The sequence below is a fragment of the Manis javanica genome, chromosome 16 (assembly GCF_040802235.1).
Source record: "Manis javanica isolate MJ-LG chromosome 16, MJ_LKY, whole genome shotgun sequence".
Lineage (NCBI taxonomy): Eukaryota > Metazoa > Chordata > Mammalia > Pholidota > Manidae > Manis > Manis javanica.
Window position 1 is genome coordinate 40,269,851 of NC_133171.1, and position 250,338 is coordinate 40,520,188.

General features: G+C 37.0%; 7 protein-coding genes across 15 annotated transcripts; 4 read left to right on the forward strand and 3 right to left on the reverse strand.

The window, feature by feature from the left end:
• The first annotated feature begins 7,137 nt into the window (after window positions 1–7,137).
• LOC108396532 (cysteine-rich venom protein) lies at window positions 7,138–18,947 on the forward strand. The gene is made up of 8 exons (XM_017659423.3): window positions 7,138–7,315; window positions 8,296–8,354; window positions 12,359–12,478; window positions 14,234–14,324; window positions 15,458–15,603; window positions 16,497–16,591; window positions 17,358–17,446; window positions 18,549–18,947. Exons 2-8 carry the CDS (start codon window positions 8,301–8,303, stop codon window positions 18,710–18,712), a joined length of 759 nt encoding a protein of 252 aa, XP_017514912.3. The 5' UTR covers window positions 7,138–7,315; window positions 8,296–8,300; the 3' UTR covers window positions 18,713–18,947.
• Window positions 18,948–58,233: 39,286 nt separating this feature from the next.
• RHAG (Rh associated glycoprotein) lies at window positions 58,234–79,703 on the forward strand. The gene is made up of 10 exons (XM_017659433.3): window positions 58,234–61,802; window positions 70,853–71,036; window positions 71,669–71,819; window positions 73,489–73,636; window positions 73,903–74,069; window positions 75,554–75,691; window positions 76,373–76,494; window positions 77,926–77,999; window positions 78,196–78,269; window positions 78,966–79,703. Exons 1-10 carry the CDS (start codon window positions 61,646–61,648, stop codon window positions 79,038–79,040), a joined length of 1,290 nt encoding a protein of 429 aa, XP_017514922.3. The 5' UTR covers window positions 58,234–61,645; the 3' UTR covers window positions 79,041–79,703.
• Window positions 79,704–79,844: 141 nt separating this feature from the next.
• C16H6orf141 (chromosome 16 C6orf141 homolog) lies at window positions 79,845–118,401 on the reverse strand. Of its 6 annotated transcripts, XM_073225081.1 has the most exons (4): window positions 117,392–118,401; window positions 99,384–99,615; window positions 81,729–81,932; window positions 79,845–80,493 (listed from the first exon to the last, which is right to left on the reverse strand). In XM_073225081.1, exon 1 carries the CDS (start codon window positions 118,343–118,345, stop codon window positions 117,764–117,766), a length of 582 nt encoding a protein of 193 aa, XP_073081182.1. In that variant the 5' UTR covers window positions 118,346–118,401; the 3' UTR covers window positions 79,845–80,493; window positions 81,729–81,932; window positions 99,384–99,615; window positions 117,392–117,763. The 6 variants fall into 6 exon arrangements, with proteins under 6 accessions (XP_073081182.1, XP_073081181.1, XP_073081183.1 ...); XM_073225080.1 differs by having other exon boundaries at window positions 79,845–81,932; XM_073225082.1 differs by lacking the exons at window positions 79,845–80,493; window positions 81,729–81,932 and having other exon boundaries at window positions 82,122–99,615; window positions 117,468–118,401.
• On the forward strand, window positions 93,205–110,832 carry LOC108397943 (cytochrome P450 2K6-like). The gene is made up of 7 exons (XM_073224292.1): window positions 93,205–93,331; window positions 96,323–96,472; window positions 97,950–98,110; window positions 104,772–104,913; window positions 105,262–105,446; window positions 107,308–107,449; window positions 110,645–110,832. The coding sequence occupies exons 1-7, from the start codon at window positions 93,205–93,207 to the stop codon at window positions 110,830–110,832; spliced, it is 1,095 nt and encodes a 364-aa protein (XP_073080393.1).
• Window positions 118,402–132,255: 13,854 nt separating the features above from the next.
• On the reverse strand, window positions 132,256–143,368 carry GLYATL3 (glycine-N-acyltransferase like 3). Its single transcript, XM_017661613.2, has 5 exons — window positions 143,291–143,368; window positions 139,306–139,413; window positions 138,449–138,575; window positions 135,619–135,745; window positions 132,256–132,682 (listed from the first exon to the last, which is right to left on the reverse strand). The coding sequence occupies exons 1-5, from the start codon at window positions 143,366–143,368 to the stop codon at window positions 132,256–132,258; spliced, it is 867 nt and encodes a 288-aa protein (XP_017517102.1).
• A 14,682-nt stretch (window positions 143,369–158,050) lies between these two features.
• On the reverse strand, window positions 158,051–172,161 carry CENPQ (centromere protein Q). 4 transcript variants are annotated; one of them, XM_037002781.2, is made up of 11 exons: window positions 172,061–172,161; window positions 171,613–171,684; window positions 170,873–171,082; window positions 167,946–168,084; window positions 167,211–167,265; window positions 166,040–166,160; window positions 165,383–165,451; window positions 162,321–162,450; window positions 159,095–159,214; window positions 158,885–158,962; window positions 158,051–158,523 (listed from the first exon to the last, which is right to left on the reverse strand). In XM_037002781.2, exons 4-11 carry the CDS (start codon window positions 168,045–168,047, stop codon window positions 158,392–158,394), a joined length of 807 nt encoding a protein of 268 aa, XP_036858676.1. In that variant the 5' UTR covers window positions 168,048–168,084; window positions 170,873–171,082; window positions 171,613–171,684; window positions 172,061–172,161; the 3' UTR covers window positions 158,051–158,391. The 4 variants fall into 4 exon arrangements, with proteins under 4 accessions (XP_036858676.1, XP_036858674.1, XP_036858675.1 ...); XM_037002779.2 differs by lacking the exon at window positions 170,873–171,082; XM_037002780.2 differs by lacking the exons at window positions 170,873–171,082; window positions 171,613–171,684 and adding an exon at window positions 171,714–171,812 and having other exon boundaries at window positions 172,061–172,137.
• Window positions 172,162–172,222: 61 nt separating this feature from the next.
• Window positions 172,223–207,397, forward strand: MMUT (methylmalonyl-CoA mutase). The gene is made up of 13 exons (XM_037002777.2): window positions 172,223–172,367; window positions 177,129–177,552; window positions 178,548–178,915; window positions 183,560–183,717; window positions 185,497–185,668; window positions 186,909–187,157; window positions 189,546–189,657; window positions 190,697–190,812; window positions 192,843–192,958; window positions 194,545–194,676; window positions 195,814–195,961; window positions 199,557–199,724; window positions 203,920–207,397. Exons 2-13 carry the CDS (start codon window positions 177,168–177,170, stop codon window positions 204,046–204,048), a joined length of 2,253 nt encoding a protein of 750 aa, XP_036858672.2. The 5' UTR covers window positions 172,223–172,367; window positions 177,129–177,167; the 3' UTR covers window positions 204,049–207,397.
• The last annotated feature ends 42,941 nt before the right edge of the window (window positions 207,398–250,338 follow it).

A 250,338-nucleotide genomic window follows, 5' to 3' on the forward strand; every position in this document is an offset into this window, starting at 1 on the left:
CTTATGTATTGATAAGACTGAGGCAAGTCATGCTGGGGTTAAAAGAAATCAGTAGTGTAACACACCAAAGACTTCTTTGCTCACACAATGTGTCTTGGGTCGGCTAGGATATGATGCACTTTGTCCTTTTCCTTGCTCAGAGATGTAGGCTCTCAGAGTCTGTATCAACTGGAACACTGAAGGTGACAGGTGGTGGAGAAAGAACAGGGCGAATTTCAGACTTGCTCTTGGGGGCTTCTGTTTGCACTTCACTGGTTAAAGTACGTCACAAGGGGTTCTGAACTTCAAGAGGGTAGAAGAGTTCAATCCTAATATGTGCCTGAAAGGAGACCAGAGATACTGGTGAAACACACTTTTGACAGCCACAGATACTTACAGAATGCATTTCAAGTTCCTTATGTCATCACATTTCTTCATGACTTGGTCATGCACATTCCCAAATATCACATCTAGACAAACATTCTACTCATCAACACTAAACTGTTTGATGTTTCTTCAACCTATTTCTCTATTTCTTGCCCTCTTCATGTGGCTTTTCTAATCGGGAATAAAGCCTATGTCCTTATTCACCTAATTCTTAATGATCCTTTAAGATTTAATTTAGATATCTTCACTTCTAGAAAGCTTCCTCTCTTCGCCATTACTCCCTGTTCATATAAATCAACTACTGAACTTATTATACACATTATGTGTCTCTTACCAGCTAGATCGTATCTTATTTTTAAACTATGCCTAGCGTCAATTAATGTGCCCTGTTTATAAAAGGTCTTCAACAGATACTGTGTTGGAAACATTAATGTGCTAACAAATCAGTTCATTAATTCTGGTAAAAAAATAATTTATGAAAGAAATAGCAGTACAAATTCTAAGAAGGCACAGAAAATATGGGCAGAAACCCTGAAAAGGAGAAGAAAATCCATAATAAAATTGTAATAGTAAAATGAATAGTATATTTATAACCCTCCAGGAATGATGTAAGCATTTTAAATGAATTATCCCATTTTCTTTTCCAAAATACTATCTATGCATTAGATATGTTATTACCCCCTCACTTCATACATGAGAAAGCTGACTTACAGTTACTAATTAACTTGCACCTTATGACTGGCAAAGCTGGAATTCAAGTTCGAAACTCCACAGTTGTGGAGCAGTGATTTGCGTAAAGGTCCAGGCCCTAAGCTCAGCAATCTTAATGCTTTGAGTGCTGTAATAGGATAAGGGAAATACAGTTCAGAGAAGGAAATAGTAACTCTGCTCAGGGAGCTCAAGGAAGATACCACACCTAACATTTTTAGGATGACGAAGCACGTATCATGCAGAAGAGCAGGGAGGAAAATGTGATAGATTCTGTTAAAAAAGCACTTGGAAAGGGCAACCCTGATAAGAGAATGGCAAGCTGTAATTGGTCAGTGATTGGTGACTGGGCTATACAAGCGGCGTAGTGGAAGGCTACGCAGAAAAGTAAATTAGAACAAAATAATAGCAGTAACAACAGCTAACATTTATTGAGCACTTATATGCCAGGCACTCTACTAAATGCTTTTTAAATATTGTCTCCCTTAATTGTTATGAGAACCCTTTTAGGTAGGTATAACCTGTAGACTAGTGCCTGTGGTATACAATGGCCTGGGGAAGACACCTTTTGGTTGAGGTTTTCATAAGATACCTTTTTAGTCCTCTTGTCCTCAAAGGAATGTATGCATCATTGTGGTGCCAAATGATTCTGGTGCAGGCTATTACACTTCTGGCCCATTTCTCCAATTCTTTCTTCCTGCTCAGATAAGTTTACAAGAAGATTAGCATGTCCACTGGCCAGGCAATGTCTAACCAAGCGACTGGTAATGCCATTACTGTTCTTACAATTAGTTGCAATCTGTAAATTATTTCTCCTGAAATTTATTCCTTTATTATAGCTTAAGGGGTGAGTCCAGTGGGAAAAGGGGTATTGGGGTGTCCTAGAAAGCTTCTCCCCACAAGCACTAAACTCCCACAAGTGGAGTGTCTTTACCATCTCACTCCTTCCGAAACTTCCTATGAAGTGAGCCAGGGATTTGGGGTGATAGCTGATGATGTGAAGGCAAGTTTTGTCCCTCTTAATCAGCTTTCAGTCTGGTCCCAACTGTTGGTAAATCTCAGTGAGGAATACTGAGTTCCATTTGCTTTTAGCTATGGATTTGGTTACCTATTTTCAAGCAATATGAAAACTCTCATTCAACTCCCTGAGAGTCTAATTTATCCCAGTTACAGTCTCCACTTGTGTGTTTATCTGATGTACGACTTTCTGCTCCATGCAACTGTAATTAAATGAGGAAAAACAATTACATCTGTGTTTGATCACCGTTTTATCTGAAGCACTGAGTACAGTAATACATAATAAATATTTATTCATATTAAATGAATGGAGGTTAAAAAAATATAAATGCCTAGTTCAATAATGCCAATAAAAAGCATTATTAGAAAAGATTTAGTCATAGTGTAATCACAGCTATTAAAAACATGTAAGTACTGAGGTAGTCAAGAATGGAGGGGCCCCAAGTGTACAGAACTTAAACTCATTGGGATTTAAATAAAGCCATGGAAAAATACATGAAAAAACATAGACTAGGAGGATATCTGAGGTTATCACTGGACAGAGAGATTATAGATGTAATTCATTTTTTTATTTTTGAATTTTTTATATTTGTCAAGACTTCATTAATTTTTAAAATAAACTTGTACTACCTTGAAAAAATGTTAACAAGAGTCAATAAACCCTTACGCACCAAAAATTTGACTATTTGAAAAGAGGATTTACAGTATTACCAATGTGAACCTGAACTCATTTTTGCTTAATTACATGAAAATGTTTACTGACAGTGAATTTCTCAATTTTTAAAAGATTTTTGCTCAAAGAGCTCTCATTTGGATGCTGTGAGTAGAACTGGATTGCCAATGGCAACATGGAACAAAGGAATTGACTATAACCCCTAACTTGTCTTTCTCTTGGCAAATGCCACTGTATAGTCCTTGCATTAGTAGCTTATAAAATTAAACTTCCAGTTATTTTTTGTTTATTTACCTCAAATTATCTCACTATTTATGCCATTTAGTACATAATTTGTGTTCTTAATAAACTGTAATTTTATTATGTGCACCAACTCATATACTTTCTATATTTTTCTTAAACTCATTTCATTTTTTTAATTGACATATAACACTGTATACATTTAAGGTGTACAACATACTGATTTGGTACATTCATATTGCAATATGATTGCTATTGGGTTAGGTAATGCCTCTGTCCAGTTGTATAACTATTCTTCTGGTGGTAGAACAATTAAGATCTAATACTCAAACTTAATTTAATGCTTATAATACAGTTTTGTTGTCTGTAATTGCTGGACTGTGCACTAGATCTCCAGGACTTGTTTATTAGTTGCAGTTATATACCATTAAAAAATGTCTCTATGATTTCTTGTCCCCAGTCCCTAGTAATCATCATAACACTTTTTTTTGTTAAGATTCCACATGTAAGGGATATCACACTGTATTTGGAATTCTCTGGCTGACTTATTTCACTTAGCATAATGTCCTAAAGTCCATCCACATTATTACAAATGACAGGATTTTCTTGTTTCTAATGGCTGAATAGTATTCCTGTGCATGTGTGTGTGTGTGTGTGTGTGTGTGTGTGTGTGTGTGTGCGTGTGTGTGCATGTGTGTGGAGAGACACACACACCCATTGACAGACACGTAGGTTGTTTGTATACCTTGGCTGTTGTGAATAATACTGTAATAAACATGGAGTGTAGATATCTCTTCAATAACCTTTGGATTTGTACCAGAAGTGGAATTTCTACATCAGATGGGATTTCTACTTTTAAGTTTTTAGGGAACCTCCATGTTGTTTTCTGTAGTGTCTATGCCAATTTACATTCCCAACAATAGGGCACAAGAGTTGCCTTTTCTCTGTACATCCTCACCAATATTTACCGGGTGTTTTCTTGTTGACAGCCATTCTGAAGTGACACCTCACTGTGGTTTTGATTTGCATTCCTCTGATGATTAGTGATGTTGAGCACCTTTTCATGTACCTGTTGGCCATTACATGTCTTCTTTGGGAAAGGGTCTTTTTAATTCCTTTATCCATTTTTTAATTGGATTGTTTGTTTTGTTTTGTTTTGTTTTTGATTTGTATGAGTTCTTCATAAATTTTGAATATTAACCTTTTATTGAATAACTTGACTTGCAAATATTTTCTCCCATCCAAAGCTGGCCTTTTATCTCATTGGTTCTTTTGCAGTGGAAAATATTTTAAGTGTGATGTAGTCCCACATGTTGAAATATTCTTTTGTTACTTGTGCTTTTGACATCATATCCAAAAAATCTTTGCCAAGACAAAGTGTTAAGATTCTTCTTCCTTGTATTTTCTTCTAGAACTTTTAAAGTTTTGGTCTTACATTTACATCTTTGAAATCTGTTGATAGTCTAATGGGGGTTCCTTTGTAGGTTATGTATTTTTTTCCCCTGGTTGCCTTTAGGATTCTTTATTATTGATTTTTGTCACTTTCACTATGAAGTATCTTGGAGATCCTTTTATGTTGAGATAATAGGGGGATCTATAGCTTCATGTACTTGTATGTTCAAGACTTTCCCCAGGTTTGAGAAGTTCTCACCTATTATTTCTTTAAATAAATATACTCTGACTCCTTATCCCTCTCTTCTACTGGAATCCAGATTATTCTGATATTTATCTTTCTGATGGAATCCAGTAACTCTGGTAGACTTTCTTCACTCTTATTAATCTAAATTTCCTTTTCTTCTCTGTGTTATTTCAAAATTCCTAACCTCCAAGTCATTTATTCTTTCTTCCATATGGTCTGCCCTGCTATAAATGCTCTCTGTGGCATTCTTCATCTCATTCACTGATTTCCTCAGCTCCAGAATTTGGTTTGGTTTTTTTTTTTATTATTTCAATCTCTGTGGTGAAGAACTCATTTTGGTCACGTATTTTGTTCCTGATTTCACCGACTTGTCTTTCTGAGTTTTCTTGTAACTTGTTGAGTTTCTTTGTAACAGCTATTTTGAATTCTTTATCAGTAAAATCACAATATATCATATCTTTGAGCTTAGTTTCTAGAGAATTATCATTTTCTTTTGTGATGCCATGTTACCTTGGCTTTTTTATATGAAGTGTAGTGATGCATTTCTGCTTTCTCATTTGAAGTAGCAGACACCCTAACTTTTTACCTATTACCTTCAGCAGGTGTAGTGTTATTTCTATGGTGGTGTTACTATCTGAGGTGCTTTATTTGTTTTTGTCTTTGTGAAAGTGTATCTACTCTGCTTTTCTTGTTTTCTTTTGTGCACAAAATTTTAATCTTTTACGTCTACCCTAGGTCTTATAATTCACCATAGCTGGCTATTGGAAACCTCTTTGGTTTTCCAGACAGTGATGCTGTAGCTCAAGTTTGTAGTTTGCCCCTTACCCACCAACCTGAGCCTGTTTACTTACTGTACTCTGTGTACCAAAGCCACTTCCTGCAGGACGACTCACTGCACCCACAGGAGTCAACAGTGTGGATTCAGTGCTCGGTGCCTTAGGGCTGTTCCTGCAGCTAGTGGCCCTGCCAGACGTCCTTACCATCGGGTAGACATTCTGCTGAGCATGATGCCTTTAACATTATTTGAAATTCTTAATCTGCCTTTATCCCAATGTCCTCTCTCCCCCGAGGCTAGAGTTTTAGTACTTTAGTACTCCAGGTGCTGGGGGTGGGGGAGCCGGACTGTCATGCACAGCTTTCCCTTTCCCCTGCAGGAGAGATCGCCTTCCATGGATGAATTAGCCTTGTACAGTGTTTCCCTGGGAGTAAGTTTCCCTTCAAATCCACTGTGGCCAAATTCCTAATTTTCTTTTTCTTTTCTTTCTTCCACCAGCGATGGGCTGGCGTCTCCCAGAAGGCTGGACTTCTGCAGGTTCTCCCTTATACATAAGTACCTGCCCAGAATACAAGGCACTGAATTTTTGCTGGACAGCAAGAGGAATCTAAGGAGTTTCGCCAGCTCTGCTGGTTGCACAGCTCACACGGACGTTGCTGTCTTGATGGCTGCACTAGTAGGTGAAATTCCTCACAGGACCCTGGGAGTAAAGCACTGGGTTCCAAAATAACTGCAAACACACTTTTGTTCATGTGTGAGTTTGTAATTCCTTGATCTAAAAGGAGGGTAGAAAGGAGGAACGTCTTGTGCCACCATGTTGTTATCACCCCTCTACATATACGTCCTCATATACTCCACAGCATCTGGCTTGTCCATTGTTACTAACAAATTAATTTTAAAATGGTGAAATACAATAATTACTAAGTGCCTGCAATATTGCAAGCACTGAGTATTTTAAATGAATTAACTTTTCAATCAATTTAGTAATAACACTAACATCTTATGGTTATTAATATGATCCCATTTTACAGATGAAGAGATTGAGGCACATTGATTGAGTAATATGAAGAAGACATATTACTTGCTCAAGTTTTCTTAGCTAGTGACCAGTGAAGCTGGGATATGAGCCAGGGTGACTGGTCCCAGAGCCCACCCCCAAAACACGGTGCGGCTGCCCTACCAGCCTAGACTAAAGCAATCTTGGAGGAAAATTATTTTTTAATGAAATCATAAGAAATTAACAGCTTTCAGAATAAATTTGTTAATTAAGCTCATTTGTCTTTTCTGATATATTTAGATCTTTTCTTATAGTAAGCTATGATTTATATTTCTAGGAAATTATTTCAATATGGTGGGATTTGATAATTGATGTAAAAATTTATTTCCTATGTTTAGTTAATCTCAGATTGTGTGATTAATTTTAATAATGGAGCATACTGTGGGATTTTGTAATATGTATCATATAATCTTTAGACTACATAAAGGCAATTTCTGGAAAGCAAATTAGTGAGTGATTCCATGGAATGCTATTTAGAAGAAATAAAACAAATCTCTGCCTAAATAGTATTACACTCTCTAGACCATTGAGATAAAGTGTAGGCCCTCCCCAACCCATCATTCCTCACATTATTAAGCCTAATTATAGAACTGCAGTTATTAACTGAGTTCCTCTTAAGAGTTAAATAATGGGCTTATTTAACTCTTGAAGCAGGTGGTAAGATCTTCTAGGAGGTTTTCACCATAGCACATTACTACCACCTTGCACAATTCAGAGTAACCAAGCAGGAACGAGAAGTTATTTGTGTTCCCTTATATATACTGCTGTGCTGAAGATCAAGGTGTGTATCTCCCTTTGGACACAGGAACATCTTATCTTTCCTGTTTCTGCTTATCTCAGGTAAGATATTTGTGCATTATTAAATAATGAGCTATCCATGGCAGGAGAAAAAACTTTTATAGCTTTTAATTTTATGCTCAACTTTACTATTAGTAGATGAGAGTGTATTCATTATTAGGATTTGAAGTATTTTTTTTTCAGCATTGTGTTGGTCCAGTATACCATGTATACCAAAAGAAAGACGATGTGTGGAATACTGTGTTCATTTCTGGCATATCCCTTTTTATTGGTTGTAGATAAAGTGAAATACATTTAGGACCCAGCTACTAGGGTACTGAAGATACACAAAACCACATCATGTGTAAATTGGTTGAGGGAGAGAAACTGTCCAGATTTTCAGAGAGAAGCCCTAGTGGGACAATGACAACCCACTTTAATAGCTAATGGTCATAAAGAAGAATTGGAGAGAAAGTTACTGGAAAAAAAGAAATAAAAAGCTTGAGATAACTTTTAAAATAAAAAGAGGGAATTGTTATAAAAGCAACACTTGGAAATTAAATTATTATATTATATCTATATATTATATATAATATTAAAATTTTTCTTTTTTCAGAGTTACATTAAAGATTATCATGACCAAGAGAGAAATTTTTAAAAACAAGGTTTTAAACTAACTGCCTTAACAATTGGAGATACTCATCAGTGATATGAATTATTACAGATCAAAGTTTTACTTTTCTCCTTTGGTTAGGTCTCAAATTCTTGTCCTTCTAAAGGTATTAAGAAAAACTGCTGCTTTATTCTCAGGTTCCAACCTAAGACTGGATAACACAAGAACAAAGCTTGCATTTGTAGGTAAAGGATGAGACTGGTTTTTATTAAGAAGAACTGTCCATCTGATCAAGGAAATCTGTTCTTTCAGAAAAGAGTCAAACTTTGCAAAAATGTATGAGTCCATTTCTTAAAACTATGATGATTTTTTTCATAAAGTAAGCTATTTAGGTACTCATCAATCTCATAAATGCTACATTTCTTCTCAGAGACAATGCTATTGGTGGGCATATGCCTCGTGGTATTGCTGCAACAAGCTGCAGGAATGGTAAGGATTTGACTTACAGATTTTAAACTCTAAAATAGGATTGCCTTACCCATACCTCATGAATGTCACATACGCAAATATGATGATTGCAAATCTCCTGGGATGGGGAAAAAAAATATTATCTGATCACATTATGCATCATGGTTTTTGCCAACGCATATCTTTACAATAACCAGTAACTTTTTTTGTACTAATTAACACTATGGAGCACTAAGACAGTGGGTCAGCAGTAAGCATCAAATGTGAAGTACAGCATTCATCAGTAGTATAAAATTAAATCACTATTTGCCTTTCAGGAATTCAATTTTCTCTTAAGTAGGTTATGTAGTTGAAGGATTTAACATATACTTGAAGATTTAGTTTCCAGACCCACAAAAGTATGTATTTGATATTACAAAGTCCTAAACAACAACAGTTCAAAACTGAAACTATAATTCTGGTTTTCATTGTTTATCTCAACACATTGTGATTTAGTTCAATTCAACAACCTTTTTTTTTTTTTTTTTTTTTAGTGTCTGCTATACCAGATATTGGGCTAGATGCCAGACATAGAGCAATAAGTTACAGGACTGAGAGACTGGTTAGACATGAGATGCGAGGACAGGGTGGGAGCATCTGCATGGCATCACTGGGTGACGGGAAATGCCACGAGCCTAGGGAGCACCTGATGATGATCAGGCACTGAGAGGAGCCAAGGATGGATTTGTGGGGCAGGCAGGTGTCAGGCGAGGCATGCATGAGATCTGAGTCAGGGGTTTGAGGATCAGCAGTGTATTAGTGACGCTGAAACCACAAAAGTGTATAAACTGAGAAATGTATAAAGGGAAAGGGACTTAGGAAAAAGTACTGAAGAATGCCAAGATTTAAGGGTCAGCCAGGGGGGGAAATGTTGAAAAGAAAGGAAACAAAAAAGCAAAGAAGTAGGAGTCTCACAAAAGCCAAGGGGGAAGTGATCAAGAAGGAAGTCTGCAACATTCCCCAGCTGAGACAAGTAAGACAAAGAATGAAAGGTTTCCATTGTAGTCACTGCGGATGAAGTTGTGTTGGTCTTGGTAAATGGCAGTTCAGTGAAGAGGTGGGGACAGAAGATAGAGTGCAGTAGATTAAGAAGCAAGCGGAAGTGAGCATTTAGACAAAGGTAATGAACATTGAAAGAAGTAAGACATATTCCTCTCCTTGCTAAAAGAGGAAACTCAATCTAAACATGCAAAATCTGGCTTTATATAAGTATCTACTTCCTTTTACCCCCCCCCCTTGGGACCGAAGCCTTGGCCACTTGACTATAAACACAAGCAGCTTAGGCTGTGTACCAAGAGAAAGGAAAGTAATTTTACACCCTTAAAGCTGAGTGATCATTACAATTTGACTTCTGCATTTATTTTAAAGCGATAGTGTGCTTGACTTCTAAAGAACTGATGATTTAGACTAGAAAGTTACTTGAGGAAACCAAAAAGAATAAAGCCACTTCCATATTTTTCAAGAGAAGACAAATGAAAACAAGTTTCCTACAATTAGATACCTACAGAGCTTTCTTAGCATGTCTGCCAACCATGTAGATAGATTAGAATGGACACACAGGAAGAAGAATTTTAACTAAAGTTAGAAGTACTATTTCCTAAATGACAGTTTCATTCCAGGCATCAGTGTATTAATCTGGAAAGACCCTAGGATTTATTTATTATTAATTTATTTAGAACCAAAAGAATTTGGTTCAGTTTCTGATTTTTTTGTTCACTGACTTGGTAACATGTCTAATTTCCGGGGACCTTATCTGTAAGATGAGCATAGAGTTTTGGATAATGTAGCCTTTGATTCTGATCAATGCCCATTGAGAAGTGGTTTATCTGATCTGGAATATCTCTGAACCTCAATTCTTCATTTCTCTAGTGATGGGCTACTTTAAGAACTAAATGACATAATAGTACTTCCCTAATGTATAGAAATCAAAGTTATTTCACAGCTTTTTAAGACGTAGAGAATTAAAAAAAAAACGTGACAATATATTTAAGATGAATATCGCCAAGGTTGATAATAATGGGTTTACTACTTAGCATTCCAGTGTTGGTTTCCAGGAAGCCCACTGCACATGCCAAGGATCTCAGTTATTATTGCTCTTGGCTTCCTTTCTTAATGGGGCAAGTGATAGCTTTAAAGACATTTGACATTCTGCTCTCTGGTTATCCACGTAACACTTTAAGGACAGATGACTGCTTCTGCTGCTTTGTGCTTGGTAATGATGTCATTGGAAAAGCGGTAGTGGTGCATATGGAAAAGGTCAAATTGTGAGGTGATAGCTGAATAAAAGGTTGCTGTTAGCAGAGAAATTAAATATTAATTCAAATACAAGTTATTTAAAACAATTTTGTCCCACTTTAATGATAGACTTTATATTTAAATTCTTACAAATCCTCTGAAATTGTATTTTCAACGTGCCTTCAGTGCTTTTCTTTGTCACCAAATGCTTCATTTTGTTTTGACCAGTGACCCAAAGGAGATTATTAATAAATCCAAGGAATAAAAAAGACAAATGAGTGCACAGATAGCAAACACTTAATGTGATAAGCTATTTTCTAAGAAATAGTAGCTTCCGTATGTTGCTCTCATTATTAAAATAAAGCCTATGGGTACAAGGATAGGTTATGTTTACTAATTTGCACTTCTAAATTTAAAGTAATCAGGCTGTTAGATATAAAGAAAAAAGAGATTCTCAAATAATTGAGTCAACCTTTCTGAATCTCTGCTTTTTCCTGGGTAAGATAAAAGATATTTTTCTCATTTAGAGTCTAGACAGGTAACAGATTTCAACAGATATCTTGTTTCAGCTTCGAGCTAATTAGGATGTGGCATTGTGCAAGTGCAGAGTACATGTCGACCTGATAAACTTTTATATTGCAAAACACTTCCCGCCAGAGCTTCAGCTAACACCTCCATCATGTCGTGTAATTACCATTTCTTTTTGCAACACAGATGTTTTCAATGAATGGGCTTTAATGAAGTGATATTTACAGAGGAAGGAGCTGGTTCAAGGAACAAAGAGACTAGCAGCAGTAAAAAGCGTTTCCATAACTAGGCCAGAGGGACTAAGGGAGGAAATACTGTTAAAAAGTTGAAGCCAAAAAAGTATAATCAAGCATGGAAATATATACTCCCAGAGATGGAATGCAGAAGCAGGAAGGGCGTGGACAAGAAATGCCCTGACCTCTACCCCCTCCCACCCTCCGCTGCCCTACCAGTGCCTCCCTTTGGTCAATCCAGCCAGTCAGAGACAAGAGACCCCAGGGAGTTCAAGCCAGAAAGGTCAGCCTCAGGCCACCAGACAGGACAAAGAAGAGGGACAGGCCACAGACTGGGCAGTACAGCCAATAGAAAAGAACCAGCACAACATTTAGAAACTATTTTGTCTTTAATAGCCAAATTTGTCATGAGTAATTTTTCCAGTTTTTAAAAACATGCTGTCCTCTAATTATGCTCTTAAGACAGAAAATAATAATTGACAATTTCTGAGGTTAATTTAAACATAAATATACACACAATTCATAATCTTTAAAAGATACTGAACATGGTTGACAGACACTCTGGGAGGCTACTTGTATTTTTTAATATAAGTAACATCTGGATATACTATAACCTTCTTATATTTTGCTGTATGTTTTTTTAATCCTGAAACCCTCTGTATTTTGGGGAAATATTTCTTGCTGGATATCATATTGCTCAAACTGTGTTTTGCAGAATTACAGGAATTATTTTTGTTATCATCCTCTTGGTATTCTCTGGCACTAATTAGGCTGATGGCGAATGCTTTACATTCTTGATTGTTATGAGAGATCATGTGTAAATAGCTTTTATGGATCAAGTTAATCTATTGTTAAGGGCAAAAAAATGGTGATATTCAACACAAGGCTAAGCATTTTTATAAACTTCCATATTGAAATTAATCAGTGTTGTTATGTTACTTTGATTTTCAACATAGTAACTTTATCCTAACATTTTGCTTCCTTTTAAAGTCAGATGGCACAGTTTTATCTTTATCGACACATCATCCATCTGTCCAAAAGGAGATTGTTAATAAGCACAATGCGCTTAGAAGGATGGTAAATCCCACTGCTTCCAACATGCTTAAAATGGTAAGTCCTGTCTTGTCCATGGCTCATTACCAATTAGCATTTAGCCATTTAGCAATGGGCATTCAATCATTGTCTATATATGTAAGATAGTCTTATCTATTCATTTCACTAGAAAGTTGACATATTGGCTGGTAGTCAAATCAAACATACTGCATTTGACCTGAAAAAAGATATTGACTATCAATGTAGAATGGAGACATAATTAATAAGCAGATATGTGAAATAAACCTTGTAAATTGTGTAACTTGAATAATCAGATTCCAAACTGCAAATGAAAACTTAAACTACATAGTAGAATGTGGTGTATAGAACTGGAAAGAAAATAAGAGGGAATTCCACTCTTTTTGGCTATGGTCAGATGTTATATATGATGTAATGTGTACCGACTTAGACTACACATTAATAAAATGAGTATACAGAAGATGGTAATGAGCATGTGGAGAAGCTAGAAACCAAAACACCATGAAGTAGGAGATACAGGTTAAGTAAAGAATATCCCTAGAAGATATGATAGTTGAATCTAGGCTAATTACCTAATCTGGAAGAGCTTCAGCTTTCTTGGCTATTAGTGGAAATGATAATTCAAACTTTGCGACATCTTTGTGAGGATTAGTAGAGAAATATTAATGTAAATAAAGTAATATTATTGTAATGTAAATAAATATTAATGTGAATAATAAAACATGGGATACTCAGTAAAAATTAGTTCTTTTTCTCTTTCCAATTCAGATGTATAAAATGTTCTTATATGATGAATTGGGTTTGTTCTAAATTTTCTCAAACAGTTGAGTTAGAATCAACAAATCGTAGGTATTTGGAAGTCCTTCCAAACTTCAGTAGATTAAAGACATCCATGTAACAATTAGTGCTACAATGAACTGTCTTAGGCGTTACTGAGCATATACTTCAATTACAGATGAAATGACTATTTTTTGGAGAGAATTCCTGTCATACATGAAAAATAGAATCTGTTATCTCTGTGGTTCATTTGAATTTTGAGTTGGTGTTTAGGCTAAAGGAAGAAATTTTTACATAAAAAGTAATTGACATTGCCTTCCCGAAGATAAAAAATAAGTCTGTTTTATTCTGAACATTTCTTTTCATACTAGACTGAAATAATTTTTTCTCCCAATAAAGTAATGGCTAGCAAATTTGGCTTGATTTATCTGAATTATGATAATATTAAATCCCTATTTTCACTGATTTTCCTAGATTTTTCCTGTTTTTGCATGTGAGATAAGGGTGGGCATTTATTTTTATTTTTCATACATTTTCCCCTTCACACTGTTGTATTTCATTTAGTATAGCACAAATTTACTAATTCTTACTGTAGCATCTGGCAATATATTAATACATGATGACAGCTGCAAATGTAATAGACATTTTAGGGGGCAAACAGCACATATTTAGTCTCATTCTAATGAAAAAGCCACACCCCCAGGCTAGTAAAAAAAAAAAAATCACCTGTGATTTTCATCTAAAAGAACAATTATTCATTGTTTTTGAAATGATGATTTGGCTGCTAAGAAGTTGAATGGCTATTTTTCTCCCCTAAAATATTTCAAATGTGACCCTATATAGGAAGATCATTTAGGAAAGCAAGAACTATATCCTTTGATAGACTGATGAAAAATTAAGAAATACTACAAAATAATTCATCAAATAGTAGTTTGTTTTAAATGCAATCATATACATCACCATTATCTCATGAGAGCTTCATATTTTCATTTCCAAATGTTTGTCATTTATTTCAAGAGCTGGAATGGTGAAGCTGCAAAGAACGCTGAAAAGTGGGCCAAAAAGTGTACGTTGTCTCACAGTCCCCCCAGTGAGCGGAAAATTAGCTGTAAGTCCAACTTCCTCAGTGAATAATGTGTCATTTTATAAAAGCCAAAAATTAAATGAAAATCATTGAAATAGCTATAGCGTTTGGGAATGACATCTTGTTTTCATTTGCGGTTTAACTCTCTGCACACACTTCGCTACCTTTCTTGTGTTCCTGTTCCTTCCTTGTCTTCTTTTAAACTCTTACCCAAAAATCTCACTACTCTTGCTACCCCCAGCCAAAAATGTAAAGTGAGTCTGAGTTAGTGGTCAAAGGCAAGTGCTTTGAGGGAGAAAAAATTGTTTTAAACTTTTTTTTCTGAACTCAAGTCCATTTAGATATTCACCATCCTTAGTTAGCCACATGCCATTCTTGAAATCTAAAAACACCTCCCCCTTAATACCTTGTGATCAGTTACCAGACCACCAGTTCCTGGTGAAAATAATTATTTTTTATTAAAACATTCAGAATGTAAGTGTAAATGATGAGAATGGAAATTTAAATTTCTCCCTAACTTTCAAGGTCCTCAGTTCACTCCATTCTGCCTGTCCACTCAACTCCAATCTTGTCTTACATTTTTTTTACTAAAATCTGGTCCAGCCCCCTTATCACTATAGACATGTTGTTGTCACTCCTGCATCCATGGCTTAGATTTCATCATTTTCCCACTGAATATCCAATCTTATGTCTGATCTAGTTGCTGTCTGCTTCACATATACTCCTCTTATTTCCCCAGAAAAGAACAAAGGTCAAAATCATGTCTATAACTTTAAAAATATCCCCTATATGCATACTACAAAGGTATTACAGATAATAAATACTTGTGGATTGACTGCTAATCAGTTTACTTATGTTACCAAAATCATGGCTGTGATAATGTTAAGCTAGAGAATCAATTTGAAAATGGATCATTATGTACATTTTAGAAAGAGCTATTCATAGGCTGCAAAGAGTGAGAAATTCCAATTCAGAGAGCAGTGCTTTTGAAATTAAAATTAAATTTCTCCCATAGATCAGTCAGTGAAAGATACTGTTCATTGTTGGGAGATGGTATTCATCACAAAAACTAAACTATAATAGTTGAATAGTTTTCAATGAGAATTCTTCACAAGTACTGGCTTCACTATTGATTCATTGTCTTTTCTAATTTTTAGTTACTGGCTGTGGGGAGAATTTATTCATGTCAAGTAATCCGACATCATGGACAGATGCAATCCAATATCTTTACAATGAAGTTAAAAATTTTACCTATGGATTTGGAAGGACTCGAGCAGATGCTGTAGTAGGCCATTACACCCAGGTATAACTGAAATGACAAACGATGAGTGTTTTTGTCTCCTACCTTCCCAGAATTACTTTTTCTCCTCAATTTATCCTAGCCATACCAATCACACATCTGAATTATGCAATCTATATGTGAGCATGAGAGCTGCCCTACTTTATAAAGCATGTGTGTGTATACATATATTTATATAAGCATCAACCTATTTTCCATCAGCTACCTGCAAATCTCGTTATGGTCTGGATTTCCCACAAGGGGTTCTTTTAAATAATAAAAAGAACTCTGGGAATAAAATGATGGAGAATCCTAATTACATTTCAGCAACACTAAATGACCTTTAAACAAAAGTCTTAAGCTATTTTCTCTGGGCCAGTCACAGCATGAAATACTAAGGAGAAAAATAATCAAGAATATTATACTCCAGCATGCAAATTATATTTTTCATTGTTGAATAAATAATTTTTGCATTCCATAAAAACTAAGGAAAAGTTTTTGGAGTAGCTGAGATTATTCTCACAAAAACACAGGCCAATAAGATATCTTCTTTTTCCCTGCAAAAATTGAACCCCCTTTAGGAGACTTTCCCCACATAGCCCATCACCCCATTGTCTACATATTTATGAATTTAGGGGTAATTCATTGTTGTAACAAAGGTGTCAGGAATGTACAAAATTAATAATGTTAAATGAAGCCTTTGATGTAAATGAAGCCCATGGTTGGAAAAAATATTTTAAAAGAATAATCATAAAGTTCAGATGGAATTTTTAAAATCTGAAAACAATAGTTTTCAGCTTTTGAAAATTCCCTTCATTTGATAACTTCTAATAAGCAATTAAGAAACAAAAAAGCCACATAGTGTGAACACTATAAATTTAACTTAAAGGACTTTATTTTAAACTTTTCACTTCCAGATTGTTTGGGCCACTAGCCACCAGCTTGGCTGTGCATTTGCCTACTGTCCTGAAAAGAAGTTACGGTATTACTATGTTTGCCAATACTGCCCTATGTAAGTACAGCACCAGGGATCATTCTGCATACGGGAGGCCAGCTGGCCTGCACCTTGTGCTATAATCTAATCCCTTTCATCAATCTGAGTTTATGGGGTAGCTTCATGAAGAGCTTTCAGGATGTGTTTGGAAGACTGAGAAGAATTGGGAAAGACAATAAACAATGATTGCATGCATTCTAAGGGGTAATAAGGCCATGGGGTATCAATAGCATAGGGTGGTATATAAAGAATAGGTTCTTTGGTCCACAAGAATCAAGCACATCGATTCTGTCATGTGCTAGCTGTCACTAGGCCACTAGTGTGGCCTTCGGTTCACCAAAAACAACAATGTGAAGTTCCTTTATCCTTATTTTGAAAGAGGCAGCCACAATACATTTCTTGCAAGGATTTCCTGAGGAGTAAATATGATAAGCTATGCTAAGTGCCTAGCATGGCTCATAGCACATAACATATTTTCAATGAAAGCAAATTCATCAAATAAAGAAATATTCTGTAAGATGCCAATTCCCCAAATTCTTAGGAACCTTACTACAAACTTGCCTTCTGGTCAAATGCCTTGGGCCTCCTAAAGGAAGTGGAATGTCATCTCTTTTCTTCTGCATATATTTAAATCCTACCAGTTTACCTGGAAATTGTGGTTCCAACTTTCAGAAATCTCTCTCTTCTGAACTCCTGTAACTTTCTGTGTATTCCATTCATGTGGCACAATCCTGTATTCCTTAGTCATGTCACTAATTCTATCCTTCAAATATTCCATTGCCAGGGGGAATTTTGTGGAATTCATGAAGACCCCATATAAAAGAGGAAAACCATGTGGAGCCTGCCCTAATCATTGTGATAATGGGCTTTGCAGTGAGTAATGTCCATTCTACATCTTTGGGTGCTGCTGTCTTGATGTCTAAATGCGAATGACAGTCACTGAATCTGCCCTGATAGATGTATGCCCCCATTTTGCTTCTGGGTCCTCCTTTTTCTACTTCAGTCTTTTTGACCTGGGCAATAAAAATAGAGCTAAAAATGAAGTGGTAGGTTCAGCTGCCATTGAGTGTGGTGATGACTAAAAGAAGATGGACATTGAGGTAGTCATGCCCAGCAAAGTTAACCCCAGCTGAAGTTCACCTTTAGGTCCTTCTAGTTAGCTGGTTCCTTCTTTTTCTTATTTAGGGAGGAGAAAGGTCGAAGTGTAGAAACTGCCCATACAATCTCAGATAGGACCAGGCTTCAGTTGCTTTTGCTCCTAAATAAAAGCCAGGGAATATATAAAAGAGAAATGTGGTGTTTTCCCCAGCGCCTCTTCACGCACACACACATACACACACACTCTCCCTCTCTCTCTCTCTCTCTTGTCTCATTTTCTCACACACACTGCCAACTACATCACTTGACTGGTTCCTAATTAGTGCATTTCATGGGAAGCAACCACCTGAAAAAGAACTTTGGGCTATTTTAAGCACCTATGTTGAAGGTTCCAGCTAGCCTTCTATTAATCCCAGACATTACATGCACACATGCACATACACACAGCAAAGCCCTTTCTGTATAGGATACTATTCCTTTGTATGGTTTGTTGAATAGAGTGTGAGCTGGATTTGGGCTCCCATTTGCCACCTTTCCCGTTTTGTACAATCTGCTCATTGCACATGTGGGCACATACAAACATACACACACTGGCCTAAATAAGGGGTACCTGATGTACACTGGGAATTACGTTTATTTCTGTCATGTGCACCTTATTGGAACAGGGTAGGAAAACATTTGATTTCATAAAGCTCTGGGTATATCTGTACAGGTATGTCTATTAGGCAGTTGATTATATATTTGTATGTAGTGAGCTTTGAATGATAGAATATATGAATGAAAGAATAAATGGATCTCTCCTGATATAATATAGTTTTGCATAACTAATACTTTAATCCAAAAAGCAGCATTTTATTTGTCTTTTATTTCATTTCAGCCAATCCCTGCATGCATGTGAATAAGTATGGGAATTGTGATGATTTGGTCCAAATACAGGGGTGTAATACAAAAGCCATGAAAGAAAACTGCCCAGCTACCTGCAAATGCCCTTCAGAAATAAGATTAAAACCTCTTCATAGTGATGTTTGTCCTCAAAAGTAAAGTAACTGCATTTAAAAACAAAGTCACTGAAAAAATTGTACTGCTTTCGTGTAAAAACTCAGACAAGTTTTGAATATCTTCTGTTGAATATATCTTGTTTCATCAATTAAATATGATAACATCTGAATAAAGAAAAACAGGTAATAAATTGAACTTAACCAGACATTAAATTCAATAACTCTGAACTATAAATAAAAATGTAATACAAAATCTAATAAATTCTTAGTCATCATAATTGGTGAAATGTGCTTTAAGTTTTGTGTAACTCTTAGGAATAACTGTGTTGAAAACTTTTAAAACACAGGGCTCAGAAAGCCTTTAGTTGGGGAGAGGAAAAATTTGGCAGCATGAGAAGTGAGGCAGAAACCTCTTCCCAAAACCACATATAACACAAAAATACAGCAAATAGAACTAATCCTGAGTGACCTGAAGACTGCTACAGGTTGCCTACATCTAGGGAAAATCTCTCAGAAAAGGGTAAAGTAGCAAAGCTGCGATCCAGTGGGACCCAAGCCCTCCCCCAACCCCAGCCTACAGGTGGGAGATAGAGAAACAGAGTGGGGAAGAAGTAGAAGCTCAGGACTACTAAACACCCCCCTGGAGATCTGCTCCAGGTGCACAAACTAACATTACATGGTGCTCTGGAGATTAGAGGGGGTGGAAAGCAAAGACATGTGGAAAGACAGACTGAGATTCCAGCCACTTGTGGAAAATAGGTACTCACAACTGGCCAATCTGGGACAGAAGAAACGTGGGCATATTGGAAGACTTCTCAACAGTGAATGGGGTGCTAAAGAGGCAAGGATTACATAGAGGTGGCTGCTCAGGAGAAAGGATAGGTGGACAAAATCATCCTGGCACACTCAGCATAGCAGGTTGGGAATGTTCAGGAGCTACAGGCGCTCCATCCCCATGGCTGGCAATGCAACACAGAGGCCCCCCACTGCAATATACAGCCTGCTGCTCCTTCCTCATGGGAGGCACTGGTCAGCTCACCTGCTGCCCCTGCCATTGTGCTAGGTCAGAGCTGAGTAGCCCCACCTACTGTGGCTACAGAGGCATAACACAGAGGCTCCTCCATGCATGCTAGCCCACTGGCCCTGGCAGTGGAGTCGGGCACTGCAGCCGAGAAGCAGGAAAGAGCTCTTTCTCCTGGAAGGCACTGACTCCATGCACCTGCGAACCCTGCCATCACTCCAGATGCTGGGCAGCTGCAGAGAGTAAAGCTTCTGGCCACTAGAGGGCACTGCCTACACAAAGTTATTATTCAATAGAAATCATTAGAAATGTGAAATGGCAAAAGAACCTTGTTCAACCCCAAATACCTCAAACACCAGAAAGAGGGCACAGGGAAACTCAAATCACCAATATTCTTGATAAATATTTCAAAATAAAAATCATAAATATGCTCACACAGAGCTACAGAAGAATAATTGAGTCTCAGGGATGACTTCAAGAAAGAGAGACTTTAAAAAATACAACAGCTAAAATGAAACATACAATGGAGGAATTTTAAAGCAGATTAGAAGGGTTAGAGGAGATGGTCAATGGAATAGAAATTAGAGGACAAGAATACAAAGAAGCTGAGGCAGAGAGAGAAAAAAGGATCTCTAGGAATGAAAGAATAATAAGAAAACTCTGCAATCAATCCAAAGGAACAATATTCACATTATAGGGGTGCCAGAAGAAGAAGAGAGAGAAAAGGGGGTAGGAAGTCTGAGGAAATAATTGTGAAAAATTTCCCCAATGTGGGGAAGGAAATAGTCTCTTAGGCCATGGAAGTGCACAGATATCCCAACACAAGAGACCCTAAGAAGACAACCCCAAGACATATAATAATTAAAATGACAAAGATCAAGGACAAGGACAGAGTATTATAAGCAGCCAGAGAGAGAAAAAAGATCACATACAAAGGAAAGCCCATCAGGCTGTCATCAGACTTCTCAGCAGAAACCTTACAGCCTAGAAAAGAGTGGTATGATATATTTAATGCAATGAAACATAAGGGCCTCCAACTAAGAATACTCTACCTGACAAGATTGACATTTAAATTTGAAACAGTGGTTAAACAATTTTCAGATAAGCAAAAGTTGAGGGAATTTACCTCCCACAAACTGTCTCTACAGTGTATTTTAAAGGACTACCATAAATGGAAGTGCTCCTAAGGCAAAATACCTGTCACCAGAGAAAATAAAGGAAGTAGACAAATTAATTACTCAGCAAATGCAAAAAATTAAATTAAGTACCTGAAAAGTCAGTCAAGGGATACACAAAGAGTAGCACCTAATATGATACCTAACATACAAAGAGTGTAAGAGGCAGAAAAAGAAAGAACCTTTAGATTGTGTTTGAAATAGCAGTAAGTGAATTAAGTTAAACTGTTAGATAATAAAGAAGTTGCCCTTAAACCTTTGGTAATCAGGAATCTAAAGCCTGCAATGGCAATAAGTACGTATCTATTGATAATCATCCTTAATGTAAATGGAATGAATGAATCAATCAAAACACAGAGTAACAGAATAGATATAAAAACAAGATGCATCCATATGCTGCTTACAAGAGACTCACTTCAAACCCAAAGACATACACAGACTAGAAGTGGAGAGATGGAAAAAGATATTTCATGCAAATAATAGGGAGAAAAAAGCATGAGTTGCAGTACTTGTAACAGACAAAATAGGCTTCAAAACAAAGAAAGTATCAAGAGATAAAGAAGGACATTACATAGTGGTAAAGACATCAGTCCAACAAGAGGATACAACCATTATAAATATCTATGCACCCAACATAGGAGCACCCGAATATGTGAACTAAATACTAACAGAATTGATGTGGGGGAAATAGAATGTAATGCATTCATTTTAGGAGACTTCAACACTCCAAAGGACAGATCAACCAGACAGAAAATAAGTAAGGAGACAGAGGCACTGAACAACACATTAGAACAGATGGACCTAACAGACATCTACAGAACAATCCACCCAAAAGCAACAGGATACACATTCTTCTCAAGCAGACATAGAACATTTTTCCAGAGTGGATCATATACTAGGCCACAAAAAGAGCCTCAGTAAATTCCAAAGGATTGATATTGTACCAACCAGCATCTCAGACCACAAAGGTATGAAACTATAAACAAATTATGCGAAGACAGCAAAAAGGCCCACAAACACATGGAGGCTTAACAACATGCTCCTAAATAATCCATCAATGATCAAATAAACAGAGATCAAGCAATATATGCAGACGAATGAAAATAACAACTCAACACCCCAAAACCTGTGGGAAGCAAAAATCTCTTAAATATAAACATGAATAATTTTTTCCTTAACACAGCTCCTTGGGGAAGGGAAACAGAAGCAAAAATGAACAAATGGGACTACATCGAACTAAAAAGCTCCTGTACAACAAAGGACACCATCAGTAGAATAAAAAGACATCCTACAGTTTGGAAGAATATATTCAGACACATATATCCAATAAAGGATTAACATCCAACATATATAAAGAACTCACACATTTCAACACCCAAAAAGCAAATAGCCTGATTAAAAAATGGGTGGAGGATCTGAAAAGACACTTCTCCAAAGAAGAAATTCAGATGGCCAACAGACACATGAAAAGATGGCTCCACATTGCTAAGTATCAGGGAAATGCAAATTAAAACCACAGTGAGATATCCCCTCACATCAGTTAGGATGGCCAACATCCAAAAGACAATAAACAACAAATGCTGGCAAGGATGCTGAGAAAGGGGAATTCTTCTATACTGCTGGTGGAAATGTAAATTAGTTCAACCATTGTAGAAAGCATTATGGAGGTTCCTCAAAAAACTAAAAATAGAAATACCATTTGACCCAGGAATTCCAGCCCTAAGAATTTACCCAAAGAAAACAAGATCCCAGATTCAAAAAGACATATGCACACCTATGTTAATTGCAGCACATTTTACAACAGCCAAGATATGGAAGCAACCTAAGTGTCCATCAGTTGACAAATGGATAAAGAAGTGGTGGTACATATACACAATGAAATATTATTCAGCCATAGGAAGAAACCAAATCCTACCAATTGCAACAACATGGATGGAGCTGGAGGGTATTATGCTCAGTGAAATAAGTCAGGCAGAGTAAGTACCAAATGATTTTACTCATTTGTGGAATATAACAATGAAGCAAAACTGAAGGAACAAAACAGCAGCATATTCACAGACTTCAAGAAAGGGCTAGGTCACCAAAGGGAAGGTGTTGGGGAGGGTGTGTCGTGAGGAAGGAGAAGGGGATTAAGGGGCATTGTGATTAGCACACATAATATAGTGGGGGGTCACAGGAGAGGGCAGTATAGCACAGAGAAGACAAATAGTGATTCTATAGCATCTTACTATGCTGATAGACAGTGACTGCAATGGGATGAGAGGAGGACTTGATAATGTGGGTGAATGTAGTAACCACAACGGTGCTCATGTGAACCCTTCATAAGATTGTATATCAATGATACCTTAATAAAAAAAATATCTTTGTGAAGGTATGCATCTGCACCTTTGAAGAGCTTGCTCTGTTCTAGCTGACATCTGTAGAACAAAGATGATGAGGGCAGATGCTGATCTCAGTGATAATTAAAAACACAGTCTGCTGTCAGAAATATGAAAGAAGTTACCATAGCGATATTTCAGTAACACCCAGTTACTGGAAGTAAAGCAGTTCACAGATTTGGCTTTCCCAATAAGGGTGGGGCCATGCCCCTAGAGGAAGGACCGAGCAATGCAGTCCTAAACATATTCTGTGATTCATTCTCAAGCCTTCCCCCAAAGGAATCTGGGGCCATTTATTAAGGTGACTGACACTGAGGAGTGGGAAATAACCTTTTTGTGGTTTATTAGATATTGACTTAAAACTAATGCTGGTCTCCAAAGCCCTGAAATACCACCATAGTACACAGATCAGAATGGAACTTATAAAGGTCAAAACAGTGAAGTCTTGGACTGAGGGCATCTTAGACTGGCTGTGGTAGGATTATAGACTGATTCTAGGGTTAATTCTACAGGTCCAAATTATAGAATAGCCATCAGTATACATAGGAATCCTCAAAAATCCCCCATTGGTTCTCTGACCCAAAGATTAAGAGCTATTAGAGGGCCAAATGGAGCCCCTAAAATGATTCATTCACCCCTAGTAACGTAGTAAACAAAAAATAAGTTTAAATGACTTGGGTATTGGAGAAATTTGTGTTGTAATCAAGACAAAAAATTAGGAGTGGTAATTATGAGCACATCCCTATTTAACTTGCCCATTTGCTAGTGAAACAGCAAGGTGGTTTACGGATAATTACTGTAGACTATCACAAAATCACATGGTGGGCCAGAAGAACAGAAAATCACAACTGTGATTTCACATATCAAATCTTTATTAGAGAAAATCAGATTCCTTGGCACCAATAATATACATACAGTTTTGCAATTGCTTTTATTCTGTTACAACCAGCAAAGATAATCAGAGACAGTTTCCCTTTATAAAACAAGGAAAATAGTATATCTTTATTATTCAGCCTTCTCTCCCCACAGTGCTCCCACTAGTACCATCTTTCACAGATTCACATAGTACCTAATTTATTTCCATAATATACCACATAACTGTGAAAAAATAAGGTTTTGTACATATTAGTTTTCAGACATGGTATAGAGATTAATATAATAAACATCCATACATTCACCTGCCAGTATAAAAAACAAAATATTATAGAGTTGAAACTCCCTGTAAGCTTCCCTATTCACCTGCCTTTATCATGCTCATGAACATCAGAACATTGTTTCCATACGTGATTCCTTTACCATCAATAAATTGTCTTTTTTTATTTCCATATTATGTTTTGAAGATTTATTCATTCTGACCCTATTGAGCATTTCACATTTCATTTTCACTTTTATATAAACATTGAGTTGCATTCCCCGAGCTGTATATTCATTCTCCTTTGTGTGGCCATTTAGATTGCCTCCAATTTTTCACCATTACAAACAGTGTTACAGTAAATATTTTTACACATGTCATTATTAACATGCACCAGCATTCTCTGAAACTAAAATTGCTGAGCCAAAGGTAATTTTCATTTTCATCTTTACTGGAAATTGCCTAATTAATTTGCAAACTAGCAGAACCAGTTTACACTCCCAAGAGCAGAAAAAAGGATTTCCAGTTTCTCCATACCCTTAAAATATTCAGCTTCATTGCACTTTTTAAATTTGTAAATATGATAGGCGATACCATTTAAACTTTTATTCCTTTAAGTATTAGTAAGGTTGCAAACAATTTCATGTTCCTTAGCCATTTCTCTTTAGTGCATGTCCTTACTTGTTCTCATTGTCTATGCTATTTATGGTAGCAATGTGAATGCAGGAGTTCCTTTTCCTTAATTCTATAGTCCTATATATTCTAATTTCTTAGTTCTATATATATTCTAGATGATAATTCTTTGTAAATTATATGTTTTATAGATTGTTTCTCCCTGTTGTGGCTTACCATTTTTAGTGTTTAAGTGATGGCCTTTGATAACAATAACTACAATTTTTGATATATTCAAATGTATTGATCTTACCCAGATGTTGTATGATACTCTATTTTCATTTAAAAATATTAGAAGTTTTACTTAGAAAAAGTTGTACTTTAGAAAGCAGATATTGATAGTTTTTCCAATTTCATGATGATGCAATTGGTGTAGGATTTTTTTCAACCACTGAGCAACCATTTTGTGGGGGTTCTTAATCTTGAGCTCAACACTTTAATTCTGGGAAGTTTCTACAGATATTTGAAACTTTCCTTTCCCTTATTTTCTCTGTTCTTTCTTTTTGCATTTATTCAGACATTGGACCTCTTGATTGTTCCTATTTTTTTTTTACTTTTTTTCTTATTTACATTGCCTTTATTCTCAATGTTGCTCTACTTGCAGAGATTTCTTCAACTTTATGTTCTAAAGCTCCTGTTGATTTTTTTGAATGCCTACTATCATGTTTTAATTTCTAAAATCTTTTTTTCTCTCACTCTTTTTAGAATCCTGCTCTGTTTTTCCCATCTTTATTAAGATAAAACTGAGAAATAAAAACTGTATGTATTTAAGGTGTGTACCTGGATGTTTTGATACACATCTATAATGTGAAATAATTACAGCAATCAAGCTAATTAACATATTCATCACTTCACATAATTACCATCTTGTGTGTGTATATGATGAGAACACTTATCTTCCATCTTAGCAAATTTCAAATATACAATATAGTATCGTTAACTGTATTCATCTTATATAACTGAAAGTTTGTACCCCTTGACCAACATTTTCCCATTTCCTCTCCCTTCAGCCTTTTCTATCTACTCTCTGCTTCTACACGTTTGACTATTTTGGATTCCACGTAGAAGTGAGATCATGCAATATTTGTCTTTCTATGTGTAACATCCCTGAAGTTTGTACACATTGTCAGAATTTCCTTCTTTCTTAAGGCTGAATAATATTCCACTGTGTGTATGTATATTATATATTTTCATCATCCATTCATCTGTTGACAAACATTTAGTAGCCTGTTCTTGTTTCACTCTATCTTCTCTCACTCTCAATGGATAGTAACAAAAACAGTTTTTAAATTTTCTTCTGTTCCTTCGTTGTTTCTATTTCCTTTGAGCTCCTTTTCCTTTTTGTTTTGATCTCAAATGGTTTTAAAAGATTTAACCCAATTCCTGGTGACTCTGGTTGCTTATTCATGTGTAAGAATGGGACACTAAAAGACAGATCAGCAGCATGGTGTGTATAAACATGACTGCTTGACAGAAGAGCATCATATCAGGGTGATTATGCACAAATCCAGCTGGATAATTAGAAGACTATTACCTGCTTATATAGATATGTACTTTTTTGCTGCTCAGTTTATCCAGAAAGAAATCTTTCAAACTCCTGATTGCAGAGTATAAACCACACTCCAAAATTCTGCAGACAAGAGGAAGGCAAATAGATGTGTTTTCCTGAAGCCCAAATGCCTCTTGATTTAACCAGTCCAAAGAATAAACCTTTAGTCTTCTATTAGGAAAAGGAAAATGCAGCCATCTGAATGCTTAGCATGGGAGAGGGAGTATTCTAAATGGTTGACTTTCAATCTCTTCTCATGTCTTCATTCTTCTCTACAACTTCAGAAGTACTTAGTAATAGCATTTCCTGAGACTTCCTTGGGTTCTACTTCATGAATTAGCCCCTTCTGAGCTTTCCCACTATTAGTATTCAACTATTTTGGTTCTGCTAAATTGTTACCTCTTATCCAATGAGTCTTCAGATTTCAAAGTTTTTATGTTCTTTACTTTTTATCTTTTTTTTGGTATCATTAATATACAATTAAATGAACAACATTATGGTTACTAGACTCCCCCCATTAACAAGTCCCCACCACATACCCCATTACAGTCACTGTCCATCAGCATAGTAAGATGCTATAGGATCACTACTTGTCTTCTCTGTGCTATACTGCCTTCCCCATGGCCCCTGAGCTCTGCATTATGTGTGCTAATCATAATGCCCCTTTTCCCCCTTATCCCTCCCTTCCCACCCATCCTTCCCAGTCCCTTTCCCTTTGGTAACCGTTAGTCCATTCTTGGGATCTGTGAGTCTGCTGCTGTTTTTTCCTTCAGTTTTTTTCTTTGTTCTTATACTCCACAGATGAGTGAAATCATTTGATACTTGTCTTTCTCTGCCTGACTTATTTTACTGAGCGTAATACCCTCTAGCTCCATCCACGTTATTGCAAATTTTCACCAAATATTAGTGGAGTTTTGGGATGGAAGAGCAGTAAAAACCTGTATTCAATTCACCATATTAATTCTACTCACCAGAGTAAAGAAATAAATCACCAATAACAATAATCATAGTCCAAACAAATATTGTATATATTATTTATGTATCTACTTTGGAAATATTTGAACTGTAAGACATTTATGTTTTTAATTTTAGATATTAGAAAATTATCATCCAAAAAATGCAAAATACAATAACATATACTGTAATATTACTCAAATAGGCTACAAAAGAATACAGTTAAAAAAAAATGAAGCAACCTTATAAGTAGTTGATCATTAAGGGATGAGAATGGTAACAATAGAAAACCATGACCAACTCAAGACAACATTGTTGATGCATCTATAATAGAATCTTTTCCTAATATTACTGGAATTACTCATTAAAATGCAGGCACATACATTGTAGGAATTTGGCAGTATTCGCAAGCATTCCGTGGTAGACAGACTTTATAGTCGAATACTGAAAGTTTTTGTGTGCTTAATTTTAGCTCACTGATATAAACTGTATTAATACTTAAAAACTTGTTTTCTACCATAATACCAAGAAAATATTCATCACATAAAAACAAAGTTCTGTATAATTGTTTGTTACTCACATTTTATAAATTAGGAGTGAATAAATCAGTCCATTATAACAATAAACAAATTCCAGATGGTTAAAATAATTAAACCAAAGTTCAAACCATAAACTTATTAAAAGAAAACATAGGAGAATGTTTAATAATATTGATACGAAAAAACCCTTTAATTGTGTAACAAAACTCAAAAAGATAAAGGAACTAAATGGTAAATTTACAACACAAACATTAATCACATAATTCAGTAATAAAATTGATATGAAAAAAGCCAAAGGATACCTCATAAAATTGTATGGCCATTAAAATGATAATTTCTGCAATATGCCAAGGCTTTTGCAAAGCAGGGTAAACAGGAAAATCCAATAAAGGGATGGGCACAAGTCTTTCTCAGACAAAAAAAAATGTAAATACAATCAGCAATAAAATACATAAAGAGGCTCAGCTTTACACTTCATTGCAGATATAGAGAGTGAAAAGTTTTGATGCTTTATGCATCAAATTGATGAGGATTTAAAGCTTTCATAGCACCCAGGGTCAATGAAGAAAACATTCATTCTTATAAGAAACATTCATTCTTATAAATGAAAATTCAAGGAGAATAATTTGATAATTTTTTTAAAGGCAGATATCCTTTGATGAGCCCCTTCATTCCTGGGAAATTGTTCGGCAGATATATTTACTTATGCATGTAAAAATGTCTGAACAAAATGGTATGACTGCAATATTCTGTGGATAGTAAAAATAAATAAAGTTGAAAACAACCTGCCTGCTTAAAGCTACCTCAAGAAGGAACTGATTAAAGATACTATGCTACATCTACAAGTGGAAGTCGACAAATATTTTCTGTAAAAGTCAATATAGTAAATAAATTTTAGTAATATTTAGTAAATATTTTAGGCTTTGTGGGCCACATATGTTCTCTATCACATATTCTTCATCTTATTTCTTTAATATAATATTGGCATAGACCTTTGATCTTGAAAATGGGATCAAGCCAATAAAAAAAGTAATCATGAGCAAAGATGGGAAATTCATATGAAATATTGCTAGATGAAACCAAAAAAATGAAACATCTTTTCTTTATAATGACCTTCTCTGTTATTATACTGGAAAAATGGTGTCCGCTAGATGTGTGCATAATATTCCTCCTTTTTTGCTCAAATGGAAAAATTGTCCTTGCTCTGTCCAAGGCCAACCATCGCACCCATGCTCTGGATCCCAATTCCTTTTGCTTACTCTCCTCTTCTCCTCTAAAATCATCCATGTTAAGGTTGGCAATCACTTCGATGCCAAAGCAGATGTTCAGTTCTCCTTGACTTACTGATCTTTTCCTTACTCAGCACTTGATAATCTCTTCCTGGCTCCTCCTCCTCAGATTGCTTTGCTGTAGAATCCTACTCTTTCCACACTCTAAAATTTGGAGTGACTTCCGACTATAGTTAATAATAATGTATTGCACTTTGAAAGTTGCTAAGTGAGTAGATCTTCAAATTACTCAATAAGAAAAAAGCGTGTAACTATCTATGGTGGTAAATACTAACTAGACTTGTTGTGGTGATCATTTCTCAATGTATACAAATATTGAATCATTCTACTATACACCTGAAACTAATATATGTCAATTATACCTCAATTTTAAAAGTAAAACAAAATAAAAGCTGAAGTGATCTCAGACGCCAGACCTCTCTTTTTCTGCTTCTGTATTCACTCCCTAGGGAGGATCACCATGCTGACGATTCTCATCATTACATCTTCAACCACCGCCTCTCTGGCACAGTCTGAACTGCCATCCAACATATGCACTTGAATTTGTAATAATCTTCTCACAGGTGCCACAAAGCTCTTTGTGATTCTGCATCCCAACTTCATTTCTCCTCCTGATCTCTTGCAATAGCCTCCTAACTGGGAACCCTGCCTCCACCATTGCCACCTACAGGAGGCAAGTCAGATCATGTCGTTCTGCATAATAGTCTAATGGCTTTCCACTATATTCAGAACCAACTCCGAAGTCCGCACTATTGTCTCCAGAGCCACACCTGACCATATTGCTAACCTTATCTCCTAGGTCTTCTTCCCCATTGCCCCCTGCTCCAGCTGCAGTGACCTCCTCTGATCTGTCGAGAATAATCCCACAGGCCAGAGCCTTGGCCACAGTCTTGTCTTGAATGCTCTTCCACCAGATGTCTGCCTTGTTGAAACCCTTACTTCATACATCTCTGTGCTAAAGTATCACCTCTTCAATGAGAACCTCCTCTCTGCATTATTTAAAATAGCATTCCTTTTAACTCTCTATCCCTTTAATGTGCTTTTTCTTTCTCATAGCACTTATCATTATCTGACAGAATAAGTCTATTTATGTATTAATTGCCCAGCTATCCAGTAAGATATAAACTACATAAGGACCAAGACATTCTTCCTTTTGTTCACTGCTCTATTCCCAGCACCTAGAACAAGGCCTGACCTTTTAAGAGGCAATAAGTATTTGTTGACTGAATAGTAAATTCTACTTGTGTAAAAATTAATTGTGTTTACATTTAGTACTTTTGGAACAAATCGTTTGTCTGTAGAGTTGATTATGGCTTCTTTTCCTTTAATGTATTTTCAAATTTCATTCCAGAAAAGGGGAAAAAGTGAGTCAAAGAAGAGAAGGTGGAAACCTTCTGGCTTCCCTGACTATTACACTCCCTCCCATTGCCACCTGTCTCCTGAAAACTGGAATTATCTTGGATTTTGACATTTCACTGAAATAATGGGTGAGTTTTAGCTTTAGGGTGAGGTTTTCTCATTGAAGTTGAGATTGGGTTGGGATAGGATTTTAGTAAAATTTAAGCTTCAATTTCTGACTCAGCTGCCTGTGGGCTTCAAATTAAAGTTCTTATTCCAAATGTTCTTGCAGTGGCATGGAAACTTCCTGGGAGAATTCACAAAACTTGAAAATGTTTACCCCTGATATTTCTAAATAGATTTGGCTATATTTTAGAGGATAGCAAGGAAGCTTTTCCATTTCATTCACTAACCATCTGTAATGACTGACTTGTACTACCCCCAACTATTATCTTAATTTTTAAAAGACATTCAACTTTTAACAAAATATAACTGAGGTTATACTGATAAGTTTTTGAAGATAATAAGGCATCACTGACCACTTGAAAGGGCCCAGCTTTGCAGTAGGCCTTTACTGCAATACTGGAAACAATCTTGGTTGGATTCTTTAAAACTGAAAGATGTTGCAGCTTTACAAATAAAAGGTCTGTGATGTCAAAGAAAATCATAGCAAGTTCTCAGTCTTCTGCTTTTACGCTCTTTCTTGAGGTGTCTAAATTTGAACATAGTGCACCGATAACTCTTGTGTTTCTAGGTCCCAGAGACTGGAAGTAAAAAACCAAAGTGACTGGAAGCCCTTAGGAAACCTTTGTACGAATAAGAGAAAGGGTCCCATTTCTCAAGACATTTGACTTCATTCGGAACACACACACTTTTTGTATCTGGGGCAGCTTAAAGAAATCAACTTTTGAATGGCAGGGAAATAGCATTTGACTTTAAGTACTTATCGGGAAGAATCACCAGGAAGGAAGTGATTTCTTTCCCTAATGAGAGTGACTTTCATATGTCCCTTCGAAGTCACTGAAGAACTTCACCCTCAACTTTCTTTTAGTCTTAAATCTACCACATTCCCACTCATTTGCTCACAGCCAGTGGAGGCAGCTTTTGGTTTTTTAGAAAGCCAGCATATGATGTTACAGCTGTGACCCAGCAGAGGGCAGTCTTTATAATACAACCAATTTTCAGGATCAAAAAAAGAACTCAGTAAACCAGGCATTTTGTTATTAAAGGTTATTAAGCTACATTTCTTCAAACCACCGTAACAGCTTCGAATTTAAGCCCTGTTAATGATTTTTCTATTGATTAATCATTGGTAAATGAATGAAATTAACAAATTTTACCAATACAAATTAAATTTGTAATTGAATGTCATTTCCCCAATTCAAGTAAGATGTTCATTTCCTTTACACTTACAAGTTCTTATGTCTGCGAGATTACCGATCACTTTCTTCTTAAAGCTCTGTTACCCATTTGACTTTCAGGACACTAATTTCTCTTGTTTATCCTTCTCTATAGTCTTATTTCTCTAATTCTTCTGCTTTACCCTATATATATATATATATATATATATATATATATATATATATATATATATATATATATATATATATATAGTTCCTCACTTTTCTACTTTTGCTTCTCTTCTCAAAATATAGATTGTGTTGGAATTAACTTTCACCACCTGCAGTTCAACTAACACCTTTATGACCGAAGTTTGTGTCCCTTAGTGAAATGCAAGCCTGTGATACCCCCTGGACAGCTCTACATGATATTACACAGGCATCTCAGGCGCAAGCCCATTGTCTCCTTCCCCTATTAAGAACACTCCTATTCGTCTGTATTGGTTATCTCGGTGGATAGCAGCATGAAGATGGAAACCTTCTGGCTTCCCTGATTATTACACTCCCTCCCATTGCCACCTGTCTGCCATCCTCAGCGATGCCCATGTTTGGTTGAGTCTCCTTAATGTCTTTTTCCATCCCCTTACCTCCATTACCAAATATAGTTCAAGCATTCATATTTTACAATCTGGACTCTTGAAATATTGAGTAACTTGGACCTTTATGATTTGTCCCCTAAATTTTGCTAAAGTGCTTTTCCTAAGACATAAAATTTATGTACTTCTCTTATATACTTCTTTATTATATAAGCTTTATTATTATATTACTTATTTGATAAAATCCTTAAAACCTCCTTAACATGACATGTAAGTTTGTGATCTGGTCCCTGATTATCTTCCTAGAATAACATCTTGCAACAGTTCACGCCCCATCGCTATCACACACAAACATACAAGCACAACACAATGCCACAGCTTGCTAAACCACTCAAATGTTTTAGTTCCCATGCTAAAATTTAGTATAAATTTTATACTCTATGCCTTTTATAGTTTTTTCTCTATCTGCTTCCCCTACACAAAACTTCCTCCAGGACAGTAAACTCACTTATGAATATTAAACCTTAAATAAGTACTACCAAATCAAATCAAATCATATATTACACAATAGCAATACTGAAAAGGACGCATTTATACTGGAGGGAGAGATAGTTTATTATTAAAAACCTATCAACATCACATAATAGGTTAAAATGAAAAATTTTGATGTAATTCTAAAGACATTTGATAAGATTTAATATCCTTTATTAGTAAATAACTTTACTGTAACTCATGTACTTCACTACTGTTTTTACCCATTAACCTGAATCTATTTTACCCACTAATCTGAAACTTCAGAAAAGGTGAACAAAAGAATGTCCTGTTGTGCATTACCCCTGTTTGTCCAACAGATAGGAGGCACTTATTACTATTTCAGAGAAGATCAACAGGTATATGAAGATTCTCAACATCACTCTTAACCAGGGAAATGCAAATCAAAACCACTATGAGATATCACCTCATATCTGTTAGTGACTATTATCAAAAAGATAAGAAATAACAAGTGTTAGCAAAGATGTGGAGAAAAGGGAACACTTGTGCACTGTTGGTGGGAATATAAATTGGTGTGGCTATTATGGACAACAATATGGAATTTCCTCAAAAAATTAAAAATAAAGCTACCATATTATCCAGGAATTTGACTTCTGGGTATTTATCCAAAGAAAGCGAAAGCACTCACTGGAAAAGATATGTGCACCCCCATGTTTATTGCAGCATTATTTACAATAGCCAAGACATGGAAACAACCTTAATGTCCACAAATGGATGAATGGATAAAGAAAATGTGATATACATACATGTGTGTGTGAATATTATTCAGTCATAAAAAAGAAAGAAATCTTGCTATTTTCAACAACATGGATCGACCTTAAAGACATTATGCTAAGTGAAATAAGTCAAACAGAAAAAGGCAAATACCTTAAGATCTCACTTATATATGGGATCTAAAAAAACAAAAACAAAAAACTTGAGCTCATGGATACAGAGAACAGGTTGGTGGTTGCCTAAGGCAGGGGTGAGGGGTGGGCAAAATGAATGAAGGGGGTCAAAAGGTATAAATTTCTAGTTGTAAAATGAAAAGGTCATGGGACCATAATGTATAGCATGGTGATTATAGTTAATAACACTGTATTATATATTTGAAAGTAGCTAGGAGAATGGATCTTGAAAGTTCTCTGCACAAGAAAAAAAATTTTGTAATGATATATATGGTGATGGATGTTAATTGGACTTCCTGTGGTGACCATTTTCCAATATACAGAAGTATCAGATCATTATGATGTACACCTAAAATTAATATACTTATTAGTTTTAATAAATTGATAATAGGCACACATCTTATCAGAGAGGTCTAAGATTCTATCAAAGATACACTATTATGTAAGATGACAATTAATTAATACTTGTTGAAGAAAATTTCCCCAGAAACATATGAGGATGGTGTGATGAGAAAGTATTGGACTTAGGGTTTAGAAGAATTTGTTTAGGATCATGATTCTTCTACTTACTAGCTATGTGCCTCTAACAATCTGACTCCACCCTCCAAGATAAGTAAGGATGCTTATCACCACATATCAGAGAGTTATTGTGAGGGTAGAAGTGAAATGTTTAAAAAAAACAAGGTTCTCACCCAAATTAGATAAAACAATTTCAGTTTCAAATTCTGCAGAATTAAAGAGTTGAAATAGGTAAATGCTCAGATCCCTTCCATTTCAAGTTCTCTCTAGTTTCAAAGAATGCAAAATAACAGGATTTAGCAATCTGGACTATTTTGTAATCCCTGCTTTGCTTTATCCGTTTTGGGGACTGAGTTTTACTGGTGCCCAGAAAAGTGTATGTACACATTCAATTATACTACAATTTTTCAGAGAGAATATTTAAATACTACTGGTGATTAGTAGTACTTTCCCTAAGGTTGAAATGAAGCACATTCAGTCAGACAGGCATTTGTATAATGGTGGCATTTCCCACATCCTCAAAGAAACTGGGCAATTTATTGATACTTCCAATAAAATATTAACAGAGACATGTATCATAGCTGTTGCTATTGCTATACTGTCATTTATATTAAAATCTACAAATTGTAAATTACTGGGGTTTAAGGATTTATTTTGAAGTAAAAAGTAAGAAAGAGGAGCCATATCTTCAATAGGTTATAATTTAATGGCCGTAAGCAGGTGTAAGTCTGGGGAGAGGAAATCTGGGGCTAAACACCTCTAAAAACTGAAATCAGTCAAAGGGAGAAGTAAAGTTTAAAATCCGTTTATTGCTTATAAACTGCATTCTGGGCCCTTCTCTCTTTCCTGCTCCAGCAGAAGCAAAACCCGCCCTCCCCCTCACCTACAAACTGCAGTCCCGGGCCATCTCTCTCCTCTGCTCCAGAAGAAGCAAGCCTGAAAGCAAACCAGCCCCCTCCCCTTAACCTCTCAGGTTCAGACATGCCCTCAGTTGCCTAGGTAATTACTCATTGATATGGAAATGAACTTCTCTTCACCCCTGAGGAATGATGCAAATGCCCTAAAGCCATATTTCTCTCCACCCTTGAGCATGTGTCGATATGCAGATGTACTAAAGCCAGGCAGAGACATTTTGGAAGTATTACAATTTTATCCACAGCAGGACAGGTCATTCATGCTCAAAAATTACTGTACCATTACTCAGCTTTTCCCAAATCCAATACACTGTCTTCGATGTAGAAAGCCTGGCTGTTGAAACACAAATGATATTTGAGGGAGATTTGAACCAAAGGAGAAAATGACAGGAAGAAGGAGTCTGGCAGATAAATCTTCTATCTTCTTCCCCTTCAGTGTGTTATTGTGAGCTGCAGTGATTTCAGATGTCACTCAAGATTAGTCGATGGCACTTGCCACAAAGCTATTGCCGTCTTAGTGATGCACCTCTTCCCATCTGCTCCCCCTCCTTCCTTATCTCCCCACCCTTTTGCCCTCATCCCTGCTTCCCTGGAATTGTACCCTGCAGTAAAGTTAACACATAAATTCTCGCCTCAGGCTCTGTTTGCCAAAGAAGTTGAGCTAAGACAATATGCTAAAATAGAATCTGCTGAGAAAATATGCAGTGGGATAATATGCACTTATGCTTTTATAGTAGGCCTGGAATTATATATTTCTCAAACTTATGCTAATTATTATCCATCTTTCCAATTGTCTACAAATTTAATCTTCATTTGGGTGGAGACTTCCACCAAATCATCTTTCCCAATCATGGTAGGTGAGATCTTTGAAGACTAGAGAGCTAGATTCCATCCTAGTACTATTTAGAAAAGGTCATTAAACATAAGGGGACATAATTACCGATTTTTCATCCCCAATTTCTCCCCATATTAGTTAATTACTTCATTATTCACCCAGGTTCTTATAAAGAAAGCTAGAAGTCATCCTTGATTCTTTCTTTTTTTTTTCAGAATTTGAGATTCTGCATGGAATTTTAATTCTTTAATCCTCCCCCTCTACACAAACACACAAACTCCTAAATTCATGTACAGATGATGCTTTGACCTTGTAACAATGTTATAACGTGATTCCCTTTATTTTTTACTGCACAAGGATTTGCAAAGCAGCCAAAATGGATTTGCACCTCTCAGCCCAGCACCTTCCTCAATGTTTCAAAAGGATTGAGTGTTAGGGTCCAGGCTTCCGAGGCTTCTCCAGAGAACAAACTACACAGGCATAGAGATGTAAATTCAAGCAAAGTCTTTATTCAGCCAGCTAGCTGGGGTCCAAGTCAGCCCAATGCAGCGGGTCTCAACAAGGACCCCGAGCACTCAGAGCCAAGGGTTTATATAGCAATTTCAAAGCACTTAACTCATAGCAATTTTCTATAACTATACATTATTCTTGCAAGACATATATCCTGGGGTTAAGCAAGGGCAGGGTAAGACTACTCCTCAATGGTTAGGGAGGTTCTGCACGATAAGCTTGGTATGTAAGATTAACTGACCAAGGTTAGCTGACCAAGGGTCACAGCTGCCCACCACCCGGTGCTCATGATTAACTTGTTTTTCAAGGCCTTACCCAGGCCCAGGGTTTTTTTTTGTTTTTGTTTTTTTTTCCTCTGAGTCACACTCTCAGAAAATGGTTTCTAGGTTTCTAAGATGGCTATGCTTATGCTAATTTACTAATCTTACTAATGCTTAGATTCTACATTTCCCCACTTTCCTTTGACCATTCCAATCATGGAATGTTTGTTTCTTCCTTCTGTGTGAGTGAATGATACTGCGGTCTCAGCATTAGCACCTGAACAGCACTCACTCTTTCCCTAACAAAGGCTATTAGCCAGTTTAAGATACAGGGACCTAAAGTGAGAAGCAGTATAAAAATAAGCAAGGGCCCTGCCAGGGTGGATATCAGGGTTGTAAACCATGGGGATTTAGTAAACTAGGATTCAAATAGCCCTTGGCTGGCCTCTCGCTCTCTCTTCCTTTGATCTGGTCTCTCTCTAAGTTTAGACATTGAATCTCTTACTATTCCGGAATGGTCTGCTGTTAAGGTTTAGCTAAGTTTTATTAGTTCTTTTTCCTGACTCTTAATGCTCTCTGCACTCCTTTACATTGAGATCAAAGGCAAAAGATTTTGAGACAGGGACCATGGATGTAGTCAGAGTAGGGTGAGGGCCTCTGGAGGGGGCACGGCAGGATATTTGCAATCAGAGCAGTGTAAAACTACATGCTAGGAAACACCCCTACTAAAACTATGTTGAACATTAAGCTCCAGAATCAATCTTCAGCAAGATCAGTTAATGTTCAGATAAAGAAGAGTAGCACATGTTTTATTATGCTAACCATTTATAATCGCGTGTAAGGTTCTCTTTAGCATACTAAAAGGCCCAGCCTATGTGCTGTCTTTCCTCCTTCAGATCTGATGAAGTGATTTTGCAAGCTGGGCAACTAATTTAGCAAGTAAGCCCAGGCATGAACGACACACTAAAAGGCAGGAAGGATTCCACCTTAAAGATAAGATTGCATTTTAATACCCAAGAAGTTAAGACGTTAGAAATTCTTCACTTACAGTTTAGCAAACAATGCCTCAGCCCACCTTGGGGGCTGAGCAGGTGGCCTTGTTTCATGTGCCCACAGACCAAGATGCTGGTCTCTCAGGGAGAAATCATCAGAGGAAGTTGCTTGTGTTAATTCTAAATATTCAGAGACCACTTAACAAGTTCACACCCCTAAGTTTTTTCATGTTCTCGAAAAATCCTCAGCTGCCTATAAAACCCCCTAGACAACACAGCACTACGGGCTCTCTTGTCCCCTCCTGGCATGAGCCAGGAGCTCTATTCTCTCACTTTATTTCTAAATAAAAGCCTGTACCTTGCTCTCCTACCTTGACTGTTTGTGAAGCTCATTCTTCAGCTCCGCAAACAAGAACCCCAGCATCAATTTCTTTGGAGAGCTGCTCAAGTGTTATGTCATGTCTAGCCTGCTTCCCTATAAGGAGATGGGAGGCTTGCCCCCCTTTCCATTTAAGCTGAGGAGAACCCAGACTGTGTCCTCTGAGGTGTCTGCATCCAAAGGTCTATACTAAATACACGCCAGAACAAAGCACAAGATGGGACTTGTCAAGTCTAACAGAGAGATGTCTACTTGGAACAGCCTGCACTCCCAAGCTTTGTTAAGGGAAAGGATGCATGAATGTTTCACATACAGAACTGTCCTATAACCATTTTAAATGACTTTTTCAGCTCTAGGGCCGGAGACCTTAATAGAACAAATCCCTGAAAGGTAGTATACTGGAAACTAGGGACTGAGGGAAGAGTCAAAAGTGGACACCTGGGAAAAGGCATTGCCTTTGTCTGTGATTCTTCATCCAGAGCGAGACTCAGATACACCTGAGGGCCTGTTAAGCTGCAGCTTGCTGGGCCCCATGCCTCATGGAATGAACTTGGAGAACCACTGACTTAACATTAAGAGAAAAGCCAGCAGAGATCCTCAGATACAAGGCAGACTCTCCACCAAGATTTTGGGAGGAAAAGAGAAAAAAATGCAGAAGTAAAATAAAAAACGAGTTGATTTCTTTCTCACATAAAGTCAGATCAGCTGGGTTTAAGTGGGTAGAGTTGATGAAAGGAGGCCCTAGTCCTCACTGTAATTCTAGGACACAAATGCTGACAGTTTGCCCTCTGTCAGCCCAAGGCAAAATTTGGGATTATTATCAACTCCCTAGATAATCTTCTTTTTTGTTGTTGTTCTTTATTGCTCTTAACTTCAGGCAATGAACTAACAGGCAGTTTACGAAAAGAGATAGAAAATATAGAAATGACAGAGCAAATTCCTACTCTCAAGATATTTTTTTCACTGCTTCCTAGGATGTTTGCACTCAATTCCTCTTTTCTTCCACTAGTGTAAGCCCTCTCACTACAACTTTCTTGTCAAAGCACTACAGAAAAGTGAAAATCATTGAATAGGGCACATTATTAAAAAATTGCAAACCTCAGCTCAAGACACACAACTTCAGTTCCCAAATGGAGATAAAATTTAACTCTTGGCTGAAACATGTTTAAAATTCTTGGTGTATATCACATGTTAGGGAGTCAGGAGTTTACCATCTTCTCTAAAAGGAACTACAAAAGCATATGGGGGTCAGGACTCTCTCAGCTTAGCACAAAATCAGGTTAGTTTAGGAATAAGGGACATAGATATGTCACTTAACTCCTCTGCACATCAAGTTTTTCATACTTGAATGGGAGGACTTCATAATTAATATGATAATCACACAATGCTCTCATCATGTACCAAGGTACACAACTTACTGCAAGCTACATTGCCCAGGCTTGACTATTACTGAAGAGAAAAAGTCAAGCCTGGGCAAAATCATGAAGAGGGGGCTTTTTATGTATTTTCTATGACGTTTCTTCAACTGTGTATAAATCTGTCCCTCTGGTATTTGACCATTAGGGGTGCAGTATTGTGAGGCAAACATAAAATCTCTTTATAGTACAACCTAGTATTCTCAGTAAGGAATTCAGTAATACTCACTTACACTAACATTTTAGGTATTACGTTCTTTCCCAGGTTTATTTTCATTTTCTTTCTTCCCTTGTCATCTATATCACTAACCAGTACTTGAACTCCTGTTGTGAGATAGGCAGTGTGGCATGTGCTATGGACACATGGATAAATGAAATGTAATTTCTGCCCTCATGCCATACTGCTCGTGACCTAAGAGATGGGCTTGTTGCCTGTTAATGATATTAAAATGAGAAATAGAAACAGAGACAGAAAAAAGTGCATTTAGAAACATAGAAAGGGCCAGCTAACTCTATCTAGGAGTCCTTGAGAGGGATCAAAAGGAAAACCACACTTAATATTGAAAGACGTTCTAGTTTGTTTATCAGGCAGAGAAAGATTTGTGCATGTTGTAGGAAGTGAAGCAAACACTGCCATCGGGGACAGAAAATGGTCATGTAGACAGTGGGGGACCAGTAAAACTGTTTTTCACACTGTAAACACTCCTGGAAACAGAATGGAAGGTGGGCAGATTTGGAGAAACCATTTTGGAGGCTGTTGGATGAGGTCAGGTGAGAAGCAAGAGTAACTGGGAAAGGAGACAGAGTGGGACTCGAGAAATACCTTCATGGTAGAATAATGGGCTGGTAACCTGAGAGGATGAGAAAGTGCAAAGGTGCCTGAGATTTCCAAATGGTAGGAGATGATCTAAAGAGAGTGTGTGGAGAAGGAAGGAAGGCGTTGAGACAAGGAACTCCAAGTTTCTTTTTTTTTTCAAAATGTTAAATAATTCAGGCTCTTTATAAAATGTAAGCAATACAAAAGTCATACTCTAGAAAATTTGCCTTTCTATCTTATCCTGCTATCCCCCCATTCTTCATGAATAACCATGGCTCAACACCACATTTTTAAATGATTTCTTTGCTCTGATTCTGGAATCCAGCACCTCAGACGGAAAAGAACACTGAGGTTCCAGAAACCACAATGTAAAAGATAAATCCCTGTTTCAGGCATCCCTGAAATCTGAGTTCTGTAAACAGGAAGCTCTTTCCCTTGCTGACCACTAATACAGAACAAATCGGTTCTAAAGAGACAGTCAAAAACAGGAAGAGACCATTTCTCCGACTGTATATATTTTTTAAAAAGGAGAAGAATAGAGTACAGCTTACCACAGACAGATGTGGATTCAGTCATTAGAAGGCTATGCCAATCTTTATTAAACTTGTGGGGAAACGTGCAGCAAAAAATCCTGTGTTTTGAGTTGTCATTAACTTCTTTTACCTTTAAGGCAAACTTTTCTGATGGGACTCATGGCCTTTAAGGTCCTAGTTGATGGAGGCCACCTTCCTCTTGGGTCATCCTGCTGTAGCCTGGTTGGGCCTCTTTATGTTCCTCAAACATCACAGTTTCTTTACTGGTACAGGCATATTACTCCCATTACCAGAAACACCTTCCCCAGATATGTGCCTGTGTTGTCACTTTGCTTTATTTAGGACCTTTGTGATATTGTGGTTTATAATAACAAATACACAGTTATATTTTATCTTAAACCCATTCTTGGCACAGAGTTCCTTGGAATTCCCTAAGTGAAGAGAGCAATCAAGACGTCCTTTGTTATGTCAATGAAGCGACTTTAGGACTGTGCCTAAAGATGGGGTCTAGTTGTCTGTGAAGCCACCACTAAACTTTCAGTCCCAACACCCTGCCCTCCAGGGAGAGGAGAGGGGCTACAGATCACTAATAGCTAATGATACCATCAGCGATGCCTATGTAATGAAGCCTCCATAAAAACACCAAAAGATGGGGTTGGAGAGCCTCCCAGTTTGATGAGCACATGGAGACTGGGGAGAGCGGCAAGCTATGAGAGAGTATGGAGGCTCCTCTACCTTCCCTCATACTCTGCCCTATGCATCTCTTCCATTTGGCTATTCCTGAGTGACATCCTTTTATAACACCTGTGATCTAGTGTGTAGAATTTTCTCTGAGTTCTGTGAGCTGCTCCAGCAAATTAATCAAATCTAAGGAAGGATCCATGTAACTTGCAATCAATGGCCAACTGGTCAGAAGCACAGCTGACAACATGGGCTTGCGATTGGCATCTTGAAGTGGGGGACAGTCTTCTGAATTGCCCTTCCTTGTGGGATCTGATGCAATCTCAGGGTAACTAACGTCAGAACTGGGTTGTATTGCAGGACACCAGCTGGTGTCTGAGAACTACTTGTGGGTGTGGAGAAACCGCCCACCCTGCCACATTGTAATTGGGTCCAGAGTTCTTAGGTGTAGTCAGGAGGGCGGAATTTGCTGGAACAGTGCTGACTCACAGAAGCGTGTGGTTTGGGAATAGAAAGGATGGAAGTGCGGGAATGAGGAACCTGATTCCTGGGTGGCCACATTGGCGGCTGTGCTGTAGCCAGTGAACTACAGGTAGAAGTCACTGTTATCTGACATGACTAAAATGAAGTTGAAAGAGCTCTGGGTCTGACCTTGATGCTTCACCAAGCTCAAATTTCTGTGAGTCTGAGATTCTGCCATTCCCCTCAAAACCACCTTCCAAGGGAAAAAATGTGCAGAGACAACAAAGACCTCTGAGTCACCCAGAAGGTAGTGAATGTAGAGGACGCACAAAACCACTATTGAAACCAAAGGGTATAATGGGAAAGAGTTATTTCATTTTGCGGATGGACATCACCAGTTTCCTGAGGAATCTTTGCTGAAATGAACTGAGAGTGACTGACTCAGGCTGTGTCTTTAGTTATGAATGGTGCAGAGCATAAGAGCATGTTTGGTTGGGGGCAGGTTGCACAGCTCACAAGGGAGCAATCATAGATGGCTTTGTGTGATCCAAACACTCAGGAGGTTATCCCTGAGAATGGGCCGGCCTAGTGGACTAGATTAAAGCCAATGTAATTTCTGTTTACCCTGAGAAGGTAGACTGCCTGTCACCTGCTATATATGCCAAGTGGAGTACCCCAGAGGAAGCAGCTAATATGCTTCATAGGCAAGCCACGTGGGACTGGCTTTAGGATGCCAGAATAGTCACCAGCTGGGTGTGCCCATTATCCAGGTCATGATAAACCCTGTGGTTGAGGGGCCCCCTTTCACGTGGGCACCACCTGTAACTTTATTGTTGCAAAGCCGAAAAGCAGTTCCAGAAAAAGCCTCATCACCCTTGCTGTCTCAGCTTTCCCCCAAGGGTTTTACAGATGCTACTAAAACCATTAAGTTAATTAACAAGAGAATGGGAAGATACCAGGGGTGACTCGAAGGACTCTAACCAACAAGACTGGAAGATTTTATATGGTTATTAAGAAATAAAATGAATATTGGTAGGAGCAAAAGAAAGAAAACAGAAAGGGGGAACCACAGAATTTGGCCCAGCAGGGCAGAAATCTTTGGATGGTTAATAAGAAATGAGATGAATAAAACAGATATTGATGGGGTTAAAACAAAGGTTTTAATACAGCCCTGCCAAAGGTGGGGTGAGCCAAAGGGTCTCCCTGCTGATGTGCCTACATTAAGGAGCTCTCAAAAGTCTGCTCTATTTACTCATTTGGAGAAATTTAAAAGTCGGAAGGCAGAGATTACGATGAGAAACCTGATGCAGATTAATCACATTAAAGATGACCGAAGGGCTAGGGTCCTTTGGCTCTACTCCTCACTGCGGACCCAACGCCTTTCACACAAGAGTAGGTAAAATGGTCGGGGGCAGAGAAGTTTCCAGAACTCCTCCATAAAGGAGTCCTATTGTATCACATTGTGGTGCCAAACCCCACTGGTGAGGCCCTGACACGGGCTTCGATTAGATGGAGAGATGTAAAAATGTAATGGTTGATAGGATTGTTTAAGCAGTCTTTATACAAAGAAGCTTGTCTCTTATTTGCACGTTTTATGGAATGGATATTATGTCATAATCGAGAACATATTCCCTACCTAGTATTGTAAAACCAAAATCTATCGATGAAGCCCCAAAGGAGGCCAAATTTAGGAATGAAAGGGATGATGGAATTAAGTTAAAAGTTTGCTTTGTTTAAAAAGTCATGTTTGAGCAGGCTTTATGTGAAGTTGTTGAATTTATTTTACCTGGTCCTGTTATGAGAATGGAAATTGTATTTGATTCAAGACTATTTTCCCTTTCTAGTAATGTCAAACAGAAGGCATATAAATCGGCCCTTCAAGCAATGTTAATTGGACATTGTAATGGGAATCAGTAAGACTGCCCAAGCACACACAGGGTGGAACAAAAACAGAGCTCTGGCAGGGACAAATTCTCTGAGTGAGAGCCTCGGGGAAGCAGCAGTTTACAGCAAAAGCCCGTGAGCGCCTCCCAGCGACCGCCACTGGGACTTCGGACTGGAGAATTGCCACCTGAGGGGCATTTATCCCCTTGCTCAGACATTAACTGAAGCAACCCCAGTGACTGAAGGACATAAAGTGATCCTAAAACCTGAAATAGCCACATCTAGGATGATATCAGAGATGCACTCTGATGGCGATGGCAGTGCTCAGGAAAGCTCCAAAGTAATATGCAAAGGGTTTATACGGGATCTTGTTATTGAGAGAATGGGACTGACTCAGACCTGTGTGAAGAGTTGCTGGATTCCGCTGTCACTAGGGCAGTGCTCTAAAAATAGCTGTTGACTGACTGATAAAGATATGCTCCGTTTGTGGATGGCAGTTTCAAGGTGAATTCTGTTTGTAAGGTCACCTCTCTGAAGAAGATAAAAACAGATCATCTTGGTGTGCTGAGTTACAAGCTGCTTTCCTGGCAGTGATGGAAGAATTGAACAGTGGGAAAAGCCCCTAAGTTTGCCAATGAAAGGGATGCCCTTTCTGGGGCATGACCCTATGTAAACTAGAGGGGTGCATTGAAGTTAGGCATGTTGATGCCCATCAGATGAACTCCCTTCCAGATTTGGAAGGTGACTGGAAACCACAAGCAGATATCCCGTTGCGCTGACCTGCGGTGGTCATCTGAGTCCATGAAATGAGTGGCCATGAGAATACTGCAGCAACAGGGAGGGGTTTTATGACCCAGAGGTGGATGCAAATGCTCAGAGTGCTGTAAAGAACCAGAACAGAAGATAATGCAGTTTGGATGGCCAACAGCCAACGGTCATTTCTTCTGACCAAGGAGCACACTTATGCATGGGCAGAGAGAGATCCCTTCACAGAAATAGTTTGATAGAGATTTGGAATGGGTAATTGTTTGTCCAAAATGGAAGGATCAAAGCATAAAGGGCTGGTTTGCACACCTTTAGGAGTTTGTGCTTACATTCAGCCAGCGTGGTCAAATGAGGGCCCCACTAGATTTCTGGCTTTTCTGGTGGGTCTGGGAATTGGGGGTGGGGAAGAGTGCAAATCTCATGAAGGTGGGGGAGCTCCAGTATAACAATTGTGCTTCTTTTCTTCCCCACATCACCTCAAGTTTTTTCCACCCCAACAACTGATGCAGTGTCATAGGACCAGGGCTGCAACTATAAGGGCTGGAAATAGGGATGATCCCTAAGAAAAGAATAAACAACTAGGTTATGTACTGAGGGAAATCCAATATTATAGTAACACCTCTAAAGAGGCTCAGAGCAAGAGGTGACACTCTCTTAGTTCAATTATACCAGATGCCTAAAAGGGTGTGAAGTCTTCTATTACTGAGACCACAACTGCTTTTCAAACCTAATGAGATCAAATGGAAGCCTGCAAACTTGAGTGTTCTTGCCCCAAGAGATGTTTAACTGGGTAGTTATTAATGACTGACTGGGATTCTAGTCATGTGCCAGTATCTTTTGACTTTTATGATTGCATTGCTCTAAGGGATCTGTGCTTGTGAAGAACAGGGGATGGACTGTGATATTATGATTTATAATACACATTATCTATTTGGTCTTCTACCCTTTTCAGGCACAGAGGACTTAAAACATTTCCTAAGTGGAATTTCCTAAGTGATGAGAGCAATAAAGGTGCCTGTTGTTATGTTAATGAGGTGAGTTTCGGAAAGCACCAAAGGATGAGGGCTGGTTGCTTAAGGGAACAACCAGGGAGAGAGAGCGGTTGGAGAATGGCCAGTGATCTATCAACCATGCCTATGTAATGAAGCCTCCATAAAACCCCAGTAAGGACAAGGTTCAGAGAGTTTTCACCCTCCTGGTGTCAGAGAATTGCTTGCTGGTGTGGAATCCCCCCACCTCCAATATTGGTATTGGAATTTTGTTTTAATTATGAGGGCAATCTTCATGCAAAATTCAAACTGCAAAATTTGTTTCACATTCCTCTCCCCCACTGGTGGTGATAAATTTTTAATAATGTGAGACAGTGGTGTGTTGAAGATTTTTATTTGCTCTGGAAAAATTCTAAGTTGAATCACTGAGTGAGACCAGCAGCCTGCTTCCATGGAATTACCTTGGGTTATGAAGAAAAAGGAGACACTAATGGAAGCTCTAAAAGGTGGTAGGTAGAACAGTCATTAATACAAATTATGTCCACAAAGTGACAGGAGCTGATTTATTTTCCAACTTGAGGCAGAAATACTGTTAAGAGAAAAAATGGTGAATTAATTATGGGCAAAATGCTGTGTCAAGTATTCTAACCTATGTTTGTGATCACAATATATCTCATAACTTTCATTAGTATTGAAGTCATATGGAGGAAATAACTTATTTTAAATTGTAAGATATACATAATATAAAACTTGCATTTTAGCCATTTTTAGGTGTACACTCTGCATAATGTCCTCAAGATTCATTCATGTTGTGGCATGTGTCAGAATTTTATTATTGTAAGGTTATATTCAGTATTATGTATATTCCACACTTTTTTATCCATTCATCTATGAATGGACATTTGGGTTGTTCCTGCCTTTTGGTATTGTGAATAATGCCACTATGAACATTTATTAATATACAAATATTTATTTTAGTTCCTGCTTCATTTCTTTTGGGTTTATACCCAGAAATGGGATTGCTGGATCATATGATAACTCTATGTTTAATTTTTTGAGAAACTACCTGTTGCTCCGGGAGGAGGGAGTTCCCTACTTCGGGCAAGTTCACTATGAATTTGATCAGACTGAATAAAGACATACAACAGAAAGTTGTGGGCTAAAAGGGGTTCATTCCTAGTTTATTCTCATGGGTCACCTGGCTATGTGCAAGTGACAAAGAGTCTCCGTCTCAGTCTCTCGCGGCCCTGGCGCTGCTCCCTCATGCTCCCCAGCACGGGGCTCTCTTCTCCCTTCCTACCACTGGAGCTGTGCAGCTTCTCCCTCTGGCTTCCTCTCTCCAATCCCACTGCTCTCTCTGCTCTCTCCTTTCCCACCCCTAACACCAGGAGGAACTCTGCAGGTCAGTCTGCAAGGTGACTGGCCCTATCTGATGAATTACGTCCAGGTGGCTTTGTCTTAAACATCCTGCTGCCCATACGTATGCAAATAGGCTCTTTTATGTATACAAGGTGTGATATGAAAGCCAGGTGAGAATCCTGTCCATAAAATTTTCATTTTCTCTGCACTACCATATGGTTTTCCACAGTGGCTACACCATTTTACATTCCCACCAGCAATGCACAGGTATTCTGATTTTCCTACATCTTCATCAACACTTGTTATTTTCTGGACTTACATATATACATAATCTCTGTCCTAATGGATGTGAACTGGTAACTTGATGTGGTTTTGATTGCATTTACCTAATGATTAGTGATGTTCAGCATCTTTTCATGTTTTTAATGGCCATCTATGTATCTTCTTTGAAGAAATGTCTGTTTAAGGCCTTTGGACATTTTTTAATTGGGTTGTTTTGTTTTTTGTTATTGAGTTGTAGGAATTCTTTATATATATGCTAGACATTAATTCCTTCTCAGATATATCAATTGCAAATAGTTTCTCCCATTGTGTGGGTTACCTTTCAATCTGTTGACCGTTCTTTCATAGACAAAAGTTTTTAATTTTGATGAAGTCCAATTTATTTTTTCTTTTTTGCCTACGCTTTTGATGTTATATACATAAAATCATAGCTAAATACAGTGATTCAATCTCATGAACATTTCCCTGTATGCTTTCTTTAAATAGTTTTATAGTTTTACCCCTTATGTTCACTTATTTTTCTTTTGGTATCATTAATCTACAATTACATGAGGAACATTATGTTTACTAGACTCCCCCCATCACCAAGTTCCCCCCACATACCCCATTGCAGTCACTGTCCATCAGAGTAGTAAGATGCTGTAGAATCACTACCTGTCCTCTCTGTTCTGTACAGCCTTCCCCATGCCTTCCCCCACATTATGCATGCTAATTGTAATGCCCCCTTTCTTTTTCTCCCCCCTTATCCCTCCCTTCCCACCCATCCTCCCCAGTTCCTTTCCCTTTGGTAACTGTTAGTCCATTCTTGGGTTCTGTGAGTCTGCTGCTGTTCTGCTCCTTCAGTTTTTTCTTTGTTCTTATATTCCACAGATGAGTGAAATCATCTGATACTTGTCTTTCTCCACCTGGCTTAATACTGAGCATAATACCCTCTACCTCCATCCATGTTGTTGCAAATGGTAGGATTTGTTTTCTTCTTATGGCTGAATAATATTCCATTGTGTATATGTACCACATCTTCTTTATCCATTCATCTACTGATGGACATTTAGGTTGCTTCCATTTCTTGGCTATTGTAAATAGTGCTGTGATGAACATAGGGGTGCATCTGTCTATTTCAAATTGGGCTGCTGCATTCTTAGGGTAAATTCCTAGAAGTGGAATTCCTGGGTCAAATGGTATTTCTATTTTGAGTTTTTTGAGGAATCTCCATACTGCTTTCCACAATGGTTGAACTAATTTACGTTACCACCAACAGTGGAGGAGGGTTCCCCTTTCTCCACATCCTCACCAACATTTGTTGTTGTTTGTCTTTTGGATGGTGGTAATCCTTACTGGTGTGAAGTGATGTCTCATTGTGGTTTTAATTTGCATTTCTCTGATGACTAGTGATGTGGAGCATCTTTTCATGTGTCTGTTGGCCATCTGACTTTCTTCTTTGGAGAACTGTCTGTTCAGTTCCTCTGACCGTTTTTTGATTGGATTATTTGCTTTTTGTTTGTTGAGGTGCATGAGCTCTTTATATATTTTGGATGTCAACCCTTTATCGGATCTGTCATTTATGAATATATTCTCCCATACTGTAGGATGCCTTTTTGTTTTATTGGTGGTGTCCTTTGCTGTACAGAAGCTTTTCAGTTTGATGTAGTCCCAGTTGTTCATTTTTGCTTTTGTTTCCCTTGCCCCAGAAGATATGTTCATGAAGAACTTGCTCATGTTTATGTCCAAGAGATTTTTGTGTATGTTTTTTTCTAACAGTTTTATGGTTTCATGGTTTACATTCAGGTCTTTGATCCATTTGGAATTTATTTTCATGTATGGGGTTAGACAATGATCCAGTCTCTTCTTACATATAGCTGTCCAGTTTTGCCAACACCAGCTGTTGAAGAGGATGTCATTTCCCCATTGTATGTCCATGGCTCCTTTATCATATATTAATTGACCATATATGTTTGGGTTAATATCTGGAATCTCTATTCTGTCCCACTGGTCTGTGGGTCTGTTCTTGTGCCAGTACCAAATTATCTTGATTACTGTGGCTTTGTAGTAGCACTTATTTTTTATATATGGTTATGCATTTTGAGTTAGTTTTCATATATGGATAAGGTTCTAACTTCATTCTTTTGCTTGTACATAAGCAGTTTTCCAAATACCATTCATTGAGAATATTGTTCTAGTTTTCATATATGGATAAGGTTCTAACTTCATTCTTTTGCTTGTGCATATGCAGTTTTCCAAATACCATTCATTGAGAATATTGTTCTATGTCTATCAAATGGTCTTGGCATCCTTGCCAAAAATCATTTGAACATACATATGAGAGTTTATATCTAAACTCCCTAGTCCATTGCATAAGTCTATATGTCTGTTTTTATGCCACTTTTAATTTGCAAGAGGCTGGAATCTCTTATCAGAGTAAGTACAAAGAACTCGTGATAGCAAAACTTTTCAAGGAAGCTTATACACCAGGAAAATTTATTTCCTTATATGATTATACATGTCTCTTAGTTAAAATGTTATCTGGTGTCTGCAGTAAATTCTGGGGGATTAAATTGCTTTAGGAATTTCCCAAATTACAGATGTTTTCTCTCTGGCAAAGACAGAAGTTTCATCAAGGGTGCCCTAAAAGATATCATATCCTCTACTTTTGAGATGAGGACAGGACAGGAAGAGTGTGAAACTAGATGCCTGGTGTATCCATTGCCTAGGCCTGCTGTTAACAAAGTACCACAGGTGAAGTAACTCAAAATGACAGCAATTTATTTATTTGTTCTCTCATGGATCTGGAAAAGAGAGATTCAAAAACAAAGTGTTACAGAGTTGCTTCCTCTGCAAGCTCTGAAACCATTCCATGCCTCTCTCCTAGCTTGGAGTAGCTGCAGTCCTTGGCACTCCTTGGTTTGTAGCTGCATCACTCCATTTATTTCCCCATCTTCACCTAGCTTTCTTCCCTCTCTGTGTGTCTTCTGCGTCTTCAAATCTCTGTCTTCTTATAAGGACAACAGTCATTGGATTTAGGGTGCAGCATAATGAGTCATAAGAAATACATATTTTGTCATTCATGTGACCAAATATATATTTCCCAGGTATATTTGGTCTTCATTCACTGGTCCTGAAAACATTGCAGAGTCTTAAAGGTGAAATGGGTGTTTTGTGATATTAATGAAATTTTGGACCCCCACCCAAGGGCAGGGACTGGGGGCTGAATCAGTCAATGGCCAATAATTTAGTCAATCATGACTATGCAATGAAGCCCTCACCAAAGCTCCTGAGAAAAGCTTTTTCCTCTTTCTGCTCTGCTATGAGCTTGGTGGGATCCAATGTCTCCATTAGAGAGAAAGCTCCTAAGCTTGGGGACCCAGAATGCCTCCAGGTGTCACCAAGCCAGGCCCCAAGCTGCACAAGGAGAGAAGCACCTTCATTTGGGACCCTGCCCTATGTCTCTCTTCATTTGGCTGTTAACTTGTGTCCTTTATTAATCTGGTAAACATAGCTGAGCCACTCTAGCAAATTAATCAAACCCAAGGGAGAGATTATTGGAACCTCCAATCTGTGTCTGGTAGGTCAGAAACACAGAAGCCTGGGGCTTGCGACCAACATCTGGAGTGGTCGGTAAAGGGCAGTCTTGCAGGATGGAGCCCTTACCTGGGGAATCTGGTGCTGTCTCTGGGAAGACAGCATCAGAATTGAGTTGAGTTCTCCAACACCCTGCTGGTATTTGAGAATTGCTTGGTGTTAGTATGTGTGGGAAGACCCCCTCCCACATACTTATATACATTGTAATTGGGCCCGGGAACCTGAACGGAGTTATGTTACTATGACTGCTGTGTATAATATGGTTATTGTTATATATACAAGTAGGGAAAAAATACACCATTGCATTTGGTGTTGGATGAGTGAGAATCACATAGAGCTTGCCCCAGTCCATGTGGAACTTATCTTAATTTAATGACATCTACAGAGACCCTATTTCCAAATAAAGTAGCATTAACAGGTACCAGGGTGAGGACTTCAGCATATCTTTTGGGGAAGGGAAACACAGTTCAACCCACAATAACTGGTTTTCTTTTCTTTCTCCTTCTTTTCCTTTATTTTTTTTTTAAGTATCTGCTACTGCAATCACTTTCTTCTCCTCTAGTCCCAACTCCCCAAGGTGCTGTTGCTCTGCTAGCCTATGGGTGAGCAGTGAACTGAAGATTGTAACTGTGTTGAGTCTTTTGACCTTTGCAAAACTGAATTCATCAGAGAGAACTGAGTAATTGGCTGATTTGTTAGAATAAATTGATCAGCCAATTCAGGAAAAAAAGGTCACTGTGGTTGTAAACATAAGCACAACATATATTTCTGAAAGAATAATGCACTTACCTTTGTAATATTTCCCAAAATGATTCATTTGATTTTCTTTAACTTGTAAGTTTTCTGATACTTTGACTAAATTAAGTGAACTGAGGGTGAACCTTATTCAATCAATGGATGAAGAATCCTGGTATTTCTATTCTGATTTTTTTTTGTTATAAAACAAACAATATATTTATCCCCTTAATTTTCACCTAAAATTGGAGATAACTGTAGGTCTTCCTTAGTTGAGAAAGGATCAACTCGTGATATCCATTTGCTAGTCATAGATCTCACTAATGGAATTTTAAGATATCAATGAATAGTACATTCGAGAGTAGTCTCTTCTTTATTTACCAAGTCTATTCATTGATATTGACCTGACTTGCAAATTGTTTGGGAACATTTCTCTTTTCCACATCACCCCTGAATACTTGACTCTCCCTTAAATAGCAGGGAAAAGCCCTGCAGTTTGATCAGGGGATCCTATAAGTGTCTTTTCCAAAGCATGTTCTTGAATTTGTTAAGGAGGAGCAATAGTGAGCAATATTTTGCCCAAAATTCAAAAAAGCTTTCCTTTATGCTAATATTCCATTTGCCTAAATAACACTAAAGAAGATAATGTAAATCCATTTTTCTAAAACAACACTATCCTTGTTTTATTGTGATTAAGTCACATTGCAACTAAAAAGGTCTGTTATCAATGTATTCATCAACTTAAAACAGTTTATCACTGTTTTCTCCTAGTTCATGAAACAAAATCTGTTGGTTTCCCCACAGGTCTAAATATTAAAGAATAACTTTCATGTGTTCGCCTATTTGTGTAACAGGCTAACTGTGTTACAGGATTGGAAATAAGATAATGAATCAAGGTAAACTTCAAGGCATGGAATTGTTCCAAAGTTAGGAGTATTCCTGGTCTAGATAAGGTACATCAAGGTGTTTAAATATATTTATTTTGACTTTAAGATTTAAGTTTCAAGGCATTGTATTTTTATCACCAGTGAGAATAAAAAGTCTGTTTGACCTACAGTTTGCAAAGACTTTTAACTATGTTTTATATCCCTCCTGGTCTCTATAATCCATTAATATTTTAAAATAATGTTATAGTTTCCTTATTACTATAAAAATAATGCATAGTAGTTTTAGAAAATTTGGAAAATAGAAAAAGTAAGGGTCACATTAATAATTACACATAGTCCTAGAATATAGGGAAGCCCTAAGGGGACAATAAAACCCACAAAGAAAAACATGATTCTTATGGGTGGGAAGCAGATGAAAGTGGCAGTGTTTCTAGATTAATTGTATGCACACAAGTCTCTTTTTTTAACATTCTGTATTTGTAAACTTTCACCTTTAGCTTGTTACCTGCCTTTATCCATTGGTTCCCCCATTAAAAGTCACCATCACAAACCACAATAGCCTTCTAAAAACTATGTCAATCATGTACATTCAACATCAGGAAATATGTTGTTGCTTAACCCATTTTATTAAATTGGCTGGCTACTTGGTGATAGGGGCTGTATGATAGAGGGTGGTTGCAGAATGCCTTCAATGCAATGACATTCTTGCTGTTGGTCACTGTGGCATCATCTCCATAGCATTTATGGATTCACTGATGTGAAGAAAAGTCAAATCATAGCAGAGCCAAGAATCAAGAAGTCATGGACAGTTAAAAGTTCAAGACCATAAAGGGCTTAATAAGTGGGTCAATTAATTCCTGGAGGGTCAGTTCTTCAGTGAGCTAATCTTGAAATCTTGAAAGCTAGGAGCTGAGATGGAAAACAGTCATCTAAAGAGATTTAACCGAAGAGTCCTTTTACTAGATGAGAAGTTAGCTTGAATTGGGTGAGAAGGAAAGTCTTACCCTGAAGAAACTGCTTTAGGCAGAAGCCACTGTGAACAGAGAGACTGCTCTAGCCGTGGGAATAATCCAGTGCAGGGCTTGATACAGAGTCTCAAACATGAGTGGAAGTTGTCAGACTATCATACCTGGACAACACCTACTGATACGCCTTTCCTACGTGCAAAATGATTGAGAGAAAGACATTATTGGATTGTAAAAAAACTCTTTTTAAAACATTGATAAAGAGCCACTTCATTTCGTGGTTAGCTTAAAGTGACTTTTTTTCCCAGAAGTGTGTATGTGTTTATAGATAAACAATCTCATGATTCTCATTTGTAAAAATGCCCTAAGTCCCATGATAGATCCAAAAATCCACTGCAGTTTGGAGAGGGCATTCTAGTGTGAGTGTCTTTTTCCTAGGCACGTTCCTGAATTTGTTTTGGAGGAGCAATATCACACCTTCTAGCTTTTCTGTCAGTACACAGGAAGTTCTCAATAAAGGTTTTGAATAAATGGTGAGATGAAAGAAGGGTACAGAGAGGATAGTGGATCATTCAGTTTCTTAGTTGCAAACCACAGAAACCAAACTTTCTTGTCTGAAGAGAAAATGGGATTCATTGGAAGGGTACGAAGCAGCTCACAATATCAGCTGAAGGCTACGGAGACGCAAAGAATTGGTTTCCGGATGAAGGCTGGAGACACAAAGGTCAGGCAGTAAGTCCCGCCAAGGCAAGCTGAGCTCACAAGCAGAGGACACCTGACAAACATTCTAGTTTAAAAACCACTACTACTGCTGGTCACAAACCGCCTCCAGGGTGCATAACTGCCTCCAATTTCTCTAAATTCCACCTATGAGTATTCAATTGACCGAGCCCAGGTCACAGGCTAGAACTATCAAAAGAGGCTTGGGGGAGGATTGGAAATATCTGCATAACTTTAGTTTCCACAGTGTGAAGCAAGCCTTTATTAAAAAATTCCCTCAAAATAGAAAGTCTTGAATGTTGGTAGCCAAAAATGACAATAAGAGTAACAGTTACATGTATAGTGTCCCTACTATGTCCCAAGGCTTTGTCCTAGGTCTTTCATGTGCACTACCATTAGGATTGTCACTACAAATTCATTATGACCCTCTGAAGAAATTATTATCCCCATTGTTTTTAGAGAACAAAACCAGTCACAAAATTTGACTTAACCAAGTTCACATACAAAGTAAACATTGTAGCTGGGATAGGATGCCAGGCAGACTGGGTTCAAGGTCTGAGACACTAAACACCGATCTACGTAACATGCTCCAAAATGCTACCAATGATCTCCTTTCCCTGCTTGTTGTTATGCTTTATGTTTCAGAGTATAGTTTTTTATCCTTTGGGCTGCAGTTCTCTAATAAGAATCTTTTGAAATCCTCTATCAAAATATCAAAACATATGATTCATCGCTACAATGGAATATTTTTAATATCTTTAAAAATAACAAAGTAAAACTAATATTCCAAGACATATGGCTAAGTTTTTAACAAAAGAGTCTTATATTATGATGTTGTTGATATTAAAAATAAGATATATGTATAGAAGAACACATATATAAATATATAGAGGGAGACTGGGAAGAGGAACACCAAACTATTGATGTAAGGGTGGGAGTGGAAGGACGATGTTCACTTTTATTTTATGGTGTGGTGTGAACCATTTTAAAGAGTCAAATCTATTCATAGCTTTTATAATTTAAAAACTGAAAATAAATAGACATATCTATCTCTCTATCTATCTGTAGATAGATAGACACATACACAATTGTGCATATACCTATGAAGGGGAGCCCTTTTTCTAGGATATGAGAAACACCTAAAACCAATGACCCAAAGGAAAAGAACATGAGTTTCAGAGTCAGATGGACTTGCATTTTAATTTGGGTTCTGGGATTTTCTAAATGGTATTAGACTTTGCAAGTCATTTAGTTTCTTGGCTTTCCCACTTGCACAATGACAATAAAAAGCAAACCTATTTTACTGGATTATTAGCGTGGGTAAAGAGACTGGCGGGTATCACATGCCTGTGGATGTTACAAAGGTCACCAGACCTTTACTCTAGGGACATGTTTGTGCTAAAGCCTCAGCAAGCTGAGGCAGATTGATAAAAATGCAGTGGGGAAAGAGAGCAAGTTCTGGAAGAAAAAAAAAAAGTAAAGGCCTGTCATGTGTTCTGGGACGCCTTTCAGTTCCAGCCTTATCTTTAAAAAGCAGCTTGGTCAAGACCATGCCTGGTTTACATGACTTCCCTTCCCTGAGGCTGTATACTCCCCTGCGCCCAACGGCCGAGGTGCTAATCAGGCGGGAGCTCCCAGACACAAATTTCTGTTCTGTGCCCTCCTTTTCTGCTGTCACCTCCTTCTCTTTTGTTCTTTATTTTCATTTTGCAGGGCAGGGCAGCAGCTACTGCAGTCATTTTATTATTAGTGCATTCAGGGAAACGTGTTTGAGACATAATCTTTTCTTCTCATGACTGTGGAGAGTGAGTATTTTTAAACAGTAAAACTTTCCTCTATGTTCACCAAGTAACCAAGGTCAACATCACCAATAATAAACACTGATATCATGTGTTCTCTGATATAATAGGATGAGAAGGGCATTTCTCATCTGTAGTATTTAATACCTCTGTAGTTTTTAACCCTAAAATCCATAATCCCACCCTAATTATGAGAAAATACCAGACAAACCCAAATTGAGGGACATTCTACAAAATATCTGACTAGGATTCTTAAAAAACTTCAAGTCATGAAAGACAAGGAGAGACTGAGGAACTCAGATTACAGGAGGCTACGCAGGCACGATGACTACATGCAACATGGGATGCTAGACTGAACCTGGAACACAAGAAGGACATGAGTGAAAAAGTCTGGATTTTAGTTAACAGAATTATACCAGTGTTCACTTCCTGGTTTTGACAACTGTACTATGACTATCAGGTATGTACATTAGAAGAAGCAGAATGGAGGGCAGTAGGGGACTCCCATTCTGCAACTTTTCTATAAACCTAAAGTTGTTCAAAATAAGAAATTTAAAAATCTCTTCTAATTCAAAATGTTGACAGAATATAGCAATTTTGATGACCTTTTAACTTAAAAAAATATGCCTTTATTTCTATAATTTATCAAATTTATATAAAGGTTTCAAATTTTTCCAAAAAACTGCCCTACACATTTGTCACTTTGTTCGTTCTGTCATACCTAGATTTCCCATCTCTCTATGACTTATAACATAGCTTTTTATATACTCTCTCACTTAGTCTTTACAGTAACTGCTTGAGACAGGCAAGAGTCCTCCCTGCCACAGTAAAGATGAGACAAATGATGACAAGGCAGTTTAAGAGATTCACTTAACGGTGTATGAGTTAGTAGCAGAGTCTCCTCCAGAACCTGGACCAGTGCAATTCAACACTTCAAAAAGTACCTCATGAGAAAAGATCTGAATAGACATTTCTTCAAGTAAGATATACAAATGGCCAAAAGCACACGAATTAGTCATCAGGGAAATGCAAATCAAAACCACAATTAATACCACTTCACACCCTGTAGGACTGTTAAATCAAAAAGTCAGGTAACAGCAAGTGTTGGTGAGGTCAGAACCCTATACGCCACTAGAGGGAATAAAATGGTACAGCCACTTTGGAAAACAGTCTGGCAGTTCCTCAAATGATTAATCACAGAGTTACCATATGCTCTAGAAATTCTACTCCTCAATATATACCCAAAAGAAATGAAGATGTATGTCTACAATAAAAACTTGTACATGAATGTTCATAGCAGCATTATGCATACTAACCGAAAGTTGGATCAAATGTCTGTCAATGGACAAACAGATAAACAAAATGTGGTATATTCATACCATGGAATGTAATTGGCTATAAAAAGAAATGAAGTACTGATACGTGCTACAACATGGATGAACCTTGAAAATATCATAAGTAAAAGAAGCCAATTACAAAAGACTTTGTACTAGATAATTTCACTCATCTGAAAGTTCAGAATAGGGAAATCAATAAAGAAAGAGGTTACTCAGGCAGGGAGGAAGTTTTGGGGATAAAGGGTATTTGCTAAAGGATATGGGGTTCTTTTTGAGGTTCTAAATGTTCTTAAAACTGGCTGTAGTGATGGTTGTATATGTTGGTGAATATACTAAAAACTATGAAATCATATACTTTAAATGAGTTAATTATATAGTATACAAATTTTATTTCAATAAAGCTCTTTAAAAAAATTAAAATAAAAGAAATTATGTCATGGATCAGACCAAAAATAGAAAGTGAATAAAACAATTAACTTGCCTTAAAATACTCAAATCCAGTAGAGGAGTTAAAGGGTAATAAAAGTAATTATGTTAAAGCTGTTGTTTGGGAGTCCTAATTCATACACCAGGATTTTTTCTTAACCACATAATATAAGTTACCCAGCTAGTTAGTTCAATTTTCAAATCAGGAGATCAACGTTTTACAGGCTACATATAAGATCCATTTCTTCAATCCAACAATACCGAACCAAAGTGATAGAAAGAAAAGACATTAATTAGTGCTTTACTTAATGAAAAGCTTACCTCAGCAACCACCCTGGAGCTTTCAAGTCTCTCTCCCACCTTTGGTATAAGCAAGATCCTTTATTTTTAAAATTTTGGAATTTTAATTAACAAGAAGTGACTCACTCAAAAAAGGGGATAGAATGTCAGTTTTGATAGAATGTCAGTTACGATTCAACACTTCTATATGGTAACAATCAGATTTAAAGATTCTTTGTGCTTGATCATTGCTTGATGAGATTTGCCTGTTTAATATGCACCGAAAGGTAGTCACTGGACTTTATATCAGTATGGCCGTTGAGTAACTATTTAAATATTTCAAATCAGTGGAGCAAGTTGTATTTGTAAAATAGAAAAATGTATCCACTTGTGATAGGATTCAATACAGTGGATAAATAGGCACTTGACTCAGTGTCCAGAATATACAAAAAACTGACAATCTTTTAGCCCTTTGGCCTCCACATCCCTCTATTGTAGATCTGCCAGGGTAGGAAGAGAGAGAGACAATTTAAAAGGAATAGTGGTCCTATTTCAATCCGTCTTTGCTAGCAAAAATAAGCAAACTCAAAGTTCCTAATAATACTGTTATCCCATTTTACATATATTCAGAAATTAAGATAAGGAAATCATGCCACTTTCTTAAAGCCACACAGCAAGAATCAACCAAGGATGGGAACATGGCTTCCCAGTCACGATACTTTCAGATTTATCCCACCCACCTACCAGAAGGCTTTAAAAGCACCAGAACAGAACTTCCCTACTCTCCAGCTTGTTCTCTTTGTGGTTAAGAACTGTCAGGAGAAAGTATTTTTAAAGACTGTTAGATCCTTCAATGTCACCCTACTGTGTGCCATATTCTGTTTGTGCCGGATCTTTGGTCCTTCCCAGTTTCATAGTTTGAGCTCAATCCACAGTTTTGTTCAACCAGAGATCCTGGTGATAAGCCCTCACTGACTGGCATAAACGAGGGAGCAAACAGCAATATTAAAGTTACTGTTGGGATTCTACATATCTATAACTTAAATGCAATTTGTTAAAGTAAGACTGTCTCTTTGTGCCTCCCTCATATGATTTGGACTGCCTTCTGAGCATTTTTCCCCCTTTAAGACTGCCCTTACTTTAATTCACTTACATATATTTATCCATTGCCCACTGTGTGCTAGGCACCGTTGAAATCTGCATAACAAACGATATGCAAAAGAGACCCAGCCTCTGTCCTCAGGGAGCAACAGGCCAGTGAAGGAAAAAGCCATTTTTAAAATGCCTATAAAGAAACACCACATGAATTTAGCACACACGACCAACAGGAAGTGCTATGAAAACAAAGATCACGATTCAATGAGAGATAATAATGAGAAGCTGGGTGAAAATGGGAGGCCAAGGAAGGCTTGGCTGAGGAAGAAACATTTTATCTGAGAACATGTGGGGGCAGGGGGGAGGAATGTGTGGAAACAGTGCTCCATCTAGAGAGAACATTTTGAGTGAAAAGCCAAATGAGAAATAGTTATTTTCCCAGATTGTACACGATTCAACTTGCAAAGGTCTACATTCAGAGGAGATCAGCAAATCTGAACTCTTCAATATCTGATACTGCAATATATCTAACATTTTTCATTTTTAAATAGTTGAAAGCCACATTGATTTATGATCTTGTTCAGATCTTCTTTCAGTGTATATTTTGTTACTTTTTTTTATAACCTGTATACAGTTTATCAACATAAATACTTTGCATTTATGATATGTTGGAGTTCTTGTGAGCACTTGTTGGCCCATTGCAAAACCAGAATTCCAAGTGTGAAATGTACATGTGTATTCCAATAGTTAGGCCTGTACACACTCCTGTTGTGTCATCCTGTAAGGAATGATGGAAATAGCCATTTTCAAAATCTTTGAATTGCAGATCTATAATATGTCAGCGATCATTTAGTCCCAGATTCTCATGGCCTAATTGTGGAAAAACATAGTAGAAAGACAGAAAATAAAACAGATTTGCTTTCTTTCATAAACATTTGTTCTGGTGTAGAATCTGGCCTAGCAGCCACTTGCATTTTCTTCCTCCTTTCTCTTCTGCATAGAATCTTTTAGAAACAGGGCTTAGCAAGAAGAATTTTATTTAACTGCTAGCTCTAAGTTCTCAGATGCAGGTTTATTTTGCTATGAGAACAGTTCCTGGGCAGAGACAAGAACAGTCAGGGTAGTTTTGAAGTTACACATAATTATTTACACATCTTATTTTCACATGATTATTTTTCAGGAGAGTGGATTAACTATGTTTCTGTTAAGTCCACTCTTTTATTTTTTAAGATTAAAAATATAGCGCAACATATCTGTGTACTCACACATTTACCTCTGTGTAAAGCTGTGTAAGGATTTGAGAATGACAGTGCCCTAAATAAGTAAAACCACTTGTACAGTGCTGTGTACTCCTCATTTCCCAGAGGCTAATAGTCAACGACTACATATCCTTAGTATCGAACACAAGGCCCTTTTTAGTGCAACCTGCCTACCCTTACAGCTTTACTCCAGGCCACTCCCTTCCCTCCCCATCGCTCCTATATTCCAGCTTTACGTAACTAATTGTGTTCTTCCAAGCCTTATGCTATCCCCTCTACCTGTTTTACTGATAAAGCCTATTTACTTTTTAATGCTCCTTTCAATACCATTTCATATGCTAGTGTTCTTGGTCCAAGATGAAATTAATTATTGCCTAATTTATGTTCCCTAATACTTTTATAAGCACTAATTACTTATCTGTCATTATATAATCATTTGCTTATATTTCTGTCTTCCCAACTAGATTATTAACCTCCTCAAGGAACTTAATAGACCCATTCTATGTTTCATTTAGTTATTTTTTGACTCTTGTAGAGCCTAGTTCAGTGCCTGTCATGCAATAAGCACTCAAAAACTGCCTGCTGATTTAAGTTAAATAAGATTCCAGATACTTGTGTGCAATAGATCGTTTCCATCACCTGGCTTCTTCCAATCTATATTGTATATTCTTCAAACCAGAATTTAGAATAATTTGATTACAGAGCATAATTCTCCTCAATGGGTGGAGTGTGCTCATTGGTTTTGCCCATTTTTTTCTTGCAACATCATTGGAGTGCCTTGAATATGCAGCCTAATTCTCCATGCAGAGCAGTGCCCCTGTTCTTATCAACCTCCCACAGCCTGTGAGGCCTCAGTGTGCCTCGGTCCTCTGCTACGAACATGAGGATCAAATTCCCTCTCATGGCCATTGGCCTGGAGATTGTCCTTATTGTTTTATTTGGATTATTTGTTGAGTATGAAACGGATCCGAGTATTTTCCAGCAACTCAACAACACCAAGCCAACAACCATGGACAAATTCCTTGAGTTATATCCTTGTGAGTAGGCAATCTACTTTTTATTATGCATTTTCTGGTTCTTTAGCTTGGCAGAAGGTGAAATTTTTGAATACTGTAACCACTTGAGCTCCACACTGGAGCTCTTTATAGAATAATGTGAGAGTTATGAGTGCTAAGGGTATTCTGAGTTTATGCAGTGGCACCTGGTCTGTCTGTAGTTCATGTGTGTGGATAGAATCTGTGTCTATTAAAATATCAGTCTTTCTCAACCAGGGTTATGTGAGAGAGAGAACTAAGGCCTAATAGCACAAGGTGTCTGCTGCACACAATTAAGTAACATCTCTCCTGAGCATCGAGAGGGTACCAACCCTGTACCATCTTTGAGAGAACTGGGAAATAGTCACTTAAATCACTTCTTCTTCTGTGGTTTGAATGAGAAATCTGACTGAGAAGGGTACACTCTATTAATGTATACTTTGTACAGTTCCTTCTGCTATGAAGTGATACTAAACAGAACTAAAGGAAGCCAAAGAGTAAACTATCGAGACACTAAAACAAGAACATTTTATGTGGAAGACACAACAAGTGCAAAGGCCCTTGGGTAGTTACTATGTGGAGTGAGCAAATAGAATGAAGTCAGAAGTGTGAGAGTCTGGGTGCTGGAAAGCCTTGTAAACTTTTGTAAGCATGTTGTTTTTATTCTGAGTTGAGAAGCCATTGGAGGACTAAGAGAAGAGAAATATGCAACTTATGTTTTAAAGACATTCTTCTGGCTGTTCAGTAGAGAATCGTGTGTAAAGGCCAAGAGAAGAGATATATTAGAATTTATTGGATGTATTCCAAGGTAAGTAGGAAGATGTATTAGGAGGACAATCCTGTAATCCAGCAGAGATATGATAGTAGGTTAGACCCAGGTTGTAGTGGAGGAACTACTAAGAAATGGTCAAATTCTGGCTATAATTTGAAATGACAGCTAACAGGATTTTCTGATACATCAGCAGTATCAAACATGAAAAAATAGGAATCAAAAAATGGTATCAAGAGCAGGATTCTTTTTCACTTTTTTAAGGAAACATCAAATTATAGATGCCAATAATAATGATGTATGTTGTACATGAGACCAACCAAAGCTTCTTATTTACAAACAGCTGACACACAAACACCCCCCCCATGACCTCTTCCCCACCTATAAGGGCAGAGAGGCCAGGACATGGGCAGGGTCAGAGGAAAGGAGGGAGACATCGAGCAATAGAGGCCCCCGGGGACCCAGAAGAGCAGTGAACAGAACACAAAGTGAAATTTTGCATGAAAATTAGTCTTCTTTCCTTCAAAATGCTGTTCATAATCCAGTCTACACGACACAATTAAAAGTTCTCTCTTCTGTAAGGTGGCTCTCAAGACCTCAATTTCTGGCAAGTACTAATCTTCCAGTTTAGCTGTATATCCCTGATAAAAATATTTTGTAGAATAGCCCCAGAAATTACATGATTGTGGTTATACATATAGTTTTTTTCCTACCTCTCAAACCGTTGATTTGCACAAAACTTACATAATAGCATAAGTCATTAGAGAGATTATTAAATACTCACTTATTAAGATACAATGTTCAAGAGTCAAGTCGACACACATTTGGAGTGCCTACCTAGTGCCATGCGCTGTGCCAAGGGCAGGGATTCAAGCACAGAGAAGGTGCAGTTGCTGCCTAAGAAGCTCACAGTGTCTCACAGCAGTTCTCAGCTGCAGTGTAGCTAAAGTTATGAGTTTTTTCCAAAATATAAGTTAGGATATTAATTTATATTTTAAGTAAGTTCAGTCAGTGTAAGTTTATTCATCCTCTCACTTACTTGCCTTCTGCTGTGCTCTTCTGAATAGCAGAGAAAGGAATGATGTTACACAGCCCTGGGATATGCCCAGCCCAGGCCACAGCCACGGGGGTAGGTGGCACACCCGAATATCATGTTTCATGTCATGAGTGACCCCAGAGATACTCATTAGAGAAACTACCTATACTCCATGGTTTCTGGATTTCACAGCATCTAACAAAGTGCTAGTCATTCTGTTGAGACAAATAATTTGACAAGGAATGAATCTTGACTGTGACTGTCAGCTATTTTTTGCTAACATATAGATAGGCCAGAGAAAAGTAGAGTTTAAGGGGAAGGCTCTTTGAAGACTGTTAAATTTTATTAGAGATTCTACAAACACAAAATCTTCAATATCTATGGGACATTAAAACCAAATGAATGATATTTTTGTACTTGGTTACATTAAAATCCATTAGTTTGTCTTGCACTTTAAGTGGATCTTTTACCCATGTGTGGACTTGTTGTATTTGTACATTGATTATCTGAAAAATACCAATTCACAGGCAAATGAACTTTGACATATTTAATCACATAATATCAAAAAAAAGGATACTTGTTGGTATCACCAAGAATCTCACCAGAAAACCCTTGAGAAGTCTCAGGAATCTGACAAGCCCATAGTGGCAGACACAAACTTTCTGAAATTCTAATTTTTTAAGAACTCAGAATGTATTATTGGCAAGAAATACTTGTCAGTTCTTTTCACTGAAATGACAGCTGCACTTTATTCATTTTTTAGAAACATCAATGCCTATTTGAAAAATCAGAGTGTGTTAGTCTATTTCAAGTAAAAATGGATTTCCTTGGAAAAAAGTTTGTTCATTCCATTTGCAACTCAAACAATATCAAAAGTCTTTTTTTCCCTGAGATAACCATCATATTTCAGTAGTGCTTCATGTGTAATTACATTTCAGCACACTAATTCACTGAGAATGTTTAAAAAACATGTATGGGAGTGTCTATAGTTAAAAGTAATGATTTTTACTCTGCATCAGGAATTCTTAAGTAAAAGTTTAGGCTCTTTTTCCTGCAACTGTGTGGTCGTGAAGAATACCACGTGTACTAACACAGCTTGGTACCACTACTTTCATTCATGCTAAGTGCCCGTAGCTTTATATACCATAGTTTTTCATCATCTGTGGGAATATCCACACAGTAAAAAAAGGCAAATGCATCTTAGAATTATCATGAAAATAGTTTTAACTTCTCGGTCTCTCTGAAAGTGTCTCCAAGACCCTCAGATCACACTTTGGGAAACATTGAAGATACAGGTAAACTGGCATTGGATATATACACAGCACTAAAAGTTATCTTACAAATTTCAGTACCATCAATGGGTTAAGTACAATGATTTAGTTTTCAAAAATCTTCATTTAAGAATTTGTTCCTGTATTTACCCATTTATCATTCAGTTCACTTATTACCAAAAGGTCCAGCAAATCTAGATATATATTACAGGCAAAAGGTAACTAGTTTGCGCAGTGTCAGTTACTCCTAGAACACTGCTTGCTGCTATTTTGAGTGTAACCTGGAATTGTTGCTATGCCTGAATTAACATGCTGCCTGTGGTGTATGACCTGACAGTAAGATACCAGCCTCCAGCAGAATTGTGAGTGTTGCCTTTGAATTGGATGGTTTTTTTCTCCTTAAAAAGATTGGAAGTAATGGGCACAAGTAGAACCTAAATCTTAGCTTCAAAATACCCCCACTCAGGGGCTTAATGGAGAAACTGCTGATTCCAGATCAGGGTGAGATCAGCACAAGGAGAGCCAAGTACCTGAAGACGGATGAGGATATGTCAGAAGAATGCAGGATCCTCCTTGAAGGAGCACCAACTAACCAAATTGGAGATAAAGGGAGCACTAGAAATAATGATGATATGATGGTGATAGACTACAACACATTAAAATAAAGAGAAAAGGAGTCACAGAAATATTCTCTAAAAGAACGTAAGAAGAGAAGGAGGAAACTCTTGTTTACAGAAAAATGACAACTAATTAATATCAAAGAAGTAATAGAGAAAATTATAATTTTGAAATTAAAAATGTAAAAATTCCAGCAAGATCCTTCCATGAATGCTAAAACCATTAGGTAAACCATTATTGGAGAACACGTGGTCGGAAAGAATGGCCCCAGAGATTATTTACTGTTTACAGGGCAAAAGACACAGTTGTAATGGAGAGACCTGGCAGAACTTTCTTAACCAGGTGACTGAACTTACCATCACCAGTCACAGGACAAATTCGGTGCCATCTACTGTGATGCAATGGGAAGCCCACAACACCGCCTGTATAATATTCTTGCCAAAATATTTAGTCTGCTTCAAATGATGCTGAAGCAACCAAATAAATCCAAATGGTGGGACATTCTATATAAAAGACAAAACAGCGCCACCAATAAAGACCATGTGGGAGAACTGCTCTGCATTAAAGGAGGTGCAAAGACACATGACAAAGAAAATGTATGAAGCGTGGATGGCATGAAGGGTCAAAACTCCAATGAAAGGGCAATCTGGGAACAGTTGAAGAAATTTGATTATAGAGTCTTTATTAGACATTATTGTATCAGTATTGCACTTCTTAGGTGTGGTGGTGATATTGTGGCTGTTTAGGAGAATGTCCTTTTGCTTAGGAGATTCATTGTTAAAGTCATTCACGGCAAAAGGGCATCTTACTTGCAGATGGTTTAGAAAAAAAATGCATATATATCTGAAGAGAGTGAGAATAAATATGGAAAATATTAACAACGGATATATCTAGCTGAATAGTACATAGGTGTTCATTGTATTATTTTTTCCAAATATTTGAATTAGGTGAAATTAAAATATTTGGGAAGCAGGGGAGGAACGATACCACCCTAAGGATATGATTTTCTCAGAAAAGATGAGTTTGGAACACAACTCCAATAGTTGAAAAGACTCGAACTCACTAAGAGCAAAAGCTATGTACATGGCAGACTCCTTGGCAGTCTTCAACCATTAAAAAACAAAACAACAAAGCAGTCAGTCCTTAATTGGAGAGTGAGTTGAATAGTTTTTACCACTTGATCCAGAAAAACAATTTTTCTGAATAAGAGCCCTCTCCCACTTAGACGAATTCCCAGTGACCCTCACCAGTGGTCCAGTCACTCATGTGTAACAGGCATTGATTGCCTGAAAAGCTGCAGGTGCCAGATTTTCTGCTGGGGACTGTTAGGGACAAGCCACCTCATGATTCCTACCACCACACTCACACTCACTTTCCCCTGAAAGAGTGCTTTGCTGGCCCTGCTCACTCACTACTCTATATGAATAAATGATAAGTGAGCACGTAGAGTGACAAAACACACAAACACATAAACAAATGAAATAAAAATGAGGCACCTGTACAATGGTACAGCTGTGTCTGGCAACACTGTGCAGAGAATCTGGTTCTTCAAGGGGTTCTAGAAGTTTGCCAGGTAAAGAAGTTCTGGGAATTGGACAGAGAAGACATTCTAGGCAGTAGGCATGTATTGGAAACAGAGGAAGAGCCTCGGGTCCTGTTTCATTGTGTTCATTTGTTGGTGGTAGTAGAGGGTGAGTAGAAATGATCAGTTGTACTTTAAGCATGTTGAGTTACCATGTCTTGCAAGATATCCTATTGCAAGATAAATGTGAATGTGAAAGAGCACAAAAATATTATCCAAATTTACTCTGGAGGCTAAAATCACCGCCTATTGAAAATATGAGTTAGACATGTCTTGACAGTGCTTCAAACCTGTCAGAAGGCTTCACAAAAAGTTCAAACCTGTAAGGAAATCCCCTTTTCCTCTACAAAGAGGATACTTTATTCCTTTCATGGCAGAATCATGCACCATAAAACTACATTCTCTCTTGCTAGTTCTCACGTACAGATTCCTAGAACAGGATGAAAAGTAATACATAATCTTAATTGTTCACACACCTTTTTATCCATGTCTTTTATATGGAATCACTATCTATCAAGGGCCTTTGGAATAAAACTTTGGAAGCTCTCTTAGGCAACTTAAATAATAGATGAGGTTCTTCAGCCCCCGTGTGGCCAAAAGCAGTAACGAGAATTAGATCAGAGGGTAAACAGTGGAGCACAGTCAATACAAGCATTTCCTCCCCACATGTAAAACATCTGGCTTTCCACCAAAGCGGGAGAGGGACAGAATCTGAAGAACTATTTCTCCCAGTGTGAGACATGAGAAAGTTAGATAAAACGATTTTTTAAATTAGTTGGTTACTGCACGTTTTAAAATCAGTAGGTTACAGAAGGAACAAAAGTAAGAAAAAAGAAAAGTAACTTGGTGTGACGAAAAACAAAACAAAAAGAAACAGTGAAGTCAGTAAAACTAGGCCCTTATTTTTATTTTAGCTTTGTGACTCTAATCAACTCATACGACTTTTCTGGATCTTAGAGTCCTGATCTAAAAACAAAATAAAATAAGTAAATTGTAGAACTACTACCATATTCTGGACTTCTTCTAACCCAAATATTCCTTTAAGAGGAGAAAATTGAGCCCCAGAAAGGTTTAGTACGATCATAACCAGGTAGTAAGAGTTGTGTATATTCTCTAAGTTCTAGGCCAATTTAGTCTATGATCTAAATCAATGTTTACATATAAAAATTAAATGGTGGCAGAACAATATGAAAAGAAAGATGAACATATATCGTCACCTGCATTTCAGAAATCAAACAAGTGGGTGTTAGCTGACGGTTGCCCATCAATCAGGTTGGGTAAAACTTCAATTCTGAAGTTCCCAGGGTAGATACGAGATGAGGGTGGGCATCCAGAACGCTGGCCTAAGTCAGATGGTTGCCAATCTGAATGACCTCCCTAGAAGAAAGGCTCTGTGGCTCATTCTCTCTCTGAGACTTCCCTCCAGGCTGGTGATGAGGGGCGATTTTCAGAAATCTGTTGTTCCCTTCCTCACCCTCCTCATACGGCCTCTATTGGCAGGTGGCTCCAGTGAACAATAAAATGGCCATAAGGCTGATTGCAAGGATGGGCCCAAAGAGCGAGGGTCACCCGTGTGTGCCCCACCCATGAGGTTCGGTCTGGGCTCCTCATTCTCTTTATTCTTGCACTTCCTGCATTCAGACAAAAGTTAGACTGGATTCTGAACCAGCAAAGGCCCCTGGTGCCTCCGTCTGGGATACCAACCAGATCTGTCTGTCATGCTATTACTCAGAGAGTAATATTTTAGGATGAATTCCCATGCTTCCAAGGGACCCTTTTTGATTTGCTGGGTTCCTTTGGAAACCCAGCATCTTCGTCCATTTCTGGTTGTGATCACTGCTATGGATTTAATTTGCAAAGTTTGAAATAAGTGTGGTGTGCAAGTTGTGTCAGGAGAAAATCAGGAGAGGTCTGAGAGGGGAGGGAAGCCCATGGGGAAGGTGCGACAGGATGGGCTCCCCGGGCAAGTCTCTAAGACAGACGTTAGCCTGAAAGAAGTGTATCAGGAAATGGCCTAAGGATCAATATCTGTGGCAGAAGGCTTTGGGCAGAGAGAGAGAGGGCCTCAGCAGGCCCCGAGGCTGGCATTGTCTAGCATCAGGTGGTCCTCTCCTGAGGGGAGGCATGCTCCTGTGAATTAGCCATGGGTGCAGCCTACCCCGGGGCAGGGCTGGGACATGGGCAAGAGCTTCTCCCAGAGAGAACTGAGAGCTGTCATCTGAAAGCACTCCCTGCAGTCAGGAGAAAGGGAAGGAGTAAGTCCTTCAAGTCTAAAGGGGGCCTCTCTGTCGTACATTACAGCACCCCCTTCAGCACAGAGACCTGGGAGGCACGGCCTCCCACCCTCAAACACACCGTCTCCGGAGCCTGCGGGGGGAACAGAGGCAGAGGCAGCCAAGGGGTGGTGGCCTGTCTCTGCGTCACCAGCGCCTGGGAGGCCAAAACTCTGCCTTGACCATGCTCGCATCCCTAGTGTGCTCAGTGCCTCAGTCGGTGGAGTCAGGCCCGAATTTGAATCCTGACTTCCTTCTTTGGACAAATTAGTTGGATTCTAACGTTCGTTTCCTCTGAGATGTGTCTTCTAGGTGTGACCTTCCTCATGCTTCACTTTTTCTCTCTGGGTTTGTATTTGTTCCCGGCATGATCCCAATTTGTTTTTTGTTATCTATTAGGTTGGACCATAAGAAATTGCCAATAGTCGGAGCATTTTCCTCAGCAATTTCAGTGCAAAAAGTCCATCTAATGGTTCAACCCCATATATATATATGTATGTTTCACCACATAAGCTGTAAGTTTCTTGAGGAAAGAGCCTGTTTTCACCATCTCACACTTGATCCTGTGTTTTACTTACACAGTGCTTTTCCGCATACTCCGTCACGCAGAGGTCATCCCACTCAGAGTAACTCTGGGAAACAGGGCCTTTTCAGTACCGCAGAAGAGAGCACTGAAGCTCAGAGAATGCGTCACTTGCCCAAGGTCACACGTCCGTGAGAGAAGTGGGGGGGGCTTAGCCTACATCTCCAGACACCAAGTCAAGCACTTGTTTCTCCAGAGTACAGTGTTCCTTACCCTGGCTTAGGAAGTGCTAACAAAGGCTTATCCATTTGACTTGAAAAACGATCTGGTAAGATTCCCAGGACTGGTTCCACTATGCACACTTGACACATGGGGACAGTAGGGCATTCCTTTAGTCATTGCTCACTAGTCAGACTTTTATACAAACTTTGGGGAAGCAAAGGACTAGCATGTCCTAATCTTTCCATCAGGAAGCTCTAGATCTAGTGCAGGAGATGAATACCTCACAGACCATCAGTCATAGTGTGATGCGTGCTAAATAAAGGTGAATCCAATGTGACTAAATGTTAAAAGTCGAGGATACAGAAAGCTGTGTGAGACACAAGAGGAAATGGGAATTTTTCTCTGGGAGTATTGGGGAGTCTGCAATAGCGGATGATGCATTGCAAAGATTTCCTTGGGTGGAAAGTAATGAAAACCTCTTCAGGGAGAGGATGAAAGGCCCACTGGTATGACAGTGCATAGTGTTCCTGGTAAGACAGTGCATAGTATTCCAAGAAAAGGCTCAAACGTTGAATAAATCTACCCAAGGTCTCATGGCTGGGAAGTACGCAGGCTGGCAATGGAACCCAGACTTTGGTTGCCCCATTAATGCTCTCCTTTTGCAGTGATTTATGCAAAGTATATAGTATTTAGTCAATGGAATATACTATGTAAAACTTTCTTAGTGCTCCCCTAATGCACTCCTCTGTTCTTCTGCAGTATTCCAAGATGTGCACATTATGATATTTGTCGGGTTTGGCTTCCTCATGACCTTCCTGAAGAACTATGGCTTCAGTGGTGTGGGTATCAACCTATTCATTGCTGCTCTGGGCCTCCAGTGGGGCACTATTATACAAGGGATCCTGCACAGCAATGGAAAGAAAATTCAAATTGGAATTAGAAGGTAAGCATCCCTTATTTTTCAACCATTGTGTTTCAGATCAATCATTTCTCTGCTTAGTCTCTTGCTTGTCAGCCTCTGAAGTAGCTGGCAAACTGTCTCCCTTCAGCAATAGAAGATGTTGGGATCCAAGGATGCAAATCAGAGCCTTGCTCTACTGAGCTGAATCATACATTCCTGTCTACATCTTCTCTGGTTTGACTTTCAGGGTATAAGAAATCCCCCTCCATAAAACTATTATTCCTTCCATCTCAGCAACACAGAGAAAACATCTCCATTAGTTATTTTTCTAAAACTATTTTTGAAAAGTAAGCACTCTAGGAAATAATTCTGTATTAAATCAACAGAATAAAGTTAAATCCTTCATAAGACAAAGAACAGGTAGATTAAAATAAAGGAAATGTTAGAGCAACTAGAGTGTAAGGTAAGGGGGAGTGAGGAGAGGTAAGGCATTAGGAGCAGATCAACATAGGCCTGGGAGAAGCCCCTGATGGGCACTGCAGTGTTTTATGCAAAGTTGGGGGACAGAGACAGAAGCCTTGTACTCTGTATAAGGTAATGCTGTAGTTCAACCCAACTCAGGTTTATTTTCAGTGTGCATTATTCTTCAATGCATTCTTTCTTCTTTCCCTCAGCATGATTAATGCAGACTTCAGTACAGCCACAGTTCTGATTTCTTTTGGAGCTGTCCTGGGAAAAATAAGTCCAATCCAAATGCTGATCATGACAATTATGGAAATTACTGCCTTTGCTGGCAATGAATATCTGGTTGGTGAGATATTTTTGGTAAGTGTCGGAGGATTTATACTTACTAGCTTACACAGTGCTTTTCCACATACTCCGCCACCAGAACATCGGTCCTAGTCACGACACATAAGGGATGCTCACTCTACACAGGGACAAAGCTTGGTGAGAGGCATACCTCGGCAAGTAGTAGTAAGAGCCATCATTTATTTGAGTGCCTATTATTGTAAACCAGGAGTTCTATAAACATTATATCATTTCATTGTCACCAGCACACAGTAAGGTAGTTATTATTACATCGTTACTATTTATACATATAAAACCAATGATCACAGAAGCCAAATGACTGGCCTAAATCTGAATGCAAATCCAGCTTTTTCTAACTCCACAACTCTTTTTATTACATGATAGTTTCTATCAGTGATCAATTTAGATTTCAACTTCTAGGTGAACAGCCTTTTCTAAGGCTTTTTTTAAAGCCTAGATCAGATTTCTTCTCTATGAAAATCTAATTGATTCCTCCAAGGATAATAAATAGAGTATTTCTGGGTACTCTCCAATGTTTTGTTAATGCTTCTACTGAATATTTAATTCAACAGCAAGTATTTTTGACAATTTTCTAGGCATCATGTGTTGGTGATTCAACTGCAGAAAAAGTAGCTAAGGCCCTGTTTTTGTAGAATTTACAATCTGGTGGGGGAGACGGACATGAAACAGTCATACATTCACCACCCACCTGTAAGCACACACACGCACACACGCACACATACACACACACACAGACACACACACACACAATATGATAAATTGCAATGCATGCTATGCAAGGTAAGTAGAGGAGGCTAGGAAAGAGTAAAGCTGGGCGACCTAATTTAGATCATGGAATCAAGGAAGCCTCTCTGAGGAAGTAACAGTTAAGCTGGACCTGAAAATTACATAGGAGTTTATCAAGTATGAAAATATTAAATAAATTAATAAATTTGGATCATTTTCCTTAATGTACCTTAATAAGTACAGAGCAATACCTCGGGCTTGGCACTCAGAACTTTCCCTAATGAGGTAGAAAATGTAGAAAACTGCACCAAATCTGGACAGTGTGCTAAAGAGGGACCTGAAATATATTTCCACAAATGAATCTTGGACGTCAACCAATTTTCATGCAGAATTAAAAGTATAAGAAAGATACAGGCTTTTTGAGGCTTCAAGTCTTTGAGTTGCAGTTAAGTGAGTCTAAACTACAATATCAAATTAATGCAAAAATAATCTTGGTTTGGTACATTAAGTGCAATGCATAATATTTCACTGACAATCTCCCTCACCCAGAGGAGTAACCTAAAATGTATTGAAGGACCGCTAAGAACCTAGTACTTTATAAACTTGGTTTCAGCTAAGCCTCACCAGAACTACATGAGCTGGGTAATACTTCCCCATTTTACAAAACTGGAGATGAAGAGAAGTATACTAATTTGTCTCGAGTCACATCACAAAAAAGTATATAACCTGGGAGTGAATGTCAGTTCTGTGTGGCTCTAAAGCCTGTAGTTTTTCTATTTCACTATCCTGTTTTATTCTCCCTTCTCTGACACATTCTTTCTCTCCCTTGATCTATTTTTTTTGTGTTGTTAAACCAATGGAGCAGTTCTTTCACTGGCCTTCTGCCTGTAGTAAGACTCAATTTCAACTCCATTTACATGAAAGTTTTGCCCCTCAGGCCTCTGATGTTGGAGCATCAATGACGATCCATGTGTTTGGAGCCTACTTTGGTTTGGCCGTAGCAGGCGTCTTATATCGATCAGGTCTGAGGAAAAGGCACGACAATGAAGAGTCTGAGTACTACTCGGACTTGTTTGCAATGATTGGTAAGTAGTGATCGATGTGCCCGATTCTTGTCTATTTCGTCAGACACAGGGAAGGTGAACTCCAACATAGGTGTGAGGGTGTTTGAGGAGGGGCATCCTGCAAATACTACTTTTGTTTATGTGGGCTAAATTCACCTCTACCCACCAAACTCTTGGATAACGAAGCCTGAAACCAAACACATCATCAGTGCTCAAGGCAAGCTGCCTCCCCTGGATTAGACGGTTCCAGGTTCAGAACTAATATCCCTTCTTGTGCTTTACTACAGGGACTCTTTTTCTATGGACATTTTGGCCCAGCTTTAATTCAGCCATCGCTGAAAAAGGAGACAGACAGTACAGGGCCATCATAAACACATACTTGTCTCTTGCTGCCTGTGTGATCACAGCCTATGCCTTCTCCGGCTTTGTTGAGCCCCGAGGCAGGCTTGACATGGTAAGTGCCATAATCACCCCATGGAAGGGTCACTGAGCAAAAATGACGCCTGCTCAGCTGAATACGTCATTGCTGCATCACTGCTGGGCTGTCGGAATGAATCACAACACTGCAGACCTTGGAGAATACTTTTAAAATGACATTATCCATTGGTTTATCAAAGTTATTCTCCAGCTGATCAACAAGTGTTCTCAAGGAATTTTCAGTCTAGTAGGAAATACAAATCATGCAAAAAAAGTCAAAGATTTGAGACATAGTTCTTTAGTGAGAGAGCTAACTGTCCCCAAGCTCTTAGAAAATTGTCTTTAGATACAGGATTTATCAAGAGTAAAAAAAGGAGAGTGGGGAGATACAAGGTGATTCAACTGTCCTCACTGTAGATATTCCTCTCAAAGAAGAAACAACTAAATGCAATGTGGGAATCCTGAATAGGATTCTGGAAAAGAAAACAGACATGAGTGGGAAATACTGGTAAAATTCAAATAAGTTCTCTAGTAGTAGTTTATCAATGCTAATTTCCTAGATCTATGACTATGTAGGATGTTATCATTGGGGGAAACTGGGTGAGGGGTAGATGGAAACCCTCTGAAGTAGTTTTGGAACTTTTACATAAGTTTGAAATTATTTCAAAATAAATCATTTAAAAAATCTCCCAAGGTGGTTTTTTAGTTTATTGACTAGGAGCTAGAGAAATGGCAGTGAAGGAGTAACCCTCAGACCAGGCCACTATTCTCTTCTAACCTAAGAGAGGAAACGACATTGTAATTTTTTTCAAATGTAGCTAAGGACATGTATTTCAATTCTCTTTAAATTGTTTCATGAAAGAAAATTGAAAACAATGAAAAGACACAAACGTACATGTGCAGCTCAGTGGTTCTCTTTTAAAAGTACTGTTACCCTTTCCTCCTCAGGCAGAACAGCCAGAATATGATTTTTCTGGGATATTCTGGCAAATGAAAATTGGTTATTCTTTTCTCCATCTTCAAATGTCCTCAGTACAGTGACATTTGTGAAAGCTGTTGTCTTTTACACATAATGTGAATACTTCAACGTCTCTCCTTCCCCTCTTTAAATATTGGAATATTATGGACTCTACAAAGCACACGGCAGCCATGGGCCTCTTTTGGTTCATGATAAGCACAGATGCATTCCAGGACTGCATAAACAGGCAAAACTGTTGGGATAATTTCTCTACCCACTTCCACCCTTCCATTACAACTTGTTTCCTCCCATCCCTCTTCTCATGGTCTCACTATCTTGATGGTTCATATACTGCTAAAGAACCCCGGCAAGAAAGATTGCAGATGTCAACTGCTTGGAGGAAAGGTCTTCTGTAATTGCAGAGAGCCTTCTTTTTTTAAAAAAAATCCATAGCCCTTTCAACTGAACGATGTGCCGTGGCATCCATGGTGCCCTAGATGCCTTCAGGCCTTCTGAACTTTGCCTTTCAGCTCACTTGGTCAATGTGTCTGTGCTCCATGCAGGTTCACATCCAGAATGCAACCCTAGCTGGAGGAGTTGCTGTGGGCTCTTGCGCAGACATGGAGATCAAGCCATATGGTGCTATGATCATTGGAAGCCTTGCAGGGATTGTCTCTGTGCTTGGGTTCAAGTTCCTGACTGTAAGTATGACAAATGCTCTCAGTCCAACTGCACCAGCATCTCCTCACATCTCACCAGCAAAGAAAAGCGATGAAAAGTCCTTTCCTAAGCACCTCTCCTTTGTCTGTCAGAAATACACTCACGTTGCAGTGGTCCTTTGGATTCTACTATTCCCTGAATTTTTTGCATAGTGGGAAAGAATCTGATTATCATTTATTCATAACTTACTATGCATTGAATGTTAACCACTTGTGTCACTTTCCTCAGGACAGTTCCACTAAAATTGCTGTATTGATGTTTGTATATTTAAGGACTCTGTTCCTTTTAAAGAGGGTATAGGATATCATCAGTTGATAAGGAGTAGGACTTGAAATCATTCACCTTCAATCCATCTACTACAGACGGAAATAACCAGATTTCTTAGCATTCCTCAAGAATTTCAAAGAAAATTAACATTTGAAATGAAAGAAAAACTGCAACAAATGTTTGCTGGTGTGTAATACTCACTCTGGGCTGAAGATGGCAGGCAGCAATGCCCTTTGGAGTGAGATGTGTTTGCTCAGATTCTTTGGCTTAAGTGGGTTTGAGATACAGATGGCAAACTGGGCCATAGGTAACATTTCTCCTGCAAATCATTGACTTAGTTTCAGAGCTCTGTGTAGGTAACAAAATAATAAACCTTTCTCGTTTTACCATTTTAGCCATTTTTTACTGCTAAACTGAGGATCCATGACACATGTGGGGTCCATAACCTGCACGGTTTACCTGGTGTGATAGGAGGCCTCGCGAGCATTGTGGCCATAGCCTTGGGAGCATCTGGCACGTGAGTGAAGGAATGGTTTTCCCATTGTTGAGGATCCAGTGATACTTTTTTCTCACTCTTTGAGACGTCCAGTGATGAGAGAGCTTTTTCTTCAGCCATCTAGGCTGCAGTTCGTATGTTGTCCTTATTGAAGACAGAGAGACATAACTAACAGAATAGAATAGTATTGGAAGATGGGTTTTAACTAATGTCATACATGTTTTTTTAAAAAAGTAAGTGTTAATTTAAATTTCTCTATTATAGGCAACTGTCTCCTAACAGATGGGGCAATTTGGTAATCATATTCAGATTACAGTAGGTGTCCTCTTTATTTGGTCCCAGCAAAATGGAGGGGGTGGTGCTTATGTGATGAGCTGAGCAGTCATTTCCATCCAGTCAACACAAAATGAGTGAGTTAGCAAAATGTGACAAGCGGCTGGATTCGGGAACCAAGAAGACTGGCATAGGCTCCAACTTTGCTATTAACTAATTACAGGCCCTTGGACAGGTCACTCAACCTCTCTGGTTCTCAGTTTCCTCTTCATAAAATACAAAAATTGTACTATTTATTCTTTAAAATCCCTTCAAGCTCTAACAGATTGCCCTAGAGTCTTCCCAAAGAGGGTATAAGTGTTTATTTAAATGGCCACCAACACACTTGGGGTTTCCAATTGTTTGCTTTCTGCAATCACTCATTCAATCTTTCAAAAACTACTATTGCCCGCTAAGAGTAAGGCGCTGTGCTAAGGAGACCCCCACATTCCTAGTTCATCTGTCACTCATGTAATACCCTTATTCATTTCAATGGCTTTTTTAAATCACATTCTTCCATTCCCCAAACTATGAGGTGTTTTTTGTTAATTTCATGTTAAGGTAACAACTTTTAAGATGACATATAGAGGTATGCACTAATATAATCGATGAGTTGTCTCTACAATACATGCTAAAATAAGCGTTTCTGACTTCACTGGTTTTTAAATTTCATTGCCATTGTTTCTTTTGGGGATGGGGTGAGGAGAGGCGCAGCTCACATTCATTTTGTGCATGACTCTGTCCTCAGTGCCTTGAAGGGAACCTGGCACAGTGTGAATACTCAATAAATATTTCTTGAATGAATCAGACCAGAGCTCATAACCACAGTGGCCATAGCCTTGGGAGCATCTGGCACAAATTCTTAGAAAATACTAAACCCTTTCAAAGGAAGGTCTTTTCATCATTCCTGAAGTAAAAGATGGCTCTTGTTTAAGTGTTTATAAGAATTTCTTAGCATTGCTCAAGAATTTCAAAGAAAATAAAAATCTGAAATGAAAGAAAAACTGTAACAAATGTTTGTGTGCTGGTGTGTAATGCTCACTCTGGGCTGAAGATGGCAGGCAGCAATGCCCTTAGGAGTGAGATTTGTTTGCTGGTGTCCTGGAAAAACAACACAGTTCTTTTCTTTTGGCTTCCCAGGTCTTCCATGACCATACAGGCAGCCGCACTAGGTTCTTCCATCGGAACAGCTATTACCGGAGGTCTGATCACAGGTCAGAAAGAAAGTAAACACTTCTGTGTATGTCATGCTCTCAGCATATTAAATGATAAATACATTTGTAAATGTGAAAAATGTAAATTTGTAAATGTTCTACACTTCTGACAGTAATCATGTAAGCTCAAGGAGATGATGTTCTAACATTTGAATTACTGGGCTCTTCAGCATCATATTTTCTCCTTCCTTCACAGGTTTAATTCTAAAGTTACCTATCTGGGGACAGCCGTCTGACCAGAAATGTTATAATGACTCCGTTTATTGGAAGGTACTTATTGTTCAGTGTTCTGTCTGAGGATGTAAATGATGACTACACTAGTGGAAGTTTTGTTCGCTTCACACCTAGATGTCCATGTGGCATCCACATGATGAAATTGGATGAATCCCCTATTTATAGACAGAAACTGAGACAGTATGTCCAGACAGATGTTATAGTATTTTTCAAAGCAGAAACTAGATGAAGACAAGACAGAATTTACTTGGCCAATGCCCTTTCACTCCTCTGAGAGCGATATAAAGCCATTCTTGTAAAGAACAGGAATCCTGGGCAATAGCATGAGATTTTTACACCGTATGTCATATGTAGGCAAGAGCAGGTAGAACATAGAAGGTTGAAAAATCTCACAGAGTATACCGTAAGAGGTTCTATAAATCAGAACACCAGCCTCTATCTATCCTTCACTTTCTCTTTACTACATTGACATTTTCTCCCAAACTATTTCCTACAAAGTCTAAGAGTGATAATACTTGGATATGTTCAATGGGATTTTTAGGGAGAATAGGATTAGGATACAGAGAATGTACTCAGCTTGGGTAGGATAAATATTTTTGGTTTTAAAATTCTTTCCCAACTCAAACATTTTTATTCCGAGGTCTTCCTAAGCTTGGATAATAATTACAGAAAATACTTTGACAGGCCCTGTGAAAGAAACTATAAAGTGTCCTAATCTTATTTTCTCTGAAGGTCCCCAAGTCTAAACAACATGACAGTCATTTCCATGAACAGGACAGCCACAACCAGCTGGAACCTGAACCCTAAACACCATTCCTGTGCCTCAACTCCCTTTCCTATTATCGGGAATCAAGTTTAAAGAAACAACAAGGCAGCATCCATAGAGAATATGAACCAGAATGGCTAGAATCGGAGCCCCAAATGTCCAGCATGAAAATGTTTTAACATAACCTGTGTTGTCTCGTGATATTCAATGACTATTTAGTTGAAGGAATGTGGCTCATAAAACAGATGATCAAATGAATTCTACTCAGGACTCCCTGACTATTCTTGCCAGTGGGTAGGTATAAGGCGGACATTCCATGTATATTGTATTTTCTCTTCCATAAAGGTGGATTTACTAAGAAATCAACACATTCTAATCATGTCAGTTTCTTAATGTACATACTATGACTTCAGCTCAAAGAATATAAAACTGAAACCAATGAAACAATAATCTACGAAAGGAAGCTATGTCAGAAATATTAAAGAACTGTATGTATGTAAGCAGTACTATGATGTTTTTGGTAGTGCTTTCTTGATTTTAAAAATGGTCTAGTCAGTAATGTCATGTCTTTGCTTGAATATTCTTAAATTCAATTTCTTTTGAATGTTTACTATTTGCGACAAGAGTTCAAATTCTATCCTACCAAAGTCTATTTTGTGTAAAATTTCAATGGATTAAAAGTTATTATAAAATAAAGCATTTGTTTTTGGCTCTCCCTTCTTCAGTGGTTGGAATTTATTGTAGCAACACACACACACACACACTCATCATATTTAGTCTGTACTCAATCCAAATAACCATTATATATCCACTATAAAAAAACAAGTTAACATCATATTATGGAATATGTTTTAAAGAATTGAGTTTAAGAAAGGTAACTGACAGAGTCATAAAAAATCACTTCTAAGGAAATAATTTTTTTTTCTCTCTAGATGCTTTTAAGATTTTTCTTCTATTTCTGGAGTTCTGCAGTCTTGTCAGAATGTATTTAAATATCAATGAGGAAGTGAACAAAACTTCAGTTCCTGGAGGCTAGAACTTCAGAATCACAAGTAACCGTGACTTATTTAATATTTTATTCCTTTGGAAAAGTAGTATAATTTATTTACAAATCCTTGGCATTTTACTGGAAAAATAGGTGACTTCTTTCAAATGTACGTCAGTTTCTTTCTCAACGGGGCTTTTTGATGTGTGCCTACTTTTAACCTCTACTGTCCCCACTCCTGATTATCACAAAGAATCATCTTCACACCCCACTCCCCACTGATCACAGAGCAAAACTTGCAGGTTTTGAGCATACTCAAGTATTTTTCAAAAGCCTATATACCGTTTTGATGTGCTCAGGAACTGGGTTATGATGGTCATCCACTCTTGGCTTGTGAATATTCTCTCCTGCCTTCCTGTAATGCAGTTCCTATAAACAGTAGTTTTGTTCTTTAAACTCTGAGTTGTTGATCTTTTTTCACAATAGTATATGTTCTTCATTTATCTTGCCTGGAATTTAGAGAAGCATTTTAATTTGAAGGTTCAAATCTTCTGCTGAAACTTCCTTCTACTATTTAATAACTTCTTTTTCATATGCTCATTTTTCTTCCAGCACTCCTTATTCACATGGAAGGTGTACTGGATTTGTGATCCAAATATACTACCTTTCCCATCTTTATTTTATTGGTTTTAATAGAGATTTTCTGCTCCTTCTATTCATCTATTAATTAGTTTGGTTTTTTGCAAAACAAAAAATTGTCCGTTTTTATAGGTCCAGCAAAGGTGTGTGTGTGTGTGTGTGTGTGTGTGTGTGTGTGTGATGACACACACACATGCACACATTATAATTGTACCTCCTTACTTCTTTTTAGATTTATTGGAAAGAGTGGTGCTATTTTTGTTCAAGATCAAGTTCAAAGTTTAACCCAACTCTGTAAATATTTAAATAACATTTATGTTTTATCAAATAATTTTGTAAAAACATTTAAGATATCAAATTAAGTGGGCTATCAAGATACCAAATAATACTATTAGTATTAATTGACTGATTATATTAATTGGTTGATTTTTAAGCTCTACTTAGATGATCAATTTCAGGAAGTCTTTGGGTTTTTTGTTTATTAAATCTGAAAGATGAACTATGACTATTAACTACAATTTCAGGCAGTTTGGTGGAAGCTGAGATATTTTCAGGCTTCTCCAGCCTTTGTTTCCAGTCTTTGACTGTTCAATGCACAAGACAAAAGAGCTCTGCTGATCTAGAAGAAGACAACTCTGATAGCTCTATTTTGTTAGAAGCCACTTATTTTGTGTGTTTTCTTGATTCTCCTCATTTTGAGTGCTGGGCCCCCTTCAGTGGTTGCCAATGTATTTTGTCTATTTACTGAGGGGTTAAGTTCCAGTTAAAGAGGTGCTGAGTGTGGCAACTATCTTGAAAATGAAGGAAGGCACAGGCGTCTTTGGCAAAGTGCATCAGAGATTTGCCAGATAGTCAAACTATAATTCCCCTAGATTAGTGCTTGAATGAAGTCTCTTCATTTGTCAGCCTATTCAGCAGGAAATGATCTGTGCTCTTCTAGATTCAGGGCCAGAAGGGGCTCAATATATTTGCTAAGCCCTCCTGCAACTCATGGGGGACCATGAGACCTGCTGTCATTCCAGAAACACTCAGTTGGGAAGATACATTGCCATTTCCTGGGTTTTCACAAATCTCTGCAATCAGTAGTATGCAGATCCTTACTCACCCCCTGGGTCTCTGTCAACTGCCTCCAAACTCTCCCCCAATACAGAGGAGGGAAGTTTTCCATCAACTTTTTTTTCTCCCTCCAGAATCTAAAGGTCTTACATCCTCCAGGCCCAGTTGCTGCTCAGCTCAAGATAAGTCCTGTAGTTTGATTGTAGCTGTGGTATGAAGTCAGGAGAGACACATTCAGGCTCTCACCTCCCACCTAAATAAGGTATAAAGATACTCCATGTACTTGACAATTCGATAATGTTACATTTTCTCTTTAAAGATGTAAAAGTAAACTTAAGAACTGATACTTATTTCTTTGTAACCCTCACATCTTGAATAGAGCATGTTTAAGGGATGTTGTTCAGTGAATGAATGGATAAATAATTGAATGAATGCACAAATGAAGAAAATCAGCCTCAAAAAAGCAAGGAAATTTTTATTATTTATCCAATTACTCAACCAGGAATACATATATACAGCTCAACCAGGAAAACAGCTGGTGAATTAGTGATGGACTATAATGTGAAGAGTACTAGAATGGTAGCATACACAGAGTGCTATGGATAAGAAGAGAGAATAACCTAAATAAAACACAGCCATTCAAGGAAAATCTGCCAGAAAAAAAATTACACAAAAATAGCATCCAGCTAGGCAGAGACTGAGTTAAGACTCAACTCTATTGAAAATAAAGCCAACACTCTTTTCCCTGGAGACCACTTTGCTCATGAAATGAAAGATTGGAAGTTTGCCCAATCAGCTCCTCCTCCTCTTTCTTCTTCTTTCTGAAGATGGAAGTTATTTGTGTGTGTGAGTGTTCACGAGTCTGTGGGCTGCTGGGAGAGGTCAGAGTGGCAAGTGGAAGGAGCTGCTTCATAAACCCGTGAGCTGTCAGATCTCTCTGCTCTGTACTTAATTTCCTGAATCACCCACCTCTATCCTGTCCAACCCTAGACCTATGTTCTGCTCGTTTTGAGGGCCCAAAACCCAGTCTTTTCCAGCTAATAACCTTAGCTCTTATCTTGGCCTTATTTTGGATGTTTGGTGAAAATCTCTCAGAATAAGGTCTCTCCCAGTTTTATCCAACCTCAACTTGGAGATGTTTGTGTGAATTTCTAATTTTGAATACAGTCAGTTCTGCCATATGATGATATACACATTCCTAAAAACTATCATACCATGCAAAATCACACACTAAAAATGATGGGGCCCAAGGAAAAATAAGGTTGGAGGAAATACTTCATCAGTGATACATTTTAAAATGACTGAAACATAATAAAAATAATAGCACAGTTTAACACATTAAATGAGTAAGAAATTCATAAATACTATTCAAAATATGGCCACTTTTCTATGTGGCCCCTCTCCTCACCCTTCTGGCTCTTAAGGTCCCCTGTGAACTGCCCTCTCACATGGAACAGTGTCCTTCTTATACTGTTCAGGATCCAACATGTGCTGATGCGCGCCGCTGGGTCACCCTCACCACCAGGGATGGATGGCTACCTTGTTCTGCCACACCTTTTATAGAACTGAACTGTTCATTAAAAGAAGAAATGGGAAGGGGAAGAGGAAGCCAAAGAGTGGACATTTTTGTCACAGGAACAAAAAGTAGTGACATCACTTTGGGATAGCTCTCTCTTCTGGATTTACATTATGGAATTAGCTCTATTCTATTTTGGAAAAGCCTTTTACTCTTATAAAAAGGGCTGGGGAGTACATCTATATTGAGCAAAAAGATAAATTACCAGCCATCCTTCTCCCACATTTTTAGTGTAATGTACCCAAATGGAACATGAAATGATTGAAAGATATCACCAGATAAGCTTCTGCTCCAATATTTAGTATGCTCTTCATTAAGAAGATTTCACTTTATCCTTGATGTCAAACATAAAATGACTTTGTTTTAGCCCTAAATGAATTTTACATGCCTATGATGATACATACACATGGAGCACACTCCTCTTAAGAAAGAAAACGCTTTCCAGGAGGGAGGGTGAGGAACAGGGACCTGACTGCAGAAGCAGTGAGCTTCATTATGATGCCATCAGCTCCAGTCTTCACCAACAAAACAAACGGCCAGCATTTAGTTTACGATGGAGAAAGACAAAGCACATATAAACCAATTGATGAAAACCTGTCCACTTTCTTTGAGTAAATGCACGGGCAAAGTTAAAAACCTCAGGGCAAAGTGCCATACAAAATATGAGTATGTGTAAGATGAAACAATTAGGAGCCACAGAAGCATCTGTAGGATCTGACTGAAAAAGATTCTAGTTCAGTTGAAAACTATTCTCTTAGAAGTACTTTTTTAATAATCATTAGTTTTGTATTGTGCTAGAAATGAGAATTTATATCAGATCCCACAATACATCCTTGAGTTTATTGGCCAGAAGTATACCTGGCAAATTGTAAATATTTTACATTAGGGTTTTTGTAAATTCAGTCATTTCTACATGTCCAGGAGTTTAGAACTATCTATAAAATGTTCTGAGTAAAAGATCCCTTTTGGGTATCACACTATCATACATAGTTTAGCTAGAAATTCACGTCTGAAGGGAGCAATATCAGGTACAGTGGCTTTCTTATTTTTTAACCAACATACAGTACAAGCTCTTTTTACTGACATCCATTATATTCAACACATGGAATTAAGCAAACTGTCTATCTGCTACTGTAATCATATTAGTTAAACAATGATATGTTACCAGTTTCTTTAGTAATTGTTTGAATGATCCATTTTAGCAACTTGCTGATAAAACATACCATTATTAAATGGTATGTTTAAATACCAGCCTGTTAAAAACATACCATTCCATGCTTATGTTTTATAAGTGTACTTAATGTGAGTGGTATTTCTCTGTTGAATTTATTAGAAAGTGCAAAGTTTGGGAGTCTCCAAGAATACTTTCAGCTTCAATAATTTGTTAGACTTTACAATAGTCAAGATATGGAAGCAACCTAAGTGTCCATCAGTAGATGGATGGAAAAAGAAGATGTGGTACATATACACAATGGAATACTATTCAGCCAAGAAAGAAACAAATTCTACCATTTGCAACAACATGGATGGAGCTGGAGGATATGCTCAGTGAAATAAGCCAGGCGGAGAAAGACAAGTGCCAAATGATTTCCCTCATTTGTGGAGTAAAACAAGGAAGCAAATCTGAAGGAAAAAATAACAGCAGACTCACAGACTCCAAGAGGGGACTAGTGGTTACCAAAGGGGAGGAGTGTGGGAGGGGAGGTGGGGAAGGAGGGAGAAAGGGATTGAGGGGTATTATGTTTAGTACACATGGTGTGGGGGGTCACAGGGAAAACAGTGTAGCACAGAGAAGGCAAACAGTGACTCTGTGGCATCTTATTACACTGATGGACAGTGACTGCATTGGAGTATGGGTGGGGACTTGATAATATGGGTAAATGTAGTAACCACAATGTTTTCTCATGTGAAACCTTCATAAGAGTGTATATCAATAATACCTTAATAAAAATTTTAAAAAAATAATAATTTGTTAGTTTCACACAACTCAGAAAAACCATTATGCTTGATTATGGCTTATCATAGCAAAAGGATACAGACTAAAGTCAGGCAAGAGACGAAACACATAGGCCAGGTTCCAGGAAAGTTCCAGAGACAATCTTCCAGTTGTCCTCTTGCAGCGAACAGGGCTTACTAACAATGATAGATGGCAATACACATGAAGCCCTGCCAACCTGGAAAATCACCAAGCCTTGGTTTCCAGAGCTTTTATTAGGATGTAGTCAAACATCCATGGCTGACCACCTCCACGGCTGAACTTTGTCTCTACTCCTACAAAGATTGATCTGTTTCATCACCCAAGACCACACCTTAAATCACATTGTTAGATAAACTGTCCAGGTGGGCCCAGGGTCACCAGGTAAACAAATACACTCTTATCAGGCAGCACATTCCAAGAGCTTAGGAGTTACCTCCCAGAAGCTCAAAGCAAAGGGCAGACCTCAAGCAATTACACGTTATCAGTTTACTTAACACTTGCTTGAATGCAATTTTAGTAACTTGCCTGATGAAGCCTTTCTAAAAGATCCAGTACATGTTCACTTACGTTTTATAAGTGCAATTAATGAAAGTGGTCATTTCCCTGTTCAATATATTAGGAAGACTATTAAGACAAATTACTAAAATAACAAGAACAATAAAATGAATAACTAATAATAAGCAAGCTGCTTTGCATTAGGCTATAAAACAAGGAAGACTGCGAAGTAAATGCAAAAATCTTCTAGATTTCATACTGAGTGCTTGTTGTCAAGTTTCTTTGTTGTTACTTCAGGAACCTAAAGAGGAACAGCCTAGACAACACACTTCCTGTGTGGTTTCTACCAGGAAGAACATTTTAATCATCAGATTCAAAAGAAAGCCTTTGGCCTTACAACAAAAGGTTGGTGAATAAATGCATATATGTGAGTCTTTAGTCTCTAATTCATTCTTCTGGTTTCAAACAAGTTTTACAATAACAATCATTATTTTACTATTATAATAACAAATAATACCAACATTCGGTAACAGATATTTGCCAATGCTGAATTGTACCTGCGCCCTGTGCTCCTGGAAAGAGGGAGTATAAAAGAAACTTGATCCTTTTGTGTTTCAGGAAACAAAACAGCATACTGGAAAAACCACCCTTCCCCATGTGATTACATTAGACTCACAAAAGCCTCTTGTTTACCAATGACAAGGCCAGGCACAGACCCTCCAAATTCCCATCCTTGGCCTCATAAATTATTACCTGGGTAAATTTATTTACCTTATAAATAAATACTCTTTCCACTGGCAAATTGGAACAAAATGTTTATCAGCCAAACTGCTTAAGCTTCTCCCCTTTCCTCCCTCCAGGCCCTTCAACTTTGGTCCACCCCAGAATGAGTCAGCCTACAGCCCCTCCTAAAAGTAAGCTGGCCTCGGGGTTGAATATTCTTGGAGCACTGCTATGTCCTGCCACTCTGTCATACACACACATTGTTCTTTCTGACCTAATTTACTCTTTTCTATGCTCCTAAGATACTTGCAGATATTATGATTACAGCATTCTCCCTATCATATCCCTTGCCCTCCCTTTCAATAATCTTTTTGAGTTAAGTTGACTACTCAATTTGTTTTTTATTTGACAGATTTATTGAATGCAGAGGCTTTAGAAATTAGAGTTACTTTTATGTAAGTGAAACTAGGCTAAAATTCACACCAAGGAAGAACATGGCAAGAAAAATAAAGCTCAAGGGTGAATATGAAAAAGAAAATAGGAACTCTGACTTTTGCTTTAAAACTCTGACAGGATTTTAGGTTGAAATATATACATACTTCAGTAATATACGTATTTATTCATCTAGGGATTTTATCAGAACCAAATATATTCAAGAGTCCTAATTTATTGACCAGGTAGCTGCCCTCATGAATAACTAGTTGTATATTGCAGGATAACCCAAATTCAAATAACATTCAATCTCCAAGAAATAATCTTGTGGGGAGATGACTGATATTCTGGTGTCCTATAGATGGTTCACAGAAGTGACTTCCTAAGGGAAATAATAGGAGAATTACCACTTAAAGTCTTGGATGTAGTGAGAAAGGGAGATAAACAGATTAATAATAGCATTTTCTTTATTAAGGTATCATTGATATACAATCTTATGAAGGCTTCACATGAGCAACATTGTGGTTACTACATTCACCCATATTATCAAGTCCCCCCCTCCAGACCCCAATGCAATCACTGTCCATCAGCATAGTAAAATGCTTGTCTTCTCTATGCTATACTGCCTTTCCCATGACCCCCCTACATTATGTGAATAGCATATTTTTAAAGAAACAACTATTGACATAATAATTTCCATCTTCAACCTACCAGAGTGGGACAAATTACCCTCATCTTTTAAGTAGGAATTTTGGTAATCCAGTGCTGCATAAATAAAGAAAATATTTTTCTTTATTTATATGCCAATCATTGACAAGGGTAGACAACTGGTCAATAAATCAGATTATATATTTATTTCAGTTTTGATAAATCCTGCAGATCAATATTACATATTGAATCACAGCATTTAAGTAGCAGCAAAATAAAAGGGAGAACCAGAATTCAAATCCATGATTGCTTAATGCCAAAGGCCACACCTTTTTTTCCATAATGTCACACATAATGCATCCAGATCTGCATAGTGTGCAGCGGACCCTCCTCAGGTCCAGAAATTAAATACCATTGTGTAATATTTAGGAATTAAGGGAGAAAATTTTGTTATGTTTGTTACATTTAAGTTTGCAAAATTAGTTGTGTTTGACCTATGTCTACAATGAGAGTTTCATAATAGTGAGACCAGGACCTTGAGTGTAGTCAGAGTCGGGTGAGGGCCTCCGAAAAAAGCAAGCAGGATATTTATAGTCAAAGCAATGTAACAATGTAAAGAAGTCCGTATGGAAACTCTGTGTTAAGCATTATGCAAAGTCAAGGTCACACTAATTCTCTAGGGTAAAGATACCAGACTAGAAATACAGACATCCTCAGTGAGATCAGTTAAAGTTCAAAAGGCCAGGAGCAACTTGGCCTGCAATGTTTGAGTGTTCTGCAAGGGTATCTCAGCAGAACCCGTGACTTCACTCTAAACAGCCTTAGCAAACAGACAACAACCCGGCCCACCTTGGGGGCAGGGCAGGTGGTACAAGTTCACACCCTAAGCCCCCAATTCCCAAAAATCCTCAACCACCTATAAATCCCCTAGACAACACACCACCCTGGGCTCTCTTGTCCTCTTCTGTGAGCCAGGAGCTCTGTCCTCTCACTGTATCTCTCAATAAAAGTCTTTCCCTGGCTCTCCTACCTTGGGTGTTTGCTAAGTTCATTCTTCAACTCTGCAAACAAGAACCCTGGCATCAATAATATTACGGCATAGTTTTCACACATATAAATGAAGTACAGTTTTGCAACCACTTTCACCAACACTTTTGTGAGGAAAAAGAAACATGTAAAGAGCCAATTAGAATACCATCTTCTCTTTCACCAACTTCACCCAGAAAATTCCAGTTCAGGGGTATATGATCAGGCGAGTCTATGTCCTTCATTACTCTCTACTGGCTGGTGCCTTAACTTTCTGTAACCACCCAGTTAGGGACTGAATTGTGTCCCCCTTAAATTCATAGTTGGAATTAGGGGTTGAATGTTGAACAGTGGTTGAAGTCTCAACCCCCAGGATCTCAGAATGTGATGGTGTCTGCATTTGGAGAAAAGGCCTTTAAAGAGGTAATTAAGGTTAAATGAGATCATTTGGATGGGCCCCAATCCAATATGACTGGTGACCTTTTAAGAAGAGATTAGGATTTAAACACTCCCAAAGGGAAGACTGTGTGAAGGCATGAAGAAGAGGACACACTACAAGCCAAGTTCAGAAAAAAACAACCCTGCAATACCTTAGTCTTGCACTTCTTGCCTCCAGAACTGTGAAAAAATTAATTTCTGATGTTTAAACCATCCAGTTTGTGAAACTGTTATGGCAGCCTTAGCCAGCTAATATGCAACCTCTCTGGCTCAGAGAATTGCTCTAGTCTTTCTTTATAGTCTCCTGCTTCTAGTCTTGCCTGCAATCAGATTTACTCTATTTTCATCCTGTTGCTTCTGACTTTAATTCCTCTTCTCTGTTTGGAACCCTAGATAATGATGACCTGGTCACAAGGCCACTGAATAAGCTTAGAATTCAGTTCTGCCCACAGGATTGGCCAATTGGGTTGGACCTTCAGACAATGATACTCAGTAAGTTACTGCCCATTTTATGTCCCAGTAGTGCACCCAGGCCTAGTCTTAGCAACCCCAGGTGGTTATTACTTAAATCTAAGATGAAATGGATGCTGGGAGGGATGTTTAAACATTAGGAGAGGAGTAATATGTTGTGATTGGATTGAATATAAAATAGAAAAAGTGGCCAAAACTTTTTCAAATTTGATGAAGATTACAAACCCCCAGATCCAAGAAACTCCATTAATCTCAAGTCCAAGAACAAATGGAAAGAACTATACCAAGGCACATGATAATCAGATTGCTCAAAACAGGTAATAAAGAGAAAATCATAAAAACAGCCAGAGGAAAATGCGCCATATGTACAAAGGAACAAAGATAAGGATGACAACAGATTTCATGTCAGAAGCACAGTCAAGAAGACAATGGAGCAACATCTTTAAAGTACTGAACAAAAATGGTCCTTGTTTTCAAGAATTTTGAATTCCTGGAAGGAAACAAATGATAAACTAAAAAGTGAATATAAATATATAATATGATGGCATTAGTAAAAGCTTTAGGAACTATTGTTATCAAGAAAGCAATATAGAAAAGATTGTTTCATCTATTAAACTAGTTCCTTATTCAAAGTCATTCTAACACAAAAAGGAAAGATAAATGTTTCTTGAAAGGGTGAACTAAAGTGAGTTATTTCTCAGATGTTTGGTTAAAAGTCAGTAGCAAAAAAGGGGGGAAATTGAGTAAGGCTCAAAGAGGTTGCATAACTTGCTAGGTCCCACACACAGCACTCAAGTTAAAACTCAGTGTTCATTCAATGGCAGTGAGACTCCTATGAGACTCTTTGGGGAGGGTGGAAGGTATAAGCTCATAGTTGTATAAGAACCTTGAAATTCTTGGAGTGATACTGTTACTTGACCAACTGCAAACAGATGATGGTATATCTTAGCAAATAACACAAGTCATTGTATTGTAAAAGCGCAGATTTCACACTGAGGATTAAATGTTGTATTTCTCTGAAATTTTAAGACTAATCCTTGTTTTATCTGAAAAGAAAATTCCTCCAGGCTTTATTGAATAACACAGATTAGATTGAGAAGTGAAAAAGGAGAAAGGGGAAGGAGCTCAAATAAGGCAAGCATACAGTGTAGGGCTTAATTCATTTCAATTATAAAATAGATGGATGAGTAAGATAGAGCAAATATTAGCAATGCCTTCATGTTTTTGATTTGCATTGGAAATTGCTGATTTTTGTCTGTTTACAATCACAAAGATTTCTATTATTTTAAAAAGTACTTATACTTAAAGATAATGAGTGTATTTGATTCTTCGGTCATACTTCCATTTTTGAGCCTGATTCTCATTTTTATTTTAAATATTAAAATCTTTGTGACTAAAGCTTCCAAGCAACATTTTCCTCCAGGACCCAGACCTTTGCCCGTTATCGGAAATCTGCACATTCTCAATCTGAAGAGGCCGTATCAAACCATGCTGGAGGTAAACAATAAATTGCTCATTGCATACATATTACAAGTTCTGAATCATTCTTACTCTTGTGGGTTTATTAGTATGTATGTTTTTACACTGGTTCATATACGTAAGTAGGAGGTAAGTAGATAGGATTTTAAGTTAATTAACAAGCTCTCATTTCTGTTTTTTTCAAATTTGCATACATAAAACTATTAGTAAATATATTTCTATTATGTAAAGGGGCATTTTTATCCTGAAATATATATGACCTGTATCCTTTATCTCAACCACTTTGATATTTATATTTCATATGTCGTACAATGAAGGAACTGAATTATGACCATAATTTTATTGTAGAGACTTTTAGTTAACTATTAAAAACAGTAGGTACAAAAGGCACAATCAAGATCAGAGCCGCAGACGCTGAGATTCAGAATTCAATTGTGGGTTTGCCATTAATTAGTTGTGCGAAGTTAGTTAAGAATTTAGTCTCTGTTTCCCCATCTGTAAAATTACAAGGCTAGGTCAAGTACTAGATCAAATTTCTCTTACTTCAAAGATTTTGTAGCTTTTGATTGTGGAGTACAATAAGAAAGAGAGCGGGAAAGAGAGAGGAAGGAAGACAATAGATGACATAAAAACCATAGTTGGCATTTGGCCATAAATTCCAATAAGTTCTAAAGGGCAGGATAATAAAGCTGAGTTCTGCTATATTCTGTTACTTCACAGTTTGAAATCCTAAGGGGAGATAAACCAAAGAGGAGACCATTACTTTAGTGCAGTAGGCAGCACAATAATAACACTTAATATTAGTACTGTACTTTTTATTTTACAAAGGACTGCAAGGTTTTCACTTATTCCTCACAATCACCCTCAGAAGAAAATAAGAATGACATTTTATCTCAATTTTACAGATGCATGACTCAAAGCAATGAATTTCTAAGTAACTAAAAACCAGGACTTGAGTTTTCTGATCTGGTTCTACTTCATGAATCTTCTTCCTGCACTCAAAGGTCACATGACAGGTTGATTCTTCAGAAGAACAAGACATTCAGTCAAATTCTTCATCTAATCCATATGCCCCAACTACATTTGTTTTTCCTCAATATTCCTGCCCTTTGCTTAGCTATTAACTGGCCTAATCTCTTTACTAGTCTTTTATTTTTTCTCATTTTAACCTCTGTACTATTGTTCGGTGCTAATTTCAAGATCATAGCCCCAGAAGCTGAGATTCAGAATTCTTATCTACACTTCTCCCTAACTTCTGTCTACATTTTATTCTTAAAATTTACTTCTGGTTTTTTGCTCTTTGTCTGAAACATGCCATATCCACTTTATGTACAGTGGCTCTCACCTGAGACTGTCCTCACAGTTTCCAATTCTTATTGTAATTTTCACTTTCCTGTAATAATAATTTTAATTACATTATCTTCCTAAATATTGAGCCCTTCTGCAATTCCTGTTGCTATTCTAATATTATTTTCTAAGTCAAGTTTCTTAAAGGAACATTAGAAGTCCCATCTCATTCTTTACCTGAACCTGTTGGGTGAAGAGCAGAGGCTCTGCACGCCAGCGAGCCTGGATGTGTATTCCTTGCTGAGCACTGTCACTAGCTGTGTGATTTTTTTGAAGCCCCAGTATGTTGCCAATGCACAGAGATAATGATACTATCTACTTCACTGGTTTTTAATGTGATAACGGTGCTGGGATTATAGTTAGGAGCCAATAAACGTCAGCTTTTGTTTCCTTTTAATTATCAAAGAAAATGGCATGTTTTTTGCAGCAAAAAGTGTCGCATGGTACTATAAAACTACCTTGGGTCTACTTTGGTCACAGGACCCCACAAAGAATAGGGCATGAGCTCGGTGGTCAGGCGGCCAGTGTGGTAATCAGGAAGTGCTTTGTTTCCCTAGAGTCCTGGTGGGGGGCATTTTCTGGGACCAAACAAAAATATAACAGGGATAAACTGAGCCAATTCCAGGCTGTCAGACCACTGCTACTGAAATCTCAAACAAAATGGAGCATAAGGACAATCAATTGATGATTCTATCAATGGCTTAAACAGGTACAGCAACCAGCGCTGTATCCTTAGTGAATGAGTTCAGTATTCTCCTTTCTTTTATAAGCTCGCATAACTGGTTTGCTGAAATTACATCACCAAAGACCAATATCCAGTTCGCTTTTACTACAGCCCGATGTTTCAGGTGCTTCTCCTTTTCTTATATACCTAAGCTCTCCCAGAAATATGGCTCCATTTACAGCATTCAAATGGGACCAAAGAAGGTGGTAGTGCTTTCTGGATACGAGACAGTGAAAGATGCCCTCGTCAATTATGGTGAACAATTTGGGGAACGATCTCAAGTGCCTATATTTGAAAGGCTTTTCGAAGGAAAAGGTAAGGAACTTTGAAGTATATCTTTGTGGTTACAACTATTTAATAAGCCAAAAATAGTAAATTAAATATTAAATATTCTCTTGCATAATTCCTTTTGTGATTTAATTTTCCTTCATTAATATATAATAGGCAAACGGTGTTTACTTTGGAGAAAATTTGTAATTTATAGATTTATTCTCATTGGTACATGTTAATTACTTCCATAATCAAATAATTATTAGCCAGCAGCGAGGTGAAAAGTCCACTGCCAGGGAGATACAAAGATGAAGAGAATAGAGGCCATCAGCTGAAAGGATCACAGTCTAATGGCTGATGCAGACCCACTGAACAATACACAGTATTATAAATACACTGAACCATATTTTCACCTGGATGAAGTTGTATCTTCCTCATGTGAGTCTTGCTAAATGTCTTTGTGAGATCAAGACTCTATTTTTATGTCATTGCAGCAATCTAATAACCCTTTAAGTTATTAGATGAACTCTTTAACACTAATAACTCTAAACATGGGAATAATTTCACCATATTATTTTTAATGAATTAATATTGGCTCCTACTAAATACTACTAAGTCATTTTCATGCAACAGTTTTTTTAAAAAGCATTTCTCACACTATTGTCCTAAAAAAAAAAAGAGTTATCTGAGATGTTAATAGATGTTCTATGCAAAAAAGTAGTATCAATCAATGAAGTGAATTTGAAAAATGCTGTGTATTATATTCTTCTCTGTGGACTCAGGAGAAGCCCACTGGGATAGTAAAGCCTCTGAGAAAAACACCCAAAGCCTATTTAATTTTATTTAATCCAGTGTTCACACTTATTAGTCTTTGAAACATTTCTCCTTTTTTGGAATTTCCATTGACATCTCAGAATCAGCAATGAGGAACAGCTTATTCAAGGTTCCTGATCTTTAGTTTCCAGGATTCATCTTTATTTTCCTTCTAGAAATTTGGGACATTTTCTTATCTCTTGCCTCTGGCATCTCTGCTCTTTTCTACAATAACTCACATATTACTAATTTGATGACTACACACAAAATTGTTTTAATTTTTATTGTTACCAAACATGATTTTTGTCCACAAGCAAACCATTTGTTTTAAGAATCAAGCAGCCTTCTTTTTAAGTGACTCAATTTGTCATGGGGAATGTTGTTCAAAGAGGGAAATTACTCCATTTCCCACCCCACCCGGCAAATCTGGTAATCCAAAACCATTCAAATAACTGTAACATTCTTTAGACCAGTTTTGTATGAACAAACAAAATGATATTTTTGTTACCAGTAGACAATTTGGGAGTACTTAATAAATTATTTTGCTGCATAACTTAAATATATTTAGGACTTTGGTGCAAGTATTGAAAAGGAGTTCAATTCCTTACAGTGTTAAACAAGTGATCTCTGCATTACAAGACTATGGAGCTATTGCTTTTCTCTGAAAGACACAGCCACTTCTGTGGGTCCTTAATAATCTATACTGTATTCTAAAATATATACTTTTGAAATGTAAAAATGAGATAGCCTGAAGTCACATAACTGGTATAAAAATTTAGGATCCATAGAATATTAATATATTAATGTTAATATAAGATTTGAATGTGAGCAGAATCTAACCTTCACTGGCATCCTTTCAAGGAAAGCTTAACCTGACATGAAGTGGTGATAACAGCTCTGGAGATATGAAACCCTTTTAGATTTCATATTGAAAGAAGAAACAAGGCTGGTGTTGCCCCATTTTTCACAGCCTAGGTTGCCTTAGTCTATTCTAGTTTCCTATTTCTGGTGATCAAACTCAGAATTTCTCTCCAGTCTTTTGTGCTTCCATAGGGGGAAAAAAAAAAAGAGGAAGGATTATGGGTAGAAGCTGAAACATAAAGAATAATGTCACTCTTGCCACAAATTCTACCACAGAAAGATGTGGGCAACCAGAGCAACCTCTTTCCTTATTTTTCTAAAAGTTAGCACATGCTCCAACTCCTCTAAGTAACTTCTCATTTGATCATTACTATTTTCTTTATCCATGCACAAATTCACATGTCTGTTTAGTCAATAAATATGTATTGAGCACCTACTATACATGTTAGAAATTAGCATGAATAGTACTAATGTGGAAGCTTGATTGTAATTCTTGGTAATTGTAACTTTTTACTTGGGTAGTCTTGTGTGTACTAGTCTACATTTTTCCCTGGCAAAAGAGACTTTGTTTTCTATTTTTCATCAATCCCTTAGCCACACCTAGCATGATGTAAACATATGCTATTGTTAACTGAATTTGTCAGAGAAATATAATTTAAAAAAACTCTCCCAGCCCAGTAATCCTCCTCTCCACAAATGAAGAAAACAATTTTATTATTGAATAAACATTAAACCAGAATGTGATGTGCATCCCAGACAATCCACTAAGAGATTGCAAAGACAAAGAAATCTCACCGTTTTATATAATCCAGCAGACACAAGCTATTACAAAAATGCTTTCAAGATAAGGTATAACTAGTCAGTCCTCAAGAGGACTTGACAGCACCATTTGTCATGCATAGTTCATCCCAGATTCACCAGGTGGTTGGGATGGCTATCTGTGTTAACTGGCTTTATGCAAAGAAAAAATAAATATCCCATATCTTGCTGACAGGAGGTCATTCTGCAGCTTAGAGCAAGGCACCCACCAAAGATAGGCTCCTACCCTCCCACAGACACTGGGAGAAGGGGCACTCTATCCCCTGATGTTTATATTCCAAAGAGATGGCTCTTGGGTCCCTAAGAAAGACATTCCTAGTGCATAAAGTTGACAGAAGAGCCATATAGTGTTCAAAATGATTTACGTATGATTCAAAGGGAGGAGAAAATACTTAGAAGTAAATGCTTTAAGAGAAAGAGAAGTCTCTTCACTTACTTTCAACGGGGAGAGTTGGGAGGCCTCTAAAATTTTTATTGGCCCTTGTAAATTAAATGTTAAAAACTTTGAGGAAATAATCTTGAAAACATTTTCCTCCTTATAAGGAATTGCTTTCTCTCACGGTGAAGCTTGGAAAACTATGAGAAGATTCAGTTTGACTACCTTACGGAACTTTGGAATGGGCAAGCGGATCATTGAAGACACAATTATAGAGGAATGCCAGCATCTCATACAGAACTTTGAGTCTCACAGAGGTGAGTAGAATGAATAAAACCGTGTTCTATTTTTCAAGAAAAAAGGGTCAGTAAAAGATATATTTTTAATTACTTAGATGTAATTTTAGACTTGTAGGAAAATTCCAGGAATATACATGTAATTCCCAATATCCTTCTACTCTTTTTCTAATATTCCTCAAATGTCAGCAGTTTACATTTGCTTTCCAGCTTTCTTGGAACTGTTCGAGCGTGCTGTTCCTTTATTCTTAACTACTTCAATGTGTTTCCTTAAAATAAGCAAAAACATCCTCTTACATAACCAACGTACGGTTTTCAAAAATCCAGAAACTAACACTGACATGATCATATTATCTGATCTGCAGAATACATTCAGATTTTGCTTTGGCCCCATTAATATCTTCAATAACAAAAGAAAATCTTGGATCATGCATTGCATTCAGTTGTCATCTTTTTTGCCTCCTTCATTCTGGGACAGTTTCTCAGTAATAGGTACATTTCCGCTCCCTTTAAATAATATATAGTTAATCCCGTATTATTTTTATCAATAGGTGAGATGAATAATCCAATGACTCATTTTCATGTCAAGAGTTTTCTCATTTCCTTAATAAGCTGAGCTCATTCCTTATTAAAGATGAGCTCATTTGAATATTATCTTCACTGATGCCGGAATTAATGTGAAGAGAAATGGTCAAAAGTAAACAAGCCTGAAACGAATTCAGAGGAGAAACAGAAGGCAGTGCACTTAGAGAGGCTCTTAGCATTTTGTATGAAGTACATTGTAGAAAAAACTATTATTCCTTCTCCAGAGTTAAACTCCTAGGAAATGTTAATTTCTCAAGGCTTGTGTGCATAGCATCCTACCTTTCCTTCCATTTGAAGAAAACATATTCTTTACAAGAATTCCTCTAGACTTTGAGCCTCCACATTTAAGATAGGTGCTGATGCTAAGAGTGAATTAATAACGAGAAGGCTTTCACTGGAAAATAAGTGCCCACCCACTGATACATGTTTAATAATCTAAAGAGTTTTTAGTAGTTTCCAATAGTTTTCCTGAGGAAAACAGGACCACTAGAAGAGCTGAAACAAAGAACTGTTCTGTATAAAGTTCTTTAAAGTTGATTTTTAATCATCTAGATGTCCTAATTAAACTTTTAAACTTGAATGCAGCCTAGAAGGTTGAAATATGTTCCCAGATATTATGCATTAACACTCCCTACATGCACATATACACACCCTCAGCTGGCATATTTTAATTTTTTTAACTGAGCCAAATGTAGATTTTCTTTGACATACACTTTTAGTTTTCCTTGCAGTAATCTTTTAACAAAATTATGGGTATTTTTCAAAGTCCATTCTGTTCTCACTGCTCCTGGGAAGAAATGATCACCGATAATGCCTTTCCTCTATGAAATCCTTGACTGTTTGTCCCCATCAGTCCAGAACTGATTTACTAATGTGTATGTGAATATTCCTAATCAGACTAATTCTCTTGTAGGAAAGCCCTTTGAGGTCAAAACAATAATGAATGCTTCCGTTGCTAACGTCATTGTGTCAGTGCTGTTTGGAAAACGGTTTGACTACCAAGACACCCAATTCCTGAGACTCCTAAGCTTGATTGGTGAAAATGTGAAACTCATTGGAAGCCCTAGAATTGTGGTACTGTAGTTTTCCTATTTACTTTTACTTCCTCTATGGTATGCTTGATCAAGACACCACAAAAAAAGGATTTATTAGAGAATTGCCATTTCAACAACGCACACTTTCTGGAACATTCTGAGTACAAAAATGTGACTAGCCAGCTTGGTTAACATATCTAATAATTCTCCCATCACAAGTTACTGCATCAAATATCTTATGATGCAGAGATTATGAATCATACCAGTAAATAGCTCAGCATATGGCCTTAGTAAATGCTTATAATTTTGGCCATCCATCTTTTATCTCTACCATTAGTTATGCACAGAATGTTGGATAAACCATAAGTAGATAAAGAGCACTTAGTACAATTCATTTAGGAGAGTGAATTTTAACAAAGGCGGGCTATCAAATACCAAAAATATGAAGTACTAAATGAGACCTTAATACTTATTCTGCACCTTGTAAGTTCACAACAGTGCTCCAATCCAATTTTTTTTATATTTGTAAGTGATAAAGTTGCCATCTTCTAAAATGTAGGAAAGAGAGCCTTGCCAAGTAGTTCCCATTTTCAATAGCACCACTGGCAATCAACCATATTATTACACTTTGGAATAATTTAGGGTCTGTTACTATAAATATGGGTTTATTCTGTTAGGGTCCGGGCTTCCGAGGCTTCTCCAGAGAACAAACTACACAGGCATAGAGATGTAAATTCAAGCAAAGTCTTTATTCAGCCAGCTAGCTGGGGTCCAATGTCAGCCCGACGCAGCGGGTCTCAACAAGGACCCCGAGCACTCAGAGCCAAGGGTTTATATAGCATTTTCAAAGCACTTAACTCATAGTAATTTTCCACAATTATACATTATTCTTGCAAGACATACATCCTGGGGTTAAGCAAGGGCAGGATAAGACTACTCCTCAATGGTTAGGGAGGTTCTGCACGATAAGCTTGGTATGTAAGATTAACTGACCAAGAGTCACAGCTGCCCACCACCCGGTGCTCATGATTAACTTGTTTTTCAAGGCCTTACCCAGTTCCAGTTTTTCTTTCTAAGTCACATACTCAGAAAATGGCTTCTAGGCCTTTAAGATGGCTATGCTTATGCTAACCTATTTCTATTATTACATTCCCTCTTCTTCTTGTATCTATTTCAATCATGAAATTAGGGGTCATCTGTTTGGTTAACACTCTGATAGTTCTGTCTCAACACTATGATTTGCATGGTGCTAATGCTAATTCTTCTCTTCTCAAGGTCTCTGCACCTGCCAGGAAGTGACTTTCTTTACTCACCTGGTAAGGCTGCTGGGAACTCTGTAAGCAAGGTACCAGGCCAGTTCTTCCAAGGGGCTTGGTTGGCTTTATAAAGTCAATCTCAGTTCCTTAAAGTTGTTCACATCTGAGTCCATGCACATGTCTCTCAGGTATGACATTCCAGTCAAAGCCCTGGCAGTATAACCAGTGTTCTTAAGTAGTCTTCTCACAAGGAAAGCAGATTCTTATTGAACTCGTGCAAATAAACATACTGCCATGGAATACAAAAACAGTCACTGAAAGTTTTTAAACTCTGGAGGGATCAGGTAGAGAGAAGGATGTTTCAATTCTGCTCATAAAGATAGTCATTTACTAAACTGTTGTCAGTTTAAGAGAACAAGGTTAAAACACTATCAGCAACATTTGGAACAAAAAGACACAAAATCATTTTCTTTAGTTTATGTAATCTTATGTAACTAATACCTGTTCTGCTGAAATCCAGTTCTTTACCAGTTTAGGGATAATACTATAAATGACAAAAGACTTACAAATGACAATGGTTAAAGATCTGATGAGAGCTTACTGTTTAAGACAGTTGACATAAGGAAATTCTGATATTTCTGTAATACAAAACATTCAGTAACAAAGTTTAGCATCATTCTCTTTGACAGTGCTTTCCTGGTAAATATATATATATATATATATCAGATAAATAAGCCAAATTAGTCAAATACTTTCTCTAATGAGAAAAAATTCTTCTGACATGTTCCAGGAGCCCTCTGGAAAATATCAGAGTTAACTAGAGGTAAAAGCACTTTTTTTGAACTTAGCATAAGTGTCCAAGACCAGATACAAAAAAAAGCAGAGAAAGTGCTTAAGTCCACAGGTCTTCCCCGAAAGCTTCAAGAATGTTTTACTCTTTAATAGTAGATATAAGCTGCTATGCAAATTCTATTAAAAGCTCTAAGATCATTTGCATTAAAAAATATGGAGAGTCCCCCATGTTTTTTAAAACATACAGCATATAAATTAAACAAGAAGACCTGGTGGTTGTCAAAAAAATCTATTACAACCTTTCTCAAAAGTGGTCACACGTTTGTCCATTTAAACTTTTACAGTGAAACCTGTTTTTCTGGGAGAAACATAATCTTGTCCAGATTCTACAGTTTAATTTTTAAGAATAAATTTTGGTTTGTTAACTAAGTGCATTTAATCAGCTGAAAAAAGCTTTGTTACCATTCTGCTTAGGAGGATAAATTAAGAAAACAAATAATCAGTAACAACTTTAATCATTTGTTGGTTAGAGATTTTTCCACTTATAAAAATATATGGAATAAATAATTCAATTTCTCAGGCCATGCAATCGTTTTCAATAACAAAATATTTCAAAGGCAAATAAAGCTTATACAGTTGTTAACAAACTTTAGCTTTTAGTCTTTTTAATATTACGATTTCTTTTTTTTTTTTAATATTCTGGCAACTCACTGAGACTTTAAGCATGAGAAACTGCTTTGATCTTTCAACATTGAGCAGACTAACAGTTAAAGAAAACTGTTTAACTGGAAACGAGATTCTAATTTTGCTGTGCACTTGATATCAAGACTCACTTGCTTTAATTTCACTAGGCACGACTATATCTGTAAGAATATAGTAATTTATTCTTCATTTGCCCCATGGTCCCAAGCACATAAGCCGGTGAGAATTATGCCTGGGCTTGCCTGCGGCTTGACTGGGTTTATCTCACCTTATCTCTAAACATCCTGACCCTCCCCCCAAAGCAACAGGCTGAGCGGGTCCTCCACAACAAAAGGCACCACGCTGTTTTCTCTCTTTAAATAAATAGCTGTACTTTAGAACAAAGTTACTTTCCTTTATCACAAAATACATTCTTTAGCATGCAGAAGACTTTTCATTCTTTATACTTTTTCTTATTAAAACATACATCTTTTAGCATAGAGAAATGTTTTCTTTATTACTTTAAGTAGTTTTAATTAAAACTTAAAACCATTAGAAACTTTAATTTCCAGTGAACACCGAGAAGCAGGCCATTGTAAATTGTTAAACTAACATTCTTTAGATTGACAAATTTATGAACACATTTTATAATTTCTGTAACCATGAGCTTTACAGCACAATCTCTCATAGAGTATATCTTCTTAACTTAGCAAAACTTTAAGGTTTTAGGTTACTACAAAGATTCTCAGGCAGTAGGTAGGTATACACACTGTAACACACAATTAAAAAGGTATTCACTTGCCACACTTATTTAGTTCACTCATTCGTAACAACTATTCTAGATTACTTACAAGACCTTTACTGAATATTAGACAAAGTCAAGCCTTTAAGCATTTTATTCTTAAAAGATTTAGCAGATAACATGACTTAAATGACCTCAGGTAAATTTAGGCAGCTGATATCCACAAGGACATGCCCGCCTCAGGCAAACTCAAATTAGCATTAATGCTTAACACTTTTTATCAGGTTTTCTGGAAGTTTTAGAATACCCAATTTTCACAAGCGCTTGTCTTTAAATCAATTTCATTAATACCATCCAGAGGTAGAAAGATATATTCATTTACACACTTAGGGGGTCGTTTGAGTTTGTCCCATGGTGAGAAAGAAGAAGGAAAAAGAATAGACAAAGGCGAAGGATGAAGATGCCACTTCAAACAAAATGACTGTTGTATGTGCTTGTGAACGAGTGCCTGTCGTTGCACAGTTTTCCTTCCACGGGGGACGTGAATTTATCTGGGATTCGCGGCTGTGACCCCCTTATCCTGTCATGGGAGTCTTCTAGTGGCGGGCGCCCTAATGGCTCTTAATTGCCCGACCCGTGCCCACGGGGAATGATGTAGTGGCAGAAAGGAGGAACGGAGAGAGCAGGAGAACCTTAGAACAAGGAAACTTAAAATGAGAAGCGCAAAAAAAATATAAACCGAAACCAAAACACAGTAAAACAGTCAATGATAACACCAAGCACACACACCACATCTGATCGCACTCGTTTGGACCGGTCCTTCTCTCACTCTGGTGCGCACCGCACTCACCACTTTCAGGGTCCTCAAAAACTCTCGTAATTCTCCTGAAGGGCGTCCACTTGGACTGCCGCAGGGTGACGAGCTCGATCTTTTCCTCCTTGGGCGCCAGTTTTCTGCCGATCGGATTTGCCTTCCTAAGGCCGAGTCACTCGGACCCTAGGGCCAGGATTGGTTACCTTGGCTTTTACCCAGGGTCGCTAACCTGGGGGCCGGGACTACCAGCCCGGACTTCCTCACTCGGGACCACTAACCCGAGACCATACACGGGATGGCGACTCCCGCTTTATAATGGATTTATGCAGACACGAGGGGGCGACCCTCGAATTACACTGCCCCATCTGGACAATTAGACCTTGCCTTCAGCTGTCCTTTGTTCTCAGGGAAGCCACTCGTATCCCGGACGAGTCCCCAAATGTTAGGGTCCGGGCTTCCGAGGCTTCTCCAGAGAACAAACTACACAGGCATAGAGATGTAAATTCAAGCAAAGTCTTTATTCAGCCAGCTTGCTGGGGTCCAATGTCAGCCCGACGCAGCGGGTCTCAACAAGGACCCCGAGCACTCAGAGCCAAGGGTTTATATAGCATTTTCAAAGCACTTAACTCATAGTAATTTTCCACAATTATACATTATTCTTGCAAGACATACATCCTGGGGTTAAGCAAGGGCAGGATAAGACTACTCCTCAATGGTTAGGGAGGTTCTGCACGATAAGCTTGGTATGTAAGATTAACTGACCAAGGGTCACAGCTGCCCACCACCCGGTGCTCATGATTAACTTGTTTTTCAAGGCCTTACCCAGTTCCAGTTTTTCTTTCTAAGTCACATACTCAGAAAATGGCTTCTAGGCCTTTAAGATGGCTATGCTTATGCTAACCTATTTCTATTCTTACAATTCTAAATATATAGTTGTTGGGAAACACTGGGTTAGGCAACTATGAAGTCTAATTTTAGGTGTGGCCTTTTATTTCAGGTATTTATTAAGTCATTTGGGTGGTTAGGAATCCCGTTGAGAATTTCACAAAATATTTAGAGCTTGTCTCTCAAAAAATGAACATACTGGCCAACAGTAAATTTGGCATAAGTGAAGTCCTTCCTGAACTTCTCAAGGGTCAAGGAATATTAGATTAAGTGGTACTGCTCTATGGGACCTACATAGTTAGCCAGTTACAAATTACAAAAATAATTATTCTGACCCTGTAAGGAAACAGTGGAAACGTTAGCGTGCTACCCAGAGCTAGAATAGTCTAACCTGGTATCACCTGGGATTTTGCCAGAAAAACACTTAGATTTATGGCTCTGACCATAAAGCCAATTGTGTTTTCATGTCTCATCTAACTTCAAAGTGAATGTATTACCACAGGTATAATTAATAAAATACTCTGGGTACACAGAACTTGATGCAAAACCTATCAATACTCATTTAAGTGACATAATTCCAATAAATGAGGAAATCTTATTGTCTAGTTGAGCCTGCCACTGGTAGTTGAGATAAAACTGAAGTCTATTTGAGATGCTATTTCTATAATGCTTTCAGCAATAATCTTGTAATTCCCATTATCACAAGAATCCATAAGCATATTTAATTTACTTTGTTGTTTTTTATTCTTTTAGCTTTTCAACATGTTTCCTGTCTTGGGGTTCCTCCTAAAAAGTCATAAGACAGTACTCAGGAATAGAGACGAATTATTTTCTTTTATAAGGATGACTTTCCTAGATCACCGTCATAAACTTGACAAAAATGATCTCAGAAGTTTCATTGACGCCTTTTTGGTCAGGCAGGAGGAGGTAATGCTGTTTTCTTCAGGGGTTAACCTTCGCCTATAATTATATGGTATAATTAGTAGCATCTGGCAGAAAAAAAATTCCTTTCCAAGAAGATGACTGAATTCAATTAAGTTAATAATGGTAGATTGGTACACTACACAAAGAATGCTGTTTATTACATTTTGCCTTCTTGAATATTTTCTACCACTTTTCATATAACTCTCTGGGGAAAAAAAAGAAAACACGTAGAAGATCTCAGATGTTAGTTTTTAGAATTAGTAATCCTTTCTTGTAATCTTGAAAAGATGTGCTTCCATTGACAATACCAAGAATGAATATTTCATTAATTAAAAAAAAATAGTGCTGGGAATATTCTAATTGCCAGTTAAAAACCAATTTCCAATAATACCAAATAACAAACATCCTTTCCCACTGTTATGATTATTTTATCTTTTTAGCCTCTGGGATGTGCTTTATTCTAAAATTCAGCACAACATTCTCATAAAAAATTCCACTGAATTGAGGAAAGGGTAAAATGGTGTTTTTAAGTTCATGTTAGGGCATTTTGCTATGATCGCCCGGTACACAATTATTTCATTACTAATGATTCCTTTTCCCCTTTCAGGAGAAATATACATCTACTGACTATTTCAGTGATGACAATTTGGTGGCACTTGTCAGTAATCTGTTTGTGGCAGGTACAGAGACCACGGCCTCCACACTGCGCTGGGGGCTTCTGCTCATGATGCGCTATCCTGAGGTCCAGAGTAAGTCTCCAGGGCGTTGCCTGAAGGACAGTCAGGACTCTCTTGGACTGTCTGCTCTAGGCAGAATCTATAGCCATACTGGATATCTTTAATTTGTACCCTTGAGGATAGTTTGTACTTTAGTTTCCTTTAGATGTAAGATTTTGCTCAGCTTCCTGAAATGGTTGGAAGGTGTCATTACATGCAGGTCCCCAGAAGAGCTGTGGGAATGGGGCAGAGGTGCAGGCAGTGCAGTGAGATGAATGTGAACTCGACATCTGGGTTTGACTTGCACAAGTAAAGAAAACTGGGAAGACTGTTCCTGTATGCCCTCTACCCCAGACTCTAACTACTCTCCATCTTATCCAGAAAAGGTCAGTGATGAGATCACCAAGGTTGTGGGCTCGGCTCAGCCTCGAATCGCACACCGAACTCAAATGCCGTACACAGATGCTGTCATTCATGAAGTACAGAGATTTGCTAATATCCTGCCCACAGGCTTACCCCATGCAACCACCACAAATACTACATTTAAAAATTATTATATTCCAAAGGTAAGAGTTTCAGTAGGGGAGGTGAGGGAAGAGGGAGAGAGTGTCAGTCGCTCAAATTCACCAAAACTGAAATAAACCACCAAAGAATTCTCATCCTACCTTTCTTCCCGCACTCCCTTCCTGCCTTCTTTTCCAGCCCCTCCCTCCCCACCACCCAACAAAAGGTAAATGAGTGTCTAAGCATGTGTATGTGTAGAAGAGGTAGGTACTAACTATTCTGTATTATTTTTGTTGTTACAGTTGAGGAAGTTGGGGTTCAGAGGGCTTAAACATAGTTGGTGTGTAAGGGAGCCCGTGCCAGGCAAGGCGTGTGCCTGGGAGCCCTGAGCTTGCACACACAGACTCCCTGTCGGCAGCAGCTGCAGGCTTCACATCTGTCCTCACCCAGAAAGGTGCCCATGCCTTCTGCTTCTCAGTATTATGACATCTAGAAGCAGCCTTGTGCTTTCCACTGGGCAGCTGAGAAAGTAGGTATAGATCTTTACTTACACTGAAGGCAGGAATTGGCATGCCCACAGCTTGAATTCTTTTCCTGATAACTTATCTGCTGACTGCTTCCAGGCCCACCTCTGCATGAATCTACAGGGCCCCTGGCCATGTGGACCCCTTCCGTGTACCATCATTTCCCATCCTGTGCATACCCTGCAGCCAAGGGGGCTACATTCATCTTTGGAGTTTCTCTTCTTAGTGCACAAGAAGCACACAATTGGAATGAATTAATCAGATGAGCAACTAAAATGGGAGAACAGATACAACCAATGTCAAAAAAAAAAAACATGATTGAAGCAATAATGACAAGATTTTAGTTTGTTATCTTGCTGCAAGCTAGGTAGAGCATAGCATCAGTAAAAAACAGCATTGTATCGCAGTTAAAGGGCATCGCACTCTCCCCACCATGCTGTTGGGTTCTTCAGTGTCACTCAGCTCCCATCTTCTCTTTGGTGAAATGGATATAATTGGTATAACCTACCGTAGTTGTTACGAGGAGAAGGAAGTCCAGATACAGTACCCAGGTACATGTAAGTATAAATAAATGAAAGAAAGAAAAAAGGAAGGGAGGGAAGGAGAGAGAGAGAGACAAAGAGAAAAAGGAAAAGAAAGGAAGAAGGATAAGAAGTTTAAACCAAAACAGTTTAAGAACTTGTTTGATTTTTGTGACTTGAAAGCTATGTGGAAACAGCTAACCACAATGATAGGACTCCAAAGCTTTCTGCAAGTGAAAACTGTGATTAACTAAGGTTAAGTAGTATTATTGTTCTTAATTTGGGGGCACCCTTGTGTTATTTTTTGTATTATAGTTTTAGTTTTCAGAGTGCTTTCCTGTATCACAGTTATGATTACTTCCTTTGATGGTCGTAAGCTGTTTCAGAATAGGTACCAAGCTGTGAAGTGGGGAGCTTATTTTGAGAATTTGCTTTGATGGGATTGTTAGACTTAGCATGTCCACTACCATAGTCCCTGGAGGTAAAAGAGCAAAATTCTCTGTGCTGCCAAACCTACCAGGTTCTTTAATGCAGATCATTTCATCTAAGACTCAGTTACCAAATGAGGATTGTTTAACACCCATCATAGTGAATTTGGACTAGGAGCTATCAAAAGTTAAATAATAACGTTGTTATCACACAGCAAACACATGACTAAGTAAATTTGCTTCCAGGTCCAAGTCCAAAGCTTGTTTTTTAGTACTGAATAAAAGTTTGGTTGAGTAAATGAATGTTCCACACTCAGTCTCACACCCTTGCCTGCTGCCTCTCCACTTTCCCTACTTCCATTTCCTTCAAAACCTAGAACGCCGTGCTTCTTTGAAGAGCCACCTTTTTAGGAAGGAATTTAATCTCTCTAACAGCATTCTTATTTCTAGGGCACTGAGGTCATCACTTTGCTGACCTCTGTTCTTCAGGATCAAACACAGTGGGAAAAACCAGACATATTTAATCCTGAGCATTTCCTCAGCTCGACTGGAAAGTTTATCAAGAAAGCAGCTTTCATGCCCTTTTCAGTAGGTAAGGTATCTTACTTGGGAAAGACGATTTGAAAAATCTGCAGAGATTTGGCCTTGTGCTAAGGTTTTGTTTTTCCACGAGGAAGTAAACTTCAGAAAAACTGTACAGGAAAAAGCAGGGAGTGGAAAGAGCCTGGCCTCCCCCAACTCTGAACTGGCTGCAGGACAGCAGGCACTGGAATGACATCTACTTAGGTTGTCCCTGAAAATTCCTCGTGGCTGGATTAGGGCCGAGCCTGGGGAATTAGAGGAGAGAGGTAAGCAGGTAGACAATGGACAGCCCACTTCACTCCGACTAGAAAAGCTTTGTTTTAATGTGTGTAAATGCCGGAGTTTCTCTTAAGATTTCTCGGGGATGGCAAGGAGACTGGGACAGGGAGGGCAAGAGAGAAGAGCGTTCCATCAGAGTAAACTGTGAAATCCTAAGAACTAAATGAACTTACTCTATAATCGTCTGGTTCCTAAGAACCTGAAATGAATTCTCCACTCTAGGAAAGGGTCTTAGCAAAACTGCATCATGAGCATTTGTCATCTTGGCCTTTAAGTGTATCCAAACGGCGGCTTAGCAGTCACCCCGGATACCCGCTCAGTGATAACCAAACAGCAGCCTCTCAAAGGATGACTTTTCACCTACTGATAACCAAGGAATACAGAGAGATACAAAGCACGCTCTGTTCTAATTTTTCACATACATGCATGTACTGGATGTTATACAAGGAAATGTTACGGTTAATGACATCCAGTTAAAATAAGGAACAAATCACATCTAGGACCAGAGTTAAAGAAAATGAAAAATAATCTACATATAACTTGCAGTGTTATGAGTGCAATTTTGCTCAACACTTACTCGCATTATATTTTGCAAAAAAAAAAAAAAAAAGAGCCAGGGAAATATAAGCAATGGTTTCTGGATGGCACTTCAGCTACATCTAATTCCAAGCCCTCGTTTCACAAGTGAAGAGATGCAGCAATTATTTTATCACACACAAAAGTTTCTTTCCCCAAACTCCTTTATCACATCTTGGGCTTATTGCTGTTAATATTTAGAGAGAAGAAACTATGTTTTCCTTGATTCCCCTCCTCTCTCCAATTACTTTTACTTTGTCTCTGACCAGTATTATACCCAGGCCCTCCGGTTTCTCACACACCTGGGTCTGACGGCTTCTTTAGACTGTATGACAAGCAGCAGTAGTCCAGATAATTTCAAAGTGACTGATCCTTGCAAAGTGACTGATCCTCAATAGATTTTGCCAGCTTACCTCAGGAATTCTAAACATCTCCAGATATACTGCTTTGTTTTGTCTTTTCCTGTTTTAGGAAATTTAGGAGCAGTAATACTATTTTTGATCAGACAAGCAGATGTATTTCTAAAATATGGGAATCACAAGCTGTCACAAAAAGAAAAAATTATTATAGAACCAATTTTGAGGGCTAAATCTCTCCAAATCCTCAACTCCCTTTGGTTATGTTCAAGGCACTCTTCTCTCCAGTTCATTCCTTATCACTTCCTTACTGCATTAGAAGAGAGGTTTTGCTCTCTGGAGGGCTTATTTGATCTAAATAAAGTCTTTAATCAGCCCCCAAGATCACTGTGGATTAATTTTGAATATAGCATTTCTTTCTAAAGATCACTTAGTATGTATTCACCTATTCATCCTTAAGAGTAAACTAAAATGATACATGCTTTATCTTGCTGGGCTGCTAGACTCTTACCACGAAACTCAACAAGTCCAAACACAGGGTAGAGAACTCACACCCTAAGTTAATCTATTTATCATCCAGTTAGATGACACCACACAATCATGCATTTCTTCCTGAGTAGGTAGTTAGATCTGACCCAAACGCTTAGGTGTTCCTTCCATGGACTCCCTCAGCACCCTATTCTAGTTTATGACATTGAATCATATTTATCTAATCCAGTGGACTCACCAATGAGGAAGGAAACCCTCCCTTTGACAGCAATAGTCTCAGAGCCAAGCTAAGTCCTTGTAACTGGCTGACATTAAACATACACTGGTGGAGTGAATGGGTGGCTTTTATTTATAAACACTTTCAGGCAGAGAGGCCTTCCACCCCTAAAAATCCTGCATGTTCCCTCCATTTATAAGTTAATCTATTTCCTGAAAGTGCTATGTTCTCTGTGTTATATCTGTGTTAATATCTACATTTTAATATTTTCTGAACTTTGAAGCTTGTGACTCAGTACACTTGAGAGTTATTTTCCACATTAAACAAACAAAAAATGACATCTAACTGGACTGTCTACAACATCTTACTAGTAACAAAGCAAAGTAGCAGGTTAGGATTTACAGACTCTGGGAGCAGGAATGAAAAGACCTGGTTGCATCTGCTGAAGGACTGGAAGCACAAACTTCTAATAATGCTATTATTATGTGATCATAATATGATCAATCACATATACTATCTTTGTTCTATAGTGTGACCACAAAGCTCATCAAATTTAAGCTGAAAAGAATGCACCAGGGACAGTATGTCTTGAGAGATATATGATCATTGTTACCTTGTTATTTCAACAAAAACTTAACCTAGAAAATGTCCTTCAATTTTAACTTACTTCATTTCTCAGATGTCTTGACATTTTCCTAAATAATTCATATTTCAAAAATAATACTAACCAAGTCTCTCTTCTCAAATGCCTCAGCATGATCTGGTTTCCACTCACTCGTCTGGTCCCAGGTCTGACTCCCTACCTCAAGCTCTACGTTCTAGTCAGTCACATTTCTTTCAGCCCTGAAATGCATCATGACCCCTTCCAGATCCTTCCATCTTCACCTGGCTAATTTCTCACTCCTTTGCACAAAATACAGATATAAAGCTCTGGTACCAAGGATGAGCTCTCCCTGGCCCTCCAAATTATACTGGCAAACTTTTTTATGTGTTCTCATGACATACTTGGTTTTATCTGTTGTAGTATTTTTTACATTAAAATGTTAATGTTTAATTGCTTGACTCCCTTGTGGGAGCTTAGAGAGTTGGCAAATACACTTAAATTTGTATTTCCAGGGCTTAAACCAGGAGACAGAGCCCATAGGGCTCAAAAGAGGTTAAGTGACTAATTCATGAGTTTTAAAAGTAGAAGAAATCACACGTAGATGATTGTTGTGTTTGTCCAGACTGTTCCATGGATTTTTGTGCTCCTGCGTCTTCTAATTGTCCAACACGTCCATCTCTCCAGGTCCCCGGATGTGTGCTGGTGAGTCATTGGCCAAGATGGAGCTTTTCCTATTCTTCACCAACCTTATGCAGAAGTTTACCTTCCAGCCACCCCCTGGAGTCTCCCATCTGGACCTGGACCTCACTCCGGACACTGGCTTCACTGCTCAACCAAGGCCTCACAAGATACGTGCTCTGCTCCGGGCCTAGGCCCCGCATTGCAAGCCTCAGCGCCAGTTCTCGGAGTTGTGTTGCATTCCTTACCACCAGCTTTCCTTTTCTGCATCTTGCCAGCTATGATATTTTGCCAAGTACTCAAGCATTCTTTAAACCGTCAGCCACATCACTGCAGAGGAGTCTCATGTCAGGTCAGATTGAGTCCCTGTGCTAATCACTGAAGTAGAAACCTCCTTTCCATCATTCTCCAACACAGAACAAATGAACAGAATATTTGACAAACAGAACCTTCACTTTGTGCTCTAAGGTTTAGTCCTTCAAACCAAGATTATCCTTTTCCTCCAAAGCATATGAGACACCTAAGGTTCACCAATCAATCGTTCTAATTGGCGGGGCAGGGGGGATGTAGGAAGACCGTGAATATCTCCAAAACGGCAATGAAGAAAATTCAACCTTATAAATAAGGAGCACACTAAACGTTAAGATCTTGGCTCATTCTGTGAATAACCAAAAGGGGTGGGTAAAAACAGATAACTGCTTGTCAGTACTGCCAGTTTTCTCCCACTCCTTTCATAATTGGAACTTAAACACCCTACAGCCTTGTGCTCTGAAGTTTCCGTAAAGGCATATGCAAGGGACCCTGTCAGCAGAATAAAGAAATCATCAGTTCCCGCGGGACACAAGCATCTTTAGCTTTTGTGAAGTCAAATGTATCTCCCCATCACCACCAGGAGTGCTTCTCCCCTGCTCTTAGCTGATCCCTGTCCAAGTCAAAATTACATTGGACAAAGTTGAACAGTCAAGAAAAAACTTTATGTAAGGCTTCTATGAAGGCAATAGAAGAAGCCAGAATTCAGTCTGAATTCAACTCCACTGAAACAAAGGGAGGAAGGGTTTTTGAGTGCTGAGGTGAACTGGTGAAAAGAACACAGGATATTAGGCGCCAGCTGGATCGATGGCACGGGTCCTGTACACAGTTAGTCTTTAATGTGCAGATGCTCCCTCTGCAGTCAGGCCATCCATGTTTACTCGTGAGTCCCTGCTGACGTTAGACTCCACCCTCCCAGAGTCAGGGAGAAAGAAAGGGGCGCTGGCTTCCTCAATGATCACATTTCAAAGGGATGGCTCCCAGGTCCTTGAGAAAGACATCACCTGGGCTTGTAAAACTGGGAAGAGATTTTTTTTATTTTTAAAGATTTTACAACTCAGAGAATGTATAGTTTTCTCAAGAAAATGCTGTAGGATAAGGGAGGTCAGGTCCTAGAATTGGGAAGAAGCCTGTCAGAAGTTTAGTCAAGCTGAGAAGAATGTTAAGGCCTCCTGGTTATCCCCAGTCCAGCATTTTCCACAACGCCTTTTGAGAAGGAGTCAAATGGGGAATAGTCAGGTTCCCTAACTTCTCAGTTGCACTAAATGAAACTGTCAATGATAAAGAAAATGGGACTTGCTAATTTTAATTTATTGTTTGAACCCATTCAAGAGGCTTTTGAATTTTCTGAGTTACACTTAGCACATAATTGGTGTTTAATAATGTATCACTTAATTCCAAATCCGAAGTCAAAATTAACTCACAGACTGTTTCCTCTTACGTAGGTACTAAGAGAAATAGCTTTGATGAGACATCAGGAAATCAGAGTTTTAATTCTAGACCTTTCTACTTCATGACTACATATTGGCAGTGGCACACTTAGTGAATCTGACACCAGACACCATAGTTTTTAGCACCAAAAAAGAAAATGACATTCAGTAATAATCATAAAATAAAGCAAATGATAACTTTGATCCATTGGGTAGTCTAATATAATAATAACTTATGTGAATAATTGTCAAATAAATATCAGTAATTGTCCAGTAATGATCACTAGGTAAACTTTAATAAAATTTAAAACATCTGCAAAAGAAACCAAACTAAATTATACCACTTATGTAATGGTTTTCTTGATTCTTTAATTTTAAAATAATAAAAAATCAATTTCATGTTAAATGTATTATCCAAATCCAGTAAATTGCTTGTATGTGAACTAGATTCACACTCATGAACAAAAAATACTACATATCACTGTTTCCTTACTTAAAATTTCATACATAGTAAATCACATTGTTAGTATTGAATAACAGTAATATTAGCATTTAAGTAACTCAAGTTCTTTTTCTTAATCACAACAATGGCTGTGTTCAATGCAGGAACATATATGGTTGGAGACTCAGAGGGCACTCCTAGTGATTTTGAGAGATTCTGAACCCTTAGGAATTTATTCTCAAAATGAATGTGTGCCTAATTCCACGTGTGTCTGAAAGTGAGAGATATTGCGGGGACAACACCAAGAGTGCTTTATCTTCCACACAGAAAAAAACAGTAAAGGAAAATTAAAGTGTGCTAATCTGAAGCTTACATCTATCTGCTATCTATTAAAATTCAAAGAGCAATCACAGGAACTTTTTAGACTTTAGATCAAAGGATAGATTTTTTTCCAAGAAGAATATTTTAACACTAAAGTACATGGAGACGATAAGATTTTTAGTTCCGCATTTTCACTGCTTTAAGATCTATACAGACAATACATTGCTTATTTTTCACGCCTGGGAAAATTCCTGTCCATTGCCTAGTTCTTGGCATGCCACTGAATATGTATGGGTCACAGAAGCTCCTTTCTTCCCTGCCAACATTTTGATGATAAGATTATTTCACTTGTAAATTCACACATTTTTCCACTCAGTTGTTGGGATGAAAGACTGCAGAGCCTGAAATTTAAAACCTCAGGGATGTGGATCAGTCCTGAGGCTGGGGTGGGAAGCCCACAGGCGTGCTCAGGGGTGTCTAAGTCCTGTCGGAGAGGTCAGGGAATGCTTACAGCGGCTGACTGGTCAGAGACCCTGCCTTCCCAAAGGAAACTAGACTGGGTGTTTTCTCATCTTCCCCTAGAGAAGTTAGGAAGATTTACGTCTCTAACTAAAGAGCAGAGTACTGACTAGAGTTATACAGATGCCAGAGTGTTAAAAAGTCACAGTCTTTGTTTTCTTATCTGAATCGGCTGATTCAAATTCAGGCTCCACTGTTCCCTCCGCCCCCTCGCATTTATTGCATCAAGATGCCAAGTCCTGACTCAGCAGCAGCAATGTTGCAACTGTATTTTTTTAAAATGACTTCCTGCCCTTCTTCCCTTAAGGAGTTTTTAAGCAATATTGTTTCACATTCTTAGATAATTAAAATAACTACGATTCTGAAATAGTTTCAATTTCAATCATCAATGTTTCCTTACAAAAACTTCAGAATAGGGCTTTTTAAAAAAACATGACAAAGATTTTAGAACTCTGCCAATTTACAGATCAATATATATTTTACTCTTCTGCAATCTCTAAATGTTTTCATACTTCTACGAAGTATGATTCCATGGAATTGTACACTATTGTTAATTATGGGGAATATAGAAAAAAATAAAAACTTTTTAGTTACTGTGACAAAAGAGGATACAGAACTAAACAGAGCATATATGTCAATGCTTCTCAAACTATAATGTGAATATAGTCACCCAGGGATCTTGTTCAAGTGCAAGTTCAGATGCAGTAGATCTGGAGTGGCCTAAGATATTGCACTTATAAAAAAAAATTCTTGGGGATGTTCATGCAGCTAGTTCACAGACCACACCCCCAATGGCATCAGTATGCAATTAGTTATATAACTGACAATAATCAGGTTTTATATATAGTTTATGTTCAGAAAAGTGTATGTATATATGTATATACACAAAAAATAGAATAAATAAAACTAGACTTGAAATATACCAAATGTTAAGAGATGTGGAGTCATAGGTTTTCTTTCACTCCATTTTTCTTTTTCCTTGCAAACTAACATTCCCTCAAATTTTTCTGAGGTGTACACAATTTTCTCTTTCAATAGCTAGCTTTTGTTTTTTCTTTTACTAAGCAAAAAGCACCTCAAGTGCTGGTGATAACCATAAGAGCAGGAAGTCAAATGTAATGAATCTCAAAGATGACTGAGCATGTGGACGAAGATTTTAAAAGAAGTGGACACTTGCCTGATGGTTGTTATGTGACTGTAGTAATTGTCTTACAGTCACTTGAGTATCCAGTTTCTGGAAGTCCTTGCTGTGAATCATCCACCTGAGTCAATTTTAAAGGATCACATTTAGCCAAGACCCAGCCATTCTTAAATTTCTTAGGATACCCAAGTTTCACTTTGGAGTCACTCCCAGGACACTCCAAAGGGAAAAAGATTCCTCAGGCTCTTCACACAACCCGGTTCTGCTGGAATCAGGAAACCCTGTGAAGCAAAGTCAACAGTACTTCAACTTACTACTTCTGGTAACGGAGACATCTGTTCAAAGGACATCTATGAGCACACTGTAGGCAGTTAACAGGGAGGTTAAATGCTTTAAAAATAATTCTTACTGAAAGGAGATAAAATTAACCCAAACATACTTGGATTAAAGGAGTTAAGGTGATTTGAATAAATATACTTTTGACAGCAAAGAGATAAAGCGAAAACTCAACGCGCCTATCCTGCATTTCTGAGACAACAGGGCATCAGATTTAAAATCCCAGAAGGAAAACAAACTAACCTGACAGACAAGTCCTTAAGAAAGTGTTCAAAGCTCCTGTCTGCCAAAGGGACTAAGCAGTCTATGTCATTAACCATGGCACACCTTCGGCCTCTGAAGCCTTTTCTAGGAATTTAAGGAATGTATTCAGTAATCCACTACATGTTGGGAAATGAATCTTTTCTTTCAAGAATACATAAAAGAGTCAATAAAAACCACTGGTTTGGTTTCTACAGGATTGCTTGTATTGTATGCCTTCAGCTGTTTTTTATTAAATAAAACACTATAAAGCCCGGTTAGGATGACTGTGAACTAAATAACAATACTAGCGATCATAATAATAGCTAACTTTGTGCATTTATTGTAAGCCAAGCATTATTCTAAGTAGTTTTCATTTAACTTAATCCTAGGAAAAAATTCTGCAAGGGTAATATACCTTATTATCCCTTTTGAACAAATAAGGCCACAGAAGCACAAGGAGATGAAGCACTTGCCCCAAATCCTGCAGTTAGGAAGGGGCGGAATGGTTTTGAACACAAGAAGCTGAGCTCCAGGTCTGCCTCCAAACAGCAGGCACCTGAACGATGTTAATATTTTGGTCAGTGTTAAGGCTCTTCCTGTTGACCATATTCAATGCTCAATCACTGGAGGCATACAATGACTCACAACCAAAGTTACTAAGTCGTGCCTGAAATTTGTCTTCGAGGAAGTTTAACCTCACATAATAAAAGCTAGTCAGGGTTGTTGGAAGAAAAGTGTTTTCTTCATTTTATGGGGCCTACCTTTTCTACTGACCAAGCAGTTCGGAATACAGATGAGTCAGGTGCTGAATTCCTCTCACAAATGAGGGTCGCTTAGGCTTGAGAACTGCTAGTAGTGATTCTCCAGGCAAAAGGCCTTGCAGAACATCAGTGACATTCCAGTGATTCCAGCACTTTTCACGTACATGATGAGTCAGAAAACCCAGGGTGCCCAGTCATCCTTTGACTCCCTAGAAGTCGCTCTAAAGGCCAATGCCAGACCTTCCAAGGGATGTGATTATCTTCTTATTTACTTGGTAAACATATGCAATCACTAGCTGTGTGACCATGCAAGCCCCATGACCCTTAAGCCTAGGTTGGCTCATCTGTAAAATAGGGACATGACTTACCTATCTTGTCCAGAAGGAAGCAAGAGGTGGATCAGGTATGGGAGGGTGTTTCAAGCTCTAAACTGAAAATAAGGGGCAAAGAGTCCCACTTGCTGTGTTGATTCTTGCAGTAACCAAATACTCCTTTAGCAGTGCCTAAAGTCAAGTTCATCTCTAGAGAGAATGAATGCTTTGGTCCCCACAGACCTTCAAACCAGGACACACTACTAAAGAATTAAAGATGGTGTTTAATAACAAAGAAGTAGTAAAATAAAATGAGTTCTTTCAATGGCACCAGAAGTATTTTTTTTTTCAACAGCACCAAGAGATAAATATTTTCAATCCAGTCTTGACTACAAATGTTACTAATAAGGAACTATGGACAAGAATAAGAGAGACAGTCATTTTATGACAGAGTATACATTATTTACCGTTAGATCAGATTTATCGGCAGTATTTTAAACAGTAAAATGGTTAAAAATTTCAGATGGGAGGCGTTTTCACTGGACTCAATTAGGTATGTCGGGGTAAACCCCTTTAAATGGCATTTCACTTTCAAGGCTGCCTTCTGTTCTCCCTTTTTTTTTCCTAGCTCTTTTCTTCCTAATACTTAAATGTGAGGTGGGAGGATGGGGGGAGAAAAATGTGCACACCAGGAGAGAGTAAAAGGAGATTTTACTTGCGTTTAAAAATTTTTCCCCCTTTCTGTTACTTTCTCAACTAGGCTCTCTTTCCATCCATTCCTACCCCCTTTGCAGACTTGCAGACCTCAAACTTCACTTCTGTTCTTAGGTCTTAAAGAGAAAGGGAGGGGGCAGAAAAGAGATGAACTGAGAGGTTGTGCAAAGTGAGAATTAACAACACATTATTTCAAATCTTTCACATTCTGCTGATTTTAAAATACCTTTTCTTCTCTTCGGAGTGACTTAGGTCCTAGACCAACACAGTGTTTACGATAAAAGAGGTATAATGTTGCTTACAGTTCTGCAATCTGTATTGGGTGCCATCTGTCTCCCAGAAGCCCTGCCCCAGGCTCTTAAAAGTTCCTTGCTGTTGGTATATCGCAGGCTGGGATTCCCCGAAGAGCGTTTTCTTAAGGAGCATCGCTCACTCCCCACCAGCCCGAAGATTCCTCGGGCTCCTCTTTCCAGTTAAACCGCCTCAGGAATCAGTTCCCTGGGGACCGTGAAACCATCCTGTCTCCGCGGCGTTGTGCTCCTCTCCCTGCCAGGTGAGCCCGGGGCTCTCCAGGGGTCCCTGCGCCCCACAGGCTGCCTCACTCCCTGCTGGTGCGAAAAGTGATGGCGGTCACGGTGTGCTCCTCCGTCCGTGTGGTCATGCGGCCCTTCGTCCACGCGCTCCGCAGGACTTCTTGGGTCACCTCGTAGTCCACGACGCGCACGAGCACGGATTTGGGTGCGGATGCGGGGTCCCGTTCAGGGGCTCCGAAGGGGGCGTCTACACGGCTGCCAGAAATTCGCCTTTCTCTCGGAAAGAGAGAGGGGCAGTCCGGCTCCAGGTCGTCTCCGCCCGCCGGGAAGAAGTCCTCTCCACCGGCCGCCTCTCCCCGCGCGGGGTCCCCTTGAGTCCCCGACCACCTCTCGGGGTGCAGAAGGAAGAGCACTTTCTCTCTGACCCAGGACTCGCAGTCCAGGCTCTCGGTGGCCCCGCGGTGCTCGTGGGCGCCCCCCCGGCTTCCGCTCGCCGCCGCTGCGGGACTCCGAGCGCCCGGGCCCGGGGGCGCCCCGCGCTCCACCTCGCCCGGGAGGGACCCGGCGCGCGCCAGGCGGCGAGGGGCGTCCGCGAGGTACGGGGCTCGGGGCCCCGGGGCCCCCAACCAGGCAGCAGGGCCATTCATCCGCAGCGGATCTGGGCGCGCGGGCCCCGCCGGCCCAGGTGTGGGCTCGCGGCCGGCCTCCCGCCCCCCCGGGGCGACCCCGCCTCCTCCCCCGCCGCCCTTCTCCGCCCCGCCCACCTCGCGGCTCTCCGTCCCTCCGAAGCCAGAAGCCTGGCATCCCCCATCCCTCCTCCCCGCCGCTCCCCTCCAGCCCGACCGCCGTACTCGAATTTTTTATTCTATCCGCTCTTCTGTGTCAGTTCCAGCCTAGTTGCCACCTGCCGTTTTCCTCCAGCGCAGAGGCGCAAAAGACATTCACGCGCTGCGCCCCCCGGGAAAGGCCCCAAATTACGTCTTCTTAACAAGGACGCCCTTCAAAGTGAAGAAACAAGGAAGTTTTTTTTAAAAAAATTATCTGATGTACTTATTTCTTCAAAAAAGGGTTTCGTTGTTGTCCACTCCGAATCCACCCCCCACCAAGCTGCCAGTATTATTGAAGGCAGATCAAGGGATCCAGCTGGAAAAGTTGAAATCTTTGAAAACCTACTCTTGGTTTGTTTGCTGTTCTTCCTCTGGGATGCCAGGATCTGTAGGACAGTGGCATCCCTGCCTTTATTTCGGTTATAATCAATGCTTATGCCAGGAAGGGACTTGATGCCTTTGGTCAAACAGAACAAGCAAAAACAAATGGCTAAATGAACGACTTCAGGTTTTAAAATTCTATATTCGTGTTGTTTTTAAGTTTCTGCCTTCACTGCCTAATGCCCTTCTCATTAACGTTCAGAGGTTAAAAAAATACACATCTCTAGACTTTTGGAATCTACTCATTGTCAGACCCTCTGACACATTAACCTTTGCCTGAGATTAATAGGGAAGACCAGTTAATAGAAAAAGGGGAGCTTTGTTTCCAGTTCATCCTTGGCAACAGGTGTTTGTTTTATCAGAAAATGTTGTTTTCTTTTAGAAAAAAATTACTGCAATGTCTACATCAGAAAAACTGCATTGGTGGAAATTTCTGCCTATAAATGAAGGACCAATTAGTATGGTGAAAACTAATTGTTTGGGATGTTTGGGAAAGACAGGCACTTCGGATGTCTGCCAACTCATTAAAAAAAAAATAGTTCCAGAAGTGAGAAAATCTGGGTCAGATCTGGCTGATCAGATGCCTGACCTTGGGCTGGTTGCTGTTAAATCATATAGTTTTTGAGTATTTTAGACAAGAAGTGTTGTAAGAACTCTATATATTTAAACTCATTTATTCTTCATAACAAACTAAGGAAGAAGTACTGTTACTATAGTTGCCCTGAGAACTTTGAAGAACTGGGAGATGAAGTATTTGCCCAAAGTCAAGCCCCAATAAACAGTGAAGCCAGGATTCTAACATGTTTAAATGCTTCCTCCTATTTTAAACTACTTTCCTATCTCAGCTGATGACTTCATGTTGTTTTCTATTCGTTTACTTAACTAGTAATTACTGAGTGTGTGCCACTCAGTCATTGTCAGCCACTGTTCTAGGTGATGGGGACATCTGGGAGAACAAGCCCAGTTACTTGTCCTCTTCAAGTTTTCATTTTATGTATTGTGGATAAAATGAAGGTTCCTGTGGCCAGGATTCTCACCTGGCCCTGGTTGGCTAGCTCGCTACACAGGTGTGGGCAATATGTCATTATTGATTCTATATAAAGAGCCCTGCCAGTGCTCGGTGGCATGGCTGCAAGGCTGCCAGAGAGCAGAGCAGAGGCTAGAGTTGTGGCAGTGCCGAGGACAGAGGCCCAGAGGACGGTTGTGTGGGATGACTGTGCAGAGAGGCCCAGAGGACGGCTATGCAGAACAGCTGTGCAGATAGAGGGGCCCAGAGGCAGAGACCAGCTTGCTGCATGCAGACTCGCTCTGAGTAATCGGGATTGTAGTGATCCACCTGCCACTATGGAAATAAAGTTGGGTATAACACTTTCACCCCGAAGAATGTTCTACTGTCATTTCTTTGGTCACATTGAATCCATAGTGAGCTTTCCCAGGGTTGAAACCCATTGGCAAGACATGTATGCAGTAACATACAACCACTCCTCTGTCCAGAAGTAAGAGATAAATTAACTGTAATGTAAATAAAAATCACATGAAGGTTAATGCCTTACCCTATTCTCAAGGATTTTGTTCTTGAAGGCTTGGGTTAATGCTTAGAATATGGTTTTTTAGCAAGATCCTCACTAATTCCAATGCTAGTGGTCCCTGGACAGCTATGAGAAACATTATCAAAAATCTACATAGATAAGCTTTAGGCATTTGTGTTTTTTTTCTGCTTTCAAGTGGCAATAAGAACACTTTATTTTCCTTGCAGGAATACTAGGAGAATTCCAGTGATGGTATCTGTATTCCAAGGAAAATGTAATGAAACCAGATTTACTGCTTTCAAGTCATTTTCTTGCCATTGGGGGATTGGGTGAAGGCTTAGATTGGAAATGTGGAATGGGAAAAACCTATTTGCTGGGAAATGAGAAATTCCCTGATCATATAGCACCTGAATTTCTAGATGTCAAGAAGTAGTGCACTAATGCATGCAAGAACATTAACAGGAAATGCAGAATAAATTAAACTGCAAAGCCTAAAAAGAATATATAACAGAAACAGGCAACTTGCCTCCAGGGAAGTGGTGTCTGTTGTGCTCTAATATCTCAAAGTGCCTAAAAGGCTGATAAGGGGTGCTGCAGTGAACCCGTATACTTCCTCTCTAAATTGCCTACTACACTTGCAAATATGTAGCCAGTGAGGTGTAGTAAAATGATTTGTATCCCTGGGACCTGAAGTGTGATACAGACACTGTGCCCTGGTAAGGTCAAAAGAAGCCTGTCATTAATAGCCCAGTCTTCCAGGGACCCGGCCCTCTCATTTTGTCTATTAGAATCAGAGGTCATTTTAGAGAGTAATGACATAGGATCTCTCTGTTACTCTAGTACCTCTGCCTTAGAAGGCTTACCCTCCACTTACAGGCCTAACCCCCAGTGTGTCTGTATCAAGAGGGAGGGTCTTTAGGAGGTAACTAAAGTTAAATGATGCCATAATGTGGGGCCCTAATCCAATAGGACTATAGCCTATAAGGAAGAGAGGTACCCTTCTCTCTTCCATGTGAGAACATAGTGAGATAGCCGTCATCCAGTGCAGGAAAAGAGCTCTAGTCACAACCTGACCACGCAGGATCTCGGTCTCAGCCTTTCAGCCTCCAGAACTGTGAGAAAATAGATTTCTGCAGTCAAGCCACTCATCTGTGGTATTTTGTTATGGCAACCCAAGCTGACTGCTATACCAACTGTAAGTAATTTAAGGAAAATAGACTTTATCCTAAGGATATTAGAAGCTCACAGGTTTGTTGGGAAAGCAGGAACACCAGACTTTAAAATGGGAAGAGCTGTTGCAGAGGGATAGGAAGTTGGAACAGATTTCATTGCTGGGTGAAAGAACAACTCACCCTTGTCCTGTGGCACTTACGCAGGAGTCAAATTCCCACTCAATAGTATCCAGGCTTACCTCCTGAAACAACGCAGGACAGTAAAAGGAAAGATATAGTCAAAGAAGCCTTTAGGGAACTCTTTGGTTTCTACAATGGAGAAGCAAACAGCTGGTCTTTCCACCTAACAAAACTGTACAATAGAGAGAGCTAATAATCCAAAGAGAATTCAGGGTGTTGTTAAGAAGAGTTAAAAAAAAGATCTCACTAATGTCTACCACACCAAGTATTATAAACAGAATTTCAGTATGGTTGTGACAAATAGGTATTCTGGATAAAGCAACATGAACAATGGTGCAATGGTCAGCATGAAGACTTATGTAGAGAATGGTTTTGTCCTTGACATTTCTCTTCCCACATGTCTAAAATACTCTTCTTGATTTTATCCATTCCCATTACTTCAACTGCAACCTGTACACTGTTGATCCTCAAATTCATATGTCTATTGGGGTCATGCCTCCAATCAGGGCGGCTGTCTCTGCTATGATCTGAGCATCAAGACAACACATGGAGCAGAGCTGCCTAAAGGAACACAAAGCACAGGTGTGAGAACAGGGTGAGGTTATTCTGTAGAAATAAAATCCAGCCTGATTATGGATGGATCTTAAAAACTACAAGTCTTTTAAAAGAGTTTTAATCATATTTCCTTTGACAACTAGGCTTTCTTATGACTTAGAGAACTTTGTGCAAAGAAAATCAACACTGGACTGAATCAAGAGGTTTTGATGGGCCGTATTATCCTGCACAAGTCTTCCAGTGTCTCCAAACCTATGTTCTCATCCTCAAGGTCCTGCTTGTTTCCAGGGTTGTTGTGGAGGTCAAATGAAACAATTCCTCTGGTAACACTTTGAAAAACTATAAGGCTTGAAAAATATTCTTTTAGTGTAATTTTTTAAAGTTCATGGTTGACCCAAAACAAAGTTTTTAATGAGCTCTTCAGGGAAAGATGCAGAAGTCAAGGCCAGGAGCTGGGAAATGAGACGCATCATCTTGGCATAGAGATGCTAATATGTTGGTAGTTATAAATTGGGGGAAAAAAAGAATGAGTAGGAGTGTGGCAATTCTCTGAATATCAAGCAGCTTGATCCAGTGGCCTGAGATAAAATGAATATTGAGGTAAACTTTTAAAAATTTCTCATCTTAAATTTGGAATGACCAGTGTATGTGTTCCTGGGAGAAGAAAAAAGAGGCTTAAGTAGTAGATAGCTCTGAGATCAACTTGCCATATATATATTTTAAATGAAACATTGAAACACATTGCATTTTTTTCTTCATAGAGATATGGCAACCCCTAAATGATGTTAGCCAGGTACTTTGAAATTTGGGGTTAAAAGACAAAGAACATTAGGTTTGCCAATTAACTGGTTGCAAGAGATGACTCATGTAGCACTCTAGTTACTGCTTACATGAGATTTAAAATTGCAATTCAATGTCAGCTGCCTGTATTACCCAAAGTTTTGAAGTGTATTCATATCATCCTCTCCTGTCAGAGATCAGGATATAAGACCAGGCTCGCTCACTGAGTATGAGTAAGCAACTTATTAAACAGGAAATTGCATCATTAATGATTAAGTTAGCACTTAATAATGATATTAAAAAAAAACCCATGTTCTTTAACCTACATCCATCTTGAGCATAAACAAAGTTGACCTATTTAGCAGCAACACAGGGTTAGTCCAGATATAATTTAAGCCTTGACTCAACATGGGTGCATTAATATGTATTAACTATTTCAAATAAAATAATCAATTGGATTAGTAAACTGAAGTTCATGATCTTAATACCCAATCTTGATTAAGTTACAATAAAACTTTTTAAAGGGGAAGTTTTCTTCCCACTACATTATTTTGTTAATCAACTTACACGTGATTAGGTTAGGGGCATGACAGCCGTGGAAGTCCTCAGTAATATTTCACATCCAGAGCAACTTCATTCCCCAGTGTCTAGCTGTTATGTGCTATGTTATATGAACAAAACAAAAATTGGGTAGAAAATATTGAATTTCTTGTTTAACAAGTTTGCAAACAAGTTGATCTGGAATGTCTATGAGCTCAAAGAAAGTGTTCATAATAACCCTTCTTTATCTCTTTATCTACATACTTCATAATTCACCCCTAAAGGGCAAAGCTTGGACAAAATAATATTGGAGGTTGAGCTGATCATTAGTAACCCCACTGCCTATCTCTACTTCCCTCATGCCCCCCAACTCAACTCTTAAATTAAGGATAACCTTAGTTTATTTTCTTATTTTCAATACCATAAATGTGGTAGGAAAGACATGGAATTTAGCCGTCATTCGGTTTAATACTCCTGAAAGCTATCCTTTTGTCTGATCATGCTTTGTGTCTCTTCTACCATTTTTCTTCACTTTCTCCTTTTTTTTTTTTTGTCTTTTATGCAATTCCTTCCTTTTTAATGTGATACACTGCAGAATTTAAGTGTGAGAGGTGGAACCAGACTTCTGGATTTAATTCCTTTCTCTGCCCTATATTAACTACATGACACTAGGCAGCATACTTATCCTTTCTTTGCCCTAGTTTTCTTATCTGAAAAGTGGGGTAAGAACAGTACCATTCCCACAGGGTGGTTGTTGGGATTGAGTTAATACATGTAAAGTCCCTAGAACAGTGTCAGCTACATAGTTCTACCAATTCCTATTCATTCCACAGAATGAACGAAGACAGGGATTTTTATTTATTTCATTTACTGTAATGTAACTATCACTGCTATATCTCCCACACTCAGAACAGTGTCTGAAACCACTGTTGAATTAATCAGCTTTCTATTGCTACCATATTTATCTTTAAGTTTTTATCTTAGGAGCCCTACTTCCTCTTTCTTTCCTCCCCGAAACTTCTTTGTTTCTACTTCTGCATTCTTTGCCTCTCAGGTTTCCTTCTTTTGCTGACCTACATTGTCTCCTATGTCTGGTTTTAAGGTTTTTGATATCATATTCAATATTTATTAAAAATTATTAGTCATGGGCTTACCAACAAAAATATGAAGAAATCCTTAATCAAAGAAAAGTGGGAATAAAGTAATATTTAAAAGATACAATTTTACATTAAATCTTTGAACTGCCTGTAAACTGCCACTTTTCACCACTAATTTTGATTCAACCATAAAAATGGTTAAAAGGATAGTATAATATACAGCTTCTGTACCCTTCACCTGGATACACTAATGCTAACATTTTATATTTTATTTCACTCTTTCTATACACACACACACATATATATACACACACACACCTTATATGTAATTCACTAGGAATAACTTGATATGGTCCCAAAAATGTGTTATTTTAGATTTTATTCCCCAATTCAGAATTCAACAAAGGTTCATGAGTTGCAGTTGGCTAGATTTCTTTAGTCTCTTATAATCTAAGATGAAGCACTCGTAACTTTTCTTTTTTTTCCCATGACATTGACTTTTTTAAAGAGTGCAGGCGAATTGTCTGATAGCATGTTCCACATATTGGATTTTTGTGATTGTTTTATTGTGATTAGATTCAGGTTAAATAGTTTTGGGAGGATGTCTACATGGGTGATGTGTTAACACTTTCCATTGCATCATATCAAAAGGCACATAGGGTTAAGTTGTTCCACTATTGCTCATACTGAATGTGATCACTTGGCTAAGATGCTGATGGCTAGACGTCTCCATTCTAAAGTTACATTTTTACCTTTTACAACTCAGTAATCTGTGGGATGGGAAATTGACCGTACATTATTATCTTGTTTCCCAACAGCCATTCATTCACTGACTTTACCATCCATTGGTGATCATTCCCTGAATTCCTTATTAAATTGGTTATTGCAAAATGGTAATTTTCTAATTTTGTTATTCCTTCTGCATTCCTAGTAGGTACCCTTCTATAACAGACTTTTGCCTCTCCCTCCCCCTTTTCATATCATTGTGGACTGGGGTATTTTTAAAAATCTGTGTTATAATCCATTAGCATTATTGTTATCATTTATGCTATTATATTTGATAGCACATTTGGCAAGTAGGAGGTTTGTTACACCAAATGTTTTCTTTTGCCATGACCACATTTAGTGTTTGAGCATTTGTTTACTTTCTTGCCCAAGACGTTCTTTCATTGCCAGACCTGGAATCCGCTTTCTCAAGGAGTCATTTTCCCTGAAATGTATTGAGAAATGAAGATTTGAATATTAGGAATGTTCGTTGTTTTGGAGTAGGAGGAATAGTCACTGGGTATTGTTATTTGTAGGCCTTTTCAGTCAACAGACCTAGGGAATAGATATTAAGTTTTTATTCCCAGGTTCATATGTTGTTAGAAAGTAAAAACTATACAAATGGGATAGAGTCAAAGAAGACTTATGTCCATTTTCTATCTCCACTACTTTTGGGTCACTTTAAAAAAACTAGTTTCTTGTTTAATTTGCCTTTTTGTTTGCAAAAATAAACAGAGATCTATGGTGAGATACATTACTTTACTCACTTTTTTCTTCCATATCTCTTGTTACCTAGTCTTTTTTATTTCTTACTTAAAAATATGCCACAGAAATTACTCTAAATTGTATCATACAGGACTTCCTTACTACTGTAACTGTTCCATTTTGCAGCTGTATTGGAACTGTAATTCATTAACTAGACTCTTAAGGATGGTAATTTAGGTTGTTTCCAAAAGTTTGCTATTACAAGTAATATCAGAAAGAATAACTCTGTGTAAATATTTGTTTTATATTTATGGAGGAATCTTCAGTATAAATTCTTAGAAGCATAATTGCTTAAATAAATGCATATGTATATTTTTAGATATCACAAAGAGTTCCCCTCACTGGAGCTGTAACATTTTCTAGTCCCACTACAAATGTATGAGAATGCCTGCTTTCCACACCTTCATCTATCTTGTGTTTGAATACTTTTTATTTTTGCCAGTCTGATAGGTGAGAAATGGTACCACATAATACTCTGATGGCATTTTTCTTTGGAGTAAAGTTAAGCATCTTTTCATATATTTAAAGGACATTTTGTTTTTTTGTGAACTAATCATGTATCTTGCCCATTTTTCTATTGGGTTTGAGTATTTTTTTCCTCTGAATTTTCAGGGCTCTTTATACTTTACATAAAACAGCTCTTTGAGATATAAGTTGCAAATAGTTTCTCCTAGTTTGTCATCGGTATTTTGACTCTAGATATGGCATTTTGCTATTAAGAAATCACACACATGCACATGTGCATACACACACACACATGCACATATTTATCAAACTTAACATTTTTTATTAGCTCTGAATTTGAAAAAGTTTTTCTCATGTTCAGGTTATAAAGGAAGTAAACCATGTTTTCCTCTGGTATTTGTATGACTCTTTTTAAAGTACAAATTTATATCTTGGATCATTTTGGAGTCTATTTTAGCATAGGTATGAGGTATGCATCTAATTTTTTTTTTTACTTATCTTCAAATTGCTATTGCCATTGTTTCAATGACATTTGTATAAATTCCATGTTTACCGCAGTGATTTGAAATGCCATTTTGATCTTAGTTTAAATTCTCCTAGGTACTTGTTATTTCTGGACCTTTTTTTCCTTATCGTTCTGAACAATCATGTACCATTGCTACATTTTAAATTACATAATCATAGTATATTTTAATATTAGGGGAGTAATGTTCTTTTACCTTGTTTTTTCAGAATTTATATTGATATTCTTATGTATTTATTTTCCATATAAAACCCTAAAATAAACTGTGTAGCCCCGGGTACCTGCTAGGAAATAGTGTAAAATGCAGCAAAAATTCTATTGAAACAACTATGAAAGTTCAATGGCTCGCTCATTGGAAAACAATCTAGAACTAAAATCTGACATCTAGTGTTCTCTGAAATAAGTACATGATACTAACTGAACGTCTGATAATCCCTATTACAAGCAATGCCTTTTAACAGCGTTTAAAACCTAGAGCATATTTTACCTTGGAAATACGTAAATTTGTTAGTGGAAGACAGAGCTGCACATCAATTGGTATGAGGAATACCCAGGTGTTAGCTATTCTTAGTCATAATATTTTAAATCATAAGGGCAGAAACTGGAAATGAAAAAAAGTTCACTCAAGAAGTGAACAAAAATAGTACAGGACTGGGAACATAGAGGACACCAGCCAGCACTGCTGAGACAGGAGGAGAAAAGGGAAGAGGGGAGGCTGGAGTGGCTGCCTTCCCCTTTTTGTCTCACTCCTCAGGTGCAGTAAGAGCCACGATCAGAAAAAGCAGAGAACTGTCAACAGTTGGGTTTTCTGTTGTAGCCAAGATTTCTGTCTTAGAGTTTAAGAAATTCTGGTTTTAAGAAACTTGGGAAAAGGGAACTCAGTTGCTAATTATAGCTATACTGATAGGAAAAAAAACCCTTCCATCTGTGTTTTGTACCTCTACTAGTCTCATTTTCTGCACTGAAATAATTTCAATGTGAACGTCCTAGACTAGAAGGATGAAATCACCTTTGTAGTTGACCCTATGTTATTCTATCTGCTGTGTTTTACTTTCATTTTATTGTTTTTCTGCCCCTAATGTTTGCTGAGGTTAGGGACAATGGATATAAAACTTTTTGTATGATCATGGACAACTTAAGGAAATTAAATTCAGTTATTTCACGTTCTTTCTCAAGATTCAAATGACCAAACAAAAATTAGTGATGAAAAACGCAAAATGAACAGAATCAAAACTCACAATATTAGATTAGACTCTGTTTTGAGGGTGTGTAAATGTCCCCCCAGAATTGCACTGCCTTTTCTTGCTCCCAAAATTTGAGCAGACTGAATTTTCAATTGTTCCTCTCTATTTCCCTTTAGTGGGTTTTAGGCACAGTGAATACCCATTGTTGCTAAAATACACAGATGCTTGCAAAACATAAGTCAACACCCATCCAGAGTGTACAAGACAAGTACACATCCCAGGAGTGTGTTACCTGTATTGATTCATTTCATCATCAAAAACTAGCCATGGCTGCACCATGAAGTACTTGCTAATACATATACCAAGGGCTCCCCCATTCCCACTAAAAACCATTAGGCAGCTTTTTACCTATTTGCTTACTTTTTCTTTACCTTCACAATGGAATTTTAAATAGAAGAAACACTTTCTATAACTTTCTTTACATCTCTTTGAACTCACTATCATCATGTACATCTTTTCCATAGTTTTCAAAGCAATCAGAGCTTTCTGGTTTTCTGGAGAGTTCCACTGAATGGTTGTACTATACTGAACCAATGAGTTACTTAAAATACTTAGTGTATTTTTTAATTTTTACAAACAATGCTTTAGAGAACGCCTTCTGTATAAATATATGCATACTTGCTATTACACTAGTAGGATACATTTCGAGAGGTAGAATTACTAGATCAAAGGAATATGCCTTTTTTTGCAGATTCCAGGCTTGTTCTCTGATTGTGGGTATTTCACATTCTAGTGTAACATACATACAGAAAAGTGCATAAATTGTAATGGTATAGCTTGATTAGCTTTCAGAGAGTGAGCACACCTATATAACCCACCCAGGCCAAGAATCAGCATACTACCAGAAACCAGAAGGCACGTTCATACTCTCTTCTGTTTACTATCCTTTTGAAGAAAAACTACTTCCTGACTTCTAAGGTGAAAGACCAGTTTTGCCTAGTTTTGAACTTTGTATGAACAGAATCATACAATGTATATTATTGTTTCTGGCTTCTCCTTGCACACACATTTAAAATATTTGCTAGTGCCATGGGAAATTTTCATTTCTTATGTATTCTTGGCCTCTCAGAGTAATTTCACACCACTGATTGACCATCCTTTGGTCTTGAAAATTTTCTCCTTTCTCTTTTGTGACAGTCGTCTCCTGGTTTTCTTTCTATCTTCTGGCTGCTCCTTCTCCTATTCCAGAGCCTTTCCCTTCACTCAACCTTAAGTCTTCGATGTACTCAAGGTCCAGTCCTAGGCAGTCTCAGACAAAGACATGGCTTCTGTTCCCATCTACATGCCTATGACTTCTCACAATACCCTACAGTCACTAAATCCTGACATCTTTTCCTCTTAAATAGCTTTGGTAATAGTTCACTTCTCACCATTATTGCCAGCAGTAAAATACAAGCTAAACCTGGACCGTCTCTTGTTTTGACTTTTGCAATAGTTTCCCAACTGATTTCCAAACAGATGAATATTTTGGTTAAAATTCTTGAATAGTTTGTACAATACATTAAAGAAGCTCCTAAAATCAGCACTGAGGCCCTATGGGAATCTAGCCCTTCCTTCCTTCTTGAGTTTTCTTTCTCTTCTCCTTGCCTTTCTCTCCTTACTGCAGAAATTGCTCCATACATTCCTTAAAAAGCTCAAAAACATGTCTGACAGTTGAACAATTATATCCAACATGGTTATCTGGAAGATAAAAATTAAAAAGTATGGTAATAGGTGTAATTTGGTTGGAAAAAAATCTCAATTTATCTTCTGCTACTCCTCCTTTTAGAGTAGGGGTGGAGGTAAATTGAGCAAGCAATGAGATAAAGGAATAATTGCCCCTAAAGAATTCCAACCTGCTTAAGACATCAGTTAGCAAAATGACTAATAGTACGGTCTTCAGAATCTGACACACCCAGATTCCAAACATGACTCAGCCACTTAAAACCTGCATTACTGTTGGTAGGTCATAACACTCCTGCGTCAGAATTCTCAGCAGTAGACAATACCTTATCCTTCACAAGGATTACATTATATATACCTACTGTTTGGCACAATCGTCAGCATAAATTTTAAGTAAACATAGTTAAATTTTAAGTAAATGTTAATATTGTTATTAGAAAGAAAATAAGGCTAAAATATTATTGCCATATACCAGACAGGAGTAACTGATGCTTAATGCTAAAGATAATGAGCATCCGTGGGGCAGCAACTAGATCGTATTCTCCAAAGAGCTTTATGGAATCCCGTTACTTGGCGCTCTTCCCTCGGGCCCAGGCACAGGTTTCCAGGTAACCAGTGATTCAGGATGGCCTAAGCACATATTCACTCTTAAGGAGTCTTATTTTTTATTAAAATGATGCTTTCCTTCAGCCAGTTAATTTACTTTTCTCAGTATAAACACCTAAAAATTGGATTTCCCCTTATTTTTGTAGTTGGGGTTTTCATTCTATTGGAATAAAAAAACAGTATTTTCTACATGGCTAAATCCACTTTATCCAGATTAGACAAATCCAACCAGCGTTTGTGTCTGCTTTATTGCAAATGGAGGAACACAGCTTGTGATATCTATCTCTTCCTTATCTTTGAAAGCTATACATACACAAGCAACTGGAACCCAAATCTTAAAAATGCTTCCATGAATAAAAGACAAATGAAAGTATTTGCTTAAGCATTTAAATTTCCTTAACAAAAAATGTACATGGTTTAGTGAAAAAAATAGATCAAAAACAAAATTCCAGCATTCTGGACCAGCACTGATTATCTGAACAGTCTTGAAGAAGTCATTTGCTTTTCCTGGTCCTCAAATTTTTCATATGCAATAAGAATTGAAGTTTATTATCGCATCAAAATTCTATGAATTTATACAAATGCATATAGAAGGTATAAAAGGAATTATATATGTGTTTGTGTGTGTGTGCATGTTTATATGTGTATTTGTAGATGCATTTTAGTTTCTTATGAAAAAGCTAATCACAAACAAGGAGGCTGAATTAGGTGACAGTTAAGATCCAGTCCTATGCTGACTTCATCTGTTTCTAGCATTTAAAATGCCCCTATCTTCATTCTTCCATTCAAGGCAACTGAGCTGTGGGAACTTGTTAGAAAAGTAAATTCTCAGCCCCTGCCCCACACTTACTGAATCAGAGAACGTGCTGCAACTTGCCCTACAGGTGATTCTGGGTGCACTAAAATGTGAGAACCACTGCATTCCAGCATTCCCAGGGAAGAACCATAGGCCAGAGCTGTAGGCAGAAGGGAAAAAGCAAAATATTCTACAGAGAACTTGGGTGGCTGGAAGAGCGTTTAGGTAGACACAGCAACAGCAGGCACTGGGGAGCATTATTTAGGGTTCTGGTGTGTGTGTCTGTGAGAATACAGCAGAAGTAACAGAATACAGTAGCAGCAGTAACAGAGCAGCAGCCACGTGCCCCTATGTTGTCACCTGTCCTCATGCAGTTATTTCTGCTCCTTTGCTAAGAACTGCTGGCTTTAGAACTTCTCCCTGCAGTGGATCCCAAAGGTGCACAGCCTCTGTTCTCAGTCCTAGCTGCCTCTGACCCTTACAGTGATTTACTGTAGAAACCTGAGACAGGGAGGGGTGAGGGTTCTCAGGCTGATCCTGCATGTCTTCTCCAGGCCCTTTTCAACAACCCGAGATTTTCTTGATTCCAGTTTTAATGTTCATCTCATTGGCAGCTAAGGAGTGTGTATAAGTGCAGGAAAAGGAAGAAAATTCCTGGAACGTCAGTGAGCTAGAGGTAAACTTGGCCAGAGAAAGTGGCAGGAGTGAGAATAAGTCTATGAAAACGACAAGGGAGGAACTCAGCGTGGATACTCTTCAGGAGGCTTATAGACGCCGTGTTGTCATCCAAGACATTGCCCTGAGATGGGAATCCCCGGCTTTGCAACTTCCTGGCCAGTGTAAGGGCCACCAGCCGGCTGTAACCTTTCCTGCGATGCTCTGGCAGGGTGTAGCCATGGCACATGGTGGCAAACTGGTCAGTGATAGCCCAAGAGACTGGGTGCCCCTTCTCATCACAGACACACACACTGGGGAAGCAGGAGATGAGGTTGGCGAGGTACCGCAGACACTGCTCATTGCCACCCCGCGACCAAGTCCGATTGAGGAGGTCAGCATCGGCAGTGCTCAGGTAGGCCAGTCGCGGGGGAGAGCTCATTCTAGAGGAAGCAACACAGGAGGAAATAGGAGCTCAGGATCATGTGATTACGAACAACCACTTCTCTTTTTGCACTAATTCAAACTGAGAAACCATCCCAGAGATAGTGCCCAGCAAATCTAAAGATATTTTCAATGAATTAGAATCCATCACTCCTCACTTTACAAGTGTCTTTCAAGGTTTCATTTCTCATAGGACAAAATACCCATTGTATCAAATTTAAGTTTTTCCTCCTAATTTTATGCCAATTTGTTATCCTTCAGTATAGATTAAGGCAAGTGTGGGGAAGTTGGGGTTCCTATGGCCAGGATCCTCACTGAACTTAACCACCTGATGATGTAACTGGCCTGTTGCTAGGCTACCGCTTCCACACCTTTAGGCAGTAAGCTGTTATTGTGCTGTATAGAGTGCTCGGTCCAGTGCTCTGGGCAGACGCAGAGACGCTAGTGCTGGACCTACCGCCGGGAGAACAAGCCGGGTAATAAACCCATTCACCCCAAAGAAACGTTCTACTGTCATTTCTTTGGTCACACTGAATCCATAGCGAACTTGCTGGGGGCTGAAACCCACTGGCAGGACACAAGTATTTCATTTTCTGTAAAACATTTCTCAGACTTGTTTCTGTTAAGTCCTGAGTATTCTGACATCCTCTTGAAACCTTGAAAAAGTCAAGATTTTTGGACCGCTAATCTTCTCCTTGGTTTTAAAAATAAGTTTTAGGATAGAACTTCTATCTTTATGCATCCATGGCTAGAAGAAAAATACCAACTGCTTAACATTCCAGGCATATATAGATGCTCAAGAAACATCGATTCTTTCAAACTTAAAGGGCTAAAATGGCTGGTAAAAGGTGTAAAACACACATGAGATTAAGATAAAGATAGGAATTGGTCCAGTTTCTAAGAACTGAAATGGATTACTTATTTGAAAGACCATGGGACTCGTTTTACTTCAGAACCTGCTTTCATTCTTGTAGTTAGATGTAGTAATAAGACCATCCCCAGCAACTGTTGAGAGACTGGTAATGCCATTCTTGCTATGATATTTTTATCAAGTATAACTTTGTGTTTTCTTTTTGTTAGTGGGTCTGTAGTGATAGCTTATATTTCAGGCATACTGTGGGGTCTGGCACTGGGCCAATCACCTAATAAGCAGGCATACAAGCAATAACTGGTTTAATAGGGTTTTTAATTTAATGTTTGAAAGTGAAATTTAAAACAAAGGCCAAGAAGCCTCAGGCAGAAATGTCCCTGCAAATAAAAACATTGCCAAATCAAGTGTTTCAAGAGTAGTTATACTAGAGACTATGACCTGTATATGAAGTGTAGGGTATTCAAAATAAAGTGTACAAATTTGGGGAATGACCTAGGTGGTTAAAGACAATTGTATAACTTCCTATGCAAAAGGGAGCAATTTAAGTCAAAACCTGATTTTAAAAGTCTTGATTGACTAAGGATAGAGAAAATTTTAAGTAACATTTCAGGAATATGGCAGTAAACAGAAAGTGTGTCAAAAGAAACTTGAGGGATATTAACCGATTACAATGTATGAGCCTTATTTAGATGCTTATTCAAAACAAACTGCTAAAAATAGTATGATGATTTGGGCATGTGACTACTAACTGGTTATTTTATTTTAAGGAAACACTATTAAGAAAATTTTAACGGGTTGTGCAGAAAAGAGATAACACAGCAGGCTTGAGTCTGCTGTCTTTAGGAAAGCCTGCTTGCCCAGTTGGCCCTTGGCTGGTGTTTGGCAATCTGGATTTCTGGAGGGGACCTGCTATTCTCAGAACAGATATGAGGGGCTCACGGGACCTGTTTGCTCAATCAAAGTGGTTTATGCTGAACACTGGCTTTCCTTCTTGGGCATCTAGGAAATTAGTACCTGCTAGGCAGAGAATGCCTCCAGTTAAAATCCTACATTGCTGGGGAAATGAAGTGTGTCTTGTGTGACTCCAGTGGAGAGGACTCTGGGAAGCTTGGGCCTGGTGTCTTCTGGACTTTGCAATGTGCCTTTTCCCTTGGCTGACTTTGCTTTGTATCTTTTCACTGTAATAAACATACTGAGTCCTGTGAGTGCTTCTAGCCAATCACTGAGCTTGTGGTGGGGGGAGTCTTAGAGACCCCTGACAAAGGGAAGAAATTAGCATAGTGCTTTTTTAAATTTAAGAATCCTTATCTTTGGGAGATATACATGAAAATATTTAAGAATAATGGGATAATGTCTGGGATATTTCCTTCAGAATAATCCAGGGGGTGGAAAGTATAGATATGGATATGGATGAAACATTAGCCATGTCTTGATGGGAGGCTCATTATACTAGTCTCTCAACCTCTGTATCTTGCTTGAAAATATTCACAACTGAAAAAAAATAAAAATAAAGGCCAGTTGCTTTATGTGCCTTAAAGTATCCATTCTTCTTTAGGTTTAATTTTGTTTTACTAAGTTCCTTCAAATGATGGAACTATTTTATAGGGTTGTGAAAAGGATTCAAAAAGTAATATATTTAAAACATTTAGTGCCTGATGTACTAGAGCTGCACAGAAGCCCTTATCCCTGAAACATTATGCCCATTTCTCTGAAATAAGAAAAAACAGTAACAACAGCCTTGTGCTCAGACAACAGATGTTACTTAGAATTATTTGTGGGTGAGGATACCAAGAATTGATTTTTCTATGTATACTGTAAAAATACAGGACTCCTGAGTTCATTTATTACTGTGGACAAAGACACTGATTTGATTTTGTAAAAAATTAAGAGCAGTCTAGCACAGCACAAAGGGAAAGAGTAAACATACACAGACATACTCAGACTCAGTGGCTCAAATCCAAGCTACCTAAATATCCCTTAATTATACGAAGAACTCCAGATACTACTAAATGCACTTCCATAGCAGTAAGTCCTATCCCAAATGCAGAAACTCGGTTTACATACAGGAGACTGGTATCTGGCGGAGTTGAAACAGGAGAAAAATGAACAGCCTTGAAGGAAGTTAGCTTTACATCCAACTGCTTTGAGTTGGCAACAGCTTTGGAAGCATCGTACAACTCCCTCTGCAGCCCTGAATATGGAAAGACATAATGAAAAAATGTGGATATTTTATTTGAAAATGCAAAAAAAGGAAATTTGTTGCAGTATTTTTGTACTAAGTATCACCAGTAACACCAGTTTACCACCTTGTATTGTCCTAACTGCTTTGTAGGAATATATGGACTGTTACAGTACTCTCTGATTTCCAAACTTTGTGTGGGATTTTAAAATTCTCACTATGTTGTTTATTATGATCGTGATCATGGACATTCCTGATGGCACTATCCCTTAGGAATTTGGAAATTCTTGTGGGAATTTTAATTTTTCTTTCTCCTCAGACCTATCTTAAACTCTTAAAGGTAAGGGCCATTTCATAGCTCTAGAAGTCTATGATCGACCTTACAGCTACAAGTGTAAAAGAGCTTAGATTCACTTGGCATGGTATTCTCACTTTAAAGTCTCTTTCAGCCTCTGGCCTAAATGCCCATTACAGAAATATTAAAGTATAAACTTCGTGTTGGTGAGGTTTATCCTGAACTTGACTTACTTGGATCCTACTCATAACAGCGATACTGTATTATATATATATATATGCATTTATTTACTCCTTGTTTCCTATAAAGCACTATGCTGGGTGCTGCATCACAGTGGTATGGTCTCTGTTCTGCTAGAGCCTATAGCATGGCAGGTTAGCTTCTTTTTACTTAGAACTGACTTGCTCTGCTTTTCCAAATCCCCTTCATACCTATTGTGTAGATTACCACCTTTAACAAATGATTTTCTCCTTTTTCACAGAAGAAAGGAAGTTCCACTTATTTTTCTGCCTTTGTTCACTCTACCTCTTAGAAGGGGAGTAACTGCTCACTGGGTAAACCAGAACTCAAGACATTTCTTGCACCACAGTTACCAGGGTGCAGGATTCTGAAACTTTCAGGTTAGTGCTCATATGGACAAGCTTTCTCTCATCCGAGCAACTAGGAGGGAGCAAAGGAGGCTGGTCTGTCTGCACAGCCGTGCACTTTTTCATTTCCTGCCCTCTTGTGGCAAACACAAGGAATTTGGCTCCTTTGAGTAGATGAATGGGTTAAACCTGCTTTATTATTGTTTATGGATGGCTCTTAGATTTTGGAAGGCATTCCTGTGCAAAGTGTGCTGCTGCTGTGAACACCCAGCACTGAGGTGGCTCCTCCACCTAAATGCTTGATCTATCCCGGCAGCCCAGCTGGTAGCTCTGACTGGAGCCTGCACTGTAGCAAATGACTGAATGCCTATATGGCAGGAGATAGGCTTGTGGAGTTGTTCATGATTTGGGGATGTTACAGAAACAGCACCTTTTTAGGTGCTCTTCTTAAGAATAGCTAAGTTGCTTTTCAAAAGCTTGTCACTATTCCAAGGAGATTAGTGTTCTCATCACAGAAGCCTGTTGCCAAGAGGCCACATGAGAAGCCACAGATAATGTCAGCACAGACTTTGTGCTAAATGAAGTGACTTTACCACTCCAGCTGGACTAGGCGCTACTAATTCACACTCATCTCCACCAAACCTTTAGGAAGGATGATTGGGTCAATTTAAATGACTATGATTGACTCATGACTATCAGCTCAGACTCTTTGAAAAAAAAATTGCAATTGAATATTCTCTCCATAATAATGGATTCAGGTGACTTGAGGATAATAGGCCTATAGCACCCAAATCCATCCAATTATTGCCATGATTTCCCAAAGAAGTAAGAGATACACTCATTTCACATTCAAGTAATACTGGTGAGAATGTTTTCCTAAATTGGCTAATCAAGTGGTAGAAACACATCTCACTTCTAACCAGCATAATTAGGGTAAATCTGTAAAGGTGAGAGATAGTTTAAAACTTCCTCTATAGGTCTTTTTGAGCATTTGCAAATGGATTTTATACAACATCCTGTGTATTTAGGTTTGAATATGCATTAGTGTTCTTGGTGAACAGAAATTTTTCCTTATGAGAGGGCTTCAGCTGTTTGTGGCTGAAAAAGATCACCAGAGTATGTATTTCTAACATGGGGATCCCTACCTTCCTGTCAAATGATCAAAGAAGTCATTTCATTGGAACACTTACTAACAGTAACTTCATTGCCTGTCTCAATCCCCAATCATTATGAAAAGTGGAAAGAGTAAGTGATACACCGAAGCTGAAATTGTCATCCAAACTGTCAGAAACTCAATCAGTTTCTGTCTTGGTCTAAAGTTCTTCCTCTAGTATTCATGGCCATGAAGTTACCTTCTTAGAATTCGCATATACTCTCTCCTCATAAAATCATTCCAGAATACCCTATGCAGGTCAGTGATTATTTCTTTCCATAACCATTTGCTTCAGAGAGAAGAAAAGTCTTACCTATTGGCTTAGAACTTAAATTAGAGTTCTTTTAAAAGGTTGTGATAGGAGAGAGTTAAGAGTAGTAAGGGAAAATATGCTGTGATACTCACTGAAATTCATGTTACAGTAGTAGTGGGAAAAACGTCACTTAAAGGCAGCTCCACTTAAGTGGCTTCTGCCTACACCAAAGGCCAAGCTTCACTAAGAGTAAAAAATAAGTGTTCTTACAAAACTGTAATCTATAAATTGTAAATATATAGAATATACTGTATTTGTGCATATATGGGATATATATCAGATATGTGAAATATATGTCACATCTATTTGATAGATATGACAAAAAGAAGAAAAAAATGACTGTCTAGTATCTTGCACTTGACCTCACCTTGTATTTGAAAAACTTGATTCCAATTGATAACATCACGTGTTTCCAACAGTCGTTGGTAAGCTCTGACATCTTTGTAGAACACAGCATAGGCGTTAGTATAATGGTCCAGGTTATCTGTCTCAGCCTAGGACAGGAGACATAGTCATAAAAACATAACATATCCTGTAGATAATTCAAACCCTAAATAGATTAGATACAATTAACTGGCATGCCTAGATAATTTCCATTACCAAAATCAACCAACTATAAAAATGGCTAAGTGTAAATGTGGCTAATATACTGTAGGGAGGGAAAGAACAGAAATTTTTGGAAGTTTTGCTTGATTAGTTCTCTGGTATTGGGTACAATTTAAGACATTATTTCATATTTTTCTAGAATTTCACTTATTTATAAAAATAAAAAGGGTACTCAATAGATCCACCTACGAGAATCAAATAGGAGTTTTAAAACTCCTAATGTGGTCAGGGCAGCACATCTTCGATCACTTGAGCCCCTTTGGTTGCAGAGGCAAAATGGGGCAGATGTTTTTTTCAATCTTACATATTTACTTACACAACCAAAGTCACCCATCGGTGATAAGGAATCATCAACCCATTGGAAAAACTAGTATGTACAAATAGGTATGCTTCATGCTTCTAGAGATCGTGAAACACTGAAGAAACACATTATTGAAGACAGACCAGAGGTTTTCCATATGTCTAATACTTCAAAGCCAATTAAATTAGAAATGAATGGTGAAATATGTAGCCTGTTAAGCTAAAGCATATGGCTCTGATGTTTATAATAGCCCCTTTATCTTATCTTTTCTTTCTAGTTGCTGCCAACTCAGTGTTTTTCGCCTTTCAAAACTATACCTCTTTCTGCCGCCGGGTGATAACAGCTTTGAAGTCTGGCCATGAATCCAATACCACTTCCTTTTGAAAGGGATTCCCACGATTTATGTTCATCACTGCTCCATAAACCTGAGCCACAGAACCCAAAGAAATAGCCAATCACATTAATAACTATTTCAATCATATATTCACATTTCACTTATTGTTGTATAGTCATGGCCATGAGCAGGGAAATTATAAATATGCAGACACATATACACACATAAAAACTTCTTTACTGTTATTTCTTTGGTACACATGAAAACTGATTAAGAAATCTATGAATACTTCCTAAAGTTAGTTATTTTTCAATACCACAGCGAGAGCATCAAGTCAAGATGGGTACTTGACATGGGTCAGCAATAAATACTGAGTGAATCAGAATCTAATATATGGATTTAGGGCTCATACACCTTTTAAAAGTTCCATAATTTTGACGTTCAGGTGCTTCTGAAGTATATCATACTGTCTGAAAATAACCTGTGAAATGCACCTCCTTCTTCAACCCTGAATTATAATTAAACATCACTTGAGGTGAAACACCCTTCTCTCCACCAAAAAAAAAAGAAAAAACCCAAACACTCCCCCTGAATTTTGGATTTGATGGGGCAAAATTCTATAAGCATTCCTGTGGGCCATAACTATGTCTCATTCATTATTACAACTATGGAGTTTGACATAGCTGTTCAGATGCTTGTTGACTAAACCTACAGTACTGAAGTAATATTTGAATTCCATTCCATGGCCTTTCACATTTTTTTTTCTCCCATGAGAATCAAAGAGGTTTGTCTTACAAAACAACTTTCATATGTTAAGTGTTTACTTACAGAGAAGAGAAAGTTGTGTGATAATGAGGAAAGCTGAACTATAGACCAATATTCACAATGGTATTTTCATAATCAACAAAAACTGGAAATAATCTCCAGTGTCCATCAACAGTGGAAGAAATAAAGTATGGCATGTTCTTTGGATTACAAAACAGCAACATAATGTTGAGCAAAAGAAGCTACATTCAAAAAAATACTTATTGTATCCGATCGATCCAGTTCACATTATATTCAAAAACAGGCAAAACTAAATCATGGCTTTAGAATCAGGATAGTGATAACTCCTGGGGAGCAGAGGAAGGCAATGATTGGCAAACAGCACTGGACGGTGGGCAGGAGCAGCAGCAGAAGTGATGGTCTTTCTTGATTGCAGTAGAGGTTACTTGCTTTGTGAAAATCTCTTGACCTGCATAATTATGTTATATGTACTCTCTAGTATGTGTTATACTTCAATGAAAAAAATTAAACTATAAGGGCTTTGGAACCTACATTTTACTTCCTTTATCCCTATCTTAATTCAAATCACTCCCCTCAATGCCTAGAATATTTTCCAACTCTGTTCTGTCTTACCGAGTTTGGGACCTCACTCAAATCTCATAAAATACATCTTCACAAATTTAGTATAGCTCATACTGATGTGCAACATGGATCACACTCAGTGAAAACCCAAGGACTAAAATAACCTGGGATGGCCATGCTTGTTCTGTTCTCATTAAAATCTGGGCTGCTGATCTTACATATACAAAGTAATCAGTTCATTAAGATGGTTTCATATAAGGAAGCCATGCATCCTTATTCAAGAATGGAGCTTAAATATTTGGAAAGTTCAGAAGGTTAAAAGGAAAAAACTCTTTCCAGTATTTAGATTTTGAAAGGAAAAAAAAAACTTGTTTATGAAAGACTGGAACCAACTGAAGGATTTGGCTTTGGTTGAAAACAACTCTTCCAATAGCTATTTATTTAAAAGGTGACTGTTGAGAGATGAAAAGTGGCTAAGTGGCTAAGTAAAGATGCTGGGAGAATGAGCACTAGAACTTGTGAAGGAAATTTGGAGAGCTATTGAATCACTTAAACACTAAGGTAAGATTATAAAATACATAGCCATAAGCTATGAAGACTGGAGAAAGGGTGAGCAACAAAATAATTTTTTATCTTTTTTTATTTTCTAAAGGGCATACTGTAACTGACAGGGTATTTTGAAAGTCTGGTCAAAGAACGAAAGCCAGGTATTACATAACAGTGCAGTAATTGAAGTAGGAGAAAGAGATCCAAGGATAAAGAGACTCAGTGTTTGGAAAATGAGAACTTTTCAGTACCAAGGTGTGCAGCCACTAAAGAAAAGATTATACAAGGAAGGCATCAATTTGTGCCTACGTGTTTTATTCCCTTAACTCTTACTTCAAATGGTGGTGTGAGATGCAAACATTTCAAAAGAACACTCAGTTTTGAATCTGATAGACTGGATTTAAATCTGAAGAGATGGGGCAGTTACTTGTAATATCATCTGTAGAATTATGAATATCTGCCTATTCAGAGGTATTAACATTACAGAGGGATTATATGACAGAGGTGTTAATATTAGTTTTTTTGAAGTTCAAATGAGATAGTGTGGAAGATAGGTTTAAAAATTATGCATACTATTCAGATCAAGTCAACCAATCTGAATTCAGAAGTCTTTAAAATAATATTTGAACAGCTGGGGATTAATTAGTAATTACCGTATAAAGCTTGCAGTGACAAATCAGTAACAGTTATTTGATCAAACATTATTATGGTCAAAGCTCCATGCCAAGCACTGTGGGAGGAGTAAAAAAAAAAAAATTCAACATCTACACTTGTGCCTCTGGTAGCTAAGTTCCTGTGGGAAAAGCAACAGATACAAAATCAAAGGAACTGAGATTTAATAAATCTGATTCCTTACTGGCTGTTACCTTCTTTGAACTTCAGTTTATTCCATTTATTATAAACTAGACTAATAAACATCTTACAAAGTTGTTGGATGGATAAAAAAATGAGATTCTCTGCATGCTAAAGTACTATCCAAATGTACTATTTAAATCTAGGGGCCCATCATTTGTCTTGATGATTATAACATCTTTTATGACCCTGTGAAGACTGGTGAACCCTTTTTAGTTCTCTCTGTGAAAGAGTAGGTCAAACATGTTGCCAAAGCAAAGCAGCCTACTGCCCCATTCCATTTATTCACCTCATCGTCAGCACTCAAAATGGGAAAATTTGGGTTGGACTGTCCGTTGGTATTGTCTTAGCCATATGATACCAAATTATCATTCAGGTTTTCCCTACCACTTATAATTTAAGCACAGTCAATAAGGCAAGATGACTGGATTTAATCAACTCAGTATAATACAACAGAGGTCTTTCTCTAGATCATTTTTTCCCCAAATTTTATTCTAAATATGGATTATCCAGGGCATGTGTTAAAAATACAGGTCCCTGGTCTCTATCTTCAGAAATTATGTTCCATTATACATCTTCTGGGTTGTTAGCATGCCAATCATATTTGAAAACCATTGTTGTAGGGCTATTTCTTTGGTCAAGAAACTCAGCCCTCAAAGATAATTTCATTGCATTCTGTATTTTTTTCCCAAGTGCTTAACATATTTCTAATATTTTATTTATTTGTAATCTTTGATGAATGCCATCTTCCACAGTAGCTGACTTTCAGACGATTTCAACAGATAGAGGTTTGATGACCAACAAAGCTACTGAAAAAACTTCCAGAAAAAAAAGATCTTCAAGTAAACAGAAAAAAAATTATAACTACCCCCTACATTTCAGTTCCATTGCATACCTACGTTATGTTATTAGGGGCAATGCCACCCAATCCATACCCTTCACCCATTTAAAAAATTTTAGAACTTAAATTTTGCCTTAGAAATAACCTAGCCCAGCATTACCTGAATTTTCCATCTGAGTTACTGCCAAAAATATAATTACCTGTGCAGTGTCCACCACCCACTGAATCAGTCTCTAGCAGGAGGGAACGGGGAAGCTATATGTTCAACAAGTGCTCCCAGAGACTCTTATCATCAGAACAATTTGGGAGACAGCCACTAGCCTGATGTTATCTCACAGATTAATAAAATAAAGAAGAAATAAAACTCTTAAATTTATAGTACCTTGAGTGATTCAGGAAAGTGACACTTCAACATTTTTTCCAGCGTCAGTAACTTGGTAGAACAGTTTAGCACCAACATCTTCTCCAGAGCGCTAGTAATTCCACACCTAATTAAAAACTTGAAGGTACACATTTAATTTTTGCCTGTTAACATTTGAATCTATTGAGGAACATCCTTGAAGTCCTGTTTTCACTGGGTGTAATGCCAGTGCTCCCTCTGAAGAGGGAAGAAGGACAAGAGAGACACGGGCATGGGTAAATCAGAGAACACACGGCAATGGAGAGTGCTCACGACCTAATCCCAGAAAGATGTGAGATCTATACTGGGTTAAGTTTTCCTGTTACACATGTTCATTGTATCGCATTTTTTCAGGACATGGAAACAATTGTCAGTTTACATTTACCTGTGTTTTCTTTACGTCTGTCTCAAGTAGCCTGTGAGCTGCATGAAGTAAGGGCCATGTCTGCTTTATGCTCCACTGTGTCTCCAGTGCCTACCTGGCCTGGCATATAGTGACGGGCATCCCACATAGTTGTTGAATGGATGATATGAAGCTTGAGTAAGAGTCTTAGGGTTAAGTAGGGAAACTTCTTTTTCACAATGTGGGGTGAAGACCAGACAAAGACTGGAGGTGGGGGTCAGATGTCAGGTGCTTATGAGGAACAACTTGCAGAGAAACACCTAGACTGAAGATGAAGTGTCAGATGTGAGCAAAGGCTGAGGCTCATTTCCACCAGATAAAATTAAGGAGTGAAGAGTATGAACTTCAGCCACTCTTATGGAATTATATATTTTAGATTTTGGGGCTCCATCTCTGCTGCTTTATGTTTCCAAGAAAATTTTTTCCCTGGCATTCCAGTCACATCTTGACTGAATTAAAGAAAAACAAATATTGTTTTATATTCTGTGTAGTAGATCTTATCCAGTTACTCTTAGCAGTCAGGAACTAGGATGGCAAAGATAATCAGCTAGACTTGAAAACCTGGTGCTTCTGGGATTGTGAGAGATTGTTCCTTTATAACACATTTTCCAGACCAAGAAAGCTACTTGATATCCCCATGTGGCACCTCTGTGTTGCTATAAGATACTCAGAGTGTTTGACTGTGATTTAGTTAAAATCCACTGTAAAACTCTACCATATAGCTTGTGTGAGTCTGAACTTCTAGGAAACACATTTCTAATGATCAAGCTCTGGGGGCTCCAGGTCAATGAGTGGCAAACCTGAAATGTTTGTATTTTCTACAGGAGACAGAAGAGACGCTAAGGGCCAGCATCAGAAAATCAGGTTTCTGGACCCTATTATACTCATAGTCCAGGCCATTATTAGAAACTTTGAAAATTTCAAGTTTCCAGAGATCGGGTTGAGAAAAGAAAGGAGAAAAGTAGCCATCATCTCTTCACCCGGATATCTGCTTGACTTTTCACTATTTCACGTTGTCTCAATTAAATTTTAAGTTCTTAGTAGACCCTCATGTAGAGTACATTCATTTATTCTAATTCAAAATCTTTCAAGAGAAAATAAAATGAAACTACTCCAAAGGGAAGCTGATCACGTATCTCTTATCAGCATGGATGCCTAGAGATCTTTTGATGTCCTAACACATAGCAAAGCAGCCAGTGAAACTAGCAGAAATTCTAAGTACTCGTTGATGTCTTGGTTATGTATTGCCTGATTTCTTCCCAAAAGGGCCTAAAACCACTTATAAACATGGGTAAAATATTTGAAGAAAAATTAGTTTAAATCAAAATTCAGGCAAGGGGATAAACAGAGGTGCAGAAGTAATATGGAGACACACGTGAGGTCAGCAAGTAAACATATGCCATATAGATGGTCCTACAAATAGACTTGATCCTTCCTGTTTGTGGATTCCATATTTGTGAAATCACCTACTTGCTAAAATTTATTTGTCACTTCCCCAAACAATACTGACAGTGCTTCTGTAGTCATTTGTGGATATATGCACAGCGGTGGAAAATTTGAGTCTCCCGTTGCTTACGGGTTTGGGTGAAGTCACAGAAGCTATTTCTTGTTCCAGCTCTTGTACTATAAGGAACTCTCTACATGGTCTTTTCATCGCCATGGTCTTTTGCATGTTTTACTTTTTGGTGACTTCATTGTTTAAAATGGCTCCAAGTACAGTGCTTAAGTGCTGTTTATTGTTCTTATGTGCAAAAAGGTTATAGGGTGCCTTATGAAGAAAACACGTGTGTTACTGATAAGCCTCCTTAAGGCATGAGTATAATGCTCTTGACTGCCTTCAGTGATAATAAATCAACGATATATATTAAATAATGTGTCTCTAAACAGAAATACACATAAAACAAGGTAATGTGTTGATCTGCTGATGAACATGTGACCAGAAGCTTGCAGAAACCTAACTCTTATTTTCCCCAGGAGCATAGTTCAGAATTGGCTAAGACGGTGTTCACTAGGACTTATTTAAACATAACTACTGGGAACAAGGAGAATCAACTGTACTTGGAGGAGCTGAGTCCATTTTGTAATCTAAGCTTTCTATCAACTAACACGAAGAGAAACAGACATGATTAGTTACATGATGCGCTTTGTCCAAAAAATTATCCTCAAGATTTTTATAATAGATTTTGCTTGACTTGTCACATACCATCTCTAATGAAGTCTAGTTCTCTAGCTTTTAAATAACCAAAACCCTTCTTCACTTGGCTTCAATATACTCTAGACTAAAAAGCTCTCTCAACTTACAAACAAATTACTCAGGATGACAAAAACTGGTGAAATTAAAATCAGAGACATTTCTCCCATGGGTTCATACAGAGAGGACACTATAATTAATGAACAACATAGGGCAATATCCTTTCATTAAACAGTGATGAATTTCATAAAGATCATAAAGATGTATTTCTTTTATGAAATACAAAAATATTTTTTAAACGCCACAAAATAGAATGCAGAAATTCTCACAGGTACAGAAAATCTTTTTCACATTTTTGAATTATATTAGGAAGTCATAATGACAATGATCAACTCTCAACAACAGACTCACTAACTAAAAGTCTTTGTTAAGGAAAATAATTATCTAAGTTTTAGGAACTGAAGTTTCTTTGGGGCATTTAAGTGGCCATCAGTACATGGCAAATACCTGAAATATTTTATTAATATGTATCAGATAATGAAAATATGACACTCTCTGAGGACAATGTTAATTCTTTAAATAAAACATTAGAAAATCTCTGTTTTTACAGTGTGATATACCATTTACAATACAATGGTGGATGTTTATTAATAAGAACTTATTTTAAAGCACTTGCAGTCCAGTGTTAGTGATTAATTTTTAGGTAAGCTTTCTATTTAGAGAGATTCCTCTTATCTGTTTCACTAGTTATGCCCATATCTTAATGCAAAGAGTTTTATATTTCATAATGCTTATTTTCTCTTTATCAGTTAAGAGGAAAAAAAAACACCGCAAAAACAAATAGAACTCTAAGCCTAATTATAATTTATTCTTCCCACATAATGTTGAATTTCATCTCTCCTCTTTCTATTTCTCCCATGTCTTCTCGATCAATAACCAATGGTTTGAAATTTATTATTTTAACGAAAGAATGCTTACCTGCTATTGGGAGTTCAGTCTGAAATTGAGGTCTTTAAACTGTGTCTCAGTGCAGCAGCTCTTTCTCCCTAAATGGTGAGTTTAATTCTTCAAGCCTACTTCCCTAATTAGTCCTTAGTGGAAAGAGGAGGGAGAGCGAAGTGTCCACACCTGTAGAAAGGGAGGAGTTTATGAGGTCACGTGAAAAATCATCAGACATACAAGTATTTTCACCCCATTTCTTCCTTTCTACAACATTTAATCTTATGGGGTAAAAGCCAATGAATACTAACTGTGGTCATTCTCTAGGCATAAAACCTACCCGTCATGATCCCATGGAAAGGAATAAGAAGGAATAGGACCCAGGCAAATGGGGTACAGTAAGAAAATAAGATAGAGGTACTGACCCCTTTTATATTTTTATTGATTCTGAAGAAAATGATTTTGCTGCCCTAAATTTCCAAGGCTGAAAAGAGTAACCTCTAAAGGGGGGTACTTGTGGAATTGAGAGTATTTTTGAGTTTTAATTCTCTTACCCTATTCTTTTAAATGAGAAGTCATTCAGACTTTAACTCACTTCCTTCAAATGGCTGCAGTTTCAAGCACCATATAAGCACTTACATGGGCTTCTCAGCACACAGTACAATACCTGAGCCTTGGGATAATAAACAGTACGAACGTCTCAAAGGCATATGGTGAGTGCTTCAGTTTGAAGGCGGTCACATGGGAGGATACTGTTTACCATCTTTAGGTCTCATAACGTCAGGACCAAATGAAGGGTAAGTTAGGGCATTCTTTACTTGATGCTGGTTTAAGTAATACAATGGGTAGCTGGTAGTTGAAAGTGACTGGAGAAATTGTATTAGATAACAATTACTGTATGTCAAAGTGTTCTTGATCATAGTATAATGACATTTTTAAAAAAAGTGTTACTAAGGGCCCCACATAACCTGTGCATAGCCCTAAGGATCTTATACAAATCTAGTCTTTTCTAATATTATGTGAGGAAATCTATTTTAAAAAATGAACAGCAGCTGTTATTTCTAAAACAGAAACTGTTTTAAGTAGGAGGTACAATATCAGAAAACCCTTAAAAAGTAAGGGGTCAAGTTATTTATGGACTCTGAGAGCCATATGAATGTCTTCCCAGACTTAAACTACATCCTGTTCCCAAGAGCATCTGAAACTGAAAAATCTACCTTTTTTTCAAAGTTCTTTGCACTTTATAATACATCAGAAATAATTAGAATAATTCGTTGCTTTTTGTCATAAGGAAAAATGCCAAAAAGGCAGAGCATATTACTTTTCCAGGAAAATTGCATTGGTTAAAGGTAATTAAATTTAAAATACGCCCATCAAGCCAAGCTGAACTGTAAACTCTGAGATTAGAAGGAAAAAGAAAAAGAAGGGGGGAAAAGAGGTTATTAATGTAAGATCAACTTAGAGATTTTCTTCTATAAAACCAAGCAAATCTCTAATCCATAGTCTCATTATTCCTAGAAAAACAGATGGATTTTTTCATTGTTGGATTTACTCAACTTCACCAGCCCCTTCTATTTGTAGTTCATCAGCAAATTACTAAGAAGTCAAAATTACCAATTTGTTTTCACTTCCTTACTTCAATCACTATGTGACTGATGTTAAGACAGTTACTTGGCCTCTTTGTGCCTCATATCACTGCAGGATGGGGATAACTGTGACTGTCATGAGGCTTCATCCTCATAGTGTTATTAAGATTAAACATCGGTATAAACACATGTATACATGTAATGGGCTAGGAATAGTGCCTGGCACATAGCACACATCGATAGATGTCAGCCATTTTTATAATTATTATTGTTATATAGTTCTGTTGTCCCACCTGGAAACCCACATTAACTTCCTCCTTATGGGTGGAAATGGGATGAAATGGGCTAAAGCACATTTGTTTCTATTAGTTAAAAATGAACAATTTTTATTTTTAAAAAAATACTCTATAGTTTTATTGAATTTGCAAGATGTCCCTTCATCTTCCTCTTTGCACAGTTTTGACAACCATAACCAATCTTTGCTTATGGTTGCTGTAGCAACTTCATAGCTTTGTAGAGGTCACTTTAATGAGGAGAACAAACATCTAGGCTATAGCAAGTGGTTCTATAGTGGTTTAGTAGCAAAGAAATACATTCAATGGCAGTGTTAACAAGAAAAGCTAGTTAGAACACAAAAAGGGCTCAGTCACTTTATACAAGATAGAGCCCAAATGGGAAATTTGAATCTCTGCTTGTGCTTTCTTCATTCCTCTGTCAAAGCTGAGTATTTCTTGACAATGAATGAAACATGAGAGGATTTAGATTTATGTTTAGAGACTAAGCCACCTGGCCGATCCAAATACTAATTTTGACAGGTGCACCTGCATTTATTTTTGGTAGAGAATGCCAGGAAATTCTATCCAACCAAATAAAAGAAAGCAAATCCCTCCAGTGGAGGTGTCTCCTATTTAAATAAAACCTGTTTGTTAAAACATACGACCTACTGAGAGTGAGAGTTTGGGAAAATGGAAGGCTCATATAAAACAAGAATCTTAAATGATTGACAGTTCACTGATTCTGCAATTTATCTGTGCAGGTTGTTTCCTCCTCCTCACCCCCAATCACACTGATTTTATCTTCTTTCCTTTAGCAGCGTTACTGGATTCCATTTTCCTGTATGTTCATCAGCTTTCCCTTTTTCAATATGATAGATGAAAACATTGTTCTAATTTGCACTTAAGTGATTATTATAAGGTTGAACATCTTTCAAACACTTAACCATTTATGTATCTTTCTTTGAAAATTGCCCATTTTCCTAGTACTTAAACTGTTACTGATATTTTAGAACTCTTAATTGAAAAAGCATATTTTTTGTTTTGTGTATGTTTTATATTTGTATGGATCTGTGCTATCTTTGGCTTGATTTTGGGGTTAAAATCTTATTTTTAAAAAGTTCAAAGTTTAATGATTTTTTTTTTCCGGCATGGTCTTATCTATATGTGCATAAGGCTTTTGCTTCTCTAAAATTAGCTATTTATACTTTGTATTTATATTTAACTTCACTGGCAGTCTATTTTGGCATGAAGTAGGAATATTAACTACTGCCCCTCCACCCCCATTTCTGGTGTGGTTAGTTTTCTCAAGACCATTTACTGAATATTTTTTCTACATTTTATGTGAAATGCTATTATTATCATAGGCTACATTTTTACACTCTATTATCATCTATCCCAAAATACATATCTTTTAGAATTTCAAGTTTTTGGCACTGGCGCTTCTCAGTCACTGGAAAGATGTATCATAGTTGACATAGGAAGTGCATGTGAAAAGTTAGATGGGTGAGCGAACTACATAGGAGATGGCCATCTAAATGACTGGGACCATGTGCAGCTGAATGTAATTTTGGACCTGTGATTAACTCTTAAATTCTTCACAAAGAGGACACTAAAACTCCAAAATCCAACCTTTGAAGACAATACTGTGTATGTTTTGGATTGCCTACCTTCCAGAAGATACTATGTATCTCAAAACTAGATCAGATACTTTTCAGTTACAAGAGGGTTAGTATGACCTGTTCATGCATGGTGAAGAACTATCACTCAGCAATAATGGTAAGTAAAAATCCCAGTTGACATTCAATAATCTGTTAAAACAGTTGTTGAAGGAGCAGACATTAAATGTAACTCCTCCCTCCCCACCAGAGGTTTTATAAATGGCATGATTAATGATAAAACTCAGTGAGTTGGGGCTCTGTTAACCACTCTAGAAACATGGAGCTTTAAGTCTCAAGGGAAGGATTTTTCAATTTTAAGACATTTTGTGGTATCTTTCACTTTTAGTTACTTTGCCTGGCCATGTAGCAGGCAGTTCAAAACACATAAAAAGTGTTATCTTTAAATACTGCACTACAGGTATCCTTCCCACTTATTTTAGAACTGGAAGTTTATATCTTTTGACCACCTTCACTCATGTAATTAATTTTCCTTCCTTGAGCACTTTTTTTTCTTTTTATTAAAGTATCATTGATATACAATCTTATGAACATTTCACATTAGCAACATTGTGGTCACTACATTCATCCATATGATTGAGTCCTCCCCACATACCCCACCACAGTCACTGTCCATCAGTGTAGCAAGATACCACAATCACTACTTGTCTTCTCTGTGCTACCCTGTCTTCCCCGTGACCCACCCACATGTGCCAATCATAATGCTCCTCAATCCCCTTCTCCCTCCCTCCCCCACCCCTCCCCTTTGGTAACTGCTAGTCCCTTCTTGGAGTCTGAGTCTGCTGATTTGTTCCTTCAGTTTTGCTTTGTTTATACTCCACAGATGAGTGAAATCATTTGGTACTTGTCTTTCTCCCTTGAACACTTTCTTTTGCTCCAAAATCCATTAATATCCTCATCCTCCTTGACCATTATTCCCTTAGAATAGGGAATTTGACCCTTTTATTGAGCTGTCTAGGGTTCTCCATGATGTGTGGTCTCCCTCACTGCAAAGATCATTAAATTGAACTTGCTTAACTAAAGCTGTGTTCCTGATGGTCTCCCTCCTTGGGAGTTATTAACAGAATTATAGCACCTTCTAAATTAACTGACAAAATATTCTAGGTTAGAAAGGAAAATAATTAGTTATTTTACAAACAGATAAAAGTAACTGAGACATTAATACTGTAGTTGGTTATAAATGATTTTTAATATATTTCAATAACTTATTCACATGTACATGCTTGTTATCACAATGAGGAAAAATTTATAGAAAGAGGGTTTTTTTTTATTTCTTTAGAATTTTTTTAAATTTTGGTATCATTAATCTACAATTACATGAAGGACATTGTTTACTAGGCTTCCCCCTTCACCAAGTCCCCCCCACATCCCCGTGCACAGTCACTGTCCATCAACATAGTAAGATGCTGTAAAATCACTACTTGTCACCAAGTTCACAGTCACTGTCCTTCAACATAGTAAGATGCTATAGAATCACTACTTGTCACCAAGTTCACAGTCACTGCCTTCAACATAGTAAGATGCTGTAAAATCACTACTTGTCACCAAGTTCAGTCACTGTCCTTCAACATAGTAAGATGCTGTAAAATCACTACTTGTCTTCTCTGTGTTGCACAGCCCTCCCCGTGCTCCCCAACACTATACATGCTAATCGTAATGCCCCCTTTCTTTTCTTCCCACCCTTATCCCTCCCTTCCCACCCATCCTCCCCAGTCCCTTTCCCTTTGGTAACTATTAGTCCATTCTTGGGTTCTGTGCTTCTGCTTGTTTTGTTCCTTCAGTTTTCTTTTGTTCTTATACTCCACATATGAGTGAAATCATTTGGTACTTGTCTTTCTCCGCCTGGCTTATTTCACTGAGTATAATACCCTCTAGCTCCATCCATGTTGTTGGGAATCATAGGATTTGTTTTTTTCTTATGGCTGAGTAATATTCCATTGTGTATATGTACCACATCTTCTCTATCCATTCATCTACTGATGGACATTTAGGTTGCTTCCATATTTTGGCTATTGTAAATAATGCAGCAATAAACATAGGGGTGCATCTGTCTTTTTCAAACTGGAGTGCTGCAATCTTAGGGTAAATTCCTAGAAGTGGAATTCCTGGGTCAAATGGTATTTCTATTTTGAGCACTTTGAGGAACCTCCATACTGCTTTCCATTATGGTTGAACTAATTTACATTCCCACCAGCAGTGTAGAAGGGTTCCCCTTTCTCCACAACCTCGCCAACATTTGTTGTTGTTTGTCTTTTGGATGGTGGCCATCCTTACTGGTGTGAGATGATATCTCATTGTGGTTTTAATTTGCATTTCTCTGATGACAAGAGATGTGGAGCATCTTTTCATGTGTCTGTTGGCCATCTGAATTTCTTCTTTAGAGAACTGTCTGTTCAGCTCCTCTGCCCATTTTTTAATTGGATTATTTGCTTTTTGTTTGTTGAGGTGTGAGTTCTTTACATATTTTGGATGTCAACCCTTTATCGGATCTGTCATTTTCGAATATATTCTCCCATACTGAAGGATACCTTTTTGTTCTATTGATGGTGTCCTTTGCTGGACAGAAGCTTTTCAGCTTGATATAGTCCCATTTGTTCATTTTTGCGTTTGTTTCCCTTGCCTGGGGAGATATGTTCAAGAAGAGGTCACTCATGTTTATGTCCAAGAGATTTTTGCCTATGTTTTTTTCTAAGAGTTTTATGGTTTCATGACTTACATTCAAGTCTTTGATCCATTTTGAATTTACTTTTGTGTATGGGGTTAGACAGTGATCCAGTTTCATTCTCTTACATGTAGCTGTCCAGTTTTGCCAGCACCATCTGTTGAAGAGACTGTCATTTCCCCATTGTATGTCCATGGCCCCTTTATCGAATATTAATTGACCATATATGTTTGGGTTAATGTTTGGAGTCTCTATTGTGTTCCATTGGTCTGTAGCTCTGCTCTTGTGCCAGTACCAATTGTCTTGATTACTGTAGCTTTGTAGTAGAGCTTGAAGTTGGAGAGTAAGATCCCCCTCACTTTATTCTTCCTTCTCAGGATTGCTTTAGCTATTTGGGGTCTTTGGTGTTTCCATATGAATTTTTGAACTATTTGTTCCAGTTCATTGAAGAAAGCTGTTGGTAATTTGATAGGGATTGCATTGAATCTGTATATTGCTTTGGGCAGGATGGCCATTTTGACGATATTAATTCTTCCTAGCCAAGAGCATGGGATGAGTTTCCATTTGTTAGTGACCTCTTTAATTTCTCTTAAGAGTGTCTTATAGTTTTCAGGGTATAGGTCTTTCACTTCCTTGGTTAGGTTTATTCCTAGGTATTTTATTCCTTTTGATGCTATTGTGAATGGAATTGTCTTCCTGATTTCTCTATTAGTTTATTGTTAGTGTACAGGAAAGCCACAGATTTCTGTGTGTTAATTTTATATCTTCTGCAACTTTGCTGAATTCCTATATTAGCTCTAGTAGTTTTGGAGTGGAGTCTTTAGGTTTTTTTATGTACAATATCATGTCATCTGCAAATAGTGACAGTTTAACTTCTTCTTTACCAGTCTGGATGCCTTGTATTTCTTTGTTTTATCTAATTGCTGTGGCAAGGACCTCCAGTACTATGTTGAATAACAGTGGGGAGAGTGGGCATCCCTGTCTAGTTCCTGATTTCAGAGGAAAAGCTTTCAGCTTCTCGCTGTTCAGTATGATGTTAGCTGTGGGTTTATCATATATGGCCTTTATCATGTTGAGGTACTTGCCCTCTATACCCATTTTGTTGAGAGTTTTTATCATGAATGGATGTTGAATTCTATCGAATGCTTTTTCAGCATCTATGGAGATGATCATGTGGTTTTTGTCCTTCTTTTTGTTGATGTGGTGGATGATGTTGATGAATTTTCAAATGTTGTACCATCCTTGCATCCCTGGGATGAATCCCACTTGGTCATGGAGTATGATCCTTTTGATGTATTTTTGAATTCAGTTTGCTAATATTTTGTTGAGTATTTTTGCATCTACATTCATCAGGGATATTGGTCTGTAGTTTTCTTTTTTGGTGGGGTCTTTGCCTGGTTTTGGTATTAGGGTGATGTTGGCTTCATAGAATGAGTTTGGGAGTATTCCCTCCTCTTCTATTTTTTGGAAAACTTTAAGGAGAATGGGTATTATGTCTTCTCTGTATGTCTGATAAAATTCCAAGGTAAATCCATCTGGCCTGGGGGTTTTGTTCTTGGGTAGTTTTTTCATTACCACTTCAATTTCGTTGCTGGTAATTGGTCTGTTTAGATTTTCTGTTTCTTTTTGGGTTAGTCTTGGAAGGTTGTATTTTTCTAGGAAGTTGTCCATTTCTCCTAGGTTTCCCAGCTTGTTAGCATATATGTTTTCATAGTACTCTCTAATAATTCTTTGTATTTCTGTGGGGTCTGTCGTGATTTTTCCTTTCTCGTTTCTGATTCTGTTGATTTCTGTTGACTCTCTTTTCCTCTTAATAAGTCTGGCTAGAGGCTTATCTATTTTGTTTATTTTCTCAAAGAACCAGCTCCTGGTTTCATTGATTTTTGCTATTGTTTTATTCTTCTCAATTTTATTTATTTCTTCTCTGATCTTTATTATGTCCCTCCTTCCACTGACCTTAGGCCTCTTTTGTTCTTTTTCCAATTTCGATAATTGTGACATTAGACCATTCATTTGGGATTGTTCTTCCTTCTTTAAATATGCCTGGATTGCTATATACTTTCCTCTTAAGACTGCTTTTGCTGTATTCCACAGTAGTTGGGGCTTTGTGTTGTTGTTGTTTGTTTCCATATATTGCTGGATCTCCATTTTGATTTGGTCATTGATCTATTGATTATTTAGGAGCATGCTGTTAAGCCTCCATGTGTTTGTGAGCCTTTTTGCTTTCTTTGTACAATTTCTAGTTTTATGCCTTTGTGGTCTGAAAAGTTGGTTGGTAGGATTTCAGTCTTTTGGAGTTTACTGAGGCTCTTTTTGTGGCCTAGTATGTGGTCTATTCTGGAGAATGTTCCATGGGCACTTGAGAAGAATGTGTATCCTGTTGCTTTTGGATGTAGAGCTCTGTAGATGTCTATTAGGTCCATCTGTTCTAGTGTGTTGTTCAGTGCCTCTGTGTTCTTACTTATTTTCTGTCTGGTGGATCTATCCTTTGGAGTGAGTGGTGTGTTGAAGTCTCCTAGAATGAATGCATTGCATTCTATTTCCTCCTTTAGTTCTGTTAATATTTGTTTCAGGTATGTTGGTGCTCCTGTATTGGGTGCATATATATTTATAATGGTTATATCCTCTTGTTGGACTGAGCCCTTTATCATTATGTAATGTCCTTCTTTATCTTTTGTTACTTTCTTTATTTTGAAGTCTATTTTGTCTGATACTAGTATTGCAACACCTGCTTTTTTCTCTCTTTGGTTTGCATGAAATATCTTTCTCCATCCCTTGACTTTAAGTCTGTGCATGTCTTTGGGTTTGAGGTGAGTCTCTTGTAAGCAGCATATGGATGGGTCTTGCTTTTTTATCCATTCTGTTACTCTGTCTTTTGATTGGTGCATTCAGTCCATTTACATTTAGGGTGATTATTGAAAGGTATGTACTTATTGCCATTGCAGGCTTTAAGTTTGAGGTTACCAAAGGTTCAAGGTTAGCTTCTTTACTATCTTACTGTTTAACTTAACTCACTTATTGAGCTATTATAAACATAGTCTGATGATTCTTTATTTCTCTCCCTTCTTATTCCTCCTCCTCCCTTCTTCATGTGTTGGATGCTTTGTTCTGTGCTCTTTTTGGAGTGCTCCCATCTAGAGCAGTCCCTGTAAGATGCCCTTTAGAGGTGGTTTGTGGGAGGCAAATTCCCTCAACTTTTGCTTGTCTGGGAATTGTTTAATCCCTCCTTCATATTAAATGATAATCGTGCTGGATACACGATTGGTTCGAGGCCCTTCTGTTTCATTGCATTAAGTATATCATGCCATTCTTTTCTGGCCTGTAGGGTTTCTGTTGAGAAGTCTGATGATACCCTGATGGGTTTTCCTTTGTAGGTGACCTTTTTTTCCCCTCTCTGGCTGCCTTTAATACTTTGTCCTTGTCTTTGATCTTTGTCATTTTAATTATTATGTGTCTTAGTGTTGCCCTCCTTGGATCCCTTGTCATGGGAGTTCTGTGTACCTCTGTGGTCTGAGAGACCATTTCCTCCCCTCATTTGGGGAAGTTTACAGCAATTATATCTTCAAAGACACTTTCTATCCCTTTTTCTTTCTTCTTCTGGTACCCCTATAATGCGGATATTGTTCCATTTCGATTGGTCACTCAGTTCTCTTAAAATTCTTTCATTCCTGGAGATCCTTCTATCTCTCTCTGCATCAGCTTCTCAGCGTTCCTGTTCTGTTTTCTAGTCCATTAATGGTCTCTTGCATCTCGTCCATTCTGTTTTGAAGTCCTTTCAGAGCTTGTTTTATTTTTGTATTCTCCTTCCTTAGTTCTTACATATTTCTCTGCAAATCCATCAGCATGGTTATGACTTTTGTTTTGAATTCTTTCTCAGGAAGACTGGTTAAATCTATCTTCCCGGTTCCCTTGCAGGGGAAGATGTAGCAGATGTCGAAGCTGTCTGGGTTAGTCTTGTCTGGATTAAATTTTTTTGCCTTTTCATGTTGATAGGTGCAGTGGTGAGCTATTGGCTTTCTGTCAGCTGGGAGAGCTAAGGGTTTCCACTTGCATGTAGACTGGGTCTCTGTATCTTGCCCGGCCAGCATGGATGAAGCTCCCTTGCTGTGGGCGTAGCCAGCCTCAGGCTGCTGCTCTGCTATGGCGGGGCCCCAGAGGGGTAATGGATGGGGGGCTGTTTGGCTGTTTACCTCCGTGAGGGGTCTGAGAGCTGTTGCCCAGGGGCTTAGTACACCCGGAGTTCCCTGGAATTTCCAGCTGCTGGACTGTGACCCAGAATGCTTTCGTCCAGCTGTGGCGTCCCTGTCCCTTTAAGACTTTCAAAAAGCACTCGCTTTTCTTTGTCACAGGGGCGCCGGCTTTGGGACCTGCTCAAAGATCTTGCTGCCCTGTTTCCCTAGTTTCCAGCACCCCATGCATGCACTGTCTGTGCTCTGGTGCAGATGGCTAGGGCTGGGTGATTAGCAGTCCTGGGCTCCCTCTCCCTCCCCGCTCCGACTCCTCTCCTCCCGCCGGGAGCTGGGGTGAGGGGCGCTCGGGTCCCACTGGGCCAGGGCTTGTATCTTATTCCTTTCACCAGGTGCTGGGTTCTCGCAGGTGTGGATGTAGTCCGGCTGTTGTCCTGTGTCTTCTGGTCTTTTAGGATTAGTTGTATTTGTTGTATTTTCAAAAATATATGTTTTTGGGAGGAGATTCCCACTGTCCTACTCACGCCGCCATCTTGGCTCCGCCCTCGGGTTTTGTTTATTTTTAAGGGAATTAATACACTTAGCCTTTTTATAAAAGTATGCTTTGAGGAAAGCAGAAAATAAATATTTAATATCTATTCACTAACCCAACCAAAGAAATAAAATGTTCATGCTACCTCCAAAGTTAGAGATAACTGGCAAATCTTAATTATGCCACAAAGTCTAGGGAGTTACATAAAGAATAAAGGCATTTGGGGATTTCTCAAGTTCCAGATGACCAACCCAAAAATGTACGTCATCAGCTAAATAATAATAAATGAGATACACACTTATGTTTTTATATACTAGGTACTATAAATATTTTACATATATAGCATCATAGTATCACACATTCTCTGCATTAATAAATGAACTCTATTCAGTATGGTTTCAGGCAAATTATTGTAACATATATTCTGAGTTCTCAGACTTGGCAACTGCTGAAAACAGAGTTTTCAGGACTACATTAGATGTTAATGGTAGGTTAAGATAGAGGCCAACTTTAAAGTGCATATTTGAAGATAAATCCAGAAGAAGCCGCAGCCTCTGCAATATCATCATAGGTGAACAGTTTTATAAGTTCATAAACATTAAATTAATATGGAACAATCTAAAAAGAACTATTTAAGAGGCATCCAGTCTCTTATAGGCTTCTTCAATAAAAGTTAACATGTTCTTCATTGGGGATGAATTACGTAGAATATCCAAGTCCTTCAGAAGAGCATCTTGGTTTGGAATTAGCGTCAAAATTTCTTTCTGTGGATATGATAGGATAACTAGTTAAAACAAAATATTTTTGAGATATAACAGATATATGACATTATATTAGCTTCAGGTGTACAACATAATGACTTGATATTTATATTTATCATGAAATACATTATGGTATATGCATACAATGGAACGTTATTTAGTCATTGATAAGAAAGAGACAGATCTACATGAACTGACAAAGAAAGATGTTTAAGTTATATTGTCAAATGAGAAAATAACTTTGCCTAACAGTTTATATCCTGGACTCTATTTGTTAAAAAAAAAAAAAAGGAATGGGATATAATGCTTTTATATATGCAAATCATAATGGGTGGTACAGTCAATATGGTAAATTAGCACCTACCTGAAGTGTGGGTGCTTTGAGACTCTTCTGAGAAAGTTCTGGAAGAGAGAGCACCCCACTCCCATCTACCGGAACCATCTAAAGTAGAAAAAGAAAGCTACAGATTATTTCAAAGGGCAACTTCACTTGATTACACTCCAAAGTTGTTTTGGTAGAATGAAATCATTAAAAATTGTATCTGGACTCTAGCATACATTGTTAAACAATTACCTGTTTTACCTTCTCCTCCTCCTCTTCTACTTCACTTGTTAGAATTTGAATTTTGTTCTTTAAGCTCTGTATATTCATAGTCACTGACTCTACGGTTTCTACTACTTTATCTATTTCTTCCTGAATCAGAAAGAGAAAGTTAGTATTTTAAATATATTATTAAATGAAACCTAAGAGATATTAATATACATAAACATATTTTTAAAAACTCCTCATATATTGAAACACTTCTAGAAGAAGTGGTAAATTTCCATTTTTCTTTAAAAAATCAGACTTCTTAGGAATTTACCAATAATGCATTATAAAAAAACTTAATTTCCCTGGAACAAGGAGATATATGCATGTATAAGACTGTTTCCTCAAAAACTTACCAAATATGCTAGTTTCAGAGTGTGAATCTAGCAAAGCCCAAGGACTGATGGCTTAAAAATCTTCTGTGTAGGACTACTCATTTTTACTACCATCACACAACCCTGGCAATCACTAGATTTTTTTATTGTCTCCAGTTTTGCCTTTCCTAGAATGTCATATAGTTGTAATCATAAAGTATGTAGCCTTTTCAGATTGATTTCTTTCACTTAATATGCATTTAAGGTTTCCCCATCTTTTCAGAGCTTGGTAGCTCATTTCTTTTTAGTGCCAAATAATATTCCATTGTCTAGATGTGCCCTAGTTTGTTTATCCATTCCCCTACTGAAGGATATCTTGTTTTATTCCCAAGTTTTGGCAGTTATGAATTAGGCTGCTACAAATATCTGTGTGCAGTATTCTTTGGGTAAATTCTAAGGAGCATGATGGCTGGATCATGTGGCAAGAGTAATGTTTAGTTTTGTAAAAAACTGCCTGTCTTCTAAAATGGCTGTATCATTTCATACTCCCACAGCAGTACAGGACAGTTCCTATTTGTTACACATCCAAGTCTGCATTTGGTGTGGTCTGTGTTCTGGAGTTTGGCTATTGTAATGGGTATGTATTAAGTTTCTTTTCATCCAGTTTTCCACTCTTAATTTTTTTGGTTCCTTCCAATTTGTGCAGGAAACTATAGACAAGTTAGCTCTGTAGAATTTCCTACAGTCAAGAGTTTTGCAGACTTCATTTACTGGTCAAACTGGACCTGTTCTTCAGCTTGAATTTCCTGTGACTTGGCTGTTGGATTTGGAGATGTCCAAGTCCATCTTCTCAGAATCTCTGACTTTGCTCACTATTGCCTTTTCCCTAGAACTGTCACTGAGTGGGGGGAGCTCAAAGAACGTGTTGTTGAATGAATACAATTTCTGTTACTGACAGCTAATATGGTTTTGGAAAGTTTCTATAAGCAATAACTGTAGGCCACAGTGGGAAAAAGCAGTGTTTTTAAGTAAGGCACATAGGAGAAAATAATGGAGATAGACAAAAAGACAAAATCTACAAACTCCTGTTTCAAAGATTCTCTTACTCCAATGAAGAACTCTTATGACCAAAACGTCAACAGTGCTTCCACTGAGTAACTGACTGTCAAGCAAAGCACAGACTATTGTGATGTAAGAAATATATTTAGTCTTCATCCCTGGTACCTGGCACAGAGCTTCTAAAACCCTCATAACTTCTTGAGTAGTAGGGGTTTGAAGAGCATATTTTACTATTTAGATTTTGTTCTGGTTCCTGGCACAGAGATTCTAAAATGCTTATAATTTTATGAGTGATTGGGGTGAGAGGAACACCTTTTTTAATTAATAAATACAGCCCCTTTCAACCATACCTGAATATATGGTAATGAATAACTCAAAGAAGAGGGAGGCTAGTCACAGAGCAATCACATGATTAGCAAGCCCCACTCCTTGATTTCTGAGAAGGGAAGAGGGGCTAGAGATTCAGTTAATAATTGATTATGCCCATATGATGAAGCCTCCATAAATTCTAAAAAATGGGATTCAGACAGCTTCCAAGTTGGGGAACACATGGAAACACAGGGAGGGGACAACCTTGAAGAGGCATGGAAACTCTGTGCCTCTTCCCATGTACCTTGCCCTATGCATCTCTTCCATACGGCTATTCCTGCACTGTAGCCTTTATAATAAAAGTAAACCAGTAATAGTATTTTCCTGAGTTCCAAAAATTATCCAATCTGGGGTGGGAGTGGGTGGGAGGGAGGGTCAAGGGAACACCTGATTTATACTTGGTCAGTGAGAAGTATAGGAGGCTTGGATTTGCAATTGGCATTTGAAGTGGGGGGCAGTCTTATGGGACTGATGAGCCCTTAACCCCTAAGGTCTATACTAACTCTAGTTGATCAGTGTCAGAATTGAATTCAATTGTAGGGCACCTTGCTGGTGTCTACAGAGAACTAGAAAATTGCTCAGTGTAGAAAACCCATGTATTTGGTGTCAGAAGTGTTGAATATAGATAAAAAACCTTTTCCCACTTAACTACATTTATGCTTTTGGCACATGGAGATCCAACTTTAGCTGTAAAACAGAAATGCCTCCAGTATTACAAAAATCACACTGCCACTTGCTATCTTTGATAATTTTCAAGCGATTTATGGAAGCATTCAAAGTTAAGGTTGCTTTTTTTAACTGTTTGGGTATCTACTAATTGAAAGTCTGCAGTTAATCATGACAGCTGTCATCTATTATCTTCTACAGGAGAATGATTAAAAATTATCCTCTGAAGTCAGATGGACTAAGGGTTGCCTTGCAAATTTAAGGAGTTTGCCTTAAGTTCAGCTAGAAACATTGATGTTTCTTTTTCACATTTGTGAAGGCACAGATCTCTTTAAACTGTTGTAAGGATTAAGGGATATAAGTGCTTAGAACATTGCCCAGAACACAGAAAGCCCTCATTACATGTTAGCCAAGATTAACAACAGTAAGATAAAGATTGTGTTCCTTTTGACAATAAAGTATACAAAATGAAAAAACTAATGTTTTGAAATTCTATAGCATTTAGTGATGAGTTCCTATAATTTGGTAATAAAAAACACCAAGATAGTTCAATTTCAGTTAAAGTTTGATGGAAAAAAGAGGCCTGCTACCTAATCATTAATATATTAGAAATCCTTTTACCTTTGAAGCCCAAAATTAAGGCAAAGTCTTTGCATTAATTAAAAAAAAAAAAAGAAAGAAAAAACAAAGAAAAACTTGGTCTAAGATCCAGGATTCATTAGTAGAAGAATATCATGATAATTTAAAGATCTCTTCCCCTTCCTGCTAACTCTAATTACGGATTCCCTGTTCAAATTTCATACCTGCAATAATGCCAGACCTTCTTCATTATCTCTGTGCTGTGACCTTTCCATTTTCAGTAGACTGGACACATTAGTTAGACCTTTCAGCTTTTTGGAAGGGACTTTTAGGGTTTCACATAGTTGTAGCAATCTTAGAGATAAGATAAAAAAAATTATTTGCCTATTTTTTGAGTACCATTAATTTTTGTTTTGTTTTTTCTTTTGAAATACTGTTGTCATCTCTTTTCTGCCCTCATATTCTAGGACTACAATATTCTTTTATTAACAGTAACTAATCTTAGCAGTAAGTCCCCTCAAAAAAGTCCTGACAATCATTATTTGGCCTTTCAATTTATTAAGATTTACCTCAAATCATGGGGTGTAGGCTGCTTCATAAAGGAAAAAATTCCCTGTATCTTCTAAATGTGATTCTTAGACTAATACAGCACACAAGGCTGTCATTTATTGTGAATTGTTAGGTAAGAGATATAGTAGTACTCTGTCTTAACTATGACTATGGACTCTAATGTGCTTTATTCTAAATTACTAGCAAAATGAGTAGTATTCAATATTAAAGTAAAAAAAATCGTTCTTCAAATTGGGTTGATTAGACTGTCAATAGAAACTGACTTATTGCTACTCTCACTTCTAGCAGAAAGCAACTTAACTGTGTTAGATTTGATTCTTTAATTCCATAAAATCAAGGACAAAAATCTCAGTTTGGTTGCTTCAACTTAATAGCATTTTGGGGTTCTAAATAGTCCTGCTAATTAAATTTGCAGGCAATGTGAACAATAGTGGAACCCAAGACCCATCCATCTCTCTGAGATCCTATTCAAAATATTAATATTTGTAAAGAAAAATGTAGGCAGTATTAACCCCACCAATCATAATTTTCATTAAACTGCTAGGATGAACTTCAGTTATCCAAAAATCATCAGTAGGCCATCATGTTTAAGCATAAAGACCTGTCAGTATGTTTTCCCAAGAAGGTTAGGTTTCTGATTTCTTAACTAAAATAAAGATCCATTTATGAAGTTTCTTCTGAAAGTTTATTAAAGTCAATTCTGTATTAAGTCATTCACTATTCCAAATGTTCTATATATCAACACCTAATCACCATTTATAACATTGTTTCTATTGGCCAGACTTTCCCAAAGTATAGCCACAGTGGCTGTTTGTTTGATTAGTAACCCCATTTGTCTGATCATGGACGTAGACATATGACCCAGTGTATATCAACCGTAACAGCTCTTGTCACAAAATCAGTCCAAAGATAGGCATATCACCTAAGCTGGGCCAATCAGAGTGTATTTCCCAGAATTTTCTAACTGAACCTAAGATGGTTAAGAGATTTTTTTTTTCTTCTTTTTTTCATAAGGCTAAAAAGATAAATTGGGAGCTATGTCTACCATTCTAGTGAGACAATTTGTCTAAAAGAGTGAAGCAGGGATGAGACTGATATATGAAATAAAGACTGTAACAAATGACCAATTTGGGAGATGTTAAACAAAATGAAATGGATTTGATCTATGCAGGACTCTTAATATGCTCACACATCCAAACATAATTCACTTTATCACTTTTATTTTATAGAGGTACCACTAAGACCTCTGTATCACTTTTACTCAGAATATCTTTTAAGAACACGTGTTACAAATATACTTTGAGAAATGTTGCTATAGGAAACTTCATTCAGAGATCCAAGGCAGCACTCTGCTGTGTCAGTAGAAGGGAAAGTATTTTCAGTATTGTTATTGCTATATCAGTGGAAGGGAAAATATTTTGAATGAGTTGTAGGAGTGGAGTAATGGGTGAAATAGGTAAAGGGGGGAGGCATTAGTGAGAATGTTGATACCTTGATCTGGGTGATGATTTTATGAGTATATACACATGTAAAATTCATGGAGCTGTACATTAAGATTTATGCATTTTATTATATGTACCTCAATAAGAAAATAAATGAATACATTTTTTAAAAGTTAAAAAAAAAGTGAGCTGTGAAAGCAAAAACTAGACAATGGGCAGTCTTTGAAGTACATCTCTATAGTTGCAGCTACATGATGAGGAGATAGCCTAAAAGATGAAGGTCATCTTTTCTGATGATGCAGGGTGATCACTGTGAAGAGCAGCTATTATGTACTGTAATACTCTCATCCACACACCAAACATGATTATTTGTCCAATATTAAACCAGGTACACTTTGATTACTATTAGCTAATTGGCTTTTCAGTACATCCCTTCTTCTTTAGTATTAGGCTGTCCTTCTTGCAAGCAGTTTACAAGCCTGCTAGCAGTCTTTCTATTACCCCTTCAACTTTTCTCCACAAACTCACATCCCATCCCACCCTTTCTATTTTGCTACTGCTGTTGAGAGTTATACTTAAAGCAGAATCTGTGCTTAGAATTCCCAAGAACATATTTACTATTCCCAAGAACTATGTACTAGTTCACAAGCATTTTAGGCATACCTTAAACTAAGATGCAAAACATACTAATATGAAAAGAAAAAGATGTGTAAATATCAGGAACAAGTAGTCACTGAAAATCACTGGCAGCTGGTGTGACTTTTAAGAGCACTGGAAAAGAAACCTCTATTTGTGACTTGTCACAAGATGAAGAGCAGTAATATTCTGGAAAATTATACTTGTTGCTTGTGCAAATAACATAATACAATTTGAAGTAAAGGAAAAATACAGCAATATGATAAATATCAGGTAAGAGTAGCATACCATTACCTTCAAATCGTTTAAAATGAAGTTGAAGGGAGTTAAACTGGACAGAATGTTTTTCAAATTTCAATACAGAAAAGTGAACTGTGAAAGGAGGCATTTTGTGATTTTCAGATTCTTCTCTATAAATTCTCTGAACTTAACATTCAGAATTGCATTCAGCAGCAATTTAGGGCAGAAAATATATTCCCAAATTGTTCATCTTCTTATAAAGCAATAACAAAAACAAAAAATCAAAAACCTGAAACAAAATATTTATATTCCACAAATGTCTGCTCTGGCAATACAGGTAGAGATTATAGACTTTTACTAATTATGTTTAACCATTTTTTATTACATAGCTATATTACCTATTCTTCAAGTGGTTGAGATGATATTGAATCTGTTCATTTTCTCTTATACTGTTACTCAAAACTGCTCTAGAAGAGAAAAAAGATTGAATAAATATTAATTTGAAACACAAGTACTGTAATCTGTTTATTTTCTCTCTATAATTTCTTTCAAGTGCCCTACCTTATAAGCAGGCACGATCAATCACTTTTCCTTGTGTATTAAGTATACTTTAAGCAGAGATCTAATCAAAGTTCTTTCGTCACATTATATTGCTGAAATTAATATGCCTGACTCTCTTGATGAATTTCAACTCCTTGAAGGCAGAATTCTTAGTTTCTTTGTGTCCCCTCCCTAGCATGGTAGCTCCCATAAAAAATTTCAATTTGAACTTCTTCCTAAAGTATTGCTATTGATCAAACAAGATAAAAGTTTACAGATAGCAAATCAGGGCACATATACTTAATTTTTATTTCACTGGTGGAATTCCAAGTTTTCAAAATTAACAAGGACTTTTTTTGCTGGAGGCTAATGTCATCAAAAGACATTAAATATAATTTATGAAAAAGAAAAACTATCACCATAAAATAGATACTTACTAACATTTAAAAGGACTTTGTGTACAGGAGACATATCAGTAAAACTCAGAAGAGTGCGTGGAGAAATCTCATACTCACATTATTACTGATTCCATCATTGTTTGCAGATGCTCTCTGCTACTCTTTGAAAGAGGTTGCCAGTTTTTTCTCTTGTCAGATGCTATCGCTACCTGTTTTAAATTAGTATGTGTTGTATGCCCTGTTATTAATGAAAGAGGAGATTTTGGTCAATCTAGAAGCTTGTATTTTTTTACTTAAAGTGTCTCATGTATATATGTTTCTAAAAGAGCTAGCAGAATTATAAAAACCAAAATATTATAAAGCTGTATAAACTGTTTAATTTCTTTTTTATTGCACAGCCATTGTTGAATATGAATATGCTATTGTTATGTTAACTGAAATACTATTAACTGATATTGCAAATACAAAACCAAGACATTTTAAATGACAAATCAAGCTATAATTATCAGGAGAAACCTGAAAGTCTGGTTCTCAGATATGACCTGAATTGAAGAGCTTCATTGAGAAGACTAGAAAACTATTTCTACCAAATGTTGAATGGCAATGGGAGCAAAAGAGACTAACCAAACTGCAAACAGATATTCGATGTCTACAAAGTTGTTAATATTGTTCTATTTACAAGGGGTAAACAAAGGAAATATACTATTGGCTCACATGAAGATTAGTTTTGGATAAAAGGGAGATTAAATAATTTTAATTACAGGTATAAAAAGATTTATTACAAGTATTAAAGAAAAAGTACGGCACTATGACAGTGTAAACCCAGATGACCTAACGTGGTCTTGGTGAAGAGAGGTAGGTATGGAATTTTCCACAAAGAAGTGATATTTAAGATGACTACTCCAAATTAATTTACTCCAAACCCTGACAGTGGCTCCAAACTAATCTATACAGGGGTGGCAGAACAGAAGCATATTTGTTTTAAATCAGTATATATAAATATATATATATATATATCACAGATCAGTAATAATTCAGACTGTGAAACACTTTGATTTTCTCTAGTTCCTATCAATTTAGAACCCTACACATTATTTTGCTAGAGGTACTAAGTAGAATGTCAGTTGATCAAAATAACTGTATAGTCAGTACTACTTACTCTTGCAAAAATGAGAGTGCAGCTGTTTATTACAATTTTTTACTTTTGCAGAACTCATAGATGCTGAGGATTTTTTTCATGAATGTTAATAGCTTGAGACAGGTAAAACAAGACATAAAAAAGAAATACCTTCAGAAGACAGATGCTTTGGATGACTTTTATTTATTTTTGCTGTGTTTCTAACCTAAAGGGAAAAACAAATGCACATGCACGCAGAATTAAACATCTGATAAACAGCCATTGCTTTTGGTATAGACTTGTCATGTATACTACAGCAATTTTTGGACAATAGTGATAACGTATAATAGAATTTCATACGGTATCAAAGAATGTTTTAAGGAAATCATTACTAATTTTGCCTGTGAAAGAGTTACATATTTTACCTGCAAAGAAAAATATAGGCACTGCCTAGTATAGAGTAAAACACAGAAAAAATTTCTGATTATTTCATTTATTCTTTTGTAAAAGAGGGGCAAAATTATGGTAGGAAAAAAGCTAATTCCTCCCAGACTAATATCTCTGTATGTTAATAAAAATCTCACTGACTGACTGGCAGATATGCTTGTCATTTAATATATGAATGCCATAGAGTTTGAGCACTTTATTCCTAGTTTTGCCTTTTGGACACCTTAGCAATGCCCCATGACCTCAACTCTCCAAAGAATTCTCTGATTCTTTAGAAATTGAAGTAAACAATTTTTATCTGAAAACTTTTACAAGTCATGTTGCAATAGCAACCACATAGCAAAATGAATTACTATAATTTGTAGTATAACTGACCTTTAGTCTTCACATACTCCTTTACTTAGAACATCTGATATTTTCAATCAGAGTCCTGAATAATAAACTCAGTATTTTTATTACCTCTTTTTCTGGTAACTCTACCTCCTCCTCATCAATTTTTCTTTTTGGATTTCTTTTTAACTGTTGAGACCTTTTCTTGGAAACATTTGCTTTGCTAGACATCTTGATCTAAACAACTGTAACAATGTTTCAAAAAAATCTGTAAAGATAAAAAGGACAAAGAATAATGCTTAAGACTTGCACAATATTTTGTTAAAAAGACTACCTATTCCAAAGGTATAGGTGTTCCTATATTCCAAATAAAGTTCCAAATTCACTTTAAAAAAAAAATTAAAGTTTTGGGATAGTATTCTGTGTTTTTAAAACATTTAAACACGTTTTAAAACAAACACTGGTTTCATTAGAGTAAGGATATCTAATTCAATTTCATTCCTAGAAATGTCTTCCATTTGTATGGCTTTAAAAAAGTCATGTAAAAATGCTTTCCTATCTCTTACTTTATATTCCCTCATAAAATAACATTACCTCCAGTTTTAAATCCAAGAAAATGGATATATAAAGTGTTGAACTGTCTTATTCTGGTCACAGATCAAGTCAGTTTGAAGAGTAGTACTCAGATCTTCTTATTTTAAGTCTAGTGGATTTGTCAGTTAACTTAATGCCAAAGGTGGAAGGAGATAATTTTTAGGATTATACTATGAATCTATGTTATAGAAATTCATGTAATAAATTCACACATAAGGATTTAAGCTATAACTCTGTCTGGACTATGTGCATTTTAACAAAAGCACAGAAGTATACTTATTAAATATCTTCCCACAAATTACAAAAGAGGCACAGGAGTGTGGATGGGATGTTGATGACAAAATGACTCCTTTTCCCTAAGAGTCTTCTATCACCTAACTCATGTCTGCTGAAAGGGACAGAGGAATAGGATACTTATTCTTTCATTAGACTGTAAGGGACAGATAGCTTAGAAGTTAGGTATTGTATATGTGGGGACATACACACACATATATATATATATACAAACACATACATACCAACATACAAATGTGTGGTGTGAACATTTTATATATATGTTTTTTTAGGCATATACAGCTAGTTATATAAAATCAATCACCATTACTTTTCTAAAATCTAGAGTTAATTATATGAATACAGTTTAAATAAACATGCAGATTTAGAGACAGACAATAAAGGGGGTACTCTGGGTGGATCTATTCCCTCAAAATTAACAGTTTTAAGTTACCTTTTTTTTTCCCCCAGTAAGACTGAAAAAAATAGTGGGAAAGAATTGGCTGAAAGATCATAAACTACACTTGGGGATAACATGTCAGATCCCTTATAAACAGCAGTGGAAGCTAAAATGTACTTTACCCTGCTCTTGAACAATGTGGTACCTTCTCCACACCCAGTTTCCTGAGCTCCATTCCTGAAATGTCTAATTCTCTCAACTTGAAATCCATGCCCTTATACTTCCCCTACTTAAAAAACAAGCCATATGAGAGTTTCACTTGTGGACCTCTCCTGGAAGGGCTGCTACATACAGCAGTTCAGGTTGTTCACTGAGTATCTAGGTGAGGGGGCAAGTAAGAGCTGAGATTTATCCCTCTCTCCATTTGGTAGATTAAACATGGTATAAATTCCTTCTCACTCCTGTTTTTGAGGGGTGAAGTCTATGCCTGCTTGCTTAAATCTTGGCAGATTCTGTCCCTCAGCAGTGAAATATGGTGGAAATGGTTCTGAACCAGTTTTCTGTCCCAAACATGGGCTGGTAGTTGCAATTCCTCTTCCTTAGAGTATTTGCTCTTGGCACCCAACTACCATGCTATGAGGAAGGACAATATGGAGAGGAACTGAATTCCCAGAGAAAGGCCCCAGCAACAGCCAGCATTAACTTGTCAGCCAGGCCCATGTACCTAAGCCAATATGCTGCAGCTGACACTACATGGAAAAGACATGAGTCAGGCCTACGAAGTCATTTCCAATCCCACATTGTAACAAAGTAAGTGACTTTTCTCAATTAAAAAAAAAATTCCTTCCTCAGTTTCTACCTTATAACATCCAATTTACCATGCCATTTACAGTCCTTGACAATCTAGTCCTTCTTAGTTTTCCATACTTCTCTTCCACTACTCCTTCACTCAATCTCCCTCTCTAGATTTGACTATTTTCTCAACACACTTTGAGTAATGCACACACCGTACCCTCTACCTGAGCTGCTCTCACCTGTCTCTGCCCACCCTCTCAGATTATAAATCATCTACTTCTCAAAGCCTTTCTACTTAGTTGTTCTCTAAGTCTGTAGGTTCATGGGTCTCTCTCAGTTGGCAATTATAATTTGGTTATGTTTATTTTTTTGTCTAGATAGTCTTTACTCAATAACATGTAATTCAGTGTGATTCCAGAATTTGATTCACAAACTGTTTGCTACAGTCCTAAGTACAGAAAACAAGAGTATTCATTTAGAAACTTTCATAGCAACTTGACAATTTTATGTATGTTTAATCTGATCATTAAATTAAAAAATTGGCTTTGCTTTTTCTTTCTAAATTCCACTTTTCCAGTTACTCATTTTAAAAATAAAATACTTTCCTTTTTTGGAATAATTTTAGGTTCACAGGAAAATTAAGCATAAAGTACAGAGCTCCTCTATACTCCCCATGCTGCCGGACAGCCCCTCTCTGCCAAATTTTCCGCACTATCAACATTCCATACCACAGAGGTCCATTTGCTACAATCCATGAACCTACACTTACACATCGTTATCAACAGAAGTCTATCGTTTACACTAGGATTCATTCTATGGGTTTGACTAGCAATTTATTTTTTATTGTATTTTACAAAAGAATCAGTTGTGACCGATTAAAAAACAAAATTTGGTCCTTTACCACAGTCAGTCTGAGAAGCACTGTTTTCACTGATACCAACTTGAGGCAATAAACCAATAATACAGAGAAGTTTCTCAGCCTCAGCACTGTTACCATTTTACGTGGGATAAGTCTTTGTTGTTGGGGCTGTTCTGGGCTCTGCAGGATGTTCAGCAGCAGTCCTGGTCTCTCCCACGAGATGCCAGTACATCCTGCTCACTCTTCCTGTCCCACAGCAAGTGGTAACCAGAATTGTCTTCAGATATTATCAAATGTCTCCTGGTGCAACATCACCCCAGGTAAGAACCACCGTCAAAAGGGAACCTAGGAGGAGGATAAATTATCCAGGTTCCAAATCCTGGCTCTGCCTTTTAACTATCTGTATACACAGCCTTGGATAAGTAAATTTGCTCACTTTCCTCACGGTTAAATAAGTTACTAAAAGGACTGACCTCAAAGACTTTCCGTAAAGCTAAAGTTTTGTACGAAATACATAAAATGCCTAGAATGATACTTGGGACATAGTAAGCATTCAATAAATAAAAGCCATAGTTTTTCTACCTCTACTGGGCTAACTGCAGCATATACAGGAAGAGAAAATATGTCCTACATCCACAGGAAACCACAGCCTAGCTGTAGTGGGTAGAGACAGATATGAAAACAATTACTATATACAATTACGGACAATATGACAAGTGTTATAGGAGACAAATGAGTGTCATTATCCCAAATTGGTGTCTGCAGGAGGAAGGGTTTTCTGAGTTTTCAGAGAAAAAGGTAGTATTTGAATTACACCTTGAAGTGTAATTCATGTAGGAAACAAGGAAGCATCTAGGTTGTCTTGTTTTCCTTACCAGTTTGCTGAAACGCGTGGAAACCAGTGATCAATCTAGGCCTGTAAGTGGGCATAAGAGCTGAGTACGATGCTGGCAAAACACAAATACACAATGTTTACCTTTGGACAAATGATGCCTCGGGGTAGCGACACTGCCAAACCGCAGTTACCTCAAGGCGCAAAGACTAATCACTTCGTCCCTTGACTGGCCGAGAGATACTAAGGAAGGAGGATGAGGATGATTCGGGGCAAGGAGGGGGGAACCTTGAACTGCGTCAGTCTCTCGGAGCAAATCAAATACTTCAATCTCCGGCCCCGAAGGGCCGACGTGTTCGGATTTCCCTCCCCTTGGGAAATCCTCCCGCGTTCCTCAAGTACAAGCCGCGGAGTTTGCCAAAAACTCGTGGGCCACAAACCTCGTCCCCCAAATTGGACCCAGCGGCGGGTTACGCGCTTTCACTACTCACCGACGACTCCTCGCGAATCCTTCAGGGAGCCGCGCTCAGAGAAATTCGCGCCTAAACACCCGAAAGCCCGGAGATCCGGAAATGGACGTGCAGAAACCGGAAGCACTTTTGAGGCGGGCGTCATCAGGAGCGCGCCCGCTACAGCGCGCGGAGATTGGCTGGAGGGAGGGCGGTGTCGGCCTCCGCCCCCTGTCGCGCTGGGCCGGCTCAGTGGGGACCCCAGCTGTGTGCACCTCAGGCGCGTAAGCTACGGGCGGCGAAGTCCAGCCGGTTTCTCCCACAGCTGAGGGCCGAGACAGGCCGGCCAGTGAGTAAGACTGTGCACCTGGGGCACGTCAGCCTTTCAAATCCCGCCATTGTTCTGGCTCCAGTCTCCCCCGCCCATCCCGCCCTCTGAGCCTTTCCCTGCTCCCAGCTTCATCCGCAAGTGTCAGGATCCCGCTCTCCTAGACCTTCTCTGTAGGTTTAGACTCTCGACAGCCCTCTCACTTTCAGCAAGGTCGTAGGAAGTCAGAAGTACTGCTGGAAAGAAGGTGCTTCTAATGCCCAGAGGCCATGTCGCCATCTGCCCGGGGCACCCAAGCACCCCGAAGTTTCGCCAGGCTGCGTGCGATCCACTTGTACAATTCCAGAGGGGTGCGCTGGCCCCACAGCCGCCTGCCTTCTGGGCCGCGGCCCTCTTTACTGTGAGGGTTTTTCTATGATGTGGCGGGTCTGACGGGAAGTGACTCGCAGCATACAGAAGGAGGTGAGGGTAAGAGGTTAGAGTAGGAGACCCAGGTCGAAATTGACATGGAACTGCAAATTGCAAACTTGTTCTCAGTTTTTATCTAGAAAGAGCAATCTTTTAGACGCTTGAAATCTTGGATGATGTATGCGTGCATTATGTATATTAAGTTTGCAATCGCTCGATGATTTTCTCCCAATATTTACTTATGTTTAATGATTTTATTTATGCTAATATTAACTTTAGTTGTCATGCTTTATATTGTCAGCTCCAACCCCAATTGGCTGAACATTGGAGTTGCTAGCCTTTCTTCAAGTATTAATGTGGAACCTCATGTCAACAGTCAAAACTTGAAAGTTATTTGATTCAGAACTGTAGGTGTTTTTACCCATAATTTTGGAGAATATAAGGGTGGGCTTCATCATTGCTCTTCAATACATACTAATCTTCTCTATCTTATTATATTTGCTTTGCATATTGGTTCCCTGGATGCTTGAAGCCTGTGTTAATGGATCTTAGGAGAAAATTCAGAGTCCTGTTACCAGCAGCAGTAGCTGTGTTTTTATATGAAAATGATGTTTAATTCCAGTGTTTACCAATTTGCCATGTGAATTTCAGGAAGTCACTTCTATATGGCTCTTTACTATCATTTGTCCAAGTTTTGGAAAACTCCACGAGTATTTTGTGTGAAATGAGTGTGATATTTTCTATCCACAGTCTAGTCTCAGGCAGTTTTCAAATTGCCTTTTATATCATTACCATCCAAATGGCTCAGTTGTAAATTATTTTTCTCACCGACCTTTTAAGCTAGTACATGTAGTGTAAGGCTTGCAAGAAGATGGATGACAGGACCCTGTGGATTTAATAGAATAAAATCATAATAGCTTTAAAAAATAATAGAAATTGTTTTTGTTGTACTATATTTAGACTTCATTCTATGCACTTTTTACCTTTTTGAACGTATTGCATTTACAGTTTTTTTATTTTGATTTTTTCACGTAGTACATTTTGAGCCTGTTTCCTTTTTAAAGAAACTATTCATAACATATTTTAAATTTTGACTTATGTATTATATACTTGCAGATAAGTGCACACATCATAATTGTACAGTTTGACCAATGTCCACAAACTGAACACATATATAAGTATTCAGATCATCACCCCAGAGCCTCTCTCATGCACCCTTTCCATGATAGCCACAATAAATAATTGCTCTCTGACATTAAAGATGAGTTTTGCCTATTTCCCAAAGATATTTTAATAGTTACATAGAAATTTGTTGTTTGTATATTCTATAATTCACTTATTCCTATGTGTTTGACATTGATGATTTTTCTGAGTTTTCTTTATTGCAAGTAAAAATATAGGCAATGTGTACTTTATGTAGTAACTCCCAGGAGTGATGTTCCTCAGTGGAATGGCACAATCATTTCTGAGACTTTTTGTGCATATTGGTAATTTGCTTTCCAAAGCAATTAAAGCAGTTAATAGTCCCCCTACTGGTTTATGTCTTTTATTTGGGTATTCTTATTATCTTTAAAGCTTCACTAAATTTATAGGTAAGAAATGGTATGAAAAATAGAATTTTAAGCTTACTTTATTGCTTTGTCCATTATACGGCATGGTAAATATTTTAGTAAAATTTTCATCTCAAAATCTTTTAAAATACCAAGTTATATATGTTGAGGCTATATGACCCTGACAAGTATTTAGTAGTACAGGTGAACAGTTTAACAGTTTGCTGTGTGGAATTTTGATTAAGCTACTTTATTACTTGATTTCTCTGGACCTGAATTTTTATGTCTATAAAATGATGAAATTGGACTTAGTCACTGGTAAGACTCTGTGTTGTATTAGTAACATACAGCTGTAATATTGTAGTTAATAGACTAGCAGAGAAAAAATATATGAAGATATGTCTATATATATAACTTGGCATACATTTTGTATAAATATAAAATATATATAAATAAACATGTTTTATACAAACATAAAAACTGTTCTAGTATATAGTAGTGTGGGTGATGATAGATGTATAAGCAGGGACACAGTGCCATGGTGTGGATTACTAAAGAGGCCATTTAGTTCAGTTCGTGGGTTCAGGAAGAGGCTGTGTATATTAGTTAAATGCAAGGACTTTGAAACCTCCTGCCTCGGCTTAAATGCTGGCTCTTCTGTGCCTCAGTTTTCTCATCTGTAAATTGGGAATAGTACTAGTATTTGTCTCTTGGTGGTGTTGTGAGGTCTGAAATAGCTACTGTACACAAAGTCCTTAGAGAAGTGCCTATCACATAGAAAACTCAACATATTGGAAATGATGCTTTAGCTCAATTAGCTGAAGAGGAACACTGAAAGCAGATAGAAGTGCTAGAGCAAGTCACAGAACTTTAACATATCCAGGATACTGTAGGTAATCCAGTATTTCTGGAATACAAAATGTGTAGAGGACAAAGGCAGAGATAAGTCTGAGAGGTAAGCGGGATGGTGCCGTGCAGGCCTTGAGGGCTTCTTTGTGTCGTTCAACACTTTTTCCTCCAGCACCCAACACAATGCCTGTCACAAAGCAGATCTTTAATGAAAACTTTTTTTACAGCAGAAAATTCATAATTTTATTATGAAATAAAACAAAACATATAAGGCATATCTGTGCTTACTGTAAAGCAAAGCACAAATATAAGCTGTTATACTGTGACAGCTCACTCAAACAGCAAACATTTAAAACACTCAGTGCTAATGGCTAACTTAGCCATTTTTCATTTGCTATATTTCTTTCCTGAAATATACTTTCCATCAAACAATAATACAGTAACTCATTTTTGTTCTTAAAAAAATGTATATAGTATGTCAAAAGTTCTGGATTCCCATCCAATTCTGCCCAAAGGGAGCCATTTTTGTTAATTTGATAGCAGTCTGTCCAGACTTGGGGATGAAAGGTGTTTAACACAAATAGAATCACATTGTACATATTCTGTGTTCTGTAACTTGCTTATTTCATTTAATAAGAAATCCTGGGCATCTTTCCATATCGTGCACGAAAATCTACTGCATTGTTTTGAAATTTTGCACAGTATTTCCACACACAATAATCTACCATACCTTACTTAGCATCCCCTATTGATAGACATTTAGGTTGACTTATTATACTTTGAACAACAGAAAATATGTGTGAATTAACTATGTTAATTTTTATATTTATTTTTATTAAGGTTTCACATGAAAAATATTGTGGTTACTACATTCACCTATATTATCAAGCCCCCCTCCACCTCATTGCAGTCACTGTCCATCAGCCTAGTAAGATGCCACAGAGTCACTACTTGTCTTCTCTGTGCTACACAGTCTTCCCCATGACCCCTGCAACACCATGTGTACCAATCATAATGCCCCTCAATCCCCTTCCCCCTCCATTCCCACTTGCCCTCGCCCACCCCTCCCCTTTGGTAACTGCTAGTCCCTTCCTGGAGTCTGTGAGTCTGCTGCTGTTTTGTTCCTTCAGTTTTGCTTGTTCTTATACTCCACATATGAGTGAAATCATTTGGTACTTGTCTTTCTCCACCTGGCTTAGTTCACTGAGCATAATACCCTCCAGCTCCATCCATATTGTTGCAAATAGGAGGATTTGTTTTCTTCCTATGACTGAATAATATTCCATTGTGTATATGTACCACATCTTCTTTATCCATTCATCTACTGATGGACACTTAGGTTGCTTCCATTTCTTGGCTATTGTAAATAGTGCTGCAATAAACATAGGGGTGCATCTGTCTTTTTCAAATGGGGCTCCTGAATTCTTAGAGTAAATTCCTAGGAGTGAAATTTCTGGGTCAAATGGTATTGCTATTTTTAGTTTTTTGAGGAACCTCCATATTGCTTTCCACAATGGTTGAACTAGTTTACATTCCCATCAGCAGTGTAGGAGGGTTCCGCTTTCTCCACATCCTTGCCAGCATTTGTTGTTCCTTTAAATGAAAACTTTTTGAATGAAAAAATTAATTAGGAGGCTATACATTATGCTCTACATGAAGCAGAGCCTTTGAAGACGCTTACGAGAAGTGTGACGTGATCCTATTTACCTTGGTGTCAGTGTGTAGAATGGATTAGAAGAGTCTAAGACTGTTTGGTAAAACAAGCTAAGAGGCTATTAAGCAAGACTAGAATTAGAACAATGATAGTAGTTGTGGACTAGAGGGGCCAAAGTTATAAAATATCAGATATAGGAAGCAGAAAAGGAGAAGAGATAAAATCATACCGATATACCCACTTCCTACTTGTTTCCCTTCTCATTAGTAGCCCCCATTTTGCCTCTCTTTAAATACACATACATTGTGCTTCTTCTTCTAGGTCAGACTTATTCTGTTTGGGTGTTTTCCATGCTTCATCATGTTGAGGGCTAAGACTCGGCTTTTCATGTATTCACCTCATCACCTGAAGCAGCTGAAAGAATCATCAGACTCCAGGCTTATATGGCAGCGACTTCTGCACCAGCAACAGCCTCTTCACCCAGAATGGGCTGCTCTGGCTAAAAAGCAGCTGAAAGGCAAAAACCCAGAAGACCTAATATGGCACACTCCAGAAGGGCTCTCCATAAAGCCCTTATATTCCAGTAGGGATACCAAGGACTTGCCTGAAGAACTTCCAGGAGTGAAGCCATTCACGCGGGGACCATATCCTACCATGTACACCTTTAGGCCCTGGACCATCCGTCAGTATGCTGGTTTTAGTACTGTGGAAGAGAGCAATAAGTTCTATAAGGACAATATTAAAGGTCAGATTTTAATATGAGACCTAATATTTATGATCAAACATATGCTTCCTAATCTTGGCTGTTTTGAAGGGAGTCTGGTTAATCTCTATAAAGATAGTCACTTGATAATTTTGTAGTTAAGACTATACACTGGAAAAAAAAGATGTTTTTCAACTTCCATGGTTAAAAAGATATGTAAGGCAGAATAAAGTGCTAAATTCTTGAAAGCAAGCAACACTTACATACACATTGTGTAAAAGGAATTAGGTAAAGTGAATTTGTATGAAGAAAACAAATTGGTTTGCCTTTGAGAGTCTTTTAATAACATTGTCAGGATAGGAATTGGAGGGGAAAATGGTTAAATAATGCCAAAAGAAAGTAATAAACAAATGATAATGTGATACAAGTATATGTAGTACGGTCTGGCTTCATGTCTCTGAAAATTATTTTAATTTCTATTTCTTCTTATCTAAATTAAAATCACACTGTTTGAATGCTAAGCTTGAGGAAATGTAAGTTTGTTTGGCCCAGGGAGGACTGATCTTATATTTAGACTCTTTTGTTTTTTTTTGCATGGTTTTCATATTTCAGTTTTCTAGAATATTTGACTAGCCAAGACACCCTATTATGGTTATATTAAATAAAAGAACAAAAATAGCTAAGAGAGCATACAAATACTAAATTGTTAATTATTGACAGCCAGATCTTTTCATGAATCTTACAAAAATTTCTGTCAAAAATTGTTAAGATAAAAAATGTCAGTTCAACATGAGATAAATGAGATGTTCTATTCTTATAGTGAGGTTTGACAAAATGTGTACATTTTAGCACATGGGAAATAGCTTAGGAAACGAAGTATATCTACATTTGTTTTGACACATGTAAGTCTAAAAATAATGTTTGCTATAAAAGCATACTATGATGAGATGAATCAATACTATGAGGAGTATTAAAGTAAATTGGTTTACTTTGATGCCAGCCTTATAACCCTACATTATTTTTCTTTGTATATTTAGCTGGTCAACAGGGATTATCCGTTGCCTTTGATCTGGCAACACATCGTGGCTATGATTCAGACAACCCTCGAGTGCGTGGTGATGTTGGAATGGCTGGAGTTGCTATTGACACTGTGGAAGATACTAAAATTCTCTTTGATGAAATTCCTTTAGAAAAAATGTCAGTTTCCATGACCATGAATGGAGCAGTTATTCCAATCCTTGCAAATTTTATAGTAACTGGAGAAGAGCAAGGCGTACCTAAAGAACAACTTACTGGTACAATCCAAAATGATATACTAAAGGAGTTCATGGTCAGAAATACTTACATTTTTCCTCCAGAACCATCCATGAAAATTATTGCAGACATTTTCCAATACACAGCAAAGGTATCATCTGTGGTTATTATGTTTTTGCTGTAGTCTTCTGAATATAAGAATTTTAATGAAATAACCATAACCTAATTTGAATTTGATAACTGAGGCAGAGTAAGAATTTTAGTATAAAGTCAGAGTGTGGGTTTTATGCATATTGTTAGTTTTTATTTTATTTTATTTTTATTTTATTTTATTTATTTTATTTTATTTTATTTAGTCTGTAGCAATCTGTGTACAGGACATTTACTGTATTTTCTTTATTAAAAATTTATTCTCTGATAATTGTTAGAATCAGGGAGGGCTCATAATTTACACTTCCTTATTTCTATCCAGCGTTCAGATTCAGTGTGGAAGTACACACTGCGTCAGACAGATGGAGAGAAAAATATAAGTTTTACTTCTGCTAAAAACTGGATTTGAAGATACCAGTTATATCTGAAACCACAGTGACATCCTAATATTTCACCCTGAATTAGGTTTATCTTCCTCAATCAGAGTGTTGAGGAAAGAAGGTTCTTATAGTGTTTCTGTTTAGCAGCAATCACTCCACAGAGAGACATAAAACTCCATTTTCCTCTGAGTAATTCACATATTTTCCCCCATCACTCACACTTCGACTTGCTGGCATGCTGTGGCCTTTACCTACCTTGAAGTTAGACTGTTATTTCATGGCAAAAGGCAACTCTCTCATCCACCATTAAACCTCTTATTTAATCTCTTACCTTAAATAATTGCTGTTATCTCAGATCTCTTGCAAGCATTGCCTGCTCTCTTAATTTGATATTTTGCTTTTACACTTTGTAGTTTTAGTTCTTTTCATATATTTTATTTGCCCATGGAAGTTGTTTTATATAGAGTTGCATATTTCTATCACCCTTTTCAATTTCAAGAACGTATGTAGAAGATTGCGTTTAGCCTGTGGCAAACACAAATAGCAGTAGCTTAAGCTAAATAGGAGTCAGTTCTCTTTCATCAAAAAGAAGGTGGAAGGTAGGCTACCAGGGGTAATTTATGACTTTTTGAAAGATCCTAATGTCATCTACAAGTTCAAAATTACTTTGTATCATCTTTCATGTAAGTGATAAAAATTAAGTTTCAGATTCTGATCAAATAATGCTCTATTGTAGCATTTTGTAAACTAAACTTTTGTATTATTCTCTTAAAAATTTTTTAATTGTGGTAAAATACACAACATAAAATTTACCATCTGAACTTTTTTTCAGTTGCATTGAGTATTCTCACTCTTGTGCAGCCATCACCATTTCCAGAATTCTTTTCATCTTGCAGAATAGTAACTCCCATCCTTCCCTCCCTCCAGCCCCTGGCAACTACCATTCTACTTTCTGTCTATGAGTTTGACTGCTCTAGGTACCTTATATAAGTGGAATCATACAGTGTTTTATGTTTTGTGACTAGCTTGTTTCACTTAGCATAATGTCCCTAAAGGTTCATCCATGTCATAGTATTGAATTTCACCCATGAAATTAACTTCCTTTTTAAGGCTGCATAATGTGCCAATATTGCAGTATTTCTGTTCTTAAATTCTGCTGCTACTTAAACCTCTCTGTAAAGAAGCACCTATTTGTTCCCTTGCTTCTTTGAAAACTCTCCATATACTCAAGTAGTCTCTCAAGTTCATGTAATTCAATCCCCTTATTGTTTTTGTGATAGATATTTTTCAGGAGTTTTTGGTTAGTTACAAATGAAATATTTGCAGATGTAAATTACAGGTAATCCATAGCATATGTTAACGACTAACAGTTTTTGAATGCTTAATATATTCTGCCATATTACTAAGTGGTTTAGGTGAATCATTTCATTTAATCCTATAATGAGTCCATGAGGAGGTATAATTATTATCTCTGCTTTATACTTAGGAAGCCAAGGAGTAACAAGGCTGAGAAACTTTCCTATAGACTTCATGGCTTGTTAAGTGACACAGCTAGAATTTGAGCAGCGTGATTCCAGAGCCTATGTTCTTTTTTTTTTTAATTGAAGTATAGTTGATATGTAATCTTATATTGGTTTCAGGTATACAACAGTGTTTCAACAGTTACCCATATTATTAAATCCTCACACCCATTAGTATAGTGACTATCTGTCAACATAGGAATTGTTACAGAATCATTGACTATATTCTCCATACTGCACTACCATCCCTGTGACCAACTTATATTATGATTGGGAATTTTTGTACCCTTTTATCCTCCTCAACCTCCCCACCAACCCATCTCCCACAGTAACCACTCATCACTTCTGAGTGTCTGTGAGTCTGTTGCCATCTTTTTCACTTTGCCTTGTTTTGTTTTAAGGTTCCACAAATAAGTGAAGTCATACATTTCTCCACCTGGTTTATTTCACTTAGTGTAATACCCTGTAGGTCCACACATGGATAAATGGCAAATTTGTTACAAATGGCAGGATTTCTCTCTTTTTTATTGTGGAATGATATTCCATTGTGTATACATACTACATCTTTATTCACTAATCTATTGTGGCAATAAACATAGGGGTGCATATACCTTTTTGAATCAGGAATTTTGTTTTCTTAAGGTAGATTCCTAGAAGTGGAATTACTGGGTTGTATAGTATTTCTATTTTTTAGTTTTTTGAGGAACCTCCATGCTGCTTTCCACAGTGGCTGTACCAATTTGCATTCCCACCAACAGTGTCAGAGGGTTCCCTTTTCTCTGCATCCTTGCCAACACATGTTCTTGTCTTTTGGATAGTGGCCTTTCTGACTGGTGTGAGGTGATTACCTCATTGTAGTTTTGATTTGCATTTCCTTGATAATTAGCCATGTGGAGCATCATTTCATATGCCTGTTGGCCATCTGTAGTTCTTCCTTGGAAAAATGTCTGTTCAGATCTTCCACCCATTTTTTAATTGGGTTACCTTTTTTTTGGTGTTAAGTCATATGAGTTATTCATATATTTTGGATGTTAACCCATTATTGGATAAATCATTTATGAATATATTCTCCCATACTGTAGGATGCCTTTTCATTCTGCTGATGGTGTCCTTTGCTGCACAGACAAACTAAAAACTTTGCTTTTTAGTTTGATGTAGTCTCACTTGTGCATTTTTTATTTTGTTTTCCTTGTCTGGAGACATGTGTCCAGAAAAAAATTGCTCATGCCTATGTTAAAGAGATTTTTGCCTGTTTTCTCCTAAGGGTTTTATGGTTTCATGTCTTATATTTAGGTCTTTAATCCATTTCAAGTTTATTTTTGTATATGGAATTAGACAGTAATCCAGTTTTATTCTCTTGCATGTAGCTGCTTAATTTGCCCAACACCAGCTGTTTAAGAGACTGTCTTTTTCCTACTGTATATTCATGTCTCATTTATCATATATTAATTAACCATATATGTGTGGGTTTATATCTAGGCTCTCAGTTCCATTGTTCCATGGGTCTGTTCTTTCACTGTTAGCATACTCTTTTAATTACTGTAGCTTTGTAATATAACTTCAAGTCAGGGAGCATAATACCACCAGCTTTGTTCTTCTTTCTCAGGATTACTTTGGCTATTCAGGGTCTTTTGTGATTCCATATGAATTTTAGAATTATTTGCTCTAGTTCATTGAAAAATGCTGATGGTATTTTGGTAGGGATTGCATTGAATTTGTAATTTGCTTTGGGCAGGATGACCATTTTGATAATATTAATTCTTCCTATCCATGAGCATGGGATATATTTTCATTTATTTGTGCTTCTTTAATTTCTCTCATGAGTGTCTTACAGTTTTCAGAGTAGAGGTCTTTCACCTCTTTGGTTGGGTTTATTCCTCGGTATTTTATTCTTTTTGATGCCATTTTAAATGGAATTGTTTTCCTGATTTCTCTTTCTGCTAGTTCCTTGTTACTGTATAGGAATGCAACAGATCAGAACCCATGGTCTTAACCACTGTATTGAGTTTCTGTCATTTAGTTTTTATTATTTTATGTTGGGTTGATTCTTGGAAAGGATAATAATTTTGGGGCTCTGTAGTATATTCTACCTAAGATGAAATTTTAGGCCAACAGTGGAAATGCCATTGTGGTAGAACGAACTCATCTGGGATATGCTTAGCATTAAATGTCACAGTAAATCAAACTGAAATCTTTGATTTTTAAGCCGTGCATTTCATCCTGTTTTGTTTCAATATGTAGTGCTAAAGATTAAATCATTTTCCTTTTTCTCCTCCATTGTGTACATGGATAAATAAGAAAATATACTTACTAAATACTTAAATTCATATGTCTTCAGCAGATTAACCCAAATTTATAGGATCTTAGGACCTCTTGCGAGGTTGCAGTCATTGGTTTGGAATTAAAGATGCTTTTATTCAGTTCTTTGACCAAAGGTTGCATTTCTAAACTCAGCTAGCTAATTTCAAACTTTAAACTGGCTCTAAAGGAAGGTCAGTGAAAATTGTTTTCCACTAGAAAAATAAAATAGGTACAGTCCTTACAATGGTTCACTGTGGTCAGCCATTTAATTTGAAGAGTGAATTACATGAAGCAAAGCAAACATTAAATATTCTCAGTTTATATTAAAAACTACTTGTTATATCTCAGTTGAACATCATTTTAAAATAATATTGTATTTTAGAAATAGGTTTAATGAAACCTTTTAATATTTCTATTCACTGTGGTATTTATTATTTTCTATAGCACATGCCAAAATTTAATTCAATTTCAATTAGTGGTTACCATATGCAAGAGGCAGGGGCTGATGCCATTCTGGAACTCGCCTATACTATAGCAGATGGACTGGAGTATTGTAGAACTGGACTCCAAGCAGGCCTGACAATTGATGAGTTTGCACCAAGGTGAGAAAATTAACTCATATACTATCTCAACATTAAGAAAATTCGAAGGACCATTTTGTGAGTGTATAGCAACATATCTCATTACAATGAATTTGTATGTGTAAATATATAGGTTCTCATGTTTTATCTGAGTGGTAATGAGATAACAAGCCAATACTATTTATAATTCAAAATCTGAAATAAATTTCTACTTTTTGTTAAATTAGAGGAATCTTGTCTCCAGCTATTCAGAAAACACAATATACACATTTTGATAATTAATATTAAAATGTAAACATGATGTCTGAGACAGATTTGCTTTTATTCTTTAAAGTTTTTCTATTTAAACAGAAGTCATCTATCATTTTTCTTTCATTACACTTACGTAATATAAATTCTTTAAAATGCACAGTACTATTAAAAACATTTCAGTTTCAAAACAGCCTGTTAATAAAATTCTATGAAAAATGTTGAAACAATTAAGTTTACAAGGAATTTAAAATTGGTGAGCACGTCAGAAATCATTCAGATGAGCAATGAATTGCTAAACTTTGTTGTGATTCAAGCACTAGTTTGTATGCTGGGAATACAACATGTGAAAAATACAGCTTCTACCCTCGGGTAGTTTATAGGCTATAGTGAATATAGTTTATAATGAATGCTCCTTTACAGTAGGGACTGTTGCATACTTACTGTGATAGGGTTCTCAGAGTGTGGTCCAAGGACTTCTGGTCTGGGGTGGCTAAAACCCTTCCTGAGGTCTTCAAGGTCAAAACTGTTTGCATGGTTATATTAGGACTTTGTCTTTTTCACTTTCAGTCTTTCAAGAGTGTACAGTAGTGTTGTCCAGAGGGACAGTGATATGTGATGTTGCAACAGATTGAATGCAGAAGCAGATACAATACTGCAGCTCTCTTCCCTTAAGCCACACATTAAAGAGACTTGTAAAAATATAAAACAATGATTATTACATTTTTTTTGCTTCAGTAAAGTGATTTTTAATAAAAATGTTAGTATGTTAACATGTTTTAAGTTTATTGTTATTTCTAAATGAATTAATACATAAAATATTGATAGATATTATCCAAATGAAGTATCATTCCATGGATCTTTAGTAATTTTTAAGAGTGAAAAAAGATCCTGAGACAAATATTTGAGAACTGCTATGTTAAAAACCTCTCCCAAGTGTGTATTGAGAATTTTTATTAGGTTTTAGTTTCCTTCAAGTTCACCTTGTTTCATATAATGAAACACAACCTTTATGCCTTTAGATGTAGACAAGTTAATAAATGTATAAATCAGCTATCGGATATAGATAAGAGGTAGTAGTGGGGTTGGGGAAAATTGGATAAATACATGCCTAGGGCAAATACACAGTCATCCTTTAGAAGAAAAATTCCTTCCCAAAGAAAACAAGTTTGGTTTTTTCACTCCCTTTGTAGGCTATCCCTGCCTTATATACTGGGTATTCTTGAAATATTTTATTTCTAGAAAATGATTCATTATTTAATTAAGGACACAAGGGGAACTTCTTTCCTATAGAAAACCAGTTGTAAAATTTATAATTCTTACCTGAAGCAAATAATCACAGCCATTTCTTCTGTATGCATACAACTGTACTTTTACATGTTAGATTTAAAGTTATTTAAGTATATATGCTTGACTTTAATTCAAATTGTTTGAGATTAAAATCTGGAGAATGGTTTTCTTTTTTAGTGTGATATAACTGGTTTTATTTTCCATTATGTTGTGAAGTATAATCAAATTCTGGATTTAACATTACTATCATTACTATTTTAGGTTGTCTTTCTTCTGGGGAATTGGGATGAACTTCTATATGGAAATTGCAAAAATGAGAGCTGGGAGAAAACTCTGGTCTCACTTAATAGAGAAAATGTTTAAGCCTAAAAACTCTAAATCTCTTCTTCTGAGAGCACATTGTCAGACATCAGGATGGTCACTTACTGAGCAGGTATGCATGTAATTTAAAGTGTAGAATTTCAGTAAAGTCATATATTTTCTTCTAAGCAATGTGTCACAGTCATAAAATAGATTAAGAATCTATACACTAATATTTAAAAATCATAATTATTCTGAAGCCCAATGAACATTTGTTTTCACCTGTATTATAATATAAATGCCTCTCTCTAGTGGTTAAAAAATATAATCATTTAAATCTTAGCTTACATGTGATGCTGTTTTCTACTTTTTTAAAACAAAAAAATGATGATGAGGAAGAAGTGAAAATAATTAGTTAATATTGTCAAAAATAATTTTAAGAGTTAAAATTCTTAACATAAAACTTAGTTAAAAGTTGACTTTATACATATATATTATTTATTTTAGTTATGTGTTTTAAAAAGCATGCATGCAATCAGGCCATTTGAAGATAATTATCACTCGAGTAATTTTATTTCACTCTCTTAGAAAATTCTGTGGTGATGATCTTTTTTACATGTATTTTCTTTACATATTAAATTATTTTGATACACTAAAAATTTAAAACTTTCATGTTATATTACTTTTATACATTTAAAAGCAAATAAAAACTAATAAATTCCATATTAAATATAACTTCAGGTCCTTATAAATGGAGAAATATAGATTTCAGGGTTGAAAGGTACCATAATAATTGTTTTTGTCTTAATCTTCTCACTTTTATATCTAAGGAAACTGAAGTTCAAAAAGGTCCAATGACTTGCTCAAAGCACAATTAAGGAGCAGAATGAATTAGAATCCAGATGTTCTATCTCATAGTCCATTGTTCATCTGTTTTATTAATCTTTTATTAATAAATCATTGAGTGCTCGGTACCTCATTATGGTGGATACTTCAAGGTGTACAAAATAATTAGGAGATAGTGAGTTATGAGATGAAGGATATTAATAATCTAAGTAGAGAAAGTGTACATTCTTGATGCATTTATAGAAGAACATTTAGGCAATACAAAAGCAAGCACAACAAGTATTTGATATTTTGGACAATTACAAGGGAACTGTTGTAGTGTCTAAGCAGACTAGGCACTCTGGCTCTTAATTCTAAGTCTAACTCATTTACTGATTTGTCTAAATTTATTTTCTTTTGAAGCCTAACATAGACATTGGCAAAGAAAGTATGCAGCAGTCACTGCTTATTCATATCATCTTTTACAGCTACAATATACATCAACTCTTGCTTTGTTTTGTTGTTTTTCTTTTCACTGAATATTTTAGGATCCTTACAATAACATTATTCGTACCACAGTGGAAGCAATGGCAGCAGTGTTTGGAGGGACTCAGTCTTTGCACACAAATTCTTTTGATGAAGCCTTGGGTTTGCCAACGGTGAAAAGTGCTCGAATTGCCAGGAACACACAAATCATCATTCAGGAAGAATCTGGGATTCCCAAAGTGGCTGATCCTTGGGGAGGTTCATATATGATGGAATCACTTACAAATGATGTTTGTGATGCTGCCTTGAAGGTCAGTTTCTCCACTTTGAAACTTTGTTTTCAGGATTTATAGCTGTTTTGGTTTATAAAACAAATCTTTTATAAATTTATATAAAGATTTATAAAATGTGCAAAAGAAAAGGGAATTTTAGATTTGACTTTATAGTATTCAAAACTGAAGCAATTTTAAGAACACATTTGTATTTGTATGAAAGTATTTTATTCAAAGAGTTAAAAAGACAACTAGTGTTAAAAGGCCATAAGAAAAAAAGCAGTTCTTTGTCCTCCACCTTCTTTTTTTCCTACTTCCCTAAGTTAGCTACATCTTTTGTTTTTGTTTTTAACTCTGTATTTTAAAATTATATAATGTTCAAATTCCATCAATTTTAGACATCATCTATTGCTTGCTAGTGTGGTAATTTAGTATTTTAGCCGATACCAATTCTTTCCCTTCTTCCATACTACCAATCTAAGTGTATCTCAATATAAAGCCTTCCTGAAGTCCTCTAAGGTTTTCTTTTGATTTAAACTGGTTTCTCTCTAGACCTGCTGCCCTTTGCTGCCCTTTGACTTCCTGCCATGATACTGGAATTCTTTTCTCCTGTGCTATGTTGAATCTGTATCCCGCCCGAATCCTGTGTCTGTTTCTTTGTTTGTTTATCCATTGTTATGTTGAAGCACATCTGATAGGAACCTCCTAAAAGTGGTACATGAAAGATGAATTATTTGAAATTTTTAACATTAGAAAACATCTTTGTTTTATTCTCATGTTTGATTGATAGTCTGACTGGGTTTGAATTATACTGGAAGTTTGTAAGTATATTTGTAAGCACTGATCTTCTATTCTAGTTTCCGATACTTCTGTTCAGAAATCTGATTCCATTCTCACTCAGGATCCTTCTTTTGAAATTTTCATGATGTTTTCTTTATTTCTGTGTTGATGCACTTTCTTGTGTGTATTTTTTCCTACATTGTACTGAAGCTTTGCTGGTCGTATTTCATCTGGCCTATTTTTCATGTTCTCAGAGCTGTGGAAAATTGTCTTGTATTATTTCTTTGATATTTTTCTTCCTGCCATTTTTCTGTGGTTTCTCTTTATAGAACTCCTAGTTATTGGGGAAGGATCTCCTTAAATGATACTCTGATATTCTTATTTGTTCTATATTGCATCTTTGAGTTTTTGTTCTGTATTCTTGACTCACACTTTATCATTCTACTTAAATACTTTAAAATTCACATACCATATTTTTCATGTCCAGAAGCTCATTTTTGCTTTCTAATTTTCCTCCTTGTATGTCATACTACTTGTTTCATTAATAGAGAATCTCTTCTTGTTTTCCTGAAGGTAGTCATTATATTTTTCAAAATTTTCTTCTCTATCCTATGTTTGTTTCCTTTGTATGCCATTTGTCTTTAGTCTTTCATTCAGAATGCAGTTCTTTTTATTTCAGCAAGACATCTTACCCTTGCCTCTCTCTCCTTGGTGCTTGATAGTCCATTGCTTCTCTAGTTCATTTTCTGCAGACAGTAAACTGGTTCTGATGACAGAATTGGAATCTCAAGTCATTCCCCTTTTTTAACTCCCTGTCTTACCCTTGGCTGCTATTGAACCTAATACAGATTTTTCTTCTTTAAATTCTTCAGGGGAAAACTGGTTTGACCTTGTTCCTTTCTGCTAGGTCAGTTACCATTCTACTAACCATTTTCCACCATCTCATGTATATATGAGGCTGTGATTGAAAGTTTACATGTTTCTTTGTATCACTAAAGATGGCATTGTATCATTACTCTGCTGTTCAAATAGAATATAAAATTGCATTTAGAAATATATTTTTTAAATAGTCTTTATTTATATATGTATGTAACCACAAAACATTTATTTATGTGACTAAAAATAAAGATTAGAGAATTGATGTTATCTTTAGTTTTCCACCAAGACTTGAATGGGAAGTTTTGTGTTTTCCAGAATATACTTGTTAGTTTTTCTGTTGTCTTTTCAAGTCACATTAAAAACAGAATTTCTTTCTTTTTTTATTGAGAAAGGACTTACATATAACATTGTATTTGTTTAAGGTATACAAAATGATGATTTCATATATGTATATATTGCAGAATGATTTCCAGAATAAGTTTAATGTCCATTAACAAACTTAGTTAATATTATTTTTCTTATGATGAAAACTTTTAAGATCTACTCTCTTAGCAACTCTGAAATATACAATATAGTATTGTTAACTCTGCAGAACTTCTCATTCATGCTTTTGATGTTAACTTAATTATTTTTTATGAAACATTAAGTTTATCACTAAAATAGTTATAAATTTGTTAATATGGGCAGTTATGTAATATAACACCTTTATATAGTTTACAAAAATATTCATATTCTCTTCTAGTCTTATTAATCTGTCTTTCTTATTAGCTCATTAATGAAATTGAAGAGATGGGTGGAATGGCCAAAGCTGTAGCAGAGGGAATACCTAAACTTCAAATTGAACAATGTGCTGCCCGAAAACAAGCTAGAATAGACTCTGGTAAGATAAAGTGGAAAAGTTTATATGTGAAATCCAGTGTTGAAAAGTAAATACTAATTTCTGTTTGGAGATTACATATATGTTTAATAAAAGAAAAGTGATAGAACAGTGAAACTTGGGTAAAATGTTTCTTATCTATATCTAATTATCTAACTTTTATTTTTATATACATGTATGCATATGAGCAATCATATGTAAAAAGTAGGTGTGACAGTGTGCCCATTGTGTGTATATACATGTGTGTGAGTGGATCTCTACAATATTTTGAAGATGGCATTATTATTGGTCATTGTGCTCTACATTGGAGTATTCATTCATTCATTTGTTCAGTCAGTCAATTGTTCTTCACTTGTTAGTATTTGAAACACTACTGTGTGGGCATACAGTTGTGAACAGAGAAACATAGTCTCTGTGCCTGTAGAGCTTACATTTTAGTAAGAGAGAAAATGAAAATGTGAACAAATAATAATTACAAATTGAGGTATGTTTTATGAAGGAAATAAGAAGGGATATAACTTGAGGTAGGGGTGGCAGGATGTTTTAGAATAATAAAGTAGTAGCTTGAGGTAAAGTATATTCTTTATCATTTTAAGGAAGTGTCTTTGTAATTCTGGTTTATTGCTTATAGATTTTAAAGGTATTTTTTGTTAAAAGTGATTGGCTATAAGAATTCAAGAAAATATTAGAAAGCTATTGGATGTTAATCCTCTATCTTATAAATCTTAAATGGTAGCTGCTATTACTGTATTAATTTTGTAGTATCAGAAGAGGGTTTATCAGAAACTCTGGGAAAGCATGTAGTTTGAGAAAATAATAAAAAGTCCTCCCTTACAGAGATTTTGATATATACCTGTTCTTTCTTTTCCGATTCCTATCACATATTGGGATTTTATAATCTATATTGAAGGTTCATTAAGAGTTAAGAACACTCTTAAAAATATTAAACTTATAAGGAAAATACGTGAAGATCAGAGAATTACTATTAGGCAATTATTTGTGAATAGAATCTACATGTTATTTTCCTCTGGGAAATTAACAGGTTCTGAGGTAATTGTTGGAGTAAATAAGTACCAGTTGGAAAAAGAAGAATCTGTGGATGTTCTCGCGATTGACAATACTTCAGTGCGTAACAAGCAGATTGAAAAACTTAAGAAGGTAATAATAGCTATCATGTTTTGAGTGTTTTCTGTGTTCTGGGCACTGTCTAAGCCCTTATATTGTCTTGCTTAATCCCCAAAACAACAGTCTGAGGTGGGTATTATTTCCCAACATTTTAAAGATAAGGAAACTGAAGATAAGGGAGATTGAGAAACTTGACTGGGATAAATAATTGCTCACTCAAGACTGATAATCTAAGTGTATTGATACCAAACACTCATGTTTTAAATCATGATACCTGCTTCTGTGAAACTGATATGGAGTTATTAAAAAAACACACCATAATAGTAATAATAATACTTCAGATTAGAACTAAGGTTTAGATTATTATGTAACTCACTCAAAGTTAAAACAATATTAAATTTAGAATCGGTAATTGAACCCAGAGCTTCTCACTGTAATTTATTTCCAGTAGACCATGTTTTCTGATACTACTATGAAATAATCATTTGCTTTCTGTTTTGTATTTGTTTTTTTAATTAAAATACATTTTAATAGTGCTTTAGTATGACATAGTTTATAATGAAATGTATTTATTTTGATTGAAACTAGAGTACTGTCTTAACTTTTTATTTCCAGTTTTGCACTGAGATGATCCAAAGTTTATGAAATGCTGAAACAGATAAAACACATAATTCTTTTGTGTTTGTCTCCATTGTATGAAGCTACCTTGGTCTCTTAATCCCTGGCTTTTGTAATCATTGCTCTTTCTAAGGCAGGAAACTTAAAATTCTTTATTGGTTTTTCTCTGTTTACTTTCCCTGTGATGGTTTAAGATACAACTTTTTTCCCCTCAATTCACATATTCTTTAAGAATCTAATAGACTTTGTCCAGTTAGACCAAATGTGTGACTATTATTTTTTTCTAGTAGAATTAATAGCAGATGTTTAATATTATTTCCTTTTTCATCCTTAATCAGGAGATAATGACTTTCCTCTTACATTTTTGTCATTTTTTAAAAAGGCCCTATTTAGGATATAGCATTTTATTTCCCAGTGATCACAAAAGTTTCAATATTTATTATATTTGAAAAACCCCTTTTCTTCTATCTTATATTTTAGACTTTTATTAACTCTAGGTCCTAACAGCTTGAAGAATTACATCTACCCTTAATGATGGTAAACCTTATTTTGATCAAGAGAGAGAAATCAAATATTGTAATGATAATGGAGTTGTGTTTTTCTTTATCCTTAATTTAAATTTTCTAGTCCATCTCTGCTTATAGATGCTACTTGATTTTAGTGGCATTTAGAGGAGTATAATATTTTAGACTTTTCTACAGGTAGTGAAACTTGTAAAAGAAGTTGGATTTTAGGTAACTTTGTTTATTTAGGCAGGTTTTTGGCAGAGCAGAGTATAACTAGGACCTGAGGGAAAAGTTTTTAACTGTGCTTTTTACTGTCTTTATCTCTCTACTGCAGTATTTCTCATTGTCTCTGTCTCTCTCTTTCCCAGTATTATTATTATTTTTTTTATTATTTTCAGTTAAGGAATAGGCTTTAGTAGGGAAAGGGAAGACTTATTAGGCCATCTACTGGTATTATTTTTAAATAGAAAGCATAACAATATACATACATATTATTACCAATATGTTGTTAATTAGCTAAGGGAAACTTAAAGTTGTAATCTTTTTTTTCTTCCTTCTCACTGTTAATCTTTAGCATATCTTTGAAATTCCTCATATAAGAGATCCACTTGTTTTCAATGTCTGGGTATATTATAAAATCCTAAATACAGATACTGCTGGAAGGGTCAGCACTGTTACTTATTATTGCCCCACTTCTTTCTGATTTATCAGGGTTATACGGAATTTAATTATTTTAGGACATCCATAAATGTTTATTGAATGAATAAATTGAATATCAGCCCTGGGATACCTATTAATTACTCTCTCTCTTTTTTTCTTTTGTATTTGAGGTTAGGATTATAGAACAATTTCCATATGACGTAAATAGAGTCTAATTTGTGATCTCTGTTTTAGTCTCTGTTCAAGTAAATTGTCTCTTTCCTTGACCTTTTCCATAAGGTTAAATCCAGCAGGGATCAAACTGTGGCTGCAAGGTGTCTCTCTGCCCTGACTGAGTGTGCTGCCAGTGGTGATGGGAATATTCTGGCTCTTGCAGTGGATGCAGCTCGTGCAAGGTGAGGATATGTAAATTTGGAGATTTCCAAATACTAGGAGTTGACCAGTTTAGCTTCCCAGGGTATACTTAAATCAAAGCTTGATCCTGTGCACCATGTGAGCCTTAAATAAAATAAAGGAAACCAAAATAAAGTTAATTTTGTTTTTCTTAAACACCTGTGCATTTAAAACATTCATGTATTTTGAATGGAATGTATTAATACCAGTGTATTTCCCTATAGCTCAGGACATTTGATGTTATTGTAATGAGTCCATGTCACTGATTTGCAGGTTGACTTTCAAGTATAGGGAGTCATTATTATTAGATAGTAAGCAAACTGCCCTTTGTCCAGAGGTAGACAATGTCTGTTCTTCCGAGGCTATTCACTGTATAGACATCTTTGAAAAGATAGTCCAGAATAAAAGGCAAGCAGTGCTTTCCCTCACAGGATGTGCAGAAAAGCGAGTGATCCACAGAAACTTTTCTCTAATATGTGATAGTCACTAAAAAAATTATTTTTGCTTTTCTAATTTTTTGTTTAATATAATGAACTTTTTTTAAACATGTTTTAAGTGTTTAAGAGGTAGAGCAAATAGTATGTGGGTTGGTTTATTTTTCAGTTTCAATTTCTTAAATAAAATGATTTATTTTTCAGTTTTAATTTCTTAAAAGAAATAAAATAATTTCTCTGCTTAAAATCATAAGGTATCCCATTCCTTTTAAATTAACACTTGATCTTACCATGGCCTGCAAGAATGTGCTAGATGTGACTCTTGCCTTCCTCTCTGACCTCATCTTACCCTACTTCCTTAATTATGCTGTGTCCCCAATGTCCTTCTTTCTATTTTTTGAAAAAAAAAAACATATTTTCCTACCTCTCAGGGTCTTTGCAGTTAGTGTTTTATTTTTCAAACACTCTTTTCTTTATGTTCCCTTTAGTTTCTCATTCTCATCATTTTAGTCATAGTTTAAAAGTTCTATCTTTGTGTCTTTATTATCTTTAAAATGGCTTTCCCAGATATCCAATTCCATTTTGCTTATTTAAGTGTCTTTGCAATACTTACTACCACATGAAATTATCTAATTGTTTGTTTGTATATCATCTGTATCCGTTAACTAGATGATAAGTTCTTTAAGAGCGGGTACTTTTTTCAGTCTTATTATCACTGTATCTCTACCACTTACCACTGCTTGGCCCATATTATTAGGCACCAATACATGTTGAATTAATTAATAAACAAGTAGATGGAATGTGCTGAAATATTTGCTTTTTATCAAAAAACATACATGGGAATCTTGCTCTTTTCCCATTCATATTAAGTGTTGAATTATTCTTCAAACTTTAGATACTTGTCTATTTGTAGTTTTTGGTCATTCAGTCATTATTTTGTTTGACAAATGTTGAAAATATTACTATGTATAAAGGCATTCAGAATCATTTTCTCAGCATTCTGAGACAGATGTTTTCATGAGTGCTGTAAAAAGCATTCTTAGATTTTCAAGAGCCTCTTTTTAGATAATAAAATGTCTAATTATATTGAATATTAAAGTAAGTATTTTTTATTCAAATAATGATGTTAACAGAACCTTCATTTAATATTTTAGATGTACAGTTGGAGAAATCACAGATGCCATGAAAAAGATATTTGGTGAACATAAAGCTAGTGATCGTATGGTGAGTGGAGCCTATCGCCAGGAATTTGGAGAAAGTAAAGAGATATCATTTGCTATCAAGAGGTAATAAGTGAGATTTCTTAAACCAGAATGTCATCATTTCTGTTAACACATCCCTATGAATCTACTGGAGGCTTAATTTTCTCACATACCACTTAGAAAATATTTGAATTGACTTTTCTGTTAGTGTGTAGTTTTATGAAAATAGTATTTTGAACTTTCATCATAGTCCCATTTAGGGATTTCTCATATCAAACAAGTGTTTGTTTAACTAACATTGATATTGCTTCATATCCTCCAGGTACTTAGATTTCAGTCTCCTTACTATGGTACACCTTCGTATTTTTTAAATTTATTTACATTGTTTAATTGCTCAAATATTATACAATCTTAATTTTCCTATTTGAAAGTAAATATTTGGTTGCCATGCATAAATTGAAATCAGCCATCACTGAACTGATGGTAAATAACACTGTCAAGCATGATTTGAAAATAGAGATTTATATAAAGTGATCATGCCTCTCGTATAAAAAGTAGTTTCCTGATGCTTGTTTTTCTCAGTCTTTGTAATAAATTTCCTACTAACAATTTTATGTCACTACTTGTGTATGAGATAAATATCAAAACAGCCAAGGCTAAAGTTGAAATGTGACATGGTTTCCTTTAAAGAAAAATAAATGTAGTGCTTTCTCCTGTGTAGTATTAATTTGTTGATTTAAGCAAGCATTTTGATGAGACATCATTATAAGACACCACACGGCCATCAGCTTGGGGGAGTTCACACTTGTGAAGGGTAGGTGAGATATGGACAGTTCAACGCAGCTAGTGAGTCATATATTGTATATATAAATAATGCTGAAAGGCACATTTTAGGTTACTTCAAAATATTCCTGTGTATTGTACTCTGGAGACTGGCTTGAAAAGTGAAAAGTTGTCATTTTCTCATCTTGTTTCATTGTGATGTTCTCAGTGTTATGGGGTTACAGGCTGTGCCATATTTCAAACTTTCCTCTAAGGGGGATGGTAACATACTCAGGCTTTAATGCAGTTCTCAAGGTAAAATGGAGATATTAACAAAATACAAGTAAACAGATCAGTTGTTTTTAAATAAACAAGAGATTTGATGCAAGTAAAGTATAGTTTTTACATCTAGCTTTTGCACAATTAATGTGTAACTTTTGTATTTTGAAATGCTCTTAGGGTTAATAAATTCATGGAACATGAAGGTCGTAGACCTCGCCTTCTTGTGGCAAAAATGGGACAAGATGGACATGATAGAGGAGCAAAAGTTATTGCTACAGGATTTGCTGATCTTGGTTTTGATGTGGACATAGGTCCTCTTTTTCAGGTACTGAAAATTGTTGGGGATTTCAAAAAGTATGTCATAAATCACTTACATGTAGAAAAAAATAGTGTGAAGATGATAAATCAAGATGATCTTTGTAAAGCTGTAAAAGAAGAACATGAATTTAACAAATTCCCTAATTTATTTTTAATGCATATAATCCGATTAGTTACATGGAAATAAGAATAAAATATAAATCATGTTTATGTACTTGTTACTCAGACTTTGTAAAAATCAATGTCTTTTTGGAACTAAAATTTTATTAGGCTTCTGAAACTAAGAAGATTACTTTCAAAGACCTCATGGTACTATTTTTTGGGATTTCACTAATATTTTGTCAAGATAGCACACCAGGTTGGTGAGGAAAGTGTTTTAAAAGGGAAATCAAGCATCAGAGTAAGCTTAAGTCATAATTAGATTTTCTTTTTTCTCTACTCCAGTAGAATTTGATTTAATCACTGAATATTAGTTGTCGCAAGCAAGTAATTTGTTGGAAGTATACCAAGCTGAAATTCTCTATAGAGTGATAAAACATTAATCATTCACTATAAAAAAAATCTTTGGCTGGGGAATACATTGTAATAACTTTTATGTTAGAAGCTTTATCCACTACATATTTATTGAGTATCTACCAGATAGCTAGGTTCTGAGTTGAATAAGATACGATTTTGTCTTCAGGGAGGTTACAGGCTCCTAAGAGAGAGATTGACTTAAACAGTAACCACAGCAGAGTAATAATAATTACTGTAATTAAAGTTTGGACAAGGAACTTGCTCAGGTATCCTAGGAACTTCGGTTCGAGCTGCTCCTTTCAGGAGCTTAGAGAACCAGGTGGGGAAGGGCATGCTGAGAAGGTTGGTTTGAGTGGAAGTGCAGAGCTGTGAGAGGGTATGATGCCTTCAAGTAACTGCAAGACGTTCAGAAAGATTAGGATACAGTGCTTGGATAGGTGTGTACATTGTGATGAGTGGCCTTATATGCCATTCTGAGGAGTTTGAACTTTATCACAAAGGTGTTTGGGTAAAGTGGCACAATAAAAATTCACTTTCAAAAGCTCACTTTCTAGTAAGACAACTTTCTGAAGCATCTAGATGCAAGGAGTCCAGTTAGAATATTCAGTAATCTGAATGAGAAACAATGAAGACCTTAACTGAGGCAGTGTCAGGGTCTTAGCAGAAATAAAAAGTCAGCTAGGATTTTGAAGAAAATTTAATGAAGGGGCTGCTTACAGATATCAGGCAGGTTTAAGAGAACCAGCTTGTGGAATATTCAGATAAATATATGGAACATTCATGTTAAGTTGGATATACATGTATGAAGCATAGAAGAGAGGTCTCAATTATAGACAATAATTTGAGACTTACTAATATATAAATGGTACTTAAAACCATGAAAATGGATGTAATTTTCCATAAAGATGAGATACAGCAAGATGAGAAGAGAACTTGAACTTTAAAAGGAATAGAGGAGAAGGAAGCAGCAAAGGAGTGAGAGGACGTGGGATGAGTAGTGGGGTAAAAACTAAGGAAGAAGAGTTTCAAGGAGGAGGAGGCTCTGTGACTACACACCACATGTCGGTCAGCTTGGACCAAGTCTGACAAATAATCATTCCATGTTCGCTAGCAAAGAAGTAAACCTTCCTGAAGAGGCCCAACCTTTGTAGAATGTCCAATAAGAGTTTCTCATTTAAAATGTTTAAATATTACTCTAGAAAGCCTGGAAGAAATTGTTACTATAAAGAATTAGTCTGAACTTGTGGAATAGAACCTTGAACTGTGTCAGTAGGTAAATTCATAAATGTTTTTAGAGTCTTATGCATTTAAGGTAGGTTTTGTTAAGAATCTCAAATAAATAAGTAAATGAATATTTATACATATATATATTATTTTTAATATTTTATGTTATTTTTATATATTTATATGTATATATTTAGATTGATTTCATTCTTCCTATAAGTTAACTACTTTCCTATTCTATTTTTTTACTTATGTTCTACTACCCTTTTACTTTAGTTTTTTGTTTGGTTGTCTTAAATCATGAATAAATATATTTCCAATATTTAGTAGTTAGCTTTTAGAAAATATTTTTCATAAAATAAAAGTAATTAAAAAATTATTAGCCATTGTCACCTAAAAGAATTTCTCAAAAATTATTAGTCATTGTCACCTAAAAGAATTTCTCAAAGAACTGAAAGTTCATTTCTCCATTATATCCCATCTATAAGAGTATAATTTGCCTTTTAGTACCACCAACTTTGCTAATATAATATAAAAAAGTTTATCTGTGTCTGAAGGTACAATCCTGCAGTTCTCTGATGACTGATTTAATCAAAATGAGATCTGAAGTTTTGAAATTTTCAAACATTTGATAATGTCAAATACATTTTATGCAAGTATAAAGCTTGAACTGAATTAAGTGGAAATTTAATAAATTTTGGTGACATTATATCAATGACAAATCATGCTTAATTAAATTTCATAAGCAATTTCTTTAAGAAATCAGTAGCAAAAATATGTACATTTTCTTTAAAGGTTTTAATTTCATGTGTTAATGTTTTTTCACAGACTCAATGTTTTACTTAATGTGCTATTATTTACCTAGAGATCCTCTTGAATATGTTTCCATTACTGAGTGTAGAATCTTTTGTTTCTACACTAAAATTGTGAGCCTTAAAATCTTGGTAAATTCAGAAAATATACAGATTTCGGTAATTTTTTGTGCTTGTAATTGTGCAGTGGTTTCTAATGTGGCCTTGTCTCCTCCGAATTTCTCAGTTTGCATTATAATTACAATGAGAAACTTATAGGCATTTTTATGTGAAGTGATTTAAATACATGTAAATTATCAAGGCATTGTCACAAATTCACTGTAGGCAGTGGAAAGGATCTTGGGTAACTCAGTTCATAATTGAATACTTAAAAATATCCTTTGGATTCTGTATCCCAAACTGGTTAAATCCAGTAAATAAATGAGAAACACACCCTCCTTGGCATTGTCTCTTGTTCATGCACTTGCCTGGGTGCTATATAGCTCCTTAATTGGTTTCTAGAGCGCTCACATTATTTTTTCCATATATTGCTGTTAATGTAGTATTTGTAGGAAAACAAGGTCCTGGGGCTTCTCACTCCTTCCTTGCTAACATTATTCTTGCTCATTCTATTTTAAAACCTAAGATTCACTTTTTCACATTGCATTTTATGTTTGGTCCTTTACTTCTTCATAGAAACAACGTCTTGCCATGTACTGCACAACCACTCAACCATTGATAATGAAGACAGTAGAATTTTTGTATTTTTAAAATATTATAATGAGAAATAATATATTTTGCCTTTATTCTTTATTTTTAAGATTCTTTTAGGGAACTACATTTTGGTGTAACTTAAATCTAATCAATAAATTCTAGAATCAAGTACAGCACTGGTCTTTATTATGTCCATCGGATGCGTTGGTATTTATCATTTGAAAATGATGAAATGCGGTTATATTTCACTTCAGGATTTTTAACAAGGAAAAATCTTGAAATGTAGATTAAGTAAATAACATTTTAAAGACATTTTTGGCATAAATGATGATTTGTCTCTGTTTTACAATCACTTAGACTCCCCGGGAAGTGGCCCAGCAGGCTGTAGATGCAGATGTGCATGCAGTGGGTGTAAGCACACTTGCCGCTGGTCATAAAACCCTGGTTCCTGAGCTCATCAAAGAACTTAACTCTCTGGGACGGCCAGACATTCTTGTCATGTGTGGAGGGGTGATACCACCACAGGTATTCTTCATCTCCTATATTGTTCTAGTACGATAATGGGAATCCTGAGTAATAATAGCTTTATATGTAGGTCTTTAATTTACTGCACACTTTACTAAAGATGAACTTACTGTAGACTTTGAGCCAAATTATTTATTGGTGATTTTACTAAATAAGTAAATTCTACAAAGTTTGAAAGTAGGCAGTGTTTTTTTCTACTTAAGCTATATTTTAATTCATTATGTGTAATTTAATAATTAACAAAGCATCTATGAGATAATTGCCTCCTTGCAAACTAGTAATCTAGATAAAGATCTACTTTCTTCATAGTCAATAAACAATGATGGAGAAGGAACAGGATATAAGTAATAAAATCTCACGACTGGAATAGAGATGAATTGTGAACACACAGTGTTTTGGTAAGCACTCCTGGTTTGCTATGAGTTCCTGTAGTTAGCTGATTGGCAGCACTTGGTTTTGTTATTATAGAGTAGCTATCTTGTCCACTTCTTCCATGTTCCCATCCCTAAACATTGACATAATTCAGAGCTTTATCAGTTACATGGTCCTGTAACACCTGTTTTATTAAAGCTAATTCAACTAGGGTATAGTTTTCTTAGAGCCAAAAATATCCTAGTTCAGACCTAAATGGAATCAGCCTATCTTGAAAATTATTGGCTAGATGGGGAAGAGGTAGATTCTTGAACAAAAATGTGGCTTCTCTTAGGAAAGGAGAAGTGGATGCTAGGTAATAATCAGTGATGTCAATTAACTTATTAGTAGGGTGGGGGGATACCTTCCACATATCACTTTGGTTCTGTTTCCAATCCAATGCAATTATATTAATTTTTTTTTAACTAAGAATGGAAAAAATATTTAGTTAGAAAAACTATATATGAGATTACTCTAAATGTATGATTCAGAGATGCTACAAAGGCACAGGAATCTATCTATAGATTTATAGTTTTTTTCCCTCCATTAAAACTCAAAATATCCAGTAGGGACTATTTATACACTACTTATGAAATGAAAATATATACACATATGAGCTTGTGAAATTGGTAATGATGTGGGTCTAGAAACAAACTATTATTTATTCTTTTCTAACATAATACTTAAGGTATAGAGTCAACACAAAATTGATTTTGTTGAAGTACTTGCCCATTATTTTCACAAGTATAATTTGTTCTTCATTGCTCTCTGTGGAACACTTCTATCTGTAGTGTAGTTTCAGAGTTTATACTAAGCTCCTCAACATGATATTAACATTTAGAACCAAAGTAATTATGTAGCACAAAATATTAGAATTGAAATATGAGTTGAGAAAAAACACAGCCTTGTTATATAAATGAGCTGACATTTTCAAGAAATATATTTCACACAAGGTATATTAACCCTCCATATATTTGAATTACCAAGAACATCTGTAGGTATTTTCCATAATTTTTCCCCATGAGATTAAAGACTAAGGATCATTTTCTATAACACACTGTGTGTTAATATGGATATCATTTATAATATAGCAGTCAACACCATTTTTTTCATTGATTGTTTGCAGTAAATACATGAAATGTTGCATTCAGAATCACTTAGCTTTTAAATTAGAAATCACTAATATGGTGACTAATCAAATAACTACTGCCATTGTGGAGCTTGTAGTTTCTGCAGCATGATTAAATAAATACGGTCTTTCCTCACCAGTATGTGTTTCTACGTTAGGATCTATAACCCTCCTAATAGGTTGGCTTCTAAGTATTTTAGGCAGGGTAAGCATCCTCATGATGCCTACTTCCATCATAAAGCAGGCACTGTGATATGTGTGGCCCAGATGTTCTTGGTAATTCAAATATCTGGAGGGCTAATATACCTTGTGTGAAATGTATTTCTTGAAAATGTCAACTCATTTAATTTTTTCTCAACTCATATTTTAATTCTAATATTTTGTGTTATGTAATTACTTTGGTTCTAAATATTAGTAGTATCATTTTTTTGTAAATCATTTCAAACTAACAGGCAAGGTACACAATGAAAATAATGCCAAGGACACTTGTATACCCTTTACTCAGATTCACTTGTTCTAACATTTTATCTCCTTACTAAACTACATTTTGCAGGGCTTATGTAAGGCCTTAGGTAAGTCAAGGATCCTTTCTCCAGTTGCAGTATTTCATAGTCCTCTTCCAGATGAGTCCTCCTTTCCAAATCCACAACTCTTATGAAGTCTTGAAATTTATAAGCACCTGCTTGAGAATAATGACATGTTTTGAATATCTTTATGTGTCAAGTGCTGAGGATATAAAGATGATTAGATATGATCTCTGCCCTTAGAAGTGTACAGACTAGAAGGAGAAAAGTTCAATAAAATGTGTTAACTGCCATTGAAAAAGTATAGTATTATAAAATTATTACAAGGAAATGACAGAGACAACAAAGGAGTAGTTGGAAGATAATTATCATGACCATATGACTTGTTATCCAAATGTGATCATTTTTGAGAATAAAAATGGGTGCTATTAAAAAGTTACAAAGCCTAAATAGTCTCATTAAAAAATGGGCAGTGGACCTGAATAGACATTTTTCCAAAGAAGACATAGAAGACAAAGAATATGGCCAACTGTATATTTAAAGATGCTCAACATCACTAATTATCAGGGCAATGTGAATCAAAAATGCAATGAGACATCACCTCACATTAGAATGACTATAATAAAAAAAACAAGAAAGAATAAGTGTTGGTGAGGATGTGGAGAAAAGGGAACCCTTATGTACTGTTGGTGGGAATGTAAATTGATACAGCAAGTTTGGAAGACAATAAGGAGGTTCCTTAAAAAAATAAAACTACCATGTGATCCAGCAATTCTACTTCTGGGTATTTAACTCAAGAAAATGAAGACACTAACTTGAAAAGATATGTGCAACCCCATATTTATTGCAGCATTATTTATAATAGCTAATACATGGAAATAACCTAAGTGTCCATTGATGCATGAGTGGACAAAGAAGATAGGAGATATATATGCAATGGGATATTATTGAACCAAAAAAAGGAAGGAAATCATGCCGTTTGTGACAGCATGGATGGGACCGTGATGGCATTGTGCTAAGTGAAATAAGTCACACAGAAAAGACAAATACATCATCTCACTTACGTGTGGAAGAACAGATTGTTGGTTGCCAGAGGTGTGGGTAGAGGGTGGGTAAAATGAGTAAAGGGAGTCAAAAGGTACAAACCTTCAGTTATAAAATGAAGTCCTGGGATGGAATGTAATAGCATGGTGATTACAGTTAATAATATTGTATAATGTATTTGCAAGTTGGTAAGAGAATAAATCATTAAAGTTCTCATTACATGCACAAAATTTTATACTTACATATGGCTATGGATGTTAGCTGGACTTATGGTGATCACTTGCAACATATACAAACACTGAATCATTATGGTTTACATAATGTTATATACACAAGCAAATATAATGTTACATGCCAGTTATAGCTGAATTCAAAAGAGTCATGACCAAAAAAGTGCAACAGTAAAACCAACCAGAAAGCCCTGGAATGTATGATCACTCTAGTGGGTATGGATCAGGGCTTTAGAGCTTGTCCTAAACTTGATCTGTTGAAACAGCCGAAGCCTGGAGCAGTACTTGTGCCCTGCGATTCTTTTCACTCAAACTGTCCATTCAAAGTAAACCAACAAGCGGCAACAGTGACAGCAGAGTCTTTACAAACAAGCTGATCCCCTTTCACGGGAATCAGATTTCATGGAAGCCAAGTTCAGAGCACCGTCCACTACTGCAGACAGAATACCCCAGAGGAGATAAGTGACCTTGTAAAACCAAAGCTGTAGCGTGGTAATAAATTTAAGAAAAATAATGACAAGTAGTGACAATTTATGTGAGAGCAAGTTCTGGTTAAAGACTCTGAAGTTGTCAGTCAGCAGTCGTCACAGCTTCCTGCTACAAACAGCACCCTGGGGTGTTTGGAAAATGCTCAGTGTGTGTGTTATTTTAATGACCTGGAGTGTAGGGGGTCTGGTGCCTGTCAGCAGTCCCAGTTCAGGAAGGATTCTTCAGTCCTGATGCCAACAGTGTACCAGGTGAGAAAGTTTGGAGCACTGGGGACAAAGAAGAAAAGACAGAGTTCATATACCTTTGTTTCATTTCCTTGAAATTAGAAATACTGTCTCTTCTATTAATTAAACAAATTCTTTTAACAGGATTATGAATTTCTGTTTGAAGTTGGTGTTTCCAATGTATTTGGTCCTGGGACTCGAATTCCAAAGGCTGCCATTCAAGTGCTTGATGATATTGAGAAGTGTTTGGAAAAGAAGCAGCAATCTATGTAACATCCTGTTTTTGTTTTAGCTTTTTTCTTAAGTACTCTTCCAGTGATGATCAAAGAAGAGAGGGAAGCCATGTTTTCAATTTAATTCAACACCTGATACATGCTTTCTTGAAAGCTTTACATTAAAAATACCTGACTTAGAAGAATATTGGCATGATATAAGAATGTATGTGCAGTTTCACTTTAAAAGTTGAAAAGAAATTATCCTTAAAAACTCTATAACACATACTTTATCAGAAACTCTAGATAAAGGCATTTAAAAATTCATATTTATTTGAAGTATTTCTTATAAATCTATTTACTTTCTATTTAAAAAATTAAACTTTACCTAAAAAAAAGTCTGACTAGTCCCATTCTTCAATGTAGCATTATATTCACTTGACCACCAGAAAATGAAATCCATATATGAAAAAAATAATTAAAATATCTTGGAAAAAATAGTGAGAGTATATATGTTGTGATTGTAGTCCTCAGAATTACCTTAAGAAGAGTATTAAATCAGATCTGAAGGTTGTAATAGTAGAGAAATGGCCAAATATTACTTCAGGTCTGACTTTGCTTTCTTCTTGGGCATGAACATGTGGCCTTATTATTGCTGGGCTTGGCTTTAGCCCCAGGAGGGTGAATGTTTATGAATATTCCATAAATGAAAGTGCTTAAGTTGTCAATATGACTTCCTCCAAAATGATGATGGAAGCAGGGGGTATAGAAGGGCTATGGTGTATGTGTCTGCAAAAGCTAGTAATTCAATCTAGGTCTGAAGGCCTGAGGACCAGGGGAATCCATGGTGTAAATCCCAGTTCAGAGGTCAGAGAAGCTGATATGAGATGGCCCAGCTCAATTAGGGAGGCAGGAAAAATGGGGTGAGTTCCTCCTTCCTCTACCTTTTGTTCTACTCAGGCCCTCAACAGATTGTATGATGCCTGCCCACATTGCAAAGAGCAAGGTATTCTAAAAGTCCACTGATATAAAAGCTTATTTCATTCAGAAACATCCTAACAGACATACTCAGAAACAATATTTAATCTGGACATCCTGAGGCCAGTCAAGTTGACACAAAGTCACCTATCACAGAGCTCTTGCTGGTGGCAATGTATAATGATGCTTCTGTGGGGAAAATGATAATTCCTCAAAAAATTAAAACTATCAAGTGGCCCACCAATTCCGCTTCTGCGTATACATCCAAAAGCATTGAGAGTAGGGTCTCAGACAGGTATTTTACACCCATATTCATAGCACCATTATTCACAGTAGCCAAAGAGTAGAAGCAAATCAAATGCCCATCAACAAATGAATGAATTAACAAAATGTGGTATATACTTACAATACAATATTATTCAGCCTTAAAAAAGGAATTCTGACACATGCAGCAACATAGATGACCCTGGAAGACATGCTGTGAAATAAGCCAGTCAAAAAAGACAAATATTGTATGAGTCTATTCTTATGAAGTACCTAGAATAGTCAAATTCAGAGGCAGAAACAATGTTGTTTGCCAGGGCCTAGGGAGAGGAGGGAATGGGGAATTAATGTTTAAATGGGTTTCATCTGGAGAAGATGCTAAAGTTCCAGAAATAGATGGTGGTATAGTTGAGCAATCATGTGAATGTACTTAAAGCTGTGAAACTGTGCACTTAAAAATGGTTAATAAGGTGAAATTTATGTATGTCTTACCAGAATAAAAAAGTAGGACTGTCCTGACATTTGATAAATGTTTTATAACTTAGTTGTTAGCATTATTGTGTTACTATTATGAAAAGAATCAATGGTAAGGCAATGAAGCTGGAATGGTAGGTTGAGGCTAGATGATACATAGAGGCTTGTACAGTTAAGGCATTTGGACTTTATCCTGAAGATAAAAGCAGAATTATACTGTGATTCTAACTATGAGAATAATCTGTTAAGATTTGTTTTAGCACAGCAGCTAGTGGAAGATGCTTTTTAATGGGGCAAGACTGGGGATAAGAGTTGCTTACGTGTTGCTTAGAGATGGCCAAGACAGAGAATATGACCATATTTTGGAAGATAGAGTTGACAGAATCTAGCTTTTATCTTTTAAAACAAAGGGCTCTTGATCATTAGGTATTTTCTGTGTGAAATATGCTATGCCCCCTCATCTAGTTGGTTGTTCTTTTGTGGATCTTCTTTGATATGCAGTGATTTCATAATTAGATACATCATAGTGTCAACATCAGGAAAAGGTAAAATTGTGGAATTTGTTTTCCAGTGATCATTTTGTCAATTCTAGAGCTTGGAAGCTTTTCTGGCTCTGGAAGTATACTGGAATGATGTCTTTAGGGTACTCTGAAGACATCATAATGCTTTCCTTGCAACTTAATGGAAATATATATATTTTATGTATGTTTATATAAGTAGTGTAGAAAGTGGAGGAGAAGTTTAAAGAGGCATCCTTTCTGAGCAAAACCTACTACCTACTTGGAAATAGGAGAAATAAAAGTAAAGCAAAAGAAAGCAGGATGAATTTCTCCTTCCTCTGATTTCCATGTCCAGGAGTAGGAATTCATGGATGGAGAGCAGAGGCACGGGGATTGTTAAATATCTCTAGATCTGTCTATACAGACAAGGTTATGTATGCCATGTCACCACCACCCTCTACCAGTATCTTAAAATTCCTATCCATTTCATTCCTCTCAAATACCTTTTTTTAAAATAAAAAATGGATCTAATAAAATCATTTATGTTAAGATGTGTCAGGGAATACATGTTTATTTTACCAGAGGTAATTTTTATTTTAAATGAGGGGGAAAAAAACTTAACAAAGTGATGAATATCTAAATATACTTTTTGCTATTTAATAGAGACTCAGTAAAAAGGATGATTATGATGATAACTATGTTATTTCCACCAGTAGGTTAAATTTTGACTCATTTCCAAAGAATTATGAACCATCCTTTTGGCCATTAGACAAATCTTGATTTTATAAGTAGCCTAAAGTTGAAAGATAAAAATTCTATGTGTGTGTGTGTATATATATATGCTATTAAACTATTCTGTGTAATTTGTACTTCATAACGAAAAATGCTTCAGCATTCAAAAATATTTCCAGAAGAAGTAATTTTGGTTTTCTGATTAAACATAATGCTATTGTTTACTAGTTCTTAAATCCTTTAATTTTTTTCTTCTGTACCTGTAGGTGTCTCCCTAAGGCCAGGATTATTCTATTTCCCTGAAACAATATTTGAAATGATGCCCATCCTAGAGACTCATAAGTGCTGTAAACACTCAGAGAAAGCATATCTCTTTAACAGTCTGCTTAGATGCACCTAATGTCATCTGCCATGATTGTGACCTGGAGTCAATAAAATTAAATGTTGATAATTGTTCATGAACTGTATTGCATTTATGTGTAATGATTAGTTCATTAGCATTGAAGCTAGAATATGACCTTGGACATGAAACTTACTGAATTCTATTCAGTAAATCCATCCCTAATTCACATGGACTCATTTTAAGTTAATAATTTTTCATGGCCTATTTCTTTGCTTTCCACTCAATCCTCTTATCATTATACAGTTTACATATATTGTTATACCGTTTACCATGACTACAGGACATGATATTAAGAGCATTTACATACAACACAATACACAAATTCACCTGAAGTCCTTTAAAAAAGAGAAATGCCGATTTAATAACTTCTTTCAGGATTATTCTAAAACCCTTTTGATTCTAAGATCATGGCCAAATATAATTAAATGCCATGAATACATGCAATATATAATTTTATTGTTTGACTTATTTAGTAAATTTTAACATTTTCTTACTTTTGGAAATCAAAACATAGGGGATTTTATTGTGTTTCAGCAGAGCTCTACATGGCTAATAAGCATTACATATGTCTATAGCAATGAGATGTTTGCTGTTCAGTTCTTTCTATGAATGGAAAACAGCCTAGATCATGCTTGGGGGATAGAAGGGTAAAGTAACAGGGATGATATTCTCAGGTTTCCTGGACTGTTTTTACTTGACTTTAAGCAATCTGTCCTATTGTCTTCTTTAGTTTTGTCATTCTTATTAGACCATATGGTCATTGGAGCAATGCTAGTGACAAATTTTTGTCACAATAAATGGTCATCTAGATAGTTTTGAAGAACACTAGGCCCTCTGCCTCTAACATGTTCTTTGGTTTAAGACATCACGATCTCTAAAATATTCTTTACAATTGCAAATACATCTGATGAAAGCCTAATATTAAATTGAACATTTTAAATTTGATTCTAAAAATACTGACCGAGAGGGCCATTGCTAGTTGTGCACAGGTTGTACACTGCCCAACTCCAGGGAAAGCCATTTACGTTGTAGTCTTGCATTGTCATTTTCATAGCCCTGCATATGTTGTGCTACAATTTTTAATCTTAAAAAGAGGGACAATGATGGAGCCCACATCAAATATTTGTTTTAAGGATTAAAAGAGCTAATGCATGTAACCTACTCTAAACTGTGCACCAGTAAAAGACCACTAAACTGTGCACCAGTAAAAGACCACTAAATGCTTTCAATAGCAATTATTGCTATTATATTTTATGATAATCTCACCTCTAGCCCTTGGAAATAAAAATAATATATGCATATGACATGATTCTTCTCAAGGAGCTGGTAGCCTGTTTGCAGAAGGTGAACTCATAAGAAGACTGTGACTACGTGTTGTAAAGGAGGTCTCCACATAGTGTTGTGAGAACAGAAGTACTAGTTGCTGGTTTTCTCCTGTGGGAGAAATGAAGGCTTCAAAGAGATCATCTGGAGCTTAAAACAATGAGAGAGTGGGCAGAGGTATGAATATGTATAACAGAGGTATGTGGAGACAGAGTATATTCAGGGAAATGGGAGCAGTCATGTGGTTAAAGCATGAATTCATGATAAGGTTGAAATACAGGATATGGGTTTTATTATTAAAGACATCTTACCATGAATTCTTTCTTAAAAATATATTTCCTCCAGGTAGTTTGCTGATTTCAGTAGGACATATTGAGTTAGCCAAATACATATATATATTAATATATTAATATATTTTAAAAAAATATATATATTTTAAACCTAAGCCATAAGACTTTTTTCTCTCTCCTTTCTATAACTAAGAGCTTTTTGATCTAATAGCTTTTTCAAATACCAGTGAGAGAAGGGGCAGGGAGATGTTTTGCTTCCCTTTTTGCCTATGATTGGCCAAGGCCTCAGTGATTAGGGAGATAGTTCTCAAATTGTGTCAGATGACCCACCTGCTTTGGAATCCTTTATGATTGCTTACTAAAAATGCAGTTTAGCTCAGAAAATACCCCTTAGTTTCAATACATTTTGTAAATACCACCAATCAGGCAGCATAATTTGTATATAATGATTCAGAGACAGAGTGTCTATAAAGGGCCCCCAAATTAAGACAATCTGTGTTCTTTGCCTTTTTGGGGAAGAGAAGTTAATCACTTCCTACATTGGTTTCTCAAAAAAAGACATTTCTCCTCCAAAACTAGGCTTTTTGACTAGATTTATTTTTGATCATCAAGCAAAAAACCAGGAGCAGAAAGGATTTTTTTTTTGTCTTAAGATTCAAAGTGCCCTTTTTCTCCTAAAAAAATGCCAGACCTTATTATAGAAGACATTTGAGATAATTCTAGACTTCCCTTTGTTAAGAACCCCACTAAGGGTTCTTTAAACATTGGATTGTTAGCCAGTCTGTGGGTAGGAATCCCTCTTCAGTAGAGTAAAAATGATTTTGTGAGATGCCTTTCCTCCATCTTTTTTTTGAGATTGTGGCTAATTGGGATTGCCATGATTTGTTTACTTGATAGAAAACAGCATCTTATCTCATGCAAACTTTCTGACTCACCAAAGTCACTATTCACTTGGACAATAAATTTGTAGATCAAGAGAAGAAATAATCAGCTAGTAGGATTTCAAAGACAGTGCTCCAAAATATACTTTCCTGCATGCTTAGTTGCACTGGAAATTCATTTACCAGTAGACCATATCTTTAATTCCATTTAAAATTGGATGTATATTGTATATAACTCTGGGAGAGGTGTTGACAGTTCATGTTAGATCTTCTTACACACATGCATTTGATCTGGGAGAAATTATAAATGAGCTAAAGAATTAAAAAAGTGTTTGTGTAAGTAATAATCTGGGGGAAGGAACAGAGAAGGGAGATTGAGGCACATTCTTGCAATGGGTTTTCTGAACAATGGGAAATTGGCAGGAAAGTTTCTTTTAGTCGCTTGTGCAGTTTATGCTCTCATCCACCCTACTACTCCATGTTTTATTGCCAATGAAAATATGGTTTTACTGAGGCCAAATTTGGTTCAATAATCAGGAGAGCCCAATATATGTATAATGGGACACTTCCTGAAGAGAATGTCAACAGAAACTGTTCCAGAGAGAATCAAGAGTGGAAAGAAGACAATGTGCTAAGCAATGATTCATCATATCTAAACAGACACATTTCCTCTGTCAAAGTCTTTATTTTTTAATCTTTATTTAAAATAATCTGAGTATTTTAATGGGAGTGTGTTCTTGTGCATGCACGTGTATGTGTGTATGTGTTCAGGGCTAAAAGAAAACAGTTTCTTCGCTTTGCTGAGGCTGCACGAAATGGTAGTAAAGATGTTCAGGTGATGTGGAAGTAACCCAATGTAGATATTGATGGGTATGTTTTCTAAGACTCTGAATCTAATATGAAAATACATTTCCCTTTCCTGCTTTCTGTCCTCTTGATCAAGCTTCCTCTCTAGGCTTTTATAGTTGTGCACCTAGGATGTAGTATGTCAGCTCAGTCTCGGTGAAATCATATTGAGTTGTAAAGAAAGCGTGGACTTGGACTTGATCCAAGTTCTATTTCTATTTCAATCTCTTACCAGATGTTGCATTCTGGGCAAGTTTATCTACTTGTCCTGCTGAACCTCGATTTACTTAATACTTTAATACCCTCCTTGAACTGTATTCATATGAATGTGTGTGTCAGAGTAAACAATGAAGAATGTTCTACTTCCCTTAGAAAGAGAGAGAACAAATGTCTGGGTTATCTGATAAGACAGTGGACAAAACTTTTCACTCAGTTACAACTGGAAAGAAAAAATATCGGATTTTCTATTTTACCTTGACTAGTGAAGATGTCAGAGGACACTAGTATATAAAGTATGATATTTATTTAGTCCATTTCCAAAGTGTGGACTTGTGATATATAGAAATCTACAGCAGCATATCCAAAGGAAGTTCTGGAAATGGATTTGAGTCACCTTGTCAGTTTAAAAATAATATCAAATATAAATGACAAAGTCCCAAGGAAAGGCCACAGTTGTGCCACTTTGCTACCTTTCACAAAAGCTAATTTTCCAAGCAATCTCTAGTGCATTAAAAAAATGAAATGTCACATCAGTGTTGAAGGCTGTCTCCAGATGGCCTTTTATTAGCTACTGAGGAGGCTGCTGCTCTTCTCCATCAATAGCACACATCACAGAAACAATTTCACCTTTATATGCAATAAGCTATCACTGTTGCATGAGGTACTAAATGACACTTGGAAGACTGGTCCCTGAAATATTTTTTTTGAAATGCCATGTGTGTGGCATAGTTCATGTGACTGCCAATCTGGATTTGCTGTATTTCCTTGAAGGTCAGACAATGTTAGTTTGCAGCCTAGGGAACTTCTTGGGTTAAATCTGAAATTACTGCCATACACAGAAGGCAAGAATAGACCAAAGAAAGAGGCAGAACACTCCAGCTTAGTAGGTGGCAGTTTTAATAAGCAAAAGAACTTACATGTATGAGGCTTGTCTTGGGTAGCCACAGGATGAGTTGATCTCTGCACCCACTGCAAGAATCCTAAGGGTTTATATTGGGGTCTTACAGGGTTCATTTGCACACAAGGTCCAGGTAGTCTCAATAACACATTAGTCTCCTAAGGCTGTGTCCTTTAAGTAGTCTCTAGTATAGGAACAGTGAATGAACATACATTCCTAGGACAGGGAAGGAGGTAAGAAGCCTGTGATTGCCTGGGTCCAGTTCTTGGGTCAACTGGTGGTCATGTCCTCTTGATGACCTCCTCCAACAGGCAATGCAGAAGACATAAAGAATTGACTAAAAAACAGTGACGAAGGCCCAGGATACTCTGAATGTCCTTAGAAGAAAGGAGAGTTTAGTTTATTCAGGGAGCTGTCGTCTGGGTATGCAAAGTCAGATGGAGCCGAGGAGCAGAAATGGATGTGCACAGCTCCCTCAAATTCAGCTTTACCAAGGTAAGTGGCATTTCCCATCATTGCTCTTCTCCCCTCCCCTCTCCCAACAGGTGAGAAAACCGACACTCAGAGGATAAAATAACTTCATGAAGGTTTCACAGCCAAATTGTGGTGAAGCATAGGTAGGCCCTCAGTTACCTGTGTTAAGCTAGTTAGCTAGTCGTAGAACACAGGACACATTGTGCCCTCTACTGTACAGGGGCAAGATCTCACCTCAGTGCCTTCTGTCCATCCTAGGAAGTTCCCCACTGCTTCCTTTCTGTCCTCTCCCAAGCTTTCAGGTCAAGATCTCCTGAGTTCAGATAAGCCAGATTCCTGGATGTGACTCTTCTGGTTCAGTGCTGCCACGTCACCACTTATGTCCAGACACAGAACCTTTCAAGTCACATAGATGACAGACAGTACACACACTATGTAAAATGAAAACAGTATGGAAGCATGTGAAGAAATTGCAAAAATCTTTCCTCACCCCAGTCTCCATATGGGTTCACTATAAAATAGTATATGTGTATCATTTATGTATGTTTTTACATTGTTTTTAGATAAATGGGACAAATATGTATAGTTCTATGAATTGCTTTTTATAAAAATGTAATATGTCTTATGTCAGTGTATATGGACCTACTCCATTCTTTTTAATTCTCTGGCACTTCAGAACCATAGTTATGGAACAACTCCTCTACTGATAAACAATGGGTCAGTGTGTGCACCTACCTTAACATTTATTTCAAATTTATTTCCAGGATTGGAATTGTTGGTTGAATGCATTTCAGCATTATTATTCATTCTTCTATTAAAGAATAGTTAGATGCCTCCTCTCAGCTCTTAACATTTGAAAGGAAAAGCTGTGATGGTATGCCACTCTAATTATGCATCCTAGTCATAAAAGAGGGAGTGAAGTAGCCTTGTCTCAGGTAAGCAGTGGCATATCCTTGGAGATATGGCTTTATCTGTGTCTCCCTCTCCTAAGATAGGTAATGTCTGTACTGCTCAGACCTTTGAAGTCTAGAGAAACTTCAATTACAGAGGCAAGTGCAAGCAAAAGCCAGTGCAAGGAATATAATTATTCTTTAATATTACCTTGGAAACAAAAAGTTTTGGAAACACACTTTGCTCTGATATGTGTCTTTTGTAACTCTGCAGCTTTTACTCTGCCCTGTAGAAAGAATCAGTAAAGCAACACAACTGACAAAAAGAAGGGAGTCTAGGATTCCTGATATTTTGTCAAATCATGATGATTTGTTCATGATATTTTGAGCTTGTGCTGGAATTCTTATTTCATAAGAAAGACCAAAAGTCAGAGGCATATTTCAGAGGGTAAATGCAAGGAGAGAGGCTCACCGTCAAAACAGATTGACAGAATCCTGCAGGGCAGAACTGACTTCAAGTCCCACAGAGTTCAACTCAGCATCATCTCTGGGGGCCTCAGAGTTGATGTAAATGCCCCATTCCTCTTTGGCTGCTGCTTTTGTATGTTTTGTTCCATGGATTTACTCCCCTCAGCTAGAGGGCTTGACTGTATGTCTGTTCACCTAATTTCAAGAGCATTATTTACTGCCATTTATGATGACAACATAGGATACCATTCTTCATCCCCTGTCACCCATCAGTTTCTACCTATCCGGTCTACTTGCTCTGTGAGGCTCTCTTTTCTATTCTTCCATACGCTTCGGTCTGTTACTGTCTTCCTGTGCTAATAAGCGTTGCCTCCACCTGTAGTACACTTTCTCCTGATGACTGGCCTTTCTTCAATGTTAAGCAAAGATGCTGCTGCTTTTCTAAAATCTGCCTATATTCTTCCAGCTTTCCTCATGTATTCATGGAATAGTGAGATTCATGTTCTCTTATAGCACTTATTCAACAGTGTTACATTAAACTCCACTCTAAGAATGTAGAGACTAAGTCTAATTTGATTTTCTCTGCAGTCTAAACTTTGCCCAGAGAGTGGGTGTCCAATAAATACTGTGAAATTAAACTTCTCAGCTGACCTTGCATTTATAGTCCCTGTCTTAGAATTAACCCATTTATCTGGTACTAATTTTTCTTGTTTGTGAATTTCCTCTTTTCCCAGACCACGAGCAATGTTTAATAGCAGTCTGGCTATGTAATATGCAGTTTCCTGACTCAGTCTCTGATCTTAATGTCTCCATTCTAGTCCTACTTAATGTCTATGGTTTCTAAGTTTGTGAACTACTATACTTACAAAGTTGAAGGAGGTTTAATTTGTATTATTAGTCTTTTCCATAGTGAAATTCACTCTCCTCATTAAAAATATGGAAAGAGTAATTAATTCAATTTACTTTGCAAGGTAATGTGAAGAGTAAGTGGGATAATTTGGAAGTGTTTTGTGAACTTTCAGTTACCATGCAAGATGATACAGTTATTAATCAAAGTATTATTATAGTCAACTGTAAGCTCTTTGAGAGTGAAATGTACCTTGTAAGTGTTGATTGCTCATCCACCTGCCATCGGCACTCTGCAAGCTCTTCTGTGTTTCCTTGCTGGCGGTATCCTCATCCTGCTGCAGAGGCTGAAAATGCCTAAATATTCTCTTTAGTACATCTCTGGCAGCTGGGCCTTGGGCAGTTAGGTCCAATTTTGGTCAATGAGACCTCAGTGGAAATCAGCTCTGTGGTTTCTGGGAAGTATTTAACTCCCTGATCGAAAAGCAAACAAACAAAAAAGAGAACACATGAAAAATACATCCCCTTTTCTGCCTGGCTGTGGTTGATGGGAGCTGTGATGGCTATCTTGCCACCACAAGTTGAAAAGCCAAAAATGAGAGCCAGTAATTTAATGATGGCAGAGTGGAAAGCTGTGGGGAACATGGGCCTCTGATTCTATTGTTGAGTGACTACACAGATCGTGTAACTGTCTTGCCTCCAGATCTTTTGTTATGGGGGAAAATGCTGTCCTTAACCAATTAAACCAGTTTTAGCTGCATAGCTTGTTCCTTGCTCCCAGTACATTCTAACTAATACATATTTCTATTGTATCCTTCACAGTATCAAGACTAAGTTATGATTCTTAAATACTCCCTTTTTGATTATAATTATATTTATCTCCATTGTATGTTTTTGCAAAGTGGGTGTTTTAGATTATATGACCATGTCATTATCAGGATTCTGCACGCCCAAAGCCTGGGATAAACTAGACTTAAATTGAGAACAGATGTACTGTAGGCAAGATACAAAGACTCAGTGAAAATGAAAACTATGGTCAAGGACAGTGTTTCCAGCTGTGGTCCAGCAGATTGGCAATGCAGAGGTTCATAGCTCCTTGCTGAGAAAGCCCCGCTCTCACCTCATTATAGTAACTGCTTGGTTCTTCTTTCTTCTCTTTCTCATTCTTGGCATCAGTATATCATACTTATCTAATTTAGTGAGATAGAAAATAATTTAAATTCAGAAATTCTGGCCACAAATATACTCAGAAACACTCAAAATTGTGAGTATGCTTCCTTTTACTCCACAAATATACTCAGAAACACTCAAAATTGTGAGTATGCTTCCTAAGGGAACTGCCCTTAGTAATTCCCAAGACTATTAAAACTTGTGTCCCCTAAAATAATCCACCTGAAATTATTTATCAGGCTATGATCATAATATAAATGGCATCAAATTCATATTACCAGTTAAATAGTCTCCACTGTTAAAGCTTTGCATCTAATTCTATACTGGCCAGCAATTAACTTTCAGCATGAAGAGAAAATATTGCTTGAATGACTGACAGATGTCCTTAATAAGTGATTGTGCTGGTCTGGTTCCATTTCTGACAAGATTGCTGGCTGGTCATTAGTGCTACAACAGTTTTATGCCCCATGAAATTGCTTAGTAGTGTAGTGTTTGTCCATAGGAACTGACAGAAATGAAAGCTGTTTCAACCACAGCTGGAGACCTCTGGAGCCTCCTTTCAGATGTTAGGACAGAGCCCTTTCCACTGAAAGTTCCCCAGAGTGACAGATGGAATTTCAGTGGTCCAAGGGCCCAGGCTTTCTTCTCTAATAATTGATATTGCTGCCAAATTCAGTAGTTTTATTGTCTAGTGTGGAGACTCATAGTTCTCAAAATCAGCCATACTGTTCAGTTAGGCAGAGGGAGGACAGAGGTGTGAGGAGAAGGACACAGGGAACACAAAGAAGACTGAGAAATTCAAATGAGTGATGACAATCTAGTCTGGAAAACTGCTCCAATCTAAAAGTGTCCACAACAGAGAAATCTCTAGTGCCTGGGGCTAGACGGTGAGAGTTTTTAAGAGTGCCCACACACTGTGAACTTGGATTTGGTTAACTGCAGTACTGACACCAAAGGGATTCAGGATGATTGGCAATGAGTCCCCAGCAGTGTTAACCTCTCAGGCATCTCTGGTCATTTCAGCTCCTCTATAACAGTGAAGACAACAGGTTGACAGCTGTCTCAAAAGTGTTCCACGGTTGGAAGAGTTGCAGTACTAGAAATTGCCAGGAGAGGTCAGCATTTAGGAAGATATGGGAGGTCTCTCGACTTTTAAGAAAACTCTAATAGCCAAGCAATTCGAAAGTGATGCGTATTTCTGACATGATAGGACTGCCAAGGGCCCAGATCCTCCGTGGCCTATAACTAAGAGCAACTTACCTTTTTTATAATTGCCTAGCTCCTGCTACCCCTTTCTTCTCAAAATTTATCGTTTTCCTTCCTTATCTTTCTGTTATTAATGTTTAGCACTTTGTACAATATTTATATTTTTCTGTCTGATACGTATATAAAACAGACATACACAAATGTGTGTTTTCACATAGCACAGTTGGATTTGTTTCTGACAGTGTTTATTCTAATATTTCCACGTCATGTCATTACTTTTGGAAATTGTAACTATTAACGATTGCTTTCTGTTTCTTTATTTCTTACTGGATATAAGTAATTCATATAACTATTCCTCTGTTGTTGAGCTTTTATGTTGTTTAGTTTGGAGTCTACTTGACCTCAATGCTCTTCTCAGGGAGAGGCAAGCTAACAAGCTTGCTGTGCTTTGAGGACAGAAAATCAAGGAAGCAGCTCAGTACAGTAGGAATTGTCCAAGACCTATGCTCAGCAGATCTGAATTTTCATCTGTAGACAATCATGTAACCTTTAACTTTAGTTTTCTCGCTAAAATATGTAAATAAGATTAATAACATAAGCTTTATAAGGTAATTATTATTAAGTTGCAAGGTTATAAAGTAATAGTGGAAATGAGTTAAACTTTGGGAAAGTAATGACACTCAGAAAGTGCTAAAAATATCTTTTGGAATTAAAAAGACTTTTCCTTTCCTAAGCAAAATCACTGGACAAGGAGAAAAACTAAGCAGCAATACCTGCACCAGTGAAACCAACTCTGCCTAAATGGGATTTGTTGAAAGGACAAACAGAGAACTTTGATTTTAAGGGAGGGCTGAAGCAATAGACTTAGAAAGTGAGCCAAAATTTGGAGCCATGTCACAACTAAAATTCCATTATGTAAATAGGAGCAATCCAGGGGCTCCATTATCACCAAAGACTGGCCTCCAGGTTACCAGGCCCTATATCACTAGCATTTTTTGTTATTGTTGTTGTTATCATTAATCTACAGTTACATGCAGAACATTATGTTTACTAGGGTCCCCCCTTCACTAAGTTCCCTCCACAATTCCCATTACAGTCACTGTTCATCAGCGTAGTAAGATGCTGTAGACTCACTACTTGTCTTCTCTGTGTTGCACAGCCCTCCCCGTGCCCCCACACATATCATATATGCTAATTGTAATGCCCCCTTTCTTTTTCCCCGCCCTTGTCCCTCCCTTCCCACCCATCCTCCCCAGTCCCTTTCCCTTTGGTAACTGTTAGTCCATTGTTGGGTTCTGTGATTCTGCTGCTGTTTTGTTCCTTCAGTTTTTCTTTGTTCTTATACTCCACATATGAGTGAAATCATTTGTTATTTGTCTTTCTCCCACTAGCATTTTTATCCTTAGACACTGCTATTGTTGGACTCTCAATATTAACACAGTATTTTTGTAGTCTTTAGAGTATGTTTTGCACTACTTCTGTTACATTTATTCTTAAGTATTTACTCTTATGCTATTTTAAATGAATTATTTTGTAAATTTCATTTTCAGATTTTTCATTGCCATTGTACATAGAAACATAATTGGCTTTTGGATTTGATCTTGTACCACACAAATTTACTGAACACATTTATTAGTTCAGTTAGATTTTTAGTAGATTCCTTAGGATTTTCTATGTGCAGGATATGTTATCTGAAAATGGAGGTAGTTTTAGTTGTTCTTTTCCAGTCTGGTTACCTTTTACTTCATTTTCTTGCCTAATTGCCCTAGCTAGGACTCCCAATTCAATGTTGATAGAAGTGGCAAGAATGGACATACTTATGTTGTTTCTGATCTTAGCATAATGTCTTTCACCATTAAATATGGTATTAGTTTTTCCACAAATGTCTTTTATCAGCTTGAGATACCTTCTATACCTAGTTTTGCAATTGTTCTTTATCATGAAGGTGTATTGGAATAAGTGAAAAATTTTTTTTGAGTCTGTTGATGATCATGCGGTTTGCCTTTTACTCACTGATTTGGTGTATTACCTTGATTTTCAGATGTTAGCCTACTCATTCATGGTGTGAAATTCTTTTTATATATTGTACATTTTGTTTGCTAGTAATGTTTAAGTCCTAATATTCTCTGAAATATTTGTATTACTCTTTAAATGTTCAAAGGCTCTAATTTTCAAGTGAGATTATGTTGGCTGGTGCATGCCTGACACTCATGCCCTAAGCTGCCAGAGGGCTGGAAGGGACAGTCATTTATTTTTAGCTAGTAAGAGATGGATCCCCACTTCTACTTTGAGATTCCCCTCAAATAGGAAAAGTATTTGCATACTAGCCATCCACAAAATAACCAATGTTCATTATAATCTTCCATACAGACATCTGCACTTTGGAGTCATTGTTTTAATATTCATATAATACTCATATTTGTAAGCATACGGTATACTACCATGGAAGGGGCTTTTTTTTTTATTTTGTAAGGTGAATTGAATCCATACCCTGTTTTGCATTTCACTTCGATGTGCAGCCTCTTCAGTGCCTGTGGCTAACAATGTAGGCATGGGGAGAGGTTTACTACCCAAATTATAGATGCCAGTGGTGGCATGGGGGTAGTTTAAGGGTTCACCTCATAATAATTTAGTCTTAGGTGAGATCTCCTTTATGAATTGAAGCTAGTGAGTACAGATGAAATGTGAACAGGCTAAGGTGAGCAAATATCATGTTTAGATATCTGTGGGTCCCATAAGTAGAAGAACTTCTTTAGATTTGATCTAGAATTTTTATAAGCAATTTATGAAATATTCAAAGGAGAATAACCCTATAATTTGCTCATGCCAGTTTGGTCCTTTAGGGGTGGGATTTTATAGTGTCAGGAGTGAGATAAAAGGACTGTCCATGAGTCACTATTTAAATACTCTGGGCATAATGTCCTGTCTTCCTGGCAATATTAGTTTAATCAGAGAGGCGATGATGTCAAGGGAATACATGTATAAATTAGTTTCTGAGCCTCATTTCTTTCTAGGCCAGATACACTTGCCTTTAACAAATTTTTAAATGTTGGTTACAAAATGGAAAGGTGTCTCAAGACCACTAGATATAAACTTAACATAAGCATTTGATAAAAGCCTGCAAAAGTGTTGATACCAGGGATATAGGAATTTAACTGACCTCGGACTGACTCATATAGATAGGTGTCAAAAACAGCAGTAAGTGGTCCTTCAGTTTTGCTTCATTGTTATAATCCACGAATGAGGGACATCATTCGGTATTTGTCTTTCTCTGCCTGACTTATTTCATTGAGCATAATACCCTCCAGCTCCATCCACTTTGTTGCATATGGTAAGATTTGTTTCTTTCTTATGGCTGAATAATATTCCATTGTGTATATGTACCACATCTTCTTTGTCCATTCATCTACTAATGGACACTTAGGTTGCTTCCATATCTTGGCTATCATAAATAGTGCTGCAATAAACATAGGGGTGCATATGTCTTTTTGAGTCTGAGAAATTGTATTCTTTAGGTAAATTCCAAGGAGTGGGATTCCTGAGTCAAATGTTATTTCTATTTTTAGTTTTTTGGGGAACCTCCATATTGCTTTCGACAATGGTTGAACTAGTTTACATTCCCACCAGCAGTGTAGGAGGGTTCCCCTTTCTCCGCATCCTCGCCAGCATTTGTTGTTCCTAGTTTTTTCTATGTTGGCCATCCTAACTTGTGTGAGGTGATAAAACTGAAGGAACAAAATAGCAGCAGACTCACAGGCTCCTAAAAGGGACTAGTGGTTACCAAAGGGGATGGGTAGGGGTGGGTGGGTGGGGAGGGCAGGAGAAGGGGATTGTGGGGTATCATGATTGGTGCACATGGTGTGGGGGGTCATGGGGAAGACAGTGTAGCTCAGAGAAGACAAATGGAGACTCTTACTACATTTGTGGCACAAGTAAGTGGCATCTTACTACACTGATGGACAGTGACTGCAATGGAGTATGGGGGGGACTCAATAATAAGGGTGAATATAATAACCACATTGTTTTTCTTGTGAAAACTTCATAAGAGTATATATCAATGATACCTTAATTAAAAAAACAATAAGGGGACATGTTGCACATCTAAGTTTTTGAATTAGAATTGCAAAAAATAATGGTTTCTAGGCTGCAGCTCGGGCTCCATTAGCTGGTGGGCTGAGGGGTTCTACATTTGAAATTATGCCTAAGGACAGTTGGAATTCTATAGTAGACACTTTGTTGTCTACCATTTACTTTTCCCTTTATTTCTTAGTAATAATAACCCAGATTTCTTTTGGAGAACAACCGCAACCCACAACTTGTGTCTTCAAACTTGTAGTTTCAAGAGTGCATTCTCATTAGTTCAAATAGTCAAGCTAGCCCTCAGCATAGACATACTAATTGATTATGGATGAGTAAGTGATTTAAAAGGTCCAATTAGAGTAAATGTCAGGAATTTAAGTTGGAATAATGAGAATGAGATTCTTCTGGTGTTAAGTAGAAGCTTGAAAGTGTTGCAGCCACAAGAGAGAGAGCCTGGAACTATGGGAGTCATAAGGTGTAACTCTAGAATGGAGCCAAATCTGAGGCAGAGAATAACATGGTAGATCTGGAGATGTCTTGAATTCTAGATCAAGTTTGTGCCTGAAGTCAGATGTCGGACATGAGCAAACGAATGACCCTTTTTTGTTTGTTTAAGGCTGTCATATACATTTGTTTGTTATTTTGCACCTGAAAGATTCCTAAGTGATACAGACCCCAAATTTAGCCATAACGCAAGGGTAAATTACGGGGAAAAATATGAGGAAAGTCACCATAAAAGTTGCCACAAACGAACAGAACGTCTGGCCTGAGCACACATGCCGAAGTGACTTGGGAAACTACGCTAGGGCACCTAACACCCATGTGTGCTCGGCACGTCGCTTCCCCTTATCATGGGGAAGAAGACAGGAATGTTGAAACCAGTTCAGTGAGGCTCGGCAAGCTCTATGTTCCCTATGGCAGGGGATACAGCCAGTGATGGAGACTGAGACAGAGAACAAACCAGAGAGGTGGAGCAGAGGTCAGTAGTCAAAGGGCATTTCTATGGAGATGGCCGGGTCCTGAGAAGATCGGCCAATGGTCAGCAGAGCAGCAACAGAGGGACTGCAGCTCTGATAATATGAGGAAACAAACACAGAGGAATCTTGGAGGGAAGTTACCATAAACTACAGTTAAAGCTGCTGGACTGTAAATGTTCCCCAGGTTATATAGGTAAGCATCTCTGTGGTGAATGAAAATATTTGGGAAGTGAAAACCCTAAAAAGAGAAAAAATACATATTTTTCAGCAGGTAGGTATGGGAATCTCAGGTTCACTAGACACACTCTGTAGTTGACCATTTTCATGCTTCAGAGCATTCAGCCTCCGGAGAAGAAAGACAGTGCATCCTCAGAATCAGAAATGCGATTTTCAGTCAAAACCAGGAAAGCTCTTTGGGGATTATCAATTTGTAAGTCTGTCAAGGGATTGGATGTTTAGTTGATTCCAGTGTGTCGCCGACTGTGTCTGCAAGTCAGGAACTTGCAGTTTATGTTTGGCTCTGCCTTGAATTAGCTGGTGATCTGGTTTCCCTAGGTCCTCCTTTGCCATTAACCAGATTTAGATACTTGGATAAGATTTTAAACCTCCATGTATTCTTTTCTGCACAATGGGACTCATAACAAATATCACAGACCTGTTGTGAGGATTAAAGGCAGTAATGTATGTGAATTCTTTTGGACAGTGCCTAGAACACAGAAAAAAAAAGATCTCAAGTGAGTCTATACATTCCCCAAAGTTATGATTTTGGGTATGAGAAAGATATCTGAATATTACTTATTACTAAACTGCTTAGGAGTAAAGACTCCAAAATCCAGACACCCCACTATGGCTCAGTGCCATTGTGAGGTGAGTTTTAGTTGGATCGTCTCCCTAAGAAGAATGTAACAGTATTCATAGCACTGGGCTCCAGGTGGAGCAGTAAGAGGTTGGGACATCTGTGTAAACAATGTCTGAATACAGAAATCGACCACTGCATCTTTCGATTTAGTCTGTTAACTATTCTGGGTATCCATTGTGGTATCTTTGGTGCTGTCTTTAGCTGTAGGTGGGCAAGTGAGGTGTCTGGTTGGATGTAACTGTGCTAAGGATGTAATCATTATTATTTAAGAAAGCTGGGAATGAGAGGAATGATATATATGGATCTACCATCTCAAGAAATTTCAGATTTAATAATAATACTACCCTCTGTCCCTCTAATGAATTGGATATCACTCATCAAAGTTTTCTGATAATGAGAAATATTTAGATCTAAACACAAAATGAATGAGAATTAAACAAGTGGCAAAATCTTCAATTAAGAAAAGACATTAGAAAGAGTGCTCTTTTTATAAGACTTACCAAATGAAGTGTTTTTCCTTCTCAAGCAATTTAAAAATATTATGGCTTGAGAGAAATAGTCGGTTTCAAGAAAATCAATGCTAATTAAACAAGAACAGGCTGTTCTTTCTAACAGTACCCTGAGGAAGGAAAACCTGACATTACCTTTTGTCACAAGACTTACTGTCAGCATGTCAAGCTTTAACACAGGAGGTGATTGTACGGGAGTTTTGAGCATCTACAAATAGCCAGTGAGGAAGGGAATGTATCTGTGTTGAGTTCAGTGAGTTTGTTCTACTAGAGAAGGTGCAGATTCAGACCTTTTTGATGAAGGCATGGTTGTGTTAGTGGTAAGAGGCTGATCTTCCAGATGTTCTTTAAAACTGTTAATAACAAAATGTTTGTGTGACAGCCTGATATTTTGTTCTAGAAACAGTGAACGAACCAAAGTTATCTTTTGACATTAGGTCAGTCCTTTATTTGTGTCACCTCTTCATTGAGGCTCCAATTCTTACTTCCTAATTGACTATATAAACATGTAACTCCTATAACGCTATTTCTGAGGCTTGTTTGTCCCTTCAGTTCTTCTATCTTTGAAGATCTCATGTTCTTACGTCTCCCCTGGGGCATTACCTTTGTAGACATTTCTTCTTTTTCCTATATCTTCAGTCTTTCCCTCTTTCCTGGCTTGTTTCATCTGGTCTCTATTTATGCCCTTGCTAAGAGATACATTATCTGTAACCCAATAGTTCCCTTCTTACACAAACTTCTCTTTATCTTATTCACTCTCTGATATCTTTTCATCTTCACCCCTCACATACTCCATAACCCGTGGCACTCTGCTTCTGCCCTTACTGCTCACATGAAACTGCTCTTTTTAAGGGCACTTCTGAATTCTTGATTAGACTTCTGTTGGACATTTTTCACTAATTGCCCTCTTGGATTGCTCTGATTGCTCTATTTCATTTGCTTTTGATCCACTGTTGACCCCTTTTGACTTTTCAAAATGACATTCTGTTTCTTTGAACGCCATGGCACTACAGTCCATACTGTCTCTTGGTAATTCTCTGCCTCTTCCTTTTTGTCTTCTTTGTAGGTTCTTCTTTTTGCTTTAAAAAAATATTCCTATTTTCAGAGCTTCTCATTCAACTGACAGTTAGCTCTCAGTCTGCACATATGTTCTCCATGTTACCACTAAAGGAATTCATTTAAAATTCAGGTTTGACAATACCACTTGATTCACTTAAATCCTTCAGTGACTCTGCAAAGGTGAACTCTTTAATGTGCAGATACTCTTATCTATGATCTGTCCCCTGCCTAACTCTAGCCCCATATCTCTTCATTCTCTGCCTCATAATTTACATTCTGGCATTTTAGAGCTGTTCATGACTCCCCAGCATATTTTCTCACTGCTTTGCTTTTGTTACTATTACCCCTTCTGCCTGGTGTGTCCTTCCCTACTCTCCTTCACTCCAGCCTACCCTTTTACCTGGTTAACATCCACACATAATGATCTCAGCTCAAGTAGACATTCAGGAAGCCCTTCCATTACCCCAATGGCCTCAGTTAGAGGTCACCCCCTAGTGCACATATAATATGTGTGCATGTGTTCATCAGTATACCTACCTCAGATTTTATAATTGTCTATTTATGGGTCAGTATTTCCCATAGATGATGGGCTCCTTATGAGCAGAATCCATCTTCATCTTTGTATACCCAGAGTCCAGCATAGTTCCTGGAATATCAGTTTGTTCATCTCTTATGATGTCTCCCAGAAAGACTTCTAATGAGAAAAGCACCTCTATTAGTCCATATTTTTTAATTTTTTGAACTTGATAACTGTTAAATATATCGGACACTTTGTGTTACTTGTAAGGATTAAAGGCTTTGAGGATCTAGATAAGAAATGAGAGATTAGGTAAAAAATAAAATAGGTGAAAAGATATACTATTTTCTATAAATTCATATTATGAAAATCCAAGATACTTGATTTACTCTGGAATGCCAAAACTTAACTAACAGTCATGACATAATGACATTTCTAAAGAGTCCCATGTGACTTATGATGTAGGAAAAAAGATCAAGTTCCATTCTTTGAATGGAGTAGTTTTCTTTAGCCATGTGCCTGATTAACATTCAAAGAATAAAAAACCTGTATTCTTTCATTTTCATTGCAACTCTAATGCCTTTACACTTACTTCAAAGTCAGGGTAAACTTAGAAATGTGTACCTAGATGATAGGTAGCTCCAAATTGCAATATTTGTTAGACCTCAGTGATTCATGCCTACATTCTTGAGTTGCATGGTAACTGGTTTTATCAAACTTATTCTAAGTATTAGTTCCAGAGAAGCAATCAGCTACTTCATCTATACCTCTAGAAAACCTGAGACTGTCCTACTTTCCTAATGTATCTCAGTATTTACCTATGGGTATATCTTCTTTAATTGAAGTTATCAGGCATAATGCCCCAGAGATAGTACTAATGGCATAACTTTTAATTATTAAAAAATCCCCACAAAACCTGTGGAACTACATTTATGCCCATGATTTTTTGTTAATGCTCTGCAGCAAAGGGACTCTCATGATTCATTAGCTCTTTTCACTGCTGCTCAATCTCTTCTGATTGCTGTTTCACTAATGTACCACTGGGATGCATTGCTGCCAAATGAAAGAGTATGTCAAAGGAGAGGAAAGAGTTTCTGTCCTTAAGAATCATCTGAGGCCTTCCTTAAAAAATCAAGAGACTGGCCCTAATAAAACATTATAGGAGAACCAAGTTGCATAAGCTCTGAAATCATCTGACAGCATCTCCCCTCAGGACAGGACCTCTTTTTAAGTGCTAGTAATTCAGTTCTCACATGGATACAAAAGCAAGAGAGGGTATTCTTGCCCATGACATGCATATTTTCTCTACATATTTTAAATGATTGAGTATTGTGTATTTCATTTTATATTCTATTCATTTGCTTTATGTTATAACCTTTAAACTTTTCCCAGGCCTACATGGCTTGTCTTCCGTCTGTTCCTCTCTTCCACTTAACAGACATTGAATTTGGTGGTCAGTTTGTGGTCAGATAGATGTGCGCCTGAATCTTGGCCCTAGTACTTCTTAACTGAAGGACATCAGCCATGTTACTTAACATCTTTAAGCTTAATTTCTCATCTGTAAAATGGAGATGATAATGTTTACTCAGTTATTATAATTTTGGTAAGTACATACATGTTAATTATATCTCTCCATTTTTTTGGAATTAGATATCTAGAAGCGTAAGACTCTGGTCCTGAGATCAAGTTGCTCGGAAACTACTGAAGAGAGTGGACAAGTGTTGATTAGTATAATGTTATATGTTACTGGAGTTATACACAGTGCAAGCCTTTATATACATGTGACAGTTCATCAGACTATCCATAATTATCTAAATATAACTTTAAAATTTTCAATAGTTTTATCTGTTTATAGCATTATCTTAGAAATTAAAATAATTCAAAGGAGGGAAAAAATCATATTCCATGCTAAGTACCATTGATGTCTTGTATTTATTTTCAGATATTTTTCTTCTGTGTGGTATATTTTTAAAATATCTATATAGCATATCTTTGTAAATAAAGGGGCTCATATTAAATACTGCATTTTATGACCTTGCTTTTACTTTCAACAAGGGACTATGACTTGCTTTCCAGAGCAAGAGCTTTTAAACACTTTTTTGGGCCGAAGTGTTGGATTTGGATATTCTCATCCCCTATGTCAGTGTTTCTGTTTCCTTTTTCAAGGCATCCCAGGGGGATTCAGTTCCTTCTACAGAGGTTCTTGCCAAGATTTGGTTGTGGCATATTGTGGTACCGTGTACCATCAAGTCTGGTTTCCAGAATTCTAAATATTACTTTTAACATCTGCTGTGTTGCTGGACCCCTGACAGAAAAAAATTAAATATAGGACAAGGTTATTCTTCACTCCCCCATGCCCCACCCACCATCATTAGTACTGCAGCACTTAAAAGCAGAATACAGTGAAAGAACATGTAACCTCTTTAAGCTACAGTTTTAAAAAATCTTTTTAACTGACTCAATTAGCTCATATTCTAAACTAATGCAGACAGAAAAGAGCTGAAGTTTTCTTTTTCATAATGTATGCAAAGAAGGTTTTACAGAGAAAGTTAAGAACGTAAACATGCCCAGAAAGGGATAGTCTAGATTCTTAAAAATTATTTCTTATCTGTTGAACCCATTATTTAGTTATAAACCTTATTTATATAGTACATGTGTTTTGGACATCTCAGTTTCCCACCTCCTATGTCTACTTTCAGTGAATTCGCATTTCTGATTCTCACTCAGAGTAGGCTGCAGAAATGGGTATATAGTTGCTGTGCAAAGGTTTTTTGGTGGAGGAACATGTTCCCAGTGCTGCTTTCCTAGATGCTTCAGGGACCACTTCTCTTGCAGGTTCAGCAGAGTGAGACAGTGGGGACAAAGTATTAGGGTTCTCCTTTCCTTTCTTGCTGTTCAGCTTAAATTCTGCTAAACGGACTAGCAAGATCTGAGATGCTAGGTTTATTCTTAAGATTCAGGCTATTGTTCAATAAGTATAAAGTTTCACTTATGCATGATGAATAAATTCTAGAGATCTGCTCTACAACATAGTCTGTAGTTTACTGTATTTGTTAAGTGGGTAGATCTCATGTTAAGTGGTCTTACCACAATAAGCAAGAAAGGAAGAGATGGAGAGAGAAAAGAGGGGGAGAAAAAGGGAAGGGAGTTGGAAGTGGGAGAGGGAGTGAAAGGAAAGAGGGGGAAGGAAGAAAAAGACTAGGGGAAGTGGGGTTTAGGGATAAAAGAAGATGATTCCCTTTCCTGGTTTGATTAACAGGGCTATTTCTGACTTTAAATTTGGATAGCTTATTTTCTAATCTTTTATCTTCCAATTATTTTATAGAGCTGTTCAAGTAATTGATAAGCTCTTGCTTCAAATTGTTCCTCTTTAAGTAATGTTATCATCACATCACTTTTTTTTTTTTAAATGCAAGAGTTCTTTCTGTGTCTCCAGCGGTGGGAGATGGAAGATCTTCCCTACTCTATTTCCATCCTTTGTTTTGGGATTCTCTCTGACTTTTCATTATCTTATTGATTAAATATTTTTCCAGGTGTGTCTGTGTTTGGATTAGGAGCTTCTTGAAAGCTAGGATCTGATCCTTTGTTTCCTTTTTTATTTCTCTGACTGTGCTTTATTAAGAAGGGATTTAATATATTTTGGTTAAAATACTGACTGATAGACCAAAGATTTTAATGTCAAAGAGAATATTCTATTTTATAGTACATAACTCACAAGGCCTTTGAAGACCAGAAATAGCAAACAAAGAAAGTCATTGAAGCCTCTTTGATTACCACACTGAAGTCAGAGCCATATCAGGTATTCCACCGGCAGAGAGACATCTGGGATTCTGTGCAATTCTTTTCTTCCTTACTACTACCAGCAGAATGAATTTGGACTATTTTTATCATAAGTGAAGGTAATAAATTGACATGCTTCAGTATGCAAGGTCCATCCCCACATAATCCAGGTACTTGACTTAAAGAAAAAGGTATGTTGCTATTTGCCAAAAGGAAAATGCAAATAAAAAACAAAAGAGTAAGGATGTTGACTCATAAACTTTAAGACTTTTCCCAGCTTGGACTATGTATTCAAAAACCCCAATAAATGGTGTATGCTGAGATGCATTCTACAGACAAAAAACAAATCATGTACCCTCACTTTACCTATTGTTCTTTGACATCCCCAAGATCAGAAAACAAGTTTCAAAAACCCCATATTTCCTTCATCAGTCCAAATGAAATGTCTTCTATATGTATTACTTTGCTGGCATTGCCATAATAAAGTTCCTCAAAGTGGGTGTCTTAAACAGTAGAGATTTATTTTCTCGCAGTCTGGAGGCTAGAAGTATAAGATAAAGGTGTCAGCAGGGCTGGTTTCCTCTGAGGCTTCTCTCCCTGCCTTGTAGATGGCTGTCTTTTCCCTGTGTCTTTACATGGTCTTCTTTCCATACGTATCTATGTTCTAGTCTCTTTTTATAAATCATACTGGATTAGAGCCTACCCTAATGACCTTATTTCAACTTCATTACTTCTTTAACACCCTTCCAAACACAATCACATTCTAATGTATGGGGGATAAAGACTTCAACATAGGAATTCTTTGAGGACACAATTCAGTCCATAACACCATGTTCAATGATACCTAATTGAAAAACTCCTAGACATTGCTGATAATGATTCATTATTTATATGATTTACATTGAAAAGTAATTAAGTAATCTTATTCTCCATAAAAAAGCTCTGTATAAGGTAAGAGCAGGATTAGCAGAATTACCATGAATTTAGATTTGATGCATTTAATTTAGATTTCCATTTCATTTAAAGGATCTGACTCAGTAGGCAATGACCGATTGTCATTTAAATTTGGAAAGAAATTTAAGGTTACTTTTTAAAAATTAAGTTAAACCTTGCAGATTTCCCCCCCTTTATCCTTGCAAAAACATTGCTCTCCAGAATATGTATATGTATGTTTTGGAAATAGTACACTGAGTTTTTCGGGAGCACAGTGATCCTTTGGTTTATTTATATACATGCTTTTTGTCTATATGTACAGTTTCCTTCATGTTATTGACTACTTTTTCTCTTTTCCCACAGGAATATCATAAGTTAAGATTGAGCCTACATTTTCAGTCTTCTTTGTCATTCTTTCCTTTATTATATTTTTCATAGCTGTCTTTTTCCTTTACATTGTGAGAATTTCTCAATTTTGATTTTCAAATGACAAATTTTATTTTCTGTGGTATCTGTTATGTTTTTATAGTCTTTATAGTCAAAACAGATTTAAACTCTGCCCTTACTCTTTTAGGTACCTTCTTTTTAAAATATACGTTAAAAAATTATCCTTTATCATTAAAATATGAAGGGGAGATTAAACATTTCCCAGATAAATGAAGGCTGAAGAATTTATAACCACTAAACTGGCATTACAGGATATGTTGAAGGGACTTCTGTAGATGGAAATGTTCTTAAGCCTAAATAGTTTTCACCAGTGGAAAAAAAAACAGTAGTAAACATAGTAAACCAATTGACAAACAAGTACAAAATTAAGGCAAAACCAACTATACAAAAAATCAGCCAAGAAATACAGAAAAAATTCATTAAGTGTGAGGGAGGAAGAATAAAAAAGAATCACTTTTAGATTGTATTTGAAATAGAGCAATCATCAACTTAATATAGATTGTTACACAGTTAGGAAGCTATCCATGAACCTTATGGTAACCACAAACCCAAAGCCTGTAATAGATACACAAAAAATTAAAAAAGAAATATCCAATCACAACACTAAAGAAAACCATCAAACCACAAGAGAACAATATAAGGGAGGAAGACAGGAACAGAGAGGAACTATAAAAACAACCAGAAAACAATTAATAAAATTGCAATAAGCATATACCTGTGAAGAATTACCTTAAATATAAATAGATGGACTGCACCAATCAGAAGACATAGAATGGAAGAATGGATAAAGAAACAAGACCCATCTATATGCTGCCTACAAGAGACTCATTTCAGACCCAAATACATGCACAGACTAAAAGCAAAGGGATGGAAAAAGATATTTCATGCAAATAATAGGGAGAAAAAAAGTAGAGGTCGTAATACTTAGACAAAATAGACTTCAAAACAAAGAAAATAACAAGAGACAAAGAAGGACATTATATAATGATAAAGGGGTCAGCCCAACAAGAGGATATAACCATTATAAATACCTATGCACCCAATATAGGAGCACCTATATATGTGAAACAAATACTAACAGAATTAAAGGGGAAAATAGAATGCAATGTACTCATTTTAGAAGACTTTAACACACCACTTACATCAACATACAGATCTACCAGACAGGAAATAAATAAGGAAGCAGGGGCACTGAACAATGTATTAGATCAGTGAACTTAACAGATATCTATAGAACACTCCACCCAAAGGCAGCAGGATACACATTTTATTAAGTGTCCATGGAATGTTCTCTAGAATAGATCACATACTAGGCCACAAAAAGAGCCTCAATAAATTTAAAAAAATTGAAATTGTGTCAAGCAACTTCTCAGACTACAGTGGTATGAAACTAGAAATAAATTGCACAAAGAAAACAGAAAGCCCACAAACATATGGAGGCTAAACAACATGCTTCTAAATAATCAATGGATCAATGAACAAATAATACATGGAGACAAAGGAAAACAGAACTACAACAGTCCAATATTCGTGGGATGCAACAAAAGCAGTTCTAAGAGGAAAGCAATACAGGCCTACTTCAAGAAATAAGAGAAATCCCAAATAAACAGTCCAAACTCACAATTAAAGAAACTAGAAAAAGAAGAACAAATGAAACCCAGTTAGTAAAAGGAGGGACATAATAAAGACCAGAGCAAAAATAAGTAAAATAGAGAAGAATAAAACAATAGAAAAAAAAGCAACAAAACCAAGAGCTAGTTCTTTGAGAAAATAAACAAAATAGACAAATCCTTAGCCAGAATTGTCAAGAAAAAAAAAATAGAGTATGCAAATAAACAAACTCAGAAAAAAAGGAATCATTGCAACAGATACCACAGAAATACAAAGAATTATTAGAGAATTCTATAAAAAATTATATGTGAATAAATTGGACAACCTAGAAGAAATGGACAAATTCCTACAACAACATAACCTTTACAGACTGACCCAGGAAGAATCAGAAAATCTGAACAGACCAATTACCAGTAATGAAATAAAATTGGTAATAAAAAAAAAAATCTCAAAAAACAAAATTCCAGGACCAGATGGCTTCACAGCTGAAACATTTAAAGAGGAACTAATTCCCATCCTTAAAGAATTCCAAAAAGTAGAAGAGGAGGGAACACTTCCAAACTCATTCTATGAAGCCAACATACAAAAACCAGGCAAAACACTGTAAAAATTATAGAAAATTACATCCCTGATGAACATAGATGCAAAAATCCTCAAGAAAATATTAGAAACTGAATTAAAAAATACATCAAAAGCATCATCCATCATGACAAAGTGAGATTTATTCCAGGATGCAAAGATAGTATAATATTCGTGAATCAATCAGCATCATATACCACATTAACAAAAGGAAGGATAAAAACCACATGAAGATCTCAGTAGATGCTGAAAAAACACTTGACAAAGTTTAACATCAATTCTTGATAAAAACTCTCAACAAAATGGGTATAGAGGGTATGTACCTCAACATAATGAAGGCCATATATAACAAACCCATAGCCAACATCATACTTAGTGGAAACAACTAGAAGCTTTTGCTCTAAGATCAAGAACAAGACAAGGATGTCCTTTCTTACCACTTTTATTCAATATAGTACTAGAAGTCCTAGCCAGTAATCACACAAGAAAAAGAGATAAAAGGCATCCAAATCGTTAAGGAATAAGTTAAACTGTCTCTATTTGCAGGTGACATAATATCATACACAGAAAATCCTAAAGACTCCACCAAAAAACTATTAGAACTAATAACTAGATAAGCAAAATTCCAGGATGCAAAATTAATAGAGAAATCTGTTGCTTACCTATATCTTAACAATGAAATAGCAGAAAGAGAAATCAGAACAACTCCATTTACAATTGCAAAAGAATAAAATATCTAGGAATAAACACAACCATAGAGGTAAAAGACCTGTACTCTGAAAACTAAAAATAGAAATACACTCATTAGAGAATTAAAAAAGACACAAATAAATGGAAATCTATCCCACACTCATAGATAGAAAGAATTAATATTGTTAAAATGGCCATCTTGCTGAAAGCAATTTACATATTTAATGCAATCCCTAAAATACCAATATCATTTTTCAATGAACTAGAGTAAATAATCCTTAAATTCATATGGAACCATACAAGACCCCAAATAGTCAAAGCAACCCTGAGAAAGATGAACAAAGGTGGGGGTATTATGCTTGCTGACTTAAAGCTGTATTACAAAACTAAAGTAATTAAAACAATATTAATGGCACAAGAACAGACCCATAGATCAATAGAAGGGAATAAAGAGCCCAAATATAAACCCACACATATATGGTTAATTAATGTACAATAAAGGAGCCATGAGTAAACAATGGGGAAAAGGCAGCCTCTTCAACAGCTGGTGTTGGGAAAACTGGACAGTTACATGCAAGAGACTGAAACTGGCTGAAATTGGATTACTGTCTATAACTCAATATGCAAAAGTAAATTCAATATGGATAAAAATCCTGAATGTAAATCGTGAAACCATGAAACTCTTAGAAGAAAATGTAGACAAAATCTCTTAAATATAAGCAGGAGAAATTTTTTCCTGACACATCTCTTCAAGCAAGGTAAACAAAATAAAAAATGAACAAGTAGGACTACAACAAACTAAAAACTTCTGTACAGCAAAAGACACCATTAGCAGAATGAAAAGACAGAATATGAGAAAATATATTTGTAAATGATTTATCCATAAAGGGGTTAACATCCAAAATATATAAAGAACTTAATATGTATCAAAATCAAAAAAACAAATAATGTGATTAAAAAATGGGCAGAGGACCTGAACATACATTTTTCCAAAGAAGAAATAGAGATGGCCAACAGGCACATGAAAAGATGCTCTACATTGCTAATCATAAGGGAAATGCAAATCAAAACCACAATGAAATATCACCTCCTACCAGTCAGAATGGCTGCTATTCAAAGGAAAGAAATAACAAGTGTTAGCAAGGATGTGGAGAAAAGGGAACCCTCCTACACTGTTGGTGCGAATGTCAATTGGTGCAGCCAATGCAGAAAGCACTATGGAGGTTCCTCAAAAACTAAAAATAGAAATACCATATGATCTAGTAACCCTACTTTTAGGAATTTACCTAAAGAAAACAATCTTTGATTTTAAAAGATATATGCACCAATATGTTTATTGCTGCATTATTACAAGAGCAAAGGCATGAAAGCAACCAAAGTGTCCATCAGTAGATGAATGGATAAAGACTGCATAAATGACAACATAAATCTGTCAAAATCATTAAGATGGTAAACTTAAAAAAAATGGTGATTCCTATCTTTTTAAAATTATGCTTGATCAAAAAAAATCTAAATATCTGCTTCATTAGTCAAGGTAGTAAATGAAAATTCTCATACAGTGGAATTCTCATAAAGTGGACATATCTTTATGGCCTTAAAAGTAGGATAATTTTTTTAATTGAAGTATCATTGAAATACAATCTTACATTGATTTCAAGTATAAAACAAAGTGGTTTGTTACCTCTATTATTAAATATTTAATCGCCACCACCAGAAAGACATCAACCATTACCTTCACTCCAGAAAGTTCTCTTGTTTATTCCTGTTTCTACATCCCTACCCTGGCAATCACTAATCTGATTTCTGTTTCCATAGTTTTGAATGTCACATAACTGGAATCACAGAATTATGTAGCTTTTGAATCTGATTTTTTTCACTTAGCATAATGCCTTTGACATTTATACATTTTCTTGCATATATTGGTAGATTGTTCCTTTTTATCTTAAGTAATACTCCATTACATGGATGCATCACAATTCATCCAATCTCCAACTGATGAGAATTTTGGTTATTTACTGCTTTTAATGATTATAAGTAAAACTGCTTCAAATATTCATGCACAGGTTCTTGTCTTCATTTCTGTTCATTAAATACTAAGGGGAATTTAATGAACTGCAAATTTAATGTAACTGCAAATGTAATTTCTTAAGAAACTGCCAAACTGTTTTTCAAAGTTGTTGAAACATTTTGTTTTCTCACCAGCAATATATGAAAGTTCTAATTGCTCAGCATCTTTGTCAGTACTTGTTATTTCCAGTTTATTTTAAATTTGTGGCCATTCCAATTAGTGTGTAACAGTACATCTCTGTGGTTTTAATTTACATTTACCTAATGACTACTGATGCTGATATTAAACATCATTTTATGTGCTTGTTGCTATTCATGTCTTCTTTGGTGAAGACACTGGTCAGATCTTTTCATCATATGTCTATTGAGTTGTCTTCTTCTTACTGAATTTTGAGGGTTGTTTTTTTTTTAACCAGTCATATATACCAGATACATATTTTGCAAATATTTTCTCCTAGTCTGTGGCTTGTCTCTTCATTTCTTAATAGCATCTCTCTCAAGAGAAGTTTTAAATTTTGATGAAGTCCAATTTACATTTTTTCTTTTATGGTTCTAGCTTTTTGTGTTCTATCTAATGAGCCTTTGTGTAATGTATGGTCATGCTTTTTTGTGTGTGATATTTTCTACAATTTTGCTAGTAGGAATTTTACACTTACATAATATGCTTGCATGATCTATTTGGAGTAATTTTTTATACAGTGTGAGATATGGATTGAGGTTTGTTATTTTTGCATATGAATATCCAATCATTCTAAGACCATTTGTTTAAAAGATTATTCTTTCTGCATTGAATCACCTTGGCACTTTTGTCAATAATTAATTGACCATATATGTGTAGGTCTACTTCTGAATTCTTTACCCCATTTCTTTGGGGTATATTTCCTATAATTTTGATAATACCATTGATTTATGAAATCCTTTTGGCAAGCCACATTTATTTAACACTGTGGCATTATAATCAATGCAGTTTGCCCAAAATTATTGAATTTATTCTAGGTCCTATGCTTCTCATAAAAATTTTAGCTTGAAGATTTATACTAAAAACACTTCTGGGATTTTGATTTTCAATTTTTGTATTTAATCTCTCTTTTTCTTTGCCTCTCTTTTTTTTTTTTTTTTGCCTTATTAAATTGACAAGATCTCCAATACATTTGTGAATAAAAGTCTTATTCCTAACCCTAGGGGGAATTATTTCAATATTTCTACATGGATTTTGACATTAACTGTAGGTTGTTTGTGGGCCTTTTTTTTTTAAATCAAATTGAGGAATTCTCCTTTGATTCCTAGTTTTTTTGAGCATTGCTTTTTAAAAATCACAAATGGGTTTTGAATTTAATTACAAGGCTTTTTTCACCTCTATTGAGACAAATGTATTTTTACCCTTTGTTCTGTTAACATGGTGATTTACATGGATTGATTTTCAATTATTAAACCAACTCTACCTTCTTGGGAATAACTCTATTTGGTCATGACTTAAATTTTACTGAATTTATTGCTAATATTTTGTTAAGAGGGGTATTGCTGTTCTTTTTTCTTGTAATATACATATGAGATCTTGATATCAGGATTATTCTGGCTTCACAAAATGTGTTTGGAAGTTGGTTTTTTGTTTTTCTTTGTTTTCTATAACGACTTGTTTAGGATTGAAATTTTGTCAGAGATGTTTGATTTATTTCACCTGTGAAGTATCTAGGTGGAAGCATTTTTTGTGGGAAAATGTTTATTTACATTTTCAATTTCTTTAACAGATTAAGGACTGTTATCATTTTTCTCCTTTTTCTTGTATAAATTTAGTTAATGTAGGTCTTTTGATGAATAAACATTATTGGTAATCTGCTAAATTTGACATAATTTTTTAAAGATAACTCCTTGTTATTTTTTAACTACTGTAGGATCTATAAGTAGTGTACTCTTTTAATTCATAATATGGCTAGGTTGTGCTTTCTCTCTTTCTTCTTTTATATCAAGCTAGAAGGGCTATAAATTTTATTCTTTTCAAAAAAAATGGTTTCATTGATTTTATTCTGGTTTTGGCTGTTTCCCTTCATTCATTTCTTTTATTATTTTCTTCCTTCAACTTAGTTGGTGTTTATTGTCCTCTTTTTCTACATTCATGACAAAAGGCTATATAACTGATTTTTAATCATATTTCTTTTCTAATATAAGCATTTAAAACTATCATTTTTCCTCTAATCACTGCTTTAGCTGCCTGCCACGAAATTTGATATGTTTTGTTCTCATTTGCATTTGCTTTGAATTATTTTTAAGTTTTCATGTGATTTTTTTCTTTGGACTGTTTATGGTGATATAGAATTGTATTGCTTTATATTTTTATTCTTACCTAATTTAAATTTATTGTGGTAAGAGAGTATATTATGTAATGAATTTAATTGTTTGAAATGTACTGATTTAAAAAAAAATAGCCCAGTTAGTTTATAGTCATCTGATGAATGTTTCATGAACCCGTGAAAAGAATATACCTTCTATAGTTATTAGGTGTAGGGTTCTATAAATTTCAATTAGGATAATTTGGTTGAAATATTTTTTAATCTTCCCTATTTTGTATTTACTCTTCTATCAGTTACTAAAAGTGGAGTATTAAAATTGTTAACTACAATTGTGTGTTTTTTGTTTCTCTCTTTAGTTGTTTAGCTATTACTTTATATTTTTTAACCTGTGTTACAGGTGATACTGGTTTTAGGATTGTTAGGTATTGTTGATAAATTAATGTTTTATTATTATTAAATATTCCTCTAATATTCCTTCTCTTAAAGTCTACATTGTCTGATATACAGCCACTATAGCATTTTTATGTTTGGTATTTATATGATATATCTTTTTCTCTATTTATTTATTTATATTTTTGCATATTATCTCTCCTTTTACACTTAAAGTACACATCTTTTTTTATTGAAGTATTGTTATTATTCAATCTACTATTGGTTTCAAATGTACAACACAGTGGTTCAACAGTTACCCATACTATTAAGTTGTCACCCCCTCCTAGTGCAGTTACTATCTATCAATGTCAAAAGATGTTATAGAATCATTTGACTATATTCTCCATGTTGTTGAGTACATATCTTTTAAACACAATTTGGTTTAGTCTGACTACTTTATCCAGTCTGATAGTATCTCCCTTTTAATTGGAGTGTTTAGGCATTTTAAATTCAATGAAATTAATTATATGGTTGGTTTTAAGTTTGCCATCTTGCTACTTGTTTTCTCCTTGTCATAGCTGTTCTTCCTTCTTTTCCTTCTTTCCTTTCTTATTCTGGGTAATTGTAAAATTTTTACTATTACCTATTTTTTCCTAGGGCGGCTTTTAACTATACTGCCTTGTTTGTTTCCTGTTATATGACTGCTTGAGGGATTGAAATGTGCATGTTAGTTTATTACAGCTTATGTTACATTTCCAACAGCAATGAATGACAAGTGAGTATTAATACAGTGAATGAATGAATGAATGTCAACTCTCTATACACAGAAATAATTCTAAATAACTGTAAGATTATGTAGTTCATAACCTGTGAGATTGCAAACTAGTTGAAATTATTAGGCTATCTTTCTATCCTTTTTTTAAAAATTTGAGTTTCCTCTCACCCATTTTAGTGACCTAAAAAAAAGATTTATCCTAGGCTTTCAGATAATATCAGTTAAATAATAAATTCACTCATGATTTATTTTTTGAGTATTACCATATACCTGACATTGGTTCTAGTTTATAGACATAATGATAAGCAAAATAGATACGGTCTTTGACCTCATGGAGCTCATAGTCTAGTCAAGGGGATGTATATGAAATGCATCATTTCCCGGGTGAAGTATAAGTATGAACTATGGCAAGTACTTGGGAGGAATATGATTTTTCTGACAGTGTATAACTGGGTTGATTAGAGAAGTCTTTCACGAGAAGATGGTATCTGAGCAAGAACTGAAGGACTGGTAAATAATAACTAGTTGGAGAGGCAGGCATGGGGCAGTAATTCAAGGAGAATGGTTCAGACAGAGGGGACAAATAATATGGGCTGGGAAGCATGTTAAAATAATGGTTATTAATGAATAGTATTAATTCATGAACAGAGAACTCCCACCCATTGGCTTTATTTTTGTGATAATACAAGTGGTCAATGAAATGTTAATTATAAATGATTCATAGAATTATATACATTAAAATTTGGAAAATCACTATCCTCCCCAAAATTAATCATTATTAAATTTTTATGAATTACAAATATACATGTGCACAGTGATTTTAAAAATTTTTCTATAAAATGTGTTCATACTATAAACATTCTGCTTTTTTTTTTACTTAACAGTATGCCTTGATAGCTTTCCTTGCCCATATATATAATAAGTATAGTCATCTATTTATGTGTGCATGATATTCATATACTTGTGACCGTAAGTACAATTCAAAGTATTGCCCATTTAAAGGATTTATTTCACTGCTTTCAGTACTAACCCTGATAACAGATTATGCAGATACATTTAAAAGCTAGTCCTTACTTTTCCACAGATATAGGTGAAGGTACAAATCTACAGTGATTCAAGGGCAGAGACTAATAGGTTGGTCATTTGTCATGGACATGGGAAGAAAATTAACAAGGTTGGCAAAATTAACAAGGTTGGAAAATTGACAACAAGGATGTTTGGGTGAGGGGTATATAGTATAGGCATAGAGTATGAGGAGATCTATAGCTTGTAGGAATGTTGATAAGATGTGTTCAACTGATGGAAAGGGTCTCTGAGGTACACTGTCCAGATCCTCCTTCAGGTTGAGACGCTCATTTCCCTAACTACTGGGAGTGTTGCTGCTGAACTTCTCTCAGAATTACTCTAGTTGATAGGAACTGACTTGTTCAAGAATAGTTCCCTTCATCAGGAGCAGCCCACATCCAATTGCTGGTAGATATAGTGGTAAAGCCTCACCCTTTACTTCAATTTAGGAAAAATTTGAAAGTCCCTAAATTCAAGACACCCTGTAGAACTGACTGAGACCTCTGTTTGAGCTATAGCTTCTTTTTTAGAATCATCAAAGATCCCACAGACAATATGGCTCAAGTATTTCCTATGAGGTTCATTGTTTTGTTTGTATTAATTATTTCATGTAAAGTTAACAAATCACAAGTATGTTTGATAATTTGATTGATTATGGCTATATGGGGGCTCGGAATTAGGGTAAGGCTAATCTAATGATTTAAAAGAGATGTGCCTACCTGTAAATGATTAGCATTTTGTTTATGAATTGTAACATAGTTTGTAAGCATCGGTTTTTCAGAGTTGGCAAAATTAACAAGGAAGTTTTAAACAAGACTTAAACGAGGTGGTTGCAAATGTAGTAAGGATTGTTGATTCTAATCTGGCTGAGAAATAGGGATTATAACAGATCCATCCTGACTATTTGGGAAGTCAAGCTACTTTCCCTTTAGCTGTCGTCACCTATGATCATCAATCCCAGGACTTCTGAGAAGCATGTATATTATTAATGTTAGGACAGATCCTCAGAGCTTCAGAGATTCAGATGGTTGTCACATGTATCAAAAAAGTGTAACATACTTAGCTAAAAAAACATTTATGAAAAAGGAGGCAAGGAATATAAACCATGACCATTTAAGATGCTTCATCAGGATATCTCTTCCTTCCTTTGGCTCTGTGGCAAATGCAGTTTAGACATCTGCCGGGAGAGATTTTCATTTTATATTAACTTACCCAACTTTATAATGGATTCTGTAACATTCTGCACAAAAATCAGAGGAGAATACCACTTCAGAAACTCATGGTTTTCTTATGCATAAAGTCTTTTTTCACCAGTATGGCTTAAGGCCAATGAAAAATGGCCGCATGAATAGCTGTACTCATTCAAGGAGATTATTATAATTTTTTAGTAGTTACACTAAGGATAGTTATTAACTAGCGATTGCATTTAGCATTATGTAACAGAAACCCGACAACAGTGACTTCACCAAAAAAGAATTATTTTTTGCATAATATAGTAACTATAGAGATATGTGGTCCAGGTCTGAGGTAGCAGCCCTTTGAAAATATTCATGTCTCAGTTTTCCTCTAGCATTACGCTCCGTGATCCATCAAGTGTGGCTCTTGTACTTACTGGTTTCATGATGGTTGTTTCAGTTCCAGATTGTATTCCAGGCATAAAGAAGGATGGGACAAGGGCGGAGCCAGGATGGCGGCATGAGTAGAGCGGTGGAAATCTCCTCCCAAAAACACATAGATCTATGAAAATATAACAAAGAAAACTCTTTCTAAAATAGAGACCAGAGGACACAGGACAACATCCAGACCACATCCACACCTGCAAGAACCCAGTGCCTTGCGAAGGGGTTAAGATACAAGCCCCAGCCTGGTGGGACCTGAGCACCCCTCCCCCCGGCTCCCGGCGGGTGGAAAGGAACCAGAGTGGTTTTTTTTTGGCGAGTGCTTTTTGGAAGTCTTACAGGGACAGGGACCCCAGTGCTAGGGAGGCAGGGCAGCAGGACGGGTGAGCGGGTGCCTGGGACCGGCGCCTGAGGATGGAGGAAATCGCGCGTTTTTCCTCTTTTTTTTCCTCTCTTTTTGGCGAGTGCTTTTTGGAAGCCTTAAAGGGACAGGGACCCCAATACCAGTGAAACAGGGCAGCAAGACTGGTGAGTGGGTGCCTGAGACCGGCACCTGTGGACAAAGAAAATCGTGCATTTTTCCCAATACTAGGGAGGCAGGGCGGTGGGACCGGTGGGCAGGGGCCTGGGGCCGGCGCCTGAGGACGAAGAAAATCGCGCGTTTTTCCCTTTTTTTTTTTTTTTGGCGAGTGCTTTTTGGAAGCCTTGGAGGGACGGGGACCCCAATACCAGGGAGGCAGGGCAGCAAGACTGGTGGGTGGGTGCATGGGACCGGCACCTGAGGACAAAGAAAATCGCGCGTTTCTCACGTTTTTTTCTTTTTGGCAAGTGATTTTTGGAGGCCTTAGGGGGACAGGGACCCAGGTGCCAGGGAGGCAGGGCGGCAGGGCAGCAGGGCCAGTGAACAGGTACCTGAGACTGGCGCCTGGGGAAGGAGAGGGTCGCGTGTTTTTCCCTTTTTTTTTTGGCGAGTGTTTTTTGGAGGCTTGGAGGGATGGGGACCCCAGTGCTAGGGAGGCAGGGCAGCAGGACCGGTGAGCGGGTGCCTGGGACCAGGGCCTGAGGACAAAAAAATCGCATGTTTTTCCTTTTTTTTTTTTTTTTCTGTTTCCTCTTTCATTGTTGCTGTTGTTGTTTTGGTTTGGAGAGTGCTTTTCGGAAGTCTTAAAGGGGCAGGACAGGACACTTAGACCAGAGGCAGGGAATCTGGGGATCTCTGGGCACTCTAAACCCCTGGGCAACAGGGAGCACAGAGGCCCCTTATGGAGATAAATAGCCTCCAGGCCGCTCCCCCTCCAACGGGGCTCCACCATTTTGGAGTAGCAGCCCCAGCCACGCCACGAGCACAGCAACAGCGGAGATAAACTCCATAGCAAACAGGCAGGTAGCAGCAGCCTTGACTACACACAGCTGACAAGCATAAGCCACTAGAGGTCGCTATTCTCCCAGGAGAGGAAGGCCACAAACCAACAAGAAGGGAAGCTCTTCCAGCTGTCACTCATACCAGCTCTGCAAACTATCTCTATCACCATGAAAAGGCAAAACTACAGGCAGACAAAGATCACAGAGACAACACCTGAGAAGAAGACAGACCTAACCAGTCCTCCTGAAAAAGAATTCAAAATAAAAATCATGAACATGCTGACAGAGATGCAGAGAAAAATGCAAGAGCAATGGGATGAGATGCAGAGAAAAATGCAAGAGCAATGGGATGAAGTGTGGAGGGAGATCACAGAGGTCAGGAAGGAGATCACAGAAGTGAAACAATCCCTGGAAGGATTTATAAGCAGAATGGATAAGATGTAAGAGGCCATTGAAGGAATAGAAGCCAGAGAACAGAAACGTATAGAAGCTGACATAGAGAGAGACAAAAGGATCTCCAGGAATGAAACAAGACTAAGAGAACTATGTGACCAAACCAAAAGGAATAATATTCGTATTATAGGGGTACCAGAAGAAGAAGAAAGAGGAAAAGAGATAGAAAGTCTCTTTGAAGAAATAATTGCTGAAAACTTCCCCAAACTGGGGGAGGAAATAATCGAACAGACCACAGAAATACACAGAACCCCGAACAGAAAAGATACAAGGAGAACAACACCAAGACACATAATAATTAAGATGGCAAGGATCAAGGACAAGGAAAGAGTTTTAAAGGCAGCTAGAGAGAAAAAGGTCACCTATAAAGGAAAACCCATCAGGCTAACATCAGACTTCTCGACAGAAACCCTACAGGCCAGAAGAGAATGGCATGATATATTTAATGCTATGAAACAGAAGGGCTTTGAACCAAGGATACTGTATCAGGCACGACTATCATTTAAATATGATAGTGGGATTAAACAATTCCCAGACAAGCAAAAGCTGAGGGAATTTGCTTCCCACAAACCACCTCTACAGAGCATCCTACAGGGACTGCTCTAGATGGGAGCACCCTAAAAAGAGCACAGAACAAAACACACAACATATGAAGAATGGAGGAGAAATAAGAAGGGAAAGAAGAAAAGAATCTCCAGACAGTGTATATAACAGCTCAAGAAGCGAGCTAAGTTAGTCAGTAAGATACTAAAGAAGGTAACCTTGAACCTTTGGTAACCACGAATCTAAAGCCTGCAATGGCAATAAGTGCATATCTCTCAATAGTCACACTAAATGTAAATGGACTTAAGGCACCAATCAAAAGACCCAGAGTAATAGAATGGATAAAAAAGCAAGACCCATCTATATGCTGCTTACAAGAAACTCACCTTAAACCCAAAGACAAGCACAGACTTAAAGTCAAGGGATGGAAAAACATATTTCAGGCAAACAACAGTGAGAAGAAAGCAGGGGTTGCAGTACTAATATCAGACAAAATAGACTTCAAAACAAAGAAAGTAACAAGAGAAAAAGAAGGATACTACATAATGATAAAGGGCTCAGTCCAACAAGAGGATATAACCATTCTAAATATATATGCACCCAATACAGGAGCACCAGCATATGTGAAGCAAATACTAACAGAACTAAAGAGGGAAATAGACTGCAATGCATTCATTTTAGGAGACTTCAACACACCACTCACCCCAAAGGATAGATCCACTGGGCAGAAAATAAGTAAGGACACACAGACACTGAACAACACACTAGAACAGATGGACCTAATAGACATCTATAGAACTCTACATCCAAAAGCAACAGGATATACATTCTTCTCAAGTGCACATGGAACATTCTCCAGAATAGACCACATACTAGCTCACAAAAAGAGCCTCAGTAAATTCCAAAATATTGAAATTCTACCAAACAATTTTTCAGACCACAAAGGTATAAAAGTAGAAATAAATTCTACAAAGAAAACAAAAAGGCTCACAAACACATGGAGGCTTAACAACATGCTACTAAATAATCAATGGATCAATGAACAAATCAAAATAGAGATCAAAGAATATATAGAAACAAATGACAACAACAATACAAAGCTCCAAATTCTGTGGGATGCAGTGAAAGCAGTCTTAAGAGGAAAGTATATAGCGATCCAGGCACACTTGAAGAAGGAAGAACAATCCCAAATGAATAGTCTAACATCACAAATATCGAAATTGGAAAAAGAAGAACAAATGACTCCTAAAGTCAGCAGAAGGAGGGACATACTAAAGATCAGAGAAGAAATAAACAAAATTGAGAAGAATAAAACAATAGCAAAAATCAACGAAACCAAGAGCTGGTTCTTTGAGAAAATAAACAAAATAGATAAGCCTCTAGCCCAACTTATTAAGAGAAAAAGAGAATGAACACAAATCAACATAATCAGAAATGAGAATGGAAAAATCACGACAGACTCCACAGAAATACAAAGAATTATTAAAGACTACTATGAAAACCTATATGCCAACAAGCTGGAAAACCTAGAAGAAATGGACAACTTCCTAGAAAAATACAACCTCCCAAGACTGACCAAGGAAGAAACACAAAAGTTAAACAAATCAATTACGAGCAAAGAAATTGAAACGGTAATCAAAAAACTACCCAAGAACAAAACCCCGGGGCTGGACGGATTTACCTCGGAATTTTATCAGACACACAGAGAAGACATAATACCCATTCTCCTTAAAGTGTTCCAAAAAATAGAAGAAGAGGGAATACTCCCAAACTCATTCTATGACGCCAACATCACCTTAATACCAATACCAGGCAAAGACCCCACCAAAAAAGAAAATTACAGACCAATATCCCTGATGAATGTAGATGCAAAAATACTCAATAAAATATTAGCAAACAGAATTCAACAGTATATCAAAAGGATCATACACCATGATCAAGTGGGGTTCATCCCAGGGATGCAAGGATGGTACAACATTCGAAAATCCATCAACATCATCCACCACATCAACAAAAAGAAAGACAAAAACCACATGATCATTTCCATAGATGCTGAAAAAGCATTTGACAAAATTCAACATCCATTCATTATTAAAACTCTCAGCAAAATGGGAATAGAGGGCAAGTACCTCAACATAATAAAGGCCATATATGATAAACCCACAGCCAGCATTATACTGAACAGCGAGAAGCTGAAAGCATTTCCTCTGACATCGGGAACAAGACAGGGATGCCCACTCTCCCTACTGTTATTTAACATAGTACTGGAGGTCCTAGCCACGGCAATCAGACAAAACAAAGAAATACAAGGAATCCAGATTGGTAAAGAAGAAGTTAAACTGTCACTATTTGCAGATGATATGATACTGTACATAAAAAACCCTAAAGACTCCACTCCAAAACTACTAGAACTGATATTGTAATACAGCAAAGTTGCAGGAGACAAAATTAACACACAGAAATCTGTAGCTTTCCTATACACTAACAACGAATCAATAGAAAGAGAAATCAGGAAAACAATTCCATTCACCATTGCATCAAAAAGAATAAAGTACTTAGGAATAAACCTAACCATAGAAGTGAAAGACTTATACTCTGAAAACCACAAGTCACTCTTAAGAGAAATTAAAGGGGACACTAATAAATGGAAACTCATCCCATGCTCATGGCTAGGAAGAATTAATATCGTCAAAATGGCCATCCTGCCCAAAGCAATATACAGATTTGATGCAATCCCTATCAAATTACCAGCAACATTCTTCAATGAACTGGAACAAATAATTCAAAAATTCATATGGAAACACCAAAGACCCCAAATAGTCAAAGCAATCCTGAAAAAGAAGAATAAAGTAGGGGGGATCTCACTCCCCAACTTCTAGCTCTACTACAAAGCCATCGTAATCAAGACAATTTGGTACTGGCACAAGAACAGAGCCACAGACCAGTGGAACAGATTAGAGACTCCAGAAATTAACCCAAACATATATGGTCAGTTAATATTTGCTAAAGGAGCCATGGACATACAATGGGGAAATGACAGTCTCTTCAACAGATGGTGCTGGCAAAACTGGACAGCTATGTATAGGAGAATGAAACTGGACCATTGTCTAACCCCATATACAAAGGTAAACTCAAAATGGTCAAAGACGTGAATGTAAGTCATGAAACCATTAAACTCTTGGAAAAAAACATAGGCAAAAACCTCTTAGACATAAACATGAGTGACCTCTTCTTGAACATATCTCCCCGGGCAAGGAAAACAACAGCAAAAATGAGCAAGTGGGACTACATTAAGCTGAAAAGCTTCTGTACAGCGAAAGACACCATCAATAGAACAAAAAGGAACCCTACAGTATGGGAGAATATATTTGAAAATGACAGATCCGATAAAGGCTTGATGTCCAGAATATATAAAGAGCTCACACCCTCAACAAACAAAAAACAAATAACCCAATTAAAAAACGGGCAGAGGAACTGAACAGACAATTCTCTAAAAAAGAAATACAGATGGCCAAAAGACACATGAAAAGATGCTCCACATTGCTAATTATCAGAGAAATGCAAATTAAAACTACAATGAGGTATCACCTCACACCAGTAAGGATGGCTGCCATCCAAAAGACAAACAACAACAAATGTTGGCGAGGCTGTGGAGAAAGGGGAACCCTCCTACACTGCTGGTAGGAATGTAAATTAGTTCAACCATTGTGGAAAGCAGTATGGAGGTTCATCAAAATGCTCAAAACAGACCTACCATTTGACCCAGGAATTCCACTCCTCGGAATTTACCCTAAGAATGCAGCAATCAAGTTTGAGAAAGACAGATGCCCCTATGTTTATCGCAGCACTATTTACAATAGCAAAGAATTGGAAGCAACCTAAATGTCCATCGGTAGATGAATGGATAAAGAAGATGTGGTACATATACACAATGGAATACTACTCAGCCATAAGAAGTGGAAAAATCCAACCATTTGCAGCAGCATGGATGGAGCTGGAGAGTGTTATGCTCAGTGAAATAAGCCAAGCGGAGAAAGAGAAACACCAAATGATTTCACTCATCTGAGGAGTATAGGAACAAAGGAAAAACTGAAGGAACAAAACAGCAGTGGAATTACAGAACCCAAAAATGGACTAACAGGTACCAAAGGGAAAGGAACTGGGGAGGATGGGTGGGCAGGGAGGGATAAGGGGGGGAAGAAGAAGGGTTTATTAAGATTAGCATGCATGGGGGGGAGGGAGAAAGGGGAGGGTGGGCTGCACAACACAGAGAGGACAAGTAGTGATTCTACAACATTTTGCTAAGCTGATGGACAGTAACCGTAATGTGGTTGTTAGGGGGGACGTGATATAGGGGAGAATATAGTAAACAGTACTCTTCATGTAAGTGTAGAGTAAAGATTAAAAAAAAAAAAAAAGAAAGAAAGAAAGAAAAGGGGTTTACTCCTTGATAGGATAAAACTATTGCTAAATCAAAGATCAATGCATGCTTTAAATATCCTTAATGTTGATCACTTAAAGGGTGTCAGATGATCAGCTATGGATGTACTCTTTTCTGATAATATTCCTTTCTCTTAATAAAAAAAAAAATGCAGTCCCTGTGTGCTGACCTCCAATGAGTTCTGCACAGTGGTATAGAGGGCATGTCAAAGTATGGGCAAAGGGTCTGTTTGTTTCTATGCAGAAGATCAAGGCCTAGCTTGGCTACCCAGAAAATGAACTAAGATACGATATGAGGAGGAGCTTCCGACATCAGCACTCTCTGGAGGACTTGTGCCAGGGGATGATCATCAAAAAGCCTTCACAGGGATCCGGACGATGCTGCGGTTGTGGCTGCATCCAGCCCACCGTTTCCTGGACTTGCCATAGGAATGAGGAGGAGATGTCTAGGCTGGCATGTGCATACAGTCAGACAATGAATTTGACCGGATCTGTACTGTTGGAACTCAACCAGGAATTGGGAGGGGTGCAAGTTGTAGCACTCCAAAATCTTATGACTATAGACTATCTACGGTTAAAATAACATATGGGATGTGAACAGATCCCAGAATTGGGTTGCTTTAATTTGTCTGATTTCTCTCAGACTGTTCAAGTACAGTTGAACAATATCCATCATATCATAGACAAATTTTCACAAGTGCCTAGGGTGCCTAAATGGTTTTCTTGGCTTCACTGGAGATGGCTGGTAATTACAGATTTGCTTTGTTTATGTCACCATATTCCTATTATGTTAATATGTGAGCGCAAGTTAGTTGGTAGTTTAAAACCTATGCATACTTAAGGTGCTCTACAAGAAGATATGTCAAAGAAATAATCAATCCTCCCATGTTTTCTTCCATATGCTACCTCTATAGCTTTTCTTCTTCCTTCCTAATTACAACCCTTAAATAGAATTTGTGCCTCATATCGAATTTACCGAGTATCATAATTCCTCCAGGTGGTAAAGATACCTCGAGACAAGTGCTGGGCATAGAAGCCACAGGGCATAAATCTGCAAAGAAGTAAAAAGCTAACCTTTGCAAACAATATGGCTTCTCTCTCACTTACCAACTTTACATTTCCCTGTATGGCCCCGGAAGATGGCTGGTTAGCCAGAGACGGGTAAGATTCCTCAAGGGAGGAACAACCTAAGACAGGTACAGTCGCAGGGGGTGCATCAGGTGAGAAATTGGGGATCAACAGAGGTGAGGCTCAGAACCTCATCCCCCCTGTTTTGAGAGAAATCTTCTGCATCCGTGGATGTTTTGCTGTCCTTGTCTAGCTTGGATTAATACTTAGTCCATAGGCACACACCTGATCATCTACATTTGCCCTCTTACAGCACTAAACTATGTTTTCTACCTTCACTTGCATCTACCTACCACTTCAGCATTTTATTAAAAATAAAAATAATAATAATAATAATAAAGGGAGAAAAGTGGGATCCACATATAAATCAAGTATAAAAATCAAAGGAATATTCATATTTGACCTGATTGTTTATAGTTCATAATGCGTGATCAAAACCGAAAGTTTCTGTGATGAATGCCCTTGTACTGTTCATTATGTAAGAATTTATTCACTATGTAAGTATTCGTTCACCATGTAAGAACTTGTTCGTTATGCTTCAGAAGATTGGAGACTGATGAGAATTAGGCTTGAGATGGATTAATGATTGTACATTGAGCATTGACCCCCCTATACAGAATTTTATTGTTAACAACCATTTGATCAATAAATATGAGAGATGCCCTCTCAAAAAAAAAAAAATAAAAGAAGTATGGGACAAGAAAAAGTAGGATAATTGCTCATCTTAGTAATACAAAGCATTTCTAGAAGCTTCTAGCAGAATGTGGCTTATATCTCTTTGACCAGAAATGTGTCACATAGCTATCATTGCTGTAAGGGAGGTTGAAAAATGTTTACTTCTGTTGGCAAATTGCCAGTATGTACAAAATATGTAAGTAAGAATGAAGAGGAGAATGGAGAATGGATATTAGGTAGGGGAACAGTAGTTCTAACAAAATAGGTTTCCACTGCTATTTTATCTCTCCTACGTGAAACCAGCCAACCACTGCTAGACTTTGTTGACTTACACCATTGTCTACTTAAACACTAAAAAGTTAATGATATATTTCTCTAGAGTAATTCTTTGCAAATAAAATGGAATTAGAGTATGCATAAAAATCTCTTTGGGTACTCATTTTTATGAGAGGAGCCATTTTCGATGAAGAGATTGCCAAATTATCTCCTTAATAGTATTGCCAAATGTGTAATAATATTTCACTACTAAGAAAATGACTGTATTAAGCATGTTTCCTGATTAATTTTAAAAAGTCATCTTTTAATCAATGCCATTTAAATGAATTTTTTTCTTGGACCAGATAAATCAGTTATACCATATATGATTATATGCCTATTTAAA

Bases quoted from the DNA above. Each gene is read 5' to 3' on its own strand.
- RHAG (XM_017659433.3), top strand. From the start codon at position 61,646: ATGAGGATCAAATTCCCTCTCATGGCCATTGGCCTGGAGATTGTCCTT. The intron at 71,820-73,488 runs GTAAGTGTCGGA...TTTGCCCCTCAG, and splicing joins TGGTTGGTGAGATATTTTTG to GCCTCTGATGTTGGAGCATC. The intron at 78,000-78,195 runs GTCAGAAAGAAA...CTTCCTTCACAG, and splicing joins TACCGGAGGTCTGATCACAG to GTTTAATTCTAAAGTTACCT.
- CENPQ (XM_037002779.2), bottom strand. From the start codon at position 168,047: ATGTCTAGCAAAGCAAATGTTTCCAAGAAAAGGTCTCAACAGTTAAAA. The intron at 165,452-166,039 runs GTGAGTATGAGA...TTTCTCTTCTAG, and splicing joins ATGATGGAATCAGTAATAAT to AGCAGTTTTGAGTAACAGTA. The intron at 158,963-159,094 runs GTAATTGTTTAA...TTTCTACTTTAG, and splicing joins AGGAGGAGAAGGTAAAACAG to ATGGTTCCGGTAGATGGGAG.
- MMUT (XM_037002777.2), top strand. From the start codon at position 177,168: ATGTTGAGGGCTAAGACTCGGCTTTTCATGTATTCACCTCATCACCTG. The intron at 177,553-178,547 runs GTCAGATTTTAA...TTGTATATTTAG, and splicing joins CTATAAGGACAATATTAAAG to CTGGTCAACAGGGATTATCC. The intron at 185,669-186,908 runs GTATGCATGTAA...TGAATATTTTAG, and splicing joins GATGGTCACTTACTGAGCAG to GATCCTTACAATAACATTAT.
- LOC108396532 (XM_017659423.3), top strand. From the start codon at position 8,301: ATGCTATTGGTGGGCATATGCCTCGTGGTATTGCTGCAACAAGCTGCA. The intron at 8,355-12,358 runs GTAAGGATTTGA...TTCCTTTTAAAG, and splicing joins TGCAACAAGCTGCAGGAATG to TCAGATGGCACAGTTTTATC. The intron at 15,604-16,496 runs GTATAACTGAAA...TTTCACTTCCAG, and splicing joins TAGTAGGCCATTACACCCAG to ATTGTTTGGGCCACTAGCCA.
- LOC108397943 (XM_073224292.1), top strand. From the start codon at position 93,205: ATGGGACCAAAGAAGGTGGTAGTGCTTTCTGGATACGAGACAGTGAAA. The intron at 105,447-107,307 runs GTAAGAGTTTCA...TCTTATTTCTAG, and splicing joins AAAATTATTATATTCCAAAG to GGCACTGAGGTCATCACTTT. The intron at 107,450-110,644 runs GTAAGGTATCTT...CCATCTCTCCAG, and splicing joins TTTCATGCCCTTTTCAGTAG to GTCCCCGGATGTGTGCTGGT.
- C16H6orf141 (XM_073225081.1), bottom strand. From the start codon at position 118,345: ATGAATGGCCCTGCTGCCTGGTTGGGGGCCCCGGGGCCCCGAGCCCCG.
- GLYATL3 (XM_017661613.2), bottom strand. From the start codon at position 143,368: ATGTTGGTGCTAAACTGTTCTACCAAGTTACTGACGCTGGAAAAAATG. The intron at 139,414-143,290 runs GTACTATAAATT...TCTGTGGCTCAG, and splicing joins ACTTTCCTGAATCACTCAAG to GTTTATGGAGCAGTGATGAA. The intron at 138,576-139,305 runs GTATAGTTTTGA...CTCCTGTCCTAG, and splicing joins TCACCCGGCGGCAGAAAGAG to GCTGAGACAGATAACCTGGA.